The 288,358-nt window shown below is 35.9% G+C and overlaps 19 protein-coding genes and 1 long non-coding RNA gene across 29 annotated transcripts in view; 12 read left to right on the forward strand and 8 right to left on the reverse strand.

The window, feature by feature from the left end:
* Nucleotides 1-8,066: 8,066 nt before the first annotated feature.
* LOC124641799 (general transcription factor IIH subunit 3) lies at nt 8,067-17,707 on the forward strand. Its single transcript, XM_047180021.1, has 9 exons — nt 8,067-8,244; nt 8,809-8,989; nt 10,479-10,577; nt 10,835-10,931; nt 14,490-14,606; nt 15,628-15,756; nt 16,168-16,303; nt 17,111-17,147; nt 17,579-17,707. Exons 1-9 carry the CDS (start codon nt 8,229-8,231, stop codon nt 17,640-17,642), a joined length of 876 nt encoding a protein of 291 aa, XP_047035977.1. The 5' UTR covers nt 8,067-8,228; the 3' UTR covers nt 17,643-17,707.
* A 1,799-nt stretch (nt 17,708-19,506) lies between these two features.
* On the reverse strand, nt 19,507-28,616 carry LOC124642008. The gene is made up of 3 exons (XM_047180299.1): nt 28,469-28,616; nt 26,919-27,124; nt 19,507-21,202 (listed from the first exon to the last, which is right to left on the reverse strand). The coding sequence occupies exons 2-3, from the start codon at nt 27,111-27,113 to the stop codon at nt 20,927-20,929; spliced, it is 471 nt and encodes a 156-aa protein (XP_047036255.1). The 5' UTR covers nt 27,114-27,124; nt 28,469-28,616; the 3' UTR covers nt 19,507-20,926.
* A 9,573-nt stretch (nt 28,617-38,189) lies between these two features.
* Nucleotides 38,190-52,307, reverse strand: LOC124641854 (E3 ubiquitin-protein ligase MARCHF5-like). Its single transcript, XM_047180101.1, has 4 exons — nt 51,828-52,307; nt 46,916-47,161; nt 40,334-40,524; nt 38,190-39,702 (listed from the first exon to the last, which is right to left on the reverse strand). The coding sequence occupies exons 1-4, from the start codon at nt 51,999-52,001 to the stop codon at nt 39,333-39,335; spliced, it is 981 nt and encodes a 326-aa protein (XP_047036057.1). The 5' UTR covers nt 52,002-52,307; the 3' UTR covers nt 38,190-39,332.
* An 834-nt stretch (nt 52,308-53,141) lies between these two features.
* On the forward strand, nt 53,142-92,971 carry LOC124641677 (ileal sodium/bile acid cotransporter-like). 5 transcript variants are annotated; one of them, XM_047179841.1, is made up of 11 exons: nt 55,800-55,896; nt 76,307-76,494; nt 77,479-77,628; nt 79,793-79,923; nt 80,894-81,013; nt 87,215-87,389; nt 87,768-88,030; nt 88,850-89,036; nt 89,493-89,568; nt 90,479-90,486; nt 91,600-92,971. In XM_047179841.1, the coding sequence occupies exons 2-11, from the start codon at nt 76,332-76,334 to the stop codon at nt 91,719-91,721; spliced, it is 1,395 nt and encodes a 464-aa protein (XP_047035797.1). In that variant the 5' UTR covers nt 55,800-55,896; nt 76,307-76,331; the 3' UTR covers nt 91,722-92,971. The 5 variants fall into 5 exon arrangements, with proteins under 5 accessions (XP_047035794.1, XP_047035797.1, XP_047035795.1 ...); XM_047179840.1 differs by lacking the exon at nt 55,800-55,896 and adding an exon at nt 75,855-76,013; XM_047179838.1 differs by lacking the exons at nt 55,800-55,896; nt 90,479-90,486 and adding an exon at nt 53,142-53,298.
* Nucleotides 92,972-93,643: 672 nt separating this feature from the next.
* Nucleotides 93,644-95,927, forward strand: LOC124641896. The gene is made up of 4 exons (XM_047180153.1): nt 93,644-94,160; nt 94,424-94,679; nt 95,037-95,156; nt 95,655-95,927. The coding sequence occupies exons 1-4, from the start codon at nt 93,958-93,960 to the stop codon at nt 95,736-95,738; spliced, it is 663 nt and encodes a 220-aa protein (XP_047036109.1). The 5' UTR covers nt 93,644-93,957; the 3' UTR covers nt 95,739-95,927.
* A 352-nt stretch (nt 95,928-96,279) lies between these two features.
* LOC124641932 lies at nt 96,280-98,536 on the forward strand. The gene is made up of 4 exons (XM_047180196.1): nt 96,280-96,613; nt 97,259-97,514; nt 97,796-97,915; nt 98,116-98,536. The coding sequence occupies exons 1-4, from the start codon at nt 96,414-96,416 to the stop codon at nt 98,197-98,199; spliced, it is 660 nt and encodes a 219-aa protein (XP_047036152.1). The 5' UTR covers nt 96,280-96,413; the 3' UTR covers nt 98,200-98,536.
* LOC124641931 (isocitrate dehydrogenase [NAD] subunit beta, mitochondrial) lies at nt 98,531-106,290 on the reverse strand. 2 transcript variants are annotated; one of them, XM_047180195.1, is made up of 9 exons: nt 106,125-106,290; nt 105,553-105,600; nt 103,001-103,096; nt 101,961-102,077; nt 101,365-101,572; nt 100,474-100,637; nt 99,846-100,055; nt 99,207-99,343; nt 98,531-98,837 (listed from the first exon to the last, which is right to left on the reverse strand). In XM_047180195.1, exons 1-9 carry the CDS (start codon nt 106,164-106,166, stop codon nt 98,741-98,743), a joined length of 1,119 nt encoding a protein of 372 aa, XP_047036151.1. In that variant the 5' UTR covers nt 106,167-106,290; the 3' UTR covers nt 98,531-98,740. The 2 variants fall into 2 exon arrangements, with proteins under 2 accessions (XP_047036151.1, XP_047036150.1); XM_047180194.1 differs by having other exon boundaries at nt 105,517-105,600; nt 106,125-106,289.
* Nucleotides 106,291-106,848: 558 nt separating this feature from the next.
* LOC124641983 (sideroflexin-1-3-like) lies at nt 106,849-121,384 on the forward strand. Of its 5 annotated transcripts, none has more exons than XM_047180267.1 (10): nt 106,849-107,087; nt 108,788-108,838; nt 109,343-109,498; nt 111,586-111,740; nt 113,116-113,233; nt 113,588-113,663; nt 115,547-115,632; nt 117,575-117,702; nt 118,203-118,387; nt 118,810-121,384. In XM_047180267.1, the coding sequence occupies exons 3-10, from the start codon at nt 109,353-109,355 to the stop codon at nt 118,867-118,869; spliced, it is 954 nt and encodes a 317-aa protein (XP_047036223.1). In that variant the 5' UTR covers nt 106,849-107,087; nt 108,788-108,838; nt 109,343-109,352; the 3' UTR covers nt 118,870-121,384. The 5 variants fall into 5 exon arrangements, with proteins under 5 accessions (XP_047036223.1, XP_047036225.1, XP_047036222.1 ...); XM_047180266.1 differs by lacking the exon at nt 106,849-107,087 and adding an exon at nt 107,948-108,167; XM_047180268.1 differs by lacking the exon at nt 106,849-107,087 and adding an exon at nt 108,632-108,718.
* Nucleotides 121,385-121,966: 582 nt separating this feature from the next.
* On the forward strand, nt 121,967-125,048 carry LOC124641924 (sideroflexin-1-like). The gene is made up of 8 exons (XM_047180185.1): nt 121,967-122,124; nt 122,703-122,857; nt 123,380-123,497; nt 123,658-123,733; nt 123,810-123,895; nt 124,179-124,306; nt 124,541-124,725; nt 124,811-125,048. The coding sequence occupies exons 1-8, from the start codon at nt 121,967-121,969 to the stop codon at nt 124,868-124,870; spliced, it is 966 nt and encodes a 321-aa protein (XP_047036141.1). The 3' UTR covers nt 124,871-125,048.
* A 2,524-nt stretch (nt 125,049-127,572) lies between these two features.
* LOC124642034 (sideroflexin-1-like) lies at nt 127,573-131,458 on the forward strand. The gene is made up of 10 exons (XM_047180331.1): nt 127,573-127,701; nt 128,366-128,487; nt 128,571-128,730; nt 129,074-129,228; nt 129,498-129,615; nt 129,707-129,782; nt 129,853-129,938; nt 130,255-130,382; nt 130,680-130,864; nt 131,021-131,458. The coding sequence occupies exons 3-10, from the start codon at nt 128,576-128,578 to the stop codon at nt 131,078-131,080; spliced, it is 963 nt and encodes a 320-aa protein (XP_047036287.1). The 5' UTR covers nt 127,573-127,701; nt 128,366-128,487; nt 128,571-128,575; the 3' UTR covers nt 131,081-131,458.
* Nucleotides 131,459-131,855: 397 nt separating this feature from the next.
* On the forward strand, nt 131,856-142,046 carry LOC124642033 (zinc finger protein 569-like). The gene is made up of 14 exons (XM_047180330.1): nt 131,856-132,047; nt 132,129-132,263; nt 132,352-132,996; nt 133,334-133,467; nt 133,821-134,151; nt 134,448-134,581; nt 134,804-134,878; nt 135,271-135,400; nt 136,174-136,310; nt 136,670-136,787; nt 137,440-137,553; nt 138,094-138,207; nt 140,130-140,273; nt 141,411-142,046. The coding sequence occupies exons 1-14, from the start codon at nt 131,940-131,942 to the stop codon at nt 141,528-141,530; spliced, it is 2,439 nt and encodes an 812-aa protein (XP_047036286.1). The 5' UTR covers nt 131,856-131,939; the 3' UTR covers nt 141,531-142,046.
* A 3,238-nt stretch (nt 142,047-145,284) lies between these two features.
* Nucleotides 145,285-153,919, reverse strand: LOC124642044 (DNA mismatch repair protein Mlh1). The gene is made up of 11 exons (XM_047180341.1): nt 153,707-153,919; nt 153,563-153,626; nt 153,102-153,301; nt 150,873-151,143; nt 150,470-150,626; nt 148,276-148,359; nt 147,951-148,093; nt 147,054-147,616; nt 146,557-146,693; nt 145,952-146,077; nt 145,285-145,612 (listed from the first exon to the last, which is right to left on the reverse strand). Exons 1-11 carry the CDS (start codon nt 153,817-153,819, stop codon nt 145,311-145,313), a joined length of 2,160 nt encoding a protein of 719 aa, XP_047036297.1. The 5' UTR covers nt 153,820-153,919; the 3' UTR covers nt 145,285-145,310.
* A 994-nt stretch (nt 153,920-154,913) lies between these two features.
* LOC124641903 (snRNA-activating protein complex subunit 4) lies at nt 154,914-157,707 on the forward strand. Its single transcript, XM_047180160.1, has one exon. The coding sequence runs from the start codon at nt 155,078-155,080 to the stop codon at nt 157,523-157,525; it is 2,448 nt and encodes an 815-aa protein (XP_047036116.1). The 5' UTR covers nt 154,914-155,077; the 3' UTR covers nt 157,526-157,707.
* Nucleotides 157,708-157,881: 174 nt separating this feature from the next.
* Nucleotides 157,882-166,394, reverse strand: LOC124641902 (DNA replication licensing factor Mcm6). Its single transcript, XM_047180159.1, has 14 exons — nt 165,933-166,394; nt 165,402-165,825; nt 165,126-165,317; nt 164,718-164,890; nt 164,217-164,340; nt 163,805-163,943; nt 163,539-163,696; nt 163,075-163,227; nt 162,358-162,663; nt 161,065-161,252; nt 160,163-160,278; nt 159,071-159,196; nt 158,455-158,600; nt 157,882-158,051 (listed from the first exon to the last, which is right to left on the reverse strand). Exons 1-14 carry the CDS (start codon nt 166,022-166,024, stop codon nt 157,932-157,934), a joined length of 2,457 nt encoding a protein of 818 aa, XP_047036115.1. The 5' UTR covers nt 166,025-166,394; the 3' UTR covers nt 157,882-157,931.
* Nucleotides 166,395-166,606: 212 nt separating this feature from the next.
* Nucleotides 166,607-167,758, forward strand: LOC124641907. Its single transcript, XM_047180164.1, has 4 exons — nt 166,607-166,820; nt 166,899-167,010; nt 167,122-167,238; nt 167,320-167,758. Exons 1-4 carry the CDS (start codon nt 166,723-166,725, stop codon nt 167,731-167,733), a joined length of 741 nt encoding a protein of 246 aa, XP_047036120.1. The 5' UTR covers nt 166,607-166,722; the 3' UTR covers nt 167,734-167,758.
* On the reverse strand, nt 167,710-169,395 carry LOC124641905 (glycerate kinase). The gene has a single exon (XM_047180162.1). It carries the CDS (start codon nt 169,201-169,203, stop codon nt 167,764-167,766), a length of 1,440 nt encoding a protein of 479 aa, XP_047036118.1. The 5' UTR covers nt 169,204-169,395; the 3' UTR covers nt 167,710-167,763.
* Nucleotides 169,396-169,686: 291 nt separating this feature from the next.
* LOC124641904 (telomerase reverse transcriptase-like) lies at nt 169,687-172,402 on the forward strand. Its single transcript, XM_047180161.1, has one exon. The coding sequence runs from the start codon at nt 170,236-170,238 to the stop codon at nt 172,360-172,362; it is 2,127 nt and encodes a 708-aa protein (XP_047036117.1). The 5' UTR covers nt 169,687-170,235; the 3' UTR covers nt 172,363-172,402.
* On the reverse strand, nt 172,383-184,991 carry LOC124641901 (melanotransferrin). Its single transcript, XM_047180157.1, has 16 exons — nt 184,819-184,991; nt 184,377-184,576; nt 183,892-184,014; nt 182,497-182,658; nt 182,228-182,361; nt 181,807-181,973; nt 180,749-180,893; nt 180,077-180,283; nt 179,649-179,757; nt 179,014-179,196; nt 178,089-178,259; nt 175,041-175,210; nt 174,519-174,662; nt 174,179-174,366; nt 173,378-173,537; nt 172,383-173,129 (listed from the first exon to the last, which is right to left on the reverse strand). The coding sequence occupies exons 1-16, from the start codon at nt 184,859-184,861 to the stop codon at nt 172,859-172,861; spliced, it is 2,577 nt and encodes an 858-aa protein (XP_047036113.1). The 5' UTR covers nt 184,862-184,991; the 3' UTR covers nt 172,383-172,858.
* A 78-nt stretch (nt 184,992-185,069) lies between these two features.
* LOC124641906 (cell growth-regulating nucleolar protein) lies at nt 185,070-188,053 on the forward strand. Its single transcript, XM_047180163.1, has 3 exons — nt 185,070-185,212; nt 185,317-185,503; nt 186,491-188,053. Exons 2-3 carry the CDS (start codon nt 185,376-185,378, stop codon nt 187,608-187,610), a joined length of 1,248 nt encoding a protein of 415 aa, XP_047036119.1. The 5' UTR covers nt 185,070-185,212; nt 185,317-185,375; the 3' UTR covers nt 187,611-188,053.
* A 96,773-nt stretch (nt 188,054-284,826) lies between these two features.
* LOC124642010 overlaps nt 284,827-288,358 on the reverse strand; it is a 4,000-nt gene continuing 468 nt past the window's right edge. The window contains exons 2-3 of the long non-coding RNA XR_006985727.1: nt 287,759-287,836; nt 284,827-286,816 (exon numbers count right to left, since the gene is read on the reverse strand). This is a non-coding gene — a long non-coding RNA (uncharacterized LOC124642010). The remainder of the gene's footprint in view (nt 286,817-287,758; nt 287,837-288,358) is intronic.

Raw genomic sequence — 288,358 nt, forward strand, 5'->3', positions numbered from 1 at the left:
TCCATGAACGAAATTCTGCTTTATTGAATACTATTACGATTCGATTTACAATGCTGAAAATCGATATCCCTTCAACATTTTGTCACCGGCACGTCACGTTTCCGAACGCTCCTCATTAGAGATTTTTATTTTTAAATAGTCGCCATAGAGTCGAGTATCCTGTGTATCCTGCTGGGAGTTTTTTAAACTTGAAAATGGAATTTAAACGAGATGACATTTCTTTATTGCGTTTGATTCCCTCGAAGCGATTCTAGACGCGTTTGTTCTTTAATTGGCGTCTATAAGGATGAGATTCGTATGCTAGATGTGATCGAATTTGACAGATATCCGCGGTGTATCCGTAAGTTTGGTCTATGACAGGTCGGAAGCCATAGGTCCTAATAAGGTCCGAGATGCAGGAGTAATGGGTTTCCAAAGTTGTCGCGCTGTCCCAAATTTATTGCACCAATTAGTAGAGTCCACGTGAAGGGGTTTATCAGGGGTTTCGATCGCGCTCTATTTGGGAGGTAACGGTCGATAATGGTCGAATTTCGGAGAACGGTCCTTCGATTTTTTCCCTCAACTATGGTAGTCATTTTCGGAAGCGAGAATGTAACAAGTTAATTGGGTAAAAATATTCCGAGGCCGACACATGGTGGGTGCTTATAAAGATCATTACGAGCACAGATTAATTAGGAAGCTACCGGAGTTTAGATGTAAAACCGGAATACGAGATAACTGAGTAATACTCTGTAGGCAATTACTTCGTATCTTATTATTACGATACTGTTTCTAGAATTGTTGTTACTCCAAAAGACTTTTAGATAGCTATCGAGCCGAGTAATAATGTTTCATATAAATGTGTAATTAAATGATCATTCGTATTTAGATGTCTACTTATGTTAATCAGTAAACAGTGAATCTTTTAAGTAGGTATAGCTTGATCACGGATAAAGTAAAAGTTATTATAAAGCTTACATTTATGAAGTTTTAATTCATATTAACCTTATTCCCTATCCTAATTTTCTTATTCGAACTGTTCAGATACCTACTCGATAAAAAATAAAAGCGATAATATGCACTTTATTTGAGTCATTAATTGTATAGAATTTAGACATCAAATGAGCTTTCTTACTCATTTACATTAGGTACCTAAGTTATGTACAACTAAGCAAGTTACAAATATCATTTTATATCTATGTGAGTTTCTAATTGAAGTTTAACGATTGTAATCGGTTGCTCACTCTCACTAATAAATTGGGTTTCCGAAAACTGTTACTTAATTCTCGATTCCGACTAAATACTAGATGGAGCGATTAGCTGAAACTGTCCGGTCAGATTTGTGATTGCTCGTGAAATTCCAAATTGTATTAACTGTTGTACCAATTTCGATCATTTGATTAACAAGTAATTTTGGTAACAAATCTAAGTCTCAATATACTTTTGTGTTTTATGGTGGATTTTATACGTGTCATATTTTAGTAAAATTAATCGACTTTACCTTTTAATTATTGAATGAAAAGTTGAATTACGCATTTAAAACTGCTTAATTAAAAGTTAACTTTACTTAAAATGTAAACAACTCTATTGTGAATATCTCAATAATTAATACATTGATACTTTCTGCCATCTTTCTACCCATTAATACCTGTGCGGTTGGCACCACTTACGGCAGAGTGAATGACAACAAAAAAACAACAAAAAAGTTTTTAACACGACAAAATTCATCATCACTTTCAGAAATCCCACGGGATAATAAAAATGAAGACGTTATAGATTAACTACTTACAATACTGAATGTAGGCAGCCCACTTATTAAAACTTATTTTTTGCATTTCATGAATGAATGAATGAACCTTTTATGAATGAGTCTATTCGTGACGTTTTTTCCACCTGTGCAATAGAGTTCTCGGACAATAAAAAATTGTATTGTCATAGAGAAATTATTTATGATCTTGTGACTTTTTGTGACCAACGTGATATTCGAAGAATTTTTACGATTATTAACGGTGAAAAATGTTATGAATGGAATGCGTGCACTTGAATTTGTTTTGATTACTGTTTAGGTTTTAAAGGATGCCGTTAAATACATTCGAATATTTATCAAGTGTCTTTATTCTACGTATGTCATTCCTTGTGCCTTGTGCTTTGTGCCTTGTTTAATATTTTAATTGTTAGATAATTAAAAATCTTTAAATTCCTACTAACAAAATAATACCAAAGAGCAAATTAGCAGCAAAACTTTATCGATACTAATAACTCCATGACGGAGACCTATAACTCAACCAAAAACACCTTATTAAAGGGCTTATGACTAAGTCATAAGCTTTAACTGACAGTATCGCGAAACTGTCTCAAGTATCTTATTCCCACGAACTACAATAATACTGTTAATAACGAACGATCAAGTTGACCGCAGTCATTTAACGACACAACCTCTATTTTGAAGTAAATGACGTGAAAGAAATCGCTTACACTCGCCGATTTGGTGATGAAATCGGACCTTCTTCCCACGCGAGAAAAAAATTAACTATGATTATACCTGGCCGGTGATACTTTTATCTATGGTATGGATACGGTTGATCTGTTATGATTTTTAATTCTTATTGTGCATTTTTTTTTTAATTTTAAATCTGGAATGTTTCTTTTTGATGACCGTGTCTTATGATAAATTTTGGTCCTTTGAGCTTTTATCAGTGCATACATACATAATCGAGTGGAATAGAAATTTTAATACGTTATAAACTTTAATAGCGAACCACAACGTGAATTATAACTTAACTTAGGTCTGTAGCCCAAAAATAAATTCATAAATCTCTTTTCAGGTCACAAGTAGTATAAGTTGAGCTTAAATGTTCTACAAACAAAGGCAATCCCAAAACTAAACATGGAAAAATTAAGTAAGTGGAACACAACAAATATCATATTCGTACTAAATTTCGGTCGCTATAATCTCGCCAAACGGAGGCACCCTCATGAATAAAACTAGCTGGTGTATAAATTCAAATTTCCTCTTCTCCACACGCTCATTTCCATATCTCGGCCTCTCTCCCCCTATGCTTTATTATTAAAACTCCAGTGCAAAAACCGACACCCAAGTTATTCGCTATCTACGTTCGGAAATGGCATTATCGGCCGCGCGGCCCGAGGCGCACACGTCTCAGCCAATAGGGCATTCTTATCAGAAAATGACTCATTTCAAATGACAGAGTGTTCTAAAGCACTTTCAAATATAGAAAGCCGCAACCGTTGCCGTAGCCACGTTCCAAACTTAAACCCTGTATCGAAGCGCCTGCGGCACAATTTACCGTGCCGTTGTGTCACACAGTTAAGGCTCATAAAATGGGGACTCTCGTAGCGAGAGGAAATTGGAATAAGAAAATTTGGGGTGTAAAATGAAAGATAGACGAGTGCTAATTTCCGGCTATTACTACGTCTCTTTCTTTCCCGCACATTTATTGCGGGGAACGTGTTTGGGGATCGCATATACTGTCTTTTTCTAGCGTGTAGGGACTTTACTATTTAATAGAGCGTATGGTGTAATGTAATGGAGCTCTGGAAAATTGTGTATCGTCTCCTTTTTCACGTTGTTTGCCATTGATATTGGTTGGGATAACATTGAATTATTTAAATTGAAGACTTTTTGTTATAAGTAGAAATATGGAATGCAAAAAAACATTTTCTTATTTCCTATCAAGAAAAATTTTGTAACTTATAATATGTAAATATTGATAGAGTTACATAAATAATATTTTATACAAAGTTACTCGAAACACGGTGTCATAATATTCCGTTTTCTGCGGTAACTCTATTCCACATTGCAATAATAATATGATTGAGCGTCAATATCTCGAGCGGTCTGCTCCGGCCGAGTCCTCAATAGCAAATGACGCCTCCGACCGCGTTGCGTCAAACGCTACCGGAATTTATCGACTACCCGCAAACAATTCGCCTCTCCGCCGGCTATATTCTATTGAGGCAACTTTGGAAGCGAAATTATTGTACAGAGGATTTATTACTAAGCGGAAAGCGGATCAGGTACAGATGCTAAAATAGTTATCCTAAGAAGCGTAGATTAGTTAGCGCCAGTAAAATTTCTCAGACTGAGTTTCCCGAAAGCCGTAAATAAGATTGAAATGAACATTAATGGGCTATTGGTTTAGGTCTTAGGTGTCTGCACAGACAATGTCGTAAACGTTAGGGTTAAGTTTACAATAATTGTTGTGTGGGTTTATACGGCGGGTAACGGAGCGTCTGTGAGCGTAGACAGAGCCCCATTGTTCCCAGTTTAAAGTATAAAGCAAAACTGACGGATATGAGTACTGCATCTAGTCTGGCTATTTAACTTCGCCTTGTTTTAACACCCATTAGCGTATTTACACCAAGCTTAAAATAAAATCATTATTTGAAAAGCCGCTTAATAATCAGACATTTCTAACGCACTCTGGTTGTATCTTAATCGCTTCCCCATGTAATGCGATACGGCGCTATCGAGGAGCTATTAACACATTGTATTCGCTCGATAAATGAAATCCCGACACCCCTTGTTTGATTTCTACTATTAAACTAATAATGTAATGTGATTAAAGTGTGTGCCCATTTAACAGCCATCATTTATTTTCCTCGTGGCAATTTACTGATAAAAATAATTGGCACGATATCAAATCATAATTAAATTCTGTAAATGATATATTTGGCTTTGAATGACGAAAAATAATTTCTTTCAAATTAAAGTTCCTGATCGATAAAAAGCCGAGCCTACAATTAATTCAAATTGATTTCCACTTAAGCAAACGTTCGCCGCGAACGATCAGAATTTCAAATTCGACTTTCAGAAAACGCGGCCAGCATGGAGTAAAGGTTCTTTTTTGATTCCAATATGCCATTTAAACTGAACGCGCCAAAAGAAATAGTAGTTGCAACCGAGTTAGGTTGGCCAGCCTGATGCTATCTTGGCAGTTGGCACACCTGACCGACGCTAATTGGACAATAAATCAATTCTTTCCCGCTTCTTATTGGCGAATCGTGGCATTCCAATATTGAAAATTTGGCCGCGCGATATTGACAACATGATAAAAAACAATAGGCGGTTATCTTTTTCTTTTGTGTTCATCTCTGGACTCCGGTTCTTATTAAGGCTAAATCGTTTTATATTTTGTTTGTGTCAAACCCAATGTCTTATCGGTTAGACAATTTGTTTTTGGAAGCTCGTTATTGAATTATTATATAATACTGATATTTTGTATAGTCTCAAATTGATGTTAGATTTGAAATAAATCTCATGTCATTGTTGTTGGTTGGCGTGTTAGGAACGTGTATGATGTATCGGTTTAATAAAATTGCGGGAGCGCTATAATCGGAATAAATAACATTAATGCAGCAAAGAGCGCGGGCGTCATCCATTATTAGAGTTATTAACAAAACGGAACGCGCGCCCGGCTAATCTGGGCGCGCTCTGAGCGTAATTAAATTCTCAGAACAAGCGAGCTATTAAAGCGAAACGGTAGCGCGACGCCCATTACGAAACGGAACGTGCATAATTATTTCGTTCCCGCCTTTTTTTCTTATTCTCATTTCGATTTTCGAAAGCTCGCGCTAATGTACCGTCGCTGCCCTCTGGCACGAAGTCTTGTAAACAATGTTCTCGTAAAATCTCATTCAATTACCGTCCGCCTTCTTAATATACTGATTAGTTTTCGAACTGTTAATTATATTCGGGCGCGAAAGCCCATGGAAATTAATAAATACTTGGTTATGTCGTCTCAAGTTGCAGTGGAAGACGAGGTTCTATATAAAGTCTGTAGCGATAGTGGTAACAAAAAGCGGGTAGTTTTTTCTATGCAGACCACCAAGGCATTCAAATGAGGCATATCATTAGCCGTATATAAACAATGTCGTAAAATGACAGGTAGCAGAGCTTGTCACATCGTTGGTATAATATTATTCATGTGGTGTTATCGTCTCGACTCATCTACCGTTCTTCGTACTGTTAACATGTATTTTGACAGATGACATAAGTTTGGCGCCGTATCGCCGGTTTGTCATCTCGCTACGATGAAATACAATTCGGATGTAATAATAAGCTCCCGTCTTACGTTCGTTGATAAACAGACTCGTGTAAATCAATGTAATGGTGTTATTGTGACGTCAGTTTCGGTTCGTATTCACTGGGAACCTTTTGTTTTGCTATCATTTCGTGTGCCTTTGTATTGTAATAGACGAGTAATAAACTGTGCACATTTTGCGCCAGTTTGTGTTTATGTCAAATTATGTCAACCACTCGATCACAATTCAGTTAATAGTTATACCTACACCAGTTAATTATATTTGGACAGGATTCACAAAAGAAACTGTAGCCATTTTCAGGTGCCAGTAAAGAAAAAAAAAACTATATTTTGATTGTTCAAAAATCAAAATCTTGATTTGACAAATAACGATTTAATTTGTTGTGGAAAGTTGGCACTTCTGCAGTTACGAATACGTTGCGAACCTCTGCGACGGCAGCAAAATAAATTCTACTACCTACTTAACTGATTAAAATAGAACTAATTATTTAAACTACTTCAACGAATGCAAATTAAATACTTCAGGGTAGAATGCTATAATTTTCTACGACAACTTTCCGTATCGAACGTCTAGCTGCTAGGTAGACAAAAAATAGAATGTGATAGGTGCTCTACTAAGGAAAGATATGCTAATTTCCGAAGGCAGTGAGCTAGCAAACTGCCTGTAATTGTTAATCTTATTTAGCGACAACAATTTTATAATAGGTGTCTCTGAGTTTTCTAAGGTGACTGAGGAGGATTTGTTTTTTTAATCTTCTTTATTGTTATTGAAATGATTCGTAACAAACTTTCAGCCAGGACATAAGGAAGTACCTAGGTACATACCAACCTACCTATACTCTCATGCGACCTTTAAAGCATGCAAAATACATATATATGTACCAGCCTAATGCTAAAATTTAGCACACAATGGAAACTAAAAACGAATCATGATCTTAATAAAAAGCGTAATGTTTAAAAGTTCAGTATACTCAACGTTGATTGGTAGTTGACTTCCATCGTTTTTCACAAAAACGAGAACGAGAAACTGAGAAAAATATTGTTTCGATATTTTCCTATCCTTTGAATATCACACATCAATATCACAAAATATATTGATCTAGTAACAAATATTTTAAATAAATAATACCTTCAACACCAACTAAAAGTCCATCCAATTCTTTAGTCCCCGATATTATCAGACCAATGCATCAGACGCGCACGAGTCAAACTGATTGGTACAAACCTTACATGATGTATCTCTGGTCACAAACTATGCTAGCAATGCGCCTTTGACAAATATGTATCGTAGCACCACTGACATCTGTCCTCAGGTGCTTTCTAAACAATTATTTAAATTAATAACAGACATGTGGGCTTGTTAATGGTTGTAAGCAACTAATTATATTTAGGGCTCCTTATTTTTACCTGTATTCCGTGTCCTTTTTTAGTTTTTTAGATGCAAGAGACAAATGTTGCCTATACAAGGAGAGGTCTAGCAAGGTTTCACTACATAACATGGACAACACAGGATCAGAGTTGGGCATTGACATTGGTATGAAAAAAAGAGTATATTAACATGTATGTTAAGTATGAATGTCTGGCTGGAGTGGGGAGAAACAGTACTTAACAAATTACGTGCAATCATTCTAAAATATTTGTGAAATTGCATGTTAAAAAAATATAAAAAAATACATTCGCGCCGGACGCGTACAATTTTGGTGAAATCTTGCCATTAGTGTGATAGCTAATGATGACACAGGGCAAAACATAATTGTTGTGTATTTCAAGTAGATCGGGATCATAGCCGGAAGGTAGGAGATGGAAAAGATTTTAGTACATAAGTACATAATGTAAATTGGAGAACATAAAGTTAGGCTTTTAGTATTATGATGACAATTAAATGAAAAATACTTCTGAATGGGCCATACAACAATTAGATATTTTTTTAATATACTTTTAATAAAAAAATATATAGTTATATCATGGTTATATACATTTTTGTGCCGCTTGGCAACACTCAGTATGTCATGAGTTATGTCAATGTCACTGTTAGTAAACTGTCAAACTTGCATATACTTGTTTGTTGTTAAACGCATAGAAACAGTTTTTAAACAAAATTATATTTATAAATAAACAATTAATATAAGAAATCGTGATTAAATAAACTAAATTGTAATAAATTCTGTAGTTCAAACTTACAAAATGGCTGACGACGATGGTAATTTTCTATAACTGGTTCCTAACCTCCAAAACTTTATTCCTTTTAGTTTTGTTACTTGTTGTTCCAAGCATTTACATAAGATGCCTTATTTCAACCAAATTATTAATAAAAGGCTCTAAGCTCTAATTCCATCTTAAACCAAATAAACAAGGATAATTCTTCTTTCTGGTCGTTCCCTCAATGCTGAGGATCGTGACTGTATGTCAATCTTCTCCACTCGGTCCGGTTCTGTGCCATATGTACCTCTCCCTGTATCTGGCCTCCAGTCACCTCTTTGAGGTGGTCCACCCATCTAGCTGGTGCTCTTCCTCTAGCGCGCTTCCCCTCCATTTGTCCGACAAGGATAATTATCCAACAGCAAAATGACTGTTAATACATTAGCACATAACTTCAAAACAAGTCATAAAGATATCTCTATATTTTGGTCAGTTTTGACTCCAGTACTTCACATTTCCTCGTCCAAGACTTATTTAAGACTTAAGACCACCAGTTCCAAAGAAAAACTCACCTTCATCCAACTTTTTTAATTACATTTCTAAATTCCTAATTCAAATTTTTCAGGTCCGTCAGATAGTAGCCTTTTAGTCATAATAGTGGACACGAACCCAAACCAGAGGTATATAACGGAGGACCCAAAGGTGCTGACTAACTGCCTAGATGCTGTCATAGCATTTGCCAACTCACATCTCATGCAGAAGTCGAGGAATGAACTGGCTGTTATCGGATGCCATTTTCATAAGAGGTAAGGTTTTAGTAGACATGTTTAAGAATAAAAATTGGGAGTAGCAGTTTGAATTACTTGCATAAATAATTAAGTATAGAGCAGCGGTTCCCGAATTCTTTTGGCTTCGGAACCCTTTTCGTTTAACCATTTTTCGGCGGAACCTTAGCTTAAGTAAGAAGTAAACTAAAGACGTAAATACACTTAGGTACGGGTCGTGGCGTGTGGTAGTGCACCAAATGGTTATATGGTTAGAGACATATTCAGTAGCATGGCTATCTGCCACACGGGCCAGAAAACAATTTAGCCGCCCTTGACTTTGTGTATTATATGAATAGTTTTCAGTTTGAAGGCTGACAAAGTAAACGCAAAAAGAAATAGATTGGGTTTGTACAGGTGCGATTTTATTTTAACTAAAAGAAGAAGTTCCAAGCACCCGCTAGCATTGGAAGACATTCAGCGGTAGCCGTTATCGCGAGCGAAGCGAGCGCGAATTTTTTTTAGTTTAAGTACCTATACAAAATAAACAAAACCACTGTAAATTAATAAAGTCTCAAAAAGTACAATATCCACACAAAAAAGCAAATGAATAAGAAGCAGCTAGCGAAGAAAGCGCTATTGCTTTTTCTGAACCGGAGGAATAAAACTAAACATCAAAGGAAACCTCGACGGAAGAGCGCGAAATTTTTTCGGTGTTGGATTAAGAAGCAATTAAACGAACATAAAAGCATCACACGTAACACGGAGTTGCGAGCGAAGCGAGCGCGAAATTTTCGGATTCGCGGAGGTGCAAAAATTGGAAATAATGACACACTTTGATTCATGGTAAAAATTGACACTGGAAATACTCGAATGTCATTTCACGTCCTGTCAAATGTATGAAAACGTATAATCCTGGCGATGAAATAAGCCCAAAAAATGGGGTGATTTTTGACCGACACTCTACCTACTTTTGCCGATTGCCGAAGACCTGGAGGTATTAAGTTAATCTACAATTTGTAAAAAACGGAATTAAATTATCTGCTACCGTGGCCTTCCCCCGCCACTTGTCGCGAACTCGTACCTACACTCCCGAGTGGTACCCACCTACATGGTGCCTAAATGGAATTTTGGAATGCAATTTTTAAAACAATTTAATTGAAAATGAATAATAATTTAATATTGTCAAAAGTGAAACGATTTACCGTATGGGAATCTTGAATTTTCTACGGAACCCCTGAAGGCCAATCACGGAACCTCAGGGTTCCGCGGAACCCCATTTGGGAACCGCTGGTATAGAGTATTGAGTATTGAGTGAGAATAGAGAACATTTTACTACACATAGTGAAATGGGTTTATATTTAGAATCACTTGTTAAAGCATATGTATTAATTGTCTTATGTTTATTTTTGTAATAGTCATTAAACTTTTAGAGGTACTCATTGCCAATTTATTGTTGTATAATAAAGCTGAAAATGAGTCCCAGGATTTAATATTACAAGTCCAATCAAGAATGTTTTTTATTTTACAGTGAATACCTGTATCCTTCGCCTGGCAAACCATTGGATGTTAGACAAATTGATGGCCAGTATGAATTGTTCACATTAGTCGAGAAAACTATTAAAATGAGGTAAAGAGTTACTAAATAATATTTTAGATCAAGCATGATAACTATTTCTTTAACAGTGTTCAAGAAATAAAATTATTGAAATATTTGCTAAAATATTGCTTGAAATATGTTTTGTTGACAGAAGTTTCAGCTTACATAACTATCTGATTCCCGTAGTATCAAACATTTATATTCTTAAGGACTTGTTTATGTATACTCATATAAAGTGCCACTATCCAACCATTCAATTAGTAAAATATTATAAAATTAACTTCCAGGTTGGTAAATCTAATAAAGAGTCAGCCACAAGATGATAAGCCAGGAGAATCACTGCTGGCCGGTGCAGTCGCTATGGCTCTCTGCTTTATAGCTAAGGTTAGTTAAAAAAATCCAGTCAGTTCATGAAACCTTCCATACATATGATCAAAGAATGATACTTAACATTATGTACTAAAACCTCTGTTACCTATGAACACAGAATAAAGAGCTTTGTCTTTGAAACTACCATGGGACACCACTTATCCTTGAAGAGTAGAATATGTTCTTGCATATTCCAATTTCTGGATTTTGGAACACCAAAGCTAACATTATTTCCTATTTTCAGTTAAAAACTTGCAATGAATAAAAAGTTAAGATTACTTTGCACTGCTCAACTCACTATTAAAAGTCCACTTTTCAGTACAACTTACATAAAATAATACTTGTGTAATATCGATACCTCCCACGTAAGTTGTTGTATCTTCAAAATTGTAATTTTACACTACGGAGTTTTAAAGATTGACACTCGCGTCAAATAGTCTTGCTTCAATATATTCTTTTCAAATTTTGCATACACATATATTTTAAAGTGCTTTCAATGTTTGCCTACGATTTTTTTGTTTCATAGTTGTAGTTTTTGAGATTTTGTTCATACAACATTCTAGACTGTAATGTTACCTTACATAAATGTTGTACAGGATACTTACAACCATTTACAGCGGAAAACAATATTTGCATTTAACTGTATGTGCTAAATACTATAGTGTACGTTGATATAAATTTAATATTTTGTGGCAGTATGTGTACTTCCATATAATTAGGGCTTAGTAAAAAACAATTTTTACATAGGATGTTATTTATTATTAAAATAAAAATTATTATTCTCTAAAGTAACTCTGAAATAGTAACAATTCAACATAATTAAAAAATCTAAAAAAAACACTTTCTTCTGAGATCAAATAACAATCAAGGTTCTAGGTTAATTATATTACTAGTAAGATTAATTATTCCAGTCTTTTATTTATTAAAACTTTGATACCTATATTACGTTAAAGTTACTTAAACATAAAAAGAAATAAGGTATCGATGAAATACTGTGTGATACCTCCTGTCACAACAGTCTTTAAACAGTAATAAAAATAAATTGAAAACGAAGTATTAAAGACCCCGCGGGGCTATATATCCGAATGCTCCATGGAGAGTATACTGTCCCCCATCTCCGGCCTGCCGGAGTGAAGCATGGCGGGGGATAGGTCTCCCGCCTCTTGGCTTGCCTTCATCTTCCGGTCAGAGTGGAGTCGCTAGAGCAGGGTTAGCAGCTCTGCTCGGAGGGTAAGTGCCTCGTGGTAAGTGGCGAGTGGGCCGGTGATGCTGGACCCACAGGGAGCGCGTGATCTGCGTTTAAAGTCCGCCGAGGTATCCTCACCCTTCAGCCGCTCATGTACCTTTTGCCCTCTTGTTGCGATTTAGCGACTGATTCCCGGGGGCCCAGTAAGTGAGTTGGCGAGTCTCCACCTGCCATTTTTACGTATACAAACATTGTTAACGGCAGGTGCCATAGTTCCCATAGTTATCCCCATTCCCAGTCCATTACATTAGCATCCCATCACAATAGCCCTAGTAGTTTTATTCCATATTCAGCAATAGTTTAGCACGGAACCGGGGATTGTCTTTGGGTACGTTCTTATAGTGTATACAGGGATAATAGTCGGTTTTGTGTCGCCATTTCATTAAAGTTGTCTCAAAAGGGCTTCAGCGTGTTGGCTTCGGCCCCACGTTCGCCTTCCGAAAATCCGGGACTCTGTACCCGCGGTCGAGTAGAGACATACAAGATAATAATAATACCTGTTGCCCTCTTGTTGCGATTTAGCGACTGATTCCCGGGGGCCCAGTAAGTGAGGTGGCGAGTCTCCACCTGCCATTTTTACGTGTATTTATTACATTGTTATCGGCAGGTGCCATAGTTCCCGTAGTTTCCCCATTCCTAGTCCACTAGCATCCCATCATAATAGCCCAAGTAGTTTTCATCCATAGTTAGCAATAGTTTAGCACAGATCCGGCGATTGTCCTTGGGTACATTTATATAGTGTATACAGGGATAATCGTCGGTTTTGTGTCACCATTTCATTAAAGTTGTCTCAAAAGGGCTTCAGCGTGTTGGCTTCAGCCCCACGTTCGCCTCCCAAAAATCCGGGACTCTATAGTCTCGAATCCTGGTAGAGACAAACAAAAATAATAAAAAACTTAAGAAACTCTACTACTCCGAATCAGAAGTTTCACTATCGGAATGCGTTGCTACCACAACTGGCAGACTCCTGAAGAAGTCATGATGTGTAGCTGGGATAAGCCCACTGTTACAAAGATCTATTAAGTTTATAGATTACGAACTATTTGATATTACGGACAGTGGACTATTTGCTTGTGGAGTTGAACAGCTACTTGCATATGTTGGTGATAGTTGAGGTACAATATCCAACACTGATGAATTTTCTTTTTCTATGTAGTACGGGCAGAAGTTATTGTCACAATCATAGTCCAAATGATTAATGCTACAGGTAGGTGAAGGATGAGCTGTTTCAAGAATTACGGAGTCATTAGAATTTGTAGTGTTTGTTATCTCCAGATTTTCAAAAATGTCAACATCTGATATCATTCATCTCAGATTCATTAAAAGTAACTGGCAACGGAGAATCTGTAATAAAATGTAATGGTATCAATTTCATAATTATCTATTGATTACTGAACTAAATTCGGCCCATGATCATCAGAACTTTAAATCAAAACTTTTTAGAGCGTGGTAAAATCATCAAAAGCATCCAGAGCAGAGCGGGAGGGACTGTCAGACTTGTACTGACTAAAATCCACGGTGTCCTTCAATAGCCCTTTACCTATATTGTTGTATGTCATTAAAAAAAGAAATATCTTCGCAACGTAAAATATAGTATGTCAACATACAATAATTATTTGTGCATGTAATTCAGACGTAAACTGTTGTATGTATTACTTCACATATAATTTGTTATTATTCAACAACGTAAAGTGTTTTATGTGATTATACGACGCTGATTTGGTATCTTCTAAGCGACGTAAGTTGTTGTAAGTAATCTTTAAAACAGTTTAGGTTGTTGTCGTTATAAAACTACATAATTCTAAAATATCGTTATAAATTATTAATTACGTAAAAATCGACGATCATAGGCGCGCGACCTCTACGCTTTATGAAGTCCGGCGTGAACTGTCGCATGTCATACATACGCGGCGCGAGCGCGCAACGCACCCCGCGACGTCGCCCGCGTGAACCGTTGCGGAGGTAGATACAATGTTACACGCCGCCGTTGTAATAATGATACAACTTAATACGTCTGGTAAATATACTTAAAAAAAAATTTTTATTATTTTTTTTACTCTTAACGCATATAGTAGGCAAAAATAAGCGGTTTGGTTTAAAAAACGTAAAACATGCATATTGTGGGTTACAACAACTTACGTGGGAGGTATCGATATATTTGTTATGTTTTAAAATAATATAACCTTTCTTTACTATGTGCAATCTACATCTCTTTAATTTTTTTTACATCTCAAGTTACCTTTGTTTAATAATTTAATCTAAATCTTTATTCACTTTTCTCCTTTCTTATTTGCACATACATTGATAAATAAATAACTAATTTTCAGATTCGTCGTGAAGCGCCGCCCGGCCTGCGTTTGACTAGTCGAATACTAATAGTGACAGGCAGCAGTGACACGGCCGCTCAGTACATCAACTATATGAATGTCTTCTTTACAGCACAGGTATTTCATTCCACAATTCCACATATTTATTATCTTATGTAGAAGCCTTTGCTAATAACATACCACAAAGAAGTGTATCATAGATGATAAACAACCTATAATTAAATTATTGCGTCAAAAAATTGAGTAGGAAAATGGAAAACAATGAAAAATTATTAGGTCTTGTTTTTAATAGGGATTGTTATATCCTTGAGTCTTGACCGTAATAACCATGTTATAGCACTCCTGCAAATAAGTTCTGATCAATTTCTGTTTAGTTCCTCTTGAGTGCCATACAGTATAATGATATACTTGTCGGAGACGGTCAATAGTACGGACACTAAACGAGACGCAAGCGCGCCATCTGGTGGCGCTTTTAGTGAAACAACATTTTGGCGCGCTTGGCAGAGTCGTGGTGGTCAGCGTGGCGTCGACGGAGCTCAGGGTTCGTTGAGTCGTCGTGTTGCACACATCTCGAAACTGCCCTACGTCACGTCTAGTGTACCTAGCGTTATTGCCTAGTGTTGTAGTACCGTTGTAGATCCATATTGTAAAGTGTGTAAAGTGTCTTTTGAAATTAAAGTGTAAAGGTTCTTCTAACCTAACAGACAGACATGTGTTGCTGGGGAGTTTGTTCCGCCACTTCTTCTCCCCAGCCAAAACACATAGGAAGTGGCGAAGGGCGGGCTTTTTGGGGGCTGTCTTTTGTTCTGACTAATTTGAATAAACGTTTTTGAGTTTTGAGTTCTTTTGAGTTATCTCTTTGTGCGATTACCCTAGCTGATGTCGGGCAATAGTGCCATCCTGATGTTTCCCCTATCCGACATACTTAAGACAATTTATTATATGGAACCTTTTTTTTGAGTGGTGAGGGAGTGTCAGACTTTCTGACTAAAACCGGTCATATTCCTTCGTAGACCATTTATGTACCATGGCCAGGGTCGCGGTAACTCTTTCGAACAATATCGCAGCCCTGGCAGGCATTATATGAAACCTCAAATTGTATTCTCAGTCTACAAATGACCTAATCCCATATCCACAGAAACAGCAAGTACTAATAGATGTGTGCTCGTTAGACAAGCATTTGAGTTTACTACAACAAGGCTGTGACATCACCGGTGGGTTGTATCTCAAAGTACCCTCACTTGAAGGACTGCTGCAGTATTTATTGGTGAGATACATGTTTTCAATATTTCTTTCGTTTCGTTTTCAGTATACTATAGAGTGGTCACTATAAAAATCTGTGGTAGTTAGGGGGTATATATGAAAATATATACTGAATATTTCTGTCTTCCCTAATATTTCCCTACTTGATTTTATGAGGGATATCATGGGTACAATATGTTTTCGCAATTATGTCTAAATCAACTATTTAGTCGATCTTTGTTGCGGTACTGACCTTATCGTTAAATAAAACAAAGACTGAGCCTTTTTGCTATAAAACCACACCATTTCTTCAAAATAAAATACCAAAAAACTGAAATAAATCTTAAAAAGTAAGCCGTTCACTTCTTATAAACCATTTGCTTTCATCAACCTCGCTCCATCCCTGAAAATTTCTAACTAAAACATTACCTTACAGTGGGTGTTCCTCCCGGAGTCGTCAGAGCGTACAAAGCTGGTGCTTCCCGGTCGCGGCCGCGTGGACTACCGCGCCGCATGCTTCTGTCACAGGGAACTGCTCACTATAGGATATGTGTGCTCTGTCTGTCTTAGTGGTGAGTCTATCAGTACTAATAAAATAATAATTTGACTTTTTTTTAACGACGTCAAAAATCATCAAATGACCCCTCCCGCTGTGGGTTAGCAGCGGTGAGGGAGTGTCAGACTCTTACTGACTAAAAACCATCGTGTTCCTTCGTAGGCCTTTTATGTACCAGGGCCGCGATAACTCTTTCGAACAATCCTGCAGCCCCGGCAGACCTTGGCCCTGCTGGGGAAGTCTAGAATCCTCAATAGGAGAATAACATATTGTTAAAAAACAATAGTATTCTATACCCCAAGGGAAAAACGGTACCCTAATACTATGACTTCGCTACCCGTCTGTAATCAGGCTGTATTTCAAGAACCGTGATAGCTACACAGTTGAAATTTTTCAAATGTTGTTGCTGCTGAAATAACAAATACCTACTAAAAACTGGAATAAAAATAAATATTTTAAGCCCTCCCATACCTACAACTAATGTGATTTGATAGCCGTTTTCTACGCACTGGTAAGGAACCATTCGTGCGCGAGTCGGTCTAGTATAATCATCGGCACGAATCTTGAGCAGGTGAAGGTCAGCCTACACCTGCGCAGAAGTAATCTATTGGGTCCCTTTTGTGGTATGAAGTGAGGCGCGGGGGCGGGCTAGAGCGGTGATTGGCCCGCAGCACATCGCGTCATAGCCGTCAATCGGGATTGGTTCTTTGCTAATAAATCACTTCTGCGCAGATGAAGGTCAGCGCTCAAGATTCGTGCCGATGATTCTACAGCGCCTTGGACGGTTTTTAATGAATTTATCTGATTTCATGTTTTGTTTCAGTGTTCTGCAAGTTCAGTCCTATTTGCACAACTTGTCAGTGAGTATTTGAATGACTTATTTCCTAATTCATACATATTTATAAAGTCTTCGATAGATGGAATATTAAATTGGCTTTTAGAGGCCTGAATAGTGGTTTCATATGGCCAATGTTATCCCACCTTTTTTGACGTGACAACGTCTTATAAATCGATGGGGCCGGCTGCACGCACGAAAAAACATGACTCATGCCGCGTTACCTCGCTCTGAGGCGTTCCGTTTACGGCTTGAAGTGCAAGCGAGAGCACGCAACGAGAGACAAGGAGGCACGATCGGCCTCCGCTTTCGGCAGCGTTCGACATCTGACGATCAATTTCTTATGACGTTGTCACGTTCGACTATCGTCAGTAAACCGAATTTACAGACAACCGTTTTTTCTCCTGTTTTTAATTTTATTCACAGACATATTTTTACGTTTACATTTCTTTTCAGCACGGTGTTCAAGATTGGCGGTCCATTGCCCATTAAACCGAAGAAGAAGAAAATGAAGGTTTAGTGTGATCAGTGATAATCCGTTTGTATGTCCTTACTGTAAATATAGCTATATAAGATTTTTATAAATCAAATCTTTCATTTTAACTATCCATGTAGGTTTTCAAAAAGTCATAAAATATTTTTTTATGTTAGGCTGGAAAAGTCATTTTTTTATTCAGTTTGGAAATATATATGTTTTATCCTTCTTTTACCTTGAGAACAAATGGCGTAACGTACTCAAAGTCGTGTTCTTTATAAAGTACACAGTTAATCAAAAGTCGAAGTCCTATAAATAGACCAATTATTATCACGTGAAAGTAATATTCCAATTATACTTATAATAAACAGATAAGCAATTCCAGTAATTTGCATACAATTTGCAACAAATACAAAGAAATGATGTTCTATCGTTATCGCGCTTTCGAATGGTATCAGTTAATTACCGATAACGACTCGTTATCGGTTTATCTTTCGTCGATGATCGGTAAACTGCCGCCGAACTTACTGTTCTTATTGACACTTATCTGTAGATAAAGGTTTTGTTACCACTTTATTACAAGGGAGGGTAAAGATTTTGAATCTTTACTGATGTTAGTTTTTTGAAATGTCTCGTAGAGTAAACGTTTGATGTAACCGTCCGTAAGCAAAACAAATCGTTTCTTGTTTATAGGATCTGGGCATTCAAAATATCCAACGATGACTAATTTCTGAAATTGTAGACAGTCGCGCTGATGAATTTCCCTGTGAACATCGCAAAAAAAATTCTCAAGTACATTATAGAGGTACATAAGTATAATTCCTTTGTACTGACGTGTTTGTCTCTACTATGGGGCCATAGTCCTTTTTCTAAATAGCCTGGTCTGATTCAGATAGAATTTTCAATACACACCTATATATTTTAATGGATGGAAGTTGGTTCGGACCTTGTAGATAGAGCTACTATCCGTATATTATGTTAAGTAGGCGATATGACGTTGGTTTGTTTAAAAGGACAATGCCGGATTTTGTATGGACCCTGTCCCCACCCACCAACAGACTTGAAACTAGTGTCATCGGAAGCGCATCCTTCGATAGATCATGATTATCAAAACGATTTACTCCAAATTTATGGGGTTTTGGAAATACACGTTATGATAGTCATGATCTATCAAAGGAGGCGCTTCCGATGACACTAGTTTCAAGTCTGTTGGTGGTGGTGAAGGTGTCCTCACGACATCCTACATTGCCTCTTCAAACCGATTATTTTAACCGATGATAACTAAAAAACTGCTTAAAAGATCTTGATGAAAATTACATTAGACTAACTTTGAGATAGATTCTTTAAAATAAAAATAAAAAAATCAAAATCGGTCCAACCAACTCTGAGTAATTGGTTAACAAACTTGAAGTTAATTGATTATTAAGGATACTAAATTGTCTTATAGTTCCTAAACCCCATACTTTTGGAATGTGTCTCCATAATAAGAAATGATCTTTTAAATGAGGCGCATCCAATGACACTACTTTCAAGTCTGTTGGTGGGTGGGGACGTTTTTAGGCATTGTCCTTTGGATTTTGATTTCCTGTGATCAATAAGTAGCATATATTGCAGCATCCAGCTGATAAAAAAAAACTAATTATCACAAAGGCAAAAAGCATGTCATCATGAGTATTAAAGGATCGATTGTTATCTCTATTAACGACTTTTAATCTTTATTTGTTTTCATTTTGCTACTATTTACCGAATTATATCCGCTTCGCAATCTACTTACCTACATAAAGAATTGCAAATGTGAAGGTCGGTCATAAAATGGCTTATTAATAATATTTTCAAGTTCCAACAAATCTGGCAATACCATTTCGAATATTGCCAGTAGTATCAACAACAAAAATGAAAGAAAGTATAGTTGTTTGAACAATCAGTCTTTAATTCCATGCAAAACGCGTCAATTACAAAAACAATATATTACGTACATCAATTGGGTATTACAGATGAAACATTATTTACTACCTAACTACACTTGGTAGCAGAAAAATGGTTCAGTAAAAACCGTCTATTTCAATAAATTTTGAAAAGGCAACTTTAAAGAAATAAAGACAACTCTAGCTCCACCAGGCAGTTTTATTTAAAGTATTAGAATTAACGTTTCTTTCTGTGGATTTCCCAAAATAGAAACTTATCAATCAATCAAATCTTTTGATAATTAATATCACACCTTATATCATAGCTACATTTGGTTGCGTCGTTTCAAATAATAATTTAATATTTCAAATTATGATGACCAACGTTTTAAAGGTACTAAGAGCTGTGACCAGGATTCGATGTTCGACAGTATATGAATAACTATTTTTATACGTAGGTTATATTGCACGTATAAGTTATATAAGTCACACTTCAGATAAATGCTAGATAAATCATTCACTGGGTGAAAATGTACAAAATAAAACTATACCTACTATATTTCAATTCATATCGCGAAAATCATCATCGATTTTTTTTTATGATAACTCACAAGATATCAAGTATTTTATAAATTGCCTTTTGTCAAGGACAAGTACAGTTTTTGAGCAGCAAATAATAACTGCAATAGATTATTTAGTGGGTATTTTATGCATAATCCAATTAGCTATATCTGGATTTAAATAATAATAATGATAAGAAATACAGTTACAGACATGTTGTCACCAAAATATGCTGTTCAGTTTTCCAAATCTTTAGAATATAAAGAATACCCAATATATCCATTCCAATACCTATTCCATAGTCTTAACGAGACCCTTACGAATGAAGCGTCAACTCTTTATCTTCTGTTAATTTCTAAATGCTTCACTGTCTCAGAAACATCATAATCAACACTTTCGCCAGTTACCAACATAGCTTTTTATACAATACACCAATATCCGTATAATCGATGGAAACCCCAAACAATATAATAATACTGCTATCAAAAATCTATCAAGGATCGATAGCATCTCTTTATTTATTATGAACGCACACCTATGCCACACGCAGAAACACTTTCCTGTTTCAACTTCAAGGTAGAAACGGTAAAATATCTTACTCAAGTCTCACATTTACATAAATAGCTAGGCAACAGGTACCTAACTCCCACATAGCTCCATCAACCACGTAAATCACTTACACGAGAATAAGCCCAGGTTCAATCATCAGTAAGAAGTTATTGGCCAAAGCAGTCGTAATTCTTCATCCATATCTCGCCCTAGCTATTTAAACTATGTATATTACTTATCACTCAATTATAACAATACTATTTTATAATACTTAATTATTAACACTACACCCTTCTTCTGTACAAACTCCCTTCGCTATGACTTGTCTAAGATTTCAAATGCGTTGTCTATTTCTTCCTCAGGTGACTTTTCAATAGCTACGGTACTTAGTTTAGCTTCCAGAGTGACTTCTATAGTTTTAGCTAAATCTGTAGATTGGTCTGGAAGGTCTATAACGTCATTCATATCAGCTGTGTCAAACCTGCCTGGGTTGGCACTGTAAGGTTCAAGATCTGCAGGAGCGGTGTGGCTTGGTGAGTGAATTTGGTAGTCCATGGGTACTGGATTTTCTACTGCGTCTATTTGGATGGTCTGGAATTTGAAAACAGAAAAATATTAATATGGAAAAGGTAGGTCTATGTAAGATTACACTTTTTCTTGTTGGGACTGGACTCTTTCTCAATCTCGATGACAAATTGAATCGAGCCCTTGAATAATGGCTATTGTGAAAATGTTTTCTAGAAAAAGAAATTGAAAAAGATATTAAAATTAAAAGAATAAAAAGAAAAAGTTATTAGTAGTACTAGAATGATCGGCGTTTTTCATAAGTAATGATTGTTAAAGCAACGGAAATTGATAAAGATTAGTTTTTAAAAAGATTTTATAACAGTATCGCATTGTTATCACTTTCTAAGAACTGGGTCACCTTCGGTTTGTCCGATACTCACACCTTATGAAAAAAGATTTAGAACAGATTTTTTGTTTGTTTACGTCATCATTATTAGTTTAAAATCCTGTATAAATACATGCGAGAGTGATTCAGTTTGTCTGTCAGACTTTTGCGCCATAACAAACGAACAGATTTAAATATATGGTACACATATACATTTAGAGCCTGTGAAGGACATTGGCAACTTTTTATCCGGTTGCAGAAAGTGGATCTCACGGGGCGTAAGTGGAGTAGCTAAAACCTATAGACATAAACTACAATGATCCTTACGTCACTTAGATAGTAAACTGTTATGAAGCTTATTAATAAATCATGTTCATGGATTTTTGATAGCCATTTGACATTGTACACGAACAGAAATCTATGTTTACAAGCTAATATACCTTAAGTTTAATGACTTATTAATAAAAGAAGATATCAAAAAGAAAGCGCTAATGCAAAATTACAGCAATGTGACATTAAACAGCTGATAATATGGTATGCTAAAGGAGGAGTTCCACAAGGAACTATTCTTGGACCTTTAATATTTAACGATAAATAATTATAATTGGCTTTGTAACTCAAATAATAAAATGATGCAATCCAGATAAATGTAACAAATATTATCGTTTCGCTTGACTTCAAAAGCCAGATTATTGTTTAATTTATGCATGTTTTGCTTTCTTTCAAGCGATAATCTTTGTTATCGATAATAACTTGCAATCTACGTAGGTACGTTTTTTTATGTTAATGTGTCAGAGGGCTTAGTTCATATGACGTTAAATTATTGTTATTTTAATACATACATAGTTGAACAAGGCTCTCGGATGTACTAATAACCGAGTCGGTCTTGCTTTCATCGTTTTAGGAATTACCATAAAACTTTATTTTTGCAGACAACTGAGTTATATGAATGTTATGTTATATGAATGAATGAACATGAAAGTTACATTCGTTTAGCTAAACTTATCATAAAGTGTGATGGTAACTGCATAACCATCGATATATCGAGAGCGCAATAACCCTAAATACTAAATACCTTATATAATGCTTTATCACGAAAATTAGCTTTTGTGTTATTATTTTATTGAGTAAAAAACAAAGTCCTAAAACATGATAGCAAAATATGATATAGGTAATGCAGTTGTTTATATTTTGTACATTATATAGATACTGCAGCAACTGGGCCGAGTTATTTTGTTACTCTTCAGTTCTCTAAGTGTGTATATTGCAGTCTTGGTCTTCAGTAAGATTTGTATAGTCAGAGACTTAAGAAAATAACTGTTCCAATAACTATTTAAACATTCTTTCGTTTTTAGTTGGAAAATTATGGACCCTGTATACCTTCAAGAACTAGAAAAACAACAATGAAAAAAAGACCTTGAAGATTCGTCCTTGAAATTATTCAATATCACGCAACTTTAAACAGCAGGAGTTATTAATTAGATAAAACTCTACCCTCTTTAATAACGAGTGCCTAGATAAGGTACAGTCTACGCGAGTAGTTTGCGCCGTCACTCGAGAAGAAGCGCTATGATAAGACTTCAACTGGCAGTGGAAATTCAAATACAAGGTGTTCATTTGCATTTGTGCCATAGTTCAGGAGGAGGACATACAATACGTAAATAATCGATTGGAATTACAGTAGATGGGAAATAACTAATATGCACTGCTTTTTTTGTCATTGTAATGTCGTGGTATTTCCGAAGTAATCCAATTTTATGAATGAAAGGACATTGTTCCGGCTCCATACATGTTCTGCCTAAGAACCGTTCGAATGGAAAGTGACTTCTATAAACTCTTAAAATTATATGGAATCCTATGAAATAAGTTTTCACGAACGGACACTTCAGGAAACTAAAATAATTACGAAAAAAGTTAATATTTTGAGGTTATAAATAAAAAATAACCAAGCTTGCGTGAAATATCAGAGTAGTATTATCAAACTACACTATACAAAATATCAACAATACTATGTACAGCTCTATATGTTCTCTTCTAGATCTAGGAAAAGACTATACTCTACTAGATACTAGGAAAAGAGATAGTACCTAGTCAAGTTTAAGATAATTCTTTGACAATGATCATTTTATAAAGTTGCATTTTCTGTCTGTCCCTATGAATGCTTTAGATCTTTAAAACTATGCAATAGATTTGGGTGCGATTTTTTTTAATAGATAGAGTAGGTCAAGAGGAAGGTTTACACCAAGGTTTTACATTGCCACCGTGCGAAGACGGGGCGTGTGACTAGTTTTCATAAATGCTTAGAATTTTTATGAAAAACAACTACCTTAACGCTTTTGCTTTCAACGTTACGTTTCTTAATATATAGTGAATCCACTTTGGATTTGTGATAAAACGCATAAGTATCCAAAATGGAAGAGTTCCATTCACCACAATTCATAAAATATCGATATTATTACGATGGAGAATTATTTATTTAAATGATTGTTACTACTTTTATATTAGACAGTTACCTAGCTATCTACATGCCATAAGGCGGGAATCGAACTCGCGGTCTATTACCAAGAAGGACATACAACCATACTAAAAATGTCATTACCCAAAAATAATTTAACAGTTAAAGTTTTTTTATTTTTTTTATTTTTATTTTTTAAAGTAAGGTTTACCAATAACAATGAAAGAGGTTTTCGAGGATGTGCAATAAAAACATTTTTTATATTCAATTAAAGGTTTTTAATCATCAATATTTCTCAATAATATATTATCTGACTACTACTACTAACTGAGCAGGGGGTTCAATTGAATTTTGGTATCTCGCCCAGCTTAAATAACAGATAATAGTCATTATGTGGGCACGACAGCCCACTGTTCTACGCCCAACGATACAATTGCAACAGTAACGCCTGATGGTAGGAGCTTCTTACAAAGTACACAATTGCGTCCAACAGTGCATTGCATCTTATTATGCTCGACTGCTTCAGACCAACACGTCGTACATATAAGGTCATGAGCTTCAACCTGTAATAAATAAATACAATAAAACATTAGTAAATGTCAAGTAACTTGCAATTGTGGCAATTGATTTGAAAACCGAGAAATTGTGTGCTTATGAAAACATAAGTAGGTAGTAACATTCTTATCAAAATTAGAAAAACACTTTCGTAGACCACTTACCATACGGGGAACAGTCCATTGTTGTATGCAACGAAGTATATCTTCGTTTTCTAATGCTAAAGAACCTCCAGCAGATCCACAATTTATACAATATACTATATTCTGCATCCATTGTTGTAATTATAATACAACTAAATTCGATCACAGACACAGCAATATCCGAAAATGCCAGGAAAATCCAGTCCTTTACACACAGCCGAGTCTACCAAGTACGCAATCTAATCGGAGTGCGTAATCAAGCCAAAGTTGTTAGAATAAAACCATGAAACGCATAGAAAATCATAAAAGAAACGAAAGTCGCAAAGCAATCAAACTGACTTCTAGCAAACTGACTGAAGTACACCAGTGTTGCCAATTACGAAAACTATAATCCTACTCGAATGCCAAGCTAGAAATTCGCGATTTCACTTAAAACATATAGAATACTAGTTTTTTTCTAGCTAGTCAGTTTAGGTATTTAAATGAATAAAGTGTTAGCAACTTATTTTAATAACCGACTTCGGAAAGGAGGTTCTCAATTCGATCCGTATTTACCGAAATCGCGAAACCTTCCGAAACTGGCAGCACTGGCTGACGGAAACATTTTATAAGGCATCAATAATTGTGACCCAACTTTTTATTTGGAATTTATTTATTTGAAGTGTCCGTGGAATACTAAAATATGTTTCAAACAATATAAAAATAAATGAAAATTATAGTATAATTTATATCCACATCGGTTCTTAGGCCAAAATTGAACAATGTCCTTTATGAGTGATCGTTGCGTATGCTTTGTGTTTGCGTTTGTGTGAGGGTGCAGCACGGTTTTAACGCCAGTAACATACGCGCCAAGTTTAAATAAGGCTAGATGACATTTACGGAATTCCGAAAAAAAAATTAAGAAAAAAAATTACATACCAATTTTTTTATTGATTTGGGTCGAGAATCATTAGCATAATTACTTCCTTGAATATGGCACGGATGCAAATCAACAGCTTGTATTATGAAATGGTTTTTTCGTCAAAAATTACTTTGAGGTACCTATACTAGGTATTAATGCGATTGATAAAATCACACCTCATATTTACTGTTAACTTAGATACATCCAATAAGCGTGTTAAAAAGAATTTTATTTGTATTAAGATCATATCAAGAGAATGTGTGAGTAGACTATCATAGCTAATCGTAATTAGTTTAATCTGAAACGCGAGAATACACGTTGGAACCTGCTAATTACTTATTAATTTCAAGTTAATCTTGAACAGTACTGATAGTCACCGTTTCTTCTTCCCAGCCAATAACACTAGGAAGCGGTGAAAGAGGGGCGTTTTTGGGGTGCTATCCAATGTTATTTGAATTAAAGAAATCCTAAAATTGTTTTTAACAATGGACCGTAAATGATTTGAAATGCCTAGTCAAAATTGGATCAGAGGAGGACAGGGAAGTCTAGCGAACGTTCCAATCAAACCAGTTTACTCTAGGTATTCTTCTACGATCTGCATTGACAATGGAAAGTTCCCATATGCTAAGTAGGTACTTGATTAGGATGTCTGAATAATTAAGTAGGTAACGCGAAGGTGCACTGATAAAGCCACTTTGGAAATAGAGTAGTAAATAACGTCTCTTGTCTGTCTGTGCTACCGTAGCTTTTAAATGGATGAACCGATTTGGATGCATTTTTTTTTTTGGGGTAAAGGATTATCGTTTTAGATAACTACTTGTTTCTTTGCTTTAATTGTAGTACACTTTCTGTGTGTCATGCATGTATTAGCCTACCTTTTACCTAGACTTGTATTTCGTCCCGACACAGAAAGCAAATAAAAATCTCACGAGTTCGATAATTACAGATAAAATGAATAGTATTAGATAACAATGAACGCCTGGTCATAAACGTTGTTTTTGTTTGTTTCAATCGATGCTGAGTTTACTAGGTACCAAAAACTATAAAAACTTGAAACTCCCTTACAACAGATCTTTCCAAACCGAGTTTATTTATTTATTTACAAGGCACGCCAATAACTTATTTACAATTGCTAACGCATATATAACTCACCAGTAAACCTACGGAACTTCATCTCACACCCTTATAAAAAGTATTTTTTAAAACTATCTGCCGTATCTGCGTCATTTAAATCTCTTTCATTTCAGAATGTATCTATCGTTTTGGCGTGAAAGACAGACAGTCAAAGTTTCTTTCGCACTTACATACCTACCTAGTTCCTATCCTGTATTCTGTTGTGGTAATGATAAAAAATGACTCACTTCTCCATAAAGCTCCAGCGTCAAGGAATGCCTCTTCTTGTTAGCCTGCTTCATTCTGCCAGAGCGCGATATGGACAGCTGTCTCCTACGCTCTGGTGGCGGAGACTCGCTCCTCTCATCTTCGACCTCGTGCTCATAGTGCGACGGCTTCCGTCTGTCTGTCGTGTGGAATATCGACTTCAGGAACTTCGCCATTTCTGGAGTGCCTGAAAATTGGATTTTTTGCGTTCAATTTTCAAAGTAAACAAAAGGACAACAAGTTCGTGCCGACACGACGACGCGCTCTTCAAAGAGAGTCAGCAAACCTCAGTGAGGCCCAGCCTGGCAGGATCACAGCCTGCCAGGGTTGCGGGATTGTTCGAAAAAGTTAACGGGGCCCTGGTACATGAAAGGCTTAAGAAGGAACATGTGGGTGGGTTTTAAACAATCAGAGTCCCTAACGCTGCTAACCCACAGAGGAGTCATTTGATGATTTCTCATTGTGTCACCTACCTACTTTTGTTTACTACCTACATTTCATGTCTTCCATGAGGGGGAGCTCAATCTTCATGACTCTTATCCAACGCGTTATGGAAGAAATGTCTGCTATGGACTCATATGGGTCGATGACGATAATTATTATTATTTTATTGCCAATGTTTTGTCTCTAGGTAGATGAGTTGGGTTTTTTGTTTGCCAAAAGCAATAAGCCGATCCAGCTGTTACAAGTTATTATCTACGAAACGAACGAATCTATCATTGTTAATAGGATTAGAGAAGTTGAATGCATTTCACTTGGAACATAGCTGATTAGGGTACCTACTGATAAGGTGCTTTATCAAATGTTTTTAAAAACAATTACATACGCAGGACTCAGAATGGAGGTCAATTGGGCATTTATTTAATCGCAATTAACGTGTCTCTAATTTTGGACTCTCACGATGAGTTGTACCACTTAACTAAGTATAATGATAACCGAAGCATTTTCAGGTGTCAAATCGCCAATTATGGACGGCAAGTTGTCTAGATAAGGTTATAGTTAAATGGTGCGACTGACGTTTATTAAAATATGTTAAAAAACGATCTAAGGTAACAATTTAGAGATATTTATGTAAAACAATGACACTTCAATTCAGAATAGTAAGATATCTATCTATGAAGATAGGTGCTAACATTAAAGTGAAGTACTCACGGTCACACTGGTTGGCTTTGCACGTCACGATTAATATCAGTCCTGCATTATATCGCGCACAAAGGTATCACCGAACTAGGTAATTAAGGTAACACGATACCTATCAGACGAAATAAATTTATCATTTCGATTAAGAAAGCATTATTACTGGCTTATCTTGGCCATTTTATTTGGCAGAAATTGGCACATTTCGACAAAATTAATTGAAAATTTTGACAAAGATTAAAAGTGGGTTACCGGCTTAGAATTTTGACTTTAATAAGGACGTAATAGTCTGATCCGATAATCAATCTAATTTGAAGCGTAACAGTATATTTGATTGTAAATAAATACAGATATGGGTAATTCTAGCGTATAAATACGTCTATCAAACACTTACCGTGCTCATAAACCACAGTTTCCTCGATTGGTTTGTTTGAAAAGCACTCTTTTTGCGGATTGATAACGCGCGCGAAATAAAACGCGGACTATTAAACACTGCAGCTCGTTGTAACAACGCTTACTATTTACCATAATTTCATCTTTGATAAGATACGAATGATATCAATACAGCTTTACTTGTTGGTTTCCCTCGGTTTCACCCGCGTCCCGAAGTAACTACTGCCTGTACCTGGATTAAATGTAGCCTATGTTATTAAATGTAGCCTATGTATTAAATGTAGCCTATGTTATTCGGGAAGAGTGTAGTGTAGCTTTCCAATTATAAAAAAAAAATCCAAATCATTTCTGGTTCAGTAGTCTCAGAGCTTTTACTTAGGACACAAACAAACAAAGAAATGTTTCCCCATTTATCATTTAAGTGTAAATTACTCGGGGATTATTTAACTTTCCAACGGTGAAAGATTTTTTTAAAATCGTTGGGTAGTTTAGTTTCGGTGTCTCCGGAGTACAAACAAACAAACAGAAAAATGTTCCCTCTTTATTATATTCCTATAGAAGTGTAGATAATGTTTTGTTATCATTATCATACTAATGGATATTGTTAACTTGATTTCATATTGATTATGTTTGTTGCAATTTTTTGCAAATTGTTATTAGGTTCGTGACTTTTTCATTTAGTTCTTCTCTTAGGCGGTTTTTCTTCAAAAGATTCGTAATCAGTTTGGATCTATAATTCATGGACTTTTCGGTGCACATCAAGTAGGTATTAAATTACTACTCAGAAGTTAGTCAAAATTATCGATCAATGAATCTTAACCGATATGGCGTTTGCGTAAGTGAATGCTTCCGAATACGAATTTATTTATAATAAATACCTAATCTTGCATCTTTAGAGGTAAGATAAGGCACAATAGATATTACTAGAGATAGCCTAAGAATCGTTTATTTTTTACATAAACTGGACTACCAAAATATATAATGTGCAAGAGAGACACGTTGTCGTGTTGTCTTAATAACATTGTCGCTAAGTTGGTTACCAGTGCCTCCATGATTAACACTTCAGGCTTCAGATGGCTAACTTAAGAGGGGCAAAGTTATTTAATGAGAACAGTTAACTGTTTCGTCAATGCTTCCATGAACATAAGTGTAGTATGTCTCCGACTCATTTGTTGTAATTGGTATTTCCCACGGAAATATATGGTTTGGTAATCTGAATGATATCATATGTTCAGTCTAAACATCATATATGATAAAACTAATACTGATAAGTCTCAATAAATTGATCAGCAATTGTTTGGTTTTATGCGGAACACAACCTTTATATTACGTTTTTTTTTTCTTTTCAAGGCTAAAGTAACAGCAAAACTAATAGATAAAACGAATTTGACCGTTACTTTTACTTTATGACATTACTTTGGCTTTTACTTTTGATGAAGAAACTGGCCGTAAGTAATGTCAGGCTTTATACCAAACACAATATGTCATGGAACTGAAAGGAAAATTAAAACAACATCTTGAGACTCAATAAAAAATAATATTTATATCAGTTTAAAATGTACAGTAGACAAAACAATAGCTATAAGTTAAAACAAGCATCGTTTATACAAACATTGCGTGTAGGCTAGGTTTAGAAAAGACTAGCAAAACTAACGCGTGTGGCTACTTGAGCGATAACTTGTTTCATAACAAACTGAGAAGGTAAAACAGGCTGTAGAGAAAAAAAAAATATTTCCTGCAGTAGAACTTTTTTTCTGGTAACGGTACTTGGGCCATAGATCTAAAGTAGCTTTTTTATAATAAGTCATTTGCAATAAGAGCCATACTATATTGCGAAACTGTATTTGTACTATAATATTACAGAGGTCAGGCGCAGGGCCAACAGTTTAATGCACTTTTCTAAACACGGATATCCGTGCTAAAAAGACGGTGACCCATCAGTATCTTGACTGTGGCTAAGCAGCTTAACTTTGCTAATATAAGGACCCGTGCGGTTGTTATGTAAGTTTGCTGTTATATAAACGTTGTCAAGTTTACAAAACTTTCTTATATCGCAAACTGGGGTATGTTTAGCCAACAGTTTGTTGCACTTTCCATTGTTACGCGTTTCTATGCATGATAGATGGCTCATATTTATAGTACACTAGCTTTTGCCCGCGACTTCGTTCGCATGGAATAGTGACTTCCGGCAGATTTATGGTTTGACCAATAGATGGCGGTATATGTCCGGAATAAATTATATTTTTTATTTTTGTATTTCTTTGTAATAAAAACTATCCTATGTCCTTTCTCAAGTTCCAGACTATGTCTGTACCAAATTTCACACAAATCAGTCCATTAGTTTAGGCGTGAAGAAAAGACAGACAGACAGAAAGACAGACAGACAGAGTTATTTTCACATTTATAATATTAGTTAGGATAACGCTGTGGAAGAACTTTTGAAATAATTCCAGTTCTTTTGGAAATTAACACTACAGAAAAAATCCTCTTTATATTATCAGTACAAAAAGAAGATAGTAGTCATAGAAAACATGTATCGTCTACGACCAACATTAACCATTGCATACAAGGGGTCGTTACAAAAATGTTAGGTGTTCATGAACTAGGAAGACAATTTTATAAGATTACTGCGGAAGCATAAATGCAAAAACTTCGATATAAAATTACTTTTTTTTAAAGTAATTGTAGGAATAAATGCTCTTGTACGCAACAGTCAATGTTAGCCGCGAGTATGATCTAATAAGAATCGATTTTAGGATAATATTCCTGAGTGATTAAATAATATTATTATTTCAAATATAATTACGTACAAGTAGCCACAAGTTCGACATTGTTATTAAAACATATAAACGAAAACATTTACAAAACAAATTATACATTTTTAAAACAACACAGAACCAAACATTAATATTGGAAGTTGTACCATAATTGAATATTGATATGCAATTTGTTGGCAAGACGAAGAAATTACGTTTCTTAGGCGAATCGAAACATTTTAATATTCGATTGTTACATCAAAATCATATTGACGTAATCGGTAGAAGATTTCGGCTAAGCAATAATCGACTAATCGATATTAGTCGAATCGCTTAGCAATGATTCAATCATTCGCCGTTCTCAAATGAATGAACTTAAACCTTGTTAATTACTAGTGTTTGAAAGCACCGAACATATTAAATGAATATAATATTTACAAGCCATCCGTTTTTCCGTAAAGGCACTCCATTATAAAATCCTTTCTCTGATAATTGGAAAATACTACAAAATCGTTTCCTTTACAATAAAATTTTAATTTAAATCTTTAGGGCCTTACTACAAAAACTTTAAACCCTGTTTTACACTTGTCTAATAAAATTTTAGCTGCAAAATGAACCATATGTCAACGTCATAATTTGTCATTTTTTTAGACAATGCATAAACTGACGTTTAAAAGTTTTTGTGGTAAGACGGCTAATCTTTAAATTCCACATCCTATCACATCGAGTCGTGTATAAATTAACATACTATATCTATATATTTACATTTAAATACTGAAATTTTAGCTAAAATGTTTAGCAAAAATGCCATTACAAAGACATTTATACAAATGGTTATAAGGTATAATTTGGCACGCTTTAGGAAAGCTGACGGACGTTGCCAAATATTTTAAGATCAATTTTCACCTAGCTACAATTACAGCTTGATAATAATATTAATTATACATATTTTCTCTGAGCATTGTTTAAAGATACGATTAAGAAACAACAAAATACCAAAATAATAAAATTCATAATTGAAATTCTGTATTTTCTTTAAACAATACTCAAGCGTAGTATATTACAAAAGTCTTTATAAAAATAAACTAAACAATATGAAATAAAAACTAAGTTCCATTAAATAAACCGTCTTGTCACGTTCATGTTATATATGTAATGTTTTACTAACATTGATCCGACTCCTGCGCAGCTGTACAGTGAAGACTTATGTCAAACCATATTTATTTGTATAAATATTGCTATTAAAAGCATAGTCGTTGTCAACAGAAACTTTATGAAATTATGCTCAAAAATTCTTCCCATGAAGAATGGATAAAATCTCTTTTTTCTTTTACGTAATAAATCATAATAAACTTTGAATAAATAGTATTTTTTGGTACTCAAAAGTTACCAGTCGGTTAGAGTAAATTAATACTACATATCATAGTTTTATACGCCATGTTAAAGAACCATTTTTATGAACACTATTTTTGTATTTATTTTAAGAAATAAATAGCAGCGTTTTACCTGAAATAAAACGCATATTAAATACTTACCTTATTTGAAGCTTACTAGTTTGAGATAGGCACCTACGTGTTTTCCGCTTTTATCTCTGTCCTTTTCTACCCCATATCTTGCATCTCTCTCGCACACCGACCAGTTTCACTCCCCACCAGGCAGGAGGCGACGAGTGTTCTCGGCGGCCACAGTTCGTCATTGAGTCGAAAACACCAGGCAGAAATTAAAATGTAAGCTTCAAATAAGGTAAGTATTTAATATGCGTTTTATTTCAGGTAAAACGCTGCTATTAAATTCTTGACCGTTATTTGAAGCTTACTAGTTTGAGACGTGTTTGTTATCGCCTGGTGGAAGTGGACGCCAATGTGAGCAAAAGCACAATGAAATTGTGTATGTAAATAGGTACTTAGGTACACGAGTAATCACATGTAAGTATGTGTATTGCATCCTGGAATACTAATGTAATCAAAGTTAACTGGTACTGGTACTCAGCTACATCCTGTTAGACTGGAAGCCGACCCCAACATAGTTGGGAAAGGGGCTCGAAGGATGAGTAATAAAAATTAAAAGAGAGATGCAAGAACAAAAGCAAAAATTGATTTCATTTTCTAATAGTAATTAACAAAAACATTGCGATACTTCTTAATAACAATAGTAACAAAAATATAGACATTAATCAGCTGGATTAATTAAATAATCGAGATAACTTGCTACTTCTATTTAGTGGGTATCTTTCCCTTCTGTAAAAATGGGCAAATGTATTGCCTGATCGCCAATTACCCTTTGCTAATATATCGTCCAAAGGTATATTGTCAACACAGATTTTGACGCTACCGCCGAGTGGAAGCTTCCTGGGGTTGTAGTTATTCCTGCCTCTTTTAACAATGTCTTAATCCACCCGCATCATCGTTCGGGTGCCTGCCTTTGGTTGGCCTCTAACGGATATAAATAAATTTAAGGAATTAGCCGATGTCCATCTATCTTCTAACAAGGCTTTAGTCTTTCTGACCCAATACACTGGACTTAGATTTATATTTTCCTGATTATCCATCAAACAACAACCCGACTGCCTATGACTAGAACTGTCGGTCTTAGAGCCAAAGACTGGCCATAAGATTAAATTATCTTTGTTGTTTTTGAAATGTTCTGGGTCTATTGCAAGCAAGGAAAGATCATGGACTCGCCTTTCCGAAACAAGCTAGCAAAAGAAAGAGCAGCAGTGTGCCTGGAAGTTGCAAATGGATTATTCTCGTCTACGTTTACTGCACTTAAGTAGGTTACCAATTGGTCAATATTCCAGATGGACGGCTTCCCGGGGAACAGGTTTGCTCAGCGCTATTGATTTTAAAATGTGTCCGACTAGAACGTGTGAACCTAGCTCTAGAGTGGTTTCTGCATTGCATAGTGTAGCTATAACTGACTTGTGTAATAAAATAGTATTGTATGCTAGTTTATTTACTATGTGTAAGTCCGCTAAAAATTGGGTAAGTATAGGTCCAAATAGGGATTCAAGGATTCATAGGATCCAATTTCATACTTTTCGCCCCAATTTAACCATCGACTCCAAGCTGATTGATAAGTGTTGCGTGTGGATTGAAGAAGACTTCAGTCGGAGAGACTCCTTGTCCCTCCCCCCCCCCATTTCCTTGACCTTGGCAGGGGGTATCCCCGTTGCTGTGTCTATCGGTTTCTGCTCGAGGTTCATCAATGTGTAGGGTACTGCTAATGATCGGGACTTCAAATTTGCTCGCCAAAATACCTGGTGCCACCGAAGGAACTACTATGAGATTAACTCCCGTTCCTGAATTGAGATGACTGAGGACCTACGGTATAAGGTAAGGTGGCGGTAATACCCATGCTAGCGGGTAAGTCAAAACTTGAGAAAAATGCATCGTGGAACCCCGCTTTCGGGTCCTTCAGATCTAGGGGCACGTAGTACACAACTATGTGTCCCTGGGCTCGCTTCGAGGCAAATAGGTCCACTGCTGATACAAGATGCCACTCCGGTGGAGGTTTGTGTCGGGAGAGATGGTCTGCCTGACTGTTGAATAGGGCTGGTATATGATTCACGACGTGATAGATTTGATACAGCTCAAGATAACTGAATACTCTGTACGTCAAGTTCGGTAGGCTCCTTGATCGGGTGCCACCTTGATTTCTTAGATATGACACCACAGTCCCATTTCTGCATTGAAAAATGGCTGTTGATCTCTTTAGCAACTTGCCGTGATTTTCCAGTTAATACTGCAAGCATCTCTTTCAGATCGCAGTGAAAGCCTTTTTCTCTCTCGTTCCATGAACCCATTACGGGAGTTCCGTTCAGTTGTGCCCCCATCCTACATCGGAGGCGTCCGTGGTTATAAGGTGACAGGGAAGTGGCGAATGAATATCCAAGGTTTGGTGGCAGCTGACCAGCCACCACTTTAGATCTGCTAAGGTATCTGCTGGTAGGTTCAACATTGCTATACTCCATTCACCGAGCCGTGAGCCCACAATGTAACCAAAGAATGACACTTTTTCAAAATGGTGGGTATAACCCGACCGATGACAAAAACGTCACATTTTTATGTAAAATGTTCTTAGTATCTGTGGTCTTCAATTAAGTAGGGTTCTATGTATGACAGTCAAGACTTCTAGGTTCATTTTACATGTAAACGATTTACTACATATTTCATTAAAATTAAGAAAATAATTTACGGCATTTATTATACATATTTGATTTCAATTAAGTTTGAAAAGATTGCATAAGTTCCACAGACATCGTTCTAAAATATCATTTCTAATGTTGTCAGTATATTACTTTCGTAGTTATTTTTATAAAATATGATCATTACTTCAATCGTGACTTATAAGAACCCTTTTTATGGTTTGTTCACCGTTTGGCTCACGGTTCCATGAATAGGGTAGGTATAGATTGCTGTTCAACACTGCATTGAGGATAGTGAGGAGAGCCCGGTAATGCAGTCTGCCGTATGGAACAACGAAAACTTGCGAAGTTTAAAAGTCCTATCAAGCTATGCAGGTCTTCTAAGTTTGTCGTGCTGTTTGTCACGTAGTGCGTTTTGTCATTATCTTGTTGATAATGCTCGCGATTTATTCACTTGCCATCCAAAACATGGTGCAAATGATCCCAAAGTAGGCAAATATATCTTGGCGAGCCACCAGAAAATCGAGATACACAATTATAAGTATCCCTTGAGTTTTCAAAGTTTGAGCCACCCAAATTGGTCACTGTGGCGAAGGTCTTGGGTGCCGTGCTTAAGCCAAATGGTAGGCACGTAATCTGAAGCAGTCTTCTTCTGTATACTAGTCGAAGAACATATCTGTGACCTTCGGCTACCGGAAGGTAGAAGTAAGCCTGGGCGAGATCCACTTGCACAGCCATTCGTCTTTCTGAAGAAACTCTAGCACCCGAAAAACATTTATTAAACTGAAGGGTTCCGTAATTATGAACTTGTTGAGAACCTTGAGATTGAGTATTGGACGGTTCTTTCCGTCGCCTTTTGGGCACAAGAAACATATTGGAAAGAAAGCTGGCAGAATTTGCAGCTATCAATAGAACTTTTTGTTTTATCATTTGGGATATGACGACATCCATCTCTTTGGACTCTCTGGTCAAATCTGGCATTATCTATCAAAGGTGGCTTTTGGCCAATGGTATGCGATACCCAGTTATTATTTTCAACAAGAAAGGCGGAGCTCCCATTTCTTTCCATTGGTCTTGATATAATGTTAGGCAACCCGCCTGGAAAGTCATAACTTACGTGCCTTGTTGGACGCATCAAAGTCCGCCTGCGGTCCTGGACGCTTTCTGTTTCCTCTGTTGGACATGGTTCCTATTGTAATTTACTCGTGATATCCCAAGGGAGCTTTTAGAGTTTTGCGTCACACGCCATTCAGCGTGAGTGTGATTACCATTTCCCTTCGAGGAAAGGTTATAATGGCGACTCTTCGAAAGTCGATCCAAAAAGCCACCCTGCGAGGGTAGATTGCAATGATGGTACGACCCGCAACATGCATGATTGGTACCCTGCGAGGGTCCGTGATAATGAGCCGACCCCTGCAGGGGATGGCTAGTATACTTACTGGTCCCTGCTTTGTAATGATGCTGCTACTCGCAACATGCAAGATTGGTACCCTGCGCGGGTCCGTGATAATGAACCGACCCCTGCGGGGGGTGGCTAGTATACTTACTGGTCCCTGCTTTGTAATGATGCTGCGACTCGCAAAATGCAAGATTGGTACCCTGCGCGGGTCCGTGATAATGAACCGACCCCTGCGGGGGGTGGCTAGTATACTGGCAGTCCTAGGCGGAGCGTACCAAGTCTTTCAAGGCCGAAAACCATCACACGCCGTGATAATGAGCCGACCCCTACGGGGGGTGGCTAACAGACTTACTGGCAGTCCGAGGGGAGCGTACCAAGTCTTTCAAGGCCGAAAACCATCACACGCCGTGATAATGAGCCGACCCCCATGGGGGGTGGCTAACAGACTTACTGGCAGTCCGAGGGGAGCGTACCAAGTCTTTCAAGGCCGAAAACCATCACACGCCGTAATAATGAGCCGACCCCCATGGGGGGTGGCTAACAGACTTACTGGCAGTCCGAGGGGAGCGTACCAAGTCTTTCAAGGCCGAAAAGCTTTCTTGACACCACCAGCCCTCTTCAAGTGCGGTAGTGACCAGTCCGAACTAAGGAGATGCTGGTTGGACCGCACCTCACACCATTCTTTTTTGTCAAAAAGTTGAACGCCTTGCAGGATTGAACTAGGGCCACAGGTGCCTTAGGAACTTCGGGCTTGCTTTCTTTTCCATAGTCACGTGCACGGGCTGTGGTAGCTTTATTATTTACCGCATCCGTATTTGCTTTATAAGTCACTCATTCTGAAAACAAATTACTGAAAAAAAAAAAAAGTACACGGAAGAAACTCGTGACAAAAAAGGGGTAGATGTACAAAATATTAACACTTGATTTCGCAAAATCGAATATCGAACGGTAAAACCGTTAACAAATTGTATAAAATATTATAAACTCACCTGTGTTCTGCGAGAGCACTGAGTTTATTTTTCAACGAAATACTACAGCGGTTGGTTAGACCAACCTTCTCGGGCGGAAAACAAGACGCCAATGACGAACTGTGGCCGCCGAGAACACTCGTCGCCTCCTGCCTGGTGGGGAGTGAAACTGGTCGGTGTGCGAGAGAGATGCAAGATATGGGGTAGAAAAGGACAGAGATAAAAGCGGAAAACACGTAGGTGCCTATCTCAAACTAGTAAGCTTCAAATAACGGTCAAGAATTTAATACATATATACGTTCTGAAGTTCTAGAAAATATTTTATAAAACAAACAGTTTTATATAGTCATTAGATTATTGCAATATTCAGGTTTATTATGATTTTTACGTAAATAAAGGAATACATTTTCGTGCAAATAATCTGGGAAGACAAATTATAGTCGGGGAGCTAGTTATAAAACTTAAGAAAAGCGAGCGATTTCTTGTATCATAAAAATTCTTTTAAGATAACATGAAAACAATTATTGATTATGTCATGGACGCCTGAGCATAAAGATATAAACATTTGTATTATTATAATGAAAACGGATATGTTCCGTATACACAATAGTTTATTTCAACATTCCTTTGCAAAATGTTACGTTATTTGCGTGGGGTGAAGAGGCCGATAACACATACGTATATTTTTTGAAACATTTACAGACACCCGTACTTACATATATTTTATACATTTAATTATTTTATGTATACCACATATACATATTGTTATTTAAATAATGTTAATACAGGCAGATAAAACTTTGAATAAATCTTATAACGATTAAGGATAATAAGCGGGAAAATGTTTGACTTTTTTGGGAAAAAAAAAGACATAAATTAACTATTCTTAGTAATAGTTCAGAAACCATGACACTTTGTCATATGACAAAATAACCTTTTGAGTATTTTTAGAAAATCGGGTATTGTATTCGATGTACAAAAATAAAGTCAGAAAAACTTTGAATATTGAATATCAGATATCACTTGACCAAGTAATATTCCAAAATCCACCTAATTTACAACACGTTAAGAGCACAATCACACGTTATTTTACAGCACAATTTTCTTGTTCCAACCTTTTTAAGACGCTCGCTAATTACTTAAATACTCTTAAAAACCTCTATGACTAGCTCCTAAGCTCCATTTTTTACAAATCGTAGTATTTACAGCCTCATTTAATACGGCTGAACGTTAATATTTACACGAACTCTAATCTTGTGCCCACTGTTACAACTTACCCAGTTGACAACTGATCCCAAGCTCCCTACAATTTTTACAAATAGGGCCATTATGAAACTGTTTGTCAAAGTATCAATTCCGTTGAGCAAAGATGGTACCATACTTCTTTTATAATTGCGTCACTTTCATGTCTTGTGAGTGATGTCAAAACATGTTACGATCTCTTTCTTCTAGACTACGTACAGACATCGACATTGGCGTCTACTATTCGCCTAGGCCTTTCGTCATCTGCCGAATTACAATATCAAAACGGTCTCTTCACCCCGAACATATGGACTTAGCCGACTATATACCACAATTATGTACATTTACAGACTATCTTACACAACTTGTTCGTCATCTCGTGTACTAGAAATGGCATCAGTCGTGGTAGAAGTCGCGGCACTTCTATACAACTTTAGATTAGACTCTGTGTAATCTAGAATTTTCCTACTGGAATGTCTAATGTAAAGCATCTGTCTGTGGTAGATTTTTAAAGCGCCTTTTATCGTAATATAAGTAATACCGCCTAAGATGGTTCTGTGTAGATTATTTTGTATGGATCGGAAGAATATTTTGCCGATTATAGTAGAAATGGTGGGTAGAAGTAATGCTGAGCAGAAAATCCTTGTTGGGGATAAATGTGAGTTCGGATTTTGGGTCTGATTTGTGTTCTGACCAGTTACTATAGCACCTCTGTCGCCTTCCACGCTGAAAATAATAAAACGAATTTCATTAGCATTATAAAGTAAACACAAGAAGAATACGTTTGCGTAATAGGTGATAATTTATGGAAATAGTTTTAAAGTTCAAATATCTTAGCTTGTTTATTACTGGCCAACAATATAAACGTTTATTAATGCGACATGATTTATGTTTACGGTGTTTTTAATGTCATCGTGTCCGCTAATTTGAAAAAAAAAGCAATAAGTAACATTTAGGTATGCATATTGCAATTCATGGTGTATTTATTTTATTTGCAATTAAAGACTTTCTACAGCATAACATATTATTCTGTAAGTACCATATTTTAAGAGCCCAAAAAATACATCAATTTCTAAGCCAGTTGGGTTTTTGCAGGATACGGTTTGATAAAAAATCATACTTTTATTTGATATCACAATTGACCGAAGATATAACCGATCCATTCGTTGTTTTTTTTTTGTCTCCTTTTATACTGCGATCTGTCTAATCAAAAAACAACAGATGGATCAGTCATTATAATCCACAGGCATCATCCTCCAAGCCTTTTTCCCAACTATGTTGGGGTCGGCTTCCAGTCTAACCGGATGTAGCTATAATCCACAGGCAATCCCCAAAAAATAATTACTAAGCAACTTACTTGCCAAACGGCAGTATATAGGACAAGGCGGGTATCTTAGCGCAGTATTTCCTCAGGAAGAGGAGCACTGAGTCCTCCCAGTTGTACATCTTGGCGCTAATGAGAGTCACCGGGATAGTCGGCAGGAGCACCAATAGCACCAGCGGGTCGGCCGACTCCATCATCTCTAGGCCTTCTCTGTGGCCTACTACCTGAAATTGAGAAGAAGAGAATTAAGGATTTATATATTTGTTTATGGTACTCCAACAGCTTTGCATACGAAAAAAAAATATTTCGGCAGATTTTTTATGCGATCTCCTGTAGTCCATTTGAGTCGGCGCTTAACTAAAGGCAAACACTCTTGACAGGACTTTTTACACAAATACATATTAAACGAATATTTATATGCCTCAAATATTTTTAAACGGAATTTTTAAATAAAGACTCCTATCATGATTGTTAACCTTTTAGTTAAGTGATCTGACATAATGATATCATCATTGGAAAATTATTGCAACAACACTATATGTCAGACAAGTTCAACAAAAACCTTTTGGGAAGAGGTTAACTGAAATTGGTCTCGAATCTGTTATAAAGAACACTTTACATAAATCTACCAAAACACATAATTTTTAAATACATTTTGCTTCATTTTAGAGTGTAACAATCGTTACGGTGAACGTCAGTTAGTCACACATCGCAAACCCTGATTAACATGCTTTAACATACTGTATTGTGCAAGTCCTATTGTAGCATTCGAAGGCTGAGTATAAAAATATATCGTCCAATCGACAATACAAAGTATATTCACAGATCGTAAATCGTAAAAACTAGTTTTAAGACATAACCTACGTAAATCTACGCCCTTTAGACTAAATTTTTTAGCATGAAATCATCTGGAAACCCCCTACGAAATACAAACTTCACCTTTTTTTCAAAATTAGTGAAAATCCCAGAAAAAAAGATTACCTATTTACGTCATAATATAACACAGGGGAAAAACCGTTCTTTGACATTTTAATTAATTTAAGATGAAATGACTCATTGGGTCAAGAAGCTTTTTTCTAAAAGTGGACTCCGATATGCTAAATTAATTAATAACTCGCCACTTCGTTGTAAAGTTCGAGGTCCGATACTTCTCACTTTCGTGTTACTTTTGTGACAGTCGTTTCTGCAACACATTACCTATAGAGAACTTTGAACCTAAGACAGTTGTAATAACTTGCGATCACTGTAATCAAATTTTAATTATTTATTTACCTTTCACAAAATACAATTTAAACTGTCAAGAGTAAACATCGTGTTTGGTTTTATGACCAAACCTAGCGGTCCCACGATATTTGGGATTATGCAAATACATTATGAGTAAAAGATTAAATAATATATAATAATAAATTAATACAAGGCACCAAAAATGTTGTACGTAAATATTTTAAAAGACCATTTGCACTAGCATGTATACAGCAGAAAAAAAACAAGGTCGGAACGCTAACCTGAGATGATAAATAAAATTCGCAGTCATCCTTAAAATACTTGCCCTTTACCCTGTATAGCAAGTTTTTTTCAAATCCTTACGTAAAACTTTAGGAACCTTCAAACACTTTTGTTAAGTATATGAACGGTATATCATATATTTTATGATATTCTATGGCGAATGGTAAAAAAATAACCTTATCCATTCAGTGGTTTAGCCACAGGAGTCATTTTTCGTTTTTATAATTTACAATATCATGTGTAAAGCAGAGATAAAGTTAGGATTATCGAATATTTTGACCAGTTGACAGATGCCAATTTCAGTTGTTTGTAATGACTGTTCTAATTCTTGCACATTTTTTTTTCTATTTACTTTGAAAAACTATTTTTTTTTTTCATTTTTACGTATTTTATTTTTTTCTTTGTGTTAATCGACATACATTAACCAGTATATTACCGTATTTAATTTAATGTGATTAGGTACGACCCACCCGATATGATAGAGAGTTTAATCAGGACACAAAGGGCAGTACGAATAAAACCTATAGCCCAGAGAAAGTGCTGACGCAATCCAATGGGTTGGTCACAGAACTCAAATCGTTGCGCAAACATATGCTGATTTTAGCGCAAAATGTCGCGATGAACCGCAAAACAATGTTTACATAACATGCAGGTTTTCATACAAAGGTTTGTGGTTTGGCATTATGTGACGAGCCTTTACACAACTTTGTTAGGGTCGCCTTCCAAAGGATGCATTTGAATATTAGCTTGAATGGCGCAAATGGTATCTCTGTTGTAATCTGGAACCTTTAGGCTTTAGAACGACTGCCAAAGATACAAAAATTACAGCTGGGAGCCACGGCATAACGTTATTTCCGAAGGATTAAGGCTTTCGCATGTAATATACATTTAAACTTGCAACTGAAAACATCTGATCCACGACCCATGAATTCGATTAAGTAGGGTTCTAAATCTAAGCAGACAGGAAACCAGAAATCTACACAAGATATATAAACAAAACTACTGAGAAAAATGAAACAAAAAGCAATAACAATAATTATAATTGCAAGTCTTATCTACAATGTACGCAATAATTGCAATGTACCGGTTGTTAGTGACGTGGGTGTACGGAAACCAACTGGCAACAAGCATGATACAAAATTATAGACAACATACTCGATATAAGACCTATCGTGTATTCCCTTCACTAGGACTATCGAAGGAGATTTTATAACGACAAGGTAACTACGTAAAATAAAATTAAAAATACTTGAATTATTAATATATTATACCATTGTGTTGTTTTTCTGTGTTTTAAAATAGATAAACGAATGCTTAATTTAATGTTAATCTTTAATGAGCAGCGCAAAAATTTGGTTATGTAAATCAAAACGTGAAATGAAAACGTGAGTTTGCAAGTTAAGCGTAGGTTATCAAAAATTGAGTGCATTTGTACTGTTTCTATAGATATGCGAATTTATCTACCTCTTATCAATGCTTGTGACGTAAAAAAGTTACCTCTGACACGACAAAGTTCAAACATTAAAAATAAATATTGACAACAAACCTTTTTTTTTCTTATTATTTGCATTGATACGGAACTTAAACATGTTCTACTATCTGGAGTTAAGTTGTTATTAAATGTATTACGATCACGTGTTTATTCACGAAGGTCACTGCAGAATAATATATTTATTTTTTATAGTTACACACGCCCACATTCCAAAAGTCACGTAATATAGGGGAATCTTGTTGCTATCAACCAGGCAACAATTCAGAATTACAATCCACATGAATGAAGCAAATATTGTAAAATTAAATGCGAATATATTTTTCTAATTTAGATAATATCTGATTTGGAATTAGATTGAACTTTGACACGGTTTTGTATCCTTTATCTGAGTTTATCAATAACTTTTCCTCAACAAATGATGTACCATATAAACGCACGCAGAGAGAGATTTTTGCAAAACGGCAACTATTTTGGCAGATCAGATACTTTTTAAGATGATTATTTTAACCTCTATCAATAACAAGTCTAAAATAACTTAGGCGCATCAAAACTTGTTTTTTTCGCTATAATATTAGCGCTTATGACGTAGATGAAAAGAGAAAACAGTTTTATTGCCATGGTAGCCAATAGTCTTCGAATGTAGTCAGAAAACCAGTTCTTGTTACAAAAATTTTTACAACTCCATATAGTCCTGATCAAAATTTCGCAAATGATAGGTATCCATGCAAATATTCTGAGACGGCATAAAAAGAAGAATTGAATTCAATTGATCGTAGAATCAATGCATAACAGTACATAGGTGTTCTGTTAGAATACGTAATGACAGACCTAACTGATAAACTGCTATTATATCAAGTAGGTCACTGTCAACAACTCTTGAATGGATCTTGAACAAACGCGATGATAGCATACCTCGAGGAAGTACGTTAGTTCGATGCAATTGTTTACATATTGTTAGTCACATTGATTTCATCCTTGGCAGTAGTTACGGGTAGTCAGAAGCCAGTCTGACACCAGCCTAACCAAGGGGTATTGAGTGGCCGGGTAACTGGGTTGAGGAGGTCAGATAGGGCAGTCGCTCCTTGCAAAGCACTGGAACTCAGCTACATCCGGTGAGACTGGAAGCCGACCCCAACATAGTTGGGAAAAAGGCTCGGAGGATGATGAGTCAAATTGATTTCAGTCGTCCGGCAACCGGCTTCGCGAAATGCGCGCGCAACGGTAGTTGCATCACGTTGAACTGTGAAATAGCAATTCAGCGTTGAAGGGCTTTAGTACCTGGGAATCAATTTTCATATTGAATGTACGATGTCCTGACATGACCTAGATATAGTGCATTCAACTGGGATACGTGGAAAAGCTTTCAGGGCGTTCGCCACATCTGCTGGGGCGTCATTTGAAACATAACTAATAGAAACATGAAAGTTTGACAATTAATCTTCCTAGAGGCGAGCAGGTATAAAACTAAAACCAAGTACATTCAAGTTTCGGAAGTCCTTAAAGGATTTTCCCAGCGTAAGAAGTAAAATTATGACTTCATGGTGTTATTAACCAGAATCACCAAAGCCATGTGTGATTTCGCAAGATTTTGCGGTTTACCATAAGCGGTTCTGAACGGAAGCTTTTTTAGCAACTTCACTGTCCCTTGAGTCATATGTGAAACACACCGATTGTTGTAAAGTGGTTAAGCCGCCTAAAATCGCTAAAATGCCTTCACAATTAAACCTCCAAGAGTAGGAAGACAAACAAAAAAACAGCACAAAGGAAATTATTTGATAAAGCAAGTTCACGACATTGACAAAAAAGTACCGTGTGTGCCCAAAAAGGTGTTAAAAAGGACCGCACATTAATACCCTTAACAAACATCATAAAGGCAAATGTATGTCATGAATGATCGTACAATTAGCTTCGAACAGTAAATTCGCTGAAGTGTGTCATCTTCGACAATGGGCCGCGATCTATAACTGTTGGACACACGCTAATAAATGGCATCGGAACGAGACACAATTGAAAATGCAGGTTTAGTAAACTTTGTTCAAATTGTTCATTGATTCTCGACTTGTTACCCATCTGCTTTTTACTTAAAGGGTTATCTTTTATGGTTTCTACCTTTATGGGACTTTTAGACTAAAAAACACGCCTGCAAATACTGCTGCTGCCTCGGAACACAAAAATAAGAAAAAAAAACTGTCCCCAACTGCTATTGTTCAGAGAGTTCCATTAGATAAAACATTTAAAACTTAAAACAACTTAAACTTAAACATTTTAAACTAAAACAGTAGACATAAACATACAAGTATTACTAGATCAAAAACAGTGATAAGAGGTATGTAGGAAACAAATATGTATTTAATTTGTTTTTCGAAACCTGAACAATTATTTACCTACAAGCTGCGTTGTTTGAGAAAGCGATTAGAACTCGAGCCTACCAAATCAACAGAATCATATATTGTGTGCCTGAGTAATACAAATACAAAATTAGTGTCCTTTTATTACTCATTTTGTTTGATTCTACCATTATCTTGTCAAATGTATTCTTTCAAACACACTATTTAGAAATTTGAAAACATGGCCTTACTACAAAAACTTAAACGTCTGTTTTACACTTGTCTAAAAAAGTGTGGCTGCAAAATGGACCTTATTTCAACGCCATAATCTGTTATTTTTTTAGACAAGTTTAAAATGACGTTTAAAAGTTTTTGTGGTAAGACGGTAATTATTTTTATTTTTGACATTTAGGTATTTTGCATCTGTCGCTTTATCGGTCAAGTTCGGTGCTGATGTATCATTTACGTCAATAGCATAATTTTGTATAACAAAAAGTTCAAAGTGGTTTTGATATAAATTGTTGTCTTTGCAAAACATTGTATTTTTATGTCCACGTGAGATTAATTTAAAATTATAAAATAAAATAATTATTTTATTTTATAGTTCATATTCTGAATCTATAAACTGACAATTTATATAAGAAGAGTATATAAAAGAGAGTACAGAAAAACAACAAACTTAGGACATCAGTACGACATTGAAAAGGTTTCATAATAGTTCTTGAAAAGCAGCTTCTTTAACTCCTAAGGACAGACGATATTGAGACAATAGATAAGATCTCAATTGTACTGAGAAAACGATAGCAAGATAACCTTTTTCCCAATATGTCTATAGGTGATCAGAAAAGCATATAAAATGAGCTATGGATAGCAACGCTTGACACCGTGACAATTAATCTTATCGTAAACCCCACATTTTAGACAAGCATGATCATAGAAAAGATAAATGAAATGACACAAAGTGAAGGGCAACATATGGCAAAAACTGACATATTTATCTATAACAAGGCACGGATAAAATTTGCCCTATTTCATCATTCTCATGATGAAATAGTGAAATGAATGGCGCCAGGTATTCGTGACAAATCAAATGAGTTGATCCGTAGTCATCAAATTTTATGCAAGAAGATATTTTATGGGGTAATAAGTTACCCAAACTACTTCATGTATGTAGTGCAGAGCATCTACATAAATATGTTTGTGTAGATATTGCTACCTATAAGTATGGGTGTCGAAAAATCTGAACCAAATTACACTTATGTACAGGACTAATCAAGTAACCAGTCTTACCTGCATTACAGTAACAGCTCCATACGTAATAGCGATCCAGTATATGGATCCCAACAGGACTCCTCCAGCAATGAAGGGGCAAATCTTGTGGGTGATGTCCTCCATAGCATCCAAGAGTGCAACAAAAGCCCCCATAGAGGGGAACACTACAATATACTCCGCTTTACACTGAGGACACAGCACTTTACGAGTTATATTGCCTCTTTGCTTCTCGTCCACCCACCGTTGGAGGCAACTTTGATGTACCTGCAACAAGGACAGACAATTCTTTAATCTTTTGACTCAACTGATTAGAGACACACCTGGGTACCTATTCGATAAGGATGATATAATTGTAAAAAAGAGAGGAGACATATCGATAAAACTGTATAGTGATGGCGATGCATATTTGGGTAAGGAAACATCGAGTTCTTAAAAATCAACTTTCAAGCACATTAAAAAGCGGGAACTATATCAGTATTTTTGCGAATAACACGAGCTCGGGAAAATGTTGTCATGCAAGCTGCCATTCAGAGCTTGTTTTTATAACCTTTGCAAATCTACTTTCATTTCTCAGTGTCTCCAACAATATCGTCTAAAAATAAGATCAGCTAATATCATGATAGTAGATATAGAAGTCTGTTGTATTAATGCCTATCAGCGAAGTGTCAATAGAATGAATACAGAGTTCATGGCTGCTGACAACAATGAATGCTTCTGTAACCGCTGGGACGATTGTCATTGAAGCACTGTGTCGCAATTAATCAACTGCATAAAAACACAAACACCCAGAATAAAGGTGATTGACTGATGTGATCAAGGATGTTTTAAAAGAGAATTTATAGTATGGGCATTGTCCATACAGGCTTGACCAATGGAGATTTAACAATCGTGTTTCTTTTTAGGTTGAATTCCTCAGAATTGTCAGGTATTTACCGTTTAATAAACTTCGAAATCAAAAGTAGCACTCTTATTTAAATTTTTCAGCGACAAAGAAGTTATTTAGGACGTTCCCCTGTAGTTGCGAAAAATAACAGAGTCATTAACACGTTTCTGATTTTATCTACGATCAGAGATTTGACCAAGGCATTCGAATGAGTTCATCACAAATATCTTTTTCTCGTGGTTGTCTCCTCGAAAAATGTATGAGACTTTTAACCTTGCTTAATCCTACAGATATGAGATAACAAGAGGGTAAAAAGGGCAAATTATTTGAGCATCATCCTTTCAACTTCCGTTCAACTTGGAATAACTCAAGGTGATATTCAAAGTACTGACAATTTAGATATAAACGATTTTTTATAAGGTTCATGGTCAAACCCAGAATAGGTTCATAATTACTGGTGTCATGCAATATGGAGATAAGGGTACAGGTAGAAAAACAAATATGACCAAACCTTTTGGAAAAGGTACTTGTAACTCGAAGATTAGTGTAAATGATAATGGCCTGTAAAGTTCATTCGTCGTCCTTTTGAAGGACACATTAAGTTACAAATGTCGTTGATTTGATTGATTATACTGCTCAAATACTCTTCTGAACAAAAAATCATGTTTCGAACAGAAGTTCAATGAACCAGCAGTCTTGCAGTATAATGGGGTGGTGAGCAAATACTGTCTCAGGTGTAATCTTAGTTGATGATAATTCTTTGCAAGGTTTTAGGAAATTGTATAAAATAAAACGCTGCGCACTGCATTGCATAATAAGAGCGTTACTTTAAAGTACTAATTAAAACGCAAAATTATAGTATAATGTGCTTGGAGCACACGAATAAAATGCTGCACCATTAAAATTTCTTGGTGTAAACAAGGCAAATAGGAACTATTTGTTTTAATATTATTTGCACACAGATTCCAATGTGCTTGATTCAAGGTGAATTCCTACTTCTAATACTATTTCAATACACAATGATATGAACACTGATCAATTAGATCAAAACATTAATCAATGGTGCACTTCCGTTGAAACTATTGAAAACAACCCATGACCAATAATAGGAAGTCGTTTTGATATAATATTGAATCCGTAACAATCAAGATAATCCAAAAACATTATGACAAAGCAGGTATATTATTATGTATATCTAACGGTGCCTCCGTGATCCTAATTCCTCATAAATTAATGATAAAAACTGTCCTACATTTACTTTCCACATACAATAACAAATGAGCTGTCAGCATACTGATAACGCTTCAAAACAATGATTTAACTAATTATCTTGATAATAATATAAATTCGGCGTAGATAATAACGGCGTACCTTTGCAGAATGGTGTTAATAAGACAGGAACAAGGTTTATCAAATACACTTTCAATATACATTTTCCATGTGACTCATTCCGTAATAGTTATCTACAAAATCATTGACATCCTGAACTACATTATCCAATCAGGTAAAATACCAAAGTTCACTGAAATATATTTCACTTGACTATTTCACGTTCAAACAAAAACAAACAAACAATTGGTTCCGAAGTTATATTAGGCAAGAGAGTAATAAAATTAGTCCGCACAGTCAAATTAAATTGTATTTGATTAGTCAGATTTTTATGCAATTTGTTTGAACTGCTGACTGAACAAAATCAAAGTTTATTTCAAACTGTTCAAAAACTGAAAAGTCACTTGAAATGGCGTCTGGTGTTACGGTCTAAATTGACTGTATGAAACATATTAATTAATATTTATGGATACATTTTGCTGCGGGCAAATTATTTGACCTTTCATTTTGGTTATTTTCAAATTGAATAGTTCTTTATTTCTGTCTCAAAATACAAAATTGAGCTTTAACTAGTTTTGTTTCTTCTATTGCTGTTTATGCCACTAAATAATTTTGAATGCTGCATGAAGACAAGTATTTTTGACATTCAACACAATTTAGTTTGTAAATGTGAATGCAGTTGAAAGCATTTTAATTGTCATTTTATCCTCATTTGTCTTTGCGATTCTACATGATCTTCGCATGCTATTATTGTTTGTATCAATACATTCAAACTGTAATACCATACTATTTTAAAAAAGAGTAACCATGGAGTTTCTTGCCCATTCTTACTTTTGGAATGAATTAGAATCAAACTTAGTTATATTTTTGACGTTCATAAGTGCTTGTAAAGGCCTAAATGAAATAAATGATTTGATTTGATTAGTTTTAGTACTTATTACATTTATTTAAATCATAGAAAACAAAATATTAAAATCTAGCACACCCCATCATCAAATTTAGATTTCTCCACTTTAGATAGTTCCTTTGTCAGCATTTATTGTTATCTTAATTCTACATAATATTGACAAGATAAATCTCACACAAAGAATTGTATTTATTTGTTTATTTGCATCTTATGAACTGATAACCTTGATAGTGACATAGAAAACAAGAAGAAAGTGTCATTGTGATCCTTCAGGATAAACAAATTTATGTTTTTATTGTGTCTGTTTATAAGGGGCCTTATTATTTATTGGACCAAGGATACTTAGTCAAGTGTTTGTATTGGGATACCCTGAAGTTCCTGATTTACTTCCCGCAACTATATAGACTATGTTAGTCTGACTTATCTACAGTAATATAATAGTTTGTCTATTTGTTGTCTGTCTATGTACTGAACCAATTTAAAAAAATCTTACACTATTGGAAGGCCACACTCTTCCCTAGTAATCAAGCTATATTTTATCCTGATATGGGCGGTTAGTTCCCACGGGACACAGGTGAAACCACGGGAAATAAGCTATATTAATGCACAGCTTCACAGAAATCTGTTCAGATGTTTTGACACACAGTGCCGGCCAATTTACATTTACTGTATGCCTAAATGTATGCCTTTTTATTGTCCCAGTGCTGGGCACAGGCCTCCTCTCACACGGAGAAGAACTTAACCTACATTTAGATTTACAATATTGATGTCTACAACATACAAGTATTTCACAATAAAATCAAGTGAAACTTCACTCACAAAAGACTGTTCTGAATTAACATATTGTTTTAAAATACTAACTTTCTTGTTTCACTCTGCTTCTAACATAGCCCACTGACCCAGATTCATATTATTAAGAAAAAAAGTGAATTTTGTCTGACATTTAAATTAGCTTATTTGTAAATGATATTCGTCAGTTATTTTGCAACATACAGTATTAGTTTTAAGGTAATTTTCTGCACCCTAACAACGTGATATATGTAGTTATAAGGCACTTTGTAACTATAAACATGATACAATAAATAGAAAACAAAACAGAGTATATGGAATTTGAAGTCAAGCAACTGGATGTTTACATGACACTTCAGTTTTAAATGATCTGAATGCATATAAATATTGCTATTTATTTATTTCTTAAAGTATATTACAGTCGCGTAATTCCCATGTTTGTAATAAACAATGACTCAACAGTATTTTAGTAGATTAGTAAAGACTGAGTAATTTTAATTTCATGCTACCCATTGGAATTTTACTTGGTAGTATGTTTCAAGCCAAAATATAATTTAAATAAAATGCAAAAACTTTGATATGCCTTTCACATAATTAATAGGAAAGGTGTGTGCCCCGTGTTTAGTACCAGACAACAATTGCAAAATTATAACATTTAATAAAATATTTATGTAGGTACACCTAAACAGGTCAGTACAGTTCAAGGCACCCACATAATCTCAATGATACCTCCAAGGTTTTTTTTTTTCATTTAAAATACTCTATGACATGAAACATTGTATGCAATTGAGTATAAAGCGCAGTACCTAACTGTTTATATAATACAGCTGCTACTGTTCAATACATAACATACTTAATCAATCTCATTTCACAATTATAAATGAAATTACAATACAATCTCATGTTTAAATAAAACAATTGGAGCAAACAGCATACTTTCACTTCCTTACATGTTTATATCACAAATCGGAAGCACAGACTATAACCGCGACTATGTGGAACTAAGGCGTAGAACTACTTACCCATTTCGTGGTCCCGATGCACTTGCAAGGCTGGACCCACGCCGCAAGTCTGTCATCAGCCTCAGTTGCAAAACACACCCAACACGACTTCGTATTCTCATCTTCCGCTGGCTGCAACGTTAAACTAGAGGCCTGAGCCTGAGCCGTAGAAGTAGGCTTTTCGTTAGCCATCATAAACTGCGTACACAATAACGAAATCAAAAACTCGCACTAAAAAACAGACGAGCGTATCACAACAGTTTGTAACACCAACTGACGATGTTCTGCTAATCCTTGTGACGTTACTATAACAAAACCATATTTTTCTCCGCAAACGATAAAAATACTTTTGTAATCTTAATCAACAGCTGTTTGATTCGCAGGGTTTTTAGAAATTTCGTTCGTTTTGACAAGACGTTTGTGGGAAGTTGTATTTTTGATGTCTTCAAAATGAATGATGATTGAGGACTTGTGGGCAAAAACGTGAACGCATGAACTGCGAACGTGAACGAATCTCTCTGGAGAAGGAACGAACTTCTGAACGTCTGGTTTTCTGGCATCAAATGACAGTTGGAGTTTGACAGCACTAGTGAAGCGCAACTGAATTCGGATTTAGTCGGGCACTCTAGTTTTAGTCGATTTTGATAAAGCATTTTTTATATATATTACATCTAACTGATCAGATATTGAAAAATGTAGGACAAGAAATTTATGCATTATATAAGTAAGTATATAAGGAATTACATAAGCGAGTATAGGTATAGCAGCGGATTAACAAATTATTACGGAGTTTGTAGGGAGGTAAACAAGGAAAGTTCATATGGGAAGTACAAAGAGACAGGAAATAGTATGACTTGACAAGTACATTGGAGGTGTGGAAATGCCCACTTGGCCCATTACGATACGATATCTTTGTGATCACTACTGTGATAAGTGGGATACGCCTGTGCAAATTAAATCTACGCTTCAAATAACACATCCGCATCGCTGTCCATGCGCTGGATTAGCCAGCCCTTTGTTCTCGTGACTTGTGGTGGACTCCACTACTGCTTCATACACCAATTTTGAGTTTGATGTCTTCAATCGAATAATCGATACCTATTACAAATTAGTAACTATTACTTTGCCCATCCCTATTTTATCACGTTCCAGTTCCGCAAAAAAAAACTTCAAGTTTTCAAAGCATAATATTTCTACATGGTCTCTTTTCTACTCATGATCTTGTCTTGCCAGAGCTAATTTCAAAAGCTTTTGGTATGCTTGAAATACCGTAAAAATCAAAAACGATAGGTGGGAATATTGGATCGCTGAGGTTAAAAGGTGGTCAACTCAGCTGGTTGAATTGAGCGTTCCATTTCAATGATTTTATTTTTAGTGAGGTTTCGTGGTTTCTGATCATAACACGAGGTGTTCAACAGTTGTAATAAATAAGTGAAATGAAAATAAGTGTATAAGGAAAATTATATTGGACTGCACACTATTATTGGATTCTGTAAGTTGCATTCTTTACTTTCACAAGTTTTCGTAAGTTTTGTCGTTAATTAACTGTTTATTTAGTTAATTACCCGTTAAAATGATGTTTTCTTTTCTTCTCATTTTAAAGGTTTTATTTTGGTGTTCCATATTATTGAAATACCTAACAAAATTAAGAAAACTTTGTATGGTTACATCATAGGTAACCATTGCCTAATAAATAAAACATAAATTAAAATAAGGCTGAATTTTGGTCACTGTGTCTTAGGATCGGTTCTTCATATAAAACAGAAAAAAAAATCAAAATATCTTACTTGTACAAGTACTACTTGTACTTGTAGTCAACAATCACTTTCAAAACACTTACAAAAACTTAATCCAACTTAAAATGCCAAAACCTGAAATAACTATGTAATCTGATCTGCAATAATTATCTTTACACAAATGTGATAGATTTTGGGACCTATTCTTCCTCTATCCTTTGGGCTCAATAGCCCAGGTTGTCTCAAACTTAATTAGTTAAACTTGTCTATAATAATAATAAATAATAAAGCCCCGCAGGGCATCTGAGGCGGATGACGGGGAGTAGCGACCCCGCGGGGCTATATATCCGAGTGCTCCAGGGAGAGTATACTGTCCCCCATCTCCGGCTTGCCGGAGTGAAGCATGACGGGGGATAGGTCTCCCGCCTCTTGGCTTGCCTTCATCGGCCGGTCAGAGTGGAGTCGCTAGAGCAAGGTTAGTCCTGCTCGGAGGGTAGGTGCCTCGTGGTAAGTGGCGAGTGGGCCGGTGATGCTGGACCCACAGGGAGCGCGTGATCTGCGTTTAAAGTCCGCCGAGGTATCCTCACCCTTCTCAGCCGCTCATGCCCCTGTTGCCCTCTTGTTGCTTTTCAGTGACTGATTCCCGGGGGCCCAGTAAGTGAGTTGGCGAGTCTCCACCTGCCATTTTAACATGTATTTAATACATTGTCATCGGCAGGTGCCATAGTTCCCGTAGTTTCCCCATTCCTAGGCCATTAGCATCCCATCACAATAGCCCAAGTAGTTTTCATCCATAGTTAGCAATAGTTTAGCACAGAACCGGGGATTGTCCTTGGGTACATTTCTATAGTGTATACAGGGATAATCGTCGGTTTTGTGTCACCATTTCATTAAAGTTGTCTCAAAAGGGCTTCAACGTGTTGGCTTCGGCCCCACGTTCGCCTCCCAAAAATCCGGGACTCTATAGTCCCGAGGTCTGGAAGAGACATAAATAATAATAATAAATTCGTTTATTGATCCACAGTTACATTCACAAATCACTTCTTAATGTTATGAGGTAGATTACAATAAAGGTAAACTGTAACTATATTACTAGAGTCATTTTTATCAGTTCTGTGGTCCCCAAACTAGGCTGTGCCTGTATCTTGGGGACCTATTTTCTAATTACATTGTGTAAAATTAAATAATTAAATAAAATTACAATACCTAAATACATACATACATACATAGACTCACGCCTGTATCCCCGAAGGGGTAGGCAGAGGTGTAATATAACACCCACATCTCGCCATCTATATTTAAGTCCCACGTAATAAGGGGGGGGAGGTACCTAAATACAATCAGCTTTATATATCAGAGTAAATCATCACATTTTACAACAATTATCAGTTCTAATTTCTAATGTTAATTTGAACTTTAAACAATTTTCCAAATACATATAATTAGCCATAAGTATGTTGTGACAATTAAAATTATGTATAGCAAAATAAAGTTATGATAAGCCGGCAACATCAGTTATCGCGAGTGTGTAATGGCGGTTATTTTCCATGCACATTTAATGTAAAAATACTTTTGCATCCCTCTTCCCGCGGCCCCGGCGGCGGCGGCCACGCAACTAGTCACACTGTTACTCGATGGGATTTTTTTCTGAAAAAATTCCCATGGAGTAACAGTGTGACTGGTAGTGTGACCGGTTGGGAATTTTTTCAGAAAAAAATCCCATCGAGTAACAGTGTGACATTTGAGGGTGTTACTCGTTGGGAACAAATGTAATTTTTGACAGGCTAGAAAACTTTCATTAGCTTGGATGATAAACTTTTGTGAAGGTATGTACTAATCATTCTTCTGAATGGGAATGACTTAAAACTTTGAAATACAAGTTCCTATTTTAATTAGATAATGCCTTTTTTTGTCTGCCTCTTTAGTTTAAGTACCCTGGATTGCACACATGCAAACTTGAGCATAACTATGTACCTATAGCATAAGCTTTAAGGTGACCCCTAATTTAGGTGCCTTTATTTCATCTCGATTTACATGAGTAAGCCTCAGCGGTTCAAAGCAATGTGGACTTTACTTTTATACTGAGGTTTGTATAGTACAGTGACTAGAAGGCAATATAAGATTTTTTAGATAGTAAGACATCTTCCATAAGATGAATGCCGGTAACCAGTTACCCTTGAACAAACATACAATTGAGAGGGGAATGAATGACGGTCGGCGCGCACGTAGGTACCGCGAATTTGCGATTGCGAAGCGCTACGTCACTAAAACCAGCCAGTCCTCGCGAGCTGCGCGTCAAATGCGCGCGTGTCTACCATCGCGTCTTCCCGCGCCTTTTTCAAATATCGAACAAGGTACATTTTATTGTCACTTTCACTAAAATTTTGGAGTTGCATCATCATTATGCCAACCTGCTTTGTCACATGTACACCGTCGTGAAGAGTTCGTATATACAGATATTTCGTAATGTGTAATCTTGTACGGTATATCTCGTGGATTACGAAATTATCTCAACGTGTTTTGTCAGTGTCTGTATGAAAGGTTTTAAAGAAGTTTTTTATACAAGTTCATTTTACTTGTTCTACGCTGTTTGAACTTTGTTCGCCTATTACTATTGCGGCTCATCTACATATTACGTGAAGACTAAATTACCCTTGTTGTGTCCGGTATACATAATGAGTGTGCAGCTTCAAGAAGCGTAATTAATGAATAAACAATAACAAGAAACAATCTCCATTCAATCCATGCATTGACGGATGATGTTTTCAAACAAATAATTTTCCCATTAATCATGTTGAACAACATTGCCTAATTGCCTTGTTCCACTACCTGGGTAAGAAGACCAAATTGCACAGGCTAAGATGAAATTGAACTCCATCTTTATTTTTTAACCAGGAAGATTCCAATTTCCCTCATGTTAAGAAGATAATGAATAAAAAGGATACAATTCTTGAAAAACCTTTTTACATTAAAATACTAAATACGATCATGTGACTTAAATTTTGTATGCGGCCAGTCATGCCGGCAATACCTTTCAAGTTTCAAGAATCGTGCGTAGAACGCGATCGGCTCGGATGCTAAGGTCACATAATATAATAATCATTAACAGTCACCAGTACCCATTGTAAAGGCAACTAATGACTACGTGCCTTCAGGTGGTATTTTTGAGCTCCAATCCGATCAGAATTGCAAAAGATTGACGTGTGTTGCACGTGCTGTTTGCATTTAGGGAGTGGTTAGTGATTACTGCGTAAGTTCGTGTGAACTTCTTAAGAGGCTGCTGTTATCTTGAACGGCTTTTCCAAGAAATTGATATGCTTGGAGAGCATTCTTTGCCTTAAGTCTTACTGCCCAAATGAATGACTTATAATAAAACTGCATACCTCTATATCATGGTAAAACTGCCTCGTTGATCTAGTAGTCGCAATGTGTGACTGCTGTGCAGGGGGTCTCAGGTCCCGACTCGGGCCGAAATGGCTTTTTGGGTTTTAAAAACTTTCACAAAGCAGCCCGGAGTCTGGAAGTTGATAATGAAACACCCGTATCTCTGTACGTAAATGTCGATCTCTCTCTAATCCTGTGGGAGTGCCGACTCATTGGACTATGAGAATGCATCAGGTTGGCGCATTCGCTTGGGCACCATAAGGTCTCAGCACACATATGGGATCGGAAAGGGATCGTAACCGTAAAGCCTTTCGCCTCGCTGTCAACCAGGCGTCAACCTACCGTATGCACGTAACGAAAGCGTATCAGCAGCGCCTGTACGTCAACTCGAGTGAGATGAGATGTGAGCTCGGGTACGGAGAGACGTAAGCGCGGGGACGGAGAAACGTAAGCGCGGGGACGATGAGCCGTAAGCGCGGGAATTCAAGTTCGGAGCCTGTTCCGAGGCGAGGCGATTACGTTATTATTCCGATTAGTGTGCGTTGCAGTAGGGAGTTTAATACAAACCATTCTGAACGGCTCGAGGCGATACGGTGACGATCCCTTTCCGATCCCATATGTGTGCTGAGACCCATAATATGTCCTGCGTATCTGACTCATCTCCAAGCACAGCCACCGTGTCTAGAACTTAACTATCAGAAGAATTTTGTACATTTCGACAGTCTAGCAAATAATGACCCCAGACATAATGACGATAATGGATTTCCCCATTATATTAATGACCAAAAACATCAGCTTATCTAAAAAAAGCGGTGTCCTTTGGCTATCCTCGTTGTTTTTTTGAAATGCATTTAGGTTTGAAATGTATTTTGAGAGGAAAACCTTAACCTGATTTTGCAATGAACAAATGTTGATTGGAGCCTTAAGTAAGTTATCATAATTAAAAAGGCTAATTTATGAATTTTATGCGGTGAATAAGATTGATAAATTATAATGGCGGTTGAGCAAAATGGCAGTAGAGTTATTACAAATAATGTATCTTGAGGCGAAAGCGTTTTGTTAACTTCTGAGTACAAAAACGTGGTTTACCTACACAAGTATGCTCGCGTGTGGCTTCCAAGTTAGTTCCAAATTAATCAAGCAAAAACATTTTTCTTAATTATTTTCCTGCCTGTCAGACCCACCATGCTTACTTTGACAAAAAAGTATGTAGAAGCTTTTTGCTCATTACAAAATTGATCCAACTTGTTAATAAAACTATTAATGCTTTAGCAGGTATTAGTTTTGTTGGTTATATTGTCATTGGCTTGGAAATTTCCGGCAGCTTTTAACCGTTAAAAAGTCGATAAAAATAGACCATAAACTGGCGTCAACAATGCCAAGGAAAATATTGCGATTTCATAAAACTTCCTCAACGCGCAATTCATGATTGATATTATTAAAAGTAAAAAATCTATTACGACTTCTATTAAACTTAAGTTCGTTTGGGGATTCTGTTAAAGATCAAAGTACACTTTTCAAGGCATCAATGACAGTGCAGATTTGCTAGAAACGTAAAATACAAATCATTATCTTACGTATGTATTGCACGTTATCATTCAGTTGTTCTTAGAATTTCTGTATGAAGCTGTATGTTTTGATGACAAAGTACAAGATATCATCATGTGTTTATGACAAAAAAAAAACTAAAGAGGATATCCTGGTCCTAAGCTTAGTTATATGCAAGAAATCTATTGATATGTGGTGGCCTTATCGTTGACTTGACCACTTCATGAAATGACTCGACCATTTCATGAAATGGTCCCGTTTCATGAAATGTTTCACTGTTTATTGGCCACATCATGATGTGACTTGGGCAAATCAATGATGAGAAATCGTTTCTCGATATGTGCAACTAAAAGCTCGGCTTCTTCATGAAATGATCAAAATTAATTGATCACATCGTAAAATAGTTATGTAAATTGCCCCTAGGGGCGCTGCCAGCGCTTTATTTACGTTTGAAGATGGCGGCCGTTGACTGCATTGAAAATTCTTGCAGCGAAAAATTGAATAATTCGTTTGAGGAAAAAGTGACAAAAGAGTGTATACGACGAAAATAATAATAATATAAAATAATTCTACGTTGGTGAATTATAACAACGTTTTTAATTATAAGGTTATAAAACAAATCAAGAACAGTAGGGTGACCACGCCAAAGACGTCCATGGACTATTACTGGCTGTCAAAATATAACGTTATGGAAACTGCAGATGAGGAATATCTTATATTTAAGAAAAAATGCGTCGACTATCCTACTATGCGTATAATTCCGATGGAGAAGTATTTTAAAATATTAAAGGAACTTCATAAAACTGTTGGATAAGGTGGACGACTAAAAATGATTCAATACATTAAAAATAGGTTAATATCCCAAAGAAACCCATTGAACCATTTATTGACTATTATTGTGTTATTAATAATAATATATATGACAGGAACATACTTTGCTGTTTAATTTGCTTACTCCAAACCCCATGGAATTATTTACCAGCGATGTAACCCTTATAACTTCTTGCGAGTAGTAGCGAGTATAACATCCACCAGATACAAGAACCCACCGCTCTCAGAACGCATCCCAAACGAGCCAGCTGAGCGCAGACCTAGGTAAGGTGGGGAAACTCGTCTACCCCTATAGTCTGCAACATAGTATGCAACAATAATGTCCTCTTAGCCAATTATCGGCTACGGCGGCTGTTCTCATGTAAGGAGATTAGCCAACTGCGCGAGACATATTATAGTGCACAAGAATTTGCGAGGGGACACACAGACACAGCTGCACTCACTATTCCTTCACTTCCATAGCCCGATGGGACGGCAATCCAACACGATCGGAGAGAGATCAGGCGCAGGACCGACATTTACGTGCTCTCTGATGCACAAATACCAACTTCCAAGCTGCGGGCTGTTTCGTGAAAGTCTCTAAAACCCACAAAGCGATTTCGGCTCGACCCGGGAATCAAGACCTCGTGCTCGACAGCTGCGCTTGTGTGGCAAGCTAGACCAACGAGGCAGTGAACCTACAGGTTACGTCATTTTAGATTAAGTGTGTTCTATTTTAAGATTCCTAAAATGTTACTAAAGTTCCTATTTTATTTAAATTATTATGTATGTCGGACTTAAAGGACAATGAACAAGTTCTTACTCTTTATATTTGCAATCGAAGTTATGAAAAAAACCTAAGTGTTTTTGCCTCCTGACAATTTTGAGCTGTGAAAAATTTCACAACTACCAGATTTTATGAAATTAAACTCCAATGGGTCGACCCAAAATATTGTGGATTTATATTAAATATTTTATGGATACCCTATTATACCATACGGCCAGACGTGGATGACAAAATCGAGAAATGTTGACGATTTAACGATCTGGTCAAATTAACATGAACATTTCATGAAACGCAACCATTTCATGAAATGCTCAAGCTTTTCATGAAGTGGTCAATTCTACGATATGGCTACGACAGATATATTATATGTAAATGATCTTACATCCGATGCTGTAACATCTCTATCAAACAGGTTATTGACCTTTCCAAGCAGTTGTGGTTTTGGATGTTATTATCTAACTAAAAGTTATAACAACGATACCGTTGCAAACATGTTTAAACAACATAAAATGAGTGAGTTCTAAACATTTTTGAAAAAAATATCTATGACGTTAACCTTATTCTAGTTGTATAAGTTACAGCCTTTTTATAGTGTCCCACTGCTGGGCACAGGCCTCCTCTCACACGGAGAAGGATTGAGCATTAATCTATATCTAGCTATATTTTATACAAATATATTTTTTTGTGCCTTTGCATTTTATATGGTTTGAAAATACTCTTAGATAGTCGGTGTCTTATTTTGACGATTTCAACTAGATACATAATTATTGACTGCGACTCTTTTATGTAACAAAATTATCATGATCTCATCATTTCATCATCTTTTTTATGATAAACAAAAACTTATTTTCTTTTTCTTCGATTCCACGACGTGAAGCTTATATTTTGGTAAAGCTATGAACTTATCCTTGTGGCTTTGGGCTGGCTTATGTATATTATTTTTTATACCTACCTACATACCTATATACATACATATAGGGTGGCCGGTAAGTAGTGACCGATACTTAAACACGTGAGTAAAAACATCTTTCTCAAAGAACCTTTTTTCATGTTCATTAGTTTAATCAGTATCGCTTACTAATTACCAATCACCCTATACAATATACATAAAGGTACGTAGTTAAAGTCACGTGGCATCATTATAACCATGCTTATTTTACTAATTGCCTAGAAAACATGCCTACACACATGTTTTTCGCAAAGGATTTTCCTACCTATAGCGTAATTGAGTACGTAGCTGGATATTTTTAATTACTCTTATCTTATATTTAAATTACTTTGTATATCGAGTAATCATTTCAATAATTATGATGTTTTTTCTAATGTACTGTATTTTGTAGAATATTCTGTAGAATAGTCTCAATTGCAGTTATGCAACTTTTGAATTGATGTTGTTAAGATAAGATTGCTTGTGACACCAATTGAACCTCGTTTTATTGTATATTTACGAGTATTTTACTCAACTATACATAGTATAAAAATCTGTACAGAATAATGAGACTTTGCATAGTAAATATACACATAATTTTCAACATTAATCCTCCTTCTCAAATTAAAATCGCATTTTAAATCGGAATACCTTTATTATACAGCGGATAATCAGTCTTGATACTTTCAAGTTTCCTTTGAAATATAAACTCGTATTTAATTAATAGTAGACGGATGATAGGATTTGAAGAATGCAGTAAGGCCTCTGCCTCGAATTTTGCGGGCAGCGGGGCGGCAGCGGCTGCAGCGCGGGAGCGGGGCGGGCAACGCATACTTGTTCTCGAAACTAGCGGGCAGATCGCGCGGCAATATAGCAGTGTAGTGTTGTGTTCTGTAGTGTTTGCTGTTCCATATGGGTGTCCTCTCAAAGATGGCCGAAATAATTAGCTCTTGCACGTCCGAAGACATTTTGATACGTCACAAAAAAAATGTATAACACTATGCCTACAATGCAGACGCCCAACGCGGGCGGTCACCGCTTGACTGGAGCGCACCGCTCGTTGCCCGCCGCCGCGCCGCTCCCGCGCCGCTGTATTCGAGGGCCGGTCCATTTGATTATACGCGTAAGATCCTGCCGCTCCCGCGCCGCCGCCGCCGCCGCCCCGCTGCCCGCAAAATTCGAGGCAGAGGCCTAATGGTGATTACGTTTAATAGGATATGTAAATACATGGTTATGCGCGTTTCTTGTTAAATAAACAGGTTCTATAGTAAATAATCAAAGAATACTCTGTTAGGTTTAATACCTAGTTCATACAATTTCTTTAAGTATAATACATATTAGGTCTTTACCTATGAAATTGCCGTTCTGCGGTAATGGCCATTTCAAATCATAATATTTTTTGTTTGGCTAAGAATTGTAATTTCAAATTAATTTTATTAAAAAAACATGGAATTCATTATAGTTTATTGATTAGTGCTACATTGTCATCGCGTTTCAATCTTCTTCTTCATCGTGGATACGTAAAAAAATCAAGTTATTATGGAATATGAGTACCGTGGTGCAGCAACGCGGCACAAGCGGCACGTAACATCGACGACGTTTACGGAGCTACATTGCTTACCAACGCACCACCTGTTATTGGTGTGCTCGCTTCCGTTTTGGAAATTTCGACCTGAAAGTTGAACCGAAGACTTTGGTCGACAACGATGAATTAAAGGCGATTGTGGAAGCTGATACACAATCTACGGCTAAAGCTTTCGACGTTAGCGTTAAAACAATATTGATCCATTTGCGTCAAATTGGCAGGGTAAAAAAGCTTAACAAGTGGGTGCCCCACGAACTCAATGAACGCTAGCGCGAAGTACGCGTCGAGACGTGCCTTGCACTGCTCAACAGACACACAAATGAATGATTTTTTCCGTCGTCCGCACGTCACCAGACCTTGCGCCCACACACTACAACTTTTTCCAGAATTTGGATAAGTTTTTGTCGGGTAAAAAATTCAGTACCCGAGAGGCAGTAATAAATGCCTTTGAACAAATAGTTGCCTCTCGTCCAGCTAATTTCTTTAAGAAGGGCATCAATTCACTGCCACTGCGTTGGCAAAGAAGCATTGATTGCATAGGTAATTACTTTGATAAATACAAATAAATAAATGAAAAAAAAAAAGTTTAAATTTTTTCATACAAAACGGCAATTTCATAGGTAAAGACCTATTATAATTGAGCACGTTTTTTCCGGCTCATACTATTGTTGTTTAAATTCCGGTAAATACATTTTGTCCTTATTTAAAGGCCAAACCTTTCTTTAAAACTTATTTTAAAATTAAAAACACTTGTACGTAAGCCTGCGTAAAATGGAATATCTCTCCCGTGTAAAAAGTCACGTATACAGCGAAACAATATTTCATCACAATTATGTCAACTAAACAACATATGGGCACCAAGAGAAACCCAATTAGATCATAATCAATCTTTACCCGACATGACATTTCAAGAGCAAAAAGATAAGCCATAAATACTTCTAAATTTTTCCTCCAAGCTGCTTATAAAAGGTGTTTGGACACATAATAAGTCCGTCTCTGGCTTCTAGCACCGTTGTAACGGTATAAACTTGATCAATATACGGGTTTAACAGATTGCTCAAAATTTTACATAAATGTTTTGTTCCTAGAACATTTCTGTTATGTCATGTCTAATGTAATGTCGAATATTAATGCTTAAAATACCGTGGAAGCGAATAAATAAACCTTGTTTTCCTTACTTTACTACCAATCTGAGCAACTGGAAAATACGTTTGTGTTAGTCATTACCTAAGGGTGCGTCCACATCTGGCGAATGCGCCGCGAATGCGCAGCACGCGAGCCGATCGCGAGCTGTCCGCGAGCTGCGCGCGTGCATTTTTGTTCGTGCGCCGCTTCTGCGCCGCACGCGCGCAGCTCGCGCGCGACCTAAGCGCCGCACGCGAGCGGCGCGCGACGTCTGCCATCTTCGATAGTACTGAGCCAATATACGGAACTGTAAGGGCGAGAACTGATTGCGCGCAGTTCGCGCGCCGCTCGCGCGCTCTATACGAGCCTTGCGTGAGTTGCGCTAAAGAGGCGCACCGAACTATAGCAGTGACTGCACGCGCGCAGCTCGCGGACAGCTCGCGATCGGCTCGCGTGCTGCGCATTCGTGGCGCATTCGCCAGATGTGGACGCACCCTAAAACGGAACCTGTTCGAATATTTAAAAACATTTTCCCTATCCTGGACCATAAGACCAGTACAACTTGTATTGCTGGGGTTACTTGTACAGTACAAGTAACCCCAGCGGGGCCCAGCAGTGCCAAGGCCTGCCGGGGTTGCGGGATTGTTCGAAAGAGTTACCGCGGCTCTAGTACATGAAAGGTCTACGACGGAACACGACGGTTTTTAGTTAGTAAGAGTCTGACACTCCCTCACCGCTGCTAACCCACAGCGGGAGGGGTCATTTGATGATTTTTGACGTCGTTAAAAAAATGACCAGTACAAGTAGAGATTTTGAAGTCTAGAATGGTTTTCTTATTCTGAAAATATTTAGTCATTTATCTCTGCAAGAAGTTTAAAGTCAACATAGGTTATCAATGATTGTTTGACAGGCCAACAACCTTAATGCCGGCTCTATTGTTAGACCTAGTTCTCTTTATCTGGAATCTAGATAGTCTTGCAAGAGTAAGCATTCGTAACTTCATTAGGTTCACTTTAATTATAACAACAACCACACGAAAGCTAGAGATTTCACTGAAGATACATGAAGAAGATTGACCAAAAGTTACTACAAAATTACATATCAATCTATTTTCGCAACATTTTATTTATGTACCTATTCAAACGTCATCAGTCAAAAATAGAATAATTCAGTGCCTACACGCCGATCAATGCGTAAGTTTTGATATTGCTTAAATAGTGTAAGGAAATATACGTCACTACATAAGTATCGTTTTGTAGCCTTCAAGATATGGAAATAGCGTAGTGTTCGTAATATTATTATCTAATCAGAAAAGAAGACATTTTCGCAATTCTATCAGTTAACCTAGATGGAAGATCGTAATATCATAATTTCCACATTTTATATTAACCATTATACAATTTTATAGGCTTGTTAACAGTGCATTAATTACCTCCATAACCTGCGTATTTTTTTATATCAAGTAATACACGAGAGTAAAAGCAAAACGTTGCTAATCGAATTCAGTTCAAAGTAATAACCACTTATACATGTCGCAATGAGCGCAGGAACATACCTACTATATCTTACACTAGTGGTTAGCCTTGATTAAGTTCTAACTTAACGACGTAGACATGTAATGGATGATATATAGGGTTACATTTATAACTCACAGCCGTCGTATCATAGAAGATGTCATGCACAATTGCGCACTCGTTTTTCAATTGAGGATGGCTTGCGTATTCTTAGACATTTTACTTATATTTTAGCGTGCGTCTAGCACAAAAGCAACGCTTTTATGGCTTTTGTACTTTGCAATCCTAAATTGACGTGACCTTGGTCATTTGGCTTTCCTGACTAAAGCTAATCACTTTCTTTCTTTAGCCCTTAGTGTTCCAAATATTCCCACTGCTCACATTCAGCTACCTAAGAATTATCCTACGCGCATGGGTACTTGATACTTGAATTGTTGCGTGTCAAGGCCAAATTGGCCAATGTAGAAAACACGAATCAATAGCGAATTTTCGAGACCAAAATTCGAACCGATTAATAAATATTTAAAACATGGAATTATAATATGGTTATTGCGAAATTCGTCTTGATAAAAGCGGCTGTGTAACAACTTTTTTCACCCAATCAAACTACGTAATCATAATTATTTGATTTGTTTGTCTATGAGCTATAATTGTAAACACACAACTGATTTGTTTACAAACAAATACCTACCTAATATAAAAAATATCTCTTATATTGGTATAGGTGCCGTATACCTACCGCTATCTCAGTAGATTAAGGTCATGTATTCAGGGTCATCGCAGTGTTGCTTTATGACAGCAACAAAGTACCTAGTGAGAGGTCTTTTCGTTTACTCATTTCCGTGAAACGATTGGTTGACAGAGAATAAATATTTGAAACATAAAAAGTCTGAGCACTATAAGTAAAGGCAGCAGTGTTGATATAAGAAACAAAAGTTGTTGGTAGACTGAGACTGTATAAATACCACACAGTACCTGCATGTAATATAATTTCAAAACATCATAAAACGTGAAATCGTATTTAATTATTATTTATTACATGTAGTTTTCATAAGGTCATAATTGAACGCTAGACTAGGGTAAATACGCCAAATGTCGGCCCCCTTAGCGATTTTCTGATTGCGGTTCGCTATAGCACCGTCAGTTTCCAACGAAAGATAGTTTCTGATGCGGTTTTGGATAGTTTGATTAATCTATGTCATGTTTATAGGCATAAGATTGATATTTCTACGAAAAGAAAAAAGTAATAAGGCTTAGATGCGTCGAGAACAGAAAAACCCTAAAGTCGGCCATTCACGGCCCAAGGTCGGTTGCGTTTTTTTCCAAATGTCGGCCAGGTATAGGCTGTTTTAAATTAAGGCAGTGACAAATATTATTAACATGATTTATTTTAGCAGAATTATAATATAATACTAAGTATACATTTGTAATTGTATTTGTTTAATTTATAGTAAAATATTTTTTTTGTTTCCCCTAAACAAAAAAAGTCGTATTCACGACCAACCATTTATATTTTTTAAGTTAATAAGAACGGTTTAATAGATAGCAAGTATCAAACTATAAAGCTACCATAAACATGCCTACAATACTGTCAACTCCTACATTTAAACTTAACTCCTATACGATATAATGAATTATAATAAATAAATTATTTCATTTTGAGAAAATGAAAAAATATGAAAGTATTTTTTCATCAGCCTGTATAGTGGCGCTTGAGTTCGAGGCTGGTCGACATTACGATTATTTACGATTCTAATGTCGGCCCCTATTTCTTGTACCTTATTTCTCGAGATTCAACTAATATCACCCCGGCCGTTATTTGGCTATTAAACGTAAAATAGATCTATTTGCCTATAAGCTTTGCAAATTCTCTTGTTAAGCCAACGGAATTAGTACAATAGGAATTTATAAAATAGACTGCATTTGCTTTAAGTCGGCCACGGCCGAGACTCCGGTTTTAAGTCAAAACTGTTGTCCTAATGGCGGCCTCCTATTTTTCCTTGAAAAATATACGCAAAACGCTGAAAAAAACTATCTTAAAATATAGTAAAAATAACCCATTAGTGACAATCAAGCTTAAAACAAAAATAAATAAATGTTTTATCGTTCTAATATCAATCCCCAAAATGTGAGTATTCACTTCGAGTAAGCTACTTTACGTGCGAATTTGATGTTTCAACGGCGCAATCGCTACTGACGCTCAGTATGAGAAGAGTAAGTGACAGAATCGGATAGTATCGATTTGTACGTATAGAGTATAAACCAAGGTTGCAATTCGAGGAGCAAAACTAACACTTAATTACCTTTTGAATGAATGCAAGCTGAAAATGTACAGACGGCCGAAGTTTGGGGGGAGGCCGACATTTGGCGTATTTACCCTACTACAAGAAATAAAAAACAGATTATTTCCAAGGTTTAAGCAATTGTTACATAACCGTATTTACTGTACAAATGATGATCCATCCGTAGTTTTTCTTAATTTATTAGTCACGCGAGCATGCTATGCTCCAATGAAATCTGATCTTTTCAAACATCAAATTTACTCTGGACCAAATAACGCAATTATTTAGTTTTTATGATTTTTTAAAGGCCCTCATAAATATGGTTTCAAATTTTATTCTTTTGGCTGGATTTTAGCGTCATATACGGGAAATACCAAGACAGCATGTGACGCAAGGAATTATCGTCACCACAGACGTAATTAAAGTCCAATTGAACCTTCACGACCTCTGATTGGTTAACAAATTGCAGTCGCTTTTAGAATACGTGAATATATTATTTGTGAAAGGGATGTCCTTTCACAAAATATTCTGGGTTGTTTATTTAAAGTCAGCTTTTTAATCGCATTTTAAAGGATACTGTCGTATAATCGTATCTGTTCGTGTACATAATTTGTTCTACACTTTCGCCAATTTTGAACGGCTCATTTCCCACAATACAACTTTTAATTACAAAAAACAACTTCTAACTATCCAGATGGTCGTATGACTCACTTGTAAAAATACAAATAATAAACTGCAAATTGCAAACTTACTCTGCAATAACTACTTCCAACATTTGGAATTCCAAACATCGTCATACAAAAATGCCAAGTATTGCTCGTGAGTAAATAGCTTCTACGTGCAGAAATACCGAGTCCTATTTAAAGATCGCACGGTGTTGCATAAGCGGTGAATGATTGCTAGTGTGTCGGTCTGTCACCCACACCTCTGTACATAATATCCTGGTGCTCCCCTCTGACCACATACGAACTGTGGTCTTTCAACTGTTAAGTGATCATATTACTCGATATGTTACAATTTACAATGCGGGTGATGTAACGAAAGACTCTTTGACTTTTATAGTTTCCAGCTAGATTTATTTTATGAAAAAAAAACTATATATCGCGTAGTATTTGTATTGGTTAAAGTCTACCATTGGCGGTTGAAACGATATTTCTTTGTTGGTTCCCTTCACTTATTTGCTAGACAATAATATGGTTTTATAATTGGCGTTTCTTGCTTCTCACGACTAAGACACTTGATTTAATTAAGGTACAAAGTCTCGTGTAAAAAATAACCGCTATAAGTAAAGTGGTCCTTTCCGTACATAGTGGAATTTGAAGCACAATCAACGATGATTACCTATATTTTCAACAAGCTCAATCTTTATTTGTTTTAAATTAAGTGCCTAATGGTTTATATCCTGGTCCTTCCACCCACTTTCTCTTACAAGTGCTTCAGCAAATATTATGTCCAATTGACACCAATACAATGTTACTACAGCTTATTTATACTTCCTTATCAGCGATTATACTGATTAGTATATTACGTGAATTGATAAACTCTGAATATTTACACGTTGATGATGAAAGTCCACCCTGTCACCAACTGCTAAGAATGCTTATACATATTTGGTAAGCCTTGCACGTGTCGATAGAGGGCTGATTAAAATCTTTATAAAACTATCAAGATTATGCGGTCTTTGTATTTGGTTCTCCCTTGGATGCAGTAACTGTGACCACCAATACTTCTCTTATATCTTCATCAGCCATATTATGTGCTTATTAGCCTTTTAATGTCATTTCTACTGAGCTATCGTGACCTTACAAAACTTACAGCTTCGATATATTGAACTTTATGACACCTATTTAACCACTTTAAGGTCTCGGCCTATGACACTAAATTGATCTTGACAGATTTTGATTGACTACAAAGCGAAAACGGCCTGGTTGTCATGTCATATTTTTGGTGATCATTCTGTTAAAATTATCTTTAGATTTATATTTTCTGCGACCTGCATTATATTTCTAAAGCTTTATCTTGAACATTAAAAATCAAAATTATGTTTCAAAATTTCAAAAATGTTTGAACTTATGTAAGTCAAAAGTTCACAAGTTTATCACGTTAGAGAAGATATTTTGTTTGTGTGCTTATCTTAATAATTTCTTATCATACAGAGGCATGTTTATTACATTTTCCTGATTGATCTCATTAGTAGTGAAAATTAAGGGTCAGTATGAGGAAAAAACATGAAAATTGGTTTTGGTATTTCCCTGCAACTGCCCTCAGCTATTTAAATGTCAAAGATAAACCATTTTCTTCGTTTTGCACTTTAATCAATATTAATGAGCGTGGTTAAGTACCTATTTATTGTTTTCTAAATAAGTTATTTACGCTATTAATTGCTAATTTATTTCTGTAGTTATAATAATTAGGATGCGTATACAGTTTTGTACGAAATGAAAGTCAAATGTCATCCTGACACGACGTCGTCAACGTAGAGGTATATCTACATAATTACTATTACTTTTTATGTAGTAAGGATAAGGATTAAGGAAAGCCATACAAATGAAAGTATTGTTTCCACGTACTTACTACCAAATCCACAAGCCAATCCATTTAGGGAAATTAGAGAACTACTGTTCGTATAGGATTACCCAAATTCAGGAAGAGGGTCACACTTTTGTATCATTCAAATATTTTGGTCATTTGATACTAAGACCAAAAGTATTTTGCTTTTGTAAATCCTGTAAAAGATTTTCTCTATCCGCTTAAATTCTTGCTGTCATTTGTTCTGACGTCCGAAAAGTGCTGATATTCCAGCCTAATTTGAATAAGCGTTTTTGAGTTGTGAGTTCGAATCGTCGAATTCTCTTCGTGATTACGAAATTGCTCCAAATTACCAAATCGGAACTAGGTATAATGTAATCTTTGGTGTCTTTTTGCAATTTTTTTTATTAAACCGTGTCTGGTTTCTTAATATTCCTGTCACAGAGGTTGAATAATAGCAAATTATACGGCAGTGGACGTCACAATTCGCGACCAGTCATTAGGTCAATGTCGACACGTAATTATAATTTCGATACCGAATGACAAAATTAAGTAATCGATAAGAATTGAGATGTTACGGCTTTTTTATTTATGTCCTAATTATGTAGTTGTGATAAGACATTGTAGTTACCTAAGTAGTGGCAAATAAAATATGTTTCTTTTAGTGGTCATTTAACTTGTCAGTTTTTGATTTAGGTATGTTGAAATTCTACATTTACTGAACAAAGTCTCTCAATTATATGTGACAACTGCTGACAGCCTTGTAATGTAAACATGTAGTTTTTGTACTTGACGTAGATTTAAAAAAAAATGTGAGCATTTTCAAAGTTATTTTTAGAATGTTTGATAGTTTTAGATCACGTAGGTGATATTTCATCATGGCTTATGTTTAACTGATCACCAGAAATAGTAACAAATAGCAGACAAAAATAGTAAATGATCACCAAAATGAAACTCGCATTTTAATGTAAAATGATAACCAAAGTTTTAACACTTTGCTATCCCATTTAAGTGAAATTACTCCAAAATAAATCATGCGCAAGCCAAAAATAGTAAATGATCACCAAAATTAAACCACCATTTTAAAGTAAAATGATAACCAAAGTTTTTACATTCTGCTATCCTATTTAAGCAAAATGAGTCCAAATAAATCATTGTTATCCCAAAAGTAGTAAATGATCACCAAAAGTAGTGAATGATCATCAAAATTATACCAGCGTTTTAATATAAAATGATAATAAAGTTTTTACATCTTGCTATCCTGTTTAAGTAAACTGACTCCAAAAAATAAGTTCGGCCTGATACAATAAATGTAATTACATTATGGGGACCCTTTTCCTGCACTAGGGTGGAAAATTGTCTATTGCATGCCTCTAAACAGTGCGATAAGAGTGTGTTTTCGAGGGAGTGTATTGAGAAACACATTCTTCTTCTTCTTTCTCCTGCCCTGTTCCCAATTTTACTTGGGGTCGGCGCAATATGTCATTTTCTTCCTTTTTCCCCTGTCACTCGTCATACTGACACTCACGCATGCATTGCAAGCCGGACACATGACTTAATATGGCATCATAATACTTTATTTGATAATAAGCCTACATTTTATGGCAATCACAGTGACTTATTTAGGCAAAAATAATACATTAATTTGGTCGTCAAGAGTTGGTGATCATTTACTAAATTTGGTGGTCGAATACAATTTAAAGTGAAGTCGTGACTAAAATAGCTGGTACTATTACATTTTTAGACTTTATTTTTCTGGTGTTCAGTAGATTTTTCTGGTTGCAAAACTAAGGGTATCAAAGCATTTTATGGTGGTCATTATATTTGTTCCCTTTCATCATTACCTTTTCCAAGAATATATTCACTTGAGGTTAATCCAAACTTAATAGAGTCTGTAATGTATTTAGGTACGCTCTGTAATGCATGCTAAATTACGTGTTGTACACAAGTAGAACGAATGAAGAATAGGGAAAAAAGTATATGCTTACAAACTACGACAATAAGACAGTCAAAGCAATTGTACATAGAGTCAACAAAATTACAGGTACAGAAGAACAAGGCTATAATAACGACAGTTTCTACAATAATAATGGAAATAACCATCAAAAGTCAAAACTAATGGTAGTTTCCTTCGCAAACTTCGCGAATAAAAGGTCACATCAATTCGGAATGAAGGTATGCAAACAGACAGACAGACGGATATGAAACGAATATCGTTTATTTCAGGTGTTTATACACGAAGAGCCAATTAATTTGCGCATTAACTCGCCTTGAGAAACGGGAACGTTGAACTAAAGTTGATATTTATTGGGTTTTGACGATGTTATAAAGTTTAAGCGTATTATACAAGCTGTTGATTTGCATCCGTGCCATATTCAAGGAGGTAATTATGCTAATGATTCTCGACCCAAATCAATAAAAAATTGGTACGTAATTTTTTTTCTTTAAATTTTTTTCGGAATTCCGTAAATGTCATCTAGCCTTATTTAAACTGGGCGCGTATGTTACTGGCGTTAAAACCGTGCTGCACCCTCACACAAACGCAAACACAAAGCATACGCAACGATCACTCATAAGTTTCATTCATAAAATTGGATTACTTCGGAAATACCACGACATTACAATGACAAAAAAAGCAGTGCATATTACTTATTTCCCATCTACTGTAATTCCAATCGATTATTTACGTATTGTATGTCCTCCTCCTGAGCTATGGCACAAATGCAAATCAACACCTTGTATTGAAGATAGATTCGTTTGTTTTGCAGCTGATTTGGTATTTTCAGTCGCGTCGTTGAGGAAAAATGCTATCATTGATATGACAGAGCACATTTTATTTGAAATGTCTGTGCACATGGTGCTATGTATCTATTTCATAATTAAATACTATCAAACATTCGTGCCCTATGTGTTTGCTACGTGCTATTATAAATAGGTTGGAAATGTTATACTAATGAGAACATAATTATGTTACGAAATAGTTCAAAACACAAGAACAGTCACTGATTTAGCCTAAACAGTGTTGGTCCTCTGATACATACTGTGAAACTTAAACATTTGAAACAATAATTTTACATTTAATGAAGTTGTTATCGTCCCCATCTTCTACATTCTGTCGATATCCTATCTTTCTACATAGAATCTTTCATATTTTGAAAACTTTATACGTAATTTAATTGTCTAGAAACTCTTCATGCAAACAGACGCGAAAGAAACAGTAATCCAAAGATTTGATACATTCTTTATATTCTAGTTTTTGCCCACAGACTGAAAGTCGCCAACCACATTTATTTTATGTAAAGTATGACATTGAGATTTAGGCTAAGAATAGCTAGACTCAGTTTACTTTCGTACTAGCAATAACACTCGAACAATCGTCTTTGAAAATATTATCGGTCATGTGGTTTTTCACAAGTACATACATACGTGTTTCTTACATAATAAACTAGCTGTTTTCCCACAGTTTCATGTCCGCGTCCTGGGGGAACTTCTTTCCGTACAGGGATAAACTTTAGCTTATTTTACTCGGGCATAGTGTAGCTTTCCAACAATGAAAGAAGTTTTCAAATCGGTTCAGTACTTTCGGAGCAGGGTCCAAACAAACCAAAAAAAATGTTTCTCTTCATTATATTAGTATAGATTGCTGCTCAGATCCAAATATTTAAACAAAACATATTCTATTGTTTATGTCTAAAACGTCTTCTATTCTTGAATGTAAAAAATATACCGTTTTTTGTTTGGCTTGAGATTAATTCATGAATGTCCGTATTCTTTGCATGGCTTGTTGTTTTGAGGCGCAAAAACTTTAATCAATTCAAATTAATACTTAAACAGTTCTTCAAAGTCTATCATACATGTTTTATGTATGTACCTATGTTTTCAAAAAACCTTTTTTTTTTCATATAATAAACAGAATCTGTTTTGAACAACAGAGGTGTTAATCTTGAAAATTAAGGCTTATTACGGTTTCCAACCGGATTTTCCGGTTTAGACAAGGAACTGGGCAGTCATCATGATAGCAATAATTACCTTCGTTAAAATCTGTTTTGTATTAAAATTTTCGTTTTTTTTTAAGGCATAGTTTATTATAACGAAAACACTCCGTTTGTATTGTTAGGTACAACTATGTATGTATGTCAGGTTACTATGTAAAATGTTTTATGAAGACACTCGTGATATTTGTTTATTTAACAAAATACGCAATGTACTAGAGTCTTGTGATTTGTGATAGCAAATATTTTTGTAGAAAGAATTTTCTTCTGAAAGTTACAATGTATGCAGACATCCACGTTCACAAACTCATTATTTGTTATTATTTAAATTCCTTTTGAACAGGAAAACTATAGACTATAGAGCTATTATTTGTTATCCATATTCTATTAACTATGAATTGATGCCTTAGTTACTATTTTTTGCTTTACAAGGAAGGAATATGACGAATTATATTTTCCAAATTTTGTGGTTTCTTATCAGTTGGTATTTTGTCGAGATAAAAATAACGCAATCTCGCATAGTTCGCTCAATTTTCATTCCCATTACACAAGATGCTGTAAAAATATGAATAAGAATTTATAGCAAATAATTATAGTAGGTATTGTTGCTCTAAAAGCAGTGTCCATTTATGAAAGAGGTCACGTACATTTTCAAGGACAATTTCAACCTTATTTTGATACGCATGGACGCCTTCGATTTTGATCGAGAACAGAATCGCAATTATATCGATTAAAAATAAATCGTCTAACACATGCCGAAAAATTTTTGCTGTATTTTCTAGATATTAAAAGTCGATTAAAACTTTATTATGGCTAAGTAATAATGTTACTTCGGATAAGGGAAATATATTTTTATGCCATAAGGCTAATGTTATTCGTACCAGCCAAATTTCGAAAACACATCATTTAACTAAACGAGAGCTTCTTAACATTTAAGCCTTCGATTTTACAACTTGATAAATTGTTTTATGTCTGTTGATAATTGTTGAAATCAGAACCCAGGCATGCATTATTGACAGTAATTAATAACGCAAATATAGATCACCTTGACACAAACAAACCTTTATAATGTCAATGCCTCGTAACGAAGCAGATAATGTATGAAACTTGTTTGTAAAGAGGTCCAAAATACCAAAACAAAAGGACCAAGAAATATTCAAATTCCGAACCATATCAAATGACGTCAATACTTCTGTTTTTCTTTTTGATGGGGAATCATCAAATGACCATTCTCGCTGTGGGTGCAGTGTGAGGGAGTGTCAGACGCTTACTGACTAAAACCAACCATGTTCCTTCTTAAGGCCTACGACGGAACACGACGGTTTTTAGTCAGTAAGAGTCTGACACTCCCTCACCGCTGCTAACCCACAGCGGGAGGAGTCATTTGATGATTTTTGAGGTCGTTAAAAAAAAGCCCTTTATGTACCAGGGCCGCTGTCTTTTTCGAACAATCCCGCAGCCCACGTCACTTCTATTCACATGTTTGCAAACCTAATCTAATCCTCTTCACGTTTTTCCCTAGTCCTTAGCAGTAATTAATTACATATTATGTTAAATACGATCTTATCGATTTTATCTGTACGTGACTAAGCCCACGAGATTCTTCAGTACCCTGACCGCTATTGCATGATACTTATCTATTGATAAAAAAAATCATTGAATAATTGGTTGATGAATAGGGTCGCCACAAATTGATCAAAAAATCCTATATCTCTCGTCTGGTCAAGTCTCAATAATTTGCGTATTATCAGTACAACAAGATATTGAATTAACTTTAGTAAATTCGCAACATGTGGTTACCCTAACATAAGCCATAATGGTCTGTGAACAGATAAGTATAGAGTAGCGAATTCGTTTCGCTGTTTACACTTCAGTCGTGTCCGAGAGTTCGTAGAGGGTGGTCGTGTAATATGGTGTTCAGTGATTAGTTATTAAAATCTTAAATTATTTTAAGTCGACGTCGACTTTGTTAGGTGTTTTAGGAAATGTGAGAAACTTTTTAGTATGATGATTTTAAAAAAAGTAGTGTCCTAAGTAATTAAATCCATTCATAATTATATTTCTTCCTTCATAATTTTTGGAAAGTCTCTTGTGCATTTATAACTTCAAGACTTAGCTACAGGTTTTTGTATTAATCCTTGAAACTTCACAATTATCCGATTTCTGATCAGTGATTAGTGTGATTACCCATCCTTCAAAATTATCTCTCATACATAATTTAGATTTAATATCCATTGTTATCCTTGAACATTCAATAAAAATATTTTCTATTCTTTTCAGATATAAGTACAACAAATAGGCCAAAATGTGTCCCATTTGGCCTCTGCACTTGATAATCCTGTACCTTCTGGCACTATGTCCCCTGTGGGTCATTTGCCAGGCAGTGCCAGACCTGACTGCCACATTCATGCCAGCTAATCTGACTGTCAACATGAACGAGTATGAATATATCGACTTTACTGTTACTGGTTTGTATTTATTTTATTTGTATTTAATTTTTTCCTTGTCAGTCCACTGGAAATTATATTTTATGTCGCTGAAATTGGACAGGATCCCTTAGGACCAAAGCCTTTGGGTTATTAAGAGTTGTTGCAGTCCTAAAACAAATAAAATCAGGCCTCAGGGCTAATCATCTAATCTTTAAAAAAACCGGCCAAGTGCGAGTCGGACTCGTGCACGAAGGGTTCCGTAAATTACAGTTAAATCAACCTATCTCAAAAACTATAAGAGATACTTTGATCAAACCAAAAATCGTTGAAAGAGTTAATTAGCATGCATCACCTCTATTTTTTTTAGAATTTTATACCCCGTAGTTATAAAAATAGAGGGGGGGGGACATACTTTTTACGACTTTGAGAGCTGATATCTCAAAAACCGTTCACTTTAAGAAAAATGTTTTTTAGAAAACTTTATATCATTTTAAAAGACCTTTCCATTGATACCCCACACGGGTATGTACATCGAAAAAAAAAATTTCATCCCTCAGTTACATGTATGGGGGGCCCCACCCCCAATTCTTTTTTTTACTATTTAGTGTCATATTTTTGTAGCGGTTCATACAACACATATTCCCATCAAATTTCATCACTGTAGTACTTATAGTTTCCGAGTAAATCGGCTGTGACAGACGGACAGACGGACAGACGGACATGACGAAACTATAAGGGTTCCGTTTTTGCCATTTTGGCTACGGAACCCTAAAAATGAGTAGATTCTAATTAGTAGTTCGGGACCTTATGCCGTTCCTTTACAAAAACGGGGTTAGCAATTTAGTGATAATTGCTAGACATAGAATTTCGATGTGCACACTGCTAAGCAAAAATCTTTAGGTACCAGAACACCCATAATGACTGACAAACACATATTCCGGACCAACAGCTTAACCCACTCCCTTATTATTATCACTCAAAATGTTCTTCTATTCTTTCTTATCCTAAATTTTTGTATCACAGGAACGGGAATGCAGGCAGGAGACCAATTCACGTTGTCGACGTTAAATTCACACTTAGCGGCAGCCGATTGGAATGCAACACAGTTAACGGATGAACATGTTCAAAGCAGTACTTTTAGAGGCAGAATGAAGGTCACTGGGAAGTTCTTAGGTGAGAAATATTCTTTCATCTACTTATCATTTTATAATAAGTTATCGTCAATCTTTGAATTGTCCTGTAGACTGTAGAACTGTAGAGAACAGGCCTCTTTGCATACAGAGAAGGAATGAGCGGTTTACGCTTATTCAAGGTGGATTGGCAAACTAGGTCCAGGTTTGCTCTAGTCAAAGATACGATTCATATATGTATAGTCGTATAGAAGACCTATCACAGGTTCTCACGAAACATCAAAAGCTAGGATCAAAAGCTAGATCAAAGTCAAACTCAAAATCGTTTATTAAAGTAGGCTAATTATTATAGCACTTTTTAACATCAAAATTACAAAAATGACAGCACCCCCAAAACGACCCCCTTTCACAACTTCCTAGTGTTATGGCTGAGATGTTTTCCTAAAGCTTTGCTCTGTGTTTGGTGTGTATCTGCAATCTGTATTTATAACAAATATTGATTGCTTCTGGGCCCTTTAAAATAATGATAGTACAATAGTCACAATGACTTGCATGTTTGCTTCTCTACTCATATCAGAAAAAGTAGGTATAATTAAATGGATCTAAAATTGTACACAAATAAATAACACCTTAGTTTATAGAGTCATCGTGAATACCCAGATTCAATAGATTAAGGGCTGATTTTTCAATCGCCAGATAACTTCTATCTGAGGAATATTTTTAACGTTTTGACAGCATTAGTATGGAAAATATGTCAAACCGCCATATTTATTCCTCAGATAGAAGTTAACTGATGATTGAAAAATCAGCCCTTAGAATTTTGATTATTTGAGATATTTTTATAGTAAGTTCAACTCAGTCGTGCGCGCGGCCCTATGTGTGGGTAACCCTTGTACATATACAGTGACTTTGTGTGCGTGACAAGAGGTACAGTCGGGTACAAATACCTACAGTTATTTAGGGGTTGTATACGGCTGTTTAAAGTACAGTTATTACGTAATTTAGTTTATTTATTTATAATGATTCTGTATCGCTACTTGAAAAATCAAATGATGAATTTTCGGATTCGCTACTTTCACCAATGTTAATTATAAATTCTGACTCCATGTCAAAATGTCTATAGTATTCTTCTTTTTTCTTTTGTACATGTCGACAAGTATTACCCAACATCCCTTCATCAATTTGACTTAAACGTTCATTTATGAGTTTCATTATTTCCGTCTTATTTTGGTCGACATTATGCGAAGCAATATAATTTTTTAAAATTCCCCACACATTTTGTTTCCATTATTATACTAAATTATAGCCGTCTTACCACAAAAACTTTTAAACGTCAGTTTATGCCTTGTCTAAAAAAATGTCAAATTATGACGTTGACATATGGTTCATTTTGCAGCCAAAATTTTATTAGACAAGTGTAAAACAGGGTTTAAAGTTTTTGTGGTAAGGCCATAGGTCTTTTACATTCTTAGTCCACACATTTATTTATTGTCCGCGTACCCCGAGCTAGAAAATATGTAAGGAGTATTTAATTCATCTTAGATATTTCACTTCATTTATTTCTTAGATACTGTCAATGTCAATTTGAAAAGCCGTATGAGAAAATAATGATAAACTGTATAATGTAATAATAAAAAGCTTTGAATGTTGTTTCATTTTTTTGAAACGCTACCTGACTCCTTAAAACATTTTCTCCGTCAAGAACTAGACATTTTCGTAAACGACTGTACCCATAACAAAAAGCGATGAGAACACGTCATGCTCGGACGACGTCACTGTCACACGAATGAAAGTTGTATATTTACAAGCCGACGCACACATAGGGCCGCGCGCAAATCTGAGTTGAACTATCTATAAGTCCTTTTATAAAATTCCTTTTTTGTAATACAAGTGTCGTGTATTTTGTCACGCAACTGGTTTAATTTAATATATGTATGTAATAAAAAATACATTTACATAAATTCTAAAATACACAAGGACTAAAAAATATTCTTAATTGTGTACTTAAAATTCAACTATTTCATACTAAAACCTTTCAAGGTTTTTCTATAACTGATTTAGACAATCAGACAAATAAATAAAATGTATTTGCTCTCCGATTTTAAACAAATCGACCTAATACTAAAGTTAAAATTATACCCTTTACTTAAGTTAAAATTTCCCATTAAAAACTATGTTATCTTATTTTTCTCATATTTTGTCCACAGGCAGAACAAATGTAACTTTACAAGCACGCCGCGGTACCGACAGCTACCCAGTGAAGAATGGCTTCCCGGTCATCGTAGTCAGGCCTGAAAGGGTCATAGACACGATATTCGTTTCCTCTGTCGCCACATTTGTAAGTAACTGTGATGTCCTCCTAGCCGATTATCGGCTACGGCGGCTGTTCTCATGTAAGAAGATTAGCCAACTGCGCAGGACATAGTATAGTGCACAAGCATTTGCGCAGACACAAGTGCACTCACTATTCCTTCACTCTCATAGCCCGGTGGGACGGCAATCCGACACGAATGGAGAGAGATCAGACGCAGGAGTGATAGTAGCGTGCTATATTTATATAGATTAAATATCTATAGATATAATATGGCAAGCCTAGAATATTTTTTCTTTGCTAATGAATATTTAGATGACATTGAACTCTAAAGGAAAATGAAATCGTTATTGAGTTATTATTGAAAAGAGTTATTGATGCCAATTAAAAGATTGTCATGGCTTAAAATGACTTCAAAATTGTGGCCAAACTGAAAGGACAAACTGCTAAGTGATAACGTACGTAATTAATAATCACGTGATTACTACAAATGCATAACATTTTATTCAAATCAATCATCTTTATCATTATTATTGATGTATACCTAATCGATAAAACACAAGTATTCGATTATAACACTCTTATGTACCTGATGTACTGAAAGCTATATTTAAAAAGTCCTTGTTTAAGGTAAACAACATACTTAATTTCCAAAGTTTCTAATAATAAAAGGCGGAAATTGATCGTATTGCTTTTGACAAGTAATTTTAAAAGGAAGTTTCCCTTAAAAAACTGTCATCAGAACACAAATACTGTCCTTTCCTTTTAAAAAACTATAAGTATAAAAGAAACTCGTGTTAGTTACACTACTTATAACTCAAGAATGTCTGAACCGTTTAAGCTGAAAATTTGAGGGGCGGCAGCTTGGACCCAGGAGAATGACAGGATATTTTTGTCACCATCCGACTACAGGAAGTTGTCATCTCGGGATATATTTCTACATTCACATAACTTTTACATAAGCGTTTGAAGTTAAAACTATTCTGTTTAATTCCAGGTATCGCTGATCTTCATAAACTTCGGTTGTGCTATGCACTGGCCTACGGTGAAAAATGTACTCAAAAGACCAATAGGACCGCTTATAGGAATGTGTGGTCAGTTCCTGTTCATGCCACTGGTAAGAATAATTATATTTGTTTCATTCATCAAAAGGTATTTGGAAGTATTATTATATTCAATCAAGTCATTTAAATAGAAAAATATTGCTCATATTTTGTCCGGGAATGGGAATTTTTTTCTCTTGACGCGGGTACACCTAGATAATTATAATACATACTATTCCTTAATAAACTTGGGCTAAAATTGGTAACCTGATAAAGTAACAACTTCCTAGAGCTATAAGAGCTATAACATTATAAGTACTGTTAATTTTTAATTTTTCACTTGTTTTACATATAAATACAGACATTTATGTATTTTACATTTATCAACACAAGAAACATCTGTATAATCCATAAATAAATACATATGTACATATTTATCTTACAATTATTATCAAGGACCAATTATGAAGACAAAACATTTTTTTTAATATTCATTCATTCTGTCACTTGTTCAAATAATTGAACACTGAAATTCAATGTAATTAAAGAACATTTCCTTGGAAACATACATATGTAATTAGGTACCTACTTTCTTGACACGTGTCAGGAAAATAGGTTTTATGCTGAAACTAAGAGCAATAAAAAAATCTGTAGTTCCAATTGAATCAGCGATTCTCAAAGTGGGTTGAAAGTAACCTTGGCAGAATACGGTTACTTTTATTACAATTAACGGTTAAAAGTTTGGGAAACTGTGCTTTGATAGCGTAGGTACTCCATTCTAGACTTTGTGTGTTTCTCACTCTATCAAGAAATGTTTGCCTCTCGAAGTCAAATAAGTTTATTTCATTTAGGCCTTTACAAGTACTTAAGAACGTCAAAAATATGTAAAGGTTTGATTCTAGTTGCTCTCGTTTCTACAGAACGTATAATAGCAGCGTTTTACCTGAAATAAAACGCATATTAAATACTTACCTTATTTGAAGCTTACTAGTTTGAGATAGGCACCTACGTGTTTTCCGCTTTTATCTCTGTCCTTTTCTACCCCATATCTTGCATCTCTCTCGCACACCGACCAGTTTCACTCCCCACCAGGCAGGAGGCGACGAGTGTTCTCGGCGGCCACAGTTCGTCATTGAGTCGAAAACACCAGGCAGAAATTAAAATGTAAGCTTCAAATAAGGTAAGTATTTAATATGCGTTTTATTTCAGGTAAAACGCTGCTATTAAATTCTTGACCGTTATTTGAAGCTTACTAGTTTGAGACGTGTTTGTTATCGCCTGGTGGAAGTGGACGCCAATGTGAGCAAAAGCACAATGAAATTGTGTATGTAAATAGGTACTTAGGTACACGAGTAATCACATGTAAGTATGTGTATTGCGTCCTGGAATACTAATGTAATCAAAGTTAACTGGTACTGGTACTCAGCTACATCCTGTTAGACTGGAAGCCGACCCCAACATAGTTGGGAAAGGGGCTCGAAGGATGAGTAATAAAAATTAAAAGAGAGATGCAAGAACAAAAGCAAAAATTGATTTCATTTTCTAATAGTAATTAACAAAAACATTGCGATACTTCTTAATAACAATAGTAACAAAAATATAGACATTAATCAGCTGGATTAATTAAATAATCGAGATAACTTGCTACTTCTATTTAGTGGGTATCTTTCCCTTCTGTAAAAATGGGCAAATGTATTGCCTGATCGCCAATTACCCTTTGCTAATATATCGTCCAAAGGTATATTGTCAACACAGATTTTGACGCTACCGCCGAGTGGAAGCTTCCTGGGGTTGTAGTTATTCCTGCCTCTTTTAACAATGTCTTAATCCACCCGCATCATCGTTCGGGTGCCTGCCTTTGGTTGGCCTCTAACGGATATAAATAAATTTAAGGAATTAGCCGATGTCCGTCTATCTTCTAACAAGGCTTTAGTCTTTCTGACCCAATACACTTTCCTGATTATCCATCAAACAACAACCCGACTGCCTATGACTAGAACTGTCGGTCTTAGAGCCAAAGACTGGCCATAAGATTAAATTATCTTTGTTGTTTTTGAAATGTTCTGGGTCTATTGCAAGCAAGGAAAGATCATGGACTCGCCTTTCCGAAACAAGCTAGCAAAAGAAAGAGCAGCAGTGTGCCTGGAAGTTGCAAATGGATTATTCTCGTCTACGTTTACTGCACTTAAGTAGGTTACCAATTGGTCAATATTCCAGATGGACGGCTTCCCGGGGAACAGGTTTGCTCAGCGCTATTGATTTTAAAATGTGTCCGACTAGAACGTGTGAACCTAGCTCTAGAGTGGTTTCTGCATTGCATAGTGTAGCTATAACTGACTTGTGTAATAAAATAGTATTGTATGCTAGTTTATTTACTATGTGTAAGTCCGCTAAAAATTGGGTAAGTATAGGTCCAAATAGGGATTCAAGGATTCATAGGATCCAATTTCATACTTTTCGCCCCAATTTAACCATCGACTCCAAGCTGATTGATAAGTGTTGCGTGTGGATTGAAGAAGACTTCAGTCGGAGAGACTCCTTGTCCCTCCCCCCCCCCATTTCCTTGACCTTGGCAGGGGGTATCCCCGTTGCTGTGTCTATCGGTTTCTGCTCGAGGTTCATCAGTGTGTAGGGTACTGCTAATGATCGGGACTTCAAATCTGCTCGCCAAAATACCTGGTGCCACCGAAGGAACTACTATGAGATTAACTCCCGTTCCTGAATTGAGATGACTGAGGACCTACGGTATAAGGTAAGGTGGCGGTAATACCCATGCTAGCGGGTAAGTCAAAACTTGAGAAAAATGCATCGTGGAACCCCGCTTTCGGGTCCTTCAGATCTAGGGGCACGTAGTACACAACTATGTGTCCCTGGGCTCGCTTCGAGGCAAATAGGTCCACTGCTGATACAAGATGCCACTCCGGTGGAGGTTTGTGTCGGGAGAGATGGTCTGCCTGACTGTTGAATACGTCTGGTATATGATTCACGACGTGATAGATTTGATACAGCTCAAGATAACTGAATACTCTGTACGTCAAGTTCGGTAAGCTCCTTGATCGGGTGCCACCTTGATTTCTTAGATATGACACCACAGTCCCATTTCTGCATTGAAAAATGGCTGTTGATCTCTTTAGCAACTTGCCGTGATTTTCCAGTTAATACTGCAAGCATCTCTTTCAGATCGCAGTGAAAGCCTTTTTCTCTCTCGTTCCATGAACCCATTACGGGAGTTCCGTTCAGTTGTGCCCCCATCCTACATCGGAGGCGTCCGTGGTTATAAGGTGACAGGGAAGTGGCGTATGAATATCCAAGGTTTGGTGGCAGCTGACCAGCCACCACTTTAGATCTGCTAAGGTATCTGCTGGTAGGTTCAACATTGCTATACTCCATTCACCGAGCCGTGAGCCCACAATGTAACCAAAGAATGACACTTTTTCAAAATGGTGGGTATAACCCGACCGATGACAAAAACGTCACATTTTTACGTAAAATGTTCTTAGTATCTGTGGTCTTCAATTAAGTAGGGTTCTATGTATGACAGTCAAGACTTCTAGGTTCATTTTACATGTAAACGATTTACTAAATATTTCATTAAAATTAAAAAAATAATTTACGGCATTTATTATACATATTTGATTTCAATTAAGTTTGAAAAGATTGCATAAGTTCCACAGATATCGTTCTAAAATATCATTTCTAATGTTGTCAGTATATTACTTTCGTAGTTATTTTTATAAAATATGATCATTACTTCAATCGTGACTTATAAGAACCCTTTTTATGGTTTGTTCACCGTTTGGCTCACGGTTCCATGAATAGGGTAGGTATAGATTGCTGTTCAACACTGCATTGAGGAAAGTGAGGAGAGCCCGGTAATGCAGTCTGCCGTATGGAACAACGAAAACTTGCGAAGTTTAAAAGTCCTATCAAGCTATGCAGGTTTTCTAAGTTTGTCGTGCTGTTTGTCACGTAGTGCGTTTTGTCATTATCTTGTTGATAATGCTTGCGATTTATTCACTTGCCATCCAAAACATGGTGCAAATGATCCCAAAGTAGGCAAATATATCTTGGTGAGCCACCAGAAAATCGAGATACACAATTATAAGTAACCCTTGAGTTTTCAAAGTTTGAGCCACCCAAATTGGTCACTGTGGCGAAGGTCTTGGGTGCCGTGCTTAAGCCAAATGGTAGGCACGTAATCTGAAGCAGTCTTCTTCTGTATACTAGTCGAAGAACATATCTGTGACCTTCGGCTACCGGAAGGTAGAAGTAAGCCTGGGCGAGATCCACTTGCACAGCCATTCGTCTTTCTGAAGAAACTCTAGCACCCGAAAAACATTTATTAAACTGAAGGGTTCCGTAATTATGAACTTGTTGAGAACCTTGAGATTGAGTATTGGACGGTTCTTTCCGTCGCCTTTTGGGCACAAGAAACATATTGGAAAAAAAGCTGGCAGAATTTGCAGCTATCAATAGAACTTTTTTTTTTTTTTTTATCATTTGGGATATGACGACATCCATCTCTTTGGACTCTCTGGTCAAATCTGGCATTATCCATCAAAGGTGGCTTTTGGCCAATGGTATGCGATACCCAGTTATTATTTTTAACAAGAAAGGCGGAGCTCCCATTTCTTTCCATTGGTCTTGATATAATGTTAGGCAACCCGCCTGGAAAGTCATAACTTACGTGCCTTGTTGGACGCATCAAAGTCCGCCTGCGGTCCTGGACGCTTTCTGTTTCCTCTGTTGGACATGGTTCCTATTGTAATTTACTCGTGATATCCCAAGGGAGCTTTTAGAGTTTTGCGTCACACGCCATTCAGCGTGAGTGTGATTACCATTTCCCTTCGAGGGAAGGTTATAATGGCGACTCTTCGAAAGTCGATCCAAAAAGCCACCCTGCGAGGGTAGATTGCAATGATGGTACGACCCGCAACATGCATGATTGGTACCCTGCGAGGGTCCGTGATAATGAGCCGACCCCTGCGGGGGATGGCTAGTATACTTACTGGTCCCTGCTTTGTAATGATGCTGCTACTCGCAACATGCAAGATTGGTACCCTGCGCGGGTCCGTGATAATGAACCGACCCCTGCGGGGGGTGGCTAGTATACTTACTGGTCCCTGCTTTGTAATGATGCTGCGACTCGCAAAATGCAAGATTGGTACCCTGCGCGGGTCCGTGATAATGAACCGACCCCTGCGGGGGGTGGCTAGTATACTTACTGGCAGTCCTAGGCGGAGCGTACCAAGTCTTTCAAGGCCGAAAACCATCACACGCCGTGATAATGAGCCGACCCCTACGGGGGGTGGCTAACAGACTTACTGGCAGTCCGAGGGGAGCGTACCAAGTCTTTCAAGGCCGAAAACCATCACACGCCGTGATAATGAGCCGACCCCCATGGGGGGTGGCTAACAGACTTACTGGCAGTCCGAGGGGAGCGTACCAAGTCTTTCAAGGCCGAAAAGCTTTCTTGACACCACCAGCCCTCTTCAAGTGCGGTAGTGACCAGTCCGAACTAAGGAGATGCTGGTTGGACCGCACCTCACACCATTCTTTTTTGTCAAAAAGTTGAACGCCTTGCAGGATTGAACTAGGGCCACAGGTGCCTTAGGAACTTCGGGCTTGCTTTCTTTTCCATAGTCACGTGCACGGGCTGTGGTAGCTTTATTATTTACCGCATCCGTATTTGCTTTATAAGTCACTCATTCTGAAAACAAATTACTGAAAAAAAAAAAAGTACACGGAAGAAACTCGTGACAAAAAAGGGGTAGATATACAAAATATTAACACTTGATTTCGCAAAATCGAATATCGAACGGTAAAACCGTTAACAAATTGTATAAAATATTATAAACTCACCTGTGTTCTGCGAGAGCACTGAGTTTATTTTTCAACGAAATACTACAGCGGTTGGTTAGACCAACCTTCTCGGGCGGAAAACAAGACGCCAATGACGAACTGTGGCCGCCGAGAACACTCGTCGCCTCCTGCCTGGTGGGGAGTGAAACTGGTCGGTGTGCGAGAGAGATGCAAGATATGGGGTAGAAAAGGACAGAGATAAAAGCGGAAAACACGTAGGTGCCTATCTCAAACTAGTAAGCTTCAAATAACGGTCAAGAATTTAATGTATGATTTTTGACACTTACGCGAAAATTGTCTGCCCGTGATCATGGATGCTGTACAGAATCCGAAACGTCGGGATTAAATAATATTAATATAACCGCGATTAAATCCGTAAAAGTAGTTTATTTAATTGTAATCCTTATTTTCAGATGTCATTCGGTCTAGGTTTCCTAATATTCCCGAACAACCCAGCCATGCGTTTGGGCATGTTCTTCACGGGAGTCGCGCCCGGCGGTGGTGCTTCAAATATTTGGACTTTCATATTGGGAGGAAACCTTAATTTGTCACTTGCTATGACTTCAATCTCTACTTTGGCGTCTTTCGGTGAGTTTTATCTTGGATTTTTATTTTAATTAATATAATATTCGATATATCGATACATTTACCACCACACCAACTGGTCGCCGATATACCTATCAGTAAACACTTAAAATATTTTTCCTATCTTCATCAATATAATTTGATATAATGTGAATCAAATAATTTGTATGACTTTCCCAATAAATTAGCTGAATCGCTTTAGATAAAATTTTAAAACAAATAGAAAGCAATGAAACCGCGAGAAACAGCTAGTTACAAATTGGCAAATTTTATTTATGTATTTGCTTTAATGCATGTAAAATCTGACAACCAGTGTATTTTGTTAAGATCTTAATTATTTTTACCTACCTACAAACCTACTAAACATAACTTTCTTTTCAGGTTTCATGCCAATGTGGCTATTCTCCCTCGGCCAAGTGGTATTCCGGAACGCGCAAATAGTGGTTCCTTACATGCGTATAGCAACCTTCGTGATCGGTCTACTAGTACCTCTGGGCATAGGGCTGGCCATGCAACGTTTCACTCCTAAGATTGCGGCCTTCATGGTGCGAATCCTCAAAGGGTTCTCGACAACCCTATTGCTGTTCATCATTGTCTTTGCTATAGTGACGAATTTGTATATCTTCGAGTTGTTCACTTGGGAGGTGAGTTTGCTTTTATTTTTTGATATTTGACTGCATAATAATAGAAAAAAATACATGATTAAGTGGTTCTTCAGTAAAAACAATAAATAATTTATCTTATCTTAATAATAAATCAAAGAATAGTATAAGCTTGTAAATAAGAGTTCCCTTTAATTCATGTAATTTTATACCTGTTTAAACTGACCGTTGAAAATAACCATCCATCAAAAATACCAAATTCACATATTTTATCCTGTCGTGAGTCCTGAACATAATCTCAATACAAATCTTGCTTCTTTATACCTACTTTTTCAGTAGACTTCGAAAAAAAAATCAAAACTTTACTTGAAAAGACCAACCCAAAATTCAACCTTACCACGATACAATTAAGCACCACTATCCCCAGATCATAGTAGCCGGCTTGGGTATCCCATAGCTGGGGTACTGCTTCGATAAATACTACAACAAAAAAACAATCAGATTATAGTAAACTTACTTAAAATTTCAAGCAATATTCGACCTTACCATCATACAAATAAGCACCACTATCCCCAGATCATAGTAGCCGGCATGGGTATCCCATCGCTCGGGTACTGCTTCGATAAATAGCACAATAAAAAAGCAATCAGATTATAGTAAACATCCTTAACATTTCAAGCAAAACTTGACCTTAGCACCATACAAATAATCACCACTATCCCCAGATCATAGTAGCCGGCATGGGTATCCCATGGCTCGGGTACTGCTTCGGGAAAAAGCACTCAGATTATAGTAAACTTACTTAAAATTTCAAGCAAAACTCGACCTTAGCACCATACAAATAAGCACCACTATCCCCAGATCATAGTAGCCGGCATGGGTATCCCATGGCTGGGCTACTGCTTCGGCTACGCGGCGGCGCGAGTGTGCCGGCAGCCACATGAAGACGCACTGGCCATCTCTATAGAGACCGGTATTCAGAACACTGGTATTGCCATCTTTTTGCTCCGGTATGCTCTTGGACAGCCTGAGGCTGATCTTACTACAGGTAAATTGGTATTTTGTTTTATTTATCTATCTATATCTATTTGAACAAACCCGCATTGAGCAAATGATTAATGCTCAGTCCATCTCTGTGTGAGAGGAGGCCTGTGCCCAGCAGTGGGACGATAAAAATGCTGATGATGATGGTGAATCACACTAATGTTATAAAGGCGAAAGTTTGTGTGTGTGTTTGTTATTTCTTTGCAAGCAAACGGCTGAACGGATTTTGATGACACTTGGCAGTAATATAGCTTTTACATCAGAATAACACATAAGCTACTTCTTATCTGGGTGGGGGAAGAAGTTTTTTAGGAAGCGGATGAAACCGTTGGTGAGGTTGGTGAAGCTAGTTAGAAATGTCAGATCCACCATTAGTCTTAATTACTTTTTGTTTATAGCGCTCTTCCAATATATTTTTTATCAATGTTGTAATTTAACCCAATATATTGTAAAATTCCAGTGGTACCCGTGTCATGTGCCATCATGACTCCAATTCCTATGACTTGCATCTACATCTACCAGAAGATAAAAGCTTGGTGAGTCTTCCATATTTATTCATCTGTTTTGTACCCCATTCAATATTATAAAGGACTAACCACGACCTTGTTGACAAGCAATTTCAATACTTATGCCCTTAATCTTAACGTCTATTTTTCTATAAGGTCTTTGTAAGTCCTTAACTCATTATAGAAGTCATGATTATTTTGCCGTATTTTTTGAATTTTATTTCGCTTCGTATCTGAGAGGTTAAGATGTAGCAATGTCAAAGATAAAAAAGTCATTTTGAGTATCGAAGATCATCGACCTTTGTATGGAAATAGAGGTCAATGTTGTGATTCCAAAATAAAATATTTGATAGTATATTTGAGCTCAATTTTGTCTAGAGACAAAAATAGAAAAAAAATTCGCGTTCAAAGAACTGATAAAGACTCTAAAAGTCAATTTTATTTTATTAATATGTGCTAATTCAATCACATAAAAAATAGACGTTTTCTATATGACATTGCTATGTTCTTAATTTCTTGTTTTAATATAACTACACAATGTAGTTATTGTGAGAGGTACAAAGCCAGTTACGAAAATAGGTTATCATCTGGGTCATTTTGAAATAAAAAACATAAGATTTCATTAATTTGGGAATATGTTGCGAGTAACGTTTTTGCTATGCTATCTTGTTGGGAGCCAAGACTGTCAGTATTGAATTGCATCAAAATTTTATCTCATTAAGGCCAAAGGGAAGGTTTAAAATGCCAAATGTGACATTTCATGATTTGTGACGTCATAATACACGACGAAGGAGGTTGAATAAAAATTTGCTAAAAATATTGAAAAATATAGGTAGGTATGCAGGAGCTAAAAAATAATCAAAAATTAAACGAAATACTTTTTTTGTTTTTTCCATATAAAAAAATAAACATCAACATCATTGACGGTTTGTCGTGACAGTATGGGAGGTATGTCAAATGTCAAAATGTATTGTACCGGGTTGAGGTGTTGGGTTCCAAGTTCGATGTGGACTGTTTTGCTTCGCTTGGTAGATTTAGAAGGCTGTTGATTATGTCGCTTTTTCAAATACACAATCCATTTTTTGTTTGAAGAGAATGGGGAAAATTTTGTTCATGGTTCTTAATAAAATATCATGTTCATCCATACCTACATAAGTGGGCAGTTGATTTATTAAGTGTAGAGCAGGGAACAATTTAAAAAATGCTACGTTGAGCATAGCATGAGCATCAAACTAAAACCAAATCATTTAGTTCACACATTTTGTGAGAATCCTGTTTTTACTTACAAAAAAAACTGCATCAGTTTTGAGTGAATGTCTGATTGCATTTTAACTAAAAACTAAAATCACGAGTGCACAGAATAAAGAAAAAATATTAAACTTGACAATAGTCGATCAAAGTTTGTTCATAATGTTCTAAAATTGTGTTGGTTGTTAATTTCTAAATGAGACTGAGAAACGCATTTTGCTTGTTATAAAGACGTTTGTAAATACTTCACGTCAAAATCTTATCCATAAAAGTTGTTATTTAAAATTATATAATTATTACTGATATGCCTACATTATACTGGTGCATATCTGATATAATATCACCTTAGTTTTTTCAAGTGGTGGTTTTGTTATCAAACAACATTTATAGATAAGATGTTACTATACTTACTCGTTTCCTAACTATTGTCTAATACTTCTCACTTCTGGTCTTACTGCATGTTTGCCTGCGTATTCTGAATTATAAATGAGTCGTTAATAAGTTTTGAATATTTTCATTTTTGAGTGTTTCCAATCAGTTATGTGGTACAGTTGTCTAAACAATACTGAGACAACAGTAGTCAACTAAAAACATATTAATTATATCAATTAAATCGGGACAATTATTGGAAATTGTTCCATATGAGTCTTGCGATAAAGGTTAGAACTGATTTTTGAAATATTCTGAGTCACTTTAAGTATCAAATAAGTACTACATGTCTTGAATCCAATGAAATTCTATCGATATAATTCAGAATACAAAATCCCAACCCTTAAATTACCTACAGGGTCTAATTTACCAATAATTCCCCAGCTTTATCAACCGAAGAAAACACAAGAAAATGCTGGAAGAAGACATCACCCCCCGAGGAGATTCGCCACAGCCCGCAATCATCTCAACCGCTGATCTTTACGGGAAATCCGGAAAAGGTCTAGATCCGGACGTCAAAACGGATCTGGGCAATGACAACCCGGAGGCCGGGGTGTCGGTAGCCAACTAATATGTATAGCAAGATAACTTTTAAACAAAGTAATGAGTGAGAAGTTTAGAAGTTATTCGTTCTTTAAAAGATATTATGAATGTTTTATTTTTATTTAAAGTTTTAATTAATTTAATTTATGCTGTTATTATGTCCTGCCATAGACAATAAAAGTGTGGGTAATTTCGTTGGAAGAAAATAATACGTAACTTGCTGAGGTATTAAAGTTTTGTTGATCGTGAAATGGAATGCAGATAAAGCAATTTGGAACTCAGTGTTACCAGTAAATATTAGAACATATCTTGCCATATACAAAAAAATGGCGCCGAGTAATCTTGGTATACGTATTTTTACGCTACAAATAGAATATTTTTTAATCTTTAATATCTTGAATGTCAATTTATTTTTTATGGGTGCTCTATTACACATCCTCTTGGAACTTTTCTAAGCGCATTATTATGCAGTTTTGGAGAACTTAATGATTTTATTTAAATTATTTATTGTTGTACGGGCCTTCATATGTTTTGGCGCCGTACATTTATTTTTTAAAGATTATCGCACATTGTTGGCTACGAGAATGGAAGAAATAAAACTGTTTTATTTTTCGAAACTTTTTTTCGTATTCCGATAATGTGTGCGAATCTTAACTGACCTTTGTCAATATATGGAAGGATTTCACCTATAAAATTGTATGTCACTCGAACAAAGTCTTTTTATAATTATTTTCTTCTTCATTATTATTTTTGCAATAATGCACCTACACGGTTAGGGGTACAATGTGCTTAATTTCGCATGCGTTTGAGGTGCTGCCAGATGGAAAAATGTAACTAGAATGGTAGAATTGTTCTTGCTTCAAATAGAAAAGGTAATTTTGTACGTTAAAACTGTTAATTTTATATTTTATCACTGTCATCATGCATTTGTATTTTTGTTAATTGTTAAAATAAATCTCAACCATCTGGCAACCCTGTGTGGTAGAAATAGTATTTGTCGCTTATTTTGTCAATTCTTTTTATTTTTGCTTTTTGTATTAATACGATCTCCGTTCGTATATACTGTCGGTGACTTTCGCAACTCGTTTATAGGTGAAACAGATGTGAAACAAGGCTGTCGTTGGTTTAAAATGTTTGTTATGAGATCAGTATTGCGTTAAGTTATGTGAGATCATTATGTTAAGAATCTAATACAAACGTTTTTCATGAACAATTTTGTTGTTTTATTTTTTTACTGAAATGAAGAATTGAACGACTGGGAGGTTAGCTAAAGTAGACCTTGTTGTAGAGAGTTAGATTTGAAGAGGAAAATATAATATGGAATTATAGGAAGAAGTGATAAATATGGTATCTATATCCTGCATAAATTTTCTTGGTCGGATATCATCAAATAACGAGAGGGCCGCTGTGTCAGACTCTTACTAAAACACACATGTTCCTTCTGGAGCTCTTTAGGTACCAGGGCCGCGGTAACTCTTTCGAACGATCCCGCATCCCCAGGCAGGCTTTAGACTTAAGGGTCCCCGCTGGATGCTGCACCACTAAAGGTGCGTCCACATCTGGCGAATGCGCAGCACGCGAGCCGATCGCGAGCTGTCCGCGAGCTGCGCGCGTGCAGTCACTGCAATAGTTCGGTGCGCCTCTTTAGCGCAACTCACGCAAGGCTCGTATAGAGCGCGCGAGCGGCGCGCGATCTGCGCGCAATCAGTTCTCGCCCTTACAGTTCCGTATATTGGCTCAGTACTATCGAAGATGGCAGACGTCGCGCGCCGCCTGCGCGCCGCTCGCGTGCGGCGCTTAGGTCGCGCGCGAGCTGCGCGCGGGCCAAGCAGAAGCGGCGCACGAACAAAAATGCACGCGCGCAGCTCGCGGACAGCTCGCGATCGGCTCGCGTGCTGCGCATTCGCGGCGCATTCGCCAGATGTGGACGCACCCTAATATGAAATGTATTTGCGACACCGTTCATAAACAAACTTTAAACCAAGAAGATTGCAATCCAATAAAGTTTCAAATACTGAAATCTGTCAAAAGTAAAACAAGCCGTCAGTGTCACAATTCCTCATCACCACCACCTGTGACCATCAGACCACCACCAAAACAAACACTCCTCAGAAACTCCAACATAAAACAGTTAACAAATAAAATAAACCATGTAATCGCATTATAGTAGCGTATAACTCCGGACGGCTAGCTAGCAAAATGGTGTTCATGCGATATGAGTACCCAACCAACTCGTTCCCATACAAAATTAGCAAGCGTCTGAATGCTCTTAGCGTGCCTAGGAAAGACTTTGTTGACACTCAAGATGAGATGCCAGCTTACACCCCTACTGGCACCAGGAAATCTGCCTTGAACGGTCAAACTACTGACAGAGTGAACGACATCGCGTGGCCTTGGACCAGGTAAGTCTTCTACACTAAGTTTTCTGTTGCTACGGTTCTTTCAAATCATCGGTAAATATAAAAACACAGGTCATTTCCCATCACCATTATCAGAATTAGTGGTGATTCTGAACAGTTCTCTACGTCAGCATAATTATAATAGCCCTTTGATGAAGGTCACATATTTCCTAGACAACAATACTTAGGTGCTATACTATGTAAAGCTAGTCAAAATATAAATACAAATTAATAAACGTCACCGTTCTATTAATTCCATCTTCCAGGCGATTAATGGTCATCAAAAGGATGTACAAGAGGCAATTTAGTCAGGAACGCTTAGAACGCATTGATCGCATGATAGAAGCCGCCAATGGTACCCTGTACTCCAAGCTAGCTAACTGTGTCATCGACCTCAAGAAGATGGACTTCAGAGACGTTAAGAAGAAGAAGGGATGGACTGAGAGTGAGTGGAAGAAACACATGGACTACATCTCCGCCGTCGCTGCTCCTAAGAGGGAGTTTAAACCACCACCTGTTCAGGTTAGACTGGCATCGATACCCTTTGTTAGTCTTATCAAGGGGTATCTTACTGGGTTGAGGAGGTCAGATCGGCAGTTGTTCCATGTAAGACACTGGTTCTCAGTTGCTTCGGGGTAGACTGGAAGAAGACAATTCCCTTTTGTTAGGCCCCATTCTGGTAGACAACATCGGTCCTAATTCTTAGAATGACTATTAACTCGATTGATCGCTCGTTTTTGTGTAACTTTTCTTGTCATTGATGCAGTGCTAAAAATGCTAAAAACTGCTTAAAACTATAATTGTGTAAAGTTAGGTACTGGTTACATATTTACAACCTACGTTAACATATGCCAACTTAGCAATATGTCGTTATTACAGCGAGGCAAATCCATGCCTCTCGAAGCTCTATTGCCTCGGATCGAAGCGATGATGGTCCGTCCCGACTACAAGTGTTACAAGAGAATGTCGCAAGAGGCCTGGTACAGGGATCCTGTAAAGGTGCACATTTCAACTGATATTTTTATAACTTTTGCTGTACTTGACGAGTAAGTTTCTAGTTGGCTAGGTGATCTCGAATTGGCCCCACCCAATCAAAATTCTATCTTTCAAATTACTTATGAATATGTAAGTAGATAGGTAGATGTTACAATATTCAAAAGTTTTATTGCGATTCGTATGTTCCGATCTTTTAAGATAAAAAGTCGTTCATTCAAAGTAGGCTGAAAATCAGCCCGATTTTCTTTGAATGAATAAAGGTAAGGTAGGCTCAATCTTTCTCCTAGTGAGAGGAGGCCTGTGCCCAGCAGTGGGACGATAAAAAGGCTGTAACAGTGAATGAAGGTAAAGTTTACAAAAGACAGCCCCTAAAACTCCCGCCCTTTACCACAGTTCATTAATACGAATGGCAATACAGAATGAAACTGCAATGCACATTTACTTTGATAGATATACAATGACGTTAAAATGCTTCGTTCTTTAATGTCTATTGTTCACCAGGTACCGCCAAACGCCCTCAAGTACGTTATAACAGAGAGGACGAAGAAGCTAGCCGCTCCGAGAGCTATGCCCCCTGCGGAATAAACAGCTATTCCTATATACAAGCATTTATAATCTGTCTGTTGAAACTGAACTCATGCCCGTCCAGTCCAGTGGAACTATGAAGTATTGCCAGTTATAGGAAGATAATGTAGGTACAACTGTCAAACGCAACCCGAAATATTTATAAGTGATTATATAATTACCTGAAATAAACAAGCTGTAAATTTTTAATGAATGTTTTATTTATAGGAAGTAGGACTATAATATAAAATGAACGTAAGTATAAAATAGGGATCGAGTAAAATTTTCGGTTTGAAAGATTTCGGTAACGATCCGAAACGATTGAATCCGAAGAGCTGCACAAACCGCGAAGAGAAGGGGTGATGTGGTGCTTAGACGATGGTATGATACCTTACCACACCTTACCATGGCATGCAAAGACGAATGTATATACGAAACATCGCGACTTATTTCGTCAAACCTTCATGAAGTCAAAACCCCATAAAAATTAAAATCTCAAATTCAAAATGTCAATAAAAACACGCAGTCACGCCTGTCAAAATCATCGGGCCACAACGCCACAACAAACAGCCAAAATGTGTAACAGGACTACATATATTTAAACAATACTAACTAAACATGCAATAGCCGGGACCTACCACTTACCTTCATAACCACCTTTACCACCACTGTATACCTCTCTAAAGAGCTAGCAAAATGGTTGCGAGGAATTACGTAGTGCCTGAACATCACACCTACAGGTTACCAAAGCGACTACAAATGCTCAGTCAGCCCAGAAAGTACTTTGTGTGTGACGATGAAGACCTACCCAAGTACACCAAGAGAGGGACCAGGCTATCTGCTATACGAGGACACCTCATTGATAAGAATAGCGATATTGCGTGGCCGTACCTGAGGTAAGTTCTTAGGTAGGTAACGCTGGTTACGTACTTAAGGGTGTTAAGGGTTTTTAGTTCCCTCTGGTATTGTGGCTGGCAACCATTTGTAATATATTATGTTGTGGCTTTTACATAGTCTTCGTTTAAACTAAGTACCCACTGCCTACATAATTGCAGGGGCCCGATTCTCCTAATTTTACTTAAGCGACATACGATTCACGTTCGACTCGATTCGACTGAGATCCAATCCCGACTCGATTACGATTGAAGTGTATGTGGCATTCCGCTATCTTTTCTTTGAAATAAACGTTTTTATTCTTTTCTGTCATTCAATAATGAATCATTTTGTCTGCAAACGATTTACGATTGCAAAATGATTGTACAGCAAACTACCGTATAGACCAAAATCACCAAAATCGCAGACCAATAGTACACCAATCAAATGTCAATCGAATACGATTGGTATTTTATTAGTAGCAGAATGCCCGATATGGTTAAAACTGCTATTGCGATCATATTGCGATTCGATTTCTATTCGATTTTGACATTATTAACTTAGGAGAATCGGGGCCCTGTATGCCTTAATCCTCAACCTCCTAGCTATCATAACAACTCAATAAGTACCCAAATATACCAATAACCAATTAAAACTTATATTTATAGACGTTTAATGATCTTGAAAAAGATGTATAAATACAAATTCAGTCCGGAACGGTTGGAACGCATTGATCGCATGATTGAGGCTTCTAATGGCACATTGTATGCGAAACTGGCTAACTGCGCTATAGATCTCAAGAAATATGACGTCCGAGACTTGAAGAAAAAGAAAGGCTGGACCGACACGGAGTGGAAGAGGCACATGGAATATATTTCGCAAATCGCGGGACCTAAAAAAGTTTTTCAACCTCCGCCAATTAAGGTAAGATTGCAAAAACACGCAATAAATGTAGTTGGTCGATACATTCATAACTGACACTAAAACCTAAAATGGACCTTCACCATGGCAGATCCAAAAAGCTTTTGACTCCAGTATGACTGTTTGAGTCTGAATTTTTTTTTTGTAGCTAAGCCCAAAGTCAGGGAACGCGTGCTTGTGCATGATATATATGATGATATTTGTGATGCCTATCTATGAAGGACCTTCGACTTCAAAAATCATAACGATTTCACCACTAAATAATATCGATATTATTTTCGCAGCGAGGGAAATCGAAGCCTCTAGATGCTCTGATGCCGAGACTCAACGTGATAAGCTCCCGGCCCGACTTCAAGTGCTACAAGCGAATGTCGCAGGAAACCTGGTACAGGAACCCAGAAAAGGTGAGTTTTGTGTACCCGTGCTATATACGGCTTTATGAAGACGGATATAAATTCGACAAAATGTAACTGCCTTAAGTCGGGTTTGCTATTTTCATTTTTAAATCTAAATCGGTTCAAAGATTTAATAAATGACCGAAGTTGGAACGAACGAACAGTCCAATATGGAAACCAACTTTTTAAATATAATTTTATTTAACCAGGTGGCGCCAAATGCCCTAAAATACGTGATCTCCGATAGAATCAAAAAGCTAGCGACCCCGAGAGCAATACCACACGACGACTGAACCATGTTCAACTGAAGACTGATCGCAGCGCCCGGCGTCCTTGCGTACGATACCGAAGAAATCGCAAACAGAACATAACAAAAACAAAATTCATAAACAAACACAATACGTCCGAAATAACATGGTACTCTGAAGTTAGCGTTTTCACTGTAATTATTAGTAACAAAGTTGTCTACGAAGCCAGTTGACTAACTTCAGACGCGCATAGTTATTTCGGCAACCGATTTATGACAAAAAAAAAACACGTCGATATCTTTAAAAGTACGCAAAATAGTGTAGTCCTGTAACATAAGAGTAAACGGCGCAAGATAATAAAATGAAACAACGAAAATTATCACTTAATGGTTTTATTTACATGTCCAACAGATTGTCTCTAATAAATACAATTTAAAAACGAATTGAATACTGTAAAGTTGTTATAATTTCCCTATGATTCACAGATCGATGTTTCTACTAATAAATAAGTAAAAATAATTTAAGGCTATATTTATGTAGCTGTGAGATGTGTCTCACGGATGTTGGATGTTTGATTTTTATATGTTTATTCGCATAAGGAGTGGATGACGGCGTTGGTGAAATCTTTGGTGGTCGACTGGCCTCCGAGATCCTTTGTCCTCACTTTTCCGTCTGTCAATACCCTGGAGAGAAAGATAGTTATGTAGATACTGTATGAAGTTTATGAAACGGGTAGATATTTTTTTATGTATCGGTTGAGAAATATGTATACACAGGAGTGGAAATGCTATACCTAATGCATTTAGGTCAGCAGCCTTTTTGTAGGTGAACTACGTATAGCAGCCTGACCAAAACGATCAGTTATTATTGAAGTAACGAAGTATTTAGGTTCTTTGTGACAATCTGTTGGTCTTTGTTAATTAGTGATTTGAAAAGATGAGAGGATGATTTGAAAAAGAAGGCGTATGAGGATGGAGTTAATTCTCAGTGCCAGTAACCAACTTCAGCGCGGCAAAGATATTAGCCGTAACCGTATATACTTAATAACTTACTTGTTGATAGCATTCTTGATCATCCGCGAGTATGGATGCAGGTTGACGTGTGCGAGCAGGTTGGCGGAGCAGAGCAGCATGGCGGTCGGGTTGGCGATGTTCTTGCCCACTGCGCCCGAGAAGATGTGGCGGGCGCCCTGGAATTATTATATTAGGTGTTGGTAATTACTTAATGACTGCGGTTTTGAAGTTTGGTAAAAAGTATTCCATTTTCCTTTTATCTTTATCCTAACAAAACTTGATATTCACTTTTTTGGGGTGTTCATGAGTCAATATTTTGGTATTTTGGCAAATTGCCTCTATGTACTGTTAATAGGGTTCACCTCTTGTTTCAAAAAGAAATTAGGAATAAACTAACTTCCACTTTTGGAACTACATTTGTGCCCGTGCCGGTACCCTACTTCGGACATCCGGATAAACAGTATCCCAATACCTCAATCAATGTTTTACCTAACACCGAGAATATATAATTTTTCAACAGGACCAGTAGTACCTCATGACAAGCACGTTCAAACTAACAAAATCTTCCACTTAATAATATTAGTACAGACACAACAAACCACGTACATAGTTCTATACATAGTTTAAAAATTATATATTATATAATTTATTATATTTTCCATATTATAGCAACATTACCTGTTCAAACACAGCGCACTCAGCACTATAAGAAGCGCCGGCAACAACTCCCGCGCCGCCCACAAGGCCACTTGCCAAGTTATCGACAATGTTGCCATATAAGTTCGGTGTTACCATCACATCGAACTGATTGGGGTTGGAAACCATCTGCATGGAACAGTTGTCCACGATCATCTTCTCGAATTGGAGACGGGGGTATAGTTTTGCCATCTGGAATAGTTTTATGTAGGTTAGTAAAGAAATAAAGCTTTATTTTTTAACTCCTAGCTTGAAAACTGTGAGTTTGACTGATTATTAGAAAGAATATTAACAGATAGAAAAATAGATAAAGACCCAGCTGTCTTTGAACATCTTTGGCAGTCGTTACGGGTAGTCAGAAGCCAGTAAGTCTGACGACCAGTCTTACCAAGAGGTATTGGCTTGCCTGGGTAACTAGGTTGAGGAGGTCAGATAGGCAGTCGCTCCTTGTAAAACGCTGGTACTCAGATGCATCCGCTTAGACTTTAAAGTCGAACACAACAAAGTTAGGAAAAGGCTCAGGAGATGATGATTTGCAGAATCTCGCTCTTTATAACTTCTTCGGCTTCTTTCTGACTTTCTATATTCATTGTTTTTTTTTGTATCTCACCTCTTCACAGCTACGCAAAAACAGGCCGTCTCCTAGCTTCATGATGTTAGCCTTGTGTACGGCAGTGACCTTCTTGCGGCCCATCTTCACGGCATAGTCGAACGCGAACTTGGCAATGCGCTCCGATTTGGCTGCCGTGATGATTTTGAGGCATTCCACTACGCCTGGAAGGGGATTGTTTAGTATTAGTGATATGTTAAATAGAATGTTTTTATTGTTACGTTTTTACGGTAAAACATGGAGATAAGCTACTTTTTATCTGAACCAAAAAAAATTTCAGGGTGTTTTAATGACTCAAAAAAGTCATAAAATTACTAAAATGGGGTAAAAAAAAGTGCAAACATGTAGGTAATAACGTCATCAGATTCAACTGCGTCTAGCTAGCATAAAATTTTGCTTTTTTTTTAATAACCGTGATTGACATACAATAGCTGACGCTATGGTACACGTGTTTAAACAACTGAAAGGCAAATATTGAATGAATGAATTGATTTAAAATTATCATGTCTCCCATATTTGGGAAGTGTAGTCTCTTATGGGTGTTCGATATTGAAGATACATATTTCATATTGACGTCTTATAACCGTGTCGTAATTCTTGCACCTACTTTGAACCACCTACGCCAATTACAAACAAACGAATAAATATATAAACAAACAAACAAAATGTAATAGCGAAGCGAATAAAAGCCAAAAATCATGACGTTTTAAAACTAGGTGTCCAGAATATTATACATGTATTTTGTTTAACAAGTATAGCAAAATATCTATGGTGTTTATTGCCTATTGACGCTGCAGTCACGTTAATTAACGTCTCCTGACGAATAGCAGAACCTTGACTTACAAGTCTAGATCAAAACATAGCATAAAATATTATATAATATTGACTTACCGGGAACGCTCTCGTGTTCCAGCGCAGAGTATTCTCCCTCAGTCTGCTCTCTGATGATGATGCAGTCGACGTCACGGTGACGACTCTTCACGTTCGGCAGAGATTTGACATGCACCACGTTAGCGTACAAGTCCAGAGCGTTACGCAGTTTCATGTTAAGGGTTTGAAGTTCACCCGTGTGAGAGAAATCTGGGGTGGCGAGGATACCCTGGAATTTGTGATTGTAAAGTTAAATATAAAGCATATGTCTGGACAAATGTTAGTAAAATAACACAACAAAGAATACTACAGGTTCTTTTAAGTCTTACTAGGTATAATACAGTATTATTTTCAGTTAAATATGTGTGCCAAAATATTGTATAAATTACAGAACCATGCATTCTTGGAAAAGCATGCTTCTTCATAACCGACTTCTCAAAAAGGAGGAGACTCAATTCAGACATTTGAATATTTTTTACAACAAACCATATCTGCAAAATTACATTTAATGAATTTACTACGTTAAAGGATAAAAATATGTTTAATATACACAATAATATACATAAAATATATGTATAAATAAATATATGTTTTTAAATATGAATAGTGATTTTTACCTTGATACAGCACTTGTTCCTCGCGATGGAGTTGACGACATCCTCAAGGGGCGCGCTCAGCGTCGGGTTCACCTCCGAGAAGAAGAACGTCTCAAAGTCCACCGGGATGTCTGCCGCCTACAACACACACACAATACTAAGTAAATATGGGCAACAAAGCATGTTGGTTAATGGATCAGCATCATCACCCTTTGCCAACTATGTTGCAGTCGTTGGAAACCACTGTTTTACGAGAGCGACTGCCTATCTGACCTCCTCAACCCATTTACCCGGGCCACCAATACCCCTCGGTAAGACTGGTTGTCAGCTTGTGACTACTTGTGGCTTCTGACTACCCCGTAATGACTGCCAGATCTTTTGGGAGAATAAAGGTGCATGTAATGTTATTTCTAACTAACAAAGCATAATTATCGCATGAGATAAACGCTTCATTGAAATTATACAGAGAATGATTAGAATTCTATAGATTATAAGTCTTATCAGTATAGTCTAGACATTTCAAGATAATCAGGACCTAAAGAGGAAATGTTTAGGAGTAGGTAGAAGTAATAATAATTGCATTGAGGCGAGGCCTGTGCCCAGGAATGGAACGATAAATAGGCAGATGATGATAAGGGAAAATATTGGTAACTAGCTTCTGCCAGCGATTTCACCCGCAACCCGTGGAAACCTCTGCACGAATAAATAGCCTATAGCCTTCCTCGATAAATGGGCTATCTAACACTGAAATAATTTTTCAAATCGGACCAGTAGTTCCTGAGATTAGCGCGTTCAAACAGACAAACAAACAAACAAACTCTTCAGCTTTATAATATTAGTATAGATTGTAATCTTTGAGATGTAATAAAGAGGTAACATTTTTCAGTACCCAGTAACCCTGAAGGCTCAGAAACAATTGAATCGATTTGAAAAATTCTCTCACTATCGGAAAGCCACTCTTCCCGAGTAACATAGGCTGTATTTTATCCCGGTACGGACAGTAGTTTCCACAGAACGCTGGTGACACCTCGGGAAAGGGTAGTAGGCATATATTTTCTTACCTTAAAGACTTCCTGAACGGAATAGACGAGTTCAGGACCGACGCCATCTCCGGGAATCAAAGTGCACTTGATGCGGCCCTCGGGAGAACTCGATTGCTATACATACAAATAAACTTATTATAACAACTATTTGTACTTTATATTCAATGTTTATACATTTTGTTTTTTGATTAATTAAGCCCTAACGCAAGATTCATTTGATTGAGTACTTAAGTACTTAATAGGTTTTGGCGAAATCGGTTATACTTTGTATCGAATACATAGTATTAGGTATATACCTAAATTGTTACTTTGTGTGGCAGAATATATTAAAAATACGTTGTACTACGTAAATATAACTGCGTGTTTAGATTTCATTAAACTAAAATTATATTAATAAGTAGGTCATACTTAACCGGCTCTCCAAGTTAATTGAATCTTTGTTATTTTAATTTAATTACGATCAATTACTGTAGATACTGAACTTTTTCAAGAAATTAAAGTTGTATACATTTAAAGTAGTGCATAATAAGTTCGATTTCATGTCTTAATTAACTACACATTTTTTTTTAATTTTAACAACCATCTGAATTAAAAAGGGCGTATCTCCATCTACTTACAGTAAATACTACTTACGCCCTTTTTTACTTTAACAATGACGACAGTCTCATTCACGTGTCACATAGTCTAGCGACGCAATTAGCGTATGTAAATAGCAATTAACGAGACTACAACGAGATTTACAAACGAATGGCTTAAAGAGTTATCACTCTGGGGTCAAGTGACCATAGACTTATTGATAAATGTTTCAAAGACACAATAGTTGTCGCCCTTTGATAAACAAACAGGTCTTAGTCAGTGATATGGGTTATTTCAGTTATCATCCTAAGCATGTAGACAAATTATATACTAACTTAGATGTTTATTAATTTTGATACTCTTTCTGAATCTTAAAGCATAATTAACTGATAGTTTTTATCTATTTGTCTTATAAATGAACAATCTGTATTCAGTACTTATAAAAAAATTAAAAACTAGCAACTTACCAGCTGGATGGAATTAAATAAAAACCTAAAGTGATGATTACTATCCTACATCTCATCAGTAATTATTCTATCCTTTTCGAAAATTGCCTTTTCTAGAAATCTATACATATAACGGCCGGTTCACACATGTCTCCGTTTTATCGTGTACGTTTTTTTTTCGTCGATGGCGTATGTAGTTGTATGAGTGACTTCACACATGGCACAGTATTCTGTATACAACTACATACGCCATCGACGAAAAAAAAACGTACACGATAAAACGGGACAGTAAAACGGAGACATGTGTGAACCGGCCGTAAGCTTGATATAGCATGTGCATTTAACACAGCAGCAATATTCAATGCTAAGAGAGATGTTATACATTATAGTTATGGTTATCAATGCATGGGTGGGACAACACAGACATATTTGCAATAATTGCATGCTACATATAAACTCTATAGGATACCCTTTTAACTGCCAGTATTTACCTAAAAGGTTTTTTTTAATGTGTCTTATTGTTACCAATGGGTAACTAATATCCAGAAGATTTTTGGAAAATACCTAAAATAAAATATGGTTTAAAGTAGACCAATTTCAGGAATACACATTTGTCAATAATTTTGATTGCAGTTACAGGGTGTGTAAATTAAATGGAACATAAATATACAACATAAATAGTTAAACGCAAAATCATGCTACATTATAAGACCATCCTATTCTCTAAACATGTGTGTAAATATTGTGTTACTGTGTGTTTGTTACCAATGTGTGAATTTGTGTGTCATTTGTGTAAATAATCATGTTTGGAATTTTTCTAAAACATAACGAGTAATTTATGCCAATCATACCTTCTTTGACTGAAGAATACTAAAATAAATTTAGAATTTTTGATCACCCTATGAATATCAATAAAAGGAAACAAACTTATTTTAAACAAAAAAAAAAATTTTTATTCAACTTTTAATCTTGTCAGTACACAAGAATTGGTACTCAAAAAAAGAATAGAATGGTGTCTATGAAAAAACAACAAAAAAAACATGGTTTGGGTGCATGCATGTAATATTGTAACAAATAATAGCTCACGGATCATCTGATGTGCAAGGACACCTTCATACTCCAAATAAAATATACTTTAGTGATTGTTTTTTAAATATTCATATACTTTTGAAATAATTTTGATATTATAGAGCCAATATACTAATAATCCTTTGCAGATTATGTACAAAAAAAGTAATGAAGCAAGTTATTTTACTCATTGTTATTAAATAAATATTCCTTATTTTGAGGAACAATTCAATCACATTTTCGATAACAGAGTGAGAGTCCTTGATGGTAGACCAAAAATAAAGTTTAGAGCATTTAATATATTTTTATCATAATTAAAATTGATGACAAATATTAATACTTTTTTCATGATCATAAGATATCAGAAAATGTTCTAAAATAATTTCGTACTTGCTTCGTTACTGCTAGATAAGTGGGATATTAGTAGACAGTTAGTATGCTCACCAAGGTGCTGATACCAATTTCTGCGGGGCCATTTACCGTGCTCGCTGTCTGAACTCCCCTGCTCCCATGGGTCATGTAGGATCCCTGTGAACAATGTTATTATTTATATTGTATCTATGGTAAGTACTGACCAAGGAGGCTTTAATTCATCTACAATTATAAGTAGGTTTCTTTGTTTCCTGACTAGTAAAAAAAATGGCAATAAAAACTAAGCAGCCAAACAGTGACAAGATGTATTTATGTAGTATAAATGAAAAACATAGGTACATATTACGTGTAGCAGCATAACCATATGAATGTGCAAACTGCATTATGCAGTTCTCATATTTCATTTGATGAGGAAAATTAGACGCATATAATGTACTGTTTCAAGAGCCCAGATATTATTAGCGGAGATCACGTGAGCAGTCTCAGGAAAAATTCAATATTATTGCTGAATATTATCGTATCAATAATTTCGTAATAAAATGATAATGATACGATGTTTAGGTAAAACACGACAATTATAAACAATATCCGTAAAACGGCAAATTCATAACAGAGAAGTTACGAAACAGTCGGAACACGATATTGCCATTATTCAAGAAACAATAAAAATCGTACTGTACCTGCAGCAAAGTACGGCATACATTTCTAGCAAGACGAGACATTTTCGTTTTATGTTGGACCTTTAAGCAAAGGTTTAATTTTTATAATTAATTTATTTTTGGATTAAAATTATCAAAGACGTAACCTAACCTATAACCCGTTCCGTTAAACGGTAAATGACAGCTCAGCTGTTTGATTGAAGCGTTTCAAGATGACATCAATCAATATAAAACAGAAACATGTGGCTGTAAAAAGGATATTTGTTAAATCTATGCTTGCTTAATAAGCAGGTCTGGAGTGGCTTAATAAGTAATAATTTTTAACATTGAATTCAATATATTTTATTGCTAAATAGTTTTTAACGATTTAAGAGTGAAATTGAACGCAATCGTTATTTGTGTTACCACATATAAATCCATTTTCAATAGTAGTACAAATATAAAAGTTTAGGCATATGAAATAAAATGTAACATTAAACAACAATTAAGAAAGGCTTGTATTTTATGGTTCTTTTTATTTTATTATTGAATTCAAGAAAGAAAAGAGGACTTGCACCTTTGTACCATTGTACCTTGTTTGTATAAAGATAAACTTCTATTTCCAAAAAAAAACCTGTAAGTTGAACCAAATTGCAGTAGTCACAAGATGTATGATTGTGTAAATATTATGGATTTTAAAATGAATAGGTACGTTTCGTAAAAGAAAACTAGCAACCCAGCGTTAAATTATTGAACCAATGCGGGGTTTGAATGAATTGATTTTTACGTCACCATTCAAGTGTTTGCCAGGGCGCAACATTTAAACAGGCACCTTAAAGAATTTGCCGAAAAAGTGATACATCATAATGCATGTGACGACTTCATCGTAGATATAAAATATTTTGTAACGCTTTGGATATTGTGATTTTTTATTGATCTTATAATACATGATAAACAGTGAACGTGTGTGGAGGTTTAATAAGTGTTAAATAATCGATGAAAACGGTAAGACCTATAAACCTTTTTTCATGTATTAATTTCAGCTTATATTAAAAAAAAAGTTACGCAACTGTCACCCTGAAAAGTTACGTTGGACATGAGATAAAATTATTTGTTAAGTTATTATTATTCAGCATCTTACAATGATAATGGTCGGCGCCTTATTTTCAGAGAAGTAACTCGTTACAAAGCTGATAAGGAGTCGTAGGTCATTTTTATTAATTGTATCGTATAATAGTTGCGTTAATTTCAATGTATTATGTTTGCCCATCTATATTTGCATACAAAAGAGCAAAATACATTCACCCTGAATTTGTACTCAACTTAGAATTTATTAAATTGCAATTAACATTTGCAAATTTTTCGGAACACTGACGCACTTAAGTTTGCGATAGTTGTAAATTCGATATACCTAATAGACAAATTAACATTAACTAACCACGTAGTAAATAGATAATAGGTAATATACAAAGTAAAAGTGTGATTGTTTGCACTGAGTATCCTCCGAAACTACAGAACCAATTAGTTTTTTTTTACGCTACACTTTCGCCGGGTAGCATAGGCTATATTTTACACAAGTACAGAAAGAAGTTCCCACGGGACGTGAGTGGTACTGCGGAAAACAGCCAGTAACATGTCAAATTTTTAATGCGTACAATGTTACATAAAGTTTGAAATTTTCACGTTTGCAATTTTAAACACAGCTTGCAGTAAATCCATACTAACGCATATCAAGATAATGAATGTTTATCTGCACTGATTTATATGATATCGTCATGTTACGATGTAGATGTAATATCCAAGATTTTTACGACTCTGATTACGAAAAATCAACTTTTACTGCTATTTCAGAATTTAATTAGAATGTATTAGGTCTGATCTCATATAATCTGCTTACTTGGTTTAGGTTCATATTTCCTATATTTCGTGATGGAATCTATCGAAGCCTTAGATCTGCTCGCTAACTAAACACCTGAAAAGGCCAGCAAAAGTTTTTCAAGCTGGAAATACAATATGATATCTTAATCTCTCTTTGAAAAAATGCAATGACCATTAAGAACCCAAAGAAAATTCATACAAAATTATGTAAGTATTGTGTACCTAACTTTATGGTAGTGTTCCTATATTTTGTGTCCATCCAAGATTACTATAGGTAATTATTACTCTTGCACTAAACAATCTCCTGTGTAAAGTATGTAAGTTGCTGATATTTTCATTCCCAGCCGTTACTTGTTATTCTGTGCGTAAGAATTTTAAGTCACTAAGAATTTAAATTGGGACTTATAAGGCGAGTCTTTGACCCTTTATTTTTGCGTTGTTACAATTATGAGGATCTACATATAGTCCGCCGAATGTTACAAAAATCCGCAGTATTTATGCAGGTACGTCAAATAGGTACAACCCTTAAAAATGGATTCCCCAGCGGAGTCCTTTAGAGCCAAAGCCTACTGGGGCTGCGAGATTGTTCGAAAGAGCTACCGTGATAAGGGATCCAGAAGGAATATGGTGGGTTTTAATCAGTAAGAGTCTGACACTCCCTCACGCCGCATTCATAATGGGAGGGGCCAAAAAAGAAAGCCTACTGGATTATATTATATGTAGATATACGCATGGCACCCACACTGGGTGTAGCTATGGTTGGTTATCATTTAAAAATATTTATTTAAATGTTTTCGAAAAGCAATTCATTTTACTTTTTTTTTCAGAATGTATTAGTGAAAACCCAACGTAACTACCTCTAAATAAAAAAAAAATAGGTAAGTTGAAAGTTGTCATAAGTGTAGGTTCGATTACATTACACCGACGTGCATACAATTCAATCTCCGTTCAACTTATCATGGAATTTAGTTTATTTTGATGTCTCACGGAAAACCTTGAAAGTCTATCAATGATAACAATAATAAATCCTTGCCTTCTGTGTACAAGTATTAAAATTATCTAATTGCTTGCCTTATCAGAAGTCAAACACAAACATTTTTAATTATTGTTGAGAAACCGTATGATTGAGATAAAAACGCTCAGAAACTGTTATAATTAGGTATATTTATGTTATTGCTTTACGAACATTGCTATCTAAGGAATGATTGAAACATTTCTTGTATTTCGTGTGTTTTAATTTTCTCATGTATCACAATTTTCTGTGGCCTTTAAAAACTTCGATGTCCTGATACGCTTAAGTCTGAAAAATAAAGCAACAAAGCCATATATCTTGACGATTCTACTTCCCAGCTATATTCAGTATTTTTTCATTTGATTTTCAGCAAAATTACAATGTCGATAAACTTGGACAAGCCGAGGTATGACCAGAAGACGTATTGGGGTCGCGCCAAGCATTTCGTTCTACTCACCAATCCAATCAATGCATTCGCTTCTGACAAACAGCTCAATGAAGCTAAGAAGATCGTCGACGAGTTCAGGTAAGTTCAAGTTTAAATACAATATCGGATTAAGAAAAGGCCCGCCCGTAGTAGAAACATTTTAGTGTCAAGCTCCCATACGCGCTTAAAGATTAGGCAGGGCTGGGCCTCTCTGTCTTCTAGGTCTCAAGGCAAGGGGCGGTGCTCGTTGAAACAGCTACTGTTAGTAGTTACATACGGGTATGATTTAAGCTGTCACCAATTTAATTCATTTTGTGTTTCTTAAATAATAGGGTTTGCCCTCAAAATAGTAGATTTGTCACCAAATGTAGTCACCAAACAATATAAAATCATTTCCACAATAAATTACCGAAAATCATGGAGATATGGGGTCAAGTACCAAATAAATGATTTTGTATGTATTATAATAGGTTTGTCCTAATAGTATTTAAGCAAACTAATTTAAAGAGATCACCAATAAATCATATATTATATCACTAGAAAATTTCATGAAGGTCTAAAAATGTAGGGTGGTCGTCATCATCATTTCAACCAAAAGAGTCTACTACTTAACTGGCCATGTGCCTCCCCCCAAGGGCTTTAGTTTCCACAGGTAGTATAAATATATTTAAATTAAATTTCTAGCTGAATAGTAAATAAAACAATTAATCAAAGTCAAAATAATCAATATTTATTGTTAAAAATCTCACTGCCCGCGCCCCGCATCGTATGATCGTACCTACAACCAACCTACAACCCATTCGTTGAGGCCCGAAAGCGCGCCAATTTGTCTCCCTTCCCTTCCTCTTCCCTTTGAACATATTTTTATTAAAATTATAAACTGATGTATTAAATTGGTAACGAATACATTATTTTAATAACTGAACGAAATAAAATGTAACTACTGTATTGGTGACAAAATAACAAATAAAAAGGAGTCGCAGTCAGGGATCGATTAATCGATTTATTTGGTGACAGATCTACCATTTTGAGCACCAAGCTATTATTTATGTAATAAAACTATTATTATAAGAACGAAGTTTATATTCATGTAATGCACTACAATTTTATTGGTAATCCATCTCATATTTTACACATTATATTAACAATAATTTGCTAATTCATACCTGGGAACACTCTTTGTTTATCTGAGAACGAAAATATTTCGTGGCGATAGATCTATTTATTAGGTGATACAACTTGATGACAAATATAAATTTTGGTGACAAAAAATATAGTTCCCGTTACATACTTACATTACTTACATACTTATTTCATTTCATTTCATTTCGTATTAATCCAGCACTACCCTAACAAAATAAAATCCTTAATTTTTTTGGGTAATGGGAAAATAATCATACCTCAGTTCGTTCAAGTTTTCTAAATTGTAACTCTGGAACAAATACTTTCCTTAATTAAACATTCTTCGCGAAAACAAATGAGGATAATAATATGCAAACAAAATATTCCATTAGAATAGATTAGAGCACATTGATAAGGGTACAAACGACATTTGTTTAGCAAAACAATTGTGCGCCGGCGCGCGTCTTTTGCGTACATTGTTTGTAAAATATCTGTGGGCCGACTGTCGTTCACAATGACATTATGATATTGCGAACGAGATATCTGTTTTGTCGACTGCTGAAGTTATTTTACGAATGTTTACTAGGTATATTTGAGAACGTCTGATCTACTGAAAAATAATTAGGCTACTTGCCCGTGGCGTGTGATAGGGTCCTACAAAACTACTCTGATAGTAGAAAAGTTATTGTAGTTTGTACCACTGTACAAACCAGCCTATCTCTCTATTAGTATATTTCTGCTGCAAATCTGGCTAGGGGTGCTTATGTTACCCCTAGTTTTATTTAACTGATACCTATCTTATGGTAGTGTTCTCTCATCGCCAAGAGCATTCTCTTATAATATTAATGAGACAATGATGGGGCAAGATACTCAATATCGATGGTCTATGACTAGGTATTATAGGCCCCGATGAGAGATCATACTTTAGTCCCCCATTAAGATGACAATGATTTTTCCAACTTATGTAAGTACTACTTATTTATGAAGAGTTTTTCCTTTAGATATAACAAAAAAATCACCATGAAACCTAACTAATTGTGTGTTTACCCATTGTCCAAAAACAGAAAATCGCGAGTTATGCCCTCCGGTTACGATGAAGACAAACTATGGGCCACCAAATATCTATACGACAGCGCGTTCCACCCCGACACTGGGGAGAAGATGATCAGGATCGGTCGTATGTCTGCGCAGGCGCCGATGAACACACTCATTACTGGCTGTAAGTTACATGTACTTTATTATTTTTTCTGCCCTGTTCTCAAGTTATTTGGGATCGGCGCAATATTATATCTTTTCTTCCATTTCTCTCTGACAGACGTCATATCTACTAACATCCACCCTTCGTATTTATGTCCTCTTTGAGGCAGTCAATCTTTTCCTCGGTCTACCTCTGCTTCTCCATACTTCCACTTTCATACTTAACACATTCTTTGTAACATGCGCTTTATTCACACCTCAAGATAATTCCGTATGTCATCATCATCCCTAACAGCGTAGTGTATACCTAGGATCTTCTTCCTCCGAATTTTATTTGAGGTAGACGCAATATGTCATTCTCTTCCATTTTTCCCTATCACTCGTCATACTGACACTCACTCCCTTCCTATTCATGTCATCTTTCAGGCAATCCATCCATCTTTTCTTAGGTCTTCCTCTTCCTCTCCATCCATCTAATCTTACATTCATACTTAGCACACACTTTGTTGCATGCTTATCATCCCTCCTCATTACATGCCCAAGGATATCAGACCGATGACACGTTTTGTGTGTCATACGGAAACAAATAGGTAATTTCACATTATCGTCGTATCACCATATTAGTCAGTTTTTTTAATTTGAAGGAAAGTAACGGAATAGTTTTTGTGCAAATACGTCATTATATGAGTGCAATTTCCCTGCCCAAATGACGACTCATAAGAGTGGAACTTTATGATGTCACTTAACCTATAATCATTTTAGGTTGAATTTTTGTGACAAAAGTGGAAAACATCGATTTATTCAAACTTTTGAACTACTTCCTAACTAAAAGAAAAATGAATTGTTTAAAACTTCGAATGTTGGAGCCATTTTAGCATCACTTAATAAAACTGGGTATTCATGACGAATAAACGTAGTGTTATAATTATCAACATCTTTGCTGTCTCACTATTGAGCATAATACATATTATCACACATAATATTGATATATGAGATTCTATCAAACTTGACGAAAACCGAAGACAACCAAGGATGCCTCTTTTAAGTTTCTGAATACTTATTTCTAAATTTAAATTCCCTTCTCTAGTCCCATCTTAAAATTGCATAGACAAGCATCGCTTCATTTATTTCACCAGAATTCTTTGATAAACGCTATTCAGTGAAAACAATATTAAAATTAAAATATGCCATTGCCAGCTTTAGCGACAAAAAAGTCGTGTAGAATGCAAGTGTGTGGCTACTATCGGCTTCTGCGAACTTTAACTAATATAGATTCCCTCCTCATTACAATCCATACCATGACAACCATCTACTTCTCATTTTTTCTGTAACTGGCGCTAACGTATGACCTAGGATAAAGATTTCAATAAATATGTATAGATATATATATTTTTCAGGCATGATAACATTCTACAAGACGACTCCGTCCATCATTTTCTGGCAGTGGACCAATCAGACGTTTAACGCTCTGGTTAATTACACCAACCGTTCAGGGGATGCACCGCTTAGTTCTAAGTAAGTTTTCTTTACTTACTTTGTTTTATATGAATCTTTATTAGTACAATTACAGTACAATTTGATCGTTCAACCGTTCCTTTCAAGAAAACTTTTTTAACATCAACAAGTTTTAGGGCTTTTCGGAGCGACTATCAATCTGACTTCTTAAATCCAATTAGCTGGGCAACCCGATGAGACCCTTGGTAAGACTGGTCCACACCAATCGTCCAAATTTCTGGCTTCTACAGTAAAATTTTGCGTACTTCAGGGTCAAACATTCAAAATACTGTGTCTTATGATGCCCAAGCATAACATTTTACTTTTAAAAATCTGCCTGCATCATTGTCATAATCGCTTATTTATCTTTTGCAGACAATTATTAGCGTCCTATTGTGCAGCGTGTGGAGGAGCCCTTACTACTGCTCTGTACCTCAATAGCAAAGTAAAGGTAAGAAGATACTTCTTCAATAATTACCTTCTCATACAGTAAGAGTCTGGTTAAATACAAATGCATCAACAGGCCATAAAGCATAGATGACCGTACAATAGAGAAAACTGATGATGCCATTTGGATCCTTTTACATTCTCTATATTCTATCGTGATTGCTAACTGAATTGTGTAAGGTAGCATAAAGAATACAGATATAAATACAAATATATAAATACTTAAATTCCAATAAAATCACAGCGTCCCATTATTCATGGTAATCTTTTCCCCCAATAAATCTTTACACAGGTGTATTACCCTATCAACAGAACTGTTTATCTTATATTTTCAACGTTATCTGCTATTTCGGTATCGCGAACACTTCCATTATTTGTCGCTACGTCATGGAGGTGTGTCTTATCTTTTAGGAAAAACGTGATGTGACTATGTTTACTTACAAACACGCCTTGTAGAAAATTTGTTTTGATGGAAACGTCATGCGTACTTGTTTAAGTAGGATGGATGGGCTATTTTTAGGAGATGCGCAGTTATCTATGGAGGAGTGATCGATCACCATATGGCAAAAATTCTTGGTAAGGTGTTTTCCCACGCCATGAGAATTTCATTTTTTCCATAATTCTATGAAAATATTGGTCTAGCGATGCGAACTAGCATGATTTTCTACGAGTTATTCCCGAAAAGCATGCCTTGCTTATTCTAAGGCAAAACAAGGCATGAACATTGATCAGGTCTAAGGTACTGCAAATGCCTCATAAAGATAGTCTTGTCTTTTATAATGATTGCTGGAAAATTGACATCACATATTTATGTACGTCATTTGGGTAAAGCCGAAGGCTGACCCAAGTTGACAGAAAACGGTGTGATATTTGATTACTTTGGAATTACATACTATGAATGTTTCTACCTACAAGAATAACTATTGCGTCTGTTCATTCATAATTTTCAAAAACAAACATATTTTCATATTAGTGATAAAGATTTTTTATCTCGTTTAGTTATCGTAATAGGTAATTATGATGATTTGTAATCAAAATGATATATCAAGGAAGATTAATCAAAGAAAAATACAAACATCTAAATTGAGGACCTCCTCCTTTCTCAGTTACTTTCTTCTTGCTATTCTTTATTTTTAACTCTTAGTAATTAAAAAGGTCCCTTTTAAAGGGGACGTTTTATAAGACAAGTCGGGAGTGGGAAACAATCAGACAGACAGACAGACCTACACTAAGATTTAAAATAAAATTAACAACAAACTACCTATATCAGTACAATTCAGTCCAAAACAATATTGTCAGTTTCAGTCCGTGACCTATCACACGAGGCGTGCACTACAGATTTGCAGCAGATAATGTGTCATGAAAGTTCACTTAACGATTACATTATAATGTGAGGGTAAACAGTCAACATGTTACGTGGGTTGTTACGTCAGTTTTACTGTTTATTTGTGTTGTGGTATTGGATGGAAAACAGCTTGAGTGGTGGTAATAATTGTAATAACTCCAAAATTAAATATGTAAGTCTTTCTGTTAGTTTCCCCTTTTCAGGAAATTTTATCAGAGTGATAAAAGGCCTTAAGATGTGGTAGAATCTGCTAGAAAATGGCTAGAAATAACTATTTCATAGTTTGATCTCTAAGGTAGATCTATGTAGGTATTCCCTATCGGGGCTACGGGATTGTTCGAAAGAGTTACCGCGGCTTTGGTACGTAAAGGACTTAAGAATGAACATGGTGGGTTCTATTCATTAAGTGTTTGACTCTCCCTCATGCTGCAGCCACAGCGTGGGGGGTTTTTTAATGACTTTTCATAAAAAAAGATCTAAAAACCCGTATCCGCCAAACACTGATCTAGTTGCTACATTCAACCCTTTCAACTTATTTCTAGGGCATGAACCCACTGTACGCGCGACTGGTACCGTTCGCGGCTGTCTGCGGCGCTAACTTCATCAATATACCCATGATGAGGAGCAAGTGAGTATTCTTACATTACAATGTTATTCAGTCCATACACATTCTAATATTGTCCAAATGTAAGTAATTCTTATTTTCTAATGTTATTCAGACCATACTTTAGAAGCGTATTAAAGTGTATGGACCTTAGAGTAATCATAGCAAGCTTGCTCTAAGGTCCAAATCCATTCCAATACTGTCAAAATTCTTTCTTCAGGTATTTTATACGAATACGGGTATATAAGGGGGTGAATAAAAACAGACACATTAATCTTTTTAATGATTTTAAAAATATAGTATATAGATTTTAAATTTATAGTAATTGCGTGGTTTAGTTCCTATCTTCGAGGTCGCTCGCAGTCGGTTCGCTCTGACGAGGGTTCCTCTGAGTGGTGTGATCTTGCTGCGGGTGTTCCTCAAGGCGGCGTTCTCTCTCCTCTACTTTTCTCCGTTTTTATTAACGCCATCACAAAGTCACTAACTTCACATTACCATCTCTATGCAGACGATTTGCAGCTTTATCAACATTGTAATCTTGAGGAGCTTCCTAGGACAATTGATGCCATCAATAATGATCTTGACAACATAAGTCAGTGGGCTAAGAGCTTTGGACTTTTAGTCAACCCTTCTAAATCTCAAGCTATCATTATTGGTGGCAGATATTTTCTAAATAGGTTGCAATCTCCTCCGCCGCTCTTGTACGATAATGTTACTATAACTTACTCTTCGCACGTCAAAAACCTGGGTGTGCTAATGGACAGTCACTTGTCTTGGGGTAAACACATTGCGGAAGTAAGCAGGAGAGTATTTTGCACGTTTCAGTCTCTCAAACGGCTCCAAAAGTTCCTGCCTTTTTCAACAAAAATTACTCTCGCTCAGTCGCTTCTTCTCACACTTTTAGATTATGCTGATGTCTGTTTCCTTGATGCGACTGAGGAACTTCTAGATAAGCTCGAACGTCTGCAGAATCTGTGCATCCGCTTCATTTTCGGGCTCAGGAAGTACGACCACGTGTCGGAATTTCGAAGTCGGTTGAAGTGGTTGCCTATTCGGCGGCGTCGAGATGCTCACATTCTTTCTTTTCTCTTCTCTCTTCTCTACAATCCTCGCTCACCAAGATATCTTCGGGAACGTTTTGAGTTTCTTGTTCCGAGAGGCAAACCTTGTCGCACTTCCTCATCTCTCCTTCTTCGTGTCCCTTCCCACACTACGAGCCGCTATGATGGATCGTTCACTGTTCGTGCTGTGAGACTGTGGAATTCCCTTCCACATTCGATACGCGAAAGCCCATCGTTGGGTGCATTCAGGAGACGAGTAAAGGAATACTATTTATCGACATGAATGACATTTATATTTGTATGTATATATATATATATATATATTTTATATGTATTATGTTTATGTATTGTGTAGTTTTACTACATATATATGTTTAGTATATTGTTATTTGATATTTTTGCTTAGTTTTCAATGTTTGTTGTGCACTTTTTAATCTACCCTACCACTATCAAATCTCTCCATGGCTTTAAGGTTGGCTGTAAGAGAACCCAATTCTGGGTTAAGCTCGCCATTGTACATAAACTGTCTTTATTATTTTTATTATGTATTGTTAAGTGTGCAATAAAGAATAAGAATAAGATTTTCCTCAACATTCTCTCCCTCTCTCTCTCAGGATTCTCTTTCGGGTTTCTTTAACTCTTCCAAAAATTTTTTAAATATTTGTATACGGTTCTTCAAACCATACAGACAGAATTGTGTTGCTGGGGAGTTTGTTCCACCACTTCTTCTTCCCAGCAAAAACACATAGGAAGTGGTGAAGGGCGGGCGTTTTGGGGGCTGTCTTTTGTATTGACGTTCGAAAAGTGCTGATTTTCAGCCTACTTTGAATAAATGACTTTTGATTTGATTTGATTTGATTTGATTTAATGAAATAGCTAAGTATTCTTTAATATCCTTGTTCCAGTGAGATCCTGAACGGCACCCCGGTGTACACACCGGACGGGCAGCGCGTGGGCGACTCCCGGGTGGCGGCCTGCACCGGCATACTGCTCGTCTGCATCTCACGAGTCGGCATGGCACTGCCTGGCATGAGTGAGTGTTTGTTATACGCCTTCAGAAGCTGGTCTGTCTTTCAAGCTGATGCCGTGAATAGGTCTGCCAGAGCCTTTTTCCAACTATGTCGGGGTCGGCTTCCAGTCTAACCGGATGCAGCTGAGTACGACCGTTATACATGAAGGTTAATAATAGTGGTACATACCTAATTCTAAAACAAACTTGTTCACGAGTTTTGTCGATAGAATCGTCCAGTACTGTGTAATGCCATCATAGCAACTGTCAATCCTAATGTTGATTATACTGATAGTGTAAGACACAGTAGGTAAGCCCTGATGTGATATAGTTTTGGTTATATCTTATAAGAAAATATTTTACATAAGACATTTCTTCTTGCGTCATTATACGGGAGTCGGGAGCGACTACGCCGGTCGCTATTACAAAGTACTTTGAAAAATAAAAAAACCCATCAATGTGTTTGTTCTTTAAAATGTAAAGCTCCTCTCCTATATTTCTCACTATCTCCTTTAACTCCACAGCTCTAGTGCCAATGATTACAAACGCAGCCATCCAGAGACGTTTGTTCGCGCCCACATCGCTAGCCATCGTTCCTCTCCAACTGTCTCTCGTCTGTCTGTGCGTCACGTTTGCCACCCCACTGTGCTGCGCCTTCTTCGAGCAGCAAGCTAATATTAGCATCAACACTGTTGAAAGTCATATAAAGGTAAGTTAACTTTTTTGGGTCTTGTTTTACGGCCATTGATTTGTTTGTCCTAACTTGAATGGGATAAAGTTTTTTTTGGGACCATCATCGTCTGTCTAGCCTTTTCCCAACTATGGGATCGGCTTCCAGTCTAACCGGATGCAGCTGAGTACCAGTGTTACATAGAGCGATTGCCCATCTGACCTCCTCAACCCAATAACCCGGGCAACCGGGCAAGCCAACCCGTTTTCTTCCGAGTCTAAATAAAAAAAATATATAATAACAGAATCCATCCGTTTGTCTAATTTGAAAGCGCTCTATATAGTTTTCTCGTTTCCTCAAATCCTCATCATCACAATTGCATTTTGAATTCTCAGCCAAACCTGACATCAAGTCATCTACATAAAACAAACATATTCTTCAATACTTTTCTGTTTCAACAGGAAACCGCCCTTAAGATATCTCCTACAACAACTTCATTGTACTACAACAAGGGTTTGTAAGCAGCTAACGAGAAATGTTAATTTGTAACAATAATTATATGTTAAATAGTTTGTAGCTGTGAGCCGTATCAAACACTGCCTAACGTACAAAACTGTAACAGCATTTAACTTAAATAAACATATATTGGGTGTCCCTTGAAGTACCTATTTACCATTTACATTCCGAAGTCGGTAAATGATCACTATTTATAAATAAACGCGATACTATAATATAAAGTTCTTATATCATGTAAAGGTAATCACGAAAGTATAAAAACCTTTATGCTAAATGAACCTGTCCATTTGACCCATACTTTGAAGGACCCCCTTCATAAGTACAGTCAGTGACATAAAGATGGTAACACTCAGGGTACTCAAATGTAGAAAGCCAATGATGTCGGTAGCGGTACAAACCACGGAGTAAGGAAAGATGAGCGAAGGTGCCATTAAGTAGGTAGGTCAGGCGCCTTCCCGTGTACGGTGGGTATGACCAAAACGAGTTAGGTACTAGTGAACCAACGAGGCGTTCGGGTTCTTTGAGACACCTGACAACGATTTGAATATTAGAATATGGTCGCGTCCAAAGAAGGCGTATAAGAGCGCGGACAGTAACGTTCCTCGTCCCCCGCAAACCCGCATTTTGGAGCGCTTCTTCGCTGATTTTCCGTTCTAGCACCTCTGCTAGTTATTTTGTTCTCCGTGGCAGACACAAATGTCAACGATTTAACCCCTCAGTATTATCATCTTTAATGACCCTGGCTGTACAAATAGAGACCTTTCCAAAAGGAACATATAAAGTTCTTCATCCCTGCCATTATTATAGATTTTAGAATGAGCTTAATATAATACTCCATTGGTGATCAATCCTAGAGATTTATGAAAAGCATTTGAAGGCACAGAAAAACTCGAAATTGTAAGTATGTAAAGTCAATTATTTATATCAGAAATAAATTAACTTGGGAATAAAAAATAAGGTCAGGAAACAATGTTTGGAATGGAGTCTTAACGCCTTTAGTAAAAAGGGGGTGTGTGACTATATATTTTTTTTCTCCTGATAATCTGTCTATACATTTTTGTTTATTTCGTAACTTGGTAACATCAGTTTTATCATGTTCAAGTTTTTTTTTTATGAATGTTGTATTGTATAGTTATAAATTAGTTCAACTTGTGGCCTGTTTTCCATAAGATCCATTTTTTGGAATTGAACCGTGCACCTCTATTGATTTCTATTGACGTTTCGTAAGAACCTGTAATAGGACTAATGAAAACCTTTGACTTGACTTTTACTTTGAAACTTAAACAGCTTGTAATTACTATTTTGAGTTAATTTGAATTTTTGACTATACCTACTTATCTTTGGTGATCTAAAAGATCGAAAAGATATAATGTAGCTTATGTAATAGGGACAATAACAATAATTTTGATGGAGGTATAGACAACAGAAGTAGGTAAGTAAACCTTTTCTTGTCTATGGTTGATGTGATTAAAATAATTCCGAATGACGCTAACTTGTTATATCTAGTTTTTAAGACATTGTTTGTTTTTTGTATAAAGACGTTTATTACTTGTTGAAGAGGCTTATGATGTATTTCATGACTGCCAAATGATTATGCTTGAGCTTTTACATTGCCCGGCAGTTAAATGGCACAGCAAATTTATAAAATATATATTATGCCTAAATGAAACTTTCCCACACTGTTCATATTTTTTTTAAGTTTTTTTAATGTATTTTTTTCCATTTTTAAGTACTACACTTTACAACAATATATCATGTGAACTATAATTTCCAAAGTGGTTTTACTTTTGATAGAATTTTATTTACTTTTTTATGGTTGTTGAAGAATTGACAAGGGCTATAGGTTGATAGATTGTAAGATGCTGGTCACGAGAAGGAATTTTAATATACCGCGGTATTTTTATTATGAAATGTGAAAAGGGACTTTTCTATTTTCCCAGAACACTAAGAAGTGTGTGATGTTAAGTTACCGAAAAGCTATATCTTTTCCTTCTTTCCGTTCAACCCAAACCAACCACAATATTGTATGATATCAAATCATATAATTATATTAACATTTCTTTTTGTGACCAGCCTTATAAAGCTCAATATTTAAATCAAGTTATTTAGTCGCCTCTCCGATCTGAATTCTATGGAGGGAGGAATTATCATTAAATAATTATTAATTATTTTAGCAATATCGTGCAATAACACTCCAAATATATTTTTATTTAATTTTATTCCATAACATTGTGATGTTAATAGTAAGAAGTATATGCTGACAATAATATATTATGTAATAACATAGTTAAGGCTATCATAGTCATTTATTTGTAGCACTTATATCGTTATTATGTATAGGTAATCAGTATGGCTGCATTTTAATCATGTTATATTATTTTTTATATTTATTTTTTCCGATACTGATTAAGAATTGTGTTAATACATATTCTATTGTGATTAATGTAAGGATTCTTTAAGATTTAATTATTACAATTAGCCCTTTCCATTATTTTACAAACAATAAACGATTGCGTTATATTTTGTGATTTTATTCCCTCCTACCTGCTGAAATTTTTGATAAAACTAAAGACGGAGGTTCAGGATTCATAAACAATTAAAGGACACACTTCCCCATATTGTAGTTGGTTGGAAGTATAACTTATTATGTTTCAGGAATGAACGATTTTATAGTATTCCCATAGATTCAAAAATTCACTAACGTTTGGTGTTCCACAAGGAGAGAGTCTCTCGCTGTTCCAACTAAAGCTAAAATGATTTAATCCTCTTTTGATGTTCACATATAAACCTCTACAGATGACAGAGTAGACAAAAAATCGTAAAAAGTCAGTTTCAAAATTAGAACACTCAAATATCAGAGTATTTACAAATTATACATGCTCTAGAATATTTTTATTAGTTTTTGTAATATTGTATTTATTAATAATTTATTATATTAGATTAGCGTAATATAGCTAATCACACTTAATAAGCCCTCTGGTAAGTGCCTCCTTGCATCTACCAAAAACTTTTGTTAGAATGAACTGAGTAAGTAAAACTCATGAAAATAATTTCTAAAAGGTTTAAAAAGTGTTGCATATTTTGTTTGTAGCGTGAAATACGATGGCTGCTGAAAAGGAGATAAATCTAAACGAGCCGAGATGGGACCAAAGCACGTTCGGTGGTCGAGCAAAGCATTTCATTACTCTCACAAATCCTTTGAACTGTCTGGCTACAGACTCTCAACTAGATAACGCCAAAAGTATTCTCGATGAGTATAAGTCAGTTCCATATAACAATAAGATGCTTTTTTTTCATTTATTTAAAGAATAAATAAAGTAGAGTAATGCCCATTTTCACCAACAAATACCTAAATAAATTAAGGGATCCCCTAAGAGCATTTACGGAACACTTAATAAGAATTTCGTTTTCACCAAAGTTTAGGTATCTCTTATCCATAGTTATTTATGTCAAAATTGGGAGAGCCCTTATTCTAAGTGGCACTTAGATTAAGAGATTGTTGGTGAAAATGGGCATAAGATTCTTAATGTACGTAGTCAAAATTCCATGTTAGTTTGAGAAAACTTAATGTAGGTGCCTAGTACATAAGAATTAACGAATTGAATAACCCTCATTTTGAAGTCGTTAAAAAAGATCATCAACTTTGAACTTCAACTTCAAGGATTTTGAGGCAGGTTTATTATTACCGCGAACGACAAGATCACGCCTCATATCGAATTTTAACTTAGGTCAAACACCAAAAAAAACATTTTATAAGTAGTCGAATTTCCCCCCTATCACCTGAAGAATTCAGCTTAACCAGTACTTAAACTTTAAATAAAATTATTTTCACGCTAAGAAAAACTAAGAAGCTGCCTGCCGGTGTAGACGAAGATAAACTATGGGCTGCCAAATATCTATATGACAGCGCGTTCCACCCCGACACTGGGGAGAAGATGGTCAGGATAGGTCGTATGTCTGCACAGGTGCCGATGAACACAATCGTCACTGGATGTAAGTAACTGAGGAATCTGAACGACTGGCTACTTTAAGTTTTTAGCTTCGAGCCGCCAAACCACTTATAACACCACAAACCCTTCTATAATACCTTCCCAATCAAAAACCAGTCAGGCCAAAGGCGCTGATTAGTGATTAGTGTGTTACCCTTTCTCCTCAATGTAATACAGCATATATTATTATCTAAAAAAAACCGCCTAAAATGACTAGGCGAATGGAAACTGGAGTTTGCGGGATTCTCTCTCTCTCTTACTTTACTCCCATTTTAAGACTGCAAAAAACTTTTGCCAAACAATGATTATTTCAAATTGAAGACACTTTGAATGAATAACTTACCCAAATTGCTGCTGCATAATGTTGTTGCACCTTGCAAAACAGTTGCCAACTGACCTGAGCTAAACTAATTTGAACCATTTTCAACTGTGATACGTAGTGGGTGTTAAAAATCTGATATCAGTTTAGTCTGAGTAGGTACCACATTGACCCGGTCTTTTACGATTTATTTTCTTCTTTTAACAGGCATGATAACATTCTACAAGACAACTGCAGCTACAGTATTCTGGCAGTGGACCAATCAAACATTTAACGCTATTGTTAATTATACAAATCGTTCTGGCGACGCGGTCATCACCCCGAAGTAAGTTCTAACTTTAATTCAGTATTTGTTCCTGAAGTCACTCCGTTCATATAGGCTACTTCAGGCTTATAGAGTCAGAGTAATTAGTGTTGCTTTACTTCGACTAAGTATGCTTATATTCTTCGTTGTTCAAAATTAATGGTTCTATGTATTTTGCCAGGCAATTATTAGCATCTTATGTTGCGGCGTGTGGTGGTGCCTTAAGTACAGCCTTGTACCTCAAAAGTAAAGTAAAGGTACGCTAAATCAGAAATCAGAAATTTAACGCAGCTATTGTGGATTTAATTAGTAATAGTTTACGTTTGTTTTCAGTACATGAACCCGATGTACGCGCGGTTGGTGCCCTTCGCGGCTGTCTGCAGCGCTAACTTTATCAATATACCCATGATGAGGAGCAAGTGAGTTCCAGCCAGTCTTAGTGTTTACTCTTGCGATCTGGTATTTTATAGAATCATTTCACGGTGCGGCAGGTAGCAGTGCCGTAGCCAGTCTTACCAAGGGGCATTACACTGCCCGGGTGACTGGATGTAGGTTGTCAGATGGGTATTTACTCGGCTACAGAATCTTACACTGAGCGTGGCCTGACACGCTCTTGCCCGATTTTTTTTTTTTGTAGAAACGTAAATGTATTCAGGTATTGTAAGTATTGTGGCTGCTAACTTTCATTATTTTTCATGATAGTGAATTATTGCACGGTACGCCCGTATTTGCACCGGAGGGGCAAAGAGTGGGGGATTCCAAGAAAGCAGCTCGGAAGGGAATCTTTCTTGTGTGCATATCCAGGGTGGCCATGGCTCTTCCCGGCTTCAGTACGTATCTTAACATCATGTACATCAGAAATTATTTATGTAGCTTGTCACTGCGCTCCAATGACGTTCCCTAAAACTTCATACATTTGCATATAACATTATCATCATATCAGCAGTCAAAAAAGCCCAACTTAGTTCTAAAACTGAACCTTAAGCCATTTGAGTACATGCAATAATATCCATTTGTTAGTAGGAAGTACCTACAGTAAACTACAAAAGATCTTGCATTTGCAGCTTTCGTGCCATTCATCACGAATATTGCGGAAAATAGAAACCTGTTTTGCCGGTACCCAATGGCTGATTTGCCATTCCAAATGGCGCTAGTATGTCTCTGTTTCACGTTCGCTACACCCCTGTGCTGCGCCTTGTTTGATCAGAAGGCCACTATGCACATCAATGATATTGAAAAGAACTTAAAGGTAACTTTTTGTTATTATAGAAGTCAAAACTGTTCGATCGATGCCTCTAATAAAATAACATAATTTGTACTCATTTGGTTTACAGGAGGAGGCGCTTAAGATCTCTCCCAAGACGGACACAGTTTACTTCAACAAGGGTCTGTAAGGTGCAATTGCAATGTTGAACCTTCCCAATTGGGGTGGATTCCCAGTGTACCTGTACTGCTCGTCAGTCGTGTTGGTACCGATATTTCTACGAACCCTACCGCGAGTCGAGAGGAAAACGTGGAATGCTTTTATGCTAAGCGACTCAACCTCATTAAAATACTCCTTATAATGCAAGTTCTCCAGTGTTTACAGATTGCTTCTTTTTAATAATTTGACTTTTAAAGGAAATATGATAACTGAGCCGTGCATAAAATAATCAGGCAATAGTTTTGATGACATTCAAATTGTGTAATAGTTATTGTTTCATCGAATTCTGAATCGAATTATCGTTATTCTGACTCGAGAAACGTAGACGATGAATGAACTGTTTTTCTATATTATCCAAGAGCGTAAGTGTTTTCCTAAAATATGCAATGTTTTGTTCTTAGTCTGCATAGACCGTCCTAAACAGTAATCTTGAACGGTATTCAAGCATTGATGTTTTAAATTGGGCGCGCATTTGGATACCCCAATAATTTCTACCTCGCGTTTTGCGGAAATCTGTCTTCTTTACTATCCAGGCCCGCGCGTCTTTATCTAGCTGGCCCTAGGTAGTGACAAAAAAAGGGGCCCTTAGTAATATAGGTACTGTTCTCTATTTATCATGAGGCCTTAGGGGACTTATTTATTTATTCTTATATTGCCCATGGACAAGGACATGGAGATTCATCCCCGGACTTTGCCATTAATGGTAGTGGATTACAATCGTCGGAATACAGTTCCCAGGTTCGTGATTTGGCTACGCACCTAGCACCTATCTTGTCACTTATGCGTAAGTTAACATTAATACTGCAGAATGGTAGCATAAACATCCAAGCTAAAACAAGTGAAACTTATCTCGACCCTAATGTCAAATGAAAATCCATCTTCATCTTTGCCATTAATGGAAATGGATAACATTCTGGAATCTTTTCTAGATCCGTAATTTAGCTAAGAACCTATATTGTCACTTTTGCATACTTTTACATTAATTCGACGCGATGTCCCGTTTCAACGGATATGTGTCCGATGTATTAACAAACACGTACGCTTTATTATTGAATATTGTGCGTTGGTCCCTTGCCGATCATATAAATCCGGCCGTTGTCCGTTCTCATTCACAAGAGACTTAAAACTGCAGAGGTAGACGGAAACATACAGCCAAGTCAAAATGAGAGATCAGAAACTTTACTGGACCCTAATGACAAATGATAATCCATCTACTCTTTTTTGCCATCAATGGAAGTGGGCAAAAATTGCTCTGGAATACAGTTCTTACGTATAGTTCGATTCAGAGTTCATAATTTTGTAAGTTGTAATGTTTTTAATTTTTAACCCCCGGAGCAAAGAGAGGGGTGGTATAAACTGTATGTGGCGTTATAGCTCCCGAACGGATGAAGGGATTTCAATATAGTTTTAAAAGTAGGTAATTTATGCCCCAGTGCTCTTAGACATGTTTGAAGAAAATAGGTAGAGCCGTTGAAAATTATTGAGGGGAGGGGTAAAAGTGGGGAATAATCGAATAAATATCATCACGTGCACATGCCCCCAGTTTCACCCCCCATATCTCTTAAACGACACAATCATTTTTTATCAAATATATGTCTAAGAACTCGTGCTTCCTTTAATAATAAAACACTAAATTGAAATCGCTTTGCCCGTTCGGGAGCTATATCACCGACAGACATGCCAAACTTATAACACCCCTCTTTTTTTCGTCGGGGGTTAAAAATAATAAAGTACATCGCGTTGGGGGACCGTAAAAAAACATAATTAGGTGCGGCCTCCCAACGCGACGTATTTTTTTAATTTTTTAAGGTAAGTTTAAGGTTTTTGTGTCGGGGGTTTTAAATTTTTTAATTTATGTACAGTGTTATTTACTTCAATGTTTTAAAAAAAATGTTAGGGATGGATTTCACCATTAATCGAATCAAGGATTTGAGTTATAACTAGTTAAATGGTGCAACCCATCCTTAGTAAGGTGCACTAGATTGTTTTAATTTATGAATAAATTATCACGATTGAGTCGATAGTTTGCTGTTTTATTGATCGCTGCTTTATACACTGAAAACGGCTGCATCATGATGAGGCTGCCCACTCACGCCCGATAATCGGTTACCAATTTTTTATAGTAGAGAAAAGTGAACAAACATATTGATAAGGCAACGCACACGACTTACAAAAAGTCAGTCAGAAAATCCTGGGAAGACGTACTATAAAAAATCGACGCGATTATCTGTCCTACGATATATTTACGAAATAGTACCAAAATATATCCTCATTCAAAAAAATATATATTTCAATTCTCTTTCTAGGATGACAATATCAACTGTGACAACAAAAGGGTTGAAAAAAACCTAAATTATTGACAGTTGTACCACGGGTAGTTTTTTCTTGCCCGTACTACCAGACCGCTTGGTAGTACCTATTACGGGAAGAAAAATTTACCCATGGTACTACTGGTAGTACTATTGGCACGGGCAGCAAACGAAAATATGACCTGACCTAAGCAGCCTTATTCATCGTGTACCTATCTTCTGCAGCGATTGTAAACGCAACGTTCTCATCGTTGCCTAAATACGGGAAGAAAACAACTGAAAACTTCCCATTGACATATAGAAACTTCCTGGGCCTACATTGAACGCATTTATAAGCCAGTCTCAAAGCCAGTCTCATGGGGTATCGATAAGCAGGTACACGCAGCGATGTCACGCTGGCGTAATTATCGTTTATCTTATCGCATATCCCAATTATCGTATCGTCGTGATTGCTCGATGATAGTGGGACCCACAGTGAGACTCGAGCGCTGAGGTGAGCGACTTTATCATAGTGCCAACGCTGCTTTTATTGTGCCTAAACATAGATATACATGGAATAGTATAAACAAACATATCTAGTAGTCAAAAGGTAGTGGGATCTTAAATCTATGTGCCTATGAATAACCTTCTTGGTTTATTAGCCTCATCAGTCATCCCATAACTTAGGGATACTCCATAAACAATCTCAAAAAAAAAATACTGTCAATTCTAGAGTTTGTTTTGGTGATTTTTTACTGTAGATTTTTTAAAATCAAATTTTTTAAATATGTAAGACGTGAAAAATTGGAAATATTAACAACGTGAGTATGTTTTGAAGCGTTAGTGATTGTTATGGAAATATCATCGTTATCATGCATTTATTCTTTGCTAAGTGTTTAGTGACTTCGCAGATATGTGGCTTCCATCTATATTACTAAACCTGTTTTTTAAGTAGACCCGCTTTAATAATAGGTTTAGTCCACTAACTTTGTTCGTAACGGAATGGTTTAAACCAGGTACAAAAGCTGGTACTTTTTTAAAACCACGTTTTATAATAAGGTAGCATAAATCTCTATGAAAATGTGTCCCATTATTATCAACCGTGTCGTTTACCAGCATTTTCGACCTTCCTATTGTCTTCATCATTCATTAACAGCTTTTTTATCGTCACACTGCAGGACACAGGCCTCTTCTCATGCAGAGAAGGGTCAGTGGGTCGTTTTAGGAGGAATGAGCGTTCGTTAGCGGAATCACCACGCTTGCTCCAGGTGGAATAGCGACTTCGGACATTAAAGCCCAGGTTTCTTCAATTTTCCTTCTACTTTACATATTTATTGGTGTTTTACAAGTACCTACTTAAAATAATAATACATATGCTTCCAGTGGCTATGAAGACGCCGCCGATAGACCTGGACAAGCCCCGGTGGGATCAGAGCACCTACTGGGGGCGGGCCAAGCACTTCATACTGCTCACCAACCCATTAAACGTGTTCACTAGTGAAGCCAAACTTTATGAGGCCAAGAGAGTCGTATATGAGTACAGGTATGTTGATATAAACGCCTCTCCAAATGTTGGTGCAAATGTTGGTTAGCAGCGGCGGGGGAGTGTCAGAATTTTACTGACTAAAAGGCCATCGTGTTCCTTCGCAGGCCTTTTATGTACCAGGGCCGCGGTAACTCTTTCGAACAATCCCGCAGCCCCCGCGAAATATAAATATCTTGAGGTGCTCTAGAATTACGGGTACCTACCTGACATAAGCAAATGTTTCACTGTTAAAAAGTAAGCGGACACAGGAGGACTTTCAGAAAACTCCCGCACCGAACGAACTTTCCTTTCATGCGAAGAGGACTCCTCAATAAAGATAAGATAAACTTACCTTTTCCAGGGAAACAAAAAAGATGCCCTTTGGTTACACTGAAGACAAACTATGGGCGATTAAGTATTTATACGACAGCGCGTACCACCCCGACACTGGTGAGAAGATGGTCAGGATCGGTCGCATGTCTGCGCAGGCGCCGATGAACACGCTCATCGGTGCATGTAAGTAGAATTTTATATATATAAACGATATGATATTTCAAGTCGATTGATCATTTCGTTTCCATAAGTATTTCGTTTCTTCTAGCGTTTACGATAGTACAAAGACAGCTAACCTCGCGAAAGGCAGCCTACGCGCATGGTTACAACTATTCTACGACCACTACGACACAGTGCTACGGCGTAGCGTGTGCTCGCTACAAAGCGTAGTAGCTTTTCGCAATCTCGTAGTCTCTTGTTCTAGTACTTTCTTTCAATATTGTCTTTTTCAGGTATGATATCGTTTTACAAAACGAGGCCTGCAATACTTTTCTGGCAATGGGTGAATCAGTCGTTTAACGCTATTGTTAATTACACGAATCGTTCTGGCGACGCAAAACTTACTACTAAGTGAGTCTCATAATGTCACACATGTTTCTTTTTTTATATATTTTATGAAAAGTAAATATGTTTTTATAATAGCAGTTTCTTATATCGTTAGACAGATAATTACGTCATACGTCGCGGCCTGCGGGGGTGCTCTGACCACTGCTCTATACCTCAACAGTAAAGTTAAGGTAATGAGTCTTTTTTTTATATGGCAACCTTAAAAACTGTGTAGAAAGAATAAGTGCTTATAATTTCTAGGGCATGAACCCGCTGTACGCGCGACTGGTACCGTTCGCGGCTGTCTGCGGCGCTAACTTCATCAATATACCCATGATGAGGAGCAAGTGAGTATTATGGTTTCGATTACAATTTTCGGTTTTCGAAAGATTAGTGATAAATGTCCTACTCGCTTACCTTCCAACATCGACATCCGGCTAAAAGTGCGGTTCCATTGAGGCGGAGCGGAGCCACTCCGCTCTATCCAGCTCCTTCCCGTTCCAGTGAAAACACCTACCTCTTTTCACAGCTCAGCCCCTCTTCGCTCTGCTCCTCTCTGAACTGCAGCCTAACACGATAGGCACCCTTCGATAAGTTGTTTAAGATTTTGCATAAAATTACAAAGATCACTTATACATATTAAACAAAATATTCATAACACAGTGAAATCCTCCACGGCACGCCAGTATACACGCAGGATGGACAGCGCGTTGGCGACTCCAAGATCGCGGCCATGACAGGCATTCTGCTCGTCTGTGTCTCAAGAATCAGCATGGTGGTACCTAGCATGAGTAAGCATTACTATTTTCTGAAGATGCACCATTTAATTATAACGATAACCAGCTTACCAGCTGTCAAATTGCCGCTATTTTACGGCTGGTTAGGTATAGCTTGGTTATTGAGGTTATTTATACATAGTTAAAAGCTACACCTTAAAGTATCTATTGTAATAAGGAAGGTTGCAGCCCGCCCTAAACATTCAAGCATTTTTTCTAAAGTCAGTGATACCTACGTATCCTATGAATTAATTTGATCTTAATGGGTCCTAGTTTAGCTCAAAGGAGTTTGATCATTCTGTTTAATTCCAGCGCTTGTGCCTCTAATAACGAACACGGCAGTTCAAAAAGGTTGGGTCAGTAGCACGTCTCTAGCTGTGCTGCCATTCCAAATGCTCCTGGTTTGTCTCACCATGACATTCGCAACTCCAATGTGCTGCGCCTTCTTTGATCAGAAAGCCTCCATCAACATCAATAAGATAGAGAACGATTTAAGGGTAAGTTAACACCTATTGTAGGCTCTACTTACTTATCCGTTGTTGCCAGGACTGTCAAGAGTAGTTTTGCTTCGGCAACAAATTCCTCGGTCTGTCAAGTGAATAGTCCGTAATCATGAATAAGGACAGGAGCTTATGTTTATCCGTATTTTTCAGGAAACGGCGCTAAAGAAATTTCCTAAGACGAATGTATTGTATTACAACAAGGGCCTGTGAGCAGAAACAACGCAGCTGCTTCCATGATCTTATTAGGCTTATTTATTATGAGTAGATAACTGACAACTTTATTGTTTCACTTCTAGTACAGGAATCTATGCTCATTGTATATTAAATGCTCTCCTGGAACAAAAAAAATACAAGCTGTGTCCGACTCGCGATAGTTTGTAGACGTGTGTTATCTTCTTGTGAATATTGTATTTTATAAATAATATTTAAGTGTTTCAATATCGTGTAAAACTCGTCACGTTTCAAACTATCTCTTTAATAAGAATACTATTGAAAATGTAAAATTAAAAACGCCACATGAGCAAACATAATTTATGTTTAGAAATATTTAACCGAACCAGTAAATTAATATTTAAGTACTTACCTACAGTGTTTTGTGTTTTTTTATCTTATGCATCTTTCACGCTGCTCGTATTGCAACAAAACTATTGATATAATTCCATTTAACAATGTTTCCCATCATGCATGATAGTAGCGAAGTAGATAAACGAAATAAGTTTGATATACCTTGCTATTATGCGTCTGTACTTATCTACTTACATTCACTACAATGCACATGATCCTAGGCATAAAATGAAGAACTCTACTTCTATTCCTACTTACTCATACCACAATATAGACTCCTACTATTCCGAGTGCAGCACTTTCTACCACTCATACCACGGTCGGCCTAGTATGATGGTTGATGATAATCAAATGAATATGGCAACTCACAAAAACTCCAAAAACTGCGCTTATAAACGTCAATGTCAAATCGTTCAATTGTCATGTCATCCAAAATGCTTGGCACCGTGACTGTTTTTGTAAATTTTGTGTAATTAATCGAGAATATGAAATAAAAACAACCAAAATGTACAATCTTACAGCTTGTGTGGTGTGTTTCAACACTGATGTTAAATTAATAAGCATAAATAGTGGACAGTTACGTAGAGAATTCCATTTGATTTCTGGTATTCAGGTATGTATTGTTTATTTCCGTTTTTTATTATAATTTTATGTTCTGCTGAGTGTAATATACAAGTTATTTCGTTATTTCCAGATAAGGCAAGGCGATGGAATGCCGGATTATTTATGTTTTCAGTGTACAGCGATGGTGAGGAACTTCAAAAGATTTCGTGATAGATGCCACCGATCTCATTATGCTTTGAAAGAAATATTAAACAGAAACAACGAGGTAATACCTTCACCATTATTATTTGTAAGAAAAAATACAAATCAAAAACCAGCTTAATAAAATAATGTCGTTTATTTACACTTTACAGATAACTGTAAGAAATCTGAAAGATCTGAACCGAAACCTCCTTGGTATAATGCCGCAACTATCGTACATGAGTCTAGACAAAACACACTACGAGCAAGTCAAGTTCCAATGGAAGAAACACAACCGCATAGACTGGTGTAACTCGTCCAAACACAATATACCAGTTCTTCACTGCACTACGTTAACCCCAGACAACACTTTTAACGATACAACCAATACCGTAGAATTGGAATTTAACCCACAAAATATTAAAATGGACATTGATGCAATAGATCAATATGAAATACCGATAGAGAAGGATTTAACCAAAGATGAGCCAGCATACGGCGATACCACAAAAGATACGGACATGCCAGATTCTTTTATGGATAATGATATGTATGATAGTGGGAATGATCAGGATCACTATCAGGATGCGGAAACGTTTCCGAACTTAGCTCTTAAAGTTGAAAACACAGAAGGGGATGTGGATGGGGCTGAAATGGATGAAGAGTATGCATCCTTGGTCCCGATATCGGTGAAAGAGGCTAAGGCTGCAGTAGAAGTATACAAGATGTTCACTCAGGGTAAATACCACTGTGAGATATGCAATAAAGCTTATAATAATGAAGAGCGGATGAAGGTACATTTGCGGATGCATGATAAGGTATGTGATAAAATAAATATTATCAAACTGGTTGATAGACCTAACCTTTAGGTACGGAATATGAAACTGCTCAGTATTGTTATACTGTTAGAATATCCACATTTAAATTATCTATAGCAATTCTATAAATTTTCCATAGGTAATATTCACAAATTTATTTCGGGACTAGCTTCCACCAGCTATTTGACCATCATCCTAAGAAAACTACATCTTTGTTCTCATACCTAAATAAAGTATCGAAAGTATCACTCACCAATTACTTATAAATAAAATTACTCACAAAGTTGTGAAATATTATCTAATTACCCTGACATTTAAAATATGTTTTTGTTTTCAGCATATAAGTGGCAAGTTTCACTGTAAGCTTTGTCAATACTATTATAAAACAGATTTCTTACTGAAGACACACATGACTGAAAAACACATGTTTAAGTATTTGTGTAGAAAATGTCCTGAAGTTAGTTTTGATAGGTAAGTACTGCTTAACTAAGATTATTCATTATACAGAAACATGGAGAAAACGTCATACATTATTTTTACTACTAAGAATTTGCTGGCTATTCCTCTATGTCACCAGCTTATATAAAATTATAAATTAATATTTGCAGGCTTATTATCTGACCTTTTTACAGAGAATAGTACTGAACTCTTTGATCATTCACACTTCATTTTCATCTTCATTCATTCATTTTGATCTTTGATTCGATTGAGTCATTTCTGACTCACTTTTGGCTGATTTTATTTATATCTTGTTCTTGACGGCGAGAAGGCTTAAAAGGTTAATCTCCTGCAGTTATTTTAATATCAAACAATTACACTTTTAGAATATCAGCAAAACAGCACTACATTTGGGTACACTTACAGAAGGGTAACAAAAAGAACTCCAACTGGTACGAATCTAGACCCAAATGGTTGAACCCTCGAGGGGGCAAAAGAGTCAAAGGCGTAGTAACCTTGAAACCTATTAAGAAAAATACCAAGTTGCCTGAAGATTTCCTTGTGTACTCTCCGATAGGTCATGAAGAACAGTATAAGTTGATACAGGATAGGCAGAATTCTAGGAATTATCAAGAGGCTAATTATCAATGTAAATTGTGCTATCGAGGGTTTAGGGTTATGTTGACGTATGAGAAGCATATGAAGAAACATGATCCTGTAAGTATGATAAAGTTCATATTGATATTCGGTTGTAGCTGAAACTTTGCAAAAAATTGTTCAAATCTATTAGTATAATTAAAATTAAGTGTCCTTCAAGCACCTGCTAAAACGGTAGATTTTTGTTTCTGTATATATAAACGTAGACCCCACACTCTCACGTAATAAGTAAAACGATAAAAATACCGAATAATTACAGTGCACTTCTACCTTCCAAAGTTAGCTGGTTGACACCTTAGGAGAAGCAAAATTATTTGCCGAGAAATATAAATTGTACTATTTTCGCAATTTTGCAGGAATACTCAGGCCCGCTACAATGTGATATTTGCAAGATCTTCTTCAAGGACCAGCGGAAACTCTACAAACACATGAATATCACGCATCTGTACAAATACTCATGCCAGCTGTGTAGTTTTGTGTGCTGTAATAGGTATGAAATTACCGTTTTTATTTCAAGTTAAAAGAATAGCAACCTTGTGTCTTTTACGATAGGATTGAAATTACTTTGACACATTGTGGAATGATGATAGTGAAATTCAAAATTCGAATGTATTATCTGTCAGCTAGCTGTTTTCCTATCTTTCTTATAGTGAAAATAGTACTAGTAGTTAGATAAATATTGAATACATAAGAGAATATTTGTTTATTACAGAGGACAAGCCCACATGCATTACAGATGGCATAAGAACGTTACATACGAGTGTCCGCACTGCAAGAGGGAATTTTTGTAAGTTGTATTCAACTCTATTTTTGCAAATAAGGTTCCAGATAAAAAATGCCCTATATATATAAACTATTTTACTGTTAAGTTTCATCAAAATTCGTTCAGCCTTGTAAAGGAGTAACCAATGTACGCATACATAAACTTTCACGTTTATTATAGTAGTGTGATTAGTTGTAAAAACATACCTTTTTTTACTATTTTCACCAACCTCTTTATTACAGGTACCTAATTCGGTATTTTATGGACCCTGCAGTTTTCTTGACATCATCTTTCTGACACATCTGAGGTCTTCCTACACTCTGAAAAATACTCGTTACTTGCATTGACGATCTTAGCCACCCTTCTCTCCCTCCGAAACCCCAAAAAATACATATTTAATCGTTGTTTCTTTGCAGGAAAGCATCAACACGACTGACACACATAAGAATAAAGCACCCGTCCATGTGTTTGTGCATCATATGCGGACACAGCTTCGTGTCCGACTCCGGGTTATACTGCCACAAGCAAATTGCACATACTGAAGCGGTAAGAGTTATATAAAACCTTCCTTAACAGAATGGCAAGAAAAAAAGTCGTGGTGGCCTAGTGGGTAAAGGACCAATCTCTCAAGTATGAGGGCGCGGGTTCGATCCCAGGTCAGGCAAGTACCAATGCAACTTTTCTAAGTCTGTATGTACTTTCTAAGTATATCTTAGACACCATTGGCTGTGTTTCGGATGGCACGTTAAACTGTAGGTCCCGGCTGTCATTGAACATCCTTGGCAGTCGTTACGGGTAGTCAGAAGCCAGTAAGTCTGACACCAGTCTAACCAAGGGGTATCGGGTTGCCCGGGTAACTGGGTTGAGGAGGTCAGATAGGCAGTCGCTTCTTGTAAAGCACTGGTACTCAGCTGAATCCGGTTAGACTGGAAGCCGACCCCAACATGATTGGGAAAAAGGCTCGGAGGATGAACTAGAACCTACAGCGTAACTTTCATTGGTCAGGAATGCACTTTCGACTATTATTATGTTGTGATCATGTTATACCCAAAATGTAATGGATAAATAAATAATGACTACTCTGGGTAACTCTAATATTGCGGTTACTTCTTCGTACTTTTCAAAGCCGTGACTTCAGAAGCCCCCAAATGCCAGGTGCAAGATTTTTTGTAGCTTTTCTACCAAAATATAGGTCCCCAATATTTTGTGCTAAACTCAAAGATCAATTATAGCAGTCAATTTTTAAGCTTAGTCTACTTTAGACACATATAGGACTCGTATTTTACGTAATTAATGCATATTTAATATTATTTTTTCAGGAAATAGAGCGCAGCAACAACATGATCGTGGACTCGTCAGACCCGCACTACTGCGCGGACTGCCAGCTGCAGTTCATGTCGTACGACGCCTTCACCACGCATCTCGGCAGCTCCTACAAACATGCCACTACCAACCTGTGAGTGTTGCTGTACTAGCGATTGTGTGCCTTAGGTGTAGCCTGTTAGGGTTCATTATAGTCTGTGGACTCGTCAGACCCGTACTGCTGGGGAGTTAGGGTATATAGTGGGCTGACAAAACTATAGTACAGACGTATTGTGTCGCAAACAGAAACATTGTTGAAAGATTCTTCTAAACTACAGACAGACGTGTTGCTGGGGAGTTAGTTGCGCCACTTCTTCCCAGCTGCTGCGCTTTTGAGCTTGATTTTTTTTAAATCAATGTAATTCGAAATACAGCGGATCCAAATATACACTACTGACAGACAGACGATATGCTACCTATACTATGTAATAATTATATTGTCTCTCCGCCCAGTTCTATAAAGCCGAGTCGTCGCAAGAAGGAGGCGGGCCGCAGCCGCGGCCGCCCGCGCCGCGGCGTCTGCTCAGAGATCGTCAACAACGGAGTGTCCACATCCAGCACTTGTGAAGTGGTAACTATGTTATATTATACTTAATTTCAGTAGGTACTTATCTAAAGGTCAATAAGGCTTTTTACTTCAAAGCTGATTTAAAAAAACCGGCCAAGCGCGAATCGGACTCGCGCAAGAAGGGTTTCGTACCATTATTTAAAATGAGCAAAAAAATCACGTTTGTTGTATGGGAGTCCCCCAAAATATTTATTTTGTTCTGGTTTTCATTCAGTATTTGTTGTTATAGCGGCAACAGAAATACATCATCTGTGAAAATTTCAACTTTCTAGCTATCACGGTTCATGAGAAACAACCTGGTGACAGACGGATGGACAGAGGAGCGAAAACAATAGGGTCCCGTTTTACCCTTTGGGTACGGAACCCTAAAAATAAAATATGGTTCAAAATTGAAGTAAATACTATAATAACAACTACTTAATCAACCCACATAGAAACCTAAGTGGAGGTGTTTCTTTACCATTACCACGATATGACCTCCACAACAAGCCCGATTGTACGGCAGACTGCACATCAGTGGTGACTGTCATGTCATCAGGAAGTTGACTGTTCTATACAGTAGAACATGGAGAACTTTTATATGAAATACCTGTAAAATTTCTCTGGCACATGTGCATTATCAAATAAATAAATGTTTATATATGTTTGTTCGCAGTGTGGCACGTTCTTACCGAACGACGTGCAAGCCCGCAAGCACTACGAGTCGGAACACCCCGACACTGAGTACCTCAAGCGGTACATGTGTGACGTCTGCGGACATACCACTAGGGTGAGAATCATCATATCCTGAGTCTTTTCCCAACTATGTTGGGGTCGGCGTCCAGTATCACTGAGTACCAGTGTTTTACAAGGAGCGACTGCATATCTGACCTCCTCAAACCAGTTATCCGGGCAACCCTATGTCAGACTTACTGGCTTCTGACTACCCGTAACACGTTTAACGTGACATCCGAAACACAGTCATTAGTGTCTAAGATATTTTATACCCCAGGGTAAGAATATACACTAATATTTTATAACAAAGTAACAATACCAGCTGTTTCCCGCCGAAGGAACTACTTCCCCTACCCGGTTGGGGATAACAAGTCAAAATAAATCCTATGCCCGTCTCCTCGTTCTAAGCTACGGGTCGGGTCGGCTTCCAGTCTCACTGGATGCAGCTGAGTTCCATTGTTTTACATGGAGCGACTGCCTATCTGACCTCCTCGACTTTGTAAGGCTGGTTGTCAGACTTTCTGGTTTCTGACTACTCGTGACCTACATTCTAAGTAAATATATTGATGTAATGTTAACGTCTAAATTGTTACAGCAATACGCGAACCTGCTAGTCCACATGCGGACACATACAGACGAGAAGCCATACGAGTGTCCGCACTGCGACCGACGGTTCAACATGCCCAGCAATAGGGACAGGCATCTCGTTGTAAGTATGCTAATACTACATTTCAAACTATTCTAATATAACTGTTAACATCAAACAATTTTCAACCTTATGCCCTCATTCCTATGATTAAAATTCCATTACAACATCTTAACCAATATTAAACCTTGCTCCCTCAGGGCATACTTTCCCAGGTACACACAGGTGATACGCGCATCCAGTCTCTGCACTGTAAAGTAAAATAAAAAATTTATTACATCACAACCAATATTTAACCTTACCTTCTCAGTTACAATTATTTACCCCTATCCCCCTTGTCAGCAAAAGTAAGCAAAGCTTTTACCCCTCCCCCATGCTCACGTAAAGATTTTTAAATTAAAAATGATTATTTTTTTATATTATAATTATAATGTTATAGTATCCGAACAAAACAATACACTGACAGAAGAAATTTAGACAAGTGAACAGCGAGCGGTAATTTCCCGAATCGATTCTAAAGCGAGTGCCTTAACGTATGCGTGTATATTTGCGGGAATCCCCGAAAACACGTTTCGTTTTCAAGCATAGACAATGTGAGGGTTGCCATTCGTGAAAAAAAGTAAATAATAAGTAAATGACGTAATCATCATCTGGACTCCCCTACCCCCCATGTCATCCAAAATAAGCAAAACAAAGACCCCCACCCCTCTATAGTGCTTACGTAACACTTGAACGGCCCCTAAGGCATACTTTTCAAGGTACACACAAGTGATAAGCGCTGCGAGGCTCAGCACTGTAAAGTAAAATATAAATTTCATTACAATAGCACAACCGATATTCAACCTTACCCTCTCAGTAATAAGGTTAACTTTTCCAAGCGCACACAAGTGAAAGCGCTAGTAGAGCGCTAATAGTTACGTTTATACAACTGATTGGTACTTTCTGTTCACGCAATATTGAACCTTAATCCCTCGGTGATAAGTCACACTTTCCCAGGTGCACACAGGCGAGAAGCGCTACCAGTGTCAGCACTGTATCCGCCGCTTCACACAAAGCAATACCTGGCGATAACGTTTATTCAGCCAAAGAATTGTCGACCTTTTTTTTTTCCGACGTCAAAAATCATCAAATGACACCTCCCGCTGTGGGCTAGCAGCAGTGAAGGAGTGTCAGACTCTTACTGACTAAAAACCGTCGTGTTCCGTCGTGGGCCTTTTATGTACCAGAGCCGCGGTATCTCTTTCGAACAACCCGCAGCCCCGGCAGGCCTTGGCCCTGCTGGGCCCCGCTGGGGTTGCTGACATCTCTTTGAGAAGCGCGTGGAACAACGCGCGCCGTCGACACGGGTCTGTCCTCTAAGCAGACAGAGGGGCGATGAGCCACCCGAACTCACTGCCCACAGACCCACGCCTACGGTGGCCGGGAGTCATCTCGCGACACCCGGCGCCCATGGTGTCTACCTGGTCCAGCGCGGCGGCCGGGATGAGAGGTGCGAACTCTCTGGCGTTCCGCCTCCTCCTTCTCGAGCATGACTGCTTCCCAGAAGGAGGCGACGGCATCGCATTCCCTCTCGCCCCGGACCATGGCCTGGATCAGGGCCGGACGCGAGAGGTCGCCGCCGCCTAAAGCCTCGACGAGGACCCGGCGGTGCCCTTCCCATGCGGGGCACACCTGGACTGTGTGGTCCACCGTGTCCTCGGGGCTGTCCGCACAATGGTGACACCCGGGCGCCTCCTCACGACCGATTCGGTGCAGGTACCTCCCGAAACAACCGTGTCCGGTGAGGACCTGCGTCATGCGGTACGTGAGGGCGCCGTGACTCCTCCCGAGCCACTCCTCTAAGAGGGGACTTACCGCCACGATGGTGGCGTGCCCTAAGAATTGTCGACCTTATATTCTTGGTTCTAAGATTAAAATTCCATTGCAACTTTGTCTTCAAGCAATATTGAAGCTTTTCCCCTCAGTAATAAAGTATACTTTCCCAGGTGCACACAGGCGAGAAGCGCTACCAATGCCAGCATTGTAACCGTCGCTTCACACAGAGCAGTGCCGTCAAACTGCACATACAAACCGTACATCTCAAGATACCGTACGCTCCGTGGAATAAGAAGAATCGGAAGCGGCGCAAGGTAAATATACGAGTGATGGAGTATTATTGTGAATTTAAATTATGCTTTCACTGTAAAAACTAAATCCGCGAAAGAAAACTCGAACTTTTTGGTACTATCACATTAATGGCCACACAAAATTTAAAAAAGTAGGTCTAAGGATAAATGATACTCTAGAAATCGGTTTATCCGTGTTTAGAAAAAGAGATTGCCATGTTTCGCTGGAAAACTATCTATGGCGATGTATCTTGACGACCTCGATGGCGCAATGGTCACCATGCCGGACTGCCGAACCTGAGGTCCCGGGTTCGATCCCCGGTTCGGTCGACACTTGTGTGATGAGCATGCTTGTTGGTCGGTCGGTTGGTTGGTCTGGGTGTTACAATATGTATGTATAAATAAATATGTATATATGTAGCTGTATGTAGTGTATCAGTTGTGTTAGCACCCATAACACAAGTTAATTAATAACTTACCATGGGGCTAACCGACCGTGTTTAAAGAAGGTGTCCCGACATTATTATTATCTTGTATCTGGGGCCCAATTCTCCTAATTTTACTTAAGTGACATACGATTCACGTTCGACTGAGATCCAATCCCGACTCAATTACTATTGAAGCGTATGTGGCATTCCGCTATTTTTTTCTTTGAAATAAACGTTTTTATCCTTTTCTGTCATTCAATAATGAATCATTTTGTCTGCAAATGATTTAAGATTGCAATATTATTGTAGAGCAAACTACCGTATAGACCAAAATCACCAAAGTAGCAGACCAATCGCAATCCAATCGAATGTCGTTGGAATACGATTGGTCTTATATTAGTAGCAGAATGCCCAATATGGTTAAAACTACTATTGCGATTCAATTTCTATTCGATTTTGACAGTATTAACTTATGAGAATCGGGCCCCTGGAGCTATTTGATCCAGTAGACCATTTTGTCCCTGTACTGCTTTCTAAGGACCTTTTATAGAAAGTCATATAGTCCGATTTCTTATTTTCTAGTCTTTACATGAAAAAAGTCGCAATAGTATGGTAGACTGCACATCAGTGGTAACTGTCATGCACCTTAACTCGATAGAATTAAGTACGATTTTCCTATAAAACTGTTACCACTGACCTGAAGTTGACTGTACATTGAATATTTATTCCCCAGGAGTTAGAAACAGCGGGCATGTCGACGCCACTACCAATCGCGCCGGCGCCACACAAGCTCGCTGCCTTCGACGCTCCCGCCGACTATCTCAACGCGTACATCACTTATAACGACGACTAGTGTATGTGATCGACTTTATTTGTGTCTACTAGTGTATTTGACTGCCTTTATTTATATGTTTATGAGTTTAATGTCAGAGGGTCTAGCCTGGACGCACACATTCGGTTTCCGGATTCGGTTTCCTGATCAGGAATTCCTGATCGGGATTCCGTGACACTAGCGCACACGTTCCGGTTCTGTCTCTGAACGCACGGAAAATATTGCGAAACGAATGTCAGGTTTTTTTTCCGTTCGGGAAAAGTAAGAACGTGTACGCTCTTGTGAACATTTTGTACAAAAAATAGCATTTCGGTTTCCGAATCTGAATTCCTGATCAGGAAACCGAGTGTGCGTGCAGGCTTACCCGTCGGTAACGACTGTAAATCGTGTGGTGTGTAAGGATGATTTTTTACTTATCATTTGAGTACTGAATACGCCGAGATATAGATATGTAGATGATATATCGGGTGTGTCGTTCATAATCACATTAAATGAAATGCGTTAATATACTGGTTAATATATGTCGATTAACACCAAGAAAAAAGAAAAATACGTGAAAATAAAAAATGCATTTTTTCAAACAAAGTAAATAGAATAAAAATGTGCAAAAATTAGAACACCATATAGAAGTCAGTCATTACAAACAGCTGAAATTCTCCCTTGAAAACTGACAGCTGTCAACTGATCAAAACATTCGATACTCCTAACTTTATCTCTGCTTTACACATGATGTTGTAAATTATGAAAACGAAAAATGAGTCCTGTGGCTAAACCACTGAATGGATTATGTTATTTTTTTTACAATTCGCTATAGAATATCATGAAATACATGTGATAGAATTTAATGTGATTATGAACAACACACCCGATATGTATGTATAACATTAAAATCAAAATGTCTGCAATCAAAATATCATGGACAATGTCAAGTTTTTTTTTATAAAGTAAAAGGAACATTAGATAAGTGTTATACAACCCTAGAAATACTCTGAATCGACCGACGGCAGCCCCGTTCGACATCATTTACTTCCTAAAACTATAATTTATTATTTCATCATTCAGTTAGTAGGCTGTTTATGCAGTATTAATGTTATGGATAATATTGTAGTTATTTTAATTTAAAACTTTATTGGAGGCTTAGCAAATTTCAATTTCAAAAATTAATTCATGTAAAAGTCATACTCATAACTTTAAGCGTTAGATTTTCGGGATTTATTTCGGGAGAAACATTGGTTTTTCAATCAGTATGTTAATTTTCAGTTATTGTTCCAGAAATAGACTTATAATAAAAGACTCCAGTTTGTGACGGTAAAAAGCCTTAGAATTCACAAATAACTCAGTAATCGCTAGAGATTAGTATTAAGAATTTTCCTCAAATATGAAACTTCCAGATATAATGAAAGTGATCAGAAATGTAAATGTATGTAGTTGTTACAAAATGCATTTAAAAGCATTTTAGTTCATTCGAATACTGCCATGATAAAAACTATTCTCTTTAGATATTCTTGACAATCAAATATGCGTCTTATTGCATTTGTCATGAGAATCAAAATTACTTGAAATCAAATATTTTGTTCTGTACCGTCCTTCATTAATTTTGAATAGTGAAATGGCTATTTATTTAAGGCTTATGTTTAACTGATCACCAGATGTAGTAACAAATAGCAGACAAAAATAGTAAATGATCACCAAAATGAAACTCGCATTTTAATGTAAAACTATAACCAAAGTTTTAACACTTTGCTATCCTATTTAAGTGAAATTACTCCAAAATAAATCATGCGTAAGCCAAAAATAGTAAATGATCACCAAAATTAAACCACCATTTTAAAGTAAGATTATAACCAAAGTTTTTAAATTCTGCTATCCTATTTAAGCAAAATGAGTCCAAATAAATCATTGTTATCCCAAAAGTAGTAAATGATAACCAAAAGTAGTAAATGATCATCAAAATTATACTAGCGTTTTAATATAAAATGATAATCAAAGTTTTTACATCTTGCTATCCTGTTTAAGTAAACTGACTCCAAAAAAATAAGTTCGGCCTGATACAATAAATGTAATAACATTATGGGGACCCTTTTCCTGCACTAGGGTGGAAAATTGTCTATTGCATGCCTCTAAACAGTGCGATCAGAGTGTGTTTTCGAGGGAGTGTATTGAGAAACACATTCTTCTTCTTCTTTCTCCTGCCCTGTTCTCAATTTTACTTGGGGTCGGCGCAATATGTCATTTTCTTCCATTTTCCCCTGTCACTCTTCATACTGACACTCACGCATGCATTGCAAGCCGGACACATAACTTAATATGGCATCATAATGCTCCTGCTCCACCTGCGTTAGCGTTAACGTTAATGTCAATGGCCAACTACACGTTGCTTATTGCATTAAAAATGCGTGTTGGCTACACTTAGGTACAATTACGCAAAGAGTTAATCCCTCATGAAGTAACGCGTTAACACACATTAAAGAGGTTAAACTCAGACACACAAAATAATTGTAAAAACTAAAGTTTTCTCATTTGACCATTCCATTATCGTGCTCGTAAAATGCAGTTACCGCTTAAACAAAGTATCTACACTCGTCCTTGCATGCGTGCAATGAGATGGCATTAATGTAGCCAACATCACTAAGCGCGCTAAGCTACGCACTAAAACCCTTTGATGTGTCCAAAAAACCGACACCCGAGTTATCGCTTAACGTTTAATGCTATTAATAATGCCATTTGTATAAAATGCCAATAAAACGTTGGTCACATCTGCGTAACGCCAAAATTTTACGCGTTAAGACGCAGGTGGAGCAGTAGCATAATACTTTATTTGGTAATAAGCCTACATTTTATGGCAATCACAGTGACTTATTTAGGCAAAAATAATACATTAATTTGGTCGTCAAGAGTTGGTGATCATTTACTAAATTTGGTGGTCGAATACAATTTAAAGTGAAGTCGTGATTAAAATAGCTGGTACTATTACATTTTTAGAGTTTATTTTTCTTGTGTTCAGTAGATATTTCTGGTTACAAAACTAAGGGTATCAAAGCATTTTATGGTGGTCATTATATTTGTTCCCTTTATTTAATTCTATAAATACCTAAGAAAAACAAGAATCTGAATTTAAAATCAATAATCATACGAAAGGCTCAAGTTTCCCAATTGGTCTCTTAGGAAATAGTTCGAGATTTAAAGATGTTAGAGATTATAAATAATGCATTACGTAATAGACATTTGTATTCTAGAAATATTTTAAACTAATAGTTTTCATAAGACTTGATATTATTGTTCACGAATAATTATGATGTTTAGCGTAAGAACGGATGTAGTGTGTTTATAAATAGGAAGAAAATATTTAACGTATGTATATGTATTAAATATAATGCGCAGTGTATGATTTGCCTTGTAATTTAAACTAATACTGAATATTTTTAATACATAATATTAATTCGTATTATGTGTTTGACTTTTACTTGGCCATCGAAATGGGTCACATGAAAATAATTATGATCAGTCATACACCGAGTCCAATGTTAATCCCAAATGCATTCTCTTGAGCGACAAAATACGTAGAACCTAACCCTGTTTAAATGGACATAACTATATTAAGCTGCTGTTTGTGAGTCAAAGGACTAACTTTTCAATTGCCGGATGACTTTTATCTGAAGTCTGTTTGACGTTTTGACAGCTTTTACATAAAAAATATGTCAAATCGCCATATTTATTCCTTGGATAAAAGTTAACTGATGATTGAAAAATTAGCCCTAAATGAAATAAAAGTCAATTTTATATAAACATCAATATATTCTCTTAACATCTCTCAAACACTTTATACAAATCATTCAAGCTAGCGATCTGTAATATAGCACCGTTATGAACAAAACTAGTCGGCGGTAGGAAGTTCCTTCTCAAAGCTGGGAACAGAACATGTTCCTGTCGCCATTGTTCTGACTTCTGACTTTCTGGCGAAGGGTCAGAATTTGGTTGGGAGTAGAAGATGGCGGTCTGACGGCTGAAAGTGTCGAAGCACTCCTTTTCTGAATCCCAGTTGACTTCTGTGACGAGACGGACGAGGTAAGTCGGTAGGGCGCCCATGAACGGCGTGTGGCCATCTGCAATTAAAGAAAGTGAGTAGTTAATGCAAAATCAATTAGAAATAAAAAGTCCTGAGGGACAGCATTGGTAAAAAAAAAATTGCTACGAAGACCTTATCGGCAGTTTTTTTAGTGACAAACGAGCACACTGATTGTATGGACTTATTTCGTGGAATAATATAACTATTAGCTCGAACTCAATAATGAATAGAGAAACTGAATTGGGGACAAATAGGAGTAAAAACATAGCAAAAAATGTCGAACCTATCAGTCAAAATATGGAATTTTTTTGGTAGATTTAGAATAATCAAGGGAACAAAAACGACATATTCAATAATGAGGCTACAGTTATTTTACCTAATATTAACGGCAATGCAAGCAGCTCTCCATTGCTACTCATTTCAAGCGAGAAGTACTCGTAAAGCATATTCCGTTTGCTGACCAGTAGCTCAGCCATTTGTTGAGCCATGTCCCGCATGTCACCTGAAAAGAATTGCTGATAGTCAAATACCAGAAATACCTTATGCAATAATATGGGGTTCTGACTAAAGAAAAAAACAAATGGTTTTACTACAAAAACTTAAACATGTGTCGAACACTTGTCTAAAAAAAGTGTGGCTGCAAAATGGACCTTATTTCAACAACATAATCTGTAATTTTTTTAGACAAGTGACGTTTAAGTTTTTGTGGTACAACCGACAACGAAAACAGTTTAATGGAAAAGGTTTGGAAGTGGGATTCTTTATTTACCGCAGTCATTCCCGTAAGCTCGAGAGTGCTCTGGGCTCCGTAGTGAGTCACCCGCTTTCGTGAAATATTTCTTTTATACCCGAATATAAACTTTCTGATTCTTTAGTATCGAATGGTGTTAGGCATATAATTGTTTATTTCAAAAAACAATGTTAAATAAGACATTTTTTTCCTCTCTGCCTATTTGATGAAGTGCCGTATTTTTTACTCACCTAAATCTGGATCCCATTCATTTTCCTGTGAACTTAGCCCCAGTACAAGCAGTTCTTCTAAAGGCAGTGGACTGGACAACTTTATTAGGCCTAAGTTCTGGAAGTCGTACAGCAATGTTTCGTAAAATAGCTCTTCTCTGAAATAAGATACAATATTTTTGAATAAATAATATTATTATATAAAGTAAAATAAATAATATAAGCTGTTTCTACGATCTTTTTGGTACCTACGTAATTCTTTTGACCACATTTTTTGGGTTCTTTGGTCAGTAAGATTTAAGAAGTTACCGAAAGGCTTTCATTTATTTGAATGAATATTTATTAGGTACGTTAAAAAATTACCAAATACATTTTTAGAATGCATGTAGGTATCTCACAAAAAATTTGGGACTTTTTTAATTTACTCAGTAAATGAACGAAAATTTCTGACATGCCTATCTCGTTGAGTAGGTAACGTTAAAAGGGCTACATTAAAAGGCAATCGTTAAAATACTTACGCAAACCGTGTCGTATCGCACAAATATAATTTAGTGGAATGCTGTATCAAAGACTTATGACAATCAATGCACGCTATAAATATCAAATTCGCCAATATCTCTCTCAGATTCATATTACACTTATTCTCAACATCTAATCTCAATTGTTTTACACTAGTCAACTTAGTTTCTATGCGTTCGTACTTAAAAGTTCTCGTTTTAAACGATTCCTTTGGATCTATGTACGATAAATTCGCTTGGTCCAAAGCTGTGTGCGTTTTATATTTTTCTGTCCCTTTATTTTCATTTCTAGGTTCTTCGACTATAGAATTTTGGAGTATTTCATCATCTTGAACGGTATCAATTACTATTTCAGGATTTTCAGGTAGTTTTGTATTGTTTTCAGTTTTACTTGGTTCATTGTTATTAACCGTTGTTTCATTTGGTTTGGTTACGGTAGGAAAGAATTTGTCTATTTTCTGTACATCGGCGTTAACTCTGACCATATAACTAGGGTTGGGTTTAGCAGAGTCTGTTGTATTTTTAACTATATCCTCCACCATTGTAGCACCTGGTAAACGTGCCTAAAATAATAATAAAGTTAGTAGACATGATTTTTTGTGTAATTGTGTGTAATAACAGTATTACAAAGTACTTACATCTAGAAATACATATTTTACAAAGAGGAAACATTTGATAGATTGTTTGCATTAAACAGGCTGCAAACTTCTCAACCAATTTGAAAATTCTTTCACTCCTGGTATTTTGGAAAGCTTCACTGGGTTGGTCAGGCAGGTATAGGTTGTATGTATCTAAATTTATTCTGGTACGGAGAGTAGTTTCCATTGATTGCGTAACAAAAGTGATGTTCTTCATTTTTATAAAATGCTTTTAGATAAAAATGTCTGTCCGTCCTACCTGCGTATACATGACCCTGGTAGAATTACAGCTCAACAGTTTGCTTTCGATACACGATTTAATCTTCTCTATGATTTGCTCTTCATATAGAAACTGTACTTCATGCTTAGTTGGATGCACGTTTACGTCCACATTTCTTGGATCTTTAAGAAGAAATAATAATAAAATTAAGAAGAAAAACTATAGTGGATACCTATAGTTGTCGCCAAACTTTTCGTTGTCACGGACCAACGCGCGAGAACTTATAGAATTAATGAAACTATACAGAAATACTTTTAGCCACATTATTGCATATTTTAATTTAATAAACACAGTTTAAACTTACCCAATTCAAGACTGAGGTAAACAAAAGCGTGAGCATTCTTCGGTAGATATGTCGCGTATACTGAATCAATTGCTTTTTTTATTGCTGAAAAGAAAACATTTTTGAATTTTAAGTGATATCACTACAATCTACATAGTATAAAACAAAGTCGCTTTTTCTGTCCCTATGTCCCTTTGTACGCTTAAATCTTCAAAACTACGCAACCGATTTTCATGCGGTTTTTTTTTACCAGATAGTGTTTCAAGAGGAAGGTTTATATGTACAATAACATACATCAAATAGTGGGGAAATACTGTTATGCCGTGCGAAGCCGGAGCGGGTCGCTAGTATTTTATATATTTAATTGTTTAACCAACACAGAAGAGGTATTTGCCTACTTCACGAGTGCCCCTTAGGGCCGAAGCCTGTCGGGGCTGTGGGATTGGTCGAAAGTTACCGCGGCCCTGGTACATGAAAAGCTTGAGAAAAAACAAAGGTAGGTTTTAGTAAAACTCTGATGCTGCACCCATAGCGGGATTGATTTTCAGCCTTTTTAGGGTTCCGTAGCCAAAATGGCAAAAACGGAACCCTTATAGTTTCGTCATGTCCGTCTGTCCGTCTGTCCGTCTGTCCGTCTGTCACAGCCGATTTACTCGGAAACTATAAGTACTACTGTGATGAAATTCGATGGGAATATGTGTTGTATGAACCGCTACAAAAATATGACACTAAATAGTAAAAAAAAGAATTGGGGGTGGGGCCCCCCATACATGTAACTGAGGGATGAAATTTTTTTTTTCGATGTACATACCCGTGTGGGGTATCAATGGAAAGGTCTTTTAAAATGATATAAAGTTTTCTAAAAAACATTTTTCTTAAAGTGAACGGTTTTTGAGATATCAGCTCTCAAAGTCGTAAAAAGTATGTCCCCCCCCCTCTATTTTTATAACTACGGGGTATAAAATTCTAAAAAAAATAGAGGTGATGCATGCTAATTAACTCTTTCAACGATTTTTGGTTTGATCAAAGTATCTCTTATAGTTTTTGAGATAGGTTGATTTAACTGTAATTTACGGAACCCTTCGTGCACGAGTCCGACTCGCACTTGGCCGGTTTTTTAAACCACTTTTATCTTTATCCTAGAACCATATACTGGATACAGTAGCGGCTTTAGGGTAGGGCGCGGTTGGGCGACGGCCCAGGGCGCCGGACATAAGGGGCGCCGCAGGCGCCCCCAACCAATCCTTGATCAGAATTTTACTCCTATTTTTGTTTTAAATTTCATCAAAGATCGCAGCTTACAAGAACTGTATCCAAATGTATGGATAGCATCAGGGCCGCCTTAACCTATGGTGCAGGGTGTGCGAATAACCCGGGCGCCGTGGGCTCAGGGGCGCCGCGGTACGCTTCTCGACCAAGAAATTTCAAATTAATTAATGTATTGTCATACAATGCCGGGCGCGTTAGATACACTACTTTTATGTCCCAAAACTGAAAAATTTTCGCGCTCGCTTCGCTCGCGGTTTCTTTACTTTACCCTTACATTTTTTTCACATATAGCTACTTTTAATTTAATGTCCCACTACACAAAAAAATTCGCGTTCCCTTCGCTCGCGGCTTCTCCACCTCACAGTCGCCTTTTATTATATATGTTAAGGACTTTTAGCGATCTAAATCTCAAAAAAGCTTTTTCGGGCTTGTTTCACTTTATAGTTGTTTTTATTTTTCAAATTTTTTTTGTCTACCCTAGCAAAAAGGTAGCGTCGTTTTTAAGTCCTTTTATTAATAAGAAAGTAACTTCTAGTTTCTATTTATGGTACTACTTTAAGTCCCAAAATTTTAATTATAGGAGCCAACACCAACAAAGAGTTATCTACGTTTGGGCTACATTTTAAGTCATTTTTGTTTTGAGTTCTAAAATATAACAAAAAAGTTCGCGCTCGCTTCGCTCGCGCAATCAGAACCTGTGTCCCCGTGTTTTTGCATTCACCAACCAGCAATAACTTATGTACGATTGGGCTATATTTTACGTAATTTTTGCTTTGACTTGTTGACTATAAAAAAAAATCGGTCACTACGTATGTCTCTGTTTTTCGAATGGGTTTGAATTGCAGTTGGGGGCGCCGTAGAAATCTCGCCCAGGGCGCTAGTAGAGTTAAAGCCGGCACTGACTGGATAAACATTTTCCCAATAAATATGATCAAAAAAGTCTTACACAGTGAGTCCACTAGTCTATGGTTGATGAACAGTAACATAGTGCCCTTCTTGTGCGAGTAGTTCACGTTAGTGATACATCCCTTTAGAGATAGTTTCAGTGTAGGCTCTTCCAGTTCTATTTCCATTAATTCTCGGGCTATGGCATTGCCGTGAATCTGGGAATAGAGGGAGATTATAAAATAAAAGAACTATTAATTTAACTGTGTTATTGAAAAAATGCCATTTGTTAATGTTTAAGGCAAAGTATTGTTAGAAATTTTAAAATATACTGGGCATTTTTGGACTCAGTTTTACATCCATTCGTCAGTCTATCTATTTTTACAGCCAGTGCCAATAAATGATTTTAAATAAGGATGCAAAAGTAGGAAGTCAGACTTTTATATTCAAAGTATTATACTTACAATGCGAACATTCTCAATAACAGAAGAATTCATAGGTGTTTTTATATCAGTGTTTTCTCCAAACTTCTTGAGCGTGAAGCCCACGTGACTGTTGTGTATTGAATAACCTCCGACCACCTCCATAATATGTGTGTACTCCTCGTTAGGGCTTCTAAGAGACTTCTTACGGGCTATCACATTGTAGAACAGATCTTCAACTGTTATTTGAGTCCCATTGTTTCCGGCACAGGGTTTTATTGGGGCTTTCAGCTTCCCATTTTCATAGGATGCCCTAAAAGTATTTTAGTCAAATTATATATTTTTATATTTAGACTACCTGTTTCCCTATGGTTTTGGAAATTTTCTGTAGTAAATACTGCCCGTACCAGGATAAAATATAGCCTATGTTACTCTGGAAGAGTATAGCTTTCCAACACACAAAGAATTTTTACAATAAGTCCAGTAGTTTTTGAGTTTATCCATTACTAGGAAACAAGGTTACATTTTTTTCTCTCTATAACAGTGGTTCCCAAACTTATTTTGTCTACTGCCCACTTTGAGAATAAATATTTTTTTAGCGCCCCCCCATTTTTTCACCTATTTAAAAACGACTATAACTTCAAATTAAATTAATTAATTATTGTGACCTATATATGTTTATTAACGGAGAGTTCTAAACGAAACTTTTACTATAACCCGCAACTTGAAACCTGAGCGCAGGTAGGTAACATACCGCGGCGCTTAGGTCTCAAGTTGACTCTTACAGTGGCGGCGTAGCATCGGGTGGCATCCGGGGCGGACTACCTATTGAGCACCCCCAAAAAAAACGACAAAATATGGTGCAATATGGTCATTCATGGTGCTTTTTGCCTGGTTTAACATAAAGAAACCGGAGACAGATCACTGCAAACTTTTGAAGCGCTAGCGAAGCGAGCCCGTAATTTTTGAGTTTTGGGACATAATAGAACCCAAACATGTTATAGATATACAAACCAGTCACAAGTGAAAAAGCCGCGAGCGCAGCGAGCGCGAAATTTTTGAGTTTTGGAAGAGTAAAGTACCAAAACAAGTTAAAAAAAACCGCGCAAATTGTTTAGTTTTGGGGCACAAAAGTACCTCAACAAGTGTGGAAAAAAAAAACACTGCAAAGAGAAGAAGCCGCGAGCGCAAATTTTTTGATTTTTGGGACGCAATGATACCTAAACAAATTAGAAAATAGTCACTGTTAAGTGAAAGGCGCGAGTGCAGCGAGCGCAAAATTTTTTGACTGACTCAAAGGGCGCAGAATAAACCAGAAATGTTGAAAAAACTGTTTTTTTTTATAACTTTGAGGAATTAATTTAAGTAAACCGGGAAAAAACATAAATAAACGAGAAAGAGAGGGGTGACAGCCGGACTGGCACCCCTCCAGTGCCGCCTCGACGTCATGCCTTGTTTGCGCATGCACTGTTGTAGTTTTGTTTAAAATTTAAATAATGAAGTGAACCTAGGCTTTGCAGATTAGAATGGCACCCTCAGTGACTTGTCTCTTCTGCCCGTGCCATCCTGGTCGTACAACTTGAACCAGCCGACTGATACAGGAATTCACAATTCGGGTTATTTAACAAAAACTTGTTAAGACATGATAGATATCTACGAGTACTAATGACTATCAAAATGCGAAAGTGTGTCTGTTGCCTTTTTATTTGTTTGTTTGTGCCTACTTTAATTACGAAACGAAGCGACCGATTGACATGATTTTTATTTTTTCTATATTCAGTAAAATAGGACAGATATATGAACTACGTGGAGAGAAATATAGAACCGAGTCTGAACAATCTTGTAATTCATATTAGTTGATGTTCACAAGTCGTTGTCTAAGAGGCCTCCTAGCTAAATAAAATTACAAATCACCCCCCAGGCCTCTACACAATGCCCCTATTTTCTTTCTGGGTCTCTTACCGCCCCCTTGACACCTGCAGCGCCCACAAGGGGGCGTTATCGCCCACTTTGGGAAACACTGCTCTATAATATTAGTATATAGATAAAGCAATTCAAAGAACACATAGGATGTGGTGAATAGTGAGCGTTTTGTGGGCTATCTTTTGTCATGACGGTTGATAAGTGCTAATTTATCAGCCTACTTTACTAAATATGTTTTGATTTTTAGCTAGTATTCAAAAATCTACCCAATCTCCAATTGGCACATGTAAAGTTGTAAAATTTTTCAATCAACCTGTAAGTTCAAAAGGTAAAATGTGTCAAACATACTTGTAAGCACATTTAGCAGTTCCCGTCTTAGTAAGTATAGTAAGATGTGCGATATGGCTAATACTAGCCAGGGCTTCACCACGGAAGCCATATGTGCATATCTCCTTCAGATCATCGTACTCACGCAGTTTAGATGTTGTGAACCTTTCACAGACTATCTCTAGATCTTCACTTCTGATACCCGAGCCATTATCCTGTATCTGAAAAAGTAAAATATTGAGGTAAAAGGTAAGATATATGAAGGCCGAATGAATTTATCGAAGATTTAAACGCCTACATTATTGAGTCTAATTGGTTTGTATTGTACAAAAAATTTTGATTTCTGTGCTATGATTTTGAATGTTAAATCATAACTGTTCTTATAAAAGTTCAGTAACTGAGTAACAAATGTAAAATTAAAAGTGTCATTTTTGGGACAGTAAAATTATACATTTTAATTTTAATATTGTGAGGTTAAATACCTGTAAATACTTCAAACCACCGGCTTTCACGGTAATCACAATATTAGTCGCTTTAGCATCCAAACTGAAATAAAAATCATTGAATAAAGCTAGGAATTGAAAAGCCATTGATAGCTTATCACAGTCGGCATCGATGTTACTTACCTGTTTTCAATCAGTTCTTTTAAAGCATTAGAAGGCCTTTGAACTATTTCTCCAGCGGCTATCCGGTTAACTACTTCTTCACTCAACTTTTTTATAATACCCGGTTCACCCATATTTCCATTATTTTATTCCTTGTGCAAAAACAGCCGGCAAAATGGAAATCAAAACAAACGGCCCAGCAACGGCACACACACTAGTCACTACACAGCAGCACAGCTGACAACCTACAGTCATAGACATAATATTAGTAAACAGGACTGCGCATATAAAGCCAAAAAACGAGCCGAGTGAAACAGTTAGTACGGAGGCTGTCTGTCCCTTTCTAATAGGGTGACTATGAGATTAAGCTATGTGAGACAAATCCGATTTTGCTAAGATTATTAAACACAGATTAGTATTGAAGTTTTAACTTACGCAGTTTGTGACCTTAAGATACTAATAAAGGCTTTTAATAATTAGCGGAAATTAGCAGTATAAAAGCAGGAAGATTCGAAGTGAAGACTGTTTTTTTTTTGTATTTCTACTTCATATATAGACTGCTGAGCCATTTATGTCGCCTTTCTTCATTTTTGGGAAGCTATAACAATAGTACAACAGTTTTAAAATCCATTACCCATATTTTGACTCGTTACAAGAATTCATGGGCACCCTAGTTGTTTGGTTTACGAAAATGTTATTATTAGCTAACCTGTGGAACGATATATTGCAACCACCATAGGATTCACTTTTGCAAGTAGAAACGCAACACTTTTTCACCATTTTAATAGTTTAAATTGATTTAATACAAAAAAATATAAACAAAATTTTAAATGCTGATTACGCGCCAAGAATGTTCAGGGTTACCGCTAGAAAATAAAAAAAAGCAAAATAAAAATTTATGTTGTTTATGTTTTAATAATAAATACGAATAAATTAATGCGATTGTTATTAATTTGTTGACTTACAATTGTTAAAATAAGATAAAAATATAAGTGATTCAATTGTTTTTGGGAAGACAAAACTTTTGATCACAACATTTTTTTATGCTGGCAAGGTGTTAGAAAGAGACAAACAGCCTCCGTTCGAACTATCCCTCTCGGCTCGGATTTGCCTCTGTGTATTATGCAACCAATTTAGTACCTTATTGCGTTAGAATAGAGTTCATTTTCGTAAATATATATTTTGAGCGTGCGCAATCTTGTTTAGTAATATTATATCTATGGTCACTTGTCAAAATTTTATCAGATCGATGTGATCCATTCAAATCCATTGTTTTGTTGGATAAAGGACAATAAAAGATAATTTCTATATAATATTCGTGTTAATTTCATACACAGAATAGTGTGTTCAGTGACTTACTGATATCAAAGTGATTTGAACTTTGTGAACACCATGGAATTCAACGATATTGATATGGATGTAGACACCGACTCGGAATTCGACAGCGATGAAGACGTATTACTGGAAGCTGAAAACATGAAGCGGCTTAATGCTCTGCTTGAAGAAGAAGATGATGCTCTAAGTCAATCGATGTCGCAACGATTACCAGCTTTGCCTTCGATCCACCCCGCGCTTACCATCAGACCATGCTCCTCAAAGCATACTCTGAACGACACAAAATCCAAAGCACTAGCTCAAATAGATGTAGCTTTATCCGCAAACAAAATATTAGACGAAAAAATGCGGCGACTCGAGAGAGATCTTGGTTTACGTCTACGTGAATGTCGAGAGAGACTCCAAGTGATACAGAGCAGTAGTGGGGGACAGGGCGAGAAAAACGAAACATTCCGCTACATCAACTGCGGTAGGCCTTACTTCAAGGATAAACTTAACTTCCCAGCGCCAGACAATGATGATGCTAAAATGGCTAAATCTCAGATGTATGACTTTTCCCTTGTTGTCTCAGTCCCCGGCTGGACAGTCAGAGACAAGTCGCAGTTCATTAACATGATACAAAAAATGTCTGTAGATATCAGAAAGAACGCACTACATAAAAAAATTACAAACTTGAAAAGATGTAAATCAATTAGTAAATCAAAACTTGAAAACGATATTCAGGCTATCAGAAATGAAATTGATCAGACAAAGTCCTTGCCTTTGAGTCAAATAGCTCTCCCAATAGATCAAGAGTATGACTGGGATATGTTAGCCAATAAACTAAACAGAAGGCACACAGCACAAGAGTATCAGTCTCTTTGGAAATTATTCTTTCACCCATCAATCAACAAAAATAGTTGGAGCAAAAGTGAACATGCAGCATTACAAAAAATAGCTTGCCAAAACCGACAACAAGACTGGGACACTATTGCTCGCAAATTAAACACGGGCAGAACAGGGTACCAATGTTTTGTATATTATCGTACAAACATGATGAACTCATTTACAGGTAAAAAGTGGACCAATGAGGAGATAACTTATCTTAAAAGATTAATAGATTACTTCAAAGAAGACATGTACATACCCTGGGGTAAGATTGCAGCAGCTATGGAAAACAGAACAAAAATTCAAATCTACAATAAGTATTTGAGAATTATTGAACAGAGAAAGGGCAGGTTCCTACCTGAAGAAGATGCTGTTATTTTAAACTGTGTGGAAAGATTTGGAACGGATTTCAAGAGGATGACAGATTATTTACCTGGCAGGTCTATGGTCCAAATACGTACGAGATATCAAGTCTTGAGCAAAATGCGAGTGTCAACTGTATGGACTGTAGAAGATGATAAGAAACTAATTCAAATAATGACCAATCAAGCTGCTAACATGATGAACTTTTCTACAGCAACACAATATTTCCCAGGCAGAAATAGAACAAACCTAAGAACTAGGTATATAACATTAATGAAATGGATGAAGAAACATCCCACCTTGGATTTAGAGCATGCACCAAGACGAGGCGCGCGCCGTTTAAATCACGGCTTTGCTAGTGATAATCTAAATGAAGCTATAGAAAATTTAAAAAATACTTTGAACACAGAAGTTGAAATCAAATCAAAGAAAAAGAGAATTACTGTGGACTCACCAGGCCTTGAACTAAACAATGCGATCACTGTAGTAATTATTAACGAACTTGTAAAAGAAAAAGAAGATGAAATGAAAATTAAATATGCCCCAGAAAATTACATATACCTAGGTCCAGACCATGTGATAACTGTAGCTGATTTAAACATTACCAACCTACGCAAAAATCTAATCTTCCTGAATGCAAGTCTTGACCAGGCTTCTTACAACAAGAGCCAGTATAAGACTATGTATCCAGATATAGGAAACAGTGAGCAGGATGTGTCTCTAGTTAAAGTGAAATCCTATTCTAGGAAAAACAGTGTGAAAACTATAAAAGTTGATGAGACTCCTAATGTTTGGGGACGTCCTAGACTAAATACATTTAGACAACGAAATTATGTGCTGCCCCCGCACCTATGCACTATTACTGGCTGCAGCGCTTTAATACAACATGTTACAAACATGGGTCAATATTGTGATTCTTTTAATCTGCAGGTACTTGTCAGAAGAAATTCAGATCTGAAAGAATTGCTAGATCTAGTGCTGGAGCGCTTCTACACATTGTTTACATGGCCTATGATCTTATCTAATGAATGGCCTCATGACAATTATAAACCAAGATTTAAAAGAACAGATTCAGTTTTCGTTAGACCTCCTAAATTGCCAAATGCACCAGCAGTGACAATAAATATGAAATGTATGAAGAAATACAAAAATGTAGACAGTGCAGAAGTAATTGATCTAAATGAAGAACAGAGTAACAACATTAAAGTTACAGTCCCAGAGAAACTAGTACGTTCTGACGAGAAGATTGAAAAGCTGTTGTCTAGCGATGAGTAAATTGTAAATCTTGATGGGAGTAGACATTTATTAATTTAATTCTTTGATATTTATATATGTATTTTTATTCGATAAAAATCTCAATATCTAATCTATACAAATTACTTCATATAAATTGGTGAATTTATGATATCCTCAACCTTCATATAACTTCTTACTGTGAAATAAATGTAGTAAGTACACACTGGTTTTTTAATGCACTATAACATGTAGTATAATCCCAAAAATAATATTTAGCTTATTAAAAATGATATCTTTCTCTGCCCTTCTGGATATAATTCGATTTATTTCAGCTAGAATTTAGTCATGATTGTAGGCTTACCACTTTTTTCGGAACATAATAAAAAAGACATTAATTGATTGAAAAACTTTAATATAAAAAAGATGGACTTAAATGAGGGAATGTCTACGTATCAACAACATAGTTTGGATGCACTACTAGCAATGGGTCGTCTTCAACTTCTTGATCTGATGATTTCTGTGATGCCTTGAGACCAGTGGTTGACAGTGGGATTATGACTTGGTCCTGAAATTAAATACAAGATTATTAGTCAAACATTTATCGAATTTTAATTCATGTTTAGTGTCTATTCTCTTGCAAAATAGTGTTACTGTTAGCAAAATACATAAATGGATATGGATAAATGAATGAATGGATGTGATTTTAATCTGCTCAGTAGTATGTGTGTTAGAAAATATAAACACCTAAGATGGACCTTATTGAATAGGATCCAATAAAAAATATTGTGTTCAGAAAATATGTGAAAACATGTTAGTAATTTATTTTTTAATATTGAGTAAATCTGCAAGTTATTATTAAATCATTGTTGTTGATGTATAAGTGTATTTGTTTTGTAAATTGTAAATATTGAAAGTATAACTTCTATTAAATAACAAAAAAAAATCTAAATACATATAGATATACTTACATGATACATGAGCCTGTCAATGACCTTCTCGACCAAGGTTTTCCTCTCCAGCAATTCGTCTTCATTCTCGATCTGACCTTGGCCGACCAGCTGTTCCAAGTACCAGCTCACCACCGCACTCTTGCGCATACCCGCACTTTCTTCACCTAACGAATAAATTTTAAATTCAGTGTACCTTATAAACGACTTTTTCCATAATATTTTGCTAAGCAAGAGTTTTCTATTTGAGTGTACTTGAGAATTGACAATTTCCTGATAAGTACGAACATTTATCTCTTATGTTTTGAAGCTGCCGCCATATGACCATAATGCATTCAAACTTATTTATTGAGAAAGTAGATTTCGCCCGCGGTTTCACCCGCGTCCCGTAGCCGGATGGTGACAAAAACTATCCTAAGACCTTCTCCTAGGTCTAAGTTACCTCCACTCTAATTTTCAGCAAAATCGGTCAAACCGATTTCATGTTATGTCGTGACAACGGAAAGCGGGTTTCTTTTTTATATATATAGATTATTATATTATTAGTTAGTTAATGACTACTCAAATGGAGTACAGCAAATTCTTAGACCCTCATATAGTGAAAAAGATATAAAAAAAACATTGTAATATGCCATACCTCTAGTTTCTGCTTCAATTTCTTCCTTCCTCATAAACACGACAAGCATGTCACTGAGTGATTTGTATTCTTCAAACGACAGCGTGAGTTTCTTCTTAGGAGCTGAGTCGCCGTTCACTGCAGATTTTGAAATAATACGATTTAGTTTAGAAACATAAGCTTCCATGGGCTGTTTCTTGTGATTGAAGTGGCCGTGACGTGAACATATTTTCTTACCGACACATAGTCATGACAATTTATTGACTGTGCAAAGAACATTGTAGTCAGTAAATAGTGTTGGCTAATGTGATCACTTCAAGTAAATTATAGCCTTTTCTTGTAATTTCTTTGTATGTTCTTATCTTTTACAATCCTGGTAAAAAATTGTGAGTATTTGCCCAAACGGGGTTTGTTACACAAGCAATCCTAACTTGCAAAAACTTTGGCATATTACTAAACTAGCTGGTGCCCGCGACTTCGTCTGCGCAGGTTTAGTATTTCGAACAATATGTTTACAAATTGTAGCCTATGTGTTATTCTGATGTATAAGCTATATTATTGTAAAGTTTCATTAAAATCCATTCAGTAGTTTTTGCGTGAAAGAGTAACAAACATCCATACATCCATACATACAAACTTTCGCGTTTATAATATTAGTAGGATGGGGGCTACCGTTTTTTGTTTCACCAGATGGCGCAACTGTAAGGTGAGGTCCTAAACTACGGCAATCAAAGTTCGTATTATGAGCGCCAAAACTTATATCTACATTAGATGATTATATTAAATCATATTTAATACAATAGAACTATACTGTGAACGTATTGGCGATGCCAGTGTTGCGCTGTGCCGTTTTGCTCGAAAAAGAAAGGCAGACATAAGTTTCCGAATGATAAAAGTGTGTCAAAGCAGTGACATTTATAGATCCTTAATCTGTATTTGCCATAATTAATCTAAAGTATTGTTAAATATTCGCAATATTAATTTAATTAGAAATATAGACCTGCCCACGGAAAAAAACAGTGACATTTGACGTTTCGAAGACCTCACGCTACACAAGCGCCTCTAGCGGCGATTTCATACGCTGTAGCCCTCATAACTATAAACTTATCTTACCAGTGCCACCATTAGGTATTTCTTGATCAACATCCATGCTCGGCTCGTACTGTGGGTCATCTTCATCCAAATGGATGTCTGGCTGCTCAACCCGGATGATAGACTTGTTCAGTAATCTGTAACATATCATTATTACATTTTTACTTCAAATACATATCATTATTTTCTCATGTTTCTCTTCTAACCACACCTATCATAGTTTCACTTGTAACTAACTATGTAGGTACGTAAGAAAATCTTGGAATCTTAATTTAACCCACTTCCCGGTCTCCGATGTTCTGATGACAATACATGACCAGCTAAAAAGAGTCATTACAAATCCAATATGGCGGCCTCTCCAAAATGGCGGACTGGCTATTTGAAATTCACCCCCATGATATGGGTATCAAATGAAAGGGTTTGCTGTCAGGAATACGAAAAATAGTACAAAATAAAAATAATGGTTTAAAAATTAAAAAACACGCTTTTAAAAAATTTACTTTGATGAAAGAAAGCGTGGAACGCTCCACGCTTTCTTTCATCAAAAAGAGTAAAGATTACATAAAAGCGCAACGCTACCTTTCATCAAACTAAATGTCCGAATTATTTCTGGTAGTCTCTTTGGAACAATCCTGCAGCCCCGGATGCTAAAAGACTTGAGCAGTAGTTCAACTTGCATTGTATAACTTTCTCGGAGCCAACCCAAAAAATATTGTAAGCATTTCTATTTTACATGATTATCGTATATATCAATACATACAAATTGTAATGTAATTGTGTTGTAATAATTGGAGTTTCTTGCTCGTTCTTTTCCATAGGATGCTACTTTTGGAATGGGCAACTAGAATCAAACTTATTTATAATTTTGACGTTCATAAGTGCTTGTAAAGGCCTACATGAAATAAATGATTTGATTGAAGTACCTGTATGCCTCATGCACGTGCTGCGGCGTGACGTGTCCGCTGCAGTGCATCTTGGCCATGGCCTCGGCCAGCCGCACCATGGACTCGAGCTGCCGCACCGTGATGCGCCACGCGCCGCCGCCGCCCGCGCCGCCGCCGTCACGCTGACGCAGCACTGTGTAGTACTCCACTAGGAGTTTGCCGGCCTCCTGTGATGGTGCCAAAGCATGGATGAGTTGGGTTTAGTTTAGTAAATTAATATGTATGTACATGAATACATATATAATTGTATGTATGTGTATTACGGGTAATGCTAGAAGTTGGAGTAAACCTAGGTTTACCCGGGTTGACTTAGTATTACCCAAGCTTCTTGGGTAAAGTCTGAATAATAAGTAAAATAAATTTTAATTCGGGGTTTACCCATGCTCACCTAGGTCTACCCAACTCTGACTGGGTAATGTTAAAAATTTGTCTAATTAATTAGTGAAATGAAAATCCAAGATCATTTTAAACAGTTATAATTTAAAAAAAACATACACAGGCTATCGTAATCGCTTGAAGAGCACAAACTTAATAGCTTTAATAGAAAAAAACTAATAACGGTTGTTGTTGTTCAAATTGAAATTATTTATTTGAGCAAGATAAACTGCTGTGACATTTAAAATTGCACAACTTTCCTGCAGCTTTGCATGAACACTTCTTTGTGGCACATTCTGTTTTGCAATTAAACCTTTTTAGAGTAACGCCACGGGCTCGAAAATTACGCAACACCTAACATTACCCAGTCAGAGTTGGGTAGACCTAGGTGAACATGGGTAAACCCCGAATGTAAAATTTATTTTACTTATTATTCGGACTTTACCCAAGAAGCCTGGGTAATACTAAGTCAACCCGGGTAAACCTAGGTTTACTCCACCTTCTAGCTTTACCCGTAACATATATATTTGATAGCCCAATTTTTTTTTTTTAAGTTTATCTATTAAGTTTCTTGCCGGTTCTTCTCCATAAGACCGATTCTTTGAACCGTGCAACTAGTTTGACGCTTCGAAAGAGAAACAAATACTTATGGGTGTCAGGGGATTTTGACAAAAAAATAATTTTTAATATAAAATGATTGGAGCAATTATATAATGACTGTTTTGAATGGTAAAGACCCGAGTAGACCATGAGTATGTCACGAAAGAACTAGACTATACACACACCATGTCAGAGATCAATTTTCAAGAACAGAATAGAAACAAGTAAGGGAAGCTTTCCCCCTTGTGTTTCCCCACACTAATGGCTGAAAAAGAATAATATGTATAAGACACTCACCTCAGTGATAATAGGCTTGAAAGACCTTGCAAAGGCGATGTACCGCAACAAATCCTCCCTCGTATAAACACAATCATAAGTTTCCTCCTTATTACAATGCAGATCTACAATCTTCCTGGCTATAGCATAGTCCACCATTTCACTGCTTTCGTCTATTAATATGAAGAATAGATCGAAACGAGACATGATAGGAGCACTTAGGGCTACGTTTTGCTGAAGGGATTTTGCTCGTTCGTATCGACCTCCTATTGGGTTTGCGGCTGCAAGGATCGATGTACGTGCGTTTAATGTTGCCCTCACTCCGGCCTGTAATTAGAGGTACAGTATAAGTTTCCATATTACGCTGCATGGTTCTTAAATAAAATATGGGCGCAGTAGTATTGCTAACTCAATCGATCACACTTTAGTTTCAAAATTGTTTATAGGTCATTGAAATTTCAATTTTATTAGCATACCATTATGGTATATTTTTTCCCTACATCTAAAAATACCGTGCCTTATCATTTTTAGGTATTGAACCTAAAATTCTTATTGAACTTTGACTATTAATATATTACAAAATATATATTTTTTTTACATTTTCTCTTGTAATACTTACGTGCTTATCGAGTGAGCTGCAAGTTAAATCACCTGACAGTCAGAGTTTTCTCACATTCATCTGCCAGCCTCTGACGTTAAATAAATATTTACTGGGCAGTACAAAATATTCCCCCTCACCTTAGCGATAGATATGGTCTGCTGTTCCATGGCCTCGTGGATGGCCACCTGGTCGACGAGATCCATCTTGTCGAACTCGTCGATGCAGCAGACGCCGTTGTCGGCCAACATCAACGCGCCCGCCTCGATCACGAAGTCGAAAGATTCTTCGTCCTGATGAGAAATTGTTATGATAATTCATGTTTTACTAAAAATTAAGCTGTTGTTCTTGTCAAATAGTTTTACCACTTCAAAGGCAGTGTTTTTTTCGTGCATTTTGAACAGCGTGAAGTCTAAGTAGACTTAGGTCAAATATTGTATGTGAGGTTTACCAATTTTATATGTGAGGTTGCATGGGGTAATCTCTGGATATGTACAATCTTATATATGTGAGAAAATTAGAGAAAATTATTTTATTAATATGCAACTTGGCAATATGATACTTGCTGCTGCGACTTGGCAGTGCTCGGGTACTATGTAGTTACCTTAACGACGGCAGCAGTGAGGCCGGCGGCAGACGAGGCCTTGCCGCTGGTGTACACCGCGCGCGGGGTGATCTCGCTCACTTGCTTCAGCAGCTGCGACTTGGCAGTGCTCGGGTCGCCTACTATGCAAACGTTTATGTCGCCTCGAAGCGTTGTACCTATTGGGAAACAAAAATTCTAATAAATTACAAATAAATCTGTAGAAGGAAGAAAGATTCTTTTAATAATCCCTCCTGTTAGAGAACTTGTGACTCTGCAAAGCTTACCTTCAATGGTAGTTTTAGCGACTCCACCAAACAACATGAGTAATATTCCTCTCTTCACTTCATTGTTGCCATGGATACTGGGAAACAGGCTGGTAATCAGATTGTTGTACAGATTGCGGTCACGGGACATCTCATATACCTGGTAAAAATGCGAAATTTTTAATGTAACAGTTTAATATTAGTCTAGTCCTAGTCATTTTATTGAAGTATTGTATACTGTAAATGAGCTAAAGAAAAATACAAAAACTAAAAAGATTGCACCAATAAATTGCTAACAACTAACAACCATTCCAAAAATTAATGCTGTCTAATTAGTTTTTTGAAATATGCTTAGATTTTATTATGTGGTATAATATTTTTAAATTATAATTTTGTGAAAATGTATAGATTTGTGATAAGTAGTATATATTACCTTATCCCATTCCTTGTCAGTCATCTGCTTCCTCATATCCTCAGTTGTCAGGTCATCGGTGGCCATCTCAGCAGTACCAAACCTTCGAGATATTGCCTGCACACTGCATGCTAGGAAAGCGGTTCTGTTAACATGAGAATAAAATTAATGGTGGATTCTGAAACCTGATATTAGCTGCATATACAAAAATTATGACTTACAATCTCTTATTGCAAAAGTATGGCTGGATAGAAGATAGGTTATTGAAGTACACAGTTAGCCAACATAATAAATTTTAGTAGATCAGTTTATATTATATAACAGTTTCATTATAATCATAATAGTTACAGTTACATGGCTTTTGATAAAATTTTTGAATGTAATGAAAATAATGTTCCAATTCTCTAAGAAACTTAATGAACTGATAATGAGATAGGATAGAACTTGCTTTGCTATCCCAGGCAATTTGAACTTTATCTCAGTACATTTAGAATACAAAACTAAATATTTTTTCAAACTTACTTGTAATGCAGTTCCCTGACTCCCAAAGCTTTAAGACCCTTGATGCCCTCCATTTGACCCTCATTTCCCTGTCTCGTCCTGGTGGTTAGTTCAGCTTTAGCTCCCGGTAATGATAGAGAGCCCACATCAGGGACTACTATGAGAGTACCAGTGAAGTCATATCGGTCACCAGCCTGGGGAGAAAGGAAAAAGAGAATATTTAACTGCCTTATTTAATATTTATTGTGGTAATTATTGGCTCTATTTTTGAGTGATGGTGTTTAAAGAGACTTAAAAATATGAGATTCAAAATGTACACAATGTTCTACATGATAATTATCTCCAATAATTGTGTTATTTTTCTTTGACATCCTGTAAAAGTTACTCTCTCAACATTTATAAAAATTACTTTATTTTTATTATTTTTACCTGCACAGATTCTACAGCTTCAGCTCTCAATATAACTTCCAAAGAGCGAGGTATGCAACCTCTTGGTAACTCAGCTTGTGTCTCTTGAATGCGGACTTTTTGGAAGTCCACAAACACAGACTTATCTGCGTCCAACATAAAACGTCGCCTGTTAGCACATACTGGGTTTCGACAGATCGCTGGGATTGTGTACTGTAATCACAAAAAGTTTTTATAAGTTATTGATTTTTTTATCTTTACAATTGTCTACTATTGTATTGACCACGAAAAACTCACCTTAAACTGCTGTTCAACATTTTTAATGACCGTCTGACAATCCAAACATACAAATGTGCCCAAGACCAGCTCGGGATGCACAGGGTGGGTTCTTACAATCTGTCCTGAGATTCTTATCAACGTGCCAATCTTAGCCGTAGTCAACTCCCTCACTTTATGCCTTGTAGGAACATCAACAAACGAAACATAGCACTCCTTATCCTGCAGATCCTTCTTCTCACTGCTATCAGCAAGACTCAACACATAATTCAATATAGCTTGATTCAAAAATGGGTATATTCGGTAATATTCCTCAATTATAGTAGTTGCTAAGTTCTGATTGTACTTCTCAACATCATCAAAACTGACTTCTAATGTACTCAGTTCAGGTTTTAAGAGTTCTTTTGCGTTTTTCTCGTATTTCAGTTCATTGTCTTCTTTGAACCTGTGAGATAAATGAGTAGCTATAGATAACCTCTAACTTATATAAAACAATGGAAATTTTAAGTTATTCTAATACATAAACATTGATATGTACAAATCTATACTCACTCTTCTAAGAAATCCTGAAAAAGCTTTTGGCAACGAACTCCGACCTCGTCTTTGACTTGGCTTTGTGTGGCGTAGGTGTCGGCTACATCCATTTTTAACGTAAAAGGTACTCACTTATCACAAATAACTTATACTACTATCTCCGCAAAGAGAACAGTTAATAATTCTTAATACAAAACAAAGAAATATGGTAATTCCACCAATCTCACTGCATATTTGGTTGCAAATAACGCGCGCGCGCGTTGGTGCGTTTGACATGCATAGCCTACCAATATACAGATATCAAAGTTTGCTTGGGTTTATTGAGAAATATTGCGTAACTTATCTAAAATTTGGTTATTGTAATGTAATATTATGATAATATAACAACAGACGAATTAAAACTTAAAGAAAAATTGCGCGAATCGTGAGAACAAACAACGGCATCCGAGAGGCCTTCTTCAATTTTAATTTTGGCGTACGTCAAATTGCGCGTTTTGGCGGGAGTTTTTTTGTATCGTTCGGAAATAAGCATAACAATCACCCTGTTTATTTAATTCTTATTGTGAAAAATATTAAAACGCATAATTTACCAATTTTGAATTACTACTTTGGTTATTTTTTTCATACAATACTCGCAGCATGTTTAAGTTTCAACTCAACTATTCAAACTATTTCATATTCGATGAAACGAAAATATTAATGTCAATCCTTGTTGTGTTTTCAATCTGCACAACATGATGAGATAACCTAAAATAATGTAAAGAATTTGCATATTTTAGCATCAAAGAGAATTTAAATACTAGCCAAAATGACGGAAGGTCAAGTAGGATTCTTGTATAAAATAGCAGCGGCTGTGTCTCGATCAGACAACGACAAAACGAATACAGTACTAAAAAGTTATTACTTGTAAGTAAACAACTATATATCAGACAAAGTATAATATTCTTTGGACGAATTTTACTACGTACTATTATTTTATTCCAGAATGCGTTGTAATGAATTAACTAGAGGTTTCGGCCTTCCTGACAAACACTTTTCTTCAGCGGTAAGATGTCCAAAGTGTTGTATTGAGTGGAAAAACAACACAGATGTAAAAGTAAGTATATTTACCTTGTTACAAATAGGTACAAACAACTTGCTACGGATTATCGATGTGTATATATTTTCTGTGTATTTATGAAAACTCATAATAAATATTTGCTTGCAGGTAAAGTCTATTAAATTAAGTAAAAGACAAAAACAAAGATTAAACTCACGTAAAGTAAAAGAAAATAAGAAAGCATATATAAGACGAAAGAAGGATTTATTACACAGTAATCAAATAGTGAGTATCCTCATTATTAACTGTAGAACTCTCCTTATTCATTTTCATTTTGTATATTTATGTACCTACATTATTTTTCAGGAGCAAATCTGCACATTCTGTAATAAAAGTACTGTTACTAACTCAATCAAGCCACAAAAGATAACAACAATACCTCAACCCACTGGACCAAACACTGAAGAAAATGCCAACATTAAAAAAGTAGAAGAAACTCCAAAAAAACAGAAACTTTCTTCAGAGACTTATCATAAAAAAAATAAAGAGGATAACCAAAAGGGATTTAATGTTTATGCTAACGCTTTAGATGTATTTTCATTGCAAAACAAAAATAACTCTTTAGTAACAAAGGAAAAGCCTAAAGTAATAAACAACAATAAAAAGAAAAAAGATAAGTTTGCTGGTCTATGCCAAAAAGCAGTTTTAGCTTCAGCAAAACTAAAGGGGAAGGAAGACAAGAAAAACAAACTCAACTTGTTTTTAAAACCATCTTTGTAATAAAATTATCAACAAGTATAAAAAATATTTTCATTTCTTTCTCCTTATAACTATTAAATGTATATCCATGACATTGGTATTTGTGTGGCCAGTAATAACATGATAAGTTCCATTTTTAAATTGCTTATAGAAATTGTAGCTATCATTGTGTAATAAATACTTGTACGGGTCTATATTTTCTTGCTTGGCATCAGCTATTAAATCTAGGTAACCAATAGCCCCAGCAGCATCTGTTGGACCATCAATGCCATCAGTTCCGGCACTCAGAAACAAAATATCAAAATTTTCAAAATCATTCTTAGCATTGTGTAGTAACTCAGAAAATTCTAAGGCTAATTGCTGATTTCTACCTCCTTTTCCTAAACCCTTCACATTGACTGTTATTTCTCCACCAAGTATTAAACACACATCTTTGTCTGTTTGAATAATATTTTCTAGGCCATCTCTTGAAATCCCTGGTATATTACAAGATAAAACTTCAGCTTTCAAGGCATCTAAACTTAATTTTCCATTTAAATATTTACAAAAAAGTTGTGTCAATTTAGTATACTCGGAAGCAACTTCTTTTACATCTCCAATAACTGCGTTAGACAGTGGTATAGGTTCATAATTCATTTGTTTTGCTTCTTCCAATGCTGCAGCTATGCTTATTTTATTTGATCCTATTACATAGTTCTTCACATTATCTCTTGGAAATTGTTCTCTATTGTTATTGTCACTGAGTACTGTTTTGATTGATTCTGGTATTTGATCTATGAGTTTGTATTTCTTAATTATATTTAAAGCTGCAGATGGATCATCTTCATTTTCTGTTGTAGGACCACTGGCTATCAAGTCTACTGGATCACCAACAACATCCGAGAGTATTAAAGACACTACTTGAGCAGGTTGAGCCTTTATACTCAACTGACCTCCTTTCAGGTCTGATATTTTCTTTCTAACAGTATTGAGTTCTTTTATATCTGCACCAGCATTTGCTAATTTCTTTATTAGTGCAGTTTTTTCTGTTAATGTAATAGGAGGTTTAGGCAATGGTAAGAGGGCAGAACCACCACCTGATAATAAAAGCAAAAGTAAATCGTTACTTCCAAGGTTGGTAACATGTTCACGGATTTTTTCAGCAGTCTCCAAAGCATTTCCATCAGGGAGATTGTTTAGTGCTCCTTCTCGATAAAAAACATTCGTATTTATTGGTTTATGATTTAAACTGCCCACAGGAATGCTGATAATTCCATGTTTAATTTTCGAATTCAAAATATGTTCCACTTCTTTTGCCATGTTCTGCACGGCTTTCCCACTCCCGATTAAGTGCACATTTTTATTACGTAAGTTGATATTTTCTCCGTTTACAGTTAACACTTGATTCGAAGGATTGTATTTTACAAACTTCTTTATGAGATTCTCTGGAAGTACCGCTGTTATACTAGCTGAGAATATTTTTAACATATCCGACACCACTTGCTTGGACATTTTGCGAAACTGCGTAACTTTGTGTAAGTTTACTCGTATTTAATTCTAACTGATAAGTAAAGTATAATAGACGTAACCACGTAAATATACTCTGATATGATAATATGCTTATCTCATTTTGTGAGGCACCTTTACGCCTAACAAGTAAATGATTTTCTGTTTGTTTGTTTATATTTTGCAAAAGCTGTAAGCCTGTAAGCTAAGCAGAAGCTGTCATTTTGACAAAAGCTATAAATGGACAAAAGTCAAAAGTGAATTTTAAGATGACTGTACACTTTTTTCTGCACTTTCACAAGGAACCATTAACACTGCACGCTAAAGAAATAGATAAAGTCATGTAAATTTCATATTTACTCCTATTTATAGTGTATTGTTATATACAATTGATATAATTTCGTAAAATAAGGTTAACTTCATTGTCATCTTGAATAGTGTATAGTCTTCTTTAAGTTCTTTATAGACATGATATTAAAAATAATTGTCAAAATATTTAAGTTTCACTCTGACTGTGTGACTTTCAATAGTTTAATTTAGAGGAATTAATACTACACAGTAAAAATGGAAACAAAAGACTTCGTTGGAAGCAGTTAAAAGCTCATGTTTAAAGTACTTTTCCGTGCTTGAAAGTTACCTACATTTTTGACCGACAACTTTCAACTTTACGTTGGCGCGTAAAATTAAACAACGTTCCATTTTGTAGCAGTGTTGTTTTCTACAATAGTGATTGTAATATCTTAAAGCTGATTATATTTTTGTTATCATGTTCTCTACATTTACTTGATTGGTATTTAGAACATATCTTGTGGATAAGATGAATGCGGATCTGTGATGATGTATTTATTTCGAGTTTTTACAGCCATTCTCATAGATATGTAGCTCATACAGTGCAGAACAGAACGTAATTCGTTCAAACAAGTCGTAACAAGTTGCCGGAAATTTTAAATTTCAAAACCGATTTATCGCATTGCTAATTGCTATGGTGCTTCTTCAAGTAGCGTTATTTCATTTTGTATTAATTGAATTAAGAATACTATGGATAATCCTGTCTGTATATCGCAATACTTTACGAATAAACAAAATGTGAGATCATTTGGTAATATTATAAAATTGAACATCTTGAATAACGAAAATGAAGAAAGTTTTAATAAATTCCTCTTTCAAGATGAGAACTTGGTAAGTGATATGACTCCTGATTTGTTAAATATTTTATCAAGTCTCAGAATAAACCTGAAGAATAAATCTAAACTAGAATTTAAGAACTATTTCCCTTTAGATGAGGTTCCAGACTTGCATGCAATAAACAAAGAATGTATTTTAAGTCATTGTTGGAAGGCATTGTGTGAAATAGTTCCAAAACAAGTTTTTGGAAATAATCAAAATAATAAAATATTTAAAAATTTAGTCCGGACAGCTATCTACAGTATGAAACGCCAACATTTTGTCCTTGGAAAATTAATAGCAAGTTGGAACATGGAGATATCTCCCTGGAAAGGCCTTGAGACTACTAATGCTCAGAGAATATTGTTTACTATTATTTTGTGGATACTTAAATATGTCCTATCATCACTGATTTGTTTAAATTTTTATGTTACCACTTGCAAATTGGACGCAAATGAAAACAAACTTTATTATTTTTGGAAGTACCAATGGCAGAGCTTTTATGACAAGCAAGTTTCCAAAATGGTTTTCACTAGAGTCATACAGAAATGTGAACCCTATTCACTTGGCAAAAGGTCAAAGAAAAATCACAGTCTTGCTGACAGGAGAAAATTGAAATTGTTAAGAAAAGATATTCCAAAGTTATATCTTAATTTAAAAACAAATAATGATTGCAGGCCTATTGTTTGTTATAAGAACGATTCACTGACTCTTTCAGAAAAATATAAAATAAGAGACAGATTGAAATTCTTGAGATTATTGACTGGAAAACCACCAATAAAACTTGAAAATCAGTACAAAACACTACATGCCAAATGGCTAGCAGCTAACAAGCCAAGACTTTATTTCATTAAAACCGATCTCAGCAATGCTTTTGGCTGCATAAACAGAGAAAAGCTATTAAAAATATTACCAGAGAAGCACATGAGTTTGCAAAAGAATGAAAAGTGTTTATCAATGAAGAAAAAATTTGCTCAGCAGTACAGAGATATAATAACAGAGTTGCGTAAACCGATCTTAATCCGGGCAGGATCTACAGTTTATGAATGGAAAGAAGGATTAGTGCAAGGGTATAAATATTCACCTGCCCTTTCAGAACTGTATTATACATGTTTGGATGAATTATACTTTGCTGAGCACCTGAAAAATTCTGAAAATCAAGTTAAACTATTTATTAGAGTTGTTGATGATTATTTGTACATAACAGATTCTTTAGAAGATGCATCATATTTTTTAGATGCATTATCAAATTACAGAAATGTAAACTTTGATAAAACTGAGGTGAATTTTCAACATGAAAGTATCAAGTATAGTGAGAATATATTCTTCCTTGGATATTGTTATAACACTTCTACAATGCAAGTCAGCAGAGCCAGCAATATTTATGCTGGACAAATGTGCTATAAAATTGCATTTACAAGTGGATTTTCTGATCTACCCAAGTTTATTGAAAGCAGAATTGGTCAATCAGGCATTCCAATTAATAGCCATATATTTAACTTGAACTATAATAACGAAGAACTAATCTGGAGGCATATATTTACCACTTTCTGTCTGTCTTCAAACAAATTCTGCACTATCATGGCAGTCCTTTGCAATGAGCTAGAAATGAAGAACTACCTACCACTTTACAAAAAGAGGGTAACAGTGAAATTGAGTAACTCTATAATCGAAATGTTAATGAAGAATAAGCCCAAGGATTTTATATTTGTGTACTGTATTAATCATTTTAGATATTTAGCATGGAAGGCTTTGTACTTGTGTGCTAAGCTTACGCCAAAATGTTCTGGGCTGGTTCCATACATAAATAATGAATTGTCAAAATGCAATTGTATATTTGGAAAATGGCGGGAACACGCGAGAAGAATCGATACAAATGGCGAATGTGAGCGAAAAGCTATCAAAGAAGTTTGTAGAAGAACTGACTTGAGGATAATTTTTAGAGATTTCGATGTTTTACCTGATGGATTTCAATGTTATCATCATAAACGTTTATTGTAAAAATAATAAATAAAAATCAATTTTTGTATAATGTAAAAAATATTTTATTGTAAAATAAAGATTCACTTGGACGGTAAATAATTATTAAAGGCACATACATATTTGGACGGATGTAAGTTTCATTAAAAGCTGCAATATAATTAAAACACGTATAAATCTTACACACTAGGTTATTCTAATTTGTCAGATAAAATAATATCATAGCTCAGATCTTAAAAAAGTCACACAGAAATTCATTTAGCTACAAAATTGTATTGCTTACATACTATCAAGGAGCAGTCATTTTGTATTAAAACTAACATTGTACAGTATACTTAAGTTCACAAATACATAGATATGATTAAGAAAATCCTTGAACTTGTGTGAAGTTATCTATGGATGACCTTAATATGCGAAATAAACAAAGTTGCTCAGAGAAGGTGTATATAATAATAGTATCACTGAAACAAAAGGTTATATGAACCTTTTACCAACTGCCCCATCATAAAACACAAAATTATCTTAACAAAGCTACCACAAAGACGGCTACGGCCAACAAATGGCCGACTATTCCATTCCTATACGCGTGCGACAAAAAGTCGGGGTCCGACGCGACATAGTAAGAAGCTTGAGGTGCGTCACACGAGACTATGCGAGCGGCTCTTATAAGCGCAGGTCCGGCGACTATTTCCGCTGATCGCTTGCTGTGTGGTAACGGCTTTAGACGAACTGCCACGTCACTGAATATTAGGTCCGAGTATGGTGGTAACGAGTAAAACATGCTGAAACTGTAGACAACAAATATTTTAGAATTAGTTTTGTGTCATTTGAGGAGTTTTTAGGGACATTGATATAATTTAATTAGGTAATTAGAATTGTCTTAAATAATAACGCTTTTTGATCAATTGACAATGAGTCATCAACATTTGCCATTCTTGCAAAGAATCAATTTAGCAAAAGGTTTTATACACAATGAATTATACAAATGTAGATACAGAAAAACCTTCTTAATAGGTATCAATTATTGAATAATTACCTGAACTCATCAGTAGTGACAGCGCCATAGAACTGCTGAGCGTAAACCATGAGATTAGAGTATGTGTCCAACTCAGTATGGTTTGGTCTGCCCATCAGAACTGAACCAGGAACTTTCCCCAAGTTGCAGTGCTTGTATTCGTGCATTTTCGCGCGTGTACCTGTAAAGGAAATGATTGAGAATACAATATATGTATGGTATGTATATGAAAATGGCTTGGAGTGTTGGAAAAAATATGAATTTAATTGTTACGGAATATAAAATGGAATAGAGCCTTGACAGTTGTGGTACATAATCAATATTCGTATTTTTGTTAATAGTAGACACTCGTTAGGGGGTTTTATTTTTTAACCGCCTCCTCAAAAGGCGGAGATTCTCAATTCGGGTGTTTTAGCAGCCCAGTTTTAGGGAGGTAGCAAACTCGGCCGTATTACATGTCAGTGAGCTTAGGGAACGGCTCAGCCGGCGCCGAGTGCCGAACAACGTCCCCTCCCCCCTCCAGCATGCACAACATTACCATCAGGACACAACAACTGCAGGTCATCAGGCAGCAGGTCCCTCGCCCACCACTCGCGTCGCCTGCCGGCCGACACCTCAGCCGGCGCCGAGTGCCGGACGAAGGCGACGTCCCCTCCCCCCTCCAGCATGCACAACATTACCATCAGGACACAACAACTGCAGGTCATCAGGCAGCAGGTCCCTCGCCCACCACTCGCGTCGCCTGCCGGCCGACACCTCAGCCGGCGCCGAGTGCCGGACGAAGGCGACGTCCCCTCCCCCCTCCAGCATGCACAACATTACCATCAGGACACAACAACTGCAGGTCATCAGGCAGCAGGTCCCTCGCCCACCACTCGCGTCGCCTGCCGGCCGACACCTCAGCCGGCGCCGAGTGCCGGACGAAGGCGACGTCCCCTCCCCCCTCCACCATACACCGCACTGCGCCTACGTGACCGAAGTAGTCTTCACTGGCGTCGCGGCGGCAACGTCTAGGAGAAAAAAAAAAAAAGAATGTGGTTCCAATTTCTTCTAGAGCACTTTTATAACTAGGACCGCGGTAATTCGAAACATCCCACAGCCGCAGCCCCTGACTTCGTTAGAATGACGTACCTGAAGCGTCAGGACACAGAGATTTACATACCTAAAAGAAGCGCCATGACACAAATGACACAGATTATCATGTGGTACAGTGCCGGAATCCACATATTCGGAACTGAGAGCACCGGGGGCACAAGACTTTGTGAAGTATTCGGCGGCTGCGTGAGCTCCGTCACAGCCGTATGATCTGCAAAACACATAAGCATCATATGAAGTATATGAACCGATGCCCATGAGGGCTCAAGAACACCGACAATGTAAACGTGCGTTTTTTCTAGAAACAACTGTATACTTTGAAATTTTAACTGAAGCTCGTTTTTAGCGTTTAGATAAAGGTGGAAGGTGGTGGTGAAGGCGTTTGGATGTACGTGCAAGGACTTGCGCCCCAAGAGTTCCGTACCAATATCGATAAAAAATCGCTTTGGTTTATGGGACCTTAAACATTAATTTCAAGAATGACTTCAGAATATAACAAAAAAACTATTTCTTTACAATAATCAATTTTTACAGCAAAAATCACGCGGAAGACTATAAAAAGACAAACTAAATAAAACTCCACAATTACCTGATCCATCCATTAGAAATAAGATAAGCGAGTGGGAACACCCATCCGGCGGCAGTGCCCAGCCCAGTATGACAGGTATTCTTGCCGCGCAAATACGTCAGATCTGTATCGGGGTCCTGTTCCTTAGCGACGGCCACGGCGTAGTACCAGTTGTCACCGCTTGAGTAGATCTGAGAATTTTAATTGTCGATGATTTTATTGCGAAAATCACTAATTTCAGTAACAAATAACACTATTTCGACAAAACACTTCGATATGTAGTTGATAGAGGGATCTCTACTTCAACGGAATATGTTTTCAAAATAATAATAATGGCTTCCATACCGATTATCGGTCATGGCCGCTGTTTTCTGTTAGTTGATCAGTCAGCTACATAGGGCATAATTATTACAGAGGCCAACGTGGTTTTTAACTTAAAAAATAAGGTTCTGAAATGTGTTATTTTATTTATTTATTATACTTTTTGCACACATTTTACAAAAAAAAAAAACAATGTACAAAGGCGGACTTAACGCCTTAGGCGTTCTCTACCAGTCAACCTTTAGGTGGAGGAGAAATTTCATGGCAGGTGTACTAAATATATAAGACAAGTCGAAAATATATACGTACATAGACTTATTATACATACACATATACCTACATATATATATTATTAAATCAACTTTAATACATATATAAATAACAAAAAATTAATGACCGTCATAAATGAAAGATTCAGAATTATTACATATTTCAGTTTGCATTACATTGTTCCACAGTCCACAGCAAAGTGTTACAGCTTGAAACACATTGTTGATATCAATGGTAGTTTTGATCTAATCCCCCCTCAAAACATCACGTAATGGATTTGATACGAGATGGGTCTATAAGGGATATTATACATAAAACAAATGAAGTGATAGAACGTTCGGAGTGTTCATTCAACCTTTTCGACAGACAATAATTTTATTGACAACTTGAAATAATTTATTTTTAACCCCCGACGCAAAAACGACGGGGTGTTATAAGTTTGACGTGTCTGTGTGTGTGTGTGTGTGTGTGTGTGTGTGTGTGTGTGTGTGTGTGTGTATGTGGCATCGTAGCTCCCAAACGGATGATCCGATTGTAATGCGGTTTTTTTTGTTTAAAAGGTATGTCAGTCGGGAGTGTTCTTAGCTATGTTTGGTGGAAATCGGTTCAGGTCTTCAAGGTCATCAGCTCGTTTGCTAGATGTGATAGGAATGTTACACGCTCAGTTTACTTGCAAGTATATGTGGGATCTGAAATTTGAAACACTAATGTCTTTTGGAACCACTGAGCTGGTCTGCTGTTAGGGCACGAAGGTAGGAGACGTAACCCTGAACTGCCTTTTAGTAAACCCATCGAGTTTGGGCTCGTTGAATTTGTCTTGACGAGTTCTCTTCATGTTTCTGATTGACGAGAACCTGATGCTGGACATGGGATGTGGCGGATGAAACCCTGAAATGCCGGAATGAAACGGATAAACCGATTTATATTTTTGCTGAAAATCTAGAATGTCCAAAGGTTAATCTTTATTGTTTCTCAATCTGTGCAATTCTCCCAGAGCCAGTTTGTCATGCATGAGGATTGTTAAACAGCTTCCTTTGGCCGAGATCGCATACAGCGACCCCATCTTGAGATAAAATAAATTAAAGGAAAAATTAAAGAGCTCCTTTAAAAAGCATGAAATAAAATTAAATTATAAATTTAAAAAAAACCCCCGACCCAAAAAAAGTACGCAATAATTATGACAAAAGGTTAAAAACGCTAAACCCTATAAAAAGCAAAAAATAACTTTTAACACTACGTAAACTAAATTTTGACGTGTCGGGGGACCGCTTTTTACCTTCATAAATACTTACATAAATCAAATGATACCTACCTAATTACAACATTCGTTTAAAAAAAAAACACGTATCTAAAGTAATGAATTAGAGCGGTCCCCCGACACGACAAAATTTAGTTTACGTAGTGTTAAAAGTTATTTTTTGCTTTTTATAGGGTTTTTAATTTTATTTTGTTGTTATTTTATAAAATAGGTAAGTATTAGTTATTTCGGTATGGTTTAAATATTCGTTCGAATTACAAGTTATTTATAGTTTACATTTTATTTAGGTAAAGTAGTAGTAGGTACGCATAGATTTAGATAATTGGACAGGCTGGTGTTTATTATTTCTTCCTCTCTTTGCACAAAGTCCGAATCTGACGCGGACGAAGTCGCTGGCAGAAGCTAGTCTAAAATAAATTCACTGAACCTACAGATTTTTTTTCTTGAAAAGTTTTACAAATACTGCTCAATTCTGTAAATTGCAATTGATTCCCGAATCAAACGTCCTCCGAGCCTTTTTCCCAATCATGTTGAGGTCGGCTTCCAGTCTAACCGGATTCAGCTGAGTACCAGTGCTTTACGAGAAGCGACTGCCTATCTGACCTCCTCAACCCAGTTACCCGGACAACCCGATACCCCTTGGTTAGACTGGTGTCAGACTTACTGGCTTCTGACTACCCGTAACGACTGCCAAGGATGTTCAATGACAGCCGGGACCTACAGTTTAACGTGCCATCCGAAACACAGTCAGTGGTGTCTAAGATATACTTAGAAAGTACATACAAACTTAGAACAGTTGCATTGGTACTTGCCTGTCCTGGGATCGAACCCGCGCCCTCATACTTGAGAGGTTGGTCCTTTACCCACTTGGCCACCACGACTTTGACAAACAAGAACAGCAAACAGCCTCTATATGTATTTATATATATTATATTTAGATATGAATTTACCAAGATTATTTCTACTGAAAATAATCTGTAAAAGATACAGATTTGCTGGGGAGTTTGTTCCACCACTTCTTCTTCCCAGCAAAAGTATTGAAGGGCGGGCGTTTTGGGGGCTGTCTTTTGCTTTGATCTTCAAAAAGTGCTAATTTTCAGCCTACTTTGAATGACTTTTTTTTTAATATCCGAATTGAGAACCTCTTATTTTCTGGTAAGTTTCCAAAATAATGCAGGACCTTACTTATTAAAGTAATAATTTCACTAAGTACCACTCACCTCCTGCATGAAAGGCACCAGCCGGTGCTGATTAGCGGCATGCAGCATGTCGGCCGCGTCGAACAGCGCGAAGTCCGCCGCGCCTTCCGCGATCGCGCGTTCGCAGTGCCGCGTGCTGTGTCCGCGCCAACACACTAGAGATGGTGATAGGAATGCTGCTTTTAACGCCACCTAGAGGAAAAAAGAAATCAGTAATGAGATTTAAATAGTGACTGCCTATGTGATCTCCTCAGTACCCAGTAGTATATTACACAGTAGGCACACAACATAGAGCTTATGATAAAAGTGACAAATATACCACTCAACACGTTATCCACAGATTACCATACAGAACAGCTAGCTATTAGTGGAATACATTATAAAAGTACAGTTGACTGAACGACCAAAATAAACCAGGTTTTTTAAACGACTGCAACCAGTTAAGACTGGTTTTCAGATTGTTTGCCCATAGCTGTTGAATGGCAGCCTTTCTCACAATTTAAAGTGCCTTCCAAAACACTAAGGAACCAATTGTAACAGATGATAACCCATCTACAGATCATCTTTGTTAAGTATTATGTGCCGTTACTGAGCCATGAGATCTTACTGTTGCAAAAAAAATCTAATCACTACATAACAGTCGAAATTAAAAACTTACGAATAAAAAACATTACTACGCATAGTACGCACGAGGCAAGCCATCTATTAACTGGCTTATTAACTATTTAGTAGGGGTCAGAGCGTATTAACAATTTAATAATCTGTGACAAACTTATTTTTTCATAAACCATACATACTGAAAATTTCTAGTAAAATATTTGTTAAAATCCTGAAAGAAAGAAAGAAAGAAAAGAAAGAAAATAAGTTTTATTGCGCAAAATATAAGACGCATAAATGCCCTTAACAAAATGAGCATAACATAAATAAAAAGATAAAAAAATCTCACCCTCATTTTCAGACACTTATCCATCTCCTGGTCGCTGGTCACACATAGCGTCGCACGTTTAATAGGACAGTCTCTTATAGCCAGCACAGCCTTCTCAGCCTGTCCTCCTACAAACTTGTTGTTTAATATATGTTTAGCTGCTTGTTCTTCTTCTTTCAGTATCCTGAAGTTTACTGTGGCGTCCTGTTGAAATAAAATTATGAATATAAAAAAATATGTTTTTGGCTAAAAACTGGTTTGTAGATAGGTAGATTGTTCTTTATTGTACACCAAGAAAATTAACAACACAGGAAATCATAACACACAAAGAACATTACTATTGGCGGTCTTATCGCAAAACAGCGATTTCTTCCAGACAATTTTTGGATGGAGTTTATCTGAAGAATACACTGAAAACGGTTATTTTTGTACTGGGAGCTCTGTGGCTTTTATAGGTTATACATATTTAATTTAAATCGTAAATATATATTTTAATATTATTAGGCTGGAGAAGCTCAGGAAAGACAAGTCGGGTTTTTATTTATGTCCGTTTATCAAGGAAGGCTAGAGGCTACTATTTATCCAGACGCGCGGAGACCATAAAGGTTGTAAATTAGGGAGTACCTACATAGGAGATAGTAATTGTAATATGTTACCTGTAGCAATAAGTCTGTGGTCTCATTAGATCTGAAGAGCTGGAATACCGACTCAATAGGCTGTCCCGAGGCATCCACGCGATTCTTGAATGGCGGCATCGTGCTTGCTCTGTTAACAAAACAATGTAAATAGTACGCGAATTTTTGTACGTTTGTTACTTCTTCCCGCACAATTTGCTAAGTAGATTTTGATAAACTTTGGTATTAGTGTAGCTCATACATCAGAATAACACGAATACTATATAGCCTACTTTTATCTAGGTGCCGAAAGTAATAGTAAATAATATGGTACGACGACAAAAGTGTATTTATCGCTTTACGTATGTCATCTTTTACAGATGAAACGAAAAGTTATGCAAAAAAAATATTATATAAGTACCTAAATTTCTACAAATGTTAACATAAACTTAGCACTAATTGATACTCACTTATTATTCATATCCTCTTCATATTCATTCTGTCGGCTACTAAAGCTATCCCTGTTGAAGTTGTTATAGGGATAGCGAGAATTTTCAGTACTTGAATACGGGTTATACGGAGCTCCTTGTTGAAACCCATTCGTAAGGTTGTAGTTCCTGTTCAAAGGATTCGGCTCGCCGTATAGTTGGAATATCGTTTGAAGAAGATTTTGGTATCTGGAAAAGAAAATTTAGGTTAGTGTTGGTACTAATATGTTTGTTTGATATATCGATCTAAAATATATATAATCGTTTATATTTTTTTTTTTGGAAGGTTCAAAATCTAGAAATTAAAAATGGACTAATTGTAATTCGGTCTTGCGCCAGTAGTGTGTGGCTGGTAACGATTTAACATTTCTAATCTGAAATGATTTGATACATGACATAAAGTTTTCTGAGATGTCTAAATTAGGAGGATAATAAAAAAATATATATTCACAGGGTGTTGACAAACAGTTCCACGATGCCAATCCATATTCTTTTACTTTCACATAGTTTTAAGTACCAGTGTATGTATTCTACAGTATTAAAAATTAAGAAAAGTAATTGACTTAAGGATCCGAAACGTCGAGAATAAATAATATTATAATCGCGATAAAATACGTAAAAAAGTTATACGTTATTTAAAAATAAATGACTTACTTTTTCCTCTGGTCTAAAGTCGCAGCACTGCTAGTGACAATAGCGTCAGCCGGTACCTTCCCCCAGTTGCAGTTCTCCGAGTCTGTCACCGGACGCCTAGAGCCGTCTCGACAGATCAGCTCAAACTGGTCTTCTGTTACTCCTCCTGTCAATTATGTGGTTTTAGAAGTGTAAGTGAGTAGCATCACTCAGAAGAAGGCGTTACCAATCCACGTCAGAGGCCGTCAGGCGGATTTGAGAAAACTCTAACGCCAGAGCTTGTCAGATGATTAAACCTGCAGCTCACTCGATAAGAAATTTTCGGATTCGCGGAGGTGCAAAAATTAGAAATAATGTCACAGTTTAATTCATGGTAAAAATAGCCACTGGAAATACTCGTATGCCGTGTCATTTCACGTCCTGTCAAATGTATGAAAACGTATAATCCTAGCGATGAAATAAGCCTCAAATATGCGGTGATTTTTGGCCGACTCGCTACCTACTTTTGCCGATTGCCGAAGACCTGAAGGTATTAAGTTAATCTACAATTTAAAAAAAACTGAATTAAATTATCTGCTGCCGTGGCCTTCCCCCGCCACTTGTCGCGAAAGTACGAGACTTACACTCCCGAGTGGTACCCACCTACATGGTGCCTAAATTGAATTTTGGAATGCAATATTTAAAACAATTTAATTGAAAATGAACAATAATTAAATATTGTCAAAAGTGAAACGATTTACCATATGGAAATCTTGAATTTTCCACGGAACCCCTGAGGGCCTGTCGCGGAACCTCAGGGTTCCGCGGAACCCCATTTGGGAACCGCTGATTTAGGCTGATAGTACTGAACAAATACCGTTGCAGCAAATTTTTCAAACGGTTGAAAGATGTTGCGGTATGTCACACAATAGCTTAACGTCTCTAAAGCACTGTAATAATAATATTTGTTTGCCTGCATCTCTTTTATTTTTGTAACTTTTCAGTCATTATGGGTCGAATTGTTGACCCTTTATGGTCAGTAGTCAGAAGGGTATGCTAGAGTGCAGCAGATGTCAGTGTGTCACTCAAGTGTCACTTACCGAGTATCTGATGCGACAGTAGCGCGTGCTGTATGGTGGTGTCGCGCACGAAGGCGATGTCTCCCGAGTTGTTGGCGATGAGGCAGCGCAGAGCACCCTCGTACCCGGCGTACGGGTCTGCTAGGGTGCAGCGGATACCTGCACCACCTGTGCAGAGCTTGCAAAGCCTGCAGAACAGAAAAAATAACGTTTTAGGAACATAGTTCCCTGTTGAGCTCATAGAATCTGCACACAATGCTTGTTAGCTCTATGTTTATTTCTTCATTGGAAAGTTTTTACAGTGAAGTTTACCATGTATGTTATAAGTGCAAGGAACTTTATATGAGACAAAATTGACTTGACATAAGAAATATAACAGTAAAACTATACACCCACAATTTCATAACCTCAGAGTATTTATGGAGCATGTAAATACACTTACTTGTCAGAATTATCGCCAATGGGATTGTACATGTCCTTCAGAGAATTTGGTGCACATGATTCTCCAAAGAACTCGATAGCTGACTTAACATGGTTATTGCAGTCTGTTATTTTGAGGCCACCTTCTTGCATCAACTGTAAATAAACAGATAGTAAATAAACATACAACAAGTTTAGTTTATTGGTATTTACTGCTAATTCAGACCAATTAAATGATGTCAGGAATGCATATACATCTGGGAAAATTCATTAATATTTAAATTAACTTACAACATGTATAGGCATGACCCATCCAGCAAGTGCTCCAACCCCAGGGAAGCAGGCCTTTGCCCCTCGTAATGCATGGAGGCCATATCCAGGCTGTATTCCAGGTAAACCTCCTTTGCGTACAATTGCCACAGAGTATTGGTAGGGCTCTCCACGCCCATATAACTGTAGATAAAAAAAAATTACATAATTTCTGATTCATTCTAAACTTAAACTAGTTTATGAACTGCAGAATAGGCATGATGACAGTAATCAAAAATCATTAAAATAATATATTTATTAAATTAAACTTGAAGCTTGGAATATAAAACGCCCATTGTTTTCTTTCTTAATAATGTGATTAATATGTATTTTTATAAAATAAAATTACGAAATAAGGCAATCCGCCATGATATCTTGAACACCAATCAGAGCTCGTGACGTCATTTCTCAAAACAACTCGCGCGAAAGCGCACGAACGTCACATTTCGTTATTGTGAACTTCCACTGTGATCTTTGTTTTTAATTAATTAATTGTTTATAACACGAGTTATGGAGCCCGGATTTATCAAGGCAAACAGCGCTAATTTGCCTAGAATTGATATCATAATGCTGGGAAAGTTTTTGGCATCAAATAAAGATTTTTGTTCAGCTGAATTTAGAAATGTTAAAAGTTCCATGTAAGTATACTAGTTTAATTAAAAAACAATGAGAGATGAAACCTAACCTCGAAATAGTTATTTACATTATAAACTATGCTAGAATCTAGAGAACTATGTAATAACTTACATCAAAGTGATCTTCACAAAAAAAAAGTTGTACCCTGGGCAATATTGCTTTTGAATCTCGCCTTGCAAGTTTAAGCCACTTGTTTCGTATTTTTTTATTGTGAGGAACGTACACAAATAACTTATCAGGAGTTGTTTTGGATGTGTTCTTACACTGGGGGACCCCACAACACCTATGCACTTTCGAATTCATATTTAATAACACAAAAAACTTAATTATTGCACGAGCGTTGTTTACTTGCGTCTTGTAATTTCAGTCGTGACGTCACAAGTGACGACATGACACTGACAAGCGTTTTCGCGCCGGATTCAAAGTGGACAGAGAAAAATGCAATTATTTGATAAAAAAACTTCGCATTTTCTTAAAATTAATAATTTTTCATATAAAATAGACGTATACCTACATCATACAAAGGAATTTAAAAATTTGTCATCATGCCTATTATGATGTGTATTTATTGCCTTCTTAAGGATTAGGTGAAAATAAATTAAGAAAGAATGTTGTTGTCTTTACAAAACCAATATGTTGTAGATTGCAAAAATAAAGAAAAGTACAAATAAAATGCCCAATTTTATAAATCAACTCTATCTCAAACTGATAGAAAAATATACAGAAATAAAGAAAATGTACCTCCTGTAAAATAGGCACTAGAGAATGATATCTGCCAGCAACATACACCTCACCAGCATCAAGACCAAGCAAAGAGGCTTCTCCTCTGTCCACCCATGTCATACACTCTTCTGTGTCAAATGCCTGCAACAATTTAATAAACATTTGTCCCATCATATAATGTAGAAATGGAAATAATATTGGTACTGGAAATCTTTTCAAATATTTAAGTAATATGGTTTGATGAAACATTAAACATGATGAATAGGTAACAGTATAAAGTTAAATTACAGATGTTACAACTTTTCTGTGAAAAACGGTCATTCAGTCAGTCAGTCTGGCAGTTAGTTAGTTAGTAGTTATGCCAAACTTGATGGTGGCTTACAACTAATTTCTCAGCATGCATAAAGTGCTTTGGACACACTTCTACTTCTCAATGTTCATCTAAGCATCCTAAAAGTTTGATAAGAAGAACTAAGTCTCTCAATGATGATAATGAAACTCACCCTTTTACATTGGAGCTCAATAAAATCTTTACCAAAGAGTCCTTTGTCTTGCAACACGGACTTAGCAAGTTTCTCACACTTTTGTGTCTCTAGCAGAGATACAGTGCACCAGGTTATGATGTCCTGCCCTTCCACTTTGGGCACCTTGTTTATACCATTGATAACATTCTCACTGCCGTAGATATTGGCTGTTGTGGTGCCTGAAATATAATTCACACAAAATAATGTAGGTAAAAAGTTTTGCTATATTAATTGTAGCGTTCGTGTTGTACATTGTTTATCCTGGTGAAACCACTTTATACTGCAAGATTAGTCGAGGATATAATGTTTATGAAACTTTTCTATTCCTGTGTTGTTAAAATCCGGTAAAAATGTTTTGCGACTAATGGTAAATAAATACTTATCGAAACTTTTTACGAAGTGTTTTATGGGTATAACTTACCAATAAGAATAGCTGTCAGTGCTAAACTAATATAAATATCCATGTTTACAAATAACTTTGGAACTTTCAGTCAGAAATTACTTAATTCATGTTGAATTAAGTTAGTTTTTTGTATTTTTTGGACACACCCCAGCCGCAAACAGTCAACGAATTTGACAAGTCAATTCGGTTAATGTTACCATAGACAGCATTCAATCATCAACAAATGAACTCTTTATAGGGATGTAGACTTTAGTAACATTGTAACATTTTTTCGTGGAACTTAAGCGAATGTTTATTGACAAAAAAATAAGAATTTGTTTGACATTTGGTAGTTTGACAATTTTGAGGAAAATTCACGAAATCGTAGCAAATTCTCAATTTTCTTAAAATTACACTAGAGATAGAGAATAAAGTACGTCGGTATATTAAAAATCTTTTGATTTACAAGTTTAATACACACATAAGAATAGTCTGCTTTCTGTTGTTTGTTTAATAATACGCCTATTTTCATTTCAGGTTATAATTATTTGTATTCATAACAATTGGATATAAAAGCACGTGTGTTAATTATTGAAATGGTTGTATTCACGTGTGGACATTGCGGGGAGTCTGTTCAGAAACCTAAGGTTGAGAAACATTATTTGACAATATGCAGAAATAGGAATCCTAATTTGTCTTGCATGGATTGTTTTAAAGATTTTCTGTAAGTACGAAATATTTACCGCGTGATTATTTGTTTATGTGACCTCATTTCGCATGTAAACAAATAGTTTTCCGGCAAAAAGCTTTGTGTATAAATAGAACATTTTCAATGAAATCATATTGATGTTGCCAATCAGGAAACAAAGTAATCTATTTGTTAATACATATTGATTGACACATCAATAACTTTTTACCATCTCAAAAGTACCTATGTTTTGCATAACCTATGTTTAGTGACCTACGTTTTCCATGTCTCTTGGAAAGTTCAAATGTTCCTTAAAAAGTTGCAGTAATTTTGTCTTAAGACCCCAGTACACGTTGGCCCAAGTGCGGCCAATACACGCCATCACCAATGTGCACACGGGGTATTGGTGTAGGTTGGCGGACATTTGTCAAGGTTGGCGCGCATTCAGCGAGTTGTCGGTTTTTTGGGCACACATCAAAGAATCGTGGCCCAGCTTGGCGTGTGGTGTTTACACATTCGGCCAATGTTTAGTTTGTCACCGGCTATGAGGATAGTACACTTTTGTGTTGCGTATAACAATAAATAAAGTAGTAAATATAGTAGTGTAGTATAATATAAATATAGTAGTACAGTATAGTATAAATATAGTAGTGTAGTATACAAATAAACAGCCACAGCCGTAACTACCTCAACGTCCATCGCAAGTGGTTTGCCAGGCAGCAATGAGCCATGCGCCAATGTGTAAACACCATTTGATTGTGGCCTACATTTGTGCATTGCAAAGCTTGGCCCAATACAGGCCAACGTGTACTGGGGGCTTTAAATGTGTTGCAAATAAAATGTGTAATGTTTTTTAAATGAGGCCTTGGCAAAGTGACAGAAACATCTAATAGCAGCAAAACGAAAACATACTGATGTTTATATGTCACACTAAATAAACTGAATAAATGTCATTGCCTCTTCGTCCTAAATTTTGGCATTTATTATGAACTACTTGATAAAATATTTTTTTTACTTTTCCAGTGGTCAAGATTATGAATCGCATATAAAATGTATTACAGAAGAAGAACGCTACTCCGGAAAGGGATTCGTTTCCAAAGAGAAAAAGGGTGAGAAGAAACAGAATGCATGGGTGGAAATGTTACAATCTGTCTTAGATGAACAAAAAAGTGCTCCAAGAAATGTGCTCAGAATCATCGAGACTATCAGCAAACACAACAACACACCTCGCAAGAAACCCAAGTTCGTCAACTTTGTGAAGAATGTTTGCGGGCAAAAGACAAATCCAAAGGACATTGACCAAGCTTGGGACTTAATATCTGTAAAACTTGTAGCTTTATCTAATGCCAACAATAGGAATCAAAACCAAAAGAAAGATGACTCAGTTGCTGAAGATAAGAAACCACAGAATGGTACTATTGAGGAGACTGATGAGAAATCTGAGGAGAATGGCATTGAACAGAATGGGGACACAAAAGAAAACGGTGAGGAACAACAGAATGGTGAAGAAGAGGCAGTTGACAAGAAGAAGTTAACTAAAAAACAAAAGAAAGAGGAGAAAAAACACAAGAAATATGAAGCTGAGCTACAAAGTGCTGCGGCACCACTACCTGAGGAAGAAGAAGAAGAAGTTGAAAGTAAGAAAGGCAAAAAGAAGAAGAATAGAACTGAGTCTATGAATGGAGATGAAAACAATCAAACTGAGGGTAAGAATGGCAAAAACAAGAAACGTAAGAGACAAGACACTGTAAACAGTGTTAATGGAAATCAAGAACCAATGGAGAATGGTGCTGAACCAGTTGAGGCAGCAGTAGCTGCTACAGGAAAGACACAAAAGAAGAAAAGTAAGACAGAGGATGAAGATGCAGAAGAAAGTATTTGCCTTCATGACCAAAATGTTGCCAAAATAGGAGAATTAGCAGTCAGCAGTGACAAATTCAACTGGCATGCAGTTATCATATCAGTTTTGGAGAAGAAAGGCAATGAGTTGCCATTTAAACGCTTGCAGAAGAAGGTATTAGGAGAATACAGTGAGGCAACTGGTAGAGAAGTTGATGATCGCATAGCTGATAAGTTTATCAAGAAATTGAAGAGTGCACCTAATGTGAGGGTCGACAAGAACAGGGTCCTTCTTATTGATTGAGGAGGTTTGTTGTATAATACTCTTAAGTACTGCCACACTTTGGGGAAATGTATGTTTTGGATGAATGAGTCTCTAATTAAGACTTTTGAAGAAGAAGTATAATACTGTTAATTCCTAGATATGATTGTATGCCATAATAGCATCATTGACATAGACAATGTTGCGTAATGTTAAAAAAAAATGGATGTTGTCTGAATTTATTTCTTGTTGAAGATGCATATTTCTAAGTTTTTTACTGAGTAGTTACAGCTTCATAATATTATGTTTTTGAGCTTGACAGTGTGTGAGGCTAGTTTTTAATATTAGCCAAAGTGTGGAGCCAAATTAATATGGATTAAACATTTCAAGGCGAATTATAGCCTGAGAAAAACAACTGATTTTCTATACTATTTAGTTTCCATATTCTTCTGTATAAGGCAATAATAATGTTCTTATTATCAAAATATCGTTTTATTTCACTTTTGTCAAATTATCCAATCTTCCATCTTTCTACTGTTGCCTAGTAGAAAGTCGAAGAAGAACACATTATTAGGTACGTTCTGGGTTCGATTCAGTTGTTTTGAAGCCACGTTTGTGCGATGTCTTATGGCAATTAACAGCGATGTGCTCGCTAATCCCGTCATGTACCTACTTACGCTCTCCTAGCCTCTGATAAACAAAGCCAAAATTATCGACTTTAATCTAGTTATCGGTATTTTTTGTTATATCGGCAAAAATAATACATCATCTATGAATATTTCAACCGTACAACTATCACTGTGCTATCAAAGTTTATGAAACGTGTACCTGCCGTCCCTGTACAAAATTCGTCCTGAAAAGCAACAAAAATCAAATTAACTCCCACAAAAAGGTGTCTCACGAACCCAATTTAAATAAGAAAGAAGGGAATGAACGTCGATAAACAAAATCCATAATGATAGACGGCATTGAAATTGTGTATTGGTCTCAAAGAAAGGGAGCACCAAAGTTCCATTAACACCATTAATGATTGTTCATCAACGCGCTAACATTATTTTCGTGTTCTACATTCTTATAAAGAGTTTTTGTTGGGGCGCACGGTAAATTTGATGGCACTTTATTGGAATTCTTTGTCAAGGAAGGCGATGAAAGGTGAAAGTATAGGATGAAATTGATGCTCTTTGAAATATTTTCGCAACATGCGCCGTGTTTTCGTCTTGTTATGTAAAACATGCCAACAACCTATAAAGGAAGCTACCTACTTTAATTCTTGGTAAAGTTTAAACGGTAGGTACCTACTTATATGGCAGGCTTTATTTATTACCTTCTCGTTTCGGCAGCGGCAGATCGATCCAGATATAGGCAGATACCGCCTACATGTTTTGTCTGCGCCCAAACTATTTGTGTACCTACCTAAGGAACAATGGATCTTGAGGTGCGAGGATACCCACTTCATAATGTGTTGGGGGATCATATTTTATGTGCTATTGCTCTTGACAGAGCTGTGGATATATCTTCATTGAATTGCGATGGGACTCTGATTATAATAAGGCTTTTGTTATTAGTGTAAAATGTAGATATTTTTGTAGGTCTGAAAAATAGTTACCGTGTAAAGAATAGCCATAATGAAGACGAGCAGCTTGGCCGCCTTTTGCTCTCACACAGTTTTATCGAATTGTTCATTTCATTATTCCCAGGTTCCTTTGTTTTGAAAAATCCTCTTTAAAATCTCCTTTCAGTAGAATCTACGTGCAGAATTTATTTTAACATTTTAAATTAAATATTCCTGATACACAATGTGGTCGTCGAGTTCTTTCAAATGCTCTTTCGATCCGATATTCTGTTGCATTTTCAAATAAAAAAGCCACATATGTCCATTACATTCTGTTCTACGTTGCAAATAAGAATAAAAGTCTTAATACCTTCCTAGGTGTTCCTTTTGTCGTCTCTTATTTCGCCATTCATTTGCAATTTCGGTTTCGGGACATTAAGCTTTTTGTGCCTCCGATTTTATTATAACGACTGAGAAAATGCAAGCATTACCTAAGTATTTGTTTACAAAGCACGTAAAATAAAATCAGATAATGTGTAGGTACAAGATTGGCAAGGCGAGAAAATTCAGAAAGGTGGTAGGTATACAAACAAACTGGGGAGTTAAGATGCTTAGTTGTAGGGACTGCAGTTTGGCCAATCGCTGCCTTTTCAAACCCACATTATATCAACGTGAACATTATACAATAACTATAAATCAGAGTGGGTAACATCTCCAAATAACGTGGTTAACGGTTCATAAGGACGTGCCAATGAAGGACGCGTTGCCATTCTTTCGACGCCATTTTGTTCATCCTTGAGCATTATGTATACCCCCTGCAGCACAAATATTATACAAGGAACACTCATAAAACGACATGTCGTGCGTTTAATGGCTCGTTGTGCGACTCACTACGTAATACCCGCTAATACAAGCCTGTATTTGTTATTATGCAGCGTTAAAACAACGATTAAGACTAAAGAATGGCGGGAAAATGAGATAAAATGTTTGCACTTTATGTTCACTTGCTGTGAGGTTGGTAGGTATTATGTTCCTCCCGTTAATTATGCCGAGGGATCGAGTTGAGTCTGTAGATAAGTTTTAGTTTATTTTTATTTTCCAAGCCATTAAAAATTGTGGCTTCTCAAATTACCTATTCACTCCGTTGTCGATGGCTCCGAGAGATCAAGAGGAAATTCGACTTATTCAAATAGCGAACTCTCAACATTTTGAATGGATTACCTCGTAAATCACTAATAGAATATAATACCTACCAATTTAGCTGACTCTCTAAAAAGGAAAGTAAAAAATAAAAGCTTGTAGCGTAAGCGTAGCCACCGCGTACCCCATTAAATCAATTACTCGGTTGATCTGGCCCATCGCATCGGAGCTCAAACGACAAACTTGCATGTTTACGCTGCAATTTAAAGACGAGATTTTTCCCACCTCATGCAATGTTTTTTATAGCATGTAGTGTGATACTGATAAACTGTCTACATAAATATTTTAAGTTAAGGTTCACGCATATCAATATATAGTTTTCTAACAGTTTAACCTAATATAACCTAAACCGCACTTAGAAAATGCAGAGGTATTCTACTTCGTGATTAGGACACATATGTCTCATAAATGTTAGACACAAAAAGCTAGTGAAAAGTACTAAAGAGCAACAACACTCCGAATCCCAAAATAAAATCTACTTGATATCGACTTTGGCAAGATATTACGGAGCTTCTAATAAAACAAACATGGCGAACTTATTTATAAACCCGCAAAGTTCGCACGCACACAGCCAGAACTCATCTCACTATTTCTGTTTATACTTATGAGAAAGTATAAAAGTACACATACCCCCTGAATAGGGCTTAGGTGTCTACCCTGGTACTAAGAAATCAAATTTTTTGAGTCTACGTTTACGATCTAATATTAGATGTCCCTTAAGTTTCTTACCACTACTACATTAGATTGTGATTAAAACTGTTCAATATTTAAATGACATTTGATTCTCTGGTTTTTTCTTAGTACCTGAAAATTACCTTCATAGAGGACGATCACTACGTTTATATTATTCTCGAACGTTTCTGATACCTATTTCGTTCCGTTGTCTTTCAGTAGACCCCCTATTTGGCACATGTGGCCCGAGAAGCTTTATTAGCTGTTTACTTATGTATGATCTTCACAGCAGGTCGTCTGTTTCATGAAACCCGAGGCTGAAGGTTTCGGATCCCCTCGCTCGGTTATTGAGATAAATTGCCGCTGAAATTAACCTACGTACCCTTATCGGAGTGGGCTAGTTTTTGAGTTAGGTAAGTTTCTTGTCAAAATATAGCATATGGCAACGTTCATTCAGTTAAGTCATGTTTCGTAAAAAAGCGAATTTAACAAAACCCAGCAACATTTTTAACTCCTTATCAGCTGTGTTTCATTTTGCTTTATAGCGAAAAGGTTTTTGTTGGCGCCCAACGTGGGGCTATGTTGTGTGCGTGCTACATCTTTGTTACGTTCTTGTTTTACCTCATTTATCACTTCCTGTACTCACATTATTTTACAAATGTGTTTTAACGCGTTGTTCAAAGAAAGAACATTATTATTTTTAAATTGGCACCCACCGTGGGACTCATCTATGGAAGTTACCGCGTGTGTGTGCCAATTTGTTTTTTTTTATTTACTAGGCTTGTAGTCCAAAACTTGGAAAAATATTACTACAAAGGTGAAAAGTGAGGAAAGATGTTATCATAGCGTAGCCCCAAAAACAACTTCCATCTATTTCGCACTTCCACGTTTTTACTGTTTCCACGAAACATTCTTTTGAACACGGAATTGAAAGTTTTCGGTTACTGGCACATCGTTTCCAATCCATCGTTGTTGTTTGCGTGAATACGACACGAGACAACGGTTCATCTTGAAAAAAAAATATGGCGAGAACAAAATGTTTTGTCGAATAAATCCTAGAGGCACAGGTGCCGATAACTACTAAGTTACGTCAATAAATTCGCTTTCATGGCAGTAGATATTTGATAACTTTATTACTTTTGTAGCTAGTGTATTCAATTGTAACAAGCGTCTAGTTATTGTGTTGTATATGTAGATTTATTGTTGCAATTTCTTTTATATTTCGAGGAATACGTTAGTGTAACGTTTTTGATGGACGCATATTTTTTAGACTTCTGTGTTTGCGTTTAAAAGAAGGTACGAAATACCAAATGAAAGCTAAAAAACCAGTGATGTTACTTATTTGGTTTCCCAATATTTTTAAAAGATATTCATATTTTAGTATCCTTTGTATCTGTTATGGACCAAGTGATAAATTGGGCAGTATACATAATGCCCGGTCATTATGAATAATGCCCAATATGAGAGTGCAATTTGATAATAATTATTCAAATAATCAAATTGACCGGGCACTATACATATTGCCCGTGACCTTTTGGGCAAAGTAATACAAACATATTTAATTTCATTTTTTTTATTGTTATTGACATTTAACTTAAAATAAACTAAATATTAAACCACTTAAATAATCAGCCTCATGATTTGGATTAATTATGAAGGACTTCTGCCTTAAAAATCCACTAGTTTTTGCATTTAAAAGTTAAGGAAAGTCATATTAAAAATATAATTAAATTTAAAACCAAAAATTTACAACGTATCTTTGTTTTATACAAATGACTTATTATTATAAAACAAAATAAACTAAAGTTTAAGCGATCGGACTCATTATTTGGCATAATTAACTTTTATTATTTAGCTTCTCTAAATAAAAGTCACATAGAAAATATAATTAAAATAGGGTGCTATTTAAACAGGCTTCTTTTTAATATCATTACTCACCCCCAAAAATGTATGTTGCCTTCTAAATTACTAAGTCAGCCACAATTAAATTTGTAGCATGCTAAACTAAAGTAAACTTCTGAAATACTATTAAATGACATAAAATATATTTATTTAGCCTCTAATTGTTTTACTCAGTACGTTTAAAATATAACACATCCCATATCAATTGACAGAGCATGGAAGTAAGCATGCAACATGCAGCAAGCATGGCTTCTGTCACGGCTCCGGCGCTGCGGGGTTCCGGCGGTCCCATGCGAGCTTATCGTCGCAGATGGTTTTCACGCTCACCACCGCAGCTTCGGCTTGAGGCTGGCCGGCTGAGCCGGCCAGCCTCAGCCGTGGCGGCGAGCGCTTCAACTACCTGCGCCTCAGCTCGCAGGCCGCCTCGCCCCTCCGCGCCTACGCGGTTTTGAATAGCACTCTAGGGGTAGGGCAGACAAGACTACGTGGAGTCGGTTTTGCAGCGATTCGTTTTCGTTACTAAGTTCAGATTTTAATACAATGTTTTGAATCCAAATTAAATTCTACCATAAAAAAAAGCAGCCAAGAAAAATGAGATCAAGAAAAACGAGGCCGAGTTAGTAAATTAGATGACAATTGTCCAATTAATAATTTTGTGGCTAGACTTATAATTTCCCATTAAAATAAAACATATAATTTAAAACAATAATCATAAAATATGTAGCAAGTAACAGGATTTATTTATTAGAACAACTGCCACCCTCGCACCGCATAAAATATAGCTTTATTATCAATTTGCCCAACTATCATGTAGCAATATAATAATGCCCGTGCAATGTGATAAATAATGAAGTTAAGATAGTTATTAATCACTTGGCCCCATAAAGCTAGACATTATTCATAATGCTCGGGCATTATAAATAATGCCCGAATTAATCACATGGTCCATAACATATCTATTGGTAGAGAAAGAAGTTTATATTCATGAGGAAGTTTGAAATAGGCACCGCAAAACGAGAAGCTATGCGGAAATCCGTTGTGATATTATTTTAAAATTATAATTAGTATTCTTTTGTCTATGTATAATTGTGAGGACTGATTCAAAAAGGTTCGTATTTTCTTTCTTATCAGAAGTAAGCTGCCGTATAAAATTCAACGATAAAACCCGCTATTTTCCGCGTGACCCAATATAAAATTTGACTTTTATGGGTCAGCTAGTTTCTTAAACAGCCAGTTTATAACAATGGCCCCGTCACGATTGTCGAGGGGAGGAAACGTCAGTCAAGTGTTAGATTTATCGAAATTTATGTTCAAGTCGCATATCTTTTGTTTTCTTACAATATTTTTGATGAGGAACGGCAAAACTTGTAGCCATAATTTAATTGGGACGTTTCTTTGAACACACATTTCTTTATAACCGTTCCCATAAGGTTTTAATAGTTGAGAAAATAATTACTATAAACTTGGACGTTATCAGTAACAAACACATGTATCAACACTGTAGAATACCAAAAGCAACGTTTCAATTTTATTCGAATAGCCAATCTCCTGGCTTTTGTACGAATCACAGATAATCTCGTTAACTGATGACTCGTTCGACACTCGATTCAACAGCACCCGATTATTCATGTGAAACACAAGTATCGATTGTCTCGAATGCGAAAGTGTGAGCACAACACTGACGCTCCGATTGATTAATTAAGCGATACGTCAAGCCGGCGCGTAATAAAGTTGCTGTAAATAAATCGTCAGGAAATATATTTTTTAACGTCAAGCTAAGAAAATCTGGTTAAAACGCAGGCATGCGGTAATCCGATTTATGTTGTAGCATAACTCGTGTTGGTAATCCGATTACGTCAGCTGGTACCATATAGGTAGCGGGATTGACAAATTTGACACATCTTTTGTAAATAGCTTTTCCCCTGATCCGGGAATCACATTAGTTTTGCTCTGGAAGATCTGTGCAATATTTTTCACTACACTACGACTTATTTCAGTAAAAATCTGAGCTGCAGTACAAAGGCCAAAGTAGAATCAGTTTATTAGATTTGGATTGAATATTTTTTTTCTCTACACCAGACAAAAGAAAACGTTTTCTCAAAAGCTTATTTCATGGCTACCTTCAAAGAATTATTCATGAATTTGAAACGGAACAAATATTATTTTTGAGCAACACCGAATTTATTACAAAGACTTTATTAAACTTGAACAGTATTTTTTTTGTTATTAAACCACCAAAGATGTTTATACTATTAATGAAATCATCTTGTTATCTGTTTAGATACGTACCTACAAATTCTATGAATCAATTAAGTACCTATCTAATATAATTTGTGTTAGCAACTTTTTTTTCTCGGATATGTTGCCCGAAAGAGATAAAATTCTGAGAAATCCCTTTCTAATTTGGACCAAATTCAGTTATTCATCGATTTTACAATTATCCTGTCTGTATATTCAGGGCACATTATCACTACAGTCTGCTGAAGTAATAAACCCTTACCCCTGGTTGAAATTATGCGAGTAATAGCTAATATTCCTTGGAATATTTTGTAGGCAAGCTTCACGTAAATCGAGTTTATGAGTCGGCGGCGAAGGCTTGATCACATTTGAGCGTTTACACTGTTCACAAATCAGAGGTTTATAACAAATATGAAGAAGAAAATCATGTTAAATTACCTACGAGGTTTTTGGAAATCATTTTGAGGTCTTATATTCAGTATTCAATCAACTGCTGAATGTATTTGAAGCAAGAAATTATTTAGAATGTAATTTTATGTATGATAAAACTCTATACCTCTATGAATTGGTACACTTAGGTATGCCTCTTTCTCGTAATGATTAATGACCTCTCTCTAGTAATAGGACCGTTGCGTGTCCCTAAATGTGGGTTAATCAAGATAACACAATCGTAGAAATATATTGATCTATAGGGAAACTTCTTGTGTTATGGCATGTTTAATTGGCACAGTAGATAGACGAGGTTTTTTACAAATAAGATCGTGTATTATTTTATACTATTTCTGAAAATTCTCAAATATCTTTCTTTCGAATTGTTAATTATTGGTATTTGACTGTTCAACGTTTAAATAAGTAAATCTCGTGTAAAACTCTGATCGCGAGAATCCCAGCATTCGTTTAATATTTATAAATAGGTGCAATAAAACCAGGCCAATAAGCATAAGAATATTCGAGTGCCAATATGAGTGCAGCTTTAGATTTTCGGTTGGCCAAACAGTTGGGCAGTAAACCCCCGAGATCGCTTCACTCAGATATTCCGTTTTACTTTGTTAGTTTTTAATGCTTCCGACCGCGCTGCCAGATTGTAACGCTGTTTCCGAACGCAACGTAGCGCGGCCATGCTTAATTTACTGTCAAATTCGTATTCGCTGTTATATTCGAAATTCAAATTCCAAAAAGTTCTTCAATATTACATTTTTACTCTTTGGTGCGCATCGCATTTATTGCAAATGGAATTTAGTTATCTTGGCAATGGAAATGAAATTTTTAGTCTATAGCAGTCGTTTAGAGAATATGCAATGCTTAGATAAGAAAAATTGTATTTGGATGAATAATTTTTAACATTTTGCACTGCAATTTTAGGCAGCACTGAATTGATAGATAGACATACATAAAAGGCTTCAGTTATTACATTGCCGGATTGTGCCGGACAGCACTAAAGTCCTATTTATATTCACCGTTGGTTTTAAATGGATAATATTATTTTTGTAGCCCGTTCGTACGGATTGATGTAACGGTTTTTAACTATAACTGACGGGAACCAAAGAGTATAAATTACGAATGGTATATTTTGTTTTTTTTTTGTTCATAAAGATTTTAACAAGGTTACACATTTTTCTGATACCTATTCTTTTATTCAGAAGTAAGTAGGTTACATACTTACTTTTTGGCAACCTACTTCATATTTTCCACGTGTAAGGGAAATACCTAAACACAAAAGAAAACACGTGTATTTCCCTCGTTTTTGGTGATTTGCCTTTGTGTGTCATGTTGGTGGAATTGTCTAGTTATGTATATATTCTTAATAATTAACAATTGCAAACAACTGAAGAAGAACAAGGCAATGTCAAAATTACATTACACATGTTGGTCGTTTTGTGCTCTCTCTGAAAGGTGTTCCTCTTTTGAAAGGTGTAAGATAAAAATAATCTGATGAAAGAAAGAGATAAGTATAATTTTTGTATTGAATTGAAAATAAAAAAAGTGTTTTTATTTTCTTCGATCGATGAGTACCTATCAAACTAACAAAAATATATAACTCAAATAAGCAAACAAGCTTATCGTCAGTTCAGTACTTTTTTTTTAAGGAGCTTATTAGGTAAACCCCCTGCTCATTAAATACCTACCTACCAAACAAAAATAAACCTACCAATCGATTCACAATAAAGAATAATCAACAAACCATTAAAACCCTCACAAACCAGCGCTTCGAAAACACTGAACAACATCGTGCAATCATATCGTTTACAATGCGGGTTCAAACCGAGTCCCTTTTGTCCCTAAACATAATGTGAAGATCAGTATTGTCCCATATCCGTTCCGTTCTTATCAACGGCTTGCAGTTAAATTCGCTCGTGAATAAAGCGTGGCTAAATATTTACCCAGCACAAGAGGAAGGAATGAGCGGAGTTGTCATAAGGCAGGTAGGTCCGGCGCCATCTTGTAGGTCAACTACGGACAGTGGGCGTGACCAACATGATCAGTTACTACTACACTAAGAAGGCATTTGGGTTTCTTGAGATTGATCTTGATTGATTAGTGATTTGTTTTTTTAGAAATAGGCCGGTTCCAGAGAAGGCGTAGATACTACGATAGCCAGTAGGTATCGTTCCTCGTCCGTAAGACCCGCATTTTGGTGACGCTACTTTCTTACAAGATTTTACATTATGATATCTCCGTTCATCATTTTGTTTTCCATGACCGAACCTTTGTATCGGCATCATTCGCAACGTCGCGTAAATCGGAACGGAAGTAATTTAGAATCGGCTACTGTTTTTAGATGCGATAGCCGTTTGATTCATATGTATTTTGTTTTCTACTGAATGGGATTTGTTTGTTGTTTAGTATGTGAATGCGGGACATCTGTGTTTGTGTTTATGTAACGATTATTTTTAAACAAATATGGTACCTAAGTATTGCAATTCATGAAACTCTTTTTTCGCGATAACGAAAAATTTTCTGTAGCTAGTCGTACTGTTCATTGTTTGATAATATTGAAATTCAAGCGCTTCAAAATGCAGACAAGATTGTTAAGCCTAGATGTATTTTTTTGCTGTGAATAGTCAATTATAAAATCAAAGACAACGAAACAATTTCAATTGTGTTTCAATCAGCACTTCAATTGATCAAAAGCACCAATCGTTAGAAAGGGGATGATCCGTAATTATTTAGCAGCCATCCACTCATCCCCCGGGGTGAATTCTACCCCTGAAGAACAAAATGACTAGCGGAGGTGTCATAACGGAAAATTGCATAAGAAAGTAGCGCGCCAAAATGCTGGTGTGCGGGGGACGAGGAACGTTACTGTCTCCGCCTTTATTGCCTTGCCTTTATCCGCCTACGCCTTCTTTGGACCCGACCATCATCATCGGCTTTTTCCGAACTATGTTGGGGTCGGCTTTCTAGTCTTTCCAGATGTAGCCGAGTCCCAGTGTTTTACAAGGAGCGATTGCCTTATCTGATCTTCTCAACCCAGTTACCCAGGCAACCTTGGTAAGACTGTAAGGTTCTTTGGACCCGAACATTTTTTATTATTCCATAAATAGTTGACAGATACCCCAAAGAATCTAAACGCTTCTTTAGTTCTCTCGTAGCCGATACTTTTGGTCATGCCCACCGTACGAATTTGACCTAGAAGAAGGCCGGATCTACCTGCATTATGGCATCTCCGCTCATGTTTCCTTACTCCGCGGTCCCCTGAGATTGTTGTAACACTCGGATGCGGATTATGATCTCAATGGGGCTGACTGGGGGTTAGTGACGGCTGAAACGCTTCACGAAACATGATAGTTATGTGAAATGTTTTGATTTTAGAAGGTAATACCGTAGACTTTAGTCTTTGTGTCAATATTGTGACGTTTAGAAGTTTATCTCAACTTGCGTGTCTACTTGCAAAAGATTGCTAAATCAGCAAGAAGCTAGAAGATTATGTGCGCAAATGCGATTAATTTTTATTAACATTTATTGAAAAGTGAGAAAAGCAAAACTCCTTTATTAAACCTCACGACACATTTCAAAAAACATTTATACCTATATCAAAACACGTTATACAGCGTAGCAAAAAGGGTCCAACCTTTAAACCGGCCTGACCTTACATAATTAATCAAGCAATTAAAAACCTCCTCAAAATATAAACATGTCTGGCCATTATGGTAATGGCTGCTGTAACCATGTAACCACTTGAGCGATCGCCCGCACACGATATAACGAGGCACTGATAAATTTCTTACAATCTGTTTTTCGACATTTCTCTGTGTTACACATTAACTTCCATACTTCTGTATACCATCTCAAGCAATTCTCCACTTTATTCTCCAAGACTTAAGGTTGTATTTTCCAGTGTAGTGTAGTTAAGTGCCTTTTCGGTACTTTCTCGGTAGCTGACAGGTGCGTGTAGTGATAAAATATGAGCACGACCGTGTCAGTTAGGTATGTATAGGAGATGGTATTAATTTGGCTATATGATTAGCATGCTTCTGTGGAGTGTGATCGTACCTTTAAATTATACTTTTATTCCTTCATGGCAAAGGGAAGTAGTGGATGCGGGTTGCTGAAGATCGAGCAAAGCGGCGAACCTTAGGGCCTTTGTCCGGCAGTGGACGTCTTTCAGTTCACACGACGATTACAATCACAGCTTTAAGAAATATTTGTAGCGGACAAAAAATTGACGTTTTAACTTTATCATTTATTTATTTATAGTAGAAAACATTAAATGACATTCAGCGTTTAAAAAATAAAACAATAATTCTATACGAGATCAAAAATATGTCTCCCATCATAAATTGACTGAATCGGAAAATTACAACTACAAACAAATTCTTTATTTTCATAAATACATATTCACACATCGAAAAACAAGGCTACGGATCGTGTTTAGTTTTCGCAAAACAAAGAAGATTGTGTATCAGCATGTAAAATCCTAGTCACGAGACCAACAAAATCCCTAGGATTTAGAAACACTGTCGGTATTCCCAAATATTTTTTCATATCACCTGCTTTTTTCGCTACGAACCTTTTTTGTTCTTATTTCAATTCTGAGAAAGGGTTACTATGCGTTCTAAATTGAAAATAGTTTTTCTTTTTTTTTGGAACAATTCATAAAAAAGCTACCTGTAAAACTGTTACGATTCAATTTCGAATTTGAAAGAAACGAAGGAGAATTTAATCAACCTGAATTGAATTAAGATTGTACATACCTATATTATTTTGGCCTCGTAATCGGTCAAATAGTCTAAGAGCCTGTCAATTGGACGTAGTTATGCAGAAACGTTCCAACCCACAAGTCACCCGAAATCGAGTTATTGTGATTGAACATCCTAAAATTTAGCATATGGTTATCTAAACTCAATATAATTCAACAATAAAACCTCTAGTACCTTTACTAGTTAGAATAAAAAAGAATACAACTGAAACGCGTAAATGCTTATATCTCAAATTAAACTTGAATTTGAGATATAAGCATTTACGCGTACAGTGGGTTGGAACGTTTCTGCATAACTACGTCCAATTAACCCCTCAAAATATTTCAGCTCTTACTTTAATCCATTTTGGATGAGCAACAAAACTTGATGCTTTCATAGAGAATGTATTTATTGTTTGTGAGTTCTCAACTTAATCAGATTATCTTGGTTTACATGCTTCCATTGTAAGCAAACAAAGAGAGACTCTTAAACCTTTTAAAGCCTGAATAAAATTACTCTGAATAAACTTTAGAGTTTACTTGGTAAATTGAACCAGCAGATTTATTATCTAAATCTAGACAAAATGCTGAAAATCCTGAAATCTCATGCATTGTGTGGAGGTGTTTACCAACTGCCAACTAAATGTGAAATGTAATTTAATAAAGTGTGTTTAAGTTCATTAACTCAACGGGACACGTTTTCTACTTTGTTAGACGTATTTTTATAAAACGAACGCACCTTGCATTTGTCGATACCGTTTTTATGTAGGTACAGTTTTCTTATTTTTATTTATAGGTACCTAAATTCGTCAAAAATATAAACGAATATGATAACCGAGACTTGTTACTTCATGTAATTTTCGAAATACGGGGAGACCCCCTACTTATACTTAACATAGAAAGATGGTCACCTATCCACGGTCATACAGCGCCAAGCATTGCTTAACCTGATCACGGGCTCCTCAATCATCGCTTTTATAAACCATATTTTTATAGCTCTAAAGTAAAGTAGCAAAACCATCAAGGTTTTCACACGATCTCGTAACCCCAAGACACCTTTTCAGCGTAACCTACTTCGCGGAATATCGAATGTAGGAGGAAATAGGTCACTTTCAAGTAATTACTGAGTGCGAGGCGACGTGCGTAAATATAAAATGACATGCGTTAGCTGGCGAAGGAGATCGTACATAAATAATTAAGTAGGTATTATTTTATTTATGGAGCAGTGAAGAAAGATTTGTTTATTTTGGTAACTGGTCCCTTAATTTGGGGTTTTAAGTAGTTCTTTTTTTTATTAAGCTACACGTATTTTGAAAAATAACTTCCAAATCTGCGGAACAAATCGTTGTTTATCTTGATAAGTAACAACTTTTTCAAACAGTTTCCCTGATTGTCAGATTTATTTACTTTCGCACCCGGATAATATCTTAAACCATTTACATCCATACTTATAGACGATATCAAAGAACGAGTCTTACAAACTTCGACATTTGGTATCGAAATCTTTTTCCCAATAGATACAACCATATTCTTCATCTAATTTTCCACTTAATAAAATTATATTTTTGCCACTTGACACAACCTTATCTTCTCAATTGCAATTTTTAGATAATAATAATGTCGGGACACTTTTATACAAACGGTCGGTTAGCCCCATGGTAAGTTATTAATTAACTTGTGTTATGGGTGCTAACACAACTGATAAACTACATATACCTAGGTACATTATATACATATTTATAAATACATATTGTAACACCCAGACCACGGCTAACAAACATGCTCATCACACAAATGTCGACCGAGCCGGGAATCGAACCCGGGACCTCAGGTTTGGCAGTCCGGCATGGTGACCATTGCGCCATCGAGGTCATCAATACAATCTATATAGGTACTCTACACTTAAGACCACAAAATTCACAACAGTTTGATAGTGACGTCATCGGGTGGGTTCTGCTTATAATTAATCAGGGAGCTTTGTATAACATTGTTATCGGCACACACCCTAGCTTGAGATATTATGTACAAGTTGCTGTGAGATAGGAATTTAAATACTGATTTAAAAATGTTTTAGGGTATCTCTGTTTATGTAGAATCTAGTTAAACACTCAGGCATAGAGTTTCATGAACCCATAATAGGAATAAAAACCTAAACTTTAAGTAAAGAATTATCATAGTTTCGTTAAATAGTTTAATAACAATTGAGTCAGTTCTGTAATATGAAGTTTAGTTACTTTTTTAGTAATTCATGACTGAAACAAGAATTCACACACAAAACTAAAATGTAGAGTGCGTAATTTTACATTACTCATTTAGTAAAGTTAATAATTTTACATGAAATTATGTTTCTGTAAAAACATTTCAATTTAATCTACCTGTGTGTAAACGGAATTAGCGCAGACAACGGTTGAATACTAATTACGAAACGGACTTAATAAATAAATGTCCCACTTTACACAGGTCGGGGATGAATACTAAGATAATAGGTAAATTAATTTCCAATTACCTCTAGCAAGAATGGTTACGGTAACATACTCAATTTCTGAAAAACAAAAAAAATGTGATAAGCCATTTAGAGAGATGCTCAAACATTTTTTTTGCATCGAACCTTTACAAGATTGATCCTTGAGTAGACCTGTTTCTTGACGTAATTTAAATATCATAATGAAAACAAAGAAATACATTTGATATAGATTAATTCTGTATACCTATAATGATTTGAAGGTAAAAAAATCTGTATTTAAAGATATTTTAAAAAGATTGATGTTATAAAAAACTTTTTTACAAAAAAATTAAACCGACTTCCAAAAACACTAAAAAGCAAAAAAAAACCTAATTTGAGGTGCATCGGTCTAGAAGTCGGTGTCTAGTGGGTGCAGCTATGTTTATTTCGCCACCGACTTCCAGACCGATGCACCTCAAGGTTTTTTTTTTTGCTTTTCAATGATATTTGAAGATAGTTTTTGTTGTATTTTTTCGGTTATTTAACCTAACCTAAACTTTCTCTTAAGTCTGACAAATACTATACTGAAAATGGCATCAAAATCTTTTCAGCCAAATGTGAGATAATCGTGCACAAACATACGTACATGTCAAACTGCGGACCTCCTTTTTTGGAGTCGGAGTTAATAAAATGAAAGAACTCTGCAGTCATATATATATATCTTTAAAATATCCCATACAAATACCGAATAGTGCTAAGTAAACAAAACGCCCGCGTCATTTATTTAAAATATCTCGATTAGTTCATATTCAAAGCTCGTTAAATAGTAAAACGTGTTACAGAATTACTTTATTGTTAAAAAAATAACAGCTGGATTCCAACTAAATTGTAAAATGAATATGTGCAACGTGAACGTAATAAAAATTCTATGAATTTACAAATTAATATCACTCTGCTATAGAAATGGAATTGAAAATTTTGTATTTTGAAATACAGTTATATAATCGCCCTTTCACAAGCATATAAATTATACTAAAATATTTGTGTGACAAAATAAAATAGAAGTTTAGTGTGTTATTGTCATCATCATTGACATATGTAGGTATATTCTTACTAAGTACTCATATATCGATAGTCATCATTATCATAATACCCGTATTAGTAAGTAAAGTAGGTAGGCCCAGGTAACGCCAGTTTTAGCCTCGTCCTATAGGAACTAATGGCACTGTCAATAAAAGCTCCATGGACTTCCTCGATAAATGGGCTATCTAATACTGAAAGAACCTCCCAAATTTGACCAGTAGTTCCTGAGATTAACCCATGAATGTGTTTACAAAGTCTACAGTTATAATATTGATAGATGGGTGCACGAAGAAGTTCCCTATTTTTTTCTTATTTAAGGAGAAATCAACATGTCGTTAATTTACATTAAATTCAAAGATAAACTCTGTAATTCCTATACTAAAATAATAATATGATTAAGTACAAGGCTACGTAATTTTTTTCTCGTTCTCGAAGCACCTAATTTCTTTGAAGATTAACTTGTACGAGGAATATTTAAATTCAGCGTTCCTTTAGACCGACTCCATATTAATGGGATTAGAAAAATTAAATATTACATTTCATAAGCTTTTACGAAGTTAGATAGCGTGCTAATTAATTTTATAAGCTTTTATAGAATTAGTTAACACTCTTTTGTAAAATATCGTTAAATTATGTCAGGGATTGGACAGTTTAAGCACATACTTTGTCACCCTGCTCCCCTACTTTCCACTCCCGGATAAAAAGTAGTCCTATGTCCTTTCTCAGGCTTTAGACTACGTACCCATATGTTTACCATATTTCATTTAAATTAGTCTAAATAATTCGTTACAAACGACTTACTGATAACTAATTTGACTCTATAATGAGTTCCAACTGTTAACACCGACTATATTTTATTTACTTTTAAATAAGAAACACTTCGATTAACCATTTACGTGCACACATATTGCACATATTTTTGCTCCCATTTTCTATGCATTAAAAACAATAAGATTTTTATCAATATAACGCCGTAGAATTCGCGGTTCATTCAAACATTCACCAATAACTATGTATTGAATCAAATCAAAACATTTATTCGCGTTTATTTGTGACGCATATAGGACACAAAACAGACAAGCACAAGAATTCGGTATTTTCACCAGAATTGGTTACCATTATTATGTGTTTATTATGTAGTAAAATATGGCATCCATCCGCAATTTTATTAAAATAATTGACTACATTAATTAACTATCTATACATGTTTATGATACCACATATTTTTTTTTTGCACTGGAATGAGTCAAGTAGCTTATAAGACTAGAATTTAACACATTATCTGACCTCCTCGACCCAGTTACCCGGGCAACTCAATACTCCTTGGTAAGACTGGTAAATTCTCAATAACTATCGAATATTTTTTACGACAAACTCTATTCTAGATATTGCAGTAATCGATTTAATTAAAATCCTCTCGATTGTTGAATCCGATATAGCATCTCATTCATAAAAGAAGGATATCTGAAACTTGATGTTCTGAATTGATCTCCTCAATATTCATATTGGAGCTTAAGTTCTTTGGGACGTAATTTTATTTTCGTTTATTTTATATACTGGCTTTTTTCGATATTTAAGGGTAATCTTTTGTGTAGAAGAAATAGTATATTGTAAAGTTTCATCCATACAAGTTTTTTAATTCCAATATTGAGTACTTCTAAAATCAAACTATTATCGCATTAATTACATGTGCTATTACCGTTCAATAATTCAAGGTCTTATGTACTTAGCAAGCGTTTAAGTATTTTTAGATGAACGATGGAATATGGTGTGTTAAAAAAGTTTGAACTTCTAAAAAATACGAAACTCGTTATTCAACTCCCAACTTCTAACTATCGATAGCACGAACCCACAATCTAGACAAGAACAAATCGTCTAATTTTATAAAGATATATCGCGCAGAAAATGTAAAAGATATTCGTAACTTGGGACTTGCAAGATGGAAGCCCCGGATTTCGGGAGAGTGACGCGGAAAATTGCAGAAGCGGTTCGTGACGTCACATCATACGATTACTTACATACGTTGCAAGTTGGAATCGGTTTCGAAGAAAAAGTTTGTGGTGTGAATTCGAAACGTGGAGGTTAAAGTTTGGTTACCACGTTTTGAATTTGAGTGGAATTTGTGGTTTTATTTTGTCTTAGTTATTGTTTAGAAGTGTAGAGTAAATAATTTTAGTAATGTGCTAAGTGAAAATCGCTGTTTTGTAAACTGATGCACTAGAAGTTTTAGAAATAATTATCTAAAATTTTACTTGAAATTGGTTACCATTTTACCACTATATCTATTCACTATATCAGCATAAATCTATTTGTCTATTTTCATTATATTACGCGGTTTAGAATATTGACATAAAATTGTCATTTAAATTTAAATTGTCATGATGTACCTCATAAATACATAAAAAAAAGAACACAAATTGTATCAAGTCATGAAAAATCACAATATTTTCACCCAATCACAACATAGTATATTACTACATTTATTTCATCTACCAACCCACAACAACAAACCCAATTGCACAACATTAAAGACCCGTACATACAGGTTGGTAACAAAAGCAACGTTTCATGCAAGCGATACAGGGTGTTCTGTCACGGGAATAGCTTTGAGCCGGAGGGAGCGGCGCCGTGGCCACATGCGGTCTCTCCATGACATCCGGTAAAAGCCCGACTTTAGCTATAGAGGGCTATTCTTAAAACACTCGATATGGGAGGGTGATAAAATTTCTAAAAATAAGTGGCAAAATGTTAAATGTACCCACCCAAAACAAAAATGTGAAAGGTTGCCAAGTTCTATAATATGGGAATGCTTCGCCTATAAAAGAAGTGAGATCTGAATAAGTACCAAGTTCCATACAAATACCTCAGTTAAAAATAGTTACTTTTTAATGACGTTACTTGGCAAGTTTTCACACACTTTGTTATAAACCTACTAAACGCAATGAATCAAGTATATAATTTTCTATTAAAACTTGCCAAGTAACATCATTAAAAAGTAACTATTTTTAACTGAGGTATTTGTATGGAACTTGGTACTTATTCAGATCTCACTTCTTTTATAGGCGAAGCATTCCCATATTATAGAACTTGGCAACCTTTCACATTTTTGTTTTGGGTGGGATTTCATTTATTTTTGTAAGGTTGTTTATTTTATTCTTTTCTTATGATTAAGTTAGTTAAGGAAATGTCTCATTTATACTATCTTTCAGATTTTTGAATATGCACTATGCTTCTTACAAAGAAATGAACTAGATTAACTAAATGGACTAGATTTACCAACTGACTGACATGACATGTTATCATATATTATGTTCGTGGATCAAAGTTACACATTCGTTATTTTCGAAAGTGACTCACACTTGGCCGTTTTCAGATTTTTACTTTACTTTGACTAAATACAAACCTTTGTAACGAATTTCAGATCAGTACGACTATTCGAAGATATATTATATAAATATAGATAAAGGACAATGGGCACTTTGTATGGGATTTGGTACCCTCTCCAACAGTAACGTATGATATATCATTAGAAAGGTATTTACGTGAAGAATAATAAAAACTATGGGGCTTGCCTCAATTAGCTGTCCGATCCGAGTAACGATAAAAATTGAATCGACATAGAAACAAGTATGTCATCCATATATGCAAATTCATTAAGAGGCATATGTCGTCAGTGTTATAATTTTAAACTCAGTTAATAGACATCTTGCATTGTTTGAGATACACTCTATTATAATCTAAAAGTTGTAATAGTCTATGGAGTCATACTACAGAAACACAATCGTCATCTGATTTGACAAAAGTTCAAAACATTTCTATTCATCTTTTTTTAAGAAGAAATTCATCATTATCTCAGCACCTCTTGAGGAGCAAGATTAAGTCGTAATATGTGCTATGTTAACATCGTCTCCTGACTTTTTAACCTTAATTGATTGTAAATACTGAAAGACTTTCATCAAATACATAAGCTAGTTCTGCGTGAACTGCAAAGGATTGCACAGACTTTGTTTAAAGCAGTCGGCAGGAAAACATTTTAAAAAGGTCAAATTCCTGTTTTTTTGTTACTTTACCAGTTTTTATTCAATACAGTTGGATTTAAGAACTACATCTACGTTGACGATTTATGAACATTACACATTCTAAGTCGATGTCACGCGAAATGGACAAGGATTTGGGACTAGTCGTAATAGTAAAATTTTTTTGCCTTGCCAAGACCTACGCAATGGTACTAGAATCAACACTGTTGGACAGGGTACCAAAACGCCCATCGTCCTTTAGTTCGTTTTAGTTCCTTAGGGGTATAAATTTACACCGGGTATAAAACACCTTCATTATTTTGAAACTGACTCACACTTGGCCATTTTCAGATTTTTCCCTTTACCTTGACATAAAGACCTACCTCCATGCCAAATTTCAAGTCAATACGACCATTGGAAGTGGTCTAGGTTTTTGATGAGTGAGTGAGTCAGTCAGTCAGTGAGTGTATAGTAAAAATAGCGATTTTCTGATGTCAATATCTCAAGACCTACAAAAGATATATTAATGAAATTTTGTATTTTAGATAAGTGAGGGGGTCTCAACAGATACTAGAAATTTGATATGCGTAAATAAAATAGATTTTGAGTTATAGGGGGGTAGAATTTGGCCAGAAATGGTTCGTGTAATATAACCCACGGCCGGTGTGTCGCTTTTTTTTGCTCGAACTTGGCGGACACACTGCCGTGTGTCTAGATAGTAGCTATGTTTTATTACGTTGCGAAGGAGTGAAAAGTCATTATCATTCATAATTCCAAAATCACCGATAGGATTCATATCAGTGAATCGGAAAAGTATATTTATTTAATAGTTTATGTACACACACATAATAGGTACAGACAAGAAGACAAAATAGAACACATAGTACATACGGACGCACAAAGGAATACATCTCAAAATAGTGTCATATATGATAAATCATCATACAAACACACAATATCCTTTCTTCATAATATCATGCAAAATGAAGAGACATGTAAATTGCTGTACAATTAATTCAGGCAGCTAAACCAAAGACAACATCTTGAAACAATATTAAAATGGATCTAGTCGAAAGTTATACAAGCTCTACGTAAAAATATATCAATCATTTAAAAAATTCCAATGCGAACGTTAGTAAATCTTGGAAAATAGATGACAGAATAGCCCCCTGAGAGATGTCGCCTATTTTTTCCTTATTGTAGTTGCGTGCTAGTGTTGGATATATTTTTAACTTCGGGTTTATTTTCAGAATCTCTTATTTAAACAGCAAACAATGGATAGCAATCGCATATTGCTGAAAGTATTTTGTGTATTATAGTGTGGTGACTGTTTGATTATAAATTGAACTATGATTGAACTAAAGCCCTATATCTAAAAGTATATCAGGTGTGTTAATATGTATATACACTATATACTAACATATACATATTTACACACCTGATATACTGGCATGTGTGACTCATTTACATATCTACGATGTGTGTATATATATTTACATGTAGGAAAATGTTACTTAATCATCATTCATATTCAAGCCTTGACCAATGCACTTCAATATTCTTTAAATTCCATTTCACTCAAACATACAAAGCTTTGTACCGTATACTGTACATAAATTGTAATTTCAGTATAAAATCCCAGCATGAACCTAGGCTAGCCCCGATTGTGTTCACGCTGACACCCTTTGTGTATCTGACGATCGGTAACGGGCATAGAGAACGAAATGAATAGCGGAGGTGCCATAACTGAAAATCTCCTAAGAAAGTCTCTCTCTTTCCTTCTATGTATCCCACATGGTGGTGGGGTCAGCTTTCCTAAGTTTTCTTCTCCACTTCGCTCCATCTGTGACATCGCTCTCGGACACCTGGCATTCCTTCAGGCCTTTCGCCAGTACATCCCGCCGTCAACATGGTCTGGTCTGGTCTTGGGGCCGCCTAAAAAAAATCTTCTAAGAAAAAAGCGAGCCAAAATGGTGGTGTGCGGGGTACGAGGAATGTTACTGTCTTCGCTATAGGTCTTTTTTTGGACCAGATCATTTTTTGTAATACCAAAAATCGTTGACAGATGTCTCAAAGATCCCGAACGCCTCGTTAGTTCACTCGTAAGTGATCGTTTTATTATTTGTATTTGACGTAAACGGCGCCTGTCCTACATGCATTATGGCACCTCCGTTTATCTTTCCTTAATCCGTTACCACGGGTAAAGGATAACAATTTTTTAGGTTTTCCCTTTGTGTTCGCTCTCGGCACTTACTGAAGGATTTTCGTTGCCTATAAATATCGAATCTTGACTTTGTGAGCTAAAATGTTAGGTTTCATTGTACTTATATTTTTTGTTGGTTTGATGTGAACTTTCAATATCTTCTTTAGGTTTTTCGTTGTTGAGAGGTAAGGATATTTATATGACAGAAAAGGGGCAGTTTTTAATGTACTTAAAATTATAAATTTAAAAAACCCCCGACCCAAAAAAGTACGCAATAATTATGACAAAAGGTTAAAAATGCTAAACCCTATAAAAAGCAAAAAATAACTTTTAACACTACGTAAACTAAATTTTTTCGTGTCGGGGGACCGCTCTAATTCATTACTTTAGATACGTGTTTTTTTTTTAACGAATGTTGTAATTAGGTAGGTATCATTTGATTTATGTAAGTATTTATGAAGGTAAAAAGCGGTCCCCCGACACGTCAAAATTTAGTTTACGTAGTTTTAAAAGTTATTTTTTGCTTTTTATAGGGTTTAGCGTTTTTAACCTTTTGTCATAATTATTGCGTACTTTTTTGGGTCGGGGGTTTTTTTAAATTTATAATTTAATTTTATTTCATGCTTTTTAAAGGAGCTCCTTAATTTTTCCTTCTTTCATTTAATTTATTTTATCTTAAGCCCCATTTTATCGCTATATGCGATCTCGGCCAAAGGAAGCTGCTTACCAATCCTCATGACAAACTGGCTCTGGGAGAATTGCACAGATTGAGAAACATTTGGACATTCTAGATTTTCAGCAAAAATATAAATCGGTTTATCCGTTTCATTCCGGCATTTCAGGGTTTCATCCGCCACATCCCATTTCCAGCATCAGGTTCTCGTCAATCAGAAACATGAAGAGAACTTGTCAAGACAAATTCAACGAGCCCAAGCTCGATGGGTTTACTAAAAGGCAGTTCAGGGTTACGTCTCCTACCTTCGTGCCCTAACAGCAGACCAGCTCAGTGGTTCCAAAAGACATTAGTGTTTCAAATTTCAGATCCCACATATACTTGCAAGTAAACTGATCGTGTAACATTCCTATCACATCTAGCAAACGAGCTGATGACCTTGAAGACCTGAACCGATTTCCACCAAACATAGCTAAGAACACTCCCGACTGACATACCTTTTAAACAAAAAAAACCGCATTACAATCGGATCATCCGTTTGGGAGCTACAATGCCACATACACACACACACACACACACACACACACACAGACATGTCAAACTTATAACACCCCGTCGTTTTTGCGTCGGGGGTTAAAAAAAACTAGATTCTCAGTTTGACAGTATGTGTGTATTTGCGTGATTGTCTCACGTTTGGCTGATCCTATTTTGATGCGGTTTTCAGCATAGTAATTGTCTGACTTAGGAATCGATTTCAAGGTTTAAAAAGGTCGGTTTTATTTAAAAGTTTTTTATTTGTCAAATTAAATACAAGCTGTTGATTTGCATCCGTGCCATGTTCAAGGACGTAATTATGCTAATGATTCTCGACCCAAATCAACAAAAAAATTGATACGTAATTTTTAAATTGGTACCTAATTCCGTCAATGTCTAGCCGTATTTAAACTTGGCGCGTGTGTTACTGGCCTTAAAACCGTGCTGCGCCCTCACACAAACGCAAACACAAAGCATACGCAACGTTTATTCATAAATTTCATTCATAAAATTGGATTATTTCTGAAATACTTCGACATTACAGTGACAAAAAAAGCAGTGCATATTAGTTATTTCCCGTCTACTGTAGTTCCAATCGATTATTTACGTATGTTATGTCCTCCTCCTGAAGTATGGCACAAATGCAAATCAACAACTTGTATGTTTATCTTCTGAACAAATATTGTTAAAAAAGACCGAGTAAAGTTAATATTACTCCTATTGTCGTGAAAGGGTAACAAGTGTATGTATCAGTTACCCTTCAGGGCAAATACGTCAAAAACTCCGCTAGTTTTGTATTAGTTTCATGCAACCAGGAAGGGCTTATTCAAAATATATTTACTAATATTATAAAGCTGATTTTGTTTATTTGTTTGCTAGAACGAGTAATTTCAAAAACGTCAGTAACTACTGAACAAACTTGTGAAAATATTTCACTGCTAGATAGTCCATTAATCGAAAGGCTACTTTATTATCCTGGTGTGGAAAGTTGTTCCTACAGGACACAGGTGAAACCACGAATGGAAGTTAGTGTCAGTAACACATTCATACAGCTCTTAACCAGTGGATATTTTTTGCATGAAAATCATACCGCCTTTTGTAGTGACGTAGCAGCAACCTAAAAGCCATATTATATTAGAAGCAGTTGGAAACGCACTTAAAATATAGAAACATAATCCCGTCCTTATCACTTCAAGTAAGTTGAAAAGGGTAAAAATAAACACGTCCATTGTTTTCATAAGTACCTACATCATGTCACATCAATATTAGTTTTATTCTGAGGAGATATCAAGTTTTAACCTTATTTTAGTTATATGGTTTTATGGTAGGGAACAGAGATGCTCAAACTTTTTTGTTGCATTGCACCTTTATAAGGATGGCCTTCAAAGGATATTTCTTACATAACGTGATTACATAACTATAAATAAATTAAAAGTATTTTTGTAATGACTTACTTTAGAAAAAAATCTACGTTATAAGGTAATTTAGATGTTATTAATTTAATAGTAAGTGCACATAATTTGTGTTATAATAATGTTAAATAGATGTTTCATATGTAAATTGTAAATATTGAAAATAAAAAATCTTTTGAATCTTTATAAAATAAAAGAAAAAAGAAGATGTTATATTTATTACTTTACTTCTAATTCACTAGTTTTGTCCACCCAATCACAAGTCATGGCGCACCAAATGACGTTTTAGAGCCTCCATTTATATGTTTTATCTTATACATCCTCCTTCTTTGTCATGATACGAACCTTTTGTCCGTGAACCCTTGGTGGTACAATACAGCCCACTTTGAGTACCACTGTCACATAGAATCCTCGTCAAGCGAAGGTAGCGGAGATCACGTTTTGTTGACAGAAGATACGCTATAAATATCCTTCGTGTTTTCCTCATCGATGGCAGATCGAAATACACGAACAATGAAACCGGGTCGGTCGCGAAATGCTTTAAGTGTCTCGAAATATTAATGGTTGTTAACTGTAATAAATTATGCTTTCAGTTTCAAATTATCTGGGACTGTTTAATTATAAGTAAAAATTGCTCGATGTAATCGAGTAGTTTTTATTCGATTGTTCATTATTTTCTGCTTATATTTGATTATGGTTTAAATCGAAGTGACCAAAGTGCTTTTGCTATTCTGTTATACTACGAACTATCATGTAGCTTATCATACTGATTGATAGAAAAACCCGCTCTTATTTGTCCATATTTCATACCATTTGATTTTCCCAATAAAACCTCTTGAAATGAACAACAAAACAAAATAAAAGAATAACTTTCGGGACCTTCGAAGTTTACGATACCCACAGTAAAATTCACAAGTCATTCAGTCAGAGCGCAATTGTTTGCCCATAAGGGGTCCTTTTTTACCAGTGGGCATTTCACTTGCCCATCATGGGCCTCATAAAAAACTCAACAAACATCGTACACTTCACACCGTAAATACGGGATAATATAATTTCACCCGAAAACTCGTAAAGTCGTAAAAATGCTCCTTAGAGTACCAGACTGCAGACTAAATAGTCGACCAACATCTGACCTGATGGTTAGCAAAAATTTTTTGTAAGAAAATATTGATTCCAATTAAATTTTCATTTGATCTGATACCGGCTAATTACCTGATCTTTAAAATGTGTACCATTTATCTTCATATGCGGTGTCCGGTGGACGAGGAACGTTACTGTCTTCACCCTTATACGCCTTCTTTGGACCCAATCATTTTATAATATCAAAAATCGTTGATGTCTTAAGGATCCCGAACGCCTCGTTAGTTCACTCGTAACTTATTGTTTTGGTCATGCCCACTGTACGTTTTTGACCTAAAAGATGGCGCCTGACCTTCCTGCATTATAGTATCTTCGCTCGAGCTAAAACAAACTATCGGCCGACTAAAAGTTTGCAGTGTGCACCCCCACTCTAAATTAGCTCGAATGCCCGCAGTTACGTATTATTGCATTTCTACGAAGATTTATATGCTCATGTTTGGTGTAGCCTTTTCATTAGATACATCGTTTGTTTTCTACGAGTAATGCCTATTATAATTCTTGAACGTATGTGAAGAAAAATTGCGTTTGGTGAACGCCTTTTGAAGGTTAAGAAGGGGTGTCGTTGAAATATATGCAGCTATTAGTATTTTAAAGTCGTATATCTCTTGTGAAAAACACTCTTCATCAGTCTTTTAAGTTATTGAATTCTTTAGGCTTATCTATAACACCGCAATCTGTATTATTACATACAATATTAGAGGTATCGACTAAGAACGTTACCCAAACATCTATACTAATGTTATAAACTCGTGAATCTCAGCAACTACTTAACAGATTTAAAAAAGTCTTATATATTAGATATTCCATTTATCCAGGAGGGAATTTAATGGTTTTCATCTGCCAAATACATCATCACTATTTTCAAACTGTACGATAGATACTCTACGCTTACAATACAATTTAGATACCTAAGTTCATATTTTGTGCCCAATACACAAGTCACAACTAAAAGTCTTACACTAAGGTACAGAACCATATTTTCAACAGCAAAAGCAAAACTAAAATCTAGCCAACATTTCAGCAAACTTACCTAAAAGTATTTGCACTAGAATTATGTTAAGAAGTGCAAAAGCTAAAGGTCTTATTTGTTCAAGCTCATCGTAATAAAATCCTACATATATTATAAACGTGAATGTTTGTGAGAATGTATGGATGTATGTTTGTTATTAAATCACGCAAAAACGGCTGGACCGATTTGGTTGAAATTTGGTATGTAGATAGGTTATACTCTGGATTAACACATAGGCTACTTATTATCCCGGTCAACAGGGATAAACCGTATTTTATTAATATTTTGTTAAATTAGTATAGACGGCCTCTTTTGAGTTTTGTTTCTTTTTCTGAATCCTGTATTTTTTTTGTTTTTAGGGTTCCGTACCCAAAGGATAAAACGGGACTCTATTGTTTTCGCTCCTCTGTCTGTCCGTCCGTCCGTCCGTCCGTCTGTCCGTCCGTCTGTCACCAGGCTGCATTTAAGGAACCGTGATAGTTAGAGAGCTAAAATTTTCACAGAAGATGTATTTTTATTGCCGCTATAACAACAAATACTGAAAACTAGAATGTAATAAATATTCTGGGGGGCTCCGATACAACAAACGTGATATTTTTGTCCGATTTATAAATAATGGTACGGAACCCTTCGTACGCGAATCTGACTCGCACTTGGCCGGTTTTTTTTATTTGTACGCAGGTTTCTATCCTTTTATCATGGATGCTGTCATAGATTTAGAAACCCACTACCGTTTGATAGATAGGCAATAGGTGACACATAATTTTATGCGATAAGAGTTCAAAAACTGACCACTGTAGAGGCATGTAACTGGCCACCGAATGTGTTAAAGACAAATTTTAGTAACAAAACAAGCGATACTTTGAAAAATGTTTAACATTTTCTATGAATTGATTCCAAAAATTAAGAAACGCTATAAATACTAATACGTAACTCTAAATACTATAACTTCTACATAAAAAAGTGTGTTTCGTTTTTGGCTTCACCAGAAATCACATAATGGTCGATCTATCTACTGATAACTATATCTATTGACAAATATGGCTGTCATACTGCGCTTTGGCTGTCAGGGCCATTGGAATTTAACGAAATTCTCCATAATCCGAATTTTGCGGATATATGTTGTCGATTCAAAATCAATATTTCTTTATGTTTTGTTATTCATACGTATAAGGTTTCGACCGAGTCTACCGTACTCCTTGACAAAATCTTACTCTTACTTTATATTATAAATGTCAAAGTTTGTGAGAATGTATTGGAATGTATGGATGTATGTTTGCTATTCAATCACGCAAAAACGGCTAGACAGATTTGATTCAAATTTGGTAGATAGGTGATACCCTGGATTAACATATAGGCTACTTTTTATCCCGGTCAACAGGGGTAAAATTATTCAGCCACGGTCAAAGCGGCTGTGGTATATAAAATACAACAAATTTGACAAAGCAGCAAGGTGGAAAGACATTAGCGGAACATTAATTAATTATCATGTAAAGTTGTAGATGGAGTTGTGCATTTTTTCATAAACAAATTGAGCTGGGGTTTTATTTTAGCTTATCTTCCATTAATGTGGAGGCTTAAAAGCAACTTACGTTAAATGAGTAGTATTAAGTAAACCTTAAATATTTTTTTGTGTGGTGCAAAACATGTAACGCTTATGGATCCTAAAAGAAAGGAGAAAGATCTGTCTCTCGCAAGCACTGCTAAGCGTGAGTTTAAGTTTCTGTAGCTTTAGAGACAAGCCCAGACACAAAGTGCACATTAAAGAAATGAGAGCTTCCTCGATTGAATACCATACGCACGTAAAATGCTTTATCGCCCCTGAAAACGTACAAATTACGCGCCGCATACCAGAGACATATGTATGTACTTACTTTCAACTTCTGATCACAAATACACTGTTCTCGATTATGAATAGTCACAACCAGACCCGAGCTGAGTCTAAAATAGCACCTTTTATATATCTACGTTTACATAATTGATATCATTCAGTTACAAAAACTTGCTATAAAACGTGTTTTCGTTAAATGTACTATTATTTTTTTGAAAACATATATTCCCAACTCTGATCTCATGGAGATGGTGTCCGACTATCACCACTGTGTGGACTGTGCGAACTATCGTACCCGACCCAGGTTTAAGCCATGGTCTGGGGCGAGAAGAAATGGGATGAAAAAGAATGAGGCGGCGGAACGATTGAAAATTCCCACTGCGGTAAGAAACCACGGGAGCCGATTCCCGGCCACCATAGGCGTGGGCGATGAGTTTTGAGTGGGTCGTCGACCATCCGGCTCCTAGGAGACCCGTGTCTAACATGCCCATGTCAGCGATGCGCGTTATTTCACGCGCCCCTTTAGGAGATTCTGCAAACCCCATTGAGGCCCACCAGAGCCACAACCTAACACTCCTTCACGCTGCACCCAATGCTGCACTGCTCAATGCACAGAAAACTGTATTCTCTAATGAACAAGTCAAACTAATGGCTAAGAATAACGTAACTTTCCAGGATGCCATGCAACGTGTTGCACATACCCAGGCCTTTCGGAGCTTGGTAATCCTTTTCTCCACCTTCACAAAAACACATAGGAAGTGGTGAAGGGGTTTTGGGGGCTGTCTTTTGTTTTTGCTGAATTATCAGCCTAATTTGAATAAACGTTTTTAAGTTTTTTTCACTTGAGTTTTATAGTACATGAACTTAGAATAGTAATGAATTAGTTTTGGTCGCGGGGACTTGGACGTCTTCAGAACGTATTTACCAACTCTTAGTTGTCATCCTGCACACCCGCTTCTCTAACTATATTTGCAGGATCAACAAGATTGTTTTAGTTTGTTATATTAACTACGCTACTATAGCCCGCTGACGAAAAATATTTTTACATCAATTCTGGAGAAGCTTCATAATTATTAGCATGTACACAGCCTTATGTTTGCTGGCTGCACCAAGAAGTGACAAATTGCGAGCGCACATTTTGAAAAAAAAACTGCATGCTTCAAGTACGAACACATGAATTGGACTCTCACAGATATTGGCCTGTTCGTGAACTAATTCAAACATTTCGGTGGAATCCCAACTTAACATAGTGAGATTTCCACAACGTCACAAACTTTCATCTAAATATAACTTTTCATTTAAATATAAAGGTCACACATGAGAGACGACGGCAGATAGAAGAGTATGGAAGGAGAAAACATAATAACGACCCCAAATAAAATTGGGATAGGGGCAGGGGGATGATGATGATGATAAATGGCCACACATACATATACCGGATAAATAGTATTTTGACAATTCTATATTGCCCACGCAGACGAAGTCGCGTGCAACAGCTAGTGTTGAATACATTTGTCACAGACTGTTGATATTTGGATAAGTAAGTTCTACATTGTAGGTTGGTATATGAGTATTTAATTTTAAGGCATCTATGCTTATGTTATGTAGCTGAAAAAAAATATTTGTTTGAAGTAGCGCCAACTCGGGAAGTGCTGGTCCGATTTGAAAAAGCCTTCCAGAGTTAGATAGCCCATTTATTGAGGAAGCCACAGTCCTCTTTTTATCGAAGGGATGCTAGAGAAGAGATATATGTTGAATGTTTACCAGCCATTCAGATATTAAAATAGGTTCATTTGAAATTGTCTTTAATTTGAATTCTTGCAAATTATGATTTCTGGCAGCATAAAAATCCGTGACCGAATTTAAGAATGAACAGTACTTACGAAAAATAGTGAAGGCGATAAAAAAACAAAAACTATATGCCGAAGACAAGAACATAAACTAATTCCAACTTCAAAACTAAGATGATAATGAAGGCTTCATTAAAGGGGCGGTTTCAGAAGTAATTTTCTCCCCCTTGTATTTTCTCGTCAGATTAACCTTATTGCCGGTGGAAAGCCAGTAAATTCATTTCCTTAAGATGCAACAAGGGTACTGAACTATCAATGTATTTGACTTTTGTAGAAAAGTCAATTAAGTTGGTTGTTATAGGATTACTTTGCAGAATTTCTTAGGTTTATTGACGAAGGTTTAGTTCATCAGCATTTGCCTAGCCGTTTCGCAAGTATGTTGCGATAGGCGTCCAGCCTAACCGGGTACAGCTAACTACCAGTGTTTTACATGAAGCGATTTCCTGTCTGACCTCCTCAACCCAGATATCTGGATAGGCCGGTACCTCTTGGTTACTGGTTAGTAGATTTTCTGATACCTGACTGTAACGTTAACGTGCTTAATATTGAAGACCACCATCCACCTAGCCACCACGTCAAGCATTGCCGTAACCATTCAATCTATCGATTTGTTACTCAGCCATGAGCCCTCCGGCTTAGTTATTATCAAGTAAAATACACATTCATAAAAAAAGGTAAAGGGTTGTTCGGCTGGTCCCTGAATTATCTGTAAGTTTCTTAAGGCTTTATGACTGAACATTCTTTACTTTTCTTAAGCAAAGTTTGAATAGTGAAAAGGGTTTTCGAGATAAGCGAAGTACATCAATGTCTAACTAAAGTTAAACCGCTGAGAAAGATAGTTTCGAAAGGATGAAAATCCAACAATACGTAAAATTCAAAGTTATTTTAACCTTCGAGCACTTTCATTCTAGGGGATTTTATCATATATCTTGGACACCAAAGACTGAATAAAGCTAAAGGAAAATTTGTCGAGGAAATCTGGTCTACAAAATCTGAAATCACCAACCCGCATTGAGCAAGCGTGGTGATTAACGCTCAAATCTTCTTTGTATGAGAGGAGGGCTGTACCCAGTAGTGGGATTATAAAAGGGCTGATGATGATTCTGGAGTCATCGCTTGAGCCGATAGTTGTCATTTGTTTCGGATGGCGGCAAGAGCGATTTCTAACCACCGGATTACGCTGTTACGCTTGCGGGCGGTATATCAGCTATTCTGAAAGCGCTCTAAAGAACCGAGCGAATAATCCTCTATTCTGAACGCGCTGTTTATGTTTTTATGATAAAAAATCCGACCTTTTTTAATTTCTCCTCTCATTATAATGCCCCAAATGAGTTTAACCACTTAATTAAACGAAGCCCATTTGTCATAGAAACAAGGAAATGGCATTAACATTTTATGTTGGCCATTAGTACCTGTGACAAGTTTAAGTTTTATGCACAAGTCGAGTTAAGTGTATGTGGCTTATTATTTATTTAGTAACCACTTAGAGTGTGCATTTTTAATGTCACTGTGAGCCATTATAATAGTGCAACTATCATCTTTGTATACCCCTTAAAAGGTGGGTAATTCGTTCCGCGTTTAGTAGAAGTTTTTGTATCAAAAGTTTATTAAATGGGTAATACTTAGATACAAGAAGCTTTCATGTATCTACATATTTCCCATTAACAATATCCGTACAGAACTATATACATATTCTGTTCCATACATTTTATTACATTGTTACTACATATAGTGTTACATTGCGCAAAGATAAAAAAAAAACTTTTTCTAGCAGATATTCAGTCTCTTTATAAAGAACTCGTTGGAAACATGCTTGCAAGTGTCTTGTAACACTTAAAATAATTAAAATAAATTAGATATACATACAATTAACCACATACAAATTCAATAACATTGCTTAAAACAACACAATACTGTCAGCACTCTACAATAAACGACACTTTAAATGAGCAATACCACAAACGAACAGAGTACTAAAAATAACCATAAAACTAAACGAGCGAGTTACTGAACTAATAGTACTTAATCCGTTCGGAAAGCCTTAAAAGATATTACAGTAATGCTCCTAAGTATTGTACTACTTTTACTTAGTATTCTGGAATTCTCCATCTTTTTCCTTTAAAGAAATACTTAGGCATTTGTTCGAGGTAATGTCTCGATTTTTTATTACAAACAATTTTGTTTTGGGATTCTTTTTTTAGGGTTCTGTAGTCATTGGGTGAAATGGTACTTTATTACTAATCGTTGGTTGTATCTCATGAGTCGTCACAGTTAGATATGTTCTTTAACTGCTTGTATGTTGCCAATTAAAAAACAATGGCGCTTCGGCACACAACTGGTAACATTCTTACAGACTATACAATATTGTTGCCGCCATAACAACTTTAATAAGTATCATAGATGAGGCTCCCATGCTGTAAACGTTATTAGTTTAAAACAGTCGTTTTATAGATACAGAACCCTTCGAGCGTGATTCTGATTCACACTAAGCCAGTTTTTTTGCTAAACGTGGCTATAATAAGATTTGGTAAAGTCTATTAATATTGAAGTAAGTTTGAACAATGATGCTTATTTTTTGTGTCTACTTATTTTTTGGACGGCTAATAAATCGTATTTCAGGAAATGTATTTTTAAATATGAGTTGTTTCTTACTATGTTTTAAGATTCAAAGCTTGTTGAGTGACTGTTTTATTCTAACTAAATAAAAAGGATAACTATTATTTCGATACTTTTTCTGACGGCACGTTGGTCGTGGCTACTTTTTTCATACTGTTTTAATTAAAGATCGCACACAATTACGTTAACTACAAACCAAAGGCGTACCATTAGCTTTGAATTTTTCTCTAAAACCAATTTTCTCTTCAGACAAGAAATACATTAAACGTATAATTTACCGCAGCCGAGAGTCAACAAAGGCAATATCAAATTATGAGTGAATTAGTAACACGAAACCTCAACAAATTGCCTAGCGTTTACCCAGCAGTTAACTCCTGTTTGAAGAGCCCTTATCTTGTTGGTTACCCAATTTTATGCAAACCGGGTAAATGATCTAGTGAGTTTCTTTGTACTGAAAGACTGAAGATTTCCTTATGTCTTGAGGTTTGATTAATGCTGAATAATGTCACATGGAATTCTTCTTACATGTATGTGGGTCATTGAAATCTGAACCTTATTTTGTTTTGTATAGTGTACTATTCAGGTTTCTAAGGTTACAAAACGCGTGGGCAATGCGCACGAATGATATAATGATGATGATGTCCTCCTAGCTGATTAACTGCCACAGCGGCTGTTCTCATGTAAGGAGATCAGCCAGCTGCGTAGGATATGCACAAGCATTTGCGCAGACACAAGTGCACTCACTATTCCTTCACTCTCGTAGCCTGACCGGAGAAAAATCACAAGCAGTACCGATATATAAGTGCTCTCGGCTGCAAATGAGCAATATTATGAATGATATACGATTGTTATTAACACAATTATTACACTCGATGGAAGATAATTGGATCAGTACCAAAGTTAAAATAATTCGCAATTTATAAATCTGAACGCAACTCATAATTACATTGATTAATCTGCATAATTGGTTTTGCCAAAAAATTGTTCCAACATCGAGGATTGTTTTGATATACTCAGTGTTTCGATAATGATGTTATTTCCGAGTGAGGAAAATATAAATTATCTTTTCATTAATGACGGGAAAATGGCATAACAGCCTGTTTACCTTGAATGGTTATATCGATGTGGTGACGATGTGGACTTATAGGTAGGAAACACGGATTTTGCCATTTATGTGTAATGGAGCGATTTTTTTCAGCAATCGGCTTAATAGATTCTAAGGCCTAGGGTGTTTCCTGGAATTTTTATATGACAAAGAAGTGAAATATCGTTTATATTTCGATTCTACAAATACAACTCGGAAACTAGTTTTGATGGCGATCAAATTAATTTGTGTTACAACTAAGTTACAACTAAGTAAGCCACATGAGGCTAAACCTAGATTTAGCCGGCTAGAACTAGGTGCAACCGCACTTTGGGCTTTAGTCGTAAAATTAGTATTTTTATAAATTAAATCGGGCTTTAGTCGTGACATTTCTATTTTAATTAAACGAAGCAATGACACAGTATAAGAAAAATCTGCATCAAAATTGGTTCAGTCAAATGTAAGATAACCACGCACAAATGTATATTTTGTATATAGTATTTTATTTTTAGTTTTATACAGGCCAAACTGAGAACCTCCCATTTTTTAAGTCGGTTAAAAATGTATGTACTTAAGTCTCTGAAACTTTGTCAGTAACCGATTTAACATTCTCTAAACTGCTTGAGTTACTTAAGAACACGTTAAAACTTCGTCTGGTAAACCGTCATGAGACAAAATTATGTTTTTGGATTACTTTCGACTTTTACAATGTCAGTCGTGGGAGGATGAAGAATGATTACGTGGATTCTGTAACTTCTAGTCTGATATAATGATATACTAGATTCTGCCCGCAGTTTCGTCAACGACACGCGGGAATTAACGTCATCGGCAGGATAAAAAAGGAACAATTCGGACCGTAATTCCTGAGATGAGCACATTCAACCACAACCACACAATCTATCCTATATAGGTATTTTGGTTAGAGAGGATTAACATAAGGCCATGGGGGAATAAGATGATTAAAATATGGGTTATAGGTAAGGAAAATAATTGTATATAAAATTGTATATATAGAAGAAGATCATTTTTTTCCCTTTGTTAAGCATTAGTTAATTTTCTGTTGTATTCATGAGGATATACAATAAATACTTACTGTTCTCCGTTTTGGCCATGTCCAGAGAAAGCCACCTTCTGAAATTCGAAAAAGTTGTATATTTTAGGCTCTAGGCTATCTATGTACCAAACATTCAAATCGCAGCAGCAGTTTTGGCATGAAAGCCCGACACACAACCAGACTAGTCAGACAGATATTTTTGCGTTATAATATAAGTAAGGATAAGGATTTTACCACTCATGAGAAAGGTGCCTTTTGTATTCTGTAGAATAGCACCCGCGTCGTGCCTGAAATAATAAGTATGTATGAACGTATCCGATATATCCCTTTCTATTATGTAGGTAATATTATTGAACAGCTATTATCAAAAGGACAAGAATAATTTATATACAAGTAAGCTGCTATAAAGCGTTTAATTTAATGAAATGGAAACACTTAATTTCAGAATAATGCAAATGGATTGGCCATTTGCATTATTGATTAAATGAAAATTTCAATTAAATACATAATTTATTTAAAGACCCTCCGGGCTAATTGATTTGAATTTTCTGAAACGAAATGAAGCGTAAAATCATCCAAGTACTCAATATTCCAGTTTTGGCGAACAATTTCAAATTAATCTCGTCTTTCAAATTCATCCTTCCTTCATAGTGGATCCCTTTCAATTGTAGGCTTAAAAAATATCTTGGGCAAACAAAATTTTGGTTAAAATTTATTAAGCCTTTTCCATCACGCCGCGCGCCGTCCTGGTTGTATTTTGTGGAAATATTGAGTCTATTACTCATTTATCATCTTATGGAGCTTTGTATGGACAAAGGGTTATCAAAATATATTTTTATTGAGTAAATAACATGTGTCCTTATTCAGTGTTAGCCAAAGATGGTTATAGTAACTCGAATATAAAAGATTGAGGGGCGATTTGCTCTTAAATTTTTATGCGTATTAATCGTTAACAATTGTTTTTACCTGTTATTATGTACTAGCTGTTGCCCGCGTCTTCGTCTGCGAAATACTACTTATCCCGTAGGTGTATCCATTCACATGGCAGTATAATTAGGATTATTACTTAGCAGCCGCACGGGTTGATCGATCAAGGTAGTTCGACGATGTGTTCGACTATTTATCTAAACAAAAGAAGTAAAGTTTGTGACGTTGTGGAAATCTCTGGATCTAGTCAACCGATTGGAAAATTATTACGTAAGGGGCGAAAGTAATAGGGCACGCCACCATAGTGGCGGTAAGTCCGCTCTTTGAGGAGTGGCTCGGGAGGAGTCACGGCGCCCTCACGTACCGCATGACGCAGGTCCTCACCGGACACGGCTGTTTCGGGAGATACCTGCATCGAATCGGTCGTGAGGAGGCGCCCGGGTATCACCACTGTGCGGACAGCCACGAGGACAGGGTGGACCACACAGTCCAAGAGTGCCATGGGACCCTTCCCATGGCACTCTTGGACTATGGAAAGCCTCGATGAGGACCCGGCGGTGCCCTCACCGCCGGGTCCTCATCGAGGCTTTAGGTGGCGGCGACCTCTCGCGTCCGGCCCTAGTTCAGGCCATGGTCCGGGGCGAGAGGGAATGGGATGCCGTCGCCTCCTTCTGCGAAGCAGTCATGCTCGAGGAGGAGGCGGCGGAACGTCAGAGAGTTCGCACCTTTCATCCCGGCCGCCGCGCTGGACCAGGTAGACGCCACGGGTGCCGGGTGACGCGAGACGGTGAGTTCAAGTAGCTCATCGCTCATGTTTAGATAGACAACAGACGCGTGTTGGGGGCGCGTTGTTCCACGCGCCTCTCAAAGAGATGTCAGTAACCCCAGCGGGGCCCAGTAGGGCCAAGGCCTGCCGGGGCTGCGGGATTGTTCGAAAGAGTAACCCCGGCCCTGGTACATAAAAGGCCAACGACGGAACATGACGGTTTTAGTCAGTAAGAGTCTGACACTCCCTCGCCGCTGCTAACCCACAGCGGGAGGGGTCATTTGATGATTTTTGACGTCGTTAAAAAAAAGGGAGCGTTAGTAATTCTCATAGGAAACAAAGTTCTGACAAAGCTGTCATTTGTACATTTTCTACAGCAGCTGCGACTAATCAGAAGCCAAAAAGTCTGTCAAACAGCCTTACTTTGGATAACGTGGTGTCCAGTTCCCTAGGTTGAGAATCGAGGTTGAGAAGATAGGCACTCCAAGTAACATATTGGTACTCAAACAGATTCGGTTTGACTTAAAGCCAACACCCACATAATTTAAGAATAGCTGGGTGGATGATGACAGTTCCTACTGTTATTGTGGTTTCTGAAAATGTGTTCAATTATTCAACGATGAATATAATTCTGAAGACATTTTTACACTTGCTTAATTTAAAAGCTGCCGTTAGCAGGCCGACTCTTTGGTTTTTGTGCTACACGTTAATATTGATGTAAATAGTAGCGTAGTTAATATAACTCCCTAACTGAAAAAATCTTGTTGATCTTTCAATAAAGTTAGAGAAGCGGGTGTGCATGATGATCACTATGAGTTGGTAAATACGTGATGAAGATGACCACATTCACTTTACTGAAGATGACTGGTCTGGCTGTAGGTGCAGCGTGAAGGAGTGTCAGACTCACACTGACTAAAACATGTTCCTTCTAAAGTTCTTAGTATCACCGGTAACTCTTTCAAACAATGTCGCAGCCCTACTGGGGCTCTATAGGCTTTGGCCCTGGTGGGGCCCCCATTGGCATTCGCTGACTCTCCTTCCTCTCCTAGGAGACGGAACGACGGACGAACCACCCAAACTCACCACTCACAAACCCACGTCAACGGCGGCCGGGAGTCGTCCTCGACTCCCGGCTCCCGAGGAGTCTTCCACGTCCACCGCAGCGCTTGCGATGAGAAATGCAAATTTTCAGTCGTTCCGCCGCCGAATGACTGCTACGCAGAAGGAGGCATCGGCATCCCGTTACTCGCGCCGGACCATGGCTTGAACCAGGGGCGGGTGCAAGAGGTTGCCGCGCCAATTGCCGCCACGGGGACACGGCGGCGCTCGGCACCTAGGCGGGGCACATTTGGCCAAAACACGTTTGACGGCAATTCTGTCTATGTAACTGAATGATATTCAACATAGTTATTTTACTGCCTCGTTGGTCTAGTGGTCGCAAGCGCGGCTGCTGTGCTCGAGGTCTCGGGTTCGATTCCCGAGTCGGGCCGAAATCGCTTTGTGGGTTTTCTTAAGCTTTCACAAAGCAGCCCCTAGTCTGGAAGTTGGTGATTGATTCACCCGTGCATCGGAGAGCACGTAAATGTCGGTCCTGCGCCTGATCTCTCTCCGGTCGTGTCGGATTGCCGTCCCATCGGGTTATGAGAGTGAAGGAATAGGGAGTGCGCCTGTGTCTGCGCAAATGCTTGTGCACTATAATATGTCCTGCGCAGCTGGCTGATCTCCTTAAATGAGAATAGCCGCCGTGGCCGAAATCGGCCGTGGACGCCATTATTATATTTTAAATGCGTTTTTTTTAGACTTAGCTCGGATCTGATAAATCAGAAGTTGAATGAAAATATATTTCTCTGGCATGCGACGCGTTATTTGTACGTTTCCGAAGGCGCTAAAGTATTTAACGTGCGTATGGTATTAAATCGAGAAAGTCCCATTTCTTTAATCTGCACCTTGTGTCTGGGCTTGTTTCTCAAGCTACTACTGCTACTCAGCAGCCCTGGCGAGAGATCAATCTTCCTCCTTTCTTCTACGATCCTTACGCGTTACATGTTTTTTACCACAATAAAATTTATTGAAGGTCTACTCAAAAGTACTCATTCAAAATTAAAGTTGCTTTTAAGCCACCACATTCCTGGAAGATTAGCTAAAGTAACAAAACCCCAGCTTAATTTATTTATGAAAAAATACACAACTCCATCTATGACTTTAAAAGATAGTTAATGGTTCCGTGAAATTTTTGACCTTAATATTCAAAAAGCCATTTAGATGGCATTGTTTTAGATTTGGCTTAGTATTATCAATTTTCATGCATCAAGATAAAAATTGTAGCGAGATTTTGATGAGGCACGGCAAACTGACAAACACTATTAAAATATGTATGGAAAAATTACACCCAGAGTTACAATATGGCGAATTATGGAAAATGTACAACTCCATCTATGAATTTAAATGGTAATTAATACATGTTATTTTCCACCTCGCTGCTTTGTCAAATTTTATATATTTTATATTATATACCACAGATGGAACCACTTTAACCTTGCCTTAACAATTTCATAAAATTTAATTTTTCTCCCAAGTTACTTATAAAAGCGTTATTTTCTGTGTAAAGAATATATAATAGGCTGATAAACTTATATAAGTTCAACATTCAAATATGTGTTATTACTGAGCACGCTGCTACAGAAATGTTAACAGAAGTAATCGTTCATTGCTCATCTCCCGTAGGTGATAGCGTGATAATATATACCCTATATGTTGAACCGGCCCCCAGGTAATATGTATGCAAAATTTGATTTAAATCTATGCAGTACTTTTCGAGTTCAGTGAGACCAAACATACAGACAAACAGACAAACAGACATACAGACAAACAGACAAAAATTCTAAAAACTATTTATTTGGGGTCAGAATCGATAATAAATCACCCCTCAAGTATTCTTTTAAAAAAATATTCAATGTACAGTTTTGACTTTCCTATCATTTTATTATATGTATAGATGTAGGAACGTAATAGGAAGATGAGTGAAACGGAATGTGTCATGATGAATGATAGATGTGAAGCATGATAAAGTAAGAGTGAAAGGGATGACGTATTGGGTGTGAAAGGGACAAGAGTGTAATGTTAAAGATTGTAGGATGAAAGGATTGGGAACAAGGACGAGAGAACGGAAGGACGTATGGAAGAAGAGCTAAGACGTTGAGGTTGAAAAGAAGATTAAAACTACAGATCTATACTACAAATACTACAAATATAGATACTATAGATACTACAAATCGACGCTAGATGGCGCGGTATCTAGCCTGACGGTAAAATAAACGCTGCGATTTTAAAAATAATTTAAAAATACTAATAGTGCATAGAAGTGTATAAAAAGTTGTGTACCAATAAAACGTGAATCAATAACTTAGTGACAGTGTTTGCAACGATTTTTATTCAGAAACTGTGAAGTTATATCCAAAACAATACATCATAGTCTGAACCAATAACAATCACAATAAAAACAAATAACAAGTGCCAATTTGTAAGAAATAACATATTTTCAACCTGTGCAACATACTGTTACCTAAATAACTACCTAACAAGTGCAAAAATAATAACAACAAAAACAAAGTGAAGAAAAAAGTGATTCATTAGTGTTTGAACTTCAACCGTCGTAAACTCAACAAAAAATTAAGCGACTTTGAACCTTAATCTCGGCAACTAACCGGCCACAACTAGTCCAAAAATTCAACTTAACATTTCATGTAGCGTTGGCCTAGTGGTGAGAGTATTCTACTTTTGCCTATGAACTTTGTTCCACTGGTCGCGAGTTCGAACCCCAATCGCAACATTCACTTTTTAGGAATAAAATTGTAATTTTATAAAATGTCACCAATCGGCACAACAACAAGCATTGGCAATAGCAGCCGAAAAATAATATCGCTAGTAATATGTCATAAATGTAAAAAGAAGGTGGACATTAAAAGTACAGCACTGTGTTCTGCATGTGACAACAGATACGAACTTGATTGCGATGGATACCCTGAACACACATATCGGCTCAAAGACTCGGAAGTAAAACAGAAATGGAGATGTAAAACATGTATCAGAGGCAAAAAGTACGGTAAAACCGACTCAACATCCGGCATTACTTTACGAAAAAAGCCAACTGTTTTGAAGACCACACCTCCAACGCAACAAGTACCAAATATACAGTCAAATAGCACAATGTTAACCGATTCCCACATATTCACTGACTGCGAAACCTCTGATGAGTCGTACATAACCCCTAACAAATTATCAAGGAGTGTTGACAGAACTGTAAGTGATATGATAACTACCTCAGAGATGAAAGAGACAATCGACCAACTCACACTCAAACTGGAAAGTACGGAAAATGAATTAGAAAATGTATTGTTAGAAAACACAGATTTAAAAAAACATATTAACAAGTTATCCACGGAAATCAACACCTTAAAATCCTTGTGCCAATCTTCTTCCATTTTTAAAAACCCTGGTTCAAGTACAAAGAAAAAGAAGCAAACTACTTTACAGCAGCAACAACAACAACCGTCCTCTCCATTTACGTGCACATTGCAAGATGAGATCAGTGAATATGTACTACGACTGAAACAAGAAATAGTTAAGCTTCAAAATAAATTACAAATCGCAGAACAAGAGATTGCATTACTAACAGAGCGCATTAGCTCCAGTGCGGCTGTGGAACTGTATAACTGCGAAACTGCTGCACAAACGAGTTATTCTGTTCGTAAAAATATCGCAAGTGCAAAATACAAAAATAAACTTTATATTATCAGCAGCAATTGCACAAGAGGAACTCTGCCCTTAATCGAGGAAGTGTTCTCCGACAGGTTTGAATATTGCAATTATATAGTACCTAACGTCACATCAAAAGATTTCTTAAGGACCATTCGATACAAATTAAAAGACTTCTCAATGAATGACTACTGCCTGATCTTCATTGGAGAAAAAGATCTACAAAATGGTAACTATGCAGACATACTTCACAACCTGAACTATTCGATGAAAAATATAACCCACACAAATATTGTTATTTGCACTCCGATATATGTAAAAGGTGCATTAATACATAATTATAAAGTGGAGTTTTTCAATAACTTGCTTCTTACAGACATAAAAAATAATGAATACGCATATTTCTTCGACTGTAATGCTACCCTATCGCATGAAATGTTTTCCTACAATTCCGGGAAAATAAATAAAAACGGATGGAAAAACATATTTGAGCAGATCATGTCCAGGATAAAGTTTGATTACAAAACATTCGGTTCTCAAGAACCAATCGCAAATATTGAGACTCACTACAATTCTGCGTTAACAAATACTACTGAGATTCCAAATGAACAAGAGAGTATTAAAACAACGAGCGATCAGTTTTTTCTATTATAACCATATAAATATTCTGCACCAAAACATCGCTGGACTTTTGAATAAATCTGATATGTTGGCACTATATATCCAAGAGCTTCACACTGAAAAGAAAATTGACATCGATGTATTATGCATAACAGAACACTTCGTTACTTCAGGACAAGAATCATTAATTAAAGTACCTAATTTCAGGCTAGCTTCATGTTACTCAAGAAGTCATCAGAAACGTGGAGGTGCGTGTATCCTTATCAGAAATAGGCTAAAATATAAGGAACTTCCGAACGCATCCATCGCGGGTGTATTTGAATATTGTGCTATAGAATTATGTCAACAGAGATTAATTGTTGTATGTATTTATAGACCTCCGAATATGTCTTATATAACCTCTTTTATGGATAATTTGAATAATTTACTGAAGCTACTGTGTACCAAGTCAAGTAAAAAAATCGTATTATGTGGGGACTTTAACATTAATACGCTAAAGAGAAATAATATAACAATAGACTTTGAAAACTTACTACTTTCATTTAATCTAAAATTGGAATTAAAGCAACCGACTAGACCGAAAAGCGGCACATGTATAGATAACTTTGCTCATAATTCCAGACAAAGATGTTTGAGTGAAGTAATAGATTTTGCATTATCTGACCACACAGCACAGATTTTAAAAATACAAGTAAAAAAATCATGCATACTAAATTCTTGGCACATTCATAAACGTAACTTATCCAAAGATAATTTAATTTTATTCAAAAAACACCTTCAATGTCTATCTTTCTCAGAAGTATATGAAACTGACAACCCCAATGAGGCATACGATAAGTTTATAGAATTATTCCGTTTATTTTATGATTTATGTTTTCCTAAACAATTAGTTAATATGAAATGTGAAAATAAAATAAAATGGATCTCGCGTGGAATAAGGATTTGTAGCAGGAAACAAAGGAACTTACTTTGGAAATATAGGAAAGCGCCTTCGAGCGAAAATAAAAGTATATTTAAAAATTATTCACGAACTCTAAAGAAAATAATAAATCTCACTCAAAAAGCTCAGAATAATTACCTTATTAATTGTTCCCAAAATAAATCAAAGGTGTCATGGCAGTTAATTAATAATAACAATCAGATGCAAGAACCTATACTACAAATAAAAAAAGGTAATCAACTGGTAAATAACCCACAACAAATTGCTGAGTCATTCAATGATTTCTTTGTTGATCAGGTACAGAATAAAAGTGACAAACACCTGGGCAAGACAATTGGCAATACTCACATCAGTCATTCTTTATTCATGCCCCCAGTGGTACCGCAAGATATTGAACGAGTGATAAAACATTTAAAAAATAAAAAAAGTTTTGGATACGATGAAGTAACTACCGCGGCTATAAAATTTGTCCCCGAAATCATATCCAAACCGCTGGCCCATATCATAAATGTTAGTATAACCTCAGGTACATTTCCAGATCAACTAAAAACTGTAGTCATAAAACCATTGCATAAAAAAAATACCAAAGAAGACATGTCAAATTATAGACCCATAGCCCTAACATCAGTATTCTCTAAGATAATTGAAAAAATTATTTATGAACCTATTTACACATTTTTAAGTAAAAATAATATCTTATGCGAAGACCAAAAAGGCTTTCGAAAAAATAGAAATATTAACATGGCGGTATTTGATCTCTTAAAAGTCATCATGGAAAATGTAGACAAGAAAAATCCTGTGTGCGCAATTTTCACAGACATGTCAAAAGCTTTCGATCGTGTAGAACATCATACCCTGTTAAACAAACTGGAAAACTATGGCATAAGAGGCAACGTACTTAACCTAATAAAATCTTATCTCACTGATCGAAAACAGTATACAGAAATTTCTAGGGTATGTACCAAAACTAAACATGAATACAAATATTTATCTTCGAGTAGAATAACTAAATTTGGGGTTCCGCAAGGCAGCGTACTCGGACCTTTATTATTCCTGCTCTATATTAATGACCTACCGCGGCAAATTCATCACCCGATGACATTATTCGCGGATGACAGCACAGTTATAATTGAATGCTTAAATAAAACGGAATACAAAAAAGACATTAACAACACACTTAAAACTATAATAAACTGGCTTAATAAAAATAATCTAGAGATAAACCTAACTAAGACACAAGTCATGCATTTCTACCAGAGGCTAGAGCCAGATAATATAACTGTTAAATACCATAAACAATGTGTCGATACAACTACAATAACAAAATTCCTAGGAGTTCACATAGACAATAAACTGACATGGAAACATCATGCAGAAAACGTATGCAATAAATTAAGTAAATCTGCATATGTGCTCTACAGCCTTTCAAAAAAAGTTAATATTAACACATTGGTGACAGCATATCACGGCTTAGTTGCTTCCTCACTTAGATATGGTGTTATATTTTGGGGAAACTGTAGTGAGAAGGAAAGAATATTTAGAGCCCAAAAACGCTGTCTTCGATCAATGACAGGACTTAAATCTACAGAAAGTTGTCAACCTGTTTTTAAATCACTTAAGATACTGACATTACCATCGTTATATCTACTAGAAGTTGCCCTATTTGTAAAGACAAACCAGCGCTTGTTCCCATCACTAGTTGATAAAAGACAACGTTCAGGACCCATTAGGTCTCAATATAAAAAACAACTGTACACAGGTGGTTACCAAACGTCTTTACTTAAAAATAACATTTTAACCATGGGTCCTCTTGTATATAATAAACTACCTTTGTATTTAAAAGATTTACCTACCTCAGTATTTAAAAAAAAGTTGACAAAACTACTCCTGGATAAGTGTTACTACTCAATTAAAGATTTTTTTAGTGACAAAGATTTATTGTAATAATATAATATAATGTTTAAATTTTGCAATACTTATATATTTTCTTTTTGTTTATAGTAATAGAATTCTTAATATGTATAATCTTGTTGACATTCGTATAGGATTTAATTTGTTTGATTTGTTGAAATATGTACCTATAGTCTAATTTTTGTTTTAATTATTTTTTTTTTGTATTGTTTGAGCAATTTTGTGTTTAGAATTGTACCTACTATGTAAACAAATTTGCACGCCGTAAGGCAAAATGTATCGGGACTGTTGTAAAATATTATTTCCAGCTAATTTGTATACCTACATTTGGCAAATAAATGATTCTTATTCTTATTCTTATTCTTACAGTTTATTTCAAGAATCAGGTGTTTAATTCGGCCTAATTCCCTACCCCACATGTACTTAAGGACACGAAGAAATTATTTGAACCTTGAACGCAAGAGGTCAAATATAAATATCGGCTTTCGAACTCTAAATATATCTGGGTCGCTCTTATCATTCATAGTTGGTAGTATCGATTTACTTCGAGTCGAGCTGTCGAGCAGGACCGAGTACATGATAGCTTCTATAGAGTTACGATCCGATCGAGTAGGGATTTACTCGATTCTATGAATGCATCGATAAATCGGATGAATTCTGTATGCCATGCATACGGATTCATTGCCCCGTAGCGATGATAGTTGTTTCATAAGATTTTTTTGATAGACTATTTTTAATCCCTGACAAAAGGGAGTCTAATATTACAATACCGTGATTATTGTAATCCGAAATCTTCATATCTTCAAAATAGTTTCTCTTTGAAGTGACACACGTAAATGATGTTGACCTAGTACTTAAAGCACTTGCTTCACGTACGAGTATTCGTGTTTGATTCCAGCTAAGGAAGATATCATTTTTTTAAGTTATGATGTGTACCTACATACTTGCTGAGTATATCTTGGACACCAATTACTGAGTAAAAGTGAAGGGAAACATAAACAAAACCCTTTTAAAACACATTGAATAAGCGTGGTGATTAATGCTCATTCCTTCTCTGTATCAGAAGATGCCTATGCCAAACAGTGGGACGATAAAAATGCTGGAGATACAAAGTACGCACGAAAACACAACCCTTCTGAGATATCGGGTAAAAACTAGTTACAAACTGTGCTAAGAGTTCTTGTAAATACTTTTAGTAACATGTATGATGTATCAGTTTCTTACTCACTGAAGTTTCACCGTATACCTGTACTAGTCGTTACCAGTTTGAAGCGGTTTTGCTACTTCGATAACAAGTTATAACTTTCCTTGCTCTCCCTTTAATGTATGGGATACGGTGTAAATAATGTAGAAGAAGTAACGAAAAAAGATAGATGCTCTATTACCTACGTGTTTATTTGTTAAAATCGATATATTTACATATCAAAAGATAAACAATCTCCACATAATTATACCTATTGCAAAGCAAACACAATCAATTCACATAATGACGCTTTCACGGAATCAAACTAATTACAAGGTACCAATGACAGCTATATAACATCACATCACATTCTATACTAAATGGCCATTCCGTATAATCTATCTGTTGAATTGCCTTAGTATAAACCGAATTTTGACATTAGCTTCTTACAAGTGACGTCAAATTCCTATCTCTGGTAACCAAAACCAAAGATAGACAGAATATTGAAAACATCCGCAAACCAACATAATAATCATCCACTCATTAGCATATAATGACGTCACAACCGCGTGGGTTGTCAACGAACAAAAATAAGGCTTATTACTCACAGTTGTAAAGTGTTCACATCTGTTGAACAATTTAGTTGGATATGTTCTACAGTTCTAACGAGCAGACTACACTTGTGAGAACGGAATACCCATTCTGGGCTAGTAGTGAGTGTGTGTCCTACTATGTGTAACATGCCTATTTTTTGTAGAATTTTACTCGATTTGAATTTGGAAGCTGTAATTGTCAATTCGGTAATTGCGGCAATATGAGCTTATTGTAATAATGTGAAAGGGATTTTTTACGTCAGAATTTGAAAAAGTTAATGTAATGCGAAATAATGTTAAGAAGATTCAAGAACTGTTATAACATCAGTTTAACTTGAAAAATATATAAACAGTCGAATTATTTCTCTAGCCATTCGATTCTCAATTTAAATCTTCTGCGTCTTATTTCAGTTTTATTACTAAACTGTTAATTGACAGACAACGAAATAACATTTTTTTTGCGTCTTAAAACTTCACATTTAAGACGACTTTCATTTAAACACCAGTCTCCATTTCAAACAAAATAACATCAAAGTTGCATTACAAAGTAAACACTCAATTGTTTTCAAATAGCCCCGTAGAAAACAAAGAACATTGTCGAGTACATTTGTACGAGAGACCCGACAGAAATCTTAACTCGTAGTGGAATGGTTAACTTGGAAAGCTTGTAACATGAGTTTGTGAAACACTAATGGTATATGCAAGTATTTGTGTGTTGCGTGTCTGTTTCTGAATTTCTAGAGGGTGTTTATGCTGTATAGATTTATTTGTTTTGTGCTGCTGTGTGCTGGGCTTATGAGCTTAAAAATTTGGTAGAGAAAGGTGCAAGAGTACTTGTAGCTGGACCCGTAAAACTATAAAGATGTATCTAGTTTAGGAAAAAAGGGATGCAAATAATTGTAATAATTTTTACAGCCTCTCCCAGAGAAGGATTGAGCTTTAATCACCATGCTTGCTCAAGGCCGGTTGTAATGGGGTATTTCTAATTCATACATCTGTATTATATTACAAAAACAAAGGTCCCATTGATATGTACACACCCTTACCAAATAAATCTAAACGCCACACGTTTCGTCACTTCACAACTTAATCACGCGACTTTATCAAAGTTACACATCTGTTAACTCACAAGATACAACTTTTGCGTCACTCAGCCGTATAAAGTAAATCATATTATTCGAACCAAGGAGGAAGGAATATTAGCGAAGTTAGAAACTCTAATTGTATAATGGATATCCCCTCCCAATCCCTACTAATATTTTTAATGCGAAAGTAACTCTGTCTGTCTGTCACGCTTTCACATCTAAACACTGAACTGATTTTAATAAAATTTGGTACAGAGATAGAGTCGACCTTGAGAAAGAACATAGGATAGTTTTTATCCCGGACTTTTGAAGAGTACTCTTGGAAACGCGATGTAACCGAACTCGACGCGGACGAAGCCGCGGGCGGAAGCTACTACTCTTGTAAGGAAACCATCAAGAATGTACCAAAGACTGTGTAAGGTACTCTTTGGTATGCAAAATTTTGGTATAGTATACCATTCTATTACGAGGAACTTTCTGAACATTAATTTTAGGCGGGAGATGAATCGACATTTATGACGCGATTAGACGTTCGGAATAGCTTTATCGAAGTTTCTCGACGGCTTAAGAGCGCTATTACAAAATCGAATCGCTCAGGTTTAGGTAAATTAGACGATAGCCGGCAGCACTTGCGCGCGTGTGCGTCTAGTGAAATACGCAACGCACACCTGCGGACCGCTACGCGGCACAAACAAACTTGAGACTTTGCCACTTTTTTTCCGAAATAGTTTATTGGTTTTATAGTTTATGAAATATTATTTGTACTGATGAATTTTATAACCTAGAATAGCTCGATTGAGTTACAATAAACAAATAATCGTTTACAATTTTTAAATTATTTAATCGACAACCAAACTTTTCACCATGTTTATCAATTAGGTATTAATTACCAATTAAGTAATTGATTTATAAAAAAACTAAAATCTATAATTCGTCTTCCATGTATTGTATCTTCATTTTCCTGCAACAATAAAAACTAGGAATGTAAATAGTTTATTAAAACAAATATGTCTGTCGCCAGTGACAAAAAATACTTCTCATATTATTTGTACTTGTATCCGATTGAGTCTGATAATCTGAATTAAATATGTTTTCATTATCCTGCAAGAATCAAAGATATCCAATAATATTATTATGCAACAGCGAAACTAACGACGATGACATTTACGTACATATTTCTATATAACCAACATCAAAAAAAGAGAACCCAATCTATAACATTTTCGCATTAGAATATCATGGGCTAATACTTATGTATATTACATTTGAATCAGATCATTATAACTAATAAATAAATTAAAAACTCACTAGTATCAAAACGTGTTAGATGCGTAGGTTGCGCTATATTTTTCGAACTCCGGCGAATTTACGCGGCGCAACAGCGAGCGATACGTCCCTCCTCGGTAAGCGCTTGGCGCTGACTAAAGTTGAACACCGCGCGTCACAAGATTTATATTGATTCTTTGCATTGTAAACAAAAATTATTTTAAAATATTGTTTTACTTTTAAATAGGACATTTTTTTTTTCAAGCTTTATAACAATACCACCTTAATTATTAAATATTTTTTATTTGAATTTGGATTATACTTTCATAGATAAAAAATATAGTTTTGTACGGAAAATTGTCAGTAACTCTCAGTTTTATAGAATTATTTTTGGTGTATTACTGTATGAATTGTAATAAATTGGTGTAAGCAAGCACAAGTACAAGATATAGTTGTATCTTGAACATTTTTATAAATGGTTAAATTGCTATATCCTCGGAGTACTGAAGCATCAAAAGATCCCCAAAAGCAACATTTTATGAAACATCCTTTGCAGAGACAAAGATTTTACTGATGTACGTGGACAAATTAAAATATTTATTGAAAACAGCCCCAAGATAAATGATCAAACTTTCTTAATCTTATTTTTGTTTTTTTTTTGTGACTATATCCAAAGCATAATGACGCATCAAAACTCGTATAAAACTCGAAAATTTGTGATAGCCCTCTTAAATCTATTTATATTATTGTGTAGCACATATTTAATGTTAAACGGGGATAATTTTTGAATGGAGGCTTAACTTGAATGGTTTTGGATTACTTATCATAATGTGTCTGCTATATTTTCACTGTTAATTCACGTTAACATTAATTTCAATTCTCCATATTTCTACTTGAATATGAAAAACAAAATAAACATCTCGATATTCAATACCTCAGAAAAAACAGTTTCACGTATTCGATTACAAGTTTATACAGGGAAATAATTAATAGTTACGGCAACATCATAATTACCTGCACTAATTACGAACAACACACAACTACATACTTGTAATTATTAATAAAAAATGTACAGCAACTCTCGAGGCAGAATTTTCTAGTTTGTACCAGTTTTAACCAAATGAATAGAATAGAAACAATTCGTAGTATCCATGCGAGTGTACGCCACTTTACATACCAAAGGACCCTTCCACGAACTAATTTGCTATCTGTATGAATAAAAAAGAAAAAAAAACCCGTGCATTGGAATAGCTTTCATTTTTACTGCGAACCAAGATCGTGATGAAGACCTTTTTATTGTTAGAGGTAAGAGTACGCTGTGAAAGAGGTACTGGTATGAATGAAATGAAAAGAAATAAGGTATGCTATGGATGTACTTTTGTTCGGTAATCTATAGGTTCTAATATTGAAAAGCTAAAGAGTTTGTTTGTTTGCTTGAACGCGTTCAGTGTTAGTTATCCCATTTTTCGACAGAGGCGAATTTTACGGCATGGTATGCGGGTGAAACCGCTGGGGAAGGCTAGTGACTTATAAAGCTTATTATTAAGATTTTTATACACGTGTCTCCCAAAGCGTGTATTCAATGATCTAACACAACATTCTTTTCTGATATGTAAGAATGAAGAAAGTTAAAACTTTGAAATAATAAAAATAAAACCTAACTACTAAGACACAATCGCCCAATTAATTTTAATTCTTACGTAGGTAATATTAAGTTTCATTTCTAAAATTACTCAATTAATTACAAGTAGAATGTAATGGGAGGTCACCGAAATGTGCCGAAGAATTGAAATAGGTTAATTGTTCACGATTCTATATACGTTCTATGTAATTGATGTCATTATCTTATACCTACAATAAAATTCAAGATGGCCTTACGTATCTTTAGCTTTATTAGAGATTTTATAATATTGGCTTTTTAATAATTTATTATATTTTTATATAATTGTTTTTTTTTGTCTTTTTTGTAGAAACTGGACTAATTTGGAACAATCAAGTGTAACCTAAATGTTACTTTGACTGTCACACAGTTAAGTAGGTTTATTTATTTATGAAAAAGAGTACATGCCTCTGTAGGAATTTGTAAACTATTATTATGTCTATGAATTTGCTATCCCAAAGCCAAAGGCGTAGTCTGTAATTTTCGTTTCAACAAAGTTAATTTAAACACCAATAAATCCAGTAACATATCCCCATGATTTAATTTATTAAATAAACGCATGATAAAACATTTATCCCGATATTAAACATCGTAACACCACAGCATTATTCATTCGAACAATTTGAGCTTCAATTCAGTGAAGATATAAAGCAGATTGCATTAATATTTTATCTCGTTCAGTACATAATACCAATCGCAGTCCACATTGTGAAAACAAATTGAAATCCATTATTCTATAACGAGTGAGATTTTCTCCGGCTCTCGGAAATTCAATTGTTCAAGAATTCTTGTTACTATCCCGTAGTAACTCAAGCCTACAGGTACAGAGAAAATTGAAGGAATCGATTGGGTACTCAATTCTGAGTAAATCATTTTGAAAATGTTTGTGCGGTACAAACGGGAATTCGACCAGCCTGATTACTACGACGTAGTAAACTTCGTAGCACAGGTACTACGGCGTAGCAGATACACAAGCTCAAAAAAGTAACAATTTCTTTATTCATACGGTAAGTTGCAAATACGTATCAAGGACATAATTGCTCAGGTGTGCGACATCGCACCAAGTTTGTAGCAAAGTGAACAATTCTTTCAAACTTTATTATAATGCCGAGCCGATCATTAAGGGATAAAGTGGAAAAGGCCTGTTATTAATAAAGTTAATATTTAATAAAGTCCTCGTTAAATATTTATTAATAACACGATTAAAATTAAAATAAATCGTTCTTAATTTTAACTACTCTATGCCCTTATATACTCGTAAAGTACCAAAACACGAGTTACTCGGGAAACCCTTACAAAATTCACGTGAATAAATCTCCTATTCCCACAAGATCGGTAATCAAATCATCTTTCTGCTCAGTTATTTATTTGTTACTCACATCGGTAAATTGAGTTAAACCAGGCACCAATCACGTACTTTTCCTTTTAACTGAGGGCATTTTGCTGCTTTTTAAAAGTACCTATATTGAGTAGGTAAATGATAAAGTTTATCTATAATTTTAATATTATAAAACTTAAGAGTTTGTTTGAACGCGCTAATCTCAATTTGAAAAAAAGTGTTAGATAGCACATTTGTCGAGGAAGACTATAGAGTAATTTTATCCGGGTGCAGGGAGCAGTTCCCACGGGACGCGGGTAAAACCACTGACTGAATTGAGAAGCTATTTTTTATACCTATGTTTATGTACTAGCTTCCACCTGTGGTTTTATCCGCACCCCAAGGGAACTACTGCTACCAAGATAATCAGTAGCTTACAAAAAATTCTGATGTATAAGCTATAGTCATCATCATCCTCCGAGCCATTTCCCAAATAAGTTAGGGTCGGCTTCCAGTCTAACCGGATTCAGCTGAGTACCAGTGTTCTACAAGGAGCGACTGCCTATCTGACCTTCTCAACCCAGTTACCCGGGCAACCCAATACTCCTTGGTTAGACTGGGATGTTTAGATGTATAAGCTATAGTACCTATCTAATAATAAAATAAAACCTACAAAAAACTTCCATAGAAGTCGTCCCTGGCCCGAATCTAGTGTAAACGGGCGAGCGCACAGCGGCCTGCACTTTACATAAGCAGGTCAGCTCTATTCATATGCAACTGTCATTAGCATACCTAATTCTATGTTCCTACCTATAAGTTGCAGTTTTTTTATACTTGGCTCGCTTCTCTACAAGTCATGACTGGTTTTATTTTTATGATATACACATACATAATCACACGAACATTACAAACGTGAAAATATGTCTACATAAAACTACTTTTACAGATAAATAATATTAATATAACTGCGATAAAATCCGTACAAGTAGTTTTATTTAAATGTCCAATATTCGCGTAAGTCTTAGAAATCAATATGTCTAGATGTTTGTATGCTATTCACACGAATGAATGAAATGAATTACTTAGCTTGCTTCTGTACAAGTCATGAATGGTTTTATCATTGTTTCATTTTAATGGGAATAATCGTTATCATTCTAATATTATAAACTTGAGTGTTTGGATGTGTATTTTGACAAAACTTGGCAGTAATATGGCTTATCGCATTATCTGAATATATAAATGCAACTTTAACTCGAGATGTGGGTGAAAATACAGGGTAAAAAAGTATTTGATATACAACTTGGTATTGTTAATGTCGTGTGTCCATTTTGGTTAAGTAAAAAATGATAATGAAAAATGAATATAGGTACCTATTGTCTATTGATGTTTCAAAATTATCAAAAGTTATAATCAATTCGTTTGACCCTGGTTGACCCAGAGGTCTTGGACAAAGCCACTAATAAATATTAATACCTATTACGAACATTGGCTGTTTCTCTCCATGATCCAGATTTATGAGAGAAATAGAGGTTTGACTTTGTATGCTAAGTCCTGAGATACCAACTTTTCGCCATAAGATACGGCTATGAGATATGCGGATTGACTCTTTCAATTAGTTACTTAAGATCATTCTTATATGAGCTTCAGGCCACGGTTTAGAGGGAACTGATTTCCGTATATATGCATAAATGGCATCCTATATGATACTCTGATACAGCTTTGTTATTGCCAAGTGACATTATAATGCATTCAGTAGTTATTTTGTGAAAGAGCAACAAATATTTAGAGGTACATCTATAGGATCAGTAGGTTATTTTTCGGTCATCCATCAGTAGGTTTTTTTTAAATATATTTGAGTTCATTATTTACTATTAAGAAACCCTGCTAACCAGAGACCAGGCTTCATAAACTAAACAAATATTACAATGATGATTCAACTAACAATTTCAGTGACATACATCGATGACTTTCTTCCACACTCTTTAAGCCTAAACATATAAAAAAATGACATCATCTGTGACACTCTTACCTAGAGGCCACGTCCTATGGAGGTCGCTCGATGTGGATTAAAATTCAGTGGCTTCCATTAGACTTCGCGCGTTGTTTGAGTGGGCATTAAACTGCCGCCATTTTGTCTAAAACTTTTTTTTATTTACCCATAGTCTACCCGCGAAGTTTTCACGTGATTCCGATCAATCGCTCGTTCGTAGTAGAATGAGGGGGATTTTTTGTTGTTTTGGCTATCTATAGCTCTATATTTCGTGATTTATTTAGTTCTACTTTTTGGTTTTTATTGGAAGTGGGTTACTTGAGGTCATATTATTTGCATGTTTTCCCTGAAGAGATACGCAGATTAACACTTTTCATGGAATGAATTGTTGTGAAGCAAAATCTATTAATACCTATATTTTTTGTTAGCATGGTAAGGTTATTGCCCTTTATATCGCTTTTTACATTTTAATCTAGTGCTTAAGCAGTTAAAAGCAAATATGTACACGTTGAAAGTGTAACAATATTACTACACCTGAGCGATGGAAATACCTGTGATGTTCGCGGGGTTGCAACAATTTAATACGCTCTACGTACAAGTTTATATATTGTGTTCTGTGACATGTCGCGCAAAGCTCTTTAGAACTGCTTATTAACTATCTGCATCGTAAGATTTATTACATTCTGAAATTGTGGTCGTCTAGTCTATATAGAATTTTCGCTTTATATTTTATTTATTTTTCAATGTATAATAACTGTAATATATTTACTGTTTGCTTAAAAAAAAGTAACGTGATGTATGTAAATAGATTAATACATGCATCACAAAAAAGGTTATCATTTTTATTTTACAAATTGATCAAAGTTATGTAAAAAAACAAACTGTCATTCCAATTTCAAAACTTTGAGCGGGAACGATATAACCTATCAATAATAAATGAAAAGTTTTGACAGCGACCGATCGCAAAATGTTGTTCCAATTTTAATATTAATTGCATTAACATTTTTGTATCCAAATATCATTTTGCAATACTATTTTTTTGAGAATGTTTCTTGCATAAACGTTTTTGTTACAACAAATCGATCGTATTTTTCATCTCTGATTATTCTTTATTCAATACAATATTTTTATATTTATTCTGGTTCTCCTATAATTTGATAAGCCACAAAATATGAGTTTATTCTAGTCACAGAAGATATTACGTCAATAAAAAGTACTTATTTATTTACATGTTTCCGAATATAGAATTTCGGGTCCTATATCAAATCTCTTTTAACAACCAATAATACACAACAGCATAGATTTTAATCATAGACTACCCTTTTACTATCAAACCTCTTTGCATGATTTAAATAATTTAATTGCGAAGCCTTTTTTACCTGTTCAAAATTCATGACTATAAAATTATGAATAAAATCTAGAAAAACAATGTACAACAGCAAGAGAAACACCCATTAATCCACTAGGAAAACATTGCGATACACCAAAAGTAAATACTCTTAAGTAATAAAAAGCCTTACAACCTTGTACTAACATATTTGTCGATGCTAAAGCATTCCAATCTCTTAAAAGAATATACAAAGAAACGAAATCATACTTAATCTTATATACAAAATACATACAGAGAAAGAGATATATTCAAAACAAAGGAAAGATAACGGTTCAGAGTAAAATAAACTTATGTCTTTGTAATTGTATAATGTGAATAAATAACGTAGGTATACATTTTGGGAAGAAAATTGCGTATATTCAATTTATTTTGTGATCTCTGCCATCTTTCGTTGTGATTTGAGCGTGTTCATTTATGTTCGCTACTGAAATGATGTTGAATTGTTGTGTATTTTATTGTGAGATCTATTTAAAGCAACAATTTTTTCGCAAATTGTAAAATACGTAATTATTTGGCAGTGAGATTTACTGGCACTTATCTGGTGTTGGTAAAACTATAGAATAAAATAAATGACGAAAAAGCTTGTTTTATTATTTAGTACGTACAAACTTAAAAACTTCATAAGTATAACGTAACCGTTGGCCACGCGCAGTTAAAAGTGTCTTTTAAAAAAATCCAATCCGTTCTGAGCATGCGTGGCAATTACGCTAATTGCCTGAAGGCCTATGCCTTGCAGTAGGACAATAAAAAAAGGCTGATGACATTATCAACAATTTTCCTTCACAAACACATATAAACAGCTAGGTTAAAACATAACATTCTAACCACGCAGAGAGTTGTTTGTTCAGCGCACGACTTCTATATTCTTTTTTCATTTGTCATCTGCACGTCCTATTCATTTCTTCATTCAAACCTTATGAAAGTTCTTCACAGCACTTGAAACTCCCATTGTTAACAAGTGTTGTTTTTCCCAAATGTGGGAATTCGGTGGGAGATAGCATTGGGATCGCGTCGAATAGCTCGGGATCGCGTGGAACAGCTCGGGATAGCGACGAATAGCTCGTGTAGCTATGACCTAGGGCCATAATTCCCCGCAATGCAGACAGCACTGCTCCAACCATGTACTGAGTACTGTGAGCACCTATTTAAGTGTTAAGCGTTTTATGGGTTAAGATATTAATTAATTTTCGAGTTAAACTTATGTGTTTGAAAGGAGATGGCCCAATAATTGTTGTTTTACACATGGATCTGTATTCCAACATCCAGATTTGAAATAGTGCTTCTTGAAAATTTAAAAAGCGTATACGTAAATAGTTTTATGCATTTTTAAGAAAAACTCTCGTGTAGTATCCAGTTATAGTATTCTACAAACCTGTTTGTTTTAGAAATAATTTCTTACATCATTCTTTTTAAATGTAACCAATTGTTTTTATGTTGCCTTTGGCAAAATTATCGTTCTTCAGATCGAATGGCTTAGAAAATTACCTAGCTAACTCAGTAATTGGTTATGGAGGATCTTATTGGTGACAGTATTTGTAAATGTTTGTCTTGAAACTGTCCCGACACCTACCTATTTACCTATGTATATTTTTTGTTTGAATTCGCTGTCTTCTATGCCTTATACCGTATACAGTAGGACCGAGCGGCGCTGGTTTGATTACCGTTTTCCGTGCACCACGATCGACTGTTGTAATTTGCTTGCTATCATAAAACCAAACGCCCTTATTTGCTACACGGCAATATATTATTATTTGTGTACCGACTTTACAACCGCGGCCAATAAATTGCGCAAAATTCCGCTTTAAATGTATAGAGTAGCCGCTTAAAGCAATGTTTTTGCTGTAACACTGAATAACATTATATTTTAGTAATCACTTTTCATACATACGCTTTTGAATACCTTTGAAGTTCTATTAAAAATAAAATTCACGTTTGTATAAATGTTTTGATAAACCTATTTGTATAGATAGAATTTACACTAAACATATATTTTTTCTTTACTGACGAACGCTATTCACCTGTGATAACAAATTCTCATTGAAAATAAATCGCAGGTTGTAGCTCCAATTGGAAATACTAAAAATATAAACGTGTATAGAAGTCAGTCCCTTGTTAGCTATATATTGTCACTGGCAGACATAAAACCCATTGATCTAGATTTTACCATTCATTTTCAAATTTATTTTTGTTGGCCTTAACGATATTTTAAAAGCTTATAAAAGGGTCCTCGTTTTGATGTTTTGTATTGTTTTTTTTATTAAAATAATTTATCTACTGCTGGGTTTTGTACAAAAACGCGATATGATGGATAAATGGAGTATATTTTGTGGCTTTACAGAACAAAATACGTAGGTACAACTTTTTTTCTCGGAATATACGTCATGAACATTTTGTCGGAAAGTTGGTTTATCCAAATATTACTTTTGTACGCCTACGAGAATAGACGGTTATTAACCTGAAGAACCTTTCTCAGAATGGAGAAATCAACAACCTTTTCTTGGAAAAATAGTAAGAATAAGTTTTTCTTCAGTGCAGGTGAAATAATAAAACGTGGGAAAATCTTTAACAATAACAGTGTGTCTGCTGCTTTATTTTGCGGAAAGAAAAGTAATACCTGTTGCGTGTTTCCTTTTCCTTATATTTCTTAATATAAATACAATCATTGTTATTGTGGAATGGATATGAAGTGGTGTAAATAGTTCAAGTTATGATTCAGGAAAACCCACAATGCATTTTCATCATCATAAGGAAATTAATGACTGTTTTGTAATATAAAGATGCTCAATGGGAGCATACGCCTGTAATATAATGTTACAAATACGAGCATAATATTAGTTAAAGGAGAATAGAGTATATAATGTATGATTTAATTTGAATACATAATGGAATCTGAAATATTACAGTAGGTACTAACGTTCTTGTGTCTAAAAATACTTCTTCAGGTATTATTTTAACCCATTCATAAGGTACATAAATCTTGAAATTAAATTCCAATCTTTTCACTCTTTGCCGTCTAGTTACGACATACACTACACATTGCAAATGAAGGGATTACCAAACGTTGCGGAACCTTGGTCCAAATCTGTCTGCAATACATGGAGTAAGAAAAGATGAGTGGAGATGCCGTAAGACAGGTAGGTCAGCCACCTTTCCTAGGACAAATAGGTATTGCAAACGTGACCAGAACGATCGGTTACGATTGAAACATCTGTTAAAGCTATATGGCCATATGTCCGGAATAAATTTTATTCTTTTTGTAATAAAACTATCATATATCCTTTATCAAGTTCCAACCTATGTCTGTACCAAATTTCGCACAAATCGGTTCAGTAGCTTAGGCGTGAAGAAAAGACAGACAGACAGAGTTACCTACTTTCACATTTATAATATTGGTTAGGATAGGCGAGTTCCCAAGAAGGTATAAGTAAGCTGAGACAGTAACGTTCCTCGTCCCTCCAACACTCGCATTTGGGAGAAGCTTTGAAGAAGATTTCTCGTTAAGACATCTCCGCTTATCATTTGGTTCTCCATGCTATATTGTATGCCAAGAGACCATTGTAGGAGACGCTTCTTTGTTACCAACATCCAGATTGGATTGGAATCCTGTTGGATTATACAATAGATGTGTTGTTCCAATGTTGGTTCAAACGTTTGTTGTTTGTATTACGTGAATGTAATTGGAGGAATCGTATGCGAGGTATTGTGAACTTTGATTTGTGTACGAGATTGGATTTTTTAGTTTTCATCGATTTTGGTTTTATTTGACGTTGATCGATCCGGGTCGGTGCTGCTGAAAAATGGTTTTATCAATTTGTTAAGAAGTTTGCTGCTGTTTCGGGAGTAAGCCTGATCGATATTCAATATATCTAATGATATTTTCGTTATATAAACACAGTTTGTTTAACCAGCTGAACATCTTTTCTATGCCAATTTCTTGAATTGCTTTTATAATCTATACATCAACATTTTTTTTTGAGAAATAAAACTCAAATTCTCTCAAAAAAACCCGATTAAAATACTTACGAATATAAAAACAAACTAGCCGACCTGATAATTGCGAGTTAATAAGGTTAGGCTCGCAGAATTAACTCAGTTTTGGTATATTAGGGTCGGCTATTTGCTCTGGATTGGCTATTAGGCCCAATTATGGTCAATAGCCTTTCACTTATAATGATTGGCCGGCCTTTATTTCTTGGAATGATATTTGATGTTGAGTAAATATGAAATAGATGTGAACGTAACTGGGTGAACTGTCCTTACAAAGAAACAATATTGGGGATTGCTAGCACTTTTCTCCATTTGTCCAATCTTTTAAATGGTTATTTAAGCACAGCAAGTTAATTCGCTGGCAGTTTTTCTTAATGCTCTAATTTCTGTTAACGGTTTCACCCGCAGTGAAGTGGGAACTAATATACGTACCTAGATAGAAAATAGTCTATAGCCTTTTTGTAGTAAATATAAGATTAAAAAAAATACAAACTCTTCTTCGCTTAATAATATTACTATTAGAAAAGCAATGTCCTAAAATCTTTTCATATCTTTTTAATTAAAAAATGTTTCTGTCTAATTCTAATACACTTGAATACTTCATCAAAAAGGTGGAAAGTTAATACCACTATCTCTATATGAAATGGTTGTGCATTCTAATCCCGGGTTTTCGCAGTTACTAGAAGTTTGGACTTAATATAGTGTTTGTAAACGACTCGGTAGCTTTGTGCAGACGTCTGGAATCTGCGCTGAGATGGGAACAAACGTTCTGCAATAATATGCTCAGATATTGTGAGAACTTTTTGCAGATTCCAGTTTTTTATTTTTAATTAAAGATTAAAATCTGGTGTTATGGTTTTTAGTTTGCGGTATTTGTTGTTTCATTATATTTTTTTTTTAACTGCCTCGTTGATCTAGCTGTCGCAAGAGCGGCTGCTGAGCACGAGGTCTCGGGCTCGATTCCCGAGTCGGGCCGAAATCGCTTTGTGGGTTTTAGAAGACTTTCACAAAGCAGCCCGGAGCCTGGAAGCTGGTGATTGATACACCCGTGCATCGGAGAGCACGTAAATGTCGGTCCTGCGCCTGATCTCTCTCCGGTCGTGTCGGATTACCGTCCCATCGGGCTATGAGAGTTAAGTAATAGTGAGTGCACCTGTGTCTGCGTAAATGTTTATGCACTATAATATGTCCTGCGTAGTTGGCTAATCTCCTTACATGAGAACAGCCGCCGTAGCCGATAATCGGCTAAAAGGACATCATCATCATCATAAATTTTTTGTATTAGTTTTTTTTATTGTATATATATATCATGGTAACCATATTAACAGTCTGAATGTGCCTTGTATCTATTATCCGAAATGTTAAAATTAACTTACAAGCCATAACTTAAAAACTATGTATATTTACGGTATACATACCACGGGTCCATATTGGTTCTATTTTATAGTATTACCAATAGTATACCTATAATATAACACGGAATTCCATTATATAATAAATACTTTTTACCTCTTTAGATATAAATAAATATTATCTCGGTGTGTTCAATATAACATATTTTTAAATTGCAGCCAAAACACCAGTTGCACGCTACCCAAACGCAAAGGATAACTCCCTAACTCCCTTAATCCGGAGATTTCATCGAAATGAGAAAAGCGAGCATCTAAAGCGAGACTTTTCTTTTATCTCCTCCAAGTAAACAGTTTAGAAGAACTCATTAAAAGTTTTAAATGCTCCTACCTTCCAAGCACGTGGAAAATGAGTGGTTATGAACCTGACGACTAATTAGTCGGCCATCTTGCATTACATTCCGTAATTTGTTTGGGAATTTCCAGAAAGTTTCATGTTTTGTTTTGTAATTGTTTAATGTGGAACTGTCATTGTTGGCTTGAACGAGGATTTGGACAATTACCACCTACCAGACAATAGAGCCAATCTCTAGCAATAGTCAATCGATTATTTTGGATTGTGACATAAATACAATTATATCTTCAAATGTACAATTAAATACCGCAAAAAATGTTGTCACTTCTGATCCATCAAACCCTTTGAGTATAAATTCTAGAAACAAACACAATCTGAATATATTCCATCAAAATATTCAAGGTTTGATTGGTAAAGAATTGGAATTGGAGTTGTTCATGAACTGTAATAATATAGATATTTTATGTTTAACTGAGCATTGGCTTAAAGAGCATCAGTTCATGTTTAGCTTCAAGGACCATTGTGTAGGCAGCTCGTACAGCAGAGTAAATATAATACGTGGTGGTTCTCTAATAATTCTTCGCAATACCATTAAATTCAAAGAACGGAAGGATATTGTGAACCTTTCTGTTGAGCGAGTAATTGAGATATCATGCGTTGAGCTTGAGCAGTTCATTGTAATGAGTGTATACAGGCCCCCATGTGCAACATATACAATTTTTGAGAAGCATCTGGAAGATGTATTATTCAAAATTTCTAATAATAATAAAACAGTTGTCGTCTGTGGAGACTTTAATATTAATATACTGGAAAATACTGCTATTGTTAATAATTTTATAACTCTATTTAAATCATACAACTTGTACAGTACATTTCTCGAGCCAACTAGAATAACTAGCACTAGTGCTACATGTATAGACAACATTTTTACAAACTTAAAACCTTTAAATAAACAAATTTTAAATGTGTTGGATTCTGATCACTCTGGTCAATTAGTTATTTTTCCTATGAAAACTAACAGAGCTCTGAGAAAAAATGTAAGTTTTATTCCTGTAAACAAACATCGCTTGGAACAATTTAAAAATAACTTGTTTGAAAAACTGCCTGAATTGCCCTATCATGATAATCCTGATCAAGCTTACAGCCTTTTATTCAACTTAATTAATTGTGAATTTAAAAAAGTTTTTACTACTAAGTCCATATCTGTTTGTGATCAGGCAACATTTAGTGATTGGGCAACGCCGGGTATTTACAAAAGTAGACAGAAGTTGTTTGAATTATACTATGAAAGATCATTCAATCAAGATGAAACATTTAAACAGTACGTTAAAAACTATTCAAAAATATTTAAACGAGCCTGTACCTCTGCAAAATCAGTACACATAAAATAGAAAATAAAAGCTTCTGGAAATCAAATAAAAACCACCTGGAATATAATTAATTCAGAAATAGGCCGATCCACTGTACGGAATCGAGACTTTCACTTAAAAATAAACAATGTAGACATTAAGTCAGACTCGGAGGTAGCATCTGAGTTTGAAAATTTTTTCACCAATATCCCCATTTTAACAACCAAAACTCTGATGGCATCTCCCAGTTCGGCTCTTACAATATTAAAAAATTGTGTTGCGGAATGTGACAAAGGTTTTGAATTCACGGTTGTCAGCTCTAAGGATATTATTCAAGCGTATAAAGATCTCGATGAAAAAAAGACTGCTGACCTTTGGGGATTGTCAGTTCAGATAATCTCATCGATAATTGAAATAATTTCACCTTATTTAGCAACTGTGTTCAACTCTTGTGTTGCATCAGGTGTTTTTCCTGACTTGATGAAACTTAGTAAAGTAATTCCATTGTTTAAATCTGGTAGTACAACCGATCCATCAAATTTTCGGCCAATTTCAATTTTACCCACTTTGAGTAAAATTTTTGAGAAGTTAATATTACGTCAATTGTTGAGCCATTTTAATAGAAACAACTTGTTGCACACTAAACAATTCGGATTTACCAAGGGTCGTTCTACTACGGATGCGGGCGTGGAATTGCTTAAAAATATATTCGAGGCCTGGGAGAATTCGCAGGATGCGCTCGGTATTTTCTGCGACTTGTCCAAGGCTTTTGATTGCGTGCACCATGATATACTCATCAGGAAACTTCACCACTATGGTATCAAAAACAAGGCTCTTGACCTTCTGACTTCTTATTTGCATAATAGAATTCAGAGGGTGGATGTCAATGGTAAGAGGTCTTCTGGATCTACGGTCACCATGGGGGTTCCACAGGGTTCAATTCTAGGCCCTTTTTTGTTCCTTATTTATATTAATGACCTCCCTTATCACGTAAGGGATAATCACAAGATTGTGTTGTTTGCCGATGATACTTCACTCGTTTTTAAAATCAAGCGCCAACTCGACAATTTTGACGAAGTTAACAATGCACTCTCTAAGGTTGTTCATTGGTTTAATGTCAATAATCTTCTTTTAAATGAATCTAAAACGAAGTTAATTAAATTCTCAACGCCTAACGTAAGGCAGTTACACACCAATGTACAACTTAATGGAGTAGAGTTGAAGCCTGTTGAGTCAACGGTATTTCTTGGTTTGACCGTTGATTCCAAACTCCAATGGGGCCCACATATAGTTAAATTGTCAGGAAGGCTTAGTTCAGCCGCCTATGCTATTAAAAAGATCCGACTTATCACCGATGTGGACACAGCCAGAATAGTTTATTTTAGTTACTTTCATAGTTCAATGACGTATGGGATTCTCCTTTGGGGAAACTGTGCGGATGTTGAAACTATATTTATTTTACAGAAAAGAGCTGTTCGAGCCATTTATAATCTGGGTCCAAAAGTTTCTCTCAGAGAGAAATTCAAAGAAATAAACATTCTGACTGTTGCCTCTCAATATATTTTTGAAAATTTAATGTACGTTCGTAAAAACATTTCTAACTTTGTTCAAATGTCTGATGTTCATTGCATAAATACTAGGAATAAACATAATCTTGCTGTACATGCTACTCGCCTCCACAGAGTAAGCAACTCGTTCATGGGTCAGTGTATACGCTTTTACAATAAACTTCCCAAAGCGGTTCGTGATTTACCTATCAGGAAATTTAAAAATCATATAAAATCCAAACTTTTGAAAAAAGGATATTACAAAATATCTGATTATTTAAATGATAAAGAAGCTTGGGAATGAGCTGCTCGCTTAGTGAGTGATATCTTTTTAAATGCCTGTGTATTGTTACTTTTGACATTTAAATATTATTATCATCAGATAACATTTTATTAATGACATTCTTCTTATTGACATTTATATGTTATAATTGTATTTTTTTTTTTTTAATTTATTATTATTATTGTGAATGTGAGTATCGTGTATGCGAGCAACATTATATATCCTTATAACATAAATACTGTCTGGCGGGTTTGAGTATTTTTGAATGGCCTACGCAAATGTTCTGCAGATCTGGTATCGTCGTGTGACAGGTCGTTGAGCTCCCTAAGATATGGTTGAGCTACACGACGACTGATGCATGCGTGCCGTCTGTTGGGACTGGTCAGCTCCAGCCTGATGTGGCTCTTTCCTCAAAAGGCCATTCCAGACCGCGTACATGGTGACACTCACACATAATTATTTCATTTATAACATGTTTGGACTTTAAAAGAGACTATGACCCTTGAGTTTGTTTCGGCGTTTCTTCTCAGGGATCAGTCAGTTAGGAAATGCCGGCCTCAGCGTTCTTAAAATGACGTGTAAAAGTGATGTAATGTCCAACTTGCAAAATAAACAATTTCATTTCATTTCATTTCATTTCATAAAGGTCACTTGAAGCGATTTGGAGTTGAAAGGTTTTTAATGGTTTTATTTTTTTTTTAAGTGGAAGATTGTTTTAATGTTAATTGAGTTTTGAAAAAGAAAACGTGGTAATCAAAGTATCTCTTGTTTGATCGCGGTAATGATGAAATGTCTTTTGAGGAAAATAACATGGAATATTAACTGTTGTGACATAAATGAAAGTGTACAACTTACAGTGGCATAACATTTTCATTATCCCTCGTTAACTAAAGTGAACTATTTAAATAAATATACCTGTGAGACAGTTTTAATTGCGGTCACGTAGTAGTAAGTACGTAAACAATAAAAATTACATTAAATGTTGCACATTTTATGACTTAGGTGGCTGGAATACTTTATCACTATCAAATTTTTCAACGACATCATTTCATTTAATATACAAAAATCCTAAAGTTAAATTCACATCTATACATATAATAAATCTGTAGAAAAGTAATTTTTGTACATTGAAGAAATTGACAAAAAAAATAGCCAGCATGTTAAAGGATAACTAACAGAACCCATTTCCATCATTTTTGTCATTTTTGTCTGTTTGTCTGTTTGTCTGTTTGTCTGTTTATCTGTTTGTTTGTTCGCGATTCACGTAAAATCTACGAATTAAATGCAGACAATGCTTATATACAAAAACTCTACGTAACTTGGGGTATTACTTAGTTTTTGTTTCATCGAAATCGATTCACTCTATCAAAAGATATGATTAATTTTGTGAATTCAAGATGTAAAATATTATAATACGACACGCAATCTATTTGTCAAAACTGTACATTTGAATGTTGTACTTATATTAGTTGATCGGCCTATTATTAATCTTTACACAGAAAATCACAACTTTATAAGTAACTTCGGAAGAAAAAAAAATATGAAAATTTTGTTTAGCCAAGGTTAAAGTAGCTCCATCTGTGGTAAATAAAATACATCATCAATTTGTCAAAGGAGCGAGGTGGTAAATGACAATATTACCATACATTCTTTATAGAGGATTATTATTTCAACAGATGGAGTTGTGTATTTTCCGTAATTCACCATATTTTAACACGAAGTGTAATTTTTCGATAGACATTTCAATAGTGTTTGTCAGTTTGCCGTGCCACATCAAAATCCAACTATAATTATTACCTTGATGAAAGGAAAATTAATAGTTCTCGGCCAAATTTAAAACGGTGCCATCTAAATTATTTTTTGAACATTATGTCAAAAATGATGACTTTAGTGGAACAATTAATTATCATTTAAAGTTACAGATGGAGTTCATATCAGGATTTTTTCATAAACATAGTTTAGCTTATCTTCCACTAATGTGGTGGCCTTAAAACAAATTACTTTGAGTCAGTAGTATTAAGTAAACCTTAATTATTTTTTCTGATGCAAAATATGTAAACTTAATCCTAGAAGAAATGAGGATCTATCTCTCGCAAGCGCTGCTAAGCGTGAGGTAGGTAATGTAGGATTCTGTAGCTTTAAAAACAAGCCCAGATACAAAGTGCAGATAAGAAATTGGAGCTTTCTCGATTTAATACCATACACACGTAAAATGCTTTATGCGTCTGAAAACGTACGAATTACGCGCCGCATACCAGAGACATGTTAACTTTCACTTACACTGTTCACGATTACGAACAGTCTCAGTAAGACCCGAGCCAAGTCTAAAAAAACACCTTTTATATAAAACTACGTTTGATGTCATTTAATCACAAAGACAGAATTGTTCTCTGTTGCAAATCCTATCCACCTATATCCTATCCTAATCCAGAATGCATTGCAGGTGTGCATTGCACAAAAACCAATGGTATCCTATTCGAGAAGTCAAAAGAGTTGACCTGCTAACGTCAGCTTCTGCGCTAAGCAAGTGTTCTTAATAGTACCATCAGAATTACATTCATCGTTGAATGAGGTGATTAAATTTTCAGAAACCACAATAACAGTAGAAGCCAAAGCGTATGATCGCTTCATAGAGCTCTGATTGGCCCCAGGTGACCAAGTCAGGTCTGATTTGTTTGTTCATCAGATCTTTGAAAGTGTTTCGGTGGATACTTACTGTCGTCCTGTTTACGTGTGACACAAAATATGGTATATAAACGTCCTCCGCAATAGCGAAATTTTCCCGGTGTGCGGTAGTGATGCACAGTATATAACACTTATGTTTCTTTTGATTTGCTGGCTCCACCAAGAAATGGCAAATTGCGAGCGTACATTTTGAAAATCTTGGCAAAACTGCAGGTTTCAAGTACGAACACATGAAGTGGACTCGCACAGATACGTACATTTTGCCTATTCGTGAACTAATGCAAACATTTCGGTGGAGTCCCGGCTTAGGCCACCACATTAGGCGTGCGCGATCCTCGGGCGTGTGAGTAGCGCGGGCGCCGCGCGTGTGTCGCGAGCGTGCTGCGTGAGCGTCGCGTTTTGCTGCCCTGCGGCATTTGCTGCGCGCTCGCGGCGCGCACGCGCCGCTCTCCTTGACGTTTAACTGCTAAGGCGTTTAGCGGGCGGCGGGGATAGCGGGCGAAGGGGTAAGAACGCAACTCGAGCGCCGCGTGCTCGCCGCGAGCGCGTCGCTTGCACTCTTCACACATGCCGCAGGGCAGCAAAACGCGACGTTCACGCAGCGCGCTCGCGACGCCCGCGCTACTCACACGCCCGAGGATCAGTAAGTGCACTGAAAATCCCCGTCATACAAGTGTTTCTCCCCAGTAGTGAAACTATCCTACCCTATGCGCCTGCTGATGATGATGACTCATTTTATCATCCATCCAGCTATTCCCCAACTATGTTGGTGTTGGCTTCCAGTCACCGAATCTGTTTGAGTACCAATATTTTGCTTGGAGCGACTACCTATCTACCTATCTTCAATCCAGTCAACTACACAAGACGATATCCATGGTAAGACTGACATACTTTCTGGCTTCTGATTAGTCGCAGCAGCTGCAGAAAATGTACAAATGACAGCTTTGTCAGACTCAAAGCATATAGACATAGATTATAGCTGTTTCCTGTGAAAATTACTTACGCACCATACGTAATAATTTTCCAAATTGGCTGACTAGATCCAGAGATATTCACAACGTCACAAACTTTACTTCTTTTGTTTAGATAAATGGTCACATCCACAACACAACCTTGATCAATGAATCGATGCGACTGCTAAGTGCTAATCCTAATTATACTGTCACGTGAAAGAATGCACCTACGGGATAAGTAGTATTTTGACTATTCTATATTGCCCACGCAGACGAAGTTGCGGGCAACAGCTAGTTTATAATATGATTATTATCTCTTTTGCCACATTTAGGTTCATCGCACCTCGCAGACTTGGCTTATATTTACTCTTAACCTCAAATGTTTTTGACCCCTAACCACATTTGTAAGTGACTGGTTTGAAGTGTTTTTACATTTTATGCATAAAAATCAACCTATATATTTTGACATCCATTAGCAATTCTAAAAAATAATATCTCACGACATTACAATTTGAAAGCTTTTGATTTTGTATTTTCTTGTTTGATATACCTAATATTTATTGTTTGGATAATACTTCTCTATACTCTGTACGTCGATTCTATAAAATTCAGACAACGACTCGCATTTCGTTTCGCTATTCACTCTCACTTCGCATTCGGTTCAAAACGTTCTAAAAGTCATCTCATACTTTATCTGTCAAAATCTCGAGTTTAATTTAGTTCAACTCGCAAACACGCTCGCAACAGTAGCGCTAGTGTAGTAACTCACGGCGGATTCAGATGCGAAGTTTAGAGTGAAGTCTTATAGAATCACGCTGCAGTTTCGATAAAAACATAATATTCTATTCAAATGTATATCTAAAATATATGGATATTTATTTCACATTTTATTTAAGCCTTCGTTAGCTGCTCAATTTATAAAAAAATGTAGTCTTCCACTTTATTTTCAAATGTTTGACATTTATTTGACGTTTTTATTTTGATAACTGAACAACTTGAGTTGAGATTATATTTAAAGCTCAACCTTTTTAAAAAGGGAATATTGTTTTGCTTTTTAACTTACTTCGACAAAATGTTTAGGTACCTACAATAATTACATTAAAAATTACTTTAAATATACAAACTCAAACTATCTTCAAACTAAAACAAAAACATGTATAAAAGAACAAAAGAACTTTATATACCTTTTTTTTTTTTTTTTTTAGCGACGTAAAATCATCAAATGACCCCTCCCGCTGTGGGTTAGCAGCGGTGAGGGAGTGTCAGACTCTTACTGACTAAAATCGTCGTGTTCCGTCATAGGCCTTTTATGTACCAGGGCCGCGGTATCTCTTTCGAACAACCCGCAGCCCCGGCAGGCCTTGGCCCTGCTGGGCCCCGCTGGAACTTTATATACCTCCATTAAGTTTCTCAGTTCACCTTTATCCTTATTTCGGAAGCTAAGCGCATCAAACTGGCCAAGTCTGGCCTGTCTTCTAAAATAGAACTTTGAAGTCATGAATAATTGAAAACGCGTTGGCCTACAAGCCTACACGGGGTGCCCTTTGCCGGTCAATGGCAAACAAAGCTGGTACCGGCAGCTCTCTGCCTCGATAAGATCTCAAACGAAAAGGCCTTGCTTATGTATGGAGATTTTGAGCACCTGTTCCTGAATTAAAATGGAAGCGAAGGAATTTTTGCGAAATTGTGTTTCGTATTTCACTGAAATAGCATGCAGTATGTGTGAAATGAAAAGTTTAGATTGAATGATAAACTGGTTTTTGAAGACGTTGTAGTTATAGTTATGTTTGACAATATAAATTATGAACTAGTTATTTTTACAGTAGCTGTTGTTAGAGTTAAAATTGATTTTATTTTAGGTTTTGCTAAAACTGAAACTTCACACAAAACTCAATTCTTCAAAAACATACATTAGTGCTTAAGTTATTAATTTACAAATCTAATGGTTCAAACGTACCATCTAAGATTCTATACAAAGTCCCACCCAGGGGCCATAAACCACAGTTAGCCAGAACTAAATAATGTCGATTTGCTAATAGTTGAACAGAAGCAGAGGTTCACAACTTCACATAAATTACTTGGGACACCTGACAGGGGTCCAAACAACGACCATAGTTTACCCCTTTAGGATAAGCTCAATATTTATCGGCAATGGTCAGTATTGCCTTTCTAGATCTCTCATTGTTGATAATCGTTATCATGAAGGTTAGAAGACATATTATTGTTGTTATTTTCTTGGTTATTATGTAACATTACTCCATGTTCTCAGATGAATAACTCGAATATAAGGCCGATTTTTCCGTCGTAAATTTAGGAGTAAAGGGCTTATTACACTTTACTAAATTCAGTTGTCTAAATGATGCAGTTACTAAATTCAGACAAATGTAATCGCATTTAGGAACTAATAACTCACTAAATCATTTAGAAACGTAATTAGGCTACTAAATTTAGTCAAGTCTAATAAGCCCTTTAGTAGGGCGGCCTATTTACTCCTCTGATAAAAGTAAATTGAGATCTTTTCTATACAAAAGCTGTCAAAAAGTCAAACATTATTTTCATATCAAGTCGTCCTTAGTGAATTAAATATCAGTATCGGCTTTTTAAATTTCTCACCAGCTTAAATTGCCTTGAACAAGTTAAAAATACACATTTTATTTGAATTGATGTTTTTTCCCGAGACCAAAACGAACCAGCCCACTTGGCACCTACATGATGTCCCACACGTTGCACGAAGAATTTATCAAATGATTATTATGAAAGCTTTGTATACTTGTTCGCAATATTAGGTTCTTTATAAAACTAGCAAAAAAAGGTATTACTATCCCACCATTTATCTTGTGACAATTTACTAACAATTGTTATTTTCTTGAGAGATAAACTGGATAATTGAACTATGTCTGTGGTTCATTTTTCTCTTGATTGTCAAGTAGTGTTCGTACTATATATTTGGAGCTGTAAAAATATTATAACTGAGTCAAATTCATTGCACCTAAGTATATTTCATAAGCATTCAAATTCCACAAAAACAATAGCAAGCAATTCCAGCCACGTAAGCACCTGAAAGGTCCAAAGATAAGGTGCCTGAACATTATCAATTTCAAACCCCTACCATAGACCCCCATCAAACAGATATCAGACAGTTACCCCTCACTATCAGCCAGTTATCTAAATGATAACTACATTATCATTATTATCAGACACAGCTGTGTTAGACGACTTCCATAGTTCAATTAATTGTGTCAACTTTGAAAGTCGTTTCAACAAAATGTCGAGGAATTGTTACAACGCTTGAGTTGTTTTTTTAATTGCTTTTAATTTATTTATTACATTAAGATAATAGCGTATATTTTTTTAAACTTAAAGATATTTAAAATTAATAAATGTTTTTCTCATTACCAAATAAATATACAATTTAATGGACACCCAAAAATAAACACCTTCTATATTAATTCTTAACCATTCAAGTAACGTACACACATTAATATTAATTACAAAACGATTTTACTCCCAACAAAACAACGTTATACCGTGACTTGTATTTTCATAGAATAATAGCATTCCTACAGCCTTCACATGAAACAAATTGTCTTAAACGCTCACCGAAATTTCATACTACATCTCGCTACGCAGGCTACGACGTAGCGCTATCGTAGCGCCTCTACGTAGCTTAGTGCTACGGCGTAGCACAATGTTGGGGCTTGATTAATATTTGCTTAGAGCATATTTACTTAGGGGTCGAGTGTTAATACGTGGGCACAAAGGATTGAGAATTAACCAGTTAGTGTTTGAACTCAGATTAGAAAGGTTTAAAGTAAACTGCTCTTTTTGGAATAATTTAAAAGGGCAATTAATTTAATGAACACAGCCTATTAAAGAGAACTTTTCAAAATTTTAAAACGTATTGAAATTAATTGAACTGGATGTCAGCGATTTATATTAATCAGTCGTTCTTGAGAAATAAAACAAAATTAATATTAAATTACATTTTCTTTGTACGTAAATCTTCTTCATGAAATGTTAAGAGTTAATTAATTAGTAGATATTAATATTTAATGAGGCCGTGAAGAGGATGAATTGTACTTAAGTACCCCACGTATGTAGGCGGTAGCCATAATTTTATACAGGAGATAAAATAAGTAAGCAGATTCTTTAAATATTTTTTTATAAGACCCTATTTGTAAAAAATATTTCTGTTCAATTATTAAGTATCGAATATTAATAAGCTGCTTCACATTATTTTCATATCAAAAAACATCTGAAAAAACTTAACAAAGAGAATCATAATATCAGAAAATCATAAGTAATATTTTATTTCAGTTCATTAAACATTCAGAATCTGCATGAATAGACTTTAATTTTAAATAAAAGTGAATGAAAGTTTCAAATGAACATTCAAATTCAGTGAAAATGTTTGTCATTCTAAGAGTTTCTATAAATAAATGGTTTGGACAAAACAGGTGCATCAGAATAAATGGTGAAAGCTAGAAGATGGCGTCTGGTTGGGCCATTAAATCAGCGATTACAGTTATTAACTAAAGTTATCGCTTTAAAATATTTGTTCACAAAATTATAATTTATTTCATCTTCTCTTATTTGATTCAGTTTTATTTTTGATCGATTCAAGCGGTTATCATACCTACACACAAAGAAAGAAGTGATGTCGACGTTTGTGCAGATTCCAGGTCAAGCAAGTATCTATGTAACTTTAAGTTATAGGTATAAAGTTGATAAGTTACATAAAAGACTATATATTTAAGGTACCATTGGATTGAGTAAAGGTATAGAAAAACAGCTTGAGAGAATCCGAACTTACAGCCTGAAGTTACCAATCCGTATTAAGCAAGCATGGTTATTAAGAGGACGAATTGGAATTTTTGGCGCCAAGGATCTCAATTTTTCTCAGTAAATACAAAACGGATCAAAATACAACTTGGTTACCTGAAAGTTCATGATATAAACCTTATTTTGTTAGACGTAGAAACATGATTAGGTAACTTTTATAACAGAGAAAAATATATCAAACATACCTCTTTTTAAAAAGAGATTCACATATTATGGGCAAACGGGACCGATTTAAGCCTCTTAACTTTTTTAGTAGTTGAGTATATACATACTCTTTAAAAAATTGTAGAAGGAATTTCTATCAAATTATCATTTCTAAATAATAAAATTACAAAACCATTTTGTCGCTTACGACTTTCAGTTATAAGCTAGCGCGCGTATTGTTATCCTCGCCCCGCTCAGACGCTCCGACCCCTTTTGGCGCCTTAGATGCGCGTACCGGTTATGGAATTATTGTTGACCAATTCGTCGCTTTAATCCTTCTCTGTACGAAAAGAGGCCTGTGCCGTGCAATAAAATGGCTGATGTTGTAAAGTGAAGTAACTTTTAACCATTCCCGTTGATCTAATGGCCATACAAGAGGCTTAATACCAGCTTTAGTCATATAGTGCCGGTGAAATGTAAACTCCGCCGCGAAACGCTTGCCACCTACCATTCTATACATGTATATTACTAGAAATGTATCGTTTAATGTATGTTTGTGTTAAGCTACTTAAATAGTTGCAACAGTAATATCACGAGCTAACTTTACGTTTGTGGGAACATTTCTTGTGGTATTATTTTGATGGTATATTTGAAGGTAAGTTTATGAACAATTTGTTGTGTTTTTGAGTTAATTTTGGAAACTAGTATTACGAGATTGCGCCAGAAAATATAATAGCAATTAAGGCAAATATAATAACAGAGATTGCAATTTAGTGGAGTTTTTAATATTCTAGAAATGTTTACACGCAATTTGTTTGTAATATTTTCAATCTCTTTCTTGTACATAACTATGAAATCCGCACAAATCGAGAGGTTAGATTGCTACTGTGAAATTCTACATATAAAATATGAATGTGTATGTATGTGTATATAAAGAAAAACTATTAATAAAATAAGACCGCCACATTAGAAAATATCGAATGCTCATGTAACTTTGTCTGTCTGGCTCTCTGGCGCACTTTAAATCTAGAAAAGAACAAGGCTACTTTCTATCCGTTTGCGGAAAGAAGAAGAACCGCGGGTAACAGCTAGTTCAAATACAGGGTGTTAGTGTGAACACCGTTATCCTTTAAACCATAGGTAGTTGACTTGATTATAATTTTATTTATCTGAATTTAAAAATAAATTAACTTTTCTTTAATTTAATATTTTTAATAAGTTTCTTTCCGACACTGTCCGTAAATTTATGGATACTATGCGCGCGAGTGACCTGCAGCACTCCGTTTAAAACACACACAAATAACCTGTGATGTAACTTCCCTTCATACTTTTTCTGGCTTAAGACAGGCAAAAATACTTACTACTGTAGCTTGAAGAGTGAAAATTTGAGTTTATTTTTTGCCTTAATTTAAGTTAATTTACGTTCTATAAGTGAAACCAAACCTCTGGTTTCAAGGATAACGGTGTTCACACTAACATCCTGTATAATATTCACCTTTTCCCAGACTGCTTAACTCAATAGCACACTTATGTCTGCGACACTTTCACTACTGTAATAAATTCTTCCAACTATACAAAACTGCAATGACTTTGATTAAACTTTGAAAACACTATAACTGTTTGTCAAAATATCTGGCATTTGTCTGTTTCGAAGTTTGTGTTATTGCACTGAAATGGTTTGGGGTATGAATGAGACTACAGTTGAAGAGATTTCCTAAGAAGTGTTCGTTTTTATAACTTTTCTTGGCTGTAACACCGTACCTGTTGTGATCGATGTACAACGTTCACCAAATTATGTGCCGACATCGTCGAATTCATAGTCTTTGGTTTGCCTTAAATTAAATAAAATTGAGATTCCTGAAAACATAAGTAGCCTTATAAATATAACGATGAATAGTATTAATTTCCATGTATTTGTATATTGACAATCAAATAAAATTTAGACGACATCATAATAATCGGGAAAAAAAAATTAATAATCTATACATATAATAAAATGATAGGAAAGTCAAAACTGTACACTGAATATTTTTTTAAAAGAATACTTGGGGGGTGATCCATAATGGATTCTGAATCCAAATATGTAGTTTTTAGAATTTTTGTCTGTATGTCTGTTTGTCTGTATGTTTGTCCTGGATAAACTCAAAAAGTACTGCATGGATTTAAATCAAATTTTGCATGACTATTACCTGGGGGCCGGTTCAACACATAGGCTATATATTATCACGCTATCACCTACGGGGGTTAAGCAATGAACGATTAAATAAACGAAAATTCTATATTGCCCACGCAGACGAAGTCGCGGGCAACAGCTAGTCTTCTATATAAATAAAAATGAATTGTTGTTCGTTAGTCTGATTAAAACTCGAGAACGGCTGAGCCAATTGAGGTGATTTTGGTTTTAAAATGTTTGTAGAGGTCCAGGGAAGGTTTGAATGATACGAAGTTCGCGGGATCAGCTAGTCTTATATATAAAAATGAATTACTGTTCGTTAGTCTGACTAAACCTTGAGAATGGCTGGATCGATTTGGTTTATTTTGGTTTAAAAATGTTTGTAGAGGTCCAGGGAAGGTTTCAACGCTACGAAGTTCGCGGGTCTGCTAGTACAATATAAATACAACTTTTCATTCGGTTCAAACCAGCTATTTAGCTTTATAGTGTAGATTCATACTAACTTTTGAGTCCACCTGCTCTTATTGATACTCAGTGACAAACAAAAGCAAGCTGCGGATATTTCTTTATCACACAAACTTTATCTTCCGATAGTTCTGCAGGAGTTAGCGTCCGAGCCAAGAGTTATTAGTCATTACACTCTTGTTTAACTTGAGTGTTATCTCTTATCGTTCTTACAAGGTTTAAGGGTTTGGAGGGAGTTACCATGTTCCTTTTTAATAAGTACCTAGATAAGTTGACTTATGGTAATTTGTTTCACAAGATTCGTTGACTTACTGATGGTAATATGTTGTACTTTGTGTTCAATGGTTATTATAGCATTTTTTTCTGATGTAGCTGTTATATGGTTAAACAGTGGGATTAGCTTCATATAATTAAGTTGGTTGAATTTTAAAGAAGATCCGGTATGTTTGCGTCTTCATGGGTTTCAGCAAAATATTACCAAATAGGTACTATCTCTGACGTTTTATGGCGCTTTTGTGCCAAAACAGAGATAGTGCCTGCCTGAGAAAGCACAGAAGAAGTGGTTTCTTCGAAATGTGAATGAAACTACGGGAAAAAGTAATTTATAAAAAATACGGATTTTAACTAAAAACCTCTCAATCTCTCAGTGTTAAAGAACCTAAAACTCGCCAAGTTTACTCAGAAGGTATTCCTTTGTAATCATTATTTTGCATAAAATGCAGAACTTAATTATATAAAACAAATACCTCATTTCTCACTTCATCCATTAATCTAAACAACTTTATATGAAGTATCAAAACATTATATATAATTTATTCATTTGAAACTACCGTTGCAATTCTCCGTATCCGTAAGATTTTAAATAGCCTCAATACTGATTCTCAGAATTCACTTTGTAAAATAATATTTTTGTGCGTACAGTATTTACTACGTTATACGAAACTGTTGTTAAATAATAAACTAGTTTTGAAACAAAATACAATAGGCCGAATACAGAAAGACATCTGGCAGCTGGCACAGAACACGTTGCTTCAATATATTTTCTTTGACCTGCGACTGTTTTTATATCAAAATCAAAATTCGTTTATTCAAACTTGGCTGCAAAACAGAACTTTTCGAACGTCAGAAATTTACAAAAGACAGCCCCCAAAAACGCCCACCCTTCACCACTTCCTATGTGTTCTTGCTGGGAAGAAGAAGTGGCGCAACAAACTCCCCAGCAAAGCATATTGTAACTACTATGTATAAGAATAGACCAATGCCGGTAACGTTGGCAGATGGGCACCTGCTACCAGCTTTCTTTCTGTCTACGACCAGTTACAAATACTTTTAAATATAGATAAAATTTTCACAATACGGCATTAATTTCACTATGTTAATTCTGCAAATAACACATACATTGTCAAGTAACAGTAACACGATGCAACTCCTTCATAGTGGTTCATTTGCACTCCATGTCGCCATCTGTCTTCGTAAACGCAACCTGACACCGGAGAGCGTTTGCGAAGGGCGCTCCGCTCGAGAGCTGTGCCAATAGACAGACAAGGAAAGTGGGATATTGTGCTCATTAAATAAATAAGGATTGAAGCATCTTTAATGTTCGCTTTTGATATTTTAGATACATAAATAATAATTAATTATATGGTAATATACAGGAATGAATTTTAAGCAGTGGTCCAGAATCATTAACAGAACATATCTGCATCAACAGTAAACAATTTTTTTTCATTCTTTTGTCCGCCCTAAAATCAGCAATATGGATACCAACAATTCTTACGCGCGCCGAGTAGCGCTCGCGTCAGTAAACCGGTTTCGCGTTGCCGCCGTGCCTACTGTGACGACTGTGACCATACAATCGGTTACAAAATAAACATCTTTCGATATCAATAACTTTTCTTTTTTGTACTAATATACAACAAAATAAAAATTTACGTATATATAAAACTTATTTACCTATAAGTTGACAAAGTTTGCGCACTGGATAAAATTCATTCCTGTATAATCTATTTCTTCTGTACGTGTGTCAGTCATTTAATTTAATGCTCCTCAACGACTGGTTTCAATGTAAGTATATAAAATATATTTCAATGGGTTCCTAGATGGTTCCAAAACATTATTGGACTCAGCAGGGCACTTGTTTTGTGATATTTGCATTATAATGTTCGATTTAAAGTCTTTTGATACCTTGCAAGTTTTCATCTCGAGGCTGTAATAGTTACGTGTGAATGGCATGAAATGTTATTCAATCATACCACAGTAATTCGAATAACACTTGTGAAGTTATGAGTATAAACTGGTAATAAATAATAACACAAAACTCAATTACTGTTTCATACACAAGACTCAATCAAACTACTTTAAGTAAACAACTTTACTAAACACATCCGATAAAGTCAAACCCAGTACACATTAATAATAAAACCTCCAAGGCCGGATGCTTTTCAATCCTCAGGGTATAATCACAACATGCTGACCATGAATTATGGGTAGAAAGGAAGACTTGAATCTAAATTTTAGCTATGCATGGCTATAAAGGCGTTAGAGTGAAGGTAGTGTCATATGGAATCATGTTTTTGTTACCGTTTTCAAGTTCTGCTGTCATTTTTCTTCTGGGATGAAGCTAGTTATATATTAGGGACGTATTAATAGGTAATTATTCACTCACAAGTCAAAGTCAAAAACGTTTATTGAAAGTAGGCTAGTTTTTAGCACTTTTTCACTTACAACAAAACTGCTAATGCAAAAGGGGACTACACGTTATTTAAACTTTCCAGAAGTTACCTTTAATATGGTTTTGATTTACGATTAACATCAAGAAGCATACATTACTATACTATTCATTTTATGACAAGCTAAGAAGCAATTGTTTCCTAAAACGTTTACGATATCGCTACCAAAAGTAAATCTTTCAATAAAAGATGAGAGAGAGGTACTAAATATTACTCAGTTGGCAGATAAGCCAATATTCCGAACCAAAAATATGTGTCACAAAAACAAACGGCAAGAATCAATTCAAATATTATGATAACAAAAAGAAACTTATATCGAAGCTGATACGTCCTCAGGAATCTATTTGAGCACATGTGCGGAATAACACATGTATATCTGGGAGAAACTTTACGTATCTTTTGCCAGACATACTTTTTTCCCTTTTCTTTTTTAGGGTTCCGTACCCAAAGGGTAAAACGGGACCCTATTGTTTTCGCTCCTCGGTCCGTCCGTCCGTCCGTCCATCCGTTCGTCTGTCCGTCTGTCACCAGGCTGTTTCTCATGAACCGTGATAGTTAGAGAGCTGAAATTTTCACAGATGATGTATTTCTGTTGCCGCTATAGCAACAAATATTGAAAAATAGAATCAAATACATATTTTGGGGGGCTCCGATACAAGAAACGTGATTTTTTTGTCCGTTTTATAAATAACCATTCGTGCGTGAGTCCGACTCGCACTTGGACGGTTTTTTCCTTTTTCTTTTTGCTCGCTGGATATTCAACTGTTTGTTGAACTTTTTCTCTTTTAGCGTTCGATTGTAGATTTTATCGAGTTTACAGAACTTGGTATCTGAATGTAAAACTCTAGGGAAATGGAATTAAACTTGTCGAGAGCACGTCACTTCAAATTGTTATCTTCTTGAATCTTGTATGAAGGATAATTGCGAGAGCGAAGCTTTCTAAGAGATTGTTGATGTCGTTAGATAAGTTTTTCAGGTGTTTTCTATTGAAAAATTGTTAAGACGGATGATATATTTTTTCTTACTTGTACATTTTATCGCAGAAAAATAGTCTTTGTTGAGCTAATATGCAGGTACTAATTCCTAGGTATACATGCAGGTAAGCATAGTTATAAAGCAAAACTATTTTGAGCCAACGAAACCATTGTTATCGCAAAGTTTGAAAATATATATTCAAATGATCATATTCCGAATCAAGTAGCAACTAGAAGTTTATAAATTGGGTATTATCTAAAATTCATAGGCAACAGGTTACCCCAAAAACATAGAATTTTACGCACAAATAGATTTAACTCCCCGCTCGCGTAAAACAATCATATTTCCATTTTTACCAGAAAATACAATAGAAAAACGATAAACCCGCACAAAGCTCATTCATACCGTCACAATTTTTTATTGCCATCGTATCGAAACGTGTGAAGTGTGCCTAAACCATAGGTTTTGACTCGTAGACAGATTTATTATTATATTTCGGGACGAGTATCCGAAACAACTAAGTTTAGGATGGGATCTGAATACTGATGGCTGATTAAGGCATTAACAGGTTTGAGAAACTTAGGGTACTATGAAGTGGTTTATAAACTGCGTGTATCTTAATAAATAATCTTGTTTAAGTATCCCACTGTTCTGTCTTCAGTTTAGGATGAAATATCCTGCCAAAAGTTAACCTTTAAACTAGTACATATAGTAAAAGTCACATACATTTATTGTTATTTATGTACTCGTTACCGGCCAAGCTCGATTTAAGGACAAGCCAGTTTTGTCAGTTTGTAAAATGTATTCATTTTAAAACAAATGAATTTTAATTAAGTTTTACTTTTACTAATATATAAAGTACACAATTATTATTATTCTAAATATTGGCCGTTTCTAGCGGTTCACTCGTCTCCCGGGAGACATCTGGTATCCGAATAATATAGCTTATGTCCCCCGGAGGTAGTGTAGCTTCCCAGTAGTGAGAGAATTCATCAAATCAATCCAGTAGTTTTGGAGCTTATTCAATGCAAACGAACAAACAATTGAATCTTTCTTTTTTATAATAAAATAGTAAAGACAGTGTGCACTTTGTCATCAAAGGTTTTTCAACTGTTTAGTTATAATTGAAAACTTGACGTACTTTTCACAAAGTTTTAATAATTTCAGTTTTATTTGACAATATGTACTTTTGATTAATGTTTTTCATTATTATTTCATTAGCCAGGCGAATGAACTTTTCTGTAGAGGTAAGGTTCTATTTGAAATGATGTTTTATGATTCTTAATTAGAGTTTCAGTGTAAAATTCTCATTTTATTTTTTCCTTTTCTAATACAAAATACTTACTATTTAGTAACAAACTGGGAAACTTATTGCATAAAGTAAGCAATAAAGTCAATCCCTATTCCTTGCTACTAAAAGTAAATACGTATTTCTTCCTGAAACTAACTTCGAACAACAACAAAATACACCCAATACTATTTAAATTTAGAACAAGCCATCTGATATTGGAAAACTAGCTTTTATTTTTCTTTGTTGCAGCCATTTTCCAAAACAACCTACATATCACGGAGTAAGGAAAGATGAGCGGAGATGCCATGAGGTATGTCAGGCGCGTTCTTCTAGGTCAAATATGGACGTTGGGTCAGTTGAGTGTGACTAAAGCGATCAGTTACCCGTGAACTGACGAGGCGTTGGGGTCCTTTGTGTTGAGAAATCTGTCTGGTTTGGATTGAAGAAAATGTATAGTTTTAAAAACTAAAAAACAGGCTAGTCATGTATTGTCAACCTAATCGAAGACCGGGAAGTGTGACAAATTAAGATTCCAAGATTTTCTTACATACAAAGTTAGTTAAAAGTGAAGCTAATATAAACGTCGTAGCCAGTAAGGTTCCTCGTCCTCCAAACACTCGCATTTTGGTGATGCTACTTTCTTAGGAGATTGTCCATTATGACATCTCCGCTGTAATTTGGTACTCCATACTACATATTTGTGTAGCATTATTCATGAATTCTGTTGCAAGCGTCGTTAGCGATTTCTCTTCAGTACAGTCTAGTTGCCTAAATTTGAACCGACTGCATTTACGTCTAGTTTCATTGCAAAATCTTGGAGGTTTTCATGTAATGTATGTAATTCAACTTCTTCTTAGGTATACTTTTATACTGACGTTTAACTTTAGTTGTCAAATTGCTAAAGATAATGTGAAAATATATGTAATTAACCTAGATTTTTACACTCAAGAGTGTAGTAGTGACGATAAGACCAACTATTAAAAAATGGCATGAAAATATGTAATCCATAACACATTCATCAAAATGACGAATTAATTTAATTCAAAAGTTTATATTCAATCTGAAAACTATATAAAATAAAACACATTAATATGTAGTTACAAAGGCAACTCATTTATTATTGTTTGAGAATGAACACACAGTTCTTTTTCATTACAAAAATACGTTTTTAATTAAAAATAAACTGAAAAACTCGTAAAAGGAGAATAAAAAATATCCGAACACAAATGGCTTTACGGATAAAATTGTTAGATAATATTTTTATGATCACATAAACTGTGCTTTGGCTTTGTTTATCGCGATTTTGGGACTTTTGTTCACACAATACTGTTAATGGGTTTTAATCCATATTATATAGCACTGGGGACTGGTAAGATAAGTGTGATTCTAATTAATTACACATAAATTGTAGTTATTTTTCTGGTCAGAATAATAAAAAAATATATGTTAGTATCTTTGTTCGTCTGCAAGTTGAGTTTAAAAAGGGAACGAAACGTTTTATGCAGAAACTTGTTGAACTAGGCCTAACTTGAAGTATAAAAACTTTTTTATCCACTTCATTGTACTTCTAGGTCATTATGTGGTTCAGAAATAAATATCACCATAATTTTCCTAAATTTTTCCAAGACGGGGTGTCTTGTTGTTGTCTTGTCTTTGACCTACACTGAGAGGCATAAAACCTTATTACAAGAATTTATTACGAGTGAAACACTAAAAAGTCTTGTATATAGGACTTCTTAGAAACTTTCGGGTGTTCTCCTTTGTCAAGCTACATCAAAGTAAATGGTCCTTTTAACCTAGATTGAGAGTAGGGTTAAATGTGAAATTAAGGATATGTTCTGCCTATTGTTTTGACTTGTTTATTTATTATTTGGCCTTTCAAAGTTGCATCTAGATTGTTCATATATTCGTTTTTGTTGATTATTTGGGAAATGAGAGTGTTATCAGAAGGCTCTAGTAATAATGTAACTTTCAATATTCTGTAGGTATATAACTACTAAGCGTACCTTTATCTGGTATTGAACCGATACGTAGGTACTTATGTTTACTGAAGGAACGTCATTTTAATCTTTTCGTCAAAATCAAATCAGTTTTACAGGCAAAATCAAAATAGTTTGACAGGATTTGAAAAAAGCTGAATCTCACTATAGCAGTATTATTATTTGGCCAGTAAATTTTAACAAAACTTTATTTCTATCCTTTCACTGTAATCACGAGATTTTCTTTGCAATATAAAACCGAGAACTACAACATTATAATTACATTACGCTGCAAGCCTTTGACGCCGCCATCTTGGTCCCGCCCGAGGCGAAGGAATCGTTGCCGACAGCCTTATCGAGACAGTCGGGACTCGTTAGTTCAACACGAGTATTGTGCTAGATTGTAGCTTTGTATTACTTGTAATCATATTATCACGAAGAAAGAAGGAAAAATAATCTCTTGATAAACAAAAAATTATGATAAAATATGTGAAAATAAACACAACACAAATTATGAAAGGGAAAAATGCGGATCATTTTCAATGCGAATGTGAATATAATACAACTTTTAACTGTAAATATTACTTTGAACATGTCAAATAAAGCCTAGAATATTCTTTTATGAAATATTTGTTTTTTTTTTATATATATTTTCATCACTGATTACAGGGATTTTTGTAAATAGAGATTTCAATAATTCTACAGCGTAGGTATAATAAAAGATTTTATTTAAAATAAAACTACATATTTATCACGTTCTATGTAAATCATAAATTACTCAGTATAAAAGTTAATACAAAACGTGAAGGTACGTTCGTAATAACCTAAACCGCCAGTAATCTTACCTCGGGCCCAAATTATAATTCCAATACTCTTCTAATTACAAAAGTCCTTTTGTTATCTTTAATTATAAAGGCCTTCATAAATCATTATTTTGGATAATTAGTTTGCTTTGTGTTACTGTAATTACTGGCCCTTAATGTCAAAAAGGATATAAGAATTATGGATAATCTACGAGCACTTTCGAATTATTTCGAGAATATTTAATTTCGATAATCATTATTTTTATCGAACACGTTTTTGATGGCCCTATCTAGAAAATTCTCTTTACAGACTAAGTACATTTAAAATTCCAAAAATAATTTCCTTTCAGAATTTTCATTTTTACATAATTGGCTACTTACGTAGAAAGACTCAAGCCTGTATTGTCTTTCTTTAAAATCCCATAAAAACTACTTACATAGAATAAAACAAGTAGTTTTATCCATATTAAGAAGAATAGGCAGAACACTATTTACATTATTAACAGCTTATTTTTTCAATTTGCTACATGCATATTTATAGTAAATATATATGTATATATGCCATCTTATTTTGAAGATTCTGATTTTATCATTTTAGTAATACTTGTTTTCCTCACATATTTTTAATTTTTTAAAATAAATAACTGTCGGGATATTTCAAATAACATCTGAAATGAATTGGTACTTACATATAATTATTTTTTCACAATAATATAGAGTAATTTATTAGGAAGAGCGCCAATGAAAAAAAATATTATGTACACAGGTATTTATTACACCCGTTTATCCTTGATTTATAAGTGTTTAAAAATGTTACTTAACTAATAATTCATTCTTAGACTTACTGAGACTTTATAAAGAATTAATTTAAGTATTTTTTTTATTAAATCGGTGTTTGAGGTCTAAACACTTTGAATAGAAAGGTGAATTGTATATTTACTAAATATTTGTATTCAACGCCTCCTCTGATGTTACTCTATTGAAAACTTTTAAAGTGTTTATTTGATCTATAAAGATAAATTAAAAGTTTACAAAATATATATTTTGGGTTCACTTGACATTTTATTGAAAAGTTTTTGAATTTTAACGAAGCTTAGTGTTGGTTTTCTTCGATAATAATTTATTTTCGGTAAATAAATACTATTTGAAGTGATCAGAAAACGGCTGAAAGGTAAAGAATCACTAAGTTGCCGATCAGCAACTTACACAATTGTATCACATAATTATTATGAACTTTAATACGTCTTGCGCAGATCTACTTCAAGAACAACCACCGTGGCCGAATTTCTTTCCGAAGGTCTGGACAACATTAAAATATTAACAGTAAACAGACATAATCTTATCCAAAGTTAACTAAAGCTGCATTTTTTTAGTAAAAATATATTGTAAATATTATGGCTATTACATCTTTGTTTGATACCATTCGATTATTTGAACAATGATCGTTACACAAAATTATTCTCTCAAACGATTCACTCGATCTCAGTACACACCCTTACAATAACAATTCAGTACCTTTCTCCATCATTTCATTCATAAATATTAATGAATTCGATATTTTCGTGTTTGTCCGATGAAGCGGTACCAGTATCGATACCGTTTTATTGAGCATTAGGCCGATTCTTATTGGAATCGATGTAATATTCGATAAATGTTTACTTGATAAACGCGAGTGAGGATTTTTTTTTCGCAGATTTTTGTCTATAGTAATGAAGCTTATTTATTATATTGTTTGTATAAGCATTATTTTTGTAAATGATTTACACACATTAGTATGACTGACCAGCTATCGTAAAATAAAACTCAAAACTTAACGCTTTAAAAAGAAAATATATAATAATACTTATTTATTTTATGCTAACAAGAAACTGTTTGTTTCAAAGTCAATGTTTGACGCTAAAAGTACAACAATTTAACTGACAAAAACAATGCTAACAAGTATAAGTCGGTAACTCTTGTTGAGTTTCAGGCAGTTATAATGAAAACCTGTGCATTGTGTTAATTAACTAGTTTGCAGTAACTTGCAGGAATATTGTTACAGTTCTTCGTTAAATTCAAACTGTGAGTGTGTTTGTATGAAGGCAGTGATTAATTAACTTATTTTGTAAACTTGGGTTGCTTATGTACCTACATATATTATGTAAATAGTGGCTTCAAGTTTTTTGCTGTCTAAATATGTACAAAAACGTGTCAAAATTTTATTTTCGTGACCTGCGCTGGCCTGGCGTTCGCACCTTTCATCCCGGCCGCCGCGCTAGACCAGGTAGACTCCACGGGCGTCGGGTGTCGCGAGATGACTCCCGGCCACCGTAGGCGTGGGTCTGTGGGCGGTGAGTTCGGGTGGCTCATCGTCCCTCTGTCTGCTTAGACGACAGACCCGTGTCGACGGCGCGCGTTGTTCCACGCGCTCCTCAAAGAGATGTCAGCAACCCCAGCGGGGCCCAGTAGGGCCAAGGCCTGCCGGGGCTGCGGGTTGTTCGAAAGAGATACCGCGGCCCTGGCACATAAAAGGCCTGCGACGGAAGACGACGGTTTTTAGTCAGTAAGAGTCTGACACTCCCTCGCCGCTGCTAAGCCACAGCGGGAGGGGTCATTTGATGATTTTTGACGTCGGTAAAAAGGTAAAAAGGTAAAAGGTAATCTTTGGAGCCACTGGTCGGATTTCCAAAATTCTTTCACTGATAGAAAGCTACAATGTTCCTGAGTGCTATAGGCGATATTTTATCCCGGTACGAGGAGTAGTTGTCACAGTACGCGTGTGAAACCGCGGGAAAACGGCTAGTTAGACATAAAAAGACGAAGTAATTAACATCTGAACTAGGTATGCAAATACCCGAGCATAAACAGACAATAAGCCAAAGCGTACATACACTACATTAACTGAAATCAACTATAACAGAATTGTATCGGACGACAATGGCCACCAGTTCCACGTGACCTATAATCGCCAAGTGCACGACACAAGCCTATTAATAGGATTATCTTATTGCGAACAGGCGTGGCGCATACTGAAACAAACTGGTACTGTTAAGTGTATGTTCTGTGACCTAGTTTGTTTTGGCAACTTTGTTGGTCGAGATTCTCAGATTAAAACGATAATTTCTTTATCAAGTTACAATCTTACAACAGCCGGTATACCTTAGATTACGACTTTTGCCAAGGTTACCATGAGCATACTGCTAGTAATTTTTTACCGACTACCCAAAAAGGAGGAGGTTCCCAATTCAAACCTATGAATTTTTTACCTTGTTTATTAATGACCGCTACAACTACAGTTTATTTCGTTCTTTCTTATGAAGATTCTTTACTTTCTATAAAAAAAATGTATTCATAAAAAAATCTTATATTTAAATACAAGGTTACACACAAGTACACAAACATTAACACCAGTTTGACCCAGAAACGTGATCTACACCTATTCAGTAACATTCAATCAATCTGACTAGCCAATCGGCTAAATCTATTGGCAATTTCCTCCATACAATCCAATTCGCGGCATGTACTGTCAACTTAGTTATTAGTTACAGTTAATTCCTAACTGCTGGGATCTGGGAACTGGGAACTGGGAATTGGGGAATATGTCATGTATTGTGACGTCACTATTGTGCATATGATTAGACATTATTGGTTGCGTAAGCCGGTATTGTGTTGTTATTCAATTGTAATGTGATAATAATTAATTGTGGAAGATAGTCGTTGATGTGAATATGATATGTTGATCATTGTTCGATTATGGCTTTAGTACATAATATAGTACAAAATGCAAAGTTTATAAAATCGGTAGCAAAAATATGTAGTTTAAAAACTAATAAATACGCTTTTAGCACGCACTAAAAATACAATTTGTAATGACGTTTCTTAGCTAGTCATGTATTGTCATCAGAATTCAGTGTGTGCAAAATTTCATTCAAATCGAAAACCGGGAAGTAGGTCAAATTAAGATGTCAAGATTTTCTTACATACGTAGTTACAAGTGAAGCTGATATAAGCGTGTTAAAAGTTAATTGAAGACAAGACCGATCGTAAATAATGGTTTTAGACTTTTTCGAATTAATTAAGATTTTAAGGTCGTAAGAACTTTTTGTAGGTAGTTTTCATTTGTCAAAAGTTTCTACTTCAAAGACACGGAACTCTTTTGTGATAAAAATCTCAGTCTAGCTTTCTTTGGCGTGGTTCTACATGGTTCAACTGTGCCCTTTAAATGTCATTTATGTGCTATACGGTATGCACCTATGTATTGTAAGAGATTATAGTTACTAAAATTGCACACATGCAAGTCAGAACATAGAAGTCGATGATTTGAGTTCAAAATAGTACTTAAAAAATGCTCTGCTAGCAGTTGAGTACTAACGATGTATTTCTTGGTTATGACGATAACTTAATGTTTTAATTTATTGATTCGATTATTAGATTTATGTTTAAATTTATAATTAATATGAGGCATAAGTAATAAATATTAAAACTATTTACAACCTACTTCAATTTCATTACAAAATTCCATAGTTCTGCTTACACCGTAAACTGTAGGAACTCGCAAACATCAGTGGTTATGTAGTTATTCGCCTAATTTGATGTGCCGTCAAGTTTAAATTGGATGCGTTCAGGCTATCCGTTTAGGATGCTTCATTTAACCGACGCCAACATGAATGTTACTGAATAAAATACTTCTAGTTAGGGGTCGGTTTCTGGGAGTTTATTGTGTTTTAGTTTTGGTAATACTGATATATTTTTGGTCACTGTTAGAGTTATGTGTGAACTGAGCTGATTTATAGGAGCCATCGGACTTTGAGAATGAAGGAATAGTGAGTGCACCTGTGTCTGCGCAAATGCTTGTGCACTATAATATGTCCTGCGCAGTTGGCTAATCTCTTCACATGAGAACAGACGCCGTTGCCGATAGTCGACTAGGAGGACATCATCATCATATCATCATAGGAACGCTAGGGGCGTGCGACAACAGGACTCATCAAACTCATATAATTGTTATCACAGCTTATTATATCCTAGCATTCTAAAACAATTTGAATGCTGTTTTCTTGAGGTTTTCATCATATTTCTTTTTGTTTATACAGCTTTCGTTATTGCGCATGCACACGCATATTTTCTAGGGAGCTTCTTACTGTGTTAAGATTGAAGAAAGAGAGCCCATATCCTTGCTCGGGGCCAGCGAAACTATGGACCGACAGTGTTATTGTTTAGTTAAAGGGCCTCCCTTCGGAATTCGATTATTTTTTGACGACATAACCCGTGACCGAACTACCCCAGTTTAAAACTTCTAATGTTATCATTCAATTCCAACATGTTATTGTAACTTCGACTTTGTTCTACTGCCGCTGGCTATTTCTTTAATATCAAATTCGGTTTGTAAATACATTCTTTGTACTTTATGTAACATTAATAAGAAAGTAAATGGAGAATTGGATTGCCTTGGGAAATAAAGTTTTTAAGAGTATAATAGTAATAGAAAGGTACGTATGTAAGTAATGTGATTTTCGCTCTTTACCAATATTAAAAAACTGATTTTGCCAGAAATACACGTTATCATGTTAAATTACGTCTGCGTTTGCTGAAAACAGATTTACAAAACTGTAATATAAGGGTATGTTAATATGTTTTGTCTGCATATTATCCAGATTTAAAGTTTGCGGGATTGTAAGGGTACCCTCACCAACTGATTTTATAAACAGAAAAAGCTAGCTAAGTATAGTTACCGGCACGGATATTGAGCTCTCGGCGGAAGAGGGGATCGCTTTGCGCACTGTACACATAAGGCAATAAACCAATAAATCGCTTCTGCGCAGGTGAAGGTCAGGGCTCAATATCCGTGCCGATAACTATAAGTAAGGATCATGTCTCAATCAAAGACGAGTCGATAGATTTTTCATTTCCACAATTATTTTCATCAAAACCGTTACTGTCACATGTAACACAAAAGTTTCAAGTTATGTCAGCAAGTTATCAAGTTTTCAATGCGCATTATTGTTTAAATTGTTGCTACCGGAGTTTTGTGGTTAGCCGTAACTAACCTAGTTAAGTATTGGTTAAACTCAGTTAGCGTGACAATAGAATATGCTGTTGTAAGTTAAATTTATGAGCACGTTTCCTAACTGAAAGTTGCGTTTGTCGCTATTGTTTTGTACTGAGACGACTAATTACTTTATAATTTGATAATTAATGCGAATTTGCTCTGTGGGCTGCGAGTATTATTACAATGTTTGATTCTTGGGAAAGAAGGTTGTGTTATTAGAAGGTAATTACAATATAATATAATTAATATTGATTACGTTTTATTAGATGGCTGGAAAATTAGATCAAAATTACTCTAGCACAAACGATAAAGTTGGTCAAGTAGTATTTTTAACAAAATTTATCATTTTAACCTGTGTTTAGACCAAGGGCGTGAAAAACTAGAGGTGAACTGCTTGTGGGTATAAAATGAGAATTTGCTCGATTGTTTTAAAGGCCTAGTTGATCGGTAGATCGAATCGCAATTGGTTTTAACGCTATTATTATTATTTGAAAGACGAATGGTACTGACAAGATGGACAAACTACTTGAACAATATATGTAATACATATATACAAATATATTTACTTCGAGTCAATAAAATTTGAGTAACAAAAGAGAGTGTGTACATAAATACACTTTTCAATTATAAAATACTAGCCGGTTTCCCGCGGTTTCACCCGCGTCCCGTGGGAGCTACTGCCCCCACCGGGATAAAATATAGCCTATGTTACTCGCAGATAATGTAGCTTTCTAATGGTGAAAGAATATTTAAAATCGGTCCAGTAGTTTTTGAGTTTATCCAATACAACCAAACAAACAAACAAACAAAGTTTTCCTCTTTATAATATTAGTATAGATAACACTGTTCCCAAAATAGAAGCACACCAATTTCTTATTCAATTTATTTTAACTTACAACAGCTACAGGAAGTGAAGACTCAAGTAACACATAAGCACATACACGTGGAGTAAACAGATCCTTCTTGATGATTATCGTAAGACCCTGAAGAATGCATGTTACCTTCAGAGCTCCAGCACACTGCAAACTTTTAGTCGGCCAACTTTTCGTTGGGGCTCATAATAAATCATTATGGAAATGAATGGTAGTACGCACATAACTTCTTCTTTCTGCTGCCCCGTTCCCAATTTTATTTGAGGTCGGCGCAGCTTGTTTCCTCCTCCCATATTCTTCTATCCGCCATCATCTCGCAAGTAACATTTTTTCTAACCATATCGACTTTCATACAATCCATCCATCGTTTCTTTGGACGTCCTCTTCCCCTATATCCGTCCACGTTCATGCTCAAAACCTTCCTCACACTATGACTGTCATTCCTCTGCATCACATCCTCATCTATATTAACCTTCTAACCTTCCCCTCCCTCTCCATCCATCTATATGTATACATACTTAGTAGGTACATCCTTTGTTGCATCAGACCGACTAAAACTCTGATTCAGTACACTATGTTCTGCTGCGGGTTGTTCGAAAGAGATATCGCGGCCCTGGTACATAAAAGGCCTATGACGGAACACGACGGTTTTTAGTCAGTAAGAGTCTGACACTCTCTCACCGCTGCTAACCCACAGCGGGAGGGGTCATTTGATGATTTTTGACGTCAAAAGTTTACGATGTTCTTAAAAAAAACATCCAACCATAGGGGCAATTGTCGGCCGACTGTTTAGTCTCCAGAGTGCGTATGTTCTAAGATAATCTTTTACGATGTAAGGGAGGCTCACAAAGACTTAACGATCCGCTCTCTGATCACTATTGTCTTATGTTTAGAGGGAGAACAAAATGTGTGCTCGTTGTAAAGTCGATAAATGGAGTGAAAAATAATATTCATTGGTGTATTTTACATAGACAGATATTTTTTTTTGTTTTATGTTCGTAAGATACTGTAACGGCAATAACGACCATTATGAATGGCAAAAATAATTCCTAACAAAACGATAGTCTCAAAGACAGTTAAAATGTATACCTACTACTATTTTACAGACTTTGTTTAAAAAAGACAGGACAACATTTTGAAGAGCCGTTCTAGTTTGGTGGTTAAAACCTTTTAAGTCTGCGGCCAAAGCCCTCTTTCTGATAAAATGCTCTAGAACCTCTTTAATTTGATCTAATTTACTAGACTACAGTCAGCTTAAAAATTAATTCAGATTGATTTAAGTAATTAAAAATCTATTCAATAATAATCGATCATTTTTTTGTTTCAATGTAATGAAATGGTAATTCAATTTTATGCAGATATTCATCAACGTTGAGAAGGATTGAGCGTTAATCACCACGCTTGTTCAATGCGGGTTGGTGATTTCAGACGTTATAGTCTAGGCTGTGTCCAAGATGTTTTCCTTCACCTTTTTATCAGCCATTGGTGTCTAAGATATACCTAGAAAGTACATACAAACTTCGAAAAGTTGCATTGGTACTTGCCTGACCTGGAATCGATCCTAAACCCTCATACTCGAGGGTTGGTTCTTTACCCGCTAGGTCACGCCACGACTTTTTAAGTTAAAATTATTTAAATTTAACTCCCCAAAAATACATCAAAGAAACATATTTATTTGAAACATTTATTTCATTAATTTTTGATTCTTAAAATATGACTTCTATCAAAATGATCTATCAACGTTCCTTTTTACGCTGACTGTATTTTGAAAAACGAATGTCGCCACATTAACATTGAATGGCAGTGCATTACTTAAACGAGGTTTAACCCCAAAATTTTGATTGTAACTCAAGCTGGCAAATTTTGCGTGACAACCTGCGTAAAGTACGCTGTGATTTCGTTAATAGCTCTAATGGCTTTAGTAAGATGTTTTTGATTTGTGGTTCTAAGTTATTTGGTTCAGTATTTTCTATGATTTACTTGAAAGTAATATAAATAAATCAAAATGTAAAAATTATGAGTTTTCTTTAGAATTCTAACGAGCTAAGTATGAAATCACGACGAGTAAGAAATAACTTTTGAAAAAAAAAAACTCTTCTAAGAAAATAATTCTGAGCGCACCTCTTTGCATGTACTACAGGACATGTTAAATTAAAATATAAAATTAGCTCAAATTTTCAACGATCTATGAAACAAAATATTATGTTAAACTAAGTACTTAAACATTTCAGCCTGCATTACGTACCCTGCGTCTTCTTATCTCAGTTTTTATCTTTTTCATGAAGTCTGCATCTTTGCTTTAAGTAAAGCTCAGCTGAATTAACTAAGGAGAATGTTCGAAGTATTTAATTATCTAGATTACACTTCATTTAGTATGCACTAATTAGTTTAATTGCGAGTAATGTTGCAGATTAAATAAATAAAACTTGCAGAGAACAAAATCGTCGTCGTCGTGTAGCCTAAAAGACGTCCATTGCTGGACAAAGGCCTCCCCCAGAACACGACGGTTTTTAGTCAGTAAGGGTCTGACACTCCCTCACTGCTGCTAACCCACAGCGAGAGGAGTCATTTGATGATTTTTGACGACTTTTCTCGACTTTTAGCAACCTGCTACCTGCTGCCCGGGGGGAAGCAGTGGAACTGCTTCCCCCCGGCGACCTTGGCCAGATAGTCCGTCCATATAGTGGAAGAGCATAGATGCACATGGATATATCAACCCCATCTTAGCCTCTAAATTCTAGTGACACCATAAAATACAATAACTTTAAATGAGAGGGAATCATTCACATCAGCTTGGCAATTTATGGGCCTAAATACAAAAATATTAAGGCTTGGCCATGGCTTAGCATTATGAAAGTACAATATATGTAAGTACTTCTTGTGGTCAGCAAAATCCTTACTTTGTAGTCCCGTCCTGTGGGGGATTGGTGTAAATAAGACATGGAAACAGAGGTATGTACTTACTTGTTTTTTGTTAGTTATGCCCGCGATGGTGAGTTTTCTTGTATAAGTAAGCTCTAAGGTTTCAGGCTAATTTAATGAGCGGAATATGTGCGATACAGGGTGTTTTAGCTGTTATACAGAGTAGTTGAAAACTATGCATTTTATAAAATATCTAAATAATTTAGTTCTCTTTAGATTGTGTCGCGAGCCTATAAAAGGAAGGTTTTTTTTAAATTACTTCACTTCCTACATTTTTCCTAAGTTATTTATTTATGAGAAAATTAAAATTCTGAAATTAGGTGAAGACAACATAGGTAGATAAGTCTTGAACTAGCAACACACACATACAAAGAATATGCTACATTTTACACCAAGTTATCGTGGAAGAAAATAATAAAAATATATATTTTACTAGCTGATCCCGCGAACTTCGTATCGTTTAAGCCTTCCCTGGAACTCTACAAACATTTTAAAACCAAAAAAAGCCAAATCGGTCCAGCCATTCTGGAGTTTTAGTGAGACTAACGAACAGCAATTCATTTTTATATATAAGATAGGAAATCCTGTCCGTTAAGTAACGAAGTTCCAATAGGTGTTAACCCGATAAAATAAGATTACCGGTCGACCTATATTTTGCTCAACTATTACATAACAATGTTTTAAAATGACCTGGAAGCTAAAATATTAGATGATTTTAGTATTTTAGTATTATGGTTGAAAAAAACTTGTAAATGGAACTGTGAAATAATGCAAATTATTAGAAGCATATTGGACAAAAACTGCTCTATAAAAGCTATATGATGAATGAATTCAATACAGGTAGGAATTACAGTATTTATTCTCGATCTTGAGTTCCGCTTCAGAAGCAAGGTCTGACTGAAGTGGGCATAGGTCTGTTCTCATACAGTAAAGGAACGCACAGTCAGGAATGCATCTGTTATAAAAAACCTAGGTTGGAGTTTTATTTTTCAATAGAGCCACAAAATCTGTGCTGAGACGAATTGCTTACATTTAAGTGTTCTTGTAACTTTTAATATTCAATTAAGCTATGGATACAATGTAAACGAAAACATGAGATTCTGAATATTGTCTGTAACTGGTTTACAGTTAAATGGGTAACTAGCAACCGAATTTACAGATCAATAATTACGATAACGTTACGAAATTCAACTATATTCGGTTTAGCGATAACTTGTTACGTCAGTTCACACAAATGATTACTATTAAGCGTTGTGTTAATATGTTATTTACTAGTATTTACTTAGTTATATGCTTATGTGTTATTTGTATGGATTTACTTGTACATTTTGTGTTCAAGTTGTGGAATGATTTCAGGACGTCATTGTAAGGTGTTCGGATTAATTTTCTCAATAAAAATCGCTATGTATACTTATTATGACTTCAATATTTATCCCTGAAATCGCAGTAATAAAGACTCAAACAACAAAAAGTAATATAATTTCGATTGTTTTACTGGATTGACTTAGCACTATATTTTTGAAAGGGAGCGTAGGGCGCTGGCGGTCCGAGGTAATATGTTGGCACGTAGATTTCACCGTTGTACCGATCAGGTTAAAATTACGCTGTTTAAAGCGTACTGTCAGGGTCTGTACACGGGGGGTCTATGGATCAGCTGTACCAAAAGATCGCTAGACGCCCTGCGTGTCCAATATAATAATATTTTTAGGATGATGTTGGGATTACCCCGCTTCTGTAGTGCGTCGGAAATGTTTGCGGAAAATCGAACCGATGACTTTTACGCCTTAATAAGAAAAAAAAAACGGCATCAATAATAACTAGGATTCGGGCTAGTAACAACAGCATCTTAAAAACAGTGGCGGAGAATCTGTACTCTCCTATCTTTAGGCATTTTGTGAAGTTGGTAGTGAGGATAGCGTGAGGGTAAAGGACATTGTTCAATTTTGGCCTAAGAACCGATGTGAATATAAATTATACTATAATTTTTATTTATTTTTATATTGTTTGAAACATATTTTAGTATTCCACGGACACTTCAAATAAATAAATTCCAAATAAAAAGTAGGGTCACAATTATTGATGCCTTATAAAATGTTTCCGTCAGCCAGTGCTGCCAGTTTCGGAAGTTTTCGGGATTTCGGTAAATACGGATCGAATTGAGAACCTACTTTCCGAAGTCGGTTATTAAAATTAGTTGGTAACACTTTATTCATTTAAATACCTAAACTGACTAGCTAGAAAAAAGCTAGTATTCTGTATAATGTTTTAAGATGGTTTTGAGCGAATCGCGAATTTCTAGCTTGGCATTCGAGTAGGATTATAGTTTTCGTAATTGGCAACACTGGTGTACTTCAGTCAGTTTGCTGAAAAAAAGGCGGGAAACTCGAAGAGCGCGGTTCTTTTAAAAGTATCCTCCAAAATTTTAATTAAATTAATTTGTTATTTGTGCTTAAACATTGTGGAAAACTATTGTAAAATAGTAGAATAGCAGTCTTTAGATGGATGGTGACGTGGATGGGGGTCCAGATGGACCCCATTCCAGGAAGGCGGCTAAGCGGCAAATAGATCCAGAGCCAGAGCAGCAGCAACAGCGGCAACAGGAAAGTAGTAATTTTGCTCCTTTTTTGAAGCCTAATTATATAAGGCAATACCCAGAACATTCAACCAATACTGAATTTAAAGTTTATGTTGAGTCTCAGGATAAAAAGGAGCGAATTGGAAACAAGAGCCCAATTTACCTGAACCACATATTCACATCGGAAATAAAGGGTGTGGTGACTCTGCAGAGAGTCAACGCAAATAAGGTGGTTGTCGTATTTAAACTGGCGAACACGGCTAACAACTTCATAGCCAACTCTGTTTTTTTGAAAAAGTATAATTTAAAAGCGTTTATACCGGCAGCCCAAATAGAGAAAACAGGAGTAATCCGTTTTGTACCTACTAATATCTCCACCAAGGAATTATACTCCAAGCTTTCCTCTCACTTTGAAATTATTGCGATACGACGTTTTACAAAGAAGGTTGGGCAGCAGCGAGTTCCTCTACAAACTGTTAGTTTGACCTTTCTATCTAATAATCTCCCTGATAGTGTACAGTACGATCTATTCTCGTATAGGGTATTTGATTATGTTCCGCCTCTGCAGCAATGTTACCGCTGTTTTAAGTTTAATCACTCGGCTAGAGTATGTAATGGTAAGCAACGCTGTAGTTGTTGTGCTGGAGAGCACTTATACACCGAATGTGACAAGCCTAATGAGCTCTGCTGTGCCAACTGCAGGGGAGCCCATTTGGCTGTATCTAGATCTTGTCCCATTAAAATTCAAAAAATGTTAGAAAAACGCAATAAAATTACTTATTCAAGTTTTCTTGATACAAAGAAATATGAGCAGAATTTTCCATCTTTAACTGAAAATGTAAATAAAAATACAAAATATGTTGTAGATAATAATATAATTAAAACCACACCTGAAAATAAAATTGTACAAAATGTAAATAAACCTGCAGCTTCATCTGCACATAAGGAAGATAGTAGCTCTACTTCTAAGATTAATAAATTACCTGTAGTTCCCACTACACAAGTTCCTCAAATTAATTTAAAAGAGCAATTAATAAATAATAAAGATTTAAACTCAGCAATTATTCGCACTATACTTGAAATTAGCAATAAGGGTGATGGGACTCCAATTAATAGTAAAACGGTTAACGATATGTTACATAAATACCTTTCCTAAGCTTATGAATATAAATAGCACCTTATCACAGTCACAGTTAAGAATAGCACAGTTCAATATACAAAGCGCATATAATAAAAAGCCCTTATTAATAGATTTTTTAGCAAATGAAAATATTGATATCTGTCTTCTAAATGAAACATGGTTTAAAAACAATAGATTATTTAATATTCCTGGATACAATTTACATTTCCGTAATGCAATTAATAACCATGGGGGTGTAGCAATACTAATCCGTCCTTTTTTAAAGTACACACAATTAGATACTCAATTTTATGAAGATTTACAAAGCATAGCTATATTGTTAACTACAGAACATGGTACACTTTCCATTTTGTGTGTTTATTCCCCTCCTACAAGTGGACACATTAGAATTAACAGATTACGAAATATAATTAATTCATTACCTTCTCCTGTTTTTATTAGTGGTGATTTTAATGCACATCATATTGCCTTTGGCTGTGTATCTACAAAAGGTCGTGGACAGCAACTTTATGACATTATTGATGACTCTAATTTATGTATACTTAATGATGGTAATTATACAACTATTCAATATCCAAATCGTAATCCATCTGCTATAGATGTTACTTTTGTCAGTCCTTGTATTGCTCCACTTTGTGAATGGTCGGTTTATGATAATAATATGGGTAGTTACCATTTTCCAACAATTACTTCTATATTACTGAGTGTAGATAAATACAAAGTAAATCCTCCCACAGAAAAATATCTATATAATAAGACAGATTGGAAGCAGTATTGTGAGCTTTCAAAAGACTTTTTTAGTAATGTAAATATGGTTGATAAAGACCCTTTACAAGTATATAATCTTTTCTGTGATAAACTTAACTTGTTAAAAGATACATGCATTCCTAAGTTTGTTCGAACATCTAATTATAAAAGTAAACTTCCTGTACCATGGTGGAATGATAAGTGTAAACAAAGTGTTATTAATTCCTATGAGGCACTAAAATATTATAGGAAGAATCCTGCTATTGAAAATTTCATTAATTACAAGAGGTTAGATGCGGTAAAGAAAAAGACAATTGCTGAGGAAAGGAAAAATGGATGGAATAATTTATGTAATAGTTTCAATAGGACAACTCCCATTAGCAAAATTTGGAATCAAATTAAAATGTTTAAACACAGTAGAAAGATTAATAATAAGTCATATTCTGATACATTCATTAATTCCTTTTTAGATAAATTGTCAGATAAGGGCTTAGAGGTCCCTAACTTAGAAAAGTATTTTAATATTCATAACGATGATGAAAATACGAAATTTCTCTTAGAAAAGTTTTCATTTCAGGAATTTTCTGCATCTTTAAATTCACGTAAAGATACATCACCTGGATTAGATGGTTTTCCTTATATTTTAGTTAAAAAACTTCATCAGTCAGTCCAAAAACTTTTCTTAGACATTCTTAATAACTTATGGATTGAACAGATTATTCCTGAGTCTTGGAAAACTCAATGTGTAATACCTATTTTAAAGACAGATAAGCCTCCTGATAATGCTAATTCCTACCGACCTATTTCATTATCATCTTGTCTAGGTAAAATATTTGAGAACATGATAAAAACTCGGCTTGACTGGTTTGTTGAACACAATGACATACTGCCAAATGTTCAATATGGCTTCAGACGAGGGCGAAGTTGTGCAGACAGCTTTGTTTCACTTGTCTCCGATCTGAAACATGCGAAAAATAGTAAGTCAAATGTAATATGTGTGTTTTTAGATGTTCAAGGAGCCTTTGATAGTGTACAACCAGGAATTTTAGTTAAAACTCTATCAAAACTTGGTATACCCGGTCTTATATGTAAATGGATCTTTAATTTTTTAAATAATAGAACTTTATATGTTAGACATAATAATATTATTCATGGACCTAGAACTGCAACAAAAGGCACAATGCAAGGGGCAGTATTATCCCCTTTACTTTTTAATCTTTACTGTAGCGAAATTTGTAAATATGTAAATAATCCTGATGTAAATATACTGCAATTTGCAGATGATCTTATTTCTTACTGTAAAAATAGACATTTAGATCAAGCTGCATGTATCTTAAATGATGCTCTAACGAAATTACATATATATTATAATAATTTGGACCTCAAAATTAATACTTCTAAAAGTAGAGTTATAGTTTTTGGCCAGGATTCACCTAGAACTAATATAACATTTAACAATGAAATTATTCCTCAAACAGATAGATATAAGTTTTTAGGCATAATTGTAGATAAGAAACTTTCTTTCGAGTATCATTTAAGATACATTGCCCAAAATTCCCTAAAGGGTCTCAACATACTGCGATGTTTAGCCGGTGTTTCATGGGGTGCAGACCCTAAAACCCTTACAATTTTGTACAAATCTATTGTGCGAAGTCACTTTGACTATAGTTGCCTTGCTTATATTAATATTAACAGTAAGTTTGTAGATAGATTAGATGTAATACAAAATAAGGGTCTTAGGATCATATCAGGTGCTATGTGTTCTACACCTATTAGAGCTATGGAAGTAGAAACAGCAATAATGCCATTATCACTTCGCAGATTACTTTTAGCTCAACGCTTTTGTTTAAAATTATTATCCTCTGACAATCAACTAGTAATGAATAAAATTTTGCCTTACCCTGTTCAATCTAGTGCTCCTGAGATAACCGGTGAGAATCTTCTTTGCCATCAATATCCAGAACTTTCCCAAATACTCCTGAGAATAAAAAACAACTTTAGTAAAGTATTTTCTGATTCTTTATGGCCATGCTATTCAACACAATTTCATATTTTATTCCAACTACCGAGATCTATTGATGCTTCAGTTTGCACCAATCAAGACCTTCTTAATTTTTTAGATCACAATAGAGAATATTATAAAATATATACTGATGGGAGCAAAGGAGAGTCTCATGTTCGTAGTGCTGTTTATGACCCTCAGATTAATTTTGTACAAAGTTTTGTGTTAGATAATAGTTCTAGTATATTTACTGCTGAGGCATATGCAGTTTTAGAAGCGTTAAAGCACATTAAGTCTTTAGAAAAATGTAAATATTTCTTAATCCTTACTGATTCTCTAAGCTTAATTAATAGTTTAAAAGGTTTAAATATTAACTTTAAATCAAATTACTTGCTTTTTAAAATTAAAACTCTTATAAATAGTCTAAGTAGTATAGGAAAAGAAGTGTTTTTTATGTGGATTCCTTCGCATAGAGGAATTAGTGGAAATGAAATTGCT

Source organism: Helicoverpa zea, chromosome 23 (genome assembly GCF_022581195.2).
Source record: "Helicoverpa zea isolate HzStark_Cry1AcR chromosome 23, ilHelZeax1.1, whole genome shotgun sequence".
In the NCBI taxonomy this organism is placed as follows: Eukaryota; Metazoa; Arthropoda; class Insecta; order Lepidoptera; family Noctuidae; genus Helicoverpa; species Helicoverpa zea.

What these genes read in the sequence shown, in the direction of transcription:
- LOC124641677 (XM_047179838.1), top strand. Translation starts at nt 76,332, where the DNA reads ATGTGTCCCATTTGGCCTCTGCACTTGATAATCCTGTACCTTCTGGCA. An exon ending in GGTCACTGGGAAGTTCTTAG is followed by an intron (nt 77,629 to 79,792) that starts GTGAGAAATATT and finishes TTTTGTCCACAG; the next exon opens with GCAGAACAAATGTAACTTTA. An exon ending in AGTTCCTGTTCATGCCACTG is followed by an intron (nt 81,014 to 87,214) that starts GTAAGAATAATT and finishes CCTTATTTTCAG; the next exon opens with ATGTCATTCGGTCTAGGTTT.
- LOC124641907 (XM_047180164.1), top strand. Translation starts at nt 166,723, where the DNA reads ATGACGGAAGGTCAAGTAGGATTCTTGTATAAAATAGCAGCGGCTGTG. An exon ending in GTACTAAAAAGTTATTACTT is followed by an intron (nt 166,821 to 166,898) that starts GTAAGTAAACAA and finishes ATTTTATTCCAG; the next exon opens with AATGCGTTGTAATGAATTAA. An exon ending in AAAACAACACAGATGTAAAA is followed by an intron (nt 167,011 to 167,121) that starts GTAAGTATATTT and finishes ATTTGCTTGCAG; the next exon opens with GTAAAGTCTATTAAATTAAG.
- LOC124641924 (XM_047180185.1), top strand. Translation starts at nt 121,967, where the DNA reads ATGGCTGCTGAAAAGGAGATAAATCTAAACGAGCCGAGATGGGACCAA. An exon ending in AGTATTCTCGATGAGTATAA is followed by an intron (nt 122,125 to 122,702) that starts GTCAGTTCCATA and finishes TTTCACGCTAAG; the next exon opens with AAAAACTAAGAAGCTGCCTG. An exon ending in ATATTGAAAAGAACTTAAAG is followed by an intron (nt 124,726 to 124,810) that starts GTAACTTTTTGT and finishes TTTGGTTTACAG; the next exon opens with GAGGAGGCGCTTAAGATCTC.
- LOC124641905 (XM_047180162.1), bottom strand. Translation starts at nt 169,203, where the DNA reads ATGTCCAAGCAAGTGGTGTCGGATATGTTAAAAATATTCTCAGCTAGT.
- LOC124641896 (XM_047180153.1), top strand. Translation starts at nt 93,958, where the DNA reads ATGGTGTTCATGCGATATGAGTACCCAACCAACTCGTTCCCATACAAA. An exon ending in ATCGCGTGGCCTTGGACCAG is followed by an intron (nt 94,161 to 94,423) that starts GTAAGTCTTCTA and finishes TCCATCTTCCAG; the next exon opens with GCGATTAATGGTCATCAAAA. An exon ending in GGTACAGGGATCCTGTAAAG is followed by an intron (nt 95,157 to 95,654) that starts GTGCACATTTCA and finishes ATTGTTCACCAG; the next exon opens with GTACCGCCAAACGCCCTCAA.
- LOC124641799 (XM_047180021.1), top strand. An exon ending in GAGAAAACTATTAAAATGAG is followed by an intron (nt 10,578 to 10,834) that starts GTAAAGAGTTAC and finishes ATTAACTTCCAG; the next exon opens with GTTGGTAAATCTAATAAAGA. An exon ending in CCTATTTGCACAACTTGTCA is followed by an intron (nt 17,148 to 17,578) that starts GTGAGTATTTGA and finishes ATTTCTTTTCAG; the next exon opens with CACGGTGTTCAAGATTGGCG.
- LOC124641983 (XM_047180267.1), top strand. Translation starts at nt 109,353, where the DNA reads ATGTCGATAAACTTGGACAAGCCGAGGTATGACCAGAAGACGTATTGG. An exon ending in ACCTCAATAGCAAAGTAAAG is followed by an intron (nt 113,664 to 115,546) that starts GTAAGAAGATAC and finishes ACTTATTTCTAG; the next exon opens with GGCATGAACCCACTGTACGC. An exon ending in CTGTTGAAAGTCATATAAAG is followed by an intron (nt 118,388 to 118,809) that starts GTAAGTTAACTT and finishes CTGTTTCAACAG; the next exon opens with GAAACCGCCCTTAAGATATC.
- LOC124641902 (XM_047180159.1), bottom strand. Translation starts at nt 166,024, where the DNA reads ATGGATGTAGCCGACACCTACGCCACACAAAGCCAAGTCAAAGACGAG. An exon ending in AGACCATATCTATCGCTAAG is followed by an intron (nt 162,664 to 163,074) that starts GTGAGGGGGAAT and finishes CTCTAATTACAG; the next exon opens with GCCGGAGTGAGGGCAACATT. An exon ending in TCAAGCCTATTATCACTGAG is followed by an intron (nt 161,253 to 162,357) that starts GTGAGTGTCTTA and finishes GCACCATCACAG; the next exon opens with GAGGCCGGCAAACTCCTAGT.
- LOC124641903 (XM_047180160.1), top strand. Translation starts at nt 155,078, where the DNA reads ATGGAATTCAACGATATTGATATGGATGTAGACACCGACTCGGAATTC.
- LOC124641904 (XM_047180161.1), top strand. Translation starts at nt 170,236, where the DNA reads ATGGATAATCCTGTCTGTATATCGCAATACTTTACGAATAAACAAAAT.
- LOC124642033 (XM_047180330.1), top strand. Translation starts at nt 131,940, where the DNA reads ATGTACAATCTTACAGCTTGTGTGGTGTGTTTCAACACTGATGTTAAA. An exon ending in AAATTGCACATACTGAAGCG is followed by an intron (nt 135,401 to 136,173) that starts GTAAGAGTTATA and finishes TTATTTTTTCAG; the next exon opens with GAAATAGAGCGCAGCAACAA. An exon ending in AAACATGCCACTACCAACCT is followed by an intron (nt 136,311 to 136,669) that starts GTGAGTGTTGCT and finishes CTCTCCGCCCAG; the next exon opens with TTCTATAAAGCCGAGTCGTC.
- LOC124641901 (XM_047180157.1), bottom strand. Translation starts at nt 184,861, where the DNA reads ATGGATATTTATATTAGTTTAGCACTGACAGCTATTCTTATTG. An exon ending in TAGTGCCTATTTTACAGGAG is followed by an intron (nt 182,659 to 183,891) that starts GTACATTTTCTT and finishes TTTTATCTACAG; the next exon opens with TTATATGGGCGTGGAGAGCC. An exon ending in ATTGGCGATAATTCTGACAA is followed by an intron (nt 181,974 to 182,227) that starts GTAAGTGTATTT and finishes TCTGTTCTGCAG; the next exon opens with GCTTTGCAAGCTCTGCACAG.
- LOC124642044 (XM_047180341.1), bottom strand. Translation starts at nt 153,819, where the DNA reads ATGGGTGAACCGGGTATTATAAAAAAGTTGAGTGAAGAAGTAGTTAAC. An exon ending in TTACCTCAGTCTTGAATTGG is followed by an intron (nt 148,094 to 148,275) that starts GTAAGTTTAAAC and finishes TTCTTCTTAAAG; the next exon opens with ATCCAAGAAATGTGGACGTA. An exon ending in TGCGATACGACACGGTTTGC is followed by an intron (nt 146,694 to 147,053) that starts GTAAGTATTTTA and finishes ATCTTATTTCAG; the next exon opens with AGAAGAGCTATTTTACGAAA.
- LOC124641932 (XM_047180196.1), top strand. Translation starts at nt 96,414, where the DNA reads ATGGTTGCGAGGAATTACGTAGTGCCTGAACATCACACCTACAGGTTA. An exon ending in ATTGCGTGGCCGTACCTGAG is followed by an intron (nt 96,614 to 97,258) that starts GTAAGTTCTTAG and finishes TTATATTTATAG; the next exon opens with ACGTTTAATGATCTTGAAAA. An exon ending in GGTACAGGAACCCAGAAAAG is followed by an intron (nt 97,916 to 98,115) that starts GTGAGTTTTGTG and finishes TTATTTAACCAG; the next exon opens with GTGGCGCCAAATGCCCTAAA.
- LOC124642034 (XM_047180331.1), top strand. Translation starts at nt 128,576, where the DNA reads ATGAAGACGCCGCCGATAGACCTGGACAAGCCCCGGTGGGATCAGAGC. An exon ending in AGAGTCGTATATGAGTACAG is followed by an intron (nt 128,731 to 129,073) that starts GTATGTTGATAT and finishes TACCTTTTCCAG; the next exon opens with GGAAACAAAAAAGATGCCCT. An exon ending in AGATAGAGAACGATTTAAGG is followed by an intron (nt 130,865 to 131,020) that starts GTAAGTTAACAC and finishes CGTATTTTTCAG; the next exon opens with GAAACGGCGCTAAAGAAATT.
- LOC124641931 (XM_047180194.1), bottom strand. Translation starts at nt 106,166, where the DNA reads ATGTCTCGTCTTGCTAGAAATGTATGCCGTACTTTGCTGCAG. An exon ending in TATGCCGTACTTTGCTGCAG is followed by an intron (nt 105,601 to 106,124) that starts GTACAGTACGAT and finishes CATTGTTCACAG; the next exon opens with GGATCCTACATGACCCATGG. An exon ending in GGAACACGAGAGCGTTCCCG is followed by an intron (nt 100,638 to 101,364) that starts GTAAGTCAATAT and finishes ATCCCCTTCCAG; the next exon opens with GCGTAGTGGAATGCCTCAAA.
- LOC124641854 (XM_047180101.1), bottom strand. Translation starts at nt 52,001, where the DNA reads ATGATGGCTAACGAAAAGCCTACTTCTACGGCTCAGGCTCAGGCCTCT. An exon ending in GCATCGGGACCACGAAATGG is followed by an intron (nt 47,162 to 51,827) that starts GTAAGTAGTTCT and finishes TCCTTGTTGCAG; the next exon opens with GTACATCAAAGTTGCCTCCA. An exon ending in TATATACTGCCGTTTGGCAA is followed by an intron (nt 39,703 to 40,333) that starts GTAAGTTGCTTA and finishes TATTATTTTCAG; the next exon opens with CGTGGAAGGCGACAGAGGTG.
- LOC124642008 (XM_047180299.1), bottom strand. Translation starts at nt 27,113, where the DNA reads ATGGCGAAGTTCCTGAAGTCGATATTCCACACGACAGACAGACGGAAG. An exon ending in CGCTGGAGCTTTATGGAGAA is followed by an intron (nt 21,203 to 26,918) that starts GTGAGTCATTTT and finishes TTCAAATTCCAG; the next exon opens with ACCATCCAAATAGACGCAGT.
- LOC124641906 (XM_047180163.1), top strand. Translation starts at nt 185,376, where the DNA reads ATGGTTGTATTCACGTGTGGACATTGCGGGGAGTCTGTTCAGAAACCT. An exon ending in GATTGTTTTAAAGATTTTCT is followed by an intron (nt 185,504 to 186,490) that starts GTAAGTACGAAA and finishes TTACTTTTCCAG; the next exon opens with TGGTCAAGATTATGAATCGC.